Source organism: Uranotaenia lowii, chromosome 1, assembly GCF_029784155.1.
Source record: "Uranotaenia lowii strain MFRU-FL chromosome 1, ASM2978415v1, whole genome shotgun sequence".
In the NCBI taxonomy this organism is placed as follows: domain Eukaryota; kingdom Metazoa; phylum Arthropoda; class Insecta; order Diptera; family Culicidae; genus Uranotaenia; species Uranotaenia lowii.
Window position 1 is genome coordinate 101255532 of NC_073691.1, and position 288358 is coordinate 101543889.

Here is a 288358-nt window from a genome sequence, read left to right on the forward strand (position 1 = left end):
GTTTGATTTGGCGAATTTTGCGAAATTTTACTATTGCATGGTAAATTTTTCATAGTTACTAGTGCTAGTTACTATTACTAGTATGTATTTTAAAACTTCTAACATGGATTGTTATAACCCTCCTCCCCGGCTATTGCTTGCTTCTATCTGTTTTACCATATCTATTGATTTAATTATTCGCACAGATTATTCCGTCGGCCCTTAATAACGAAAACACGGCGAACACACCGTGTGCTAAAGAGAGCCGCGCGCGCCGTCCGGTGAGCCGCCGTGTCCTCTCGGTAGATGTTTGGTGTTTTTACACGCACGCGGCAGAAAAACGCAAACGCAGTTTCCGAACCGCTCGCGCTCTCGAATAGGCGCGCGGGAATTCGCTCTGCTCAAAAATTTTCAATCTGCGTTTTGGTCGCAAATTTCTCGAGAGAATTTCGAGCAATCAAATGTGCCCGTGAACCGAGAACGAAAGAGCTGCGTTTTATTTGCTCTTTCTCATTCGACGCACTCCTGCGTGTTGAACCCTGCTGACGATACTTCGTTGTTTTATTCCGGAAGAAATGCTGATTCAATAGTGGAAAGCATGCGTAACGATTTAAAAGTATTGTGTAATTACTTTGATGAAAACCTATTATCGTTAAACCTAACGAAGTCCAAATATATGATTGTATCAGCGTCCAATAGATCACAACAGCTACATGAAGAGCTTACGGTTGAATCTGTACCAATCGAAAAAGTGGAAAACTTTACTTATCTTGGACTAAACATCGATAGCAAGTTAAAATGGTCCAACCACATTAAAAAACTACAAACAGAAGTAAGCGCAACATGTGGCTTGTTATGGAAAATGAAGAGATATGTCCCAAGAAAACAATTACTGTTAATGTACCAAGCATTCGTCCAGTCTAGGCTGCAGTATCAGGTGTTTCTTTGGGGCGGTTCAGCAGAGACACATTTGAAAAAGCTTCAAGCTGCACAAAACCGCTGCTTAAAAGCTATTTACAACCGACCGAGAATGTACGCCTCAAGACTGCTGTACTCTGAAGCATTGAACTCAACTCTACCTATAAAAGCATTAAGAGAACTACAAGCCATCTTGATCATCCACTCGCATTTGAATGACCAACGTGCTCATCACAACGTTGTATATGAACAACCAAGCCACGAATATGCCCTTCGTGCCCAAGCCACCATCTCAATAAGTCGACCGAATACTGAAATGACTCGGCGAGCATTTCCCTACTACGGTAAACTCGTTTACAACAATCTCCCTAGAGCCCTTAGGGATGAAACGAATATGAACAAGTTCAAAGCCATGCTGAAACGACACATAAGAAATAAACTAGGAAGTTATTTTAATTAACGTTCCGAAATCCGATGATTTCTATTAGTGAGTCCTAGCCAATAAGAGCTTCCTTTACAGAGATCTGTCTCGCTGGAAGCAATGTGAACATATACCTCCCATCATTCGCCTGTTTTGAATAGGCAACAGCCACCCCAACAATTCAAAATTTTTTACAATTCCGTTTAAATTTATTTCGTTTCCGCCACTACCACCGCCACCACCAACCGCCTCCTTCGACCGCCACCACCAACCGCCCTCATCAACCACCGCCACCAACCATCAACATCACCTGCCGGCATCAATCAACTTCACCCGAGAGCAACGCTAAAAACTGTTATAAGTGTTAAAAAAGTGAAATTTTGAATGTACTTTGAAAGAAGTGTTAACAAACGAAGTGAATGCACCTATTGTAAAAACAAAAATTGAAAAAAAACATAAAAAATAAAGAATGATGAGGAGGTTTTGCGCCCACTGGAGAAGGACCTCAAGAGGAGGAACACTCCCGCGGGCTTTTCCCTGCTCATAAATAGAAAAAAAAAAAAAAAAAAAAAAAAAATAATTTTGCACAAATTTGCTCCTTTTGCGCATTTTGTGCCTCGAAAATTCTTCATTGTTGACTCGAAAGCTCATGAACTGTTGATTTTTTCTGATTTTTTTTCGTACCAAATAGTTATTAAGTATAAGGAGCCACTCTAGGATCCACACGAAGTTCAAATCAACTATCGGAGTGCAACTCTTGATCTTAAATATGGTGAAAAGTTTATGGTTATTTGGGATAACTGAATGAAGACTCCCTAAATAATGCAAAAAATCCATTTCCGGCAGAGGCAAAAAGTTTTGCCTGACTAGTAGACACCAAGTAAATATCTAATAATGATCAGATCCAAAGATCGCAATCTGTGCATCCGGTTATTACGCAATATGACAGATGTGTTCTGATGGACAAAAAAATTTATGTTAAAACCGGATTTAAGAGATCAATTTCTTCGAGATACCAACTCATGAAAAGGTTCCAACCAGATTCCAATTGCTTTTTCCAGGTGAGTTTGTGTAAAATATCATGATTTTGCAAAGGTTTTGGTTCTGTGGTAACAAAAATAAATCAAAACATGACTGAAAAAAGTGTGCAAAGATAAAAAAGAGATTTTATGAAAAAGTTAGAGTATTTCTTGAAATCATTGATAAATTTTTTTTATATATTTTTAGTTTAAATGTCATATTAACACCTTCATTTCCTCCATAGAAAGTTTTTCGATCAAATGAATAGTTTTTAAAATACACACGTTTGTAACTGCCCGGATACTAAATGATCATAGCCTTAAATAAAATTTTGCACTAAAGAAAATGAAACAAATGTTGATGTGTGAAAAGTTTTAATTAAGAATAGAGGTGAGAAGGAATGTAGGGATGAGATGAAGAATATACAGAAAATAGATCAAATTTAATTAGGAATAAAATAAAGTAATAGTTGTATTCGGCAACACTGTAGATGAATAAAATAAAATAAATTTCTATGAGAACATTTGCTATTTTGGCAGCACTTGACAAACAAACAAAACAAAGTCAGTCATTGATCTATTCTTGCGAGCGACAGGCGTGTTTAGGTGAATCTCTGAATTGAGATTCGTAAAATCACGACAGTGTGTATACACACAAAACTTTCGGGGTTCTACTTAGCAAAATTTCACTGTTACTTTTCGTTAGCAAAAACAAATTTTTACCGTTGAGTTAGCAAAAAGCTAAATTTACTTGATTTTAGCAGTATGAAAGTTCATCTTGCTTGATTTTAATAGAATGAAGGACTTCTAGCCGCTTTGTGTACAGACAGCAGCCGCCGCGGGTAGGGAGAAGAAAAAAAAAACAAACAGACACGATTGAGCGCGGTTCCGAAAGATCGCTGCTAGTGGTTCAAAAGGTGGCTTAGTCAACAACAAAATACTGACCAAATCGACACCGGAAGCGACAGAGGTGAGAGTCAATCATAAACTGTACAGATTTTCCGTATTTTTAATTGCAAAATTGTTTGTTTGTTTTCTTTTCAACCAGGTTAAATCTGCAACAAGAAACCCGCAACAGTCCGGAAATGAAGAGGGACCACGACTGAAAATTCAACGAGCACACACCCGGTGCATTTGCTTGGCACTTCGCTTGCCGGAAAGTGCGTTCGCAGGATCAGAACTTCTATTTTACAAAATGTGTAAAATTAAAAAAATTGTGAAAAATAAATCAAAATTGAATGAAAGTTGAGTATTCTATTATATAATCAAACATTCCCCCTGATTCTCCAGATTGAAAAACAATAAATTTTGAAATTTCAGATCCGGGCGATCTTTTCCTCCGGTTTTTGCTAAAAATTTGAGTAAAAAATGCGGCGGCTAACTTTTTTCTCGTTTGCTAAAATTTTAGTTAATTTTTTTTGCTAAATTGATTGCTATGTTTCTAGCTGGTCAAATTTGAGCAAAATTTTGCTAATGTCCGGCCTCGAAAGTTTTGTGTGTACACACAAAATTTTCGAGGCCGGAATTTAGCAAAATTTTGCTCAATTTTTTTTTTTATTCAAATGAATCTTTATTAAGGCCTTATACTTTTACAAGTTTCAATGGGCCGGGGGTCAATAATATAAACTTAATGAAGTGGGGGAGAAAGGATGGGAGGTTACACACAAAACTTTCGGGGCTCTACTTAGCAAAATTTCACTGTTACTTTTCGTTAGCAAAAAAAAATTTTTACCGTTGAGTTAGCAAAAAGCAAAATTTACTTGATTTTAGCAGTATGAAAGTTCATCTTGCTTGATTTTAGTAGAATGAAGCACTTCTAGCCGCTTTGTGTACAGACAGCAGCCGCCGCGGGTAGGGAGAAGAAAAAAAAAACAAACAGACACGATTGAGCGCGGTTCCGAAAGATCGCTGCTAGTGGTTCAAAAGGTGGCTTAGTCAACAACAATATACTGGCCAAATCGACACCGGAAGCGACAGAGGTAAGAGTCAATCATAAACTGTACAGATTTTCCGTATTTTTAATTGCAAAATTGTTTGTTTGTTTTCTTTTCAACCAGGTTAAATCTGCAACAAGAAACCCGCAACAGTCCGGAAATGAAGAGGGACCACGACTGAAAATTCAACGAGCACACACCCGGTGCATTTGCTTGGCACTTCGCTTGCCGGAAAGTGCGTTTCCAGGATCGGAACTTCTATTTTACAAAATGTGTAAAATTAAAAAAAATGTGAAAAATAAATCAAAATTGAATGAAGGTTGAGTATTCTATTATATAATCAAACATTCCCCCTGATTCTCCAGATTAAAAAACAATAAATTTTGAAATTTCAGATCCGGGCGATCTTTTCCTCCGGTTTTTGCTAAAAATTTGAGTAAAAAATGCGGCGGCTAACTTTTTTCTCGTTTGCTAAAATTTTAGTCAATTTGTTTTGCTAAATTGATTGCTATGTTTCTAGCTGGTCAAATTTGAGCAAAAATTTGCTAATTTCCGGCCTCGAAAGTTTTGTGTGTAGGATTTAGGAAGGGAGGAGGAATGAGGATACATTTTATTGCGATTTGCGCTCCGTGAACGGGTCAGAATAGAACAGTTGTTGCCAACTGTGTGAAGATGTTCATCTTCCACATTTCCGATCGGCACGGGAGGGGGTGGCTGGGAAGCAGTGATTGAAATCCTCACCAATTTTCTCATCAGAGGCATTAAAAATACACGTTCTGAGGCTTCACATAGCTATACAGGACCTGTAACAGGAGACGATACATATACATTCATTCAAACATCCCCCCATCCCCCCATGAGGAGGATCTGCTCTGAGAGACACTATCCGTTTGCTGCCCCGAACGAACTCTCTCAACGTTCGGTTGCTACATGATGCATGAAGAAGACATACACACATATTCATTTACGTTGTTGAATTTGAATAACTCCAGCCGACAGCTGTCGTTGAAGAGAACATCTTCACTCTCGCCGCAAAGGTTGAGGCAACAACAAAACAACCGAACTTATTGCCATGCACAGGCCCGCAACGTATGGTGCAAAGAGGGGGGAAGAAAAAGAAATGAAAAAACTAGCTGCCTGCTTGCGGTTGCTGTGCAATAATAGCAATAGCAGAAAAACCTCACGCATTCGATCCAGGCACAAACGAGGAGACTCGGGTTTGCTCTGCCTTTTGAATTCGGTTCCCTCAATGTTGTAACAGGAGATGAGTGAGAGCCATTCGTTAGGTTTTTTGGATTCGCTGCCTCGAATGTATATTGCTTCATGAAGCCGGGCCATATTGAGAGCGTATGCATCATCGGTTTTGTCGTTTTCGCTGCCTCAAAGCAACCTTTGCTTCCGAGTAAAGCGTTGAGCGAGAGATGGTTGATCAACTCATGCTCAGCAAAATTCAATCACTGCTGGGAAGTGATTCTCTTCCTAGGGGGGGAATCAGATTCCAACACGGGGCTTGGCGTTGTGGTGGCTGCAGTGACGTGATCTCTTTTCGGTAATTGTTTAGTTGTTTCCTTCTGCTGTTGGTGGTCTTCTTTTTGGTTCGTTTCTTCCTGTTGATGCGACTTCTGATCTGGTTGTTTGGTACGGTACATGTTGTGCGTCTGGATTTGTCGCTTAAACGACATCGGCATACGTCGAGTTAGAGCTGTTTTCTTCCAATTTTTTACGTGCGGCTGTTAGTGTTATTCCCTGTTCAGTTTCAGATCTTCATCGGATTGCGGGCATTGAATCGATCGAAGAGATGGCCAACAAAATCATCTACAACTTCAGAGGAAAATCGATGCAGTCTTCCATCGCAGATATTCGTTCTCTTTATAATTCGTTCTCTTTATAATTAGTTTAATTTTAGGATAGTGGATTTTGCCATTACAGGATGTTCTCCTACATTAAATACTTAATTGCCCTAAGCAAATTTAATTCTTAGAAATAAATTTTTAATATCTAGTTAGCTATAGGGCTCTGAACAGTTCATTATTGAGCTGAACACCTAATTTAATGTAATAATGTAATATAGGTGTAATGATGAATTTTACAACGTCGCTGGTTGGCAAGGTTGCCGATCACCAGCGCGAAAACTTCGGATTTCAACTTCAATGACATTATAACGAGGCTTATTACGTTGCCATGAGGACTTCTGAGTCAGGAGAGTGTATGAGCTACTTTGAGAATGCGCCTAAAAGTTTACGAATTTTCCAATTATCCGTATAAGTACTTTCAATTTTTTTAAGACAAATTACATTCAAATAAAACAGTATTTCGTGAAAAATCTATAATTCTTTGTGGGTAATTGATTAAGACCTGTAGAATGGTTTGGTATTATTCAGTCAAATTTCATTCGAGCCTCTGAGGGCCGTAAATGAAGCCATTCGATTTACTTTTGAGTCACATTTGCCTATAGGTGTACATATAATGAAGAAAACGATTTCCACTTCAAGTCTAAATCATGAATCTAGAAACGCAAGGCTATTAAATTTCTGTAACAGTTGAAACATTTCGATCTATCGTTTGTTTCCGGCTGCATTAACAATCCAAGCTATAACACTTAATAATAAGTATGCCCGAAAAATAATGTTAACATTAGTTGGAACCTTTTCTTTTGTTCTATGTTGTTTTATTTATCATCACGAAACTAGTGGTTGGTTAGGTTTTATTTGTTCTGTTTCTATCGTATCGGGAATGTCGAGAAAGACAGCCACATCACTGTTAAAAAAACTTGCATCTTTGGAAAATATGCTCCGTACATTATGTATTACTGAGAGAATATATATATATATATATAAATATATATATATATATATATATATATATATATATATATATATATATATATATATATATATATATATATATATATATATATATATATATATATATATATATATATATATATATATATATATATATATATATATATATATATATATATATATATATATATATATATATATATATATATATATATATATATATATATATATATATATATATATATATATATATATATATATATATATATATATATATATATATATATATATATATATATATATATATATATATATATATATATATATATATATATATATATATATATATATATATATATATATATATATATATGGTGTCTATGTCCATACATCTCTGCTGTGAACAAACTTCATTTAACCGTACCTGTGTGTAGAAATGTCAATGGAAAATTCAAAAGTTTTCCGAAACCTGTTTTAATCGATCAGTTGTAGCCGCTATTGTTGACAAAGAACAACGAAATTGTCATCATCCGCCTGATAAATGTATACTTATATCACCATACATAGATTCTCGAAACTTTTAAAAATGGTAATGCAAATTAAAAAAAAACAAACCGAGAAAGGATGACTGTTTGCTGTTCCAGATAGCACTCGTCCTTCGACAAAACTTGTAACTTCTCACTTTCTATAATTGATTTATCCTTTTTTGAAGTACAAACCTCATTAGCGCTATCTGTGCTCTACAAATATTTCTGAGTGTTGCTAGTTCTTACTCTTGTCGAGGTACTAACTTAGAGCCAACATGAAATCGTTATCGGCGGGGGAATTCGAAACCGACTGGAAGGTTGATTTAAACTTGAACTGATTTTTGCTTTTGAAAAGTTTAACTTTAGTTTTACTTAGCTTGTGTTTTTTGTGTTCATCCTTAATTTCCTTATCGATAATATCTAGCTGGTCTTTTATGTTCCGTATTACATTCTTATCTGATTTATGGTTGATTTTATTTTTTAAGGGTTTTTCTTCACTGTGTTTATTAGCGTAAACGACATAATATTCAGAATATTGACCAGCATCGTTCGATACATTGATATCTGCAAAGTCCCGAAAGTTGGAGAATGGATTGGATGGGTCTGATGGATAGCGTTGCTTTTGTATAAGTGGGGCAGCGAATGGCCTCTGATGCCCGTTGTGACTTTTATGTCCAAGACCATAAAAATCTTTGTAGTAAGATCTGATCGGGGGATCGCTGTCCTGATAAAAAGTGCCACCTTTCAGGCACAAACGAGGAGACTCGGGTTTGCTCTGCCTTTTGAATTCGGTTCCCTCAATGTTGTAACAGGAGATGAGTGAGAGCCATTCGTTAGGTTTTTTGGATTCGCTGCCTCGAATGTATATTGCTTCATGAAGCCGGGCCATATTGAGAGCGTATGCATCATCGGTTTTGTCGTTTTCGCTGCCTCAAAGCAACCTTTGCTTCCGAGTAAAGCGTTGAGCGAGAGATGGTTGATCAACTCATGCTCAGCAAAATTCAATCACTGCTGGGAAGTGATTCTCTTCCTAGGGGGGGAATCAGATTCCAACACGGGGCTTGGCGTTGTGGTGGCTGCAGTGACGTGATCTCTTTTCGGTAATTGTTTAGTTGTTTCCTTCTGCTGTTGGTGGTCTTCTTTTTGGTTCGTTTCTTCCTGTTGATGCGACTTCTGATCTGGTTGTTTGGTACGGTACATGTTGTGCGCCTGGATTTGTCGCTTAACGACATCGGCATACGTCGAGTTAGAGCTGTTTTCTTCCAATTTTTTACGTGCGGCTGTTAGTGTTATTCCCTGTTCAGTTTCAGATCTTCATCGGATTGCGGGCATTGAATCGATCGAAGAGATGGCCAACAAAATCATCTACAACTTCAGAGGAAAATCGATGCAGTCTTCCATCGCAGATATTCGTTCTCTTTATAATTCGTTCTCTTTATAATTAGTTTAATTTTAGGATAGTGGATTTTGCCATTACAGGATGTTCTCCTACATTAAATACTTAATTGCCCTAAGCAAATTTAATTCTTAGAAATAAATTTTTAATATCTAGTTAGCTATAGGGCTCTGAACAGTTCATTATTGAGCTGAACACCTAATTTAATGTAATAATGTAATATAGGTGTAATGATGAATTTTACAACGTCGCTGGTTGGCAAGGTTGCCGATCACCAGCGCGAAAACTTCGGATTTCAACTTCAATGACATTATAACGAGGCTTATTACGTTGCCATGAGGACTTCTGAGTCAGGAGAGTGTATGAGCTACTTTGAGAATGCGCCTAAAAGTTTACGAATTTTCCAATTATCCGTATAAGTACTTTCAATTTTTTTAAGACAAATTACATTCAAATAAAACAGTATTTCGTGAAAAATCTATAATTCTTTGTGGGTAATTGATTAAGACCTGTAGAATGGTTTGGTATTATTCAGTCAAATTTCATTCGAGCCTCTGAGGGCCGTAAATGAAGCCATTCGATTTACTTTTGAGTCACATTTGCCTATAGGTGTACATATAATGAAGAAAACACTGCTACAAAAAAAAAAAAAAAAAAAAAAAAAAAAAAAAAAAAAAAAAAAAAAAAAAAAAAAAAAAAAAAAAAAAAAAACGATTTCCACTTCAAGTCTAAATCATGAATCTAGAAACGCAAGGCTATTAAATTTCTGTAACAGTTGAAACATTTCGATCTATCGTTTGTTTCCGGCTGCATTAACAATCCAAGCTATAACACTTAATAATAAGTATGCCCGAAAAATAATGTTAACATTAGTTGGAACCTTTTCTTTTGTTCTATGTTGTTTTATTTATCATCACGAAACTAGTGGTTGGTTAGGTTTTATTTGTTCTGTTTCTATCGTATCGGGAATGTCGAGAAAGACAGCCACATCACTGTTAAAAAAACTTGCATCTTTGGAAAATATGCTCCGTATATATATATATATATATATATATATATATATATATATATATATATATATATATATATATATATATATATATATATATATATATATATATATATATATATATATATATATATATATATATATATATATATATATATATATATATATATATATATATATATATATATATATATATATATATATATATATATATATATATATATATATATATATATATATATATATATATATATATATATATATATATATATATATATATATATATATATATATATATATATATATATATATATATATATATATATATCTGTCTATTCGTAACTCTAGAAAAAAAAGTAGCACTAATTTATATTCACTATTGGGATTGAGATATCATTCAGTACTGCCATCATTAGCGGACCTAGCAAAATTATCTAGGTTTCTCACAGATTCAAGATCTTTGAACGAGTTTTTTCTTAGTAGTACGCAGGCAAGAAGCCTTAGGTCTAGACCACTAATGTCATTGAACTTAAAATATTGTTCTGAACTTTTCTTTTTTTATTGTTCATTTGTTCGTTCAATGAGGAACATCACTGGACTCAACCTACAACTGGTTTGTTTCCTGGTAATTTAAAGATCAATCATAATATTTTATAAATTTTGTTTACTCAATTCATAAGGCACTAAACAGCCTTTCTGCTACATATATCATTTGGCAGGCAAACAGTGATTTAAACTAACGGCATTTCTGTCTATGTCCATACATCTCTGCTGTGAACAAACTTCATTTAACCGTACCTGTGTGTAGAAATGTCAATGGAAAATTCAAAAGTTTTCCGAAACCTGTTTTAATCGATCAGTTGTAGCCGCTATTGTTGACAAAGAACAACGAAATTGTCATCATCCGCCTGATAAATGTATACTTATATCACCATACATAGATTCTCGAAACTTTTAAAAATGGTAATGCAAATTAAAAAAAAAACAAACCGAGAAAGGATGACTGTTTGCTGTTCCAGATAGCACTCGTCCTTCGACAAAACTTGTAACTTCTCACTTTCTATAATTGATTTATCCTTTTTTGAAGTACAAACCTCATTAGCGCTATCTGTGCTCTACAAATATTTCTGAGTGTTGCTAGTTCTTACTCTTGTCGAGGTACTAACTTAGAGCCAACATGAAATCGTTATCGGCGGGGGAATTCGAAACCGACTGGAAGGTTGATTTAAACTTGAACTGATTTTTGCTTTTGAAAAGTTTAACTTTAGTTTTACTTAGCTTGTGTTTTTTGTGTTCATCCTTAATTTCCTTATCGATAATATCTAGCTGGTCTTTTATGTTCCGTATTACATTCTTATCTGATTTATGGTTGATTTTATTTTTTAAGGGTTTTTCTTCACTGTGTTTATTAGCGTAAACGACATAATATTCAGAATATTGACCAGCATCGTTCGATACATTGATATCTGCAAAGTCCCGAAAGTTGGAGAATGGATTGGATGGGTCTGATGGATAGCGTTGCTTTTGTATAAGTGGGGCAGCGAATGGCCTCTGATGCCCGTTGTGACTTTTATGTCCAAGACCATAAAAATCTTTGTAGTAAGATCTGATCGGGGGATCGCTGTCCTGATAAAAAGTGCCACCTTTCAAGATGCCAAAATCGCCTGATCCTAAAATTGAGGGTTCAACAAATTTTGCCCGTGCAGTTGTCGTAATCGGCCTGAATCGATCTACGTCCGACGTTGGAAAATAGTGTCGGGAGTTTCTCAAAAATGACGGATAAAGGCTTTCAGAGGCCGCGGCATTTTTCTCGAGTCCGCTTCCGGAGAATGGAACCGCATCCCCAGGTCTCGTTGTCTCGTAGTAGATATGCGGTGGCACGTACGATGGCAGTTGTATCGAGCTGACCGATGTTGATCGCCTAACGGTGGCTTGCGTTACACCATCATAACTGCGAAGGTTCGATTCAATAATCACTCCGTCGTCTGTACTTTCTCTTTCTAAAATAAACGAGAAAATAAGAAAGAATTATTAGGAGATTTCAGTTTGTGTGATGCTATTGATAATTTAATATTTTTTGGGCCAAATTTTTCAGAACGTATCTACAGTGAAAGAAAAATCATGGTATTTAGAACATTCGTCTCGTATCGCTTGTCTAGTACAGTCGCGTGTGGAGTTGCTCGATCCTCGCGAGTTAAAAGTGTGAGACTCGTCCAATAAATCCGGGAGTTAGTGCCGTTCGGACGGTAAAAACGGTGTTTTGTGCCGCGCAGTTCGTTATCCTGCCAAAGGCAGGCGAAAATAAAACACCCCAGCACACCAAAGGGGTGCCATTGTCGTGTTTTGGTGGACAGAAAATTTGGTTCTGGCTAGCTGACTGCCCTCAACTGAGCACCACAAGGGCCGCCGCCATTGTTTGACGATCCAAGTTCCTCTTCATCATCGTTATCATCATCATCATCAATCGCTCGAGCCGAGTCGAGACGTGGCAGCCATCTTCGAGGAAGGACCACGTGGTTTGGGCCATAGCAGAAGGAGTCAATCTAGACACAATAAAAGTTTGTAATACTTTCTTTTTCTTTCCCTGTATCTTTCTTCTATTTTGTTTTCTCTATTGATTATTTCAACCATATTGTGCTTCGCTTCTATTTTGATAAAATATAAGCGAAGGCGGGGGGTTGGACCCGCCAACTGTGGATGATGAAAAAATCGTCTGCGAAGATGAGGAGCATTTGGAGGACTCAGCAGTAGCTGGTCCTTCGAATTCACAGGTTTCTTCGGTAGAGGATTCTTCTACATCACCTCCAGTTGCGGAAAAAACAACCCGACTCCGGGTTTATCAGGAAAATGCATCCTCTACTGGGCCTTGGGTGGTTTTTATTCGGCCCAAAGCTAATGGAAAAAATCTTAATGTAGTGCAGATCACGAAAGATCTGGCTAGGTGGCCCTCCGTTACCAGTGTGACTAAGGTAAGGCCGAAAAAAATGCGCGTTGTTGTGGGCGACCGGAAGGCCGCAAACGGAATTCTGGCTAGCAATTTTTTTTAAAATTAGAGTATCAGCTCTATATTCCATCTCGAGACGGGTGTGATCACCGAATCAAGTCTGGAGGCTGAATACGTTAAGTCTCATGGCGTTGGTAAGTTTAAGAGCCTTGATTCGACTTCGGTCCGAATCTTGGATTGTCACCAACTCAAGACTGCCACTGTCGTTGATGGCGTTAAAAAGTATACACTGAACCAAATCGGACTATAAAATGTATAGTTCCATTTTAATAATTTTTATGATTTTACTGTTTGATAGATACTAATGGTATATTCAGTAAAAAATATAACTAAACCCAATACTTTTTACAAGTTTGTAGATATCCGACAGTACCCAGTAAAAAGTACTAGAAAATTCAATGAATCTTATAAGCTTGTAGCGCTTTTTGAAATGTATAGGAAAATCCAGTACCTTTGTTCGTTAAGTTTCGGTACTTGTTTTGACTTGGAGGAATTAAGTCCTGCTGGTAAACATAAAATGCAACAAAATAGAACGGAAATGTGTGTTTCTAAGATAATTAGTTTGTGCATCAGATTGGTGCGTGCGTGTCAACAGAATCAGTCTAGAATGAGCCATGAGAACGGGCCGTTCTAAGACTCCACAGTGCGGAATCAAAAAAAAAATCCTTAAGCGGCGAAGAATCAAACTAGGGAGAAAAAAATTAATCCAAAATGTTTTGAGTATGTAAGTAATCATAACCTTTCAATTAAATTTAATATATCGTTTTTATTGAATTTATTTTTTCCAGCTTTCATCTGAATTAAACGGAAGGATCATAACAATTTAAATTTGACATCTGGCCAGAGTTACTTGTGGGTGCAAAATTTTGATCAGCTGGAAGATCAAAATGTTCATCATACAACATCAGCATAAGGAGAATAATTAAGCTACAACTAAAAGAAGTTCAATACTGGAGTTCCTTCATTCAACTCCCAGCGAGATTTGGCTCTTTGATTGATATCCTTTCTGACACTGGAGTAACCCGGACCAGAAGACCTTCCGGACCTGTACCTTCGCGAATACAGAAAGCTTTTAATCGGTAAGTTTTGAAAATTAACATACATGCATTTTCAACGAGTAGTGGTGATATTACAATTATTGTCGATTTCAGATGATGAATAAAAACGGATTATGAGATGGCGAGATGAATCCTCATACTTCAACAGAACGGCTGAGAACAAAAACCGAATCCAGAAAATGCTCCAAATTACATGTTCAATTGATTTTAACGGAAAATTCGGAAAACAGAGACCAGAGATGGATGTATTTTTTTTTAGACGGGATTAATCTTCTATCAATAAAATTTGTATAATGAATCTCAATGATATCATTTATTTACGCTGCAATGAAAAAACAAACTTAAATTTAAGAATAAATTGAACTACGACATTTTTATTACATCTATGTACTGTTAATTTTACTTCTTTTTATAGTAAATTATATCATCATGGCGCACTTTAAAATTTATTGAAATTTCCTATAAAATTTATCACCCCTATTTCGACCGTGCATTCGTAAAAAGTATTGGATTTTCCTTTAGTGCAAAAATACTAAAATTCCCAATAAACCTTATAGCCCGATTTTGTTCAGTGTACGCCTTCAGCCTCAATTCGTGTGACCTTCGCGGGAACAGCCCTCCCTCACTACGTCTTGATTGACGAAATTTAAGGCTTCCAGTACGTCTTTATGTGCCTCGCCCAATGCAGTGCAAAAATTGCATCAAGTTGGGGCACACTGCTTCACACTGCTGCAATAAGCAGCGATGCTCGCGCTGTGGGGAGAATCATGGGGAAGGAGCGTGCTCAGCAATAGAGCAGAAATGTGTCTATTGCGGGGGCTCACCCCATGATATCTCCTCTTGCGAGGCATTTAAAGGCAGCTGGGATAAACAGAGGCGCTCTTTAAAAGAACGCTCCAAACGTTCTTATGCCGCTATATTAAAGAGCGACTCTCCACCGGCCCAATCTCAGTCTGGTAACATTTTCTCTGTGTTGTCAGTTGATAACGAGGACACAGACACGGCTGATGAAGTCCAACCAGTTTTCGTTGCGGGAGGCTCTCGAAAGCGAACGAAGGCGCCTTCCATCAAAATACCATCCAAAATTCCTACGATCATCTCTCCAAAAAGGATTGAGAAAACTCCAACTATATCTGTCAAGGAAAAACAAGTTCCTCCGGGCTTCCGGGGTAGTGTATCAGCACAGTTTAAATCAACATCGGCGAAAACATCGCAAACCCAAATCCCTAACGTGATTTTGCCAGAATCATCCACTCAATCTGGGCTTTTTAAATTGACCGACATTCTCAATGGAATTTTTACTTGTTTTGATGTAGCAGAATCCATCAGAAGCATTGTCACAACAATGCTTCCTGTAGTAAAGACATTTTTGAAGCAATTGATGCAAACTTGGCCCCTCCTTTCAGTGTTTGTATCTCTCGATGGCTAATTTAAGCCGAGAGGTCGGAGATATCACTGTTCTACAGTAGAATTGTCGTAGTCTAATTCCAAAATTGGATTCATTAAACTGTTTACTTCATAAAACTAGTTGCGATATTTTTGCGTTGTCCGAAACTTGGCTATCTTCTCAATCTAATATCTCATTCCACGATTTTAATATCATCCGTCTGGATCGTGACGATTCTTATGGAGGGGTGCTTTTGGGGATCAACAAGCGCCACCCTTTTTTTAGAATTCACCTTCCCCTGTCTGGCGGAATTGAAGCTTTTGCTTGTCATACAACTATAAGAGGTAAGGACTTATGTGTTGTCAGTTTGTACTGGCCACAGAGAGTTGCAGTGGATCGAAATCACCTAGAGGACCTGTGCTCAGTGCTCCCTGAGCCAAGGTTGATCCTGGGTGACTTCAATTCTCATGGAACTGTCTGGGGAGAACAAATAGACGATAGTCGTTCTACTCTTATCTATGCGACAGTTTTACATTTACATTTGCGACAGTTTCAATTTAACAGTTTTGAACACGGGTGAAAAAACACGAGTACCTAAACCTCCTGCAAGACAAAGTGCAATTGACCTCTCACTCTGCTCAAATTCACTATCATTTGATTGCCAGTGGAAGGTGGTCCATGATCCTAATGGTAGTGATCACTTGCCTATCGAAATTACTATCACCAATGGGGTCAGCTCTTCAAACACTATAAATATGACATATGACCTTACAAGACACATCGATTTAAAAAGGTTCTCGGAAGAAATAATAACAGCCATCGACTCTATGCATGTTTTACCTCCTTTGGAGGAGTACCACTTTCTTTCACGTTTGATATATGAAAGTGCACTTTGCGCTCAAACAAAACCCATCCCAGATTCATCTGTTCCTCGAAGGCCCCCTAATCCATGGTGGGACCAGCAGTGCTCCAAGCTTTATAAGGACAAATCGAAAGCATTCAAGGATTTCCGAAAACATGGAACCCTCGTCCTTTTTGAAGAATATGTTTCCCTTGAAAATCAGTTTAAAAAATTGATCAAGGGGAAGAAAAAGGCGTATTGGAGGAATTTTGTGGGTGGATTATCACGCGAAACATCTTTGAGTACCTTGTGGAAAGTGGCACGAAGCATGCGTAATCGATCATCTACGAATGAAAGTGAGGAATATTCACATAGATGGATATATAACTTCGCACGAAAAGTCTGCCCAGATTCTAAACCTGTACAAACAATAATCCGGAATGTGCCTCCAGATAGGTGTGGTTTTGATTCTAGCTTTTCGATGGTCGAATTCTCATTTGCCCTCCTTTCTTGCAACAATTCAGCTCCGGGCATTGATAAAATAAAATTCAACTTGTTGAAAAACCTTCTGGATGCCGCAAAATTTCGCATGTTGAATCTATTTAATCAATTCTTGGAGCACAACATTGTTCCTCAAGAGTGGAGACAAGTGAGAGTTATTGCTATCCAAAAGCCGGGAAAACCAGCGTCTGATCCCAATTCGTACCGCCCAATAGCGATGTTGTCTTGTATACGCAAGTTGATGGAGAAAATGATTTTGTTTCGTTTGGACAAATGGGTGGAAACAAATGGCCTCCTTTCAGATACTCAATTTGGGTTTCGAAGGGGCAAAGGAACAAACGATTGTCTTGCTTTGCTGTCTTCAGAGATTCAAATGGCGTACACAAAACGTGAGCAAATAGCTTCAGTGTTTCTGGACATAAAGGGAGCTTTTGATGCTGTCTCAATAGAGGTTTTGTCAGATAAGCTGCGCTCCCGGGGTCTGTCTCCTCTATTGAACAACATCTTATACAGCTTGCTTTGTGAGAAACATCTGAACTTTGCTCACGGAGATATTGCAGTTAGAAAAACCTCTTACATGGGCCTCCCGCAAGGTTCATGTTTGAGCCCACTTTTGTACAACTTTTACGTAAGTGACATCGACAGTTGTCTCTCTGAAGGCTGCACTCTAAGACAACTTGCAGATGACGGCGTGGTGTCTGTAACAGGATCCTCCGAGTCTCATCTGCACAGACCTTTACAAGATACTTTAGACAGATTGCCTTCCTGGGCTTTGGGGCTTGGGATTGAGTTTTCCCCTCAGAAAACGGAGATGGTTGTTTTCTCTGAAAAACGTAGACCTGCTCAACCTAAGCTTCAACTCCTAGGCCGAACTATCACTCAATCGAGGTGTTTCAAGTATCTTGGGGTTTGGTTTGATTCCAAATGTACCTGGAGAGCTCACATTGAGTATCTGAAAGGAAAATGCCAACAAAGAATCAATTTTCTCCGATCAATCACTGGCACCTGGTGGGGAGCTCATCCAGAAGATCTTTTAAAATTGTATCGAACAACCATTCTCTCAGTGATGGAATATGGTAGCTTCTGTTTCCAGTCAGCTGCCAAATCTCACCTCATAAAACTCGAGCGTATCCAATACCGTTGTCTGCGCATCGCTCTGGGCTGTATGCCCTCAACGCATAACATGAGTCTCGAAGTTTCGGCAGGAATACTCCCTCTTAAAGATCGATTTAATTTACTATCACTCCGGTTCCTCATCAGGTGTGAGGTCATGAACCCATTGGTGATTGTGAATTTCGAAAGAGTACTTGAGCAAAATCTTCAAACTAGATTTATGTCTATATACCATGTCCTCATGTCAATACAGGTAAACCCTTCTTCGTATTCTCCAACTCGTGTTTGTAGCCCAGACTACGATCATTCTTCTGTCCAGTTTGATTTGTCTATGCAGCAGGAAATTCGTGGAATCCCGGTATCGCATCGCTCTCTTCTGATTCCAAGAATTTTTGAAGCTAAATATAGACACGTCGATGCTGATAAAATGTACTTTACCGATGGATCACTTATAGAGGAATCAACAGGATTTGGAGTGTTCAACGAAATCTTCAGCGCCTCTTACAGTCTTCAGTCACCATGTTCTGTGTACATCGCAGAGTTAGCTGCTATTTACTGCGCTCTGGATAGTATCGCCACACGACCTGTTGAACACTTTTTTATTATAACTGACAGTCTCAGCTCCGTTGAAGCAATCCGTTCAATAAGACCAGGAAAATACACACCGTACTTCCTCGAGAAGATACGCGATACGTTGACTACTTTATCAAGACGTTGCTTTACCATCACCTTCGTCTGGGTCCCCTCACATTGCTCAATATTAGGCAATTAGAGGGCAGATACCCTTGCAAAGGTGGGTGCGATGGAAGGCAACATTTATCAGCGTGAAATCGTTTTCAACGAATTCTACTTCTTGGCTCGAAGAAACTCTCTTGTCAACTGGCAGCGCAAATGGTACGAGGATGAGAAGGGTCGGTGGCTCCACTCGATTATCCCAACGGTAAGCCTTAAACCCTGGTTTAATAGATTGGACTTGAGTCGGGATTTTATTCGTTTATTTTCCCGTCTCATGTCCAATCATTATTCCTTGAATGCGGTACTCTATCGTATAAATATTGCTGCCAGCAATTTATGCGGTTGTGGTCTAGGTTACCATGACATAAACCCCCTTATTCTGCGCCGCGCGTGAGGTGACGATAGTCGACTCGAGTCGGAATCACGTGAGTCTTGTCACCTTATTCCAGAAGCCGATGTGACAGAGCTGACTACTAGATTAGGACAAGAACTCAAAAAGTTCATTCTAAAAGATGTTTCTCACCTAAAGCGACTACTGGAATCGGGTGACTAGGGTGATTCGACTATCGTCACCTCACGCGCGGCGCAGAATAAGGAAGAGAGCATATTATTTGGTCTTGTGAGGACCATCTTGTCGCTAGAACGAATTTCATAGACTCCCTTCGGGCCCGAAGAAAACCACCCAATGTTCCAGTAAGGGATGTGTTAGCTGTGATGGACTTGGAACATGTTCGAAATATACCTTTTCCTAAAAGCTATTGATCTCCGTCTATAATTCTTTTTATTTTCATATTTCCCTTTCTGTTTCTTATTCTCTTCAATTCAAAAAGTGTTAAAAAAGTGATCTAGACCTAAGCAAACGATTGTAAAAAACAAAACGAGTTTGGCTCTTTAAAGCCTCAAGGTATGAGCCGTTTCAAATAAACGAATAATAATAATAAAAAAAATGGTATTTAGAAATAAATAAAAATGTTTTATTTTAAAACGCGCTAATTTTGTCGATCAATATAGTTTGGGTTATTGACGATCTTTTGGTTAATTTTAAAATGCGAACCAGAAAAACATGGTAAATTAAATTTAAATAAAAAAGGTTAAATATTACCATGTGCAAAATTTGTCGATATAAATAAAAATTTTGTTTCATTTTACCATGCGAACCAGAAAAAATGTGGTATACCTAAATAAAAAAAAAATAATTTTACCATATACAGCATTTTATGCATTTGGATAAAGTTTTGATTATCGTGACAATGCTCTAGTAGATTTTACCATGGATTTTTTTAAACTAAAAGTTATCTATATATATAAAAATGAATGTTTGTCTGTCTGTCTGTTCCCTATAGACTCGGAAACTACTGAACCGATCATCGTCAAAATTAGCATCTGAGGGTTTTTGAGGCCGGGGATGGTTTCTGTAATAGTCAAAACTCCATCCGACTTAAGAGAGACTTGTTTTTCGTCTCCATGGTCGACGCGTCGCGAGCCAACGTCGCAAAAGGATAGTAACCATGGCATAGCATACTGATCAGTGGGAATATTTTGGCGCGTATTTTTAAACCAAGAATATTTTCAATGCAAGGGGTGGCGATATGAAGCCTTGATGTGATTTTTTTTCTACTTGATTCCTAGCTCATTTGTATAGCACATGGTTATGAATGACGCCTAGATGAGACCCAGATTGACATTTTGCCGATCGATTAAAATATATGCCTACATTTTTTTTTGTCAAAATCTGAAATTGAAAAGCCATGACATCCATTTTAAGAGATTGTCTTTTGTCTGAGGGGTTTGTTTTTCGTCTCTATGGTCAAGCACACGACGCGACGTCGTCGCAAGTGGATAGTAACTAAAGCATACTGTTACTGTTCATTGATCGCTGGAAAAATTTAACAATAAGGCGCCTGTTTCTCAACCAAGTACCTATGTTTCTTATGCAAGTGGGGGCGATATGCAACCTAGATGTGTTTTTTTCTTGCTTAATTGCACGTGGTAATAAATGACGCCTAGATGTGACACGGATTGGTATTTTATCAATCGAATCAAAACCAATTGAAAGATTTGCAAAAATACTTCCATATTTAGTTTGTGTTAATGTAGGTAGCATTCGACTTTTCATTCTAGGAACATTAGAACATGTTCAAACGTTCAACTTTTTCTGTTAAAAAAATAAAAAGTTATAATTTCTTCTAGAAATTGTTACTTCGGCCCAAATACACAACTGAAACGAATTTAGACATGAAAATGGGAGCTTTTTATTTTAAATAGGGGAGATGAGGGCATAACGAGCACCCAGGGCATAATGAGCACTACGCTTTTCTACGAAAGTACGTATTTTCTTGAATAAATTTTCATGAGGATTTGTCTCGTACTTTCTATAGTATTAATTTTTCACAAAAAAGGAATCTTCTTATCATCTTTACAGAGATATTTAAAAAATACTAGCTCGGATCTCAAGTTACGAAAATATTATAATTTTTGAGCACCACGAAATAAGCTCTTATGATCTTAAAATAACCTTGATCTATAATGTACGCACTGCAACATGATGTACACATTGTTTCTCAAATTTTACCATCATAAAATTTTTGATTTTTCACTTTTATCAATTTTAAAACACGTTTTTACTTAAATTTGTTGACTAGGGGCATATAGAGCACCATATTATCGAGGCATAATGAGCATTTTCTGCCGTAGAATCTAGCAGCGAATTAAAATTGATTTATAGCGCCACACCTTGACTAGTTTTCATCCGACGATTTAGCCTATTGGTTAGGTGTCGGAGAGGTAATCAAAAGACTAGAGTTAGATTTCTGTTCGAGGTGATTTTTTTCCATTTACAATTCATGATCGATTTTTTTATTGTTACATTATACGGCTAGTAGCATCATCCTCCGAACAAAGCGCATAATGTATGAGCGTGCGTGAATTGTTTGTATTCTACAAACAGACCTAGATTATTTTGTTATTGCTTTGTTTGATTAATCTACGACTCACCTGACTTCATCGAGTTGAATTCGCTGCTAGATTCCCCGACAGAAAACGCACATCTTGCCCTGATTAATGGTGCTCATACTGCCTCAGGGAGGGTTCTCATTATGCCTCCACAGTGGCTGGTTTTCAGCTTTTGGCAATTTTTTTTTAAAAGGCATTTTTTAACGTTTTCATCTAGTTTTTCACGTTTCAGCCCGTTGGGGAATAGGCTTTTCAAGTGTCTGAACACGAAACAATAATGTAACCTCCATATTATAGCTATTTTCTATGGTTAAATAACCGTTTTCCTTAAGGTGGCCATTATGCCCCCATCTCCCCTAACTCTGAAAAACCATCGCACTTTTTGCTTACATACAAATTCAAGTACGTACTTAACACGAAAAGTGTTTTTGTGTTACATGGCTGCATAAAAGAGACTTTGGATCCGCTTCGTTTTTTAAAAGCGAGACTTTAGAACTGATATTCAAGAAATTTTTGGTATACCCTTAAAGTGTTAAAAACAATATTCCCTCCTGTCAACTTACGCGGTGGGGCAAGGGCAGACGTTGAACTTTATAGAAATTCATCTTCAAAATGATTCAATATGTTGGAAAGACCAGAAGGGGTATTCCGAATGTTAAAACTGAAGCGGATATTGAAAATTCTTAAGGGGGGGGGGGGGGGTGCTAGGGTCTAACACTTTCAAAAAATCGATTATTTTATTTTTTTATTGTAAAACATTTCAAGAATGTTGTGTCAAATTTTCAAGTCAATTGAAGCAAAACTGTAGAAATTATAGGCCTTTATCTCCTCCTATCTAATACTGCAAGAAAGCAAGAGCAGAAACTTCAAACGCATTTTTCTCGAAAGCACATTTTTAAAGTCCGTGGACATCGTCATTTGAAAACTACATATCCGATTCTTTTCAAATTTGGAACATATTTTCTACATATAAAATACCAGACCCCAACGTTTTTCTTTTTTTATTTTTTTACTTTGGAGAGATTTTACAGATAAAAAATGGCGGATTTTTTCGTGAAAAATCGTAGTTTTTACTTCAAACAGCCACAAAAATTTCATAAAAAAAATTTTCAGTTAAATAAAAACGTTGGGGTCCAGAAAAACATCTTTAGATGATTCTGTGCTGAGATACAGTGTCCACCGCAAATCCTGTTTTCTAAAAGGCATCCTCGAAAGTGCTTCGTCACCGGCTCATTTTTTAATAGTTTTCTACGAAAAAATTACTAAATGTTCTTTTAACAATGCTTTGTATAATGCAAAAAATTTGAATACATTTGTTTGAACGATAGCTCTAGAAAAAAATCGTGAAAATGGTGTTTTTTTTTACCCGTTAGACCCTACCCCCCCCCCCCCCCCCCCCCTTAAATGTCTTTGTGAATGAAGGTCATTCTTTTTGAACAGCATTCGTTAAAAGTGGAGTAATAAACATAAATTTATACTGCAGGAATACTGCAGATATATCAGTGAAATTTGATAGAACAAAAAAACAGGAAAACGTATTAAATCCATTTTAAAGCCATTACTCTGACGCATCTGAAAATAAGCTTAGCATTGACACTTGCCCCAATATACGGGACAAATGTAAACTTAGAAATTTGTTTTTGCCAACATTTTTTAATATTTGACTTTCAAAGAGAAAATAATAAAAACGCTGAGAACTTATTTAGTGATGCAACTGATATTTTTTTAAATATTTATATGTTTTGCCGTAGTAAATTTATTTTAGAAAAAAGGGAATTGCACTGTATTTAATACATAACTAATTTAATATAGTTTTCATAACCATGATAAGTGCTGTTTGGGAAAACTTCAATCTATAATGTCTCATGTTCACGAGTTTGGAATATGGCGAAACATTTTTTAACATAATTTTGGCGCAAAAAGGATAGATATTCAAACTGCTTCGTAGGCGAGGATGGTAAAAAAAGCTGTTTGAAAATGATTATTAAAAATCTTTTTCATTGTTTTTTTTTTAATTTCTTTAGCTTATTTTTTCATCTCCAAAAAATACCACATCTAAAGCTTATCAGGAGCTGGAAGTGCTCATAATACAGAATATTAGGAATATACTCAAAAAACTGTCTCGATTCACGCTATTCATCGGTTTTAAAAATTCTATTCCATAAAGTAAAATTTGCAATGAATTCCAATATGCGAATCTTTTTCTTTCAATTAGAAATTTATGTAAACTCCAGTCAGATAAATCAGCGTACTTTCTTCAAGCGGTGGGGGACAAAATTGGAAAAGAAGGGGGAGCTCCCATGTAAATTTAAAATAAAGAGCTTTTCAAAGAAAGAAGCATATTTAAAAACGTTTTTTTTGGTACAGAGTACAAATTTCAGATCTTGAAAAACGAGTTTATTGATCAAGTTTCAGTAAATAATATATACCATATTTGAATTGCAATTCAGAACTGCAGCTGCAGCTCTCATTTCAAAGTTGTTGGTTCTGAAGTATGAACCAAATGCTCTCTAAAATCTAAACTTGAATAATTTTTTACAAATTACATTTATTTTCGGAAGGTGTAGCAAAGCACAACGGGTCAGCTAGTAATTAATAATTTTGAGCGTGATTGGGTAAAATCGAGTGTATATAGTTTAGAGTGTAAGATGTCAAACAAAACCACGCGTAATAGAGTTGTTTTTGACATTTCTTACTCATACTTGCTGACCGTGTACAGATGAGACGGGACAAATAACCTCAAAAACTCTCGGTACAAAAAACGGGCAGCCGGTCGACACACATGGTCGTTTTTGAGGTTGATTGTCCAAAAACTGAAAAGTGTTGGTGAAACAACCAGCACTCTATCACGAACACTACCAGCGACAAATAGGACTTGTTACATTTAATATTTTTGATTATTTTCGGATACGATATTTGAGCGAAGTCGCAAACAATTTATAATTTACCCATCTCCCCATAAACAATTTAAAGCGTGCAACCAAGATTTGAATGCGTTTACTCGCTAAATTTGAAATACTCAGAGCCCGGCTACCTTTTACTCAGACGTCGCCACATATATGAAGCAGCTGACGGCTGATCTTAATGAACTCAAAAATCAGCGGAAAAAATACTCAGACGTCAGAAAATTCGGCACTCAGAGAACTCGAGTGCTTGAAGGCGACAACTGAGTAAATGTTGATCAGTTTGTGCGAGGCGGTCGGACTTGGTTGTTTCGTGGAGCAAAAAATAAAGAAAATACATGGTGAATATTGATTTTAAAGTTAATTTCTAGCTATTAATCCGATATTATTTTTATTACAGGGTCTGTGATGATGGTCCGAATAAATTTTTCATTACTTAATCTTGTACGGCATAATGGGTCCCAGACCGGGAGACGAAACCCGACGGGCGAAAAAAAAACAATAAGTTTGTGATTTTTTAAAAAAAATAAATAGGTGTGCACAAAATCTGGACTTTTGTTATTCACCAAATCAATAAATCCATCATTTGTCTAAGAAATAACACAGGTTTTAACTATTCTAGCATGAAAAAAGCGGCCAAAAACCGCTTCAGAATCTTCGCGCATTCTGAGTAACCATGACTCAGTTGTCGCGAAAAGGGCTGTTAGTCAGTTCTGAGTAAAGGCCGTACATCAAAAACGCTGAAGATTTCGCTTCACCACTGAGCGACGAGAATCCGGTGTTGCTAGCACTCAAAAGTGCGGAAATAAGGGCCAAAACAAACGGGTCGGAGGTAGCTCGTGAAAAAGCCGGCAATTATACGTCACCGCCGGGAAACAAACCCAGCAAGCGGTTACTCCGAGGTCTGTGTGCCTGTACCAGCAAAGCCAGAAGAAAGGGGTCAAACGTGAGTAGCAAATTAGGAGTCAAATAAGATAACTTCCTGATGGGAAAATTTCATCCTCTTCAGGACCCCTTTTTTTATACGGGTGGCTTACTTCTACGGAAGGCTCATTTATTTTGCCGGGACGATTGAGCTTTTTCATTGTGGTGTCGTTGGCCGAAGGTACACGCGATTGCGAAAGATTTTGGTCGAAGCCATTGGTTCCTCGGAACGCTTCCGAATTCGACACACGTGCCAGCTCCTCGCTTCTTTCTTGGCACATCGGCGGTAGGAGAGCGCTATCAAGAAACGAGAAATTTCACTGCCTTCTCGACGGTCAGCGGAAAAGTTTATTCGGAAGTGCGCTTGTGTGGCCATCTCAGCTCGGCTTTCCTTTGGGTGTTGATGACCAGTCGACAGCAGGGAATTGTTGCGGTTCAGCCACGATTTAGGAAGAATTTGGATTTCGATCACGATTGTCGGAGTGAGCCGGCACGACATTGTCGGAGTTGTTCAAGCGAACGGAGACAGCCAAGGTTGTCTAGCGAAGACAGTGGAGGATTGCGGATGCTGCTTTGTGCCTCCGGAGTGCACCCACAGGGGGTTGTGCCAAGCCTAAAAGTAACAGCAGCTGGAAAGGAGAGTGAGTGCGCGATTGTTGTCGTTCTCAAGGAAACGGTGCGGCATTTAAGCGGACAGGTTGCAGAAAGCGCAGTGTTGTTGGGTGGATCTCACTGTGCGCGTCAAGCACCCTCAGGGCATGGTGTGCTATTGAATTTTCGAAGCAATCGTGGGAGCAGAATTTCCGGAATCGGGAGTATGGAAACGATCATCGCTACTCATCAAACATCGAGGCCAGCAAAGTCAACGAAGCAACACAGCACGTAAGTCGCTTTAAATTATTGTTTTTATGGGGGAAAATAATAAAATGGGTCGTCCAAAATTATGCAACCACTATTGATGTTGCTTTATCATATTGCTGATCCACTCTTTTTTCTATTTCTGCGATAGCTGATTTGGGCTCCCGTAGGGTACCACTGTAAAAAAAAATTACAGTATTCATGTCAATTTTGAAGAAACCTCACTTAAATCCACCATAAACTTTACCGAGAACAAAGTCCTTCAAAAAACCGAACGTCTTTCCGTTCCAAATTTAATCAATAGAATGAACGTTTTTCTTTTACCGTTTCCCATGTTTCGTGTAACGCTTGCACGCTAGCGATTTTTCAATCACTTTTGGACTTACAATAAATAAGTTGCTATCAGAAATGCTCTAATTTTTTTTTTATTTGTTTCTTACTTCATAGTAAAGCGTTTAACTTTCTCTATTCGCTCAATTCTATTCACTACATTACCTTCCGTCTCTACCGGTGGGTGTAAATTATAGTAAGAAAAGTTATATTTCTTTGATACAAACTTATCCGGTTATTATATGCAATCCACTCATTTTTTTTTCTTTTTCGCGAAAAAACAATCAGTTTTCTTAGCCTTTCTTCACTGACTTCTAGAAATTTCTTTGAAAAATGATGATTTTAGAGTCACGCTTTTTTAACAATTTAATCATGCTACGAATAAATATTTGCTCTTGCTGTTTTGTTCATATTCATGTTATAACGACTTTTGACAGTCAAAGTTTCTCGAAAAGCTTTATTAACGCTTCCACATAATCCACGTTTTCCCGATTTTGGCCGATGAAACACCTGATAGGCATACGTTCGAAAAATATATACTTTGTTGCCGAAATTGGAGAACAAATGTGAGTATGCTAAAAGTTCTTGGATTATTCACTTAAATACTCAACGGAAAACGATAAAAACGATTAAGCATTCCAAATATTACCGGAAAAATCAAATAATTCATTTACAACCTATAGCGACAATAAAGAAATCCGTTTTAATGCTAAATTTACTAAACAACATAGCCTTTAAAGTAAACCATAAACGATTCAAACTTATACATTGAAAGTATCCTCCATTCTATTTCAAATGTATGTAAACTTGTCGTTCGTTCGCATACAAGAATTACCCAGCAGAAGTTTTAGTCATACACAAGACCTCTTTCCCTAAACTAACTTTCAGAATGATTAAACTTTTATTCAAAGGCTCTCACTCAGCTCTTCCTCCATCAACTATTAATTCAGCTATTCTTTTTCATTTCCTCCCGTTCATTCATTATTCATTTATATTCGACAAATTTGATTATTTTCTCTTCCTGTCGATTTCTTCTCATTTTTATCTTAGTATATATATTATTCCTTCATTTTTTCATTTGAGTCCATTATATCCACCTTTAGTTTTTATCAGTTTTTAATATTTTTATTCTTCGTTTATTTTTCCTTTCTCCTCTTTATCATAGTCTCGATAATTGGCACAAACGAACAAGATGGCTTACACCTAGAAAAAAGTTTAACTTATGAAGTAAACGAGACAAGACTATTAGGAAGATCATTTTTTTGACAATTACTCCTGCAACGAGGCGATGGATATTGCGCTAAACAAAACACTTTTATAATACTTTCTGTTCTTATCGTTCGTTGTATTTTTTTAAATGTTTCCTCTTCCCATTGATCCTCTACATTATTACTTGCCTTTTATCTTTTCCTTTCATCTGTTTTATTTATTACATCATCATTAACATTTAATTTTGTTTTATTTGGTCGGCTATCAGCACAACTAAAGGCTATTTAGGCCGTTATCATTAACATTTACATTTGAGTTCGATCAACTCAATCATGTGAGTTATGATAATTTTCTTAACAAATTCTCGCAAGCAGTAAATACAGCTGCAATAAAAATCGTGATCGAGTTTTCTCTGACACATTCATCGGATTAAATTTTGTTTACACGCTCAAAGTCAGTCAAATATAGCCACCAATTATTATGGCAAACATCCTTGTCAGTCCTTTCAGGATGTTTGTTCACTCATGATCTCAAATTTCAATGGAATTGATATGATATTCAAACAAGAAGATGAATTTCCGAAAATTGATTTTTTTTTATTTCGTAATACTATGTTTTTCGCAATTATTGATTCATCCACCTATACGACAAACGCTTTATAATTTGTCGATTAATTTCTTAACTTATTCCATATTCAAATTGTGAACTATTTTTTTAGGAACAAATCGCGCCATTTTCTCTAATGATAAAACTTTCATTCAATCGCTCTCAACCAGGCATATACTCGTTTTCAATTTCGTTTACATCTTCTCAGAATGGGGGTAGGCTCCAAATATCTATTGACTTATCCAGATTCTCTTCATTTTCCGTTCTTATCTTGATCCTCTTCATTTCATCACCATAAAACAGGGTACAAAAACGCTTACTCAGCCCCATCATTGATATGAAGTAGGTTCAAAATTTAAGCCATGATGCCACGCACCGGATTCCGCACTCTACCAATTGCTCAATTGCTTCTTCCTACATTTCCTGAATATACCGCATCAGAATGGTCACTCAATTATTAAATTACTTATTGAAAAAAACTTTCCCGGCTTGGGTATCGAACCCCAACCTTCGTGGTGAGAATCGAACACGCTACCACCAAACCACGCCTAGATGTTGTTCTAACTGAAACTAAAACTGGAAGTGGTGATTTGATTTCGAAAGCACCTCAATGCACTTTTTGTGACTTACCAAATCCCGTTTTGAGCACTTTTGTGCCCTTTATGTGACTTCAGTCCCGTACAACGTACGTATAAATCACTTTTGCAACTTTGAAGTTCGTTAATAGGGCAAAACAAGTCACATACAACGTAAATATTAATCACTTTTACAACTTTCAAGTTCATCAATGAATACATAAAAGTTCACTAAAGGGAACTGGGCAGTTGATTATCTTTGTAATCCAATATGTAACTTTCAAGTTCATATTGGTTCATTCAAGTAAATATGTGACTTTTGGTTGCTTGGGTTATTTTTAATATGCCTATTGTTATTATTTATTCTTACTATCGATTTCTTCTTTCTTTTGAATTAGTTTACTGTATTCTGTATTTTTATAGAATCCATACCTATATAGAGTTGCTACCACATTTTATTTATTTATTTTCCTTTATTTAACATTTTGTTCTCACATTTGTTTTGGCCTTGATCTTTGGAAAAAACGGGCGGGACGAATTAAAACGAAATTAAAGTTTAATCCCTGTTAAGTTAAACAATATACGAGAAAACATGTGAAGGAATTCACCATATCATGGTTACTCCGACAACGATGCGATTGCTACAATGCTAACCGCCTACTGAAACACTCAACTTTAAATGCCATTTTCTGTTTTTTTTTTAACTTGTTAAACTTTTTTTTTTTTTTAATTCCTTCCCTTCTTTTACTACTTGATTAGTAGTTTGTTGGCGTTCTCCTGGCCGCAAATGTTAACCGATTTTGATGATATTTGATTCATTGTCTTGGTAATTTATTGTTGTTTCTCAATATTTCCACATGAAAAGTCCCGAAAAACTGTTTTTTTTTTCAAATTATTTATAATTTCTGATAGCTTTGCTGTGTTCTTCTATTCTTCTGATCTTTGGAATATGTAGGGGTCCGATCAAAACTTTGACCGCTATTCAAAATTTTCCGATGAAATGAATTCTTAAAAAATGACATTCAATTTTAGTTTTTTTCTCATTAACTTGATTATAATTTTCATAGAACATATCGGGTCATTCTGACACGAACAGTTCTGGAAGGTTAAACATTTATCGAATTCAATTTTATTAAAACCCTCACAGTCAGTCAAATTTATTCATCAATAATCTTGGCAACTATTTTTGTCAGACCGTCGTGATGTTTGTTAACTCATGATCTCAAATTTTTAATTTCTTCTAATTTGTTGTTTAGTGAGTCAATTTTCGTGCCAACTGAGCTATATCTCAAGCATATCGTTTGTGCAGTATTTCTACTCTTTAGATATATTGATTGCTTTTTTCTGTGTCAATTTATTTCACTTCTTTTTTATGTTGGTATCCATTGCTCTATTTTGCTTTCTAAACGCAATTGTATATTTTTATTAATTTTTATCATTCAATCTTTAAATTTTTTATTTATTTAATTTCTATACATTCTCCTAATTATTAAAAAAAATGTACCTTCCATGCTACTTCTATCTTCTTACATTTATAGATTTGTGTTGCGTTTCTCTATATCTTATTTTAATGTCCATCTACTGCTCTCAGTTCATTCAAATTTCTCTTTTCTCCCTTCCTTACCCGTTTATGTCATTATCCTCTTCAATTTATCAATATATCAATTTTTTATTATTCGATATTTCATAATTTTCTTTGTATGTTTTATTTGTCCCGTTGTTTTTTGCTTCTATCTCTACAAATTCTTTCTCTTTTTCTCCTTTCTGAAATTTCATTGAACTTTCTTCTGTCTCTCATTTTAATATTGATCTTCGGTTCAAACAAATGTAACGACTATAACAAATAGAAAGTTTCATAGTTTTAAATTACTTCAACATGTGGGGAATGAACTGTAAGGAAGCAGGTAGCAAATAACGAAGCGATTGCACACTACTACTATACTGAACCTTAATCGGAATTTTTCATCCTGTTAAATGATTCGTCCCTTCCACAGAAACATTCAACTTTTCAATCCCATTCTCATTTACGTTTACCTCTTCTCTTCAACTTTCGATCTCTACTCCCTTCCACATTTTCCAGCCTTTGCTTCTAGTATTTTCCAATGCTATTCTTCCTTCTATTGTCCTTTTCTCTTTTCTTAACCACATTGTTTTCATAATGTAATTCTTCGAAGCATAACTAACCAGCTCACGAAGCACAAATTAAAATGACCATACTGGGCACCAACTGACAATGACCCCAGTTCTTCCACTCTTTGCACCGCTATTGGGATCTGAACTCCATTTCAACTCCATCAGCACCGCAACAACCTCGATACAACAACCGATCTTAGAATTTTCCTTCGCGATACTATCGCTTTTATGTTTAAATGCCACACGCTCCACCAACTATTATGGATGCATCATCCCAGAGGATGAAAATCCCGTACAAAAAAAAGATCCTCTAACTATGATTGCGTAATAATGGAAAAATAAATCAGAAACGGATTATCAGTTCAGGCATTATATTTTTCCTGCAGTAGAAATATAGAAATCTTTCATTTTATAAAACCAAATAATTTGTTTAAATCTTCATTTAGAGTCGTTATTTTAGAGTTTTTTTCTTCTTCAAATAATATCGAGACTAGCACTCGAATCTCTTATCAAACATCTGAGACTAGCACTCAGTGTTATTCATCGTCATCATCATCATTATTCGTGTAACTGGTCACAGAGACTAGCACTCTGTATTCATACCTTTTTAAAATTATCAATCGTAGCTAGATCGAGACTATCACTCGACCAATACAAGTATTTCAAAATAAATTTCACCGCCAAGACTAGCACTTAACGTTGATTTTTCATTGTCAGATCTCAGAGACTAGCACTCTGTTTTCATTTCTTATCATCCATCCAATTGTAATTAAGTCGAGACTATCACTCGACCAAATAAGTTTTTTTTTAATTTTCTTTCGAGACTAGCACTCGAACTGACGGATCACCGTAATAGTAGCGTAGCGCACTATTATTCACGGCCGATTTCAAATTTCTCTAGCCATCCCTTTTTACCGTAATATTTATCGTCCTTATAAACACAGTTAAACAAATTCTTTACACTTACCAAATGGGAGCTTAGACTACGCCATTGTCGTAACCCTTGATGTCAATTTTGAAGAAACCTCACTTAAATCCACCATAAACTTTACCGAGAACAAAGTCCTTCAAAAAACCGAACGTCTTTCCGTTCCAAATTTAATCAACAGAATGAACGTTTTTCTTTTACCGTTTCCCATGTTTCGTGTAACGCATGCACGCTAGCGATTTTTCAATCACTTTTGGACTTACAATAAATAAGTTGCTATCAGAAATGCTCTAATTTTTTTCTATTTGTTTCTTACTTCATAGTAAAGCGTTTAACTTTCTCTATTCGCTCAATTCTATTCACTACAAACCTGTAGTTGTTTAAATAAGTTTAGAGTTCGACGACACGGTAGCGATCATTCATTGAATGTTGGATTTCGTGCTATGTTTTGCAGTCGGAGTTATCCGTATAAAGTTCAACTGAAAAGCGGTTAGCGTGTAGAAAACCGTCAGATTTTATACTGATTTGACAGATCGCACAAATTTCGCAGTTATGAGTGCGCAGTCCATTTTTTTGCGATGCGAATGGTATTATTTCCTATAATAGACTAGCTGATCCCATACGAACTCCGTTTCGCTTTCAATTTAGAATATGTTAGAACAGTTTGAATGAATGTCAATTTACAGGCATTTCCCAGATGCAATTCCGAATGCATTTTTAAGCAATAATTGCAAAAATGTTGGACACGTTATATGTACACAGCTAAAATTATTTCCTGTAAAATTACGCAAATTTCCTATAACAAAAAGGAGCAGGACATTTATCGTAGTTTTACAGGTCGAAAACATGATTACGTGACATTTAATTTTTAGTGTACAACTTTTTTACAGGACATTTGTAGAAAAAAGAACACCTGTAAAATAACGGATAATGTCCTGCTCCTTTTTGTTACAGGACAATTGCGTAATTTTACAGGAAATAATTTTTGCTGTGTACGTTCACTTTTTTTTTGTCGTTTGCTGCTAAATTTAAAATCAGGAATCAATTGACCTTGCCAAAACACCCCCGTTTATGAATTTTTGTTACAATGCGATACAAACTCACTTAATTATTGCAAAGCAAATTTGACAGTTAATAAAACCCCGTTTTTTGTCGTTTGATACAAATATTGAAATCAGTAATCAATTGACCGTCCCAACCCCAATAAATCGTGTATGTATAAATTTTGACTCCATCATTGCAGATCGGTGGCCTCTTTTCCGAACTTCGATCTCTGAAATCGATTGCCCTTTCTTCGAAACTCCCATGTGCAAATTTTCAAACGAATCCATTGCATAATAACGTCAATTTCGCAAAAATACAGTAAAATAGTTCATATTGACGTCTTCTTTGGCCGACCTCTGACCCAAAATTGAATAATTGGAATCAATTATTCGTCCTTGATAATTTCAATGTGCGAATTTTCATCTCAATCCGATGTATAACAACATCAATATCACAAAAAAATTGAAAAGGTAGCATGGATGACCCCTTTTGTCGGTCCTTTACACAAAATTTGATACCTGCAATCGTTTGCACATCATTCAAAACTCTCGTGTACCAATTTTCATCTGAATCCGATGTATAATAACGTCAGTATCACAAAAATACTGAACAGTGAATAAGGACGACCCCTTTGACTGGCCCCTTACACAAAATTTGATACCGGCAATCGACTGCCCGTTCCCAAAACCATCCGAGCGCAAATTTTTAGCTCAATCCGATGTAGACTAACGTCAATATCACAAAAATATTGAAAAGTTAATATGGGCGACCCCTTTTGCCGATCCCTGACCCAAAATTCCATACCTGAAATCGATTTCCCATCTCTCAAAACCCTCATGTGCAAATTTTCATCACGATCCGATGAAAAATAACGTGAAAAACGCGAAAACAATATTTGTCTTGTATGGACGACCCCCTTCAGAAGGGGTCAACCGAAATTCCGAAAACATTTTTCATCATTCCTGGTCCTAATGAGCATTCATGCCAAATTTCAGCTCTCTAGGTCTTAAAACGGCTGAGCCTATAGAGGACAAACAAACAAACAAACAAACAAACAAACCCACAGAAATTACTTTTTATATATATAGATTATTCACCGTACACAACTCCTTTTTAAACTTCTCATATACGATTTGTTACATTTTAACGACAACATAATTGAATTCGACCAGCATACAAAGTATCAAAGACGCATTTATCGCATCAAAAATCTTCGTCATGCTAAATTCGTTAATTCTCAGGCTATGGAAAAATGTGTTTTCAATAATGTAGATTGTTTTTTGTTTTGTCTGGGTTTTTAACGCTCGTAATTAATTCAATCTCAATGATTACTAAGAATAATAATATTTCATTCCGATGACTTCATGTTTTGTGCTCTCTTGCAAAATAATGATTTGAAGATTGATTCAAGAATTTACTTCTTAACTTTTCAATAAAATGAGTGAGTAAGAGTGATTTTTTTAACTGTGTTTACTGCTCCGGCTAGCCTACCGCACGGAAGGCTACCGTCGCGCGATTAGAAATTTTCCCAGTAACCGCAATATAAATATGTGGTCAAGGAAGAACGTAAATAGGAACAGGAGGGGTAAGAATAAGAGTTGTCAATGTGTTTAACCCTTTAAATCCCATGGTAGCACAAGTAATCCACAACATTTGCGTCTTTATCAAGTATGTAAATCTACTATGATGCAGTCAATCATTGTATAAACTTCCTTGTGTACTCATTGTGCTTGTCTATAAGCCTTCTTGAAATTAAGATATAGTAACTATTGAAAAACAATCTAGCAACTATTGAAACAATCAAAAACTTTTTTCAACGAATTCTAACTTTTGAGGCCATGGGGAACAACTTTCCTTTCAAAAGCTTTTTTGTTGTTCAAATACTAAAAAAAAAAAAAATGGGAAGTGACGGATTAATTATTCATTATCTAGTTTAATTAATTATCGATTGTCTTCGGTTGAAAATGAGTGGATTTTGAAATGTATTTTAGTTTATTTACAAAGTATGATCAAATGTACAAACGTCCCATGTTCTGCTTACTTACGTTTTAATGTCAAATGTCAAGCCTTGTTGAAACGCAAAATTTGACCAATCAGATCTGAGAATAATGTAATAAACATTTGTAGTTCAACGTCAACCATGCGGTCGTGGTTTTGTACTCAACCCTTCTGATTTTTAATCACTTCCGAGATGTGTCAGGTCAAGGTAAAGTGAAACTAGTAATTGTTTAATATTACATATTTGTTTTTGTTTCTTATCACGACTTTACCCCTTTTTCCTTTAAAAATGATTTCTGGCTACGCCACTGCATTTTAGAAAAATAATGCACAAAAAAAATTACAATTTAACGTCCTCAGACTAAAAAAAATTTTTTTTTCTTGATTCGATTATCCGGAGAATTCGATTATCCGGAGTGAAAAAAAATCGATACTCCTGATAATCGAGTCCGCCCTGTATAACGTCAATATCGCGAAAATAGCAAACAGTATATATGGATCCCTTACACAAAATTTTATACCGACAATCGATTGCCCGTCCCTAAAAACATCCGAGCGTAAATTTTCATCCCAATCCGATGAATAAAAACGTCAATATCACAAAAATATTGAAAAGTTAATATGGACGACCCCTTTTGCCGACCCCTGAACCCAAATTCAATACCTGAAATCGGTTCCTTATCTTTTGAAACCCTCATGTGCAAAATTTCATCATGATCCGACGAAAAATAACGTCAATAACGTGAAAACAATATTAGTCTTGTATGGACGACCCCCTTTAACCCTCCAAAGCCGTTCGGGTCAATATGACCCGAAGCGCACATTTCAAACATCTTTATCATCATTCCAATATACTGATGAACTGGTAGTTTTGACAGACCAAGTATGTTCTATGAAAATAATTATCAAATTAACGCCAAAAAACTAAAATTTGAGTTTTTAAAATCGGTTCATTAAGAAATGAAATACAGCTAAGCAAAGCCAAAACTGGATGTCGTTTTTTTAAAGTAAGACTTTTTTCTACCGGAAGATCTGTCATAGCGGTAAAAACTTTCATTGGACCCCAACATATTTATACATTGTCGGATAGATGGATTCTTGACGATTTCAAACATCAATGAAATAATTAAATACAGAAAAGCTGTCAGAAGTTATGAGTATTTGAAAAATAAAATTGATTTTTCAGACTTTTAACTTTCTGAACCAGTTTCTGAAAACCTAGTAATACATATCGACTTTATTTTGAAATGTTGAGTAATTAGAATAAATTACCTACACAATGAATATAATATCATCAAAATCGGTCAACATTTACAGCCAGGAGAACGAAATCAAATTACAACGCATATTTCCCCGAAACGGATATTTAGCGAACGGCTTTGGAAGGTTAAGCCTAGTCCACACTAGGAGACGGTTCGTCTCGAGACGGTCTCAGCGTCTCCCATTTTATTCGGGAGACACTGAGACCGTCTCAGGTTTCCAACAACAACAACAGACAACAAAGTTCGTCTCATAACAAAAATCGCAGTTCATGTTGCCTAGTGTGGACTAGGCTTTAGAAGGAGTCATCCGAAATTCTGAAAACATTTTTCATCATTCCTGGTCCCAATGAGCATCCATGCCAAATTTCAGCTCTCTAGCCCTTAAGACGGCTGAGCCTATAGAGGACAAACAAACAAACCCACAGAAATTCACTTCCATCTGTACCGTTGAGCCGTCAACACGTACGCCGGAGCATCGTATCGTTGCTGTGTACCTGCAGGAACATTTTTACATTATTTATTTTTTCCTTACCTGTTTTTCAATCAGCACTTTTCAGTGCTAAAATTATTTTTATTTTCTTTTATTCATATTTTTCTCTTTTCTTTCCAGCATGGGGAAGTCATCGGCCGGTTCAAGGGCCGGAAGAAAACGGATTGCCGAACCTAATTCAGGTCCATCCCCCAAAAAAGTTGAAATTTTCAATTCATTCGATGTCCTTCATAACATCGGTGATGAGGAAAAACTAATCCAATTGACGTTCAATGAAGCCAATCGAAATCGATCGAAACCAATCGAAAACGATCAAGCTCGGAGGCAGGATTCGTTTCGAACGATTTCTATTACACTATCACACATGCAGTTGATAACTGTCAAAAACAGCTGTTTGGGTTTGTTTTTGACTAACTCCAGTGCAAATGAAAGTGTAGTAAACCGGTGGAGCGTCGGTTGTGCTGTGCCAGTGGTGCTGTGCCGGTGGAACTGTGCCGGTGGCGCTGAGTTATAGTGGTGTGATGGGTGTCAATCGGATCAGTTGCTGCAGCTGCTCATGAATTAGCGCAAATGTTATGAAAATGAGAGTGGTGTCAGGAGAGTTCATGTTGTTTCGGTGGTGCGGTGCTGGTGGTATAGGTCGATGCTGTTTTGGTGTTGCTGCGTTGGTGTCGGTGTCAGTCGGTGCACTAGCTACAGTTGCACAAGAATTGTGATGACCCACCGAAGAAAATGGGAAAATTAAATTAAATTAAAATGTCAAATAAAATATAAAATGTATCCACTGTATTTTATTTCATAATATCATGATTACATGTTTTAACAATAATAATTATTTTCCTATAGCAAAATTTTTTCGCTTTTTTGCCTTCCTTGTCCCTTAAAATTGCTCTTAATTTTAAACACAATTTCTTTTTAGTATTCTAATTTAGTTCGAGTCGAACAACAAACTTGCTAAACTAAAACTGAACGAAGCTGGCAAACAAACAAGTATTAGTGAATGACTGTTCAATCAACAGCCAAATAGAAATCGATCGAAGTCAATTGGAAAAACAGCTGATCAACTGTCAATCCATTTCAATTGATTTCGATTGGGTTTCGTTGAACACACCTACAGTTAACGCCAGAAAACCATCAAAATTACTCTGGCAACGGAAAAAGGGAGAGTAACATCCCCAACATCACTACCTTACCACAATTCCGAAAGATCGAATCCTTACGCATCAACCCTATTGATTCAGACACTCGCCCTTACGCTGAAGTCACTATTCTTGGCCAAACTTTACGAGGTTTACTGGACAGTGGTGCAACTTGTTCCTTAATTGGCGGTGACCTTACAAATATTTCGAGCGATCTGGGCTTAACGAAATACCCAGTTAAAGGAGAAATACGAACGGTAGACAACTTGCCTCATAAAGTATCGTATTTTGCATATCTTCCTATTGCTTACAACAACAAGACATAATACAGGAAAACTAGGCCCCACGAACATTTACCAGCACTCCATAGATACTGGAGATGCAGCGCCCTTTAAACAGAAATATTATCCCATGGCAAAATTTGTATTGGACGATTTGAACAAAGAAGTAGATCGCATGCTGAAATTGAACGTCATAAGAGGAGGCTATGTGTTGCCCATGGAATAACGCGACAGTGGCCGTCAAAAAGAAAGATGGATGAGACTTTGTTTAGACGCTAGAAAACTCAACTCAATCATCGTTCAGGAAGCCTATCCTATTCCACACATAGCGTCCATCATGAATAACTAGAGTGGATCCAAGTTCCTCTCATCCATAGATCTGGAATCAGCATTTTGGCAAATACCTTTGGAGCCTTTGTCTAGACAAAAAACTGCCTTCACAATTCCCCAGCGTGGCCACTACCAGTTCAAGGTCGTACCGTTTGGGCTATCAACGACAAGCTAGGCCCTTTCACGCGTCATGAATCACATCTTCATCGATATAGAACCACGAGTTTTTGTTTATCTACCTCATACTTGCCATTTAAAGGAGATCGCTCAGAGATTGAGCAAGGCGGGATTGACTATCAACTCAAAAAAGTTAATTTTCTGTAGGAAAAGTCTAAAAAACCTTGGATATATTCTAGACGAAAAGGGCTGGCATGTAGACGATTCCAAAGTCGATGCAATCAGTAAATTTCCAACACCTTCTTCTAAAAACAGGTTCAACGTTTTATCGGTATGTGCGGATGGTATCGACGGTTTATACGAAATTTTTCGGAAACAGCAGTTCCCTTGACAGAGCTCACGCGGGCTAAATCGAGATTTAAATGGTCCGAAGACTGCGAAAAAGCGTTTCAAACTCTAAAGAATCAGCTAACATCGGCCTCTGTTCTCACAACACCAGATTATTCAAAACCATTCGCAGTAGCGTGTGATGCCAGTGACGTAGCAATAGGAGCTGTACTCACCCAGGAATCTAGCAAAGGAGAACAAGTCGTCTGCTATTTCTCACAAAAACTATCTCCCGCAGAAAGGAAATATTTCGTTACTCAGCGTGAATGTCTTGCTGTCATAAGATCTATAGAAAAAATCCGCGGATATCTAGAGGGAAGTCATTTTACCGTCCTCTGTGATCATTCCAGTCTGCTGTATCTCAAGACCATAAAGAATCCGACTCCGTTTCTAGCTCGGTGGATCCTGAGGTTGAATGCCTACACTGAACAAAATCGGGCTATAAGGTTTATTGGGAATTTTAGTATTTTTGCACTAAAGGAAAATCCAATACTTTTTACGAATGCACGGTCGAAATAGGGGTGATAAATTTTATAGGAAATTTCAATAAATTTTAAAGTGCGCCATGATGATATAATTTACTATAAAAAGAAGTAAAATTAACAGTACATAGATGTAATAAAAATGTCGTAGTTCAATTTATTCTTAAATTTAAGTTTGTTTTTTCATTGCAGCGTAAATAAATGACATCATTGAGATTCATTATACAAATTTTATTGATAGAAGATTAATCCCGTCTAAAAAAAATACATCCATCTCTGGTCTCTGTTTTCCGAATTTTCCGTTAAAATCAATTGAACATGTAATTTGGAGCATTTTCTGGATTCGGTTTTTGTTCTCAGCCGTTCTGTTGAAGTATGAGGATTCATCTCGCCATCTCATAATCCGTTTTTATTCATCATCTGAAATCGACAATAATTGTAATATCACCACTACTCGTTGAAAATGCATGTATGTTAATTTTCAAAACTTACCGATTAAAAGCTTTCTGTATTCGCGAAGGTACAGGTCCGGAAGGTCTTCTGGTCCGGGTTACTCCAGTGTCAGAAAGGATATCAATCAAAGAGCCAAATCTCGCTGGGAGTTGAATGAAGGAACTCCAGTATTGAACTTCTTTTAGTTGTAGCTTAATTATTCTCCTTATGCTGATGTTGTATGATGAACATTTTGATCTTCCAGCTGATCAAAATTTTGCACCCACAAGTAACTCTGGCCAGATGTCAAATTTAAATTGTTATGATCCTTCCGTTTAATTCAGATGAAAGCTGGAAAAAATAAATTCAATAAAAACGATATTTTAAATTTAATTGAAAGGTTATGATTACTTACATACTCAAAACATTTTGGATTAATTTTTTTCTCCCTAGTTTGATTCTTCGCCGCTTAAGGATTTTTTTTTTTGATTCCGCACTGTGGAGTCTTAGAACGGCCCGTTCTCATGGCTCATTCTAGACTGATTCTGTTGACACGCACGCACCAATCTGATGCACAAACTAATTATCTTAGAAACACACATTTCCGTTCTATTTTGTTGCATTTTATGTTTACCAGCAGGACTTAATTCCTCCAAGTCAAAACAAGTACCGAAACTTAACGAACAAAGGTACTGGATTTTCCTATACATTTCAAAAAGCGCTACAAGCTTATAAGATTCATTGAATTTTCTAGTACTTTTTACTGGGTACTGTCGGATATCTACAAACTTGTAAAAAGTATTGGGTTTAGTAATATTTTTTACTGAATATACCATTAGTATCTATCAAACAGTAAAATCATAAAAATTATTAAAATGGAACTATACATTTTATAGTCCGATTTGGTTCAGTGTAATCGTTCGATATCAAGTATAGAAAAGGAAGTGCAAATATAGTCCCTGACTGTCTTAGCAGAATTTATTCGATCAATGCGGTCTCTTCTACAATTTCACCCATCACAACTGACTCATGGTACACCGAGCTGTGGTATTCAAAATAGCTTAACTCTATTTTTGGGGATTAGAGGGGGGTAGGGTAGGACATCAAACGAGCGGAAAACTGATATATAATGCATTGCGGGTTCAAGCGAGCCGGAGTCGGCAAATTTGAAATCAAGGATAGGGTACTCAGATATCTTTTCAGGATTCTTAATTTGTTTTGGAGGGAGTGAGATGAGTGAAACCTATCCAAACCAGTGGTAACAGACCCCTTGGTTGTGCTGCAATTATTGTTGATGAGTTAAGCATGAACAATATTTGAATGTGCGATCGAGACTTCCCGTACCGCTTCGGGTCGAAAGACCTATCAGCCACTGGTGGGTTAAACATACATACATACACATACATACATACATAATCTGCTCTGTCAAGTCTGACAGAGACGGAGTATATCATGAGTCTGCCCATTGTACCCATGGACCCAGAGTAGCAAACTGGGGGGACGCGGTGGCTCGCCGTGCCTTGGAATACAATCCGTAAACCGGGATTTACCACCTGTGGTTACCAACTAAAAAAAAAAAAAATCTGCTCTGTGACGTAGTTCCACCTCCCCGTGGTGCAGAGTGGAAACGTGTCTGCAAGTCCGGCGTATTGCAGATGTACGGCCAAGAGAACTACACCAAATCCACTAGAGGCTGTCGACGGGTCTGCCAAACCCGCGCGGAAGAAGTGGTGCACCCGGGTACTTAGGTACCAGTACAGTGTGCGTTATAGTCCAACTCGCTTTCGGGGGGTCATGACCCTGATATGCGGACGTGACCGGAGGGAGAGCGATCGCCAACTCGTTTTGCGCTTCGGTGGGTATAGACCCGACTCGCAAAACGAGTAGATGCGCAAAGTGGTGGCCAATGGTGGGCCGATCACTTGGGACGTGTTTTACACGTCAGTGTCTGAGAGGCACGGTTTGCCGGAGGTGTCAGGGTTCGACACGCGTTTCGGGAATTGTTGCGCCTGAACCGCGAGTGTGACCTGATGAAGGCGGTCTATAGCTCGATCTGCGCTTCGGGTGAGTAAAGCGCCCGACTTGATGATCGAGTAGATGCGCTGAGTGGTGACTTGTGACTGGTGACACTATTTGTGAGTTCGGAGGAGTCTGAGTCCTACACGTGGCTTAGGGAGCTTACCCCCCTTACCCGCGTGTTTGAACAGAGAAAGTGTCGTCGACAACTCACTTTGTGTTTCCGGATTTCCTGGACTGGATTCACAAAGTAAGTAGTTGCGCTGCGTGGGGCCCTGTCGGGTCCTAACTCGTCTGAGGAGGGGTTGCGCATCGAGTTGGGTTAGAATGAGGTATTTCTGACAGAGGATTCGGAAACGAGTATTGCCTTGGAGCGCACTAGCACGAATTGACCTCCCACTATTGAAGCAAAGTGTGTCAAACAGTTCGAGGTGGGAACAAAGGTCAGTGGCCCCAGGTGGACTTTATGGCGTAGGGGGTACAGTGTTCCTTAGCATTGTATCATGAGTCGTCCAATTGCACCCATGGACCCAGAGTAGCAAACTGGGGGGACGCGGTGGCTCGTCGCGCCTTGGTATGCAATCCGTAAATTAGATTTACCACCTGGGTTAACATCTAATAAAAAAATACATACATAATCTTGGGCGGTCAGGGTGATATTTAAATGAAATATGAACTTCTTGGCGAGTGTTGCATAAGTAGCGCATATGCGTAAATTAGACACCCCCTGCCGAAGTATTGCCTTAGGGCAGGTACCGGTTTGGGAAATTGTCTGAGGCCCCGGTGGAGTTTAGGGCGTATGTATATACGGATGAGTATACACGGCACTCGACGTGCATTGGGCCAATTCGTAAAATTCCTTCTTTGAATTTACCAAAAAAAAAAACATAAAATATGCATCTAACTACTGTTTTAATTTTTCTTGTTTTTTCGTGCAATTTTTGTGCTAATTGTTAAACAAAACCTTAAAATTTCTCCTACGGCAACTAAGGCTTTACGTCAGGCATGTCAAACTCGTTAAGGTGTGCGGGCCGCATTATAAATTTTCTTTGACGTAGAGGGCCGCAGCCAAAATCAGTTAGAAAACTTAACATATTAGTTTCGCGGAGATTGGATACAATACAATGGAATATAGTTATAATTAAACGTGGAATGCTTTTAATATTTAACATTCTTTTATTATAATGCATCTATTGTCCTGATGCTTGACATCTTTTCTGAGTCTTACTGACTTATTTGTAACTGACACTTTCATTATTGGTCATAAATTTTTATCAGATTATCTCGAACGAAGAGGAGTTTTTGTAGCTTTCATTATGGAAAAAAAACTGCTCAAATAGATAGATACTTGCAAACATAGCAAGAATTCTGGTAACAAATTTCCGTAACTCAACGCAGCGTTTAGGCAAATAGCTGCAAAATTTTGGTACAGCCACTTCAATGTATTTCGCTTTTAATAATGAATCGCACCGCAGCTCTATCATCTCTAGTTGCAAATTTTCAGCAACATTTTCAGGAGCAAACGAAAATGGAGATACAAACAACGAAAATTCTTGCTCGTATGAATAAAAGTCACGAAAACGGCTTTTGTGTGCATCTTGTAAGGATTCTAGGGGAAGTACGTATTTACCAAATGATGTTTTCTTTGGAAGTTTGGTTGATCCATAACCGTAACTTCGCTTGAAATTTTTTTACATCGTCTCATGAAGCTATGATATTTTTTTCTTATCCTTGAAGTTTTAAGTTCAAATCTTGCAGGTGGCCAGTGAGATCAACGGCAAATGCCAAATCCTGAACCCAGTCGTCTGCTTGAAAATGTTCAACAGGTTCACCTTTCATTTCAAAAAATAATATTATTTCCTCTCGTAGCAAGAAAGCCAGCGTACTTCTGTGTAGTAGGAAACACAATCGAATTCATGTCTAATGTCTTCCAAAAATGTCGAAAATTGGCGATGCTTCAAGCCACGGGCACGGGACAGATAAAATTTATAATATCTGAAACTGGGTTAAGCACATGTTGGAACTTTTATTGCATTAAGTTGAAAACGTTACATTTAACTTTAGTTTTTTGCAGTGATATGTTACATTAAAATCAGTGGGGTTTTTTTTGTCACAATTTAAGACGGGGCTACGCGGGCCGCATTGACCAAAGCCGCGGGCCGCATGCGGCCCGCAAACCCCCAGTTTGACATGCCTGCTTTACGTCGAAACAATACATTTTTCGAATCGGTTTTCCTTACGAAACGTTTGTTGAACAATTTTAACACCATGATTTTGGGAAAAAAAATACAATTCATACACAACCAGAGAAAATATCGGATCGTGAAACGACTGGTCAGCTCTCCCCTCCTACCTTATTGTTGTACATAAGTCTGCTGTAAGATTTGTATGGAAATTTCAAATTTCTCTATTTGTATGCCTCCGTAAACTTTCTTTGGTTGATTTAACTGCCAAAAATAGCAATATTTTTTTTTGGAAAATTCAGGACTCAATAAATTAATCCTGAATTAGCGAACGTGTTTTAATTTGTTCGGAAAATGGAAATTTTCATTGAAAAATCATCGGAGATGTGCTCAAACTTATTTTTATTATTTTTCAAATATTTTTTGGTTCTTCAAATATTTTTCAGGTAAACAAAAACCAATCCTAACTTGTACCCCAGAAATGATATTCGATGTAAAACAAAAAGCTCAAAATAAAAATTTAAACTTATTTAAGTGTTTTGATTGCTTATTTGCAACCGTAGGATGAAAACCAAAAATCGCAATTAACTTTATTGCATAGCCAATAAGTTTGTTGATTTATATAACCTTCGCCAAAACATGTCATGAAAATATTGAAAGCTGCAGCAAGCAAGGCTGCAATTTTACAAAACTTTTCAATGGATTCCGTTTTTTTTTTATTTTGAAATGGTTATAACTTTTTTTGTGAAATACTTTGCTTCTTCTCATGTTGGCAAAAAATGAAGCTTAAGAATAGGTAAAATAGACAAACTTCATTTCAAGCATATTTGAATATGCTTCATATGCAAAAGAAAAAAAGTTTCCATATAGAATGCCATACTAAATTTGACACGTTCATTGATTACAAGCAACTGAAAAAATCATCGAAGTTTCTTTTAATATGACTTGTTTTTTGCGTAATAAGTAAATATTTACGTTAAACTATTAATTTTAGTAATTTCTGAGCTCTAATTAACTGTTTTCTACTCAGAGTTTTCCTATTTTATGCACTCAATAAAGATTTTCAATAATTCAACCTCTATTCGAAGATACTTCATATTTCCATAAATGAGATTATTAAATTCGTTGAAAAACATATCTATTAGACTGCCCCAAATTTGTATGGGAAATTTAAAACCTGTGAAATGTTAGAAGCTGCAGGCTAAAATTGATCCTGGGCCTAGTACAAGATCCCATGCCAAATTTGGGCTAGATCGGACCACGGGAAGGGGTCACTCAACGAGCCTGAAGTTTGTATGAGATTTTGAGACATTTTGTTCGAGAGGAACATGAAAAACCAGTTTTTCGTCAATAACTTTTGTCTCCTTCGACCGATTTCTTTCAAAAATAGGGTTTCTTTAAGCCTAAATTATGACAAATATTTCATCAGAAGGTTGCATTTCAATTAAAGTTAGGACAAAAGAGTTATTAAGCTTCAAAAATTGGGCTAACTTTTTTAAGGGGGATATTCATCACTTTTTTAATGATGCGACTGAATGTCCGACCAGGACACTTAATGTGAAATACATGCCGTTTCGTCAAATAATGACCGATTTTAACCATTGTTGTTGCGCTCGATTGTAATTTTTAATGTTTTTCTAATATTTGAGTTTGGATGATATTCACTTGAAAGTTCGGATAGAAGTAAGGGCGGAAAAAAGCTTGACAGTTTAAAAAAAAAATTGCATAACCACAGGGACTTAGGAACATGACTGGATGATTTGTGATGCCAATAAAAAAAAAAGTTTTTCATCAATAAATTTTGTTCCCGCCGGTCGATTTCTTTCAAAAACAATTTTTTTAAAGCTTAAATTATGAAAAATATTTCATCCGAAAACTGCATTTCGACAAGAGTTAAGATAAAAAAAAGTTATTAGGCTTCAAAAATGGGCTAACCTTTTTACGGCTGTATTCATTACATATTATTACAGCGACCAAAGTTATTGATGAAAAACAGGTTTTTCATGTTTCTTCCGAGCAAAATGTCTCAAAATCCCATACAAACTTCAGGCTCATTGAGTGACCCCTTCCCGTAACGATCTGGCCCAAATTTGGTATGAGATCTTGTACTAGGATTAGAATTAATTTTAGCCTGCAGCTCATAACATTTCACAGGTTTTGAATTTCCCATACAAATTTGGGGCAGTCTATTGTACATATTTCCGCCTTTGGGCGGGGTTTATGTTTCATCTTTTCTACCTAACTCAGGAACAATTTTTTTTCTCAAAATTCCGCAAAGCAAAGAGGGAAATCTCGACCGTTATTGAAAGATTTGCAAAGATAACGATGACCGAAATTTTCATCTTTGAACCAACTGTTCCTATTTTGGTACTGAACTGGATCCTTTCATTGGACCTAGATCTAAAATTACTATAAAACGTATAATTTTTAGAAAATAAATCAACAAATTCACTAAAAATGAAATCGTTAATCACATATTTTTATCAACGAATAAAATACTTAAATTTCTGTTATGAATATCTCAAACACTTTTACTCCTTGTCAGCTCTATCAGCTTGCTTTGTTTGATGAATCTACGACTCATCTTCTCTGTGTTAGGAAATCTGCAATATTTTTCAAATCAGCATTTGCTTTTTGAATAACAAGCTCTAAGTTATTTCCACTCCAGTAGGAGACTGAATCATCCGCAAAAAGCTTAAGACGACCGTACTGTAAGCATTGTTTCATGTCATTTATGTACAGTATAAATAACAATGGACCCAAGACACTTCCTTGTGGGACACCTAAGTTATTTTCTCTGTATCGCGAGTAAGATGAAACAAATTTTGTTCTTTGCATTCTGTTATCCAAATAATTTTCAATCCATTTAAGAACCGTACTATTGATACCAACTCTCACTAGTACATCGATCAGCAATATCCGATCAATCGTTTCAAATGCAATCTTAAAATCCAGAAACACAGCAATTGTGTAGCTACCATTTTCAATATTGATCTTCCAGTTTCGAAGTATCAAATTAACAGCAGATTCTGTTGAATGTTGTTTCTTAAATCCAGACTGCTGTGCAATAAGTATTTCTTGCGACTCAATAAAGTTTAAAAACTGTTTTTTTTACTGCTAATTCTAGCACTTTTTCTTGGATTTCCAACATATTTATAGGACGGAATAACGTTTCCTCTAGTGCATTTTTTTTTCTGTTTTTCAATTGGAATTGTTGAACACTTCCACGAATCAGGTACTATCCCTGTTTGAAGACTTGTGTTTATAGCATCTCGTAACGGACTCGCTAGTACTGTTAAAGAATCTTTAAAAACTCTTAGGGAAACATTTTCAATACCCGCCGTTGGTTTCATACTGTTCACTATTTCAAAGAACTCTTGGCTATTTAATGGTTCAAAAGTGCGAAAATCTCCGCCGTTGTACGTTATCTGATTTAAGCAGCCATTAGAGCTAGCTGGAATACTGTCATGACTTTCCATGACACTATCGATAAAGAAGTCATTAAACTTATCTGCAATATCAGATTCATCTGTGATTTCAACACCGCGAAACGAGATTCAGTTAGATTTGGCACCACTTGGATTTATGAAGCTTTTTTTTTTTTGGTTTCGATTATAGTCGTTATATCATCTTTATGGGCATTCGCGATTTTATCAACGTTGCAGTTGGCGGATCGTTATTGAAAAACTTATCCGGTACAACTGTGTTCGATGTTTACTCTTGGGCTCGAACTCTCGGACATCGGCTCAGGAGACAACAGACTTGCCAACTAAGCTATATCACAAGCTCAGATTCATTAATCGTTTTATCGACTTCCATAATAACTTTCCATTCGTTTTGTTTCTCTCTAGCTTTTCTTGGATAGATTGGTTTTTCGCTCCTTTGATTTTTCGCGAGTATTCATTTCTTACAACTTTATAATTACGCCAACTTCTTTCACATTTAGTTCTTAAAAAATGTTAATAAAGCTTATCTCTTCGTTTTTTATCTCACTAAGACTACTAGAGTAGCAAATGGTACTACTAGTACCATTTAGTACCGGTGTTTGACGAACACTTTTCCGCTTTACTAGTGCATTAACACTATTTTTTAATAATAGATCGAAACGTCTTACCAACTCATTAAAGTCTGCGCATCTCAGGGTTGGCAAACCTACATCAAGAAGTTGACGTAATTTGTTGCTTTTATACCGACTCCAGTCATTAACTATTTGATGTGTTTCGGGTATGACAGCTTTAGTAGGTCCTAACTCCGCAAAAATATTTATTGACTTATGGTCTGATACGCGATAATCTGGAATGATAGTCGCTTCAGCTCTGTCCACATTTGTGAAAACCAGGTCTATTCTAGTACTGCTGGAAACCGTTATACGCACACCAAAAAATTAATAAAATTACATGTGACAGAAACGCTTGAACACCTAATTGTTTCTTGATCTAATCAAAATCGGACTTAATTTGACATCACTTATGGCGTATTTTTTTTTTGATTCCGGATTTGGCTCTGGAACCGTCAGAATAAAAAAGCGAGTTTCGGGTTTCGAGTTATTCCATACGTAGGTGTGCGTGAGAACGAGCGCAATGTTTACATGCAGCTGTCATTTTGTTCTCCCTTCTGGATTTCTTCATTCGGTTCTTCAAATCCGGATTGCCGTTTTTCGTGTCCGAATTGCACTGGACAGCAGATAGTACGATTTTGCTTGGCTGAGAGGTTCAAAATCGCGGCAATTATCATTTTCCCGTTCATTATTTAAACTGTTTTGCTTTCAGCCAAAAACAGCTGTTTAATGTTTTGACAACAACGTTGAGAGTATTCTGTACCAACACGTGAAAAGGATTTATCTCCAAAAGTAAACAAAAACCATTTTCAGTACCTCGCGATAGGCCAACACTTGCACTACTTAACGGTAAAACCCTTTTGAGAAAATAATATTCCGTTACATTAAAAACTCAATTTGAGTAAAGGATCTATAAACATTCTTAAACCAGAACTGCCATTACATGGATATACACCCTTTACTCCGAAACCATTTTTCGCTACTACTCCGCCAACAAACTCAAAATAATCAATTTAACTCTTTATTCAACATAATTACATAGTGACAAATGAATGCGAGCTTGTAACTTAAGCTAAAAATAAGAAAATAGCAAAGGGTGTATAAACAGGTTAGACAAAATGTTACGTGAAGTAGGTTCTATCTACGATAGCGCGTTATTTTTTCGTGAAAATTGATATTTCTCTATTCCAACATATAGAGGATGCTTCTAAAAATCGTTTGTCTTTCATAAAAATTAAAAATTTCAAGTTATTTTTAATTAGCGATTTGAAATAGGTTGTATTTTTTTCAAACTCGTTTTTCTCAATACGCCATCATGGATATAGATCCTTTTTGTGTGTTGGTAAATATTTGACACTTTTTTCAAAATAAAAACATAGTTGCAAATAAACGCGAGCTTAAAACTAAAGCTAGAAATGAGAAAATAGCAAAGGGTGTATAAACAAGGGAGATAAAATATTACGTGAGCTAGGTTCTATCTACGATAGCACTTTGTTTTTTCATGAAAATTGATATTCCTCTATTCCAACATATAGAGGATGCTCCTAAAAATCGTTAAGCTATCATAAAAATCAAAAATCTCAAGTAATTTTTAATTAGCGATTTAAAATAGGTTGTATATTTTTCAAACGCGTTTTTCTCGATGCGCCATATATGGAGATAGATCCTTTTCACGTGTTTGTACAGTATTGGTGAACTTCTCGCAAAACTGACTTTTTTCTCAGGGCGACTCCGTCCCTTTTTCGAGCGAACCTAGGTTGCCTCTCGAGCAATAAATAAGCACGATGACAGCAGTTAGAGCGAACCTAGGTTGCCTCTAGTTTGCCTCCAGGTGAAAAAAAATACGGTATTATAATCTAAACCTCACACACTTTTAAACAAATATCTTTAGCTTGATTGTGTGTGTTTTTGCTTTCATTCTCAAGTTGACAAATTCAAGTACGGTTGATAGTAAATAAACATATTTGATTTCGTCAATCAATTTCCCTAGCCATTCCATGTTTCATATTCAGTCAAGTAACAAAAAAGTGACGTTAATTTACGCGCGCCTGGCATCCCAGTTACTTAACCATCCCAAAAGGAAACGTCAAAAATACGGGTTTGTTTTGTCGTTGTTTTTGTTTGCTCCTGGAATGTTTCGGTTCCGTTTACCGGGAATGTTTGTGATTGCGATTAATTCGGTGTACATATCTCAGTTTATCAATTACCTTTATATTCAAATTGAATATTACCAAGCCGGATTTCAGACGAATGCTTTTTGCGTGTCGCTCTGCTTTCACGTCATAACAATAAACAACAAAAGCATTCTCCCGGAATTCGGAAAAACGGAATCGAAAAGTTACGATTACGGAAGTGGAATTGAACGACCATCCTGAAGAATACTGGAAAGACTATCAGGAACCTAGAAAAACAGTTATGTTACACTCGCATAAGTTTTATTTTACATAAAAGACAAATTTGCTTTTCTAGGGGACCACCCATATTTTGTGTGAAGACTAACACTATCCAGCATAGGGCACGAAAGGCACCTTCCAAGTTTTAACCACAAACTCCTTCAGCCAAGCATGGAAGAATGACATCAATTGACTCAAGGCCAGATCCGGGAAAACAGGAATGCAATTGTGATCCGGGAGAACAGGCATGGCTAATTGTGCGGTCGCTGTTGGAAATATCTCGTTACTCATCATATTACCTCCTACCGGTGAGTTAACATAAAACATTGTGTTAGTGGCGTAAATATAGTTTCGCAAGCCTTAAAGCTTCTAGTATTCACTGCTATACTTCCAAATATTAGGCTTATGTATCAAACAATGTAAATTTTTAAATTGTTTCTAAATTACAAATAAGTGCCACAAATAGGTTTTCCGAAATATTCCAGTGCTATGTGGAACACATACGTATGTGTGAAATGTTTCATTGAAAACGCCTTAAAATAGGCAGGAAATGATCATTTAAACTTTATTCTTCTATTCTACTTTCCGGCGTTTAAAAAGGTTACAATTTTGATTTTTTTTTGATAGATATTTTTTTTAAATTGTATATTTTAAATTGTAACCTGATTTTTCTCAGCCAACGTCTTAAATGGTATGCTTTATCGATGACCCATCACTTTTATCAACACAACGAAGATTTTGAATTAATGTTCATTTTTTCCATGGATTGCCATTCCACAGATGCACAATACTGTGAAGCATTCTCTGCCCATCAAACTGACCGACGAAGCACAGCACCCAAGCCCTTTTGGTAAAATCAAAATTTTGAAATCAAAACACTTGTATTTCAAAATCTTTTTAACCTTTTAGATTTGCTACAAGTTAAATTTGCATCAAGTGCATCCAAGAAATTTTGTCCGGAGAAATCTTGCCATTGGTGGTTGTATTGGATTTACGCGAGATGATGTTTCAACCAATGTGGAGCACCGGTTGCTGCTGGTTGCGTTGGATCGACGTGAAGTGTTTAGTCAAAGCAACTGAGCTATTGGATTTGCCCGGAATTTTGACAGCATTTCGGTTCCGGAGATTGAGATATACAGTGAGCGAAATAAGAATAGCACCACTATGTGTTTTGCTTGTTAAAATATGAATGATTGAATATCACCAAAATTTTCTTCCACAAATTGTTTTGAATTGTTTAACGGATAAATCAAGCATAAGTTTACTTTTTTTGGACGTTGCAATTGACGTCGAGGACCAAAACTATGGAAAAAGGGTGCGAAATAAGAATAGCACCACTTGTGTTTTTCAACAAAAACAAGATAATTTCTAAAAATTGACCGTGTAGAAGTGAATAATAATGCTTCTACGAATTATTTGAATAAATAACTGTATTTTAAGGAGTTTTCTAGAATTTCAATGATTTTCAAAGGTTTTAAAAGGGGGTTTTAAAAGATGTTCCTCTAGCGTTTAGGAATTTGATACTTGAGCTAAAATATTTTATCAAACTGCTTTATTTCTTCATTATCATTCATTAGTATGGTGCAAATTGACGAAACATAGATTTGAGGCTGAATTTGAATAAAAAAAACAGGCTTGAATTCAAAAATCCATATGTTTTTAAATAGTCAAACGCTATTTCTCTGGTTTCAAGTCGTAGACGGCAGCACTATCTTGGGATTAAACCGAATTGATGCCCATTTTCGAATATTTGGGAATAATTCAGGTGTGCTGGATGATTTTGGTTAAGAAATAAGTACTTGGTACCGTGTGACCACCTTGGAAATTCTAAGATCACAATATCAAAAAATAAGAATTTCATCAATGACCCATAAAAGTGAATTTCTTGGACCGATAATCAGAATAATTTTGTACTTTCCGAAGGAGCTTGATGAACCAGATAACTAGCAGTATTATTGGTATGATTTGAAATTGAATCGGAAGTTGAGATGAGCAGATAATTTGGCGGTGGTATATTCTTGTGCTGGCGATTTTTTTTGCAAATCCGGGAAAGATTTCTGCAGCGTGAACTCCAACAAAACTGTGTTGGAAAACTTCCTCGAAATGATGAATATGGGCCTAAATAAACCGGAAAAATCAATATTGAGACTTAATTTGGTTTTAACTGCAATATAGTGCTGCCATCTGTGACTTGAAACCGGAAAAAGTGTTGTTTACTGAAAAAAATCTAAGTTTGTGAATTCCAATCTGTTTTTTTCTGATTTAAAATAAACCTTAAATGTTTGATTCATCATTTCACGTCATTTTAATGAAGAAAGTAAGTAGTTTGGTACAGAATTACAGCTCAAATATCAAATTCCTTAGTTCTAGAAGAGCATCTCTTAAAACACCATTATAAAACCTTTGAAAATTTTTGGGATTCTAAAAAACTCCTTAAAATGCAGTTATCCATTCAAATAATTCGTAGAAGCATTATTATTCACTTTTACACAGTAAATTTTTAGAAATTATCTTGTTTTAGTTGAAAAACACAAGTGATGCTATTCTTATTTCGCACCCTTTTTTCATATTTTTGGTCCTCAACGCCAATTGCAACGTCCAAAAAAAGTAAACTTATGCTTGATCTATCCGTTAAACAATTCAAAACAATTTATAGAAGAAAATTTTGGTGATATTCAAACATTCACATTTCAACAAGCAAAACACATAGTGGTGCTATTCTTATTTCGCTCACTGTAGAAACCAGAGTTAGGCCCGCTAGGATCGATGGTGTGAGTAACGATTAACTTTTGTCTTTATTTCCCTACCCTGTGAGCTTTTCTTAAACCAACAAATACCATTGTTTTTTCAATCATATAAAAATCCAATGTTCACAAGCATTTATCATAGGAGATGAAAATGTAAATCTCCTATAAACAATAACATTGTGCGGGATCGAAAATTTACATGTAATAACATGGGTGGAAAGCTATCGTGCTCTACGTGTTATGATACTTATATCATGAAATTTTACATGGAATAAACGCTCAGCAGGTCCTAGTAGAATAAGGAATTAGGTTAAATGCACACCTTTGAGAGAATACTGGACCAAAAAGTTATAAACAAATAAGTCGAAATGCAATATTATTTTTGTATTCAGAGGAACTAGGTCTTGGGTATGTGCTTGAATCACACACACACACACACACACACACACGCGCGCACACACAAAAGGATTGACAACATTCAATGGAATTTGTTTCTTAGAAATAGATTTACAATACATGTTTGCGTTTCAATTGAAATTCAATTCATTTTCTTAACGGTTCTGCATTCTATTGTTAAACAAAAACGAATAAAACTTATTTATAATGCGAACCAGGCTTTATGTATTAAAAAAATTATGATGACATAGCTACACTATTGCTTTCCAGAAAATTTCTTTTTTGGAAATAACATTATTCCCTGGTGAGATTGATAGTACGTTAAGTTTATATTTCGCATAAAGAGGTTTGTTGACTTCATTTGAATTATATACTATTAATAGCTCAGAAATTGTATTGCGTTGTGTAAAGTTTTGGTAGCGTAAGCTTTAGAGACATAAATTTGAAGAGGAATAAAATGTATAGCATTTATTTCTCTTAAAATTTTTGTTTTCGAATGCTTCTGTTACCAAAATATTACACAACGCAATATGATTTCCGTAGTGATGCAAATTTATGTCAAAAAAGATGCTTTCCTTTTGTGCATCCTTCTGGACAGAAATTTGCATCATTAGTGATATAATATTATGTTGAATGAGTCATATAATTAAAGTCTGATTATTTATGGCTTCAAGCGTTTCTGTCTTTCGGTAGTGTAATTTTATGTCAAATATGATGCTTCAATTTTGTGCATCCAATTTGACATAAATTTACACCAAAAAATTAATAGTGTGCGGGTGTCTGCGGTGACAATTTTTCGAAAACCATATGTCTCCATAACACGTTTCAAGTCTTGGCACTCTGCTTCTTTATTGAAATTTATATTAAAATCGCGACAAAAAATGTTATCAATTTCCCCTTCAACTATTTCCTTAAGCCAATGATTCTCAAGAATATCCAGGAAGCGAAGATTGCTTGCGCTCGGTGAATGATAAATTCCTCTAACGACTGTTCGTTTTTTTCTATCATTCATTTTTGCTGCTAGAAACCAATTCATCTCTATGTTAACTCTAAGCAAAATGTCGATTTTGTATATGTTCCAAACAAACATTGAGACTCCTCCAGTATGCCTTGAATGAGAGAAACAATGTATCGTAGTGTAACCATTTATGTCCAAAGAATTTGAATTTGAGTGTTCAGTCAAGTGAGTTTCAACTAAAACTGCAACCACTGGTTTCAGTTCCTGGATCAATATGTAATCAATGTGTAATATATACATATATTAATGGGATGATTGTGTCCAAGAATAGAAACATTGAAGTAAAACTTAAATAAATCACTTTTCATCTATATATATAAAAAGTAATTTCTGTGGGTTTGTTTGTTTGTTTGTTTGTTTGTCCTCTATAGGCTCAGCCGTTTTAAGACCTAGAGAGCTGAAATTTGGCATGAATGCTCATTAGGACCAGGAATGATGAAAAATGTTCTCAGAATTCCGGTTGACCCCTTCTGAAGGGGGTCGTCCATACAAGACAAATATTGTTTTCGCGTTTTTCACGTTATTTTTCATCGGATCGTGATGAAAATTTGCACATGAGGGTTTTGAGAGATGGGAAATCGATTTCAGGTATGGAATTTTGGGTCAGGGATCGGCAAAAGGGGTCGCCCATATTAACTTTTCAATATTTTTGTGATATTGACGTTAGTCTACATCGGATTGAGCTAAAAATTTGCGCTCGGATGGTTTTTGGGAACGGGCAATCGATTGCCGGTATCAAATTTTGTGTAAGGGGCCAGTCAAAGGGGTCGTCCTTATTCACTGTTCAGTATTTTTGTGATACTGACGTTATTATACATCGGATTCAGATGAAAATTGGTACACGAGAGTTTTGAATGATGTGCAAACGATTGCAGGTATCAAATTTTGTGTAAAGGACTGGCAAAAGGTGTCATCCATGCTACCTTTTCAATTTTTTTGTGATATTGATGTTGTTATACATCGGATTGCAGTGTTCGGCATCGCTAACTGAAAAATTAGCGCCGCTAATTAGATCGCTAACGCATTCAAAGTTAGCGATCGCTAATTAAATTCGCTAAATGTTCCGAAAAAGTTATCGCTTTGAGCTTAAAGCGCTAATCGCTAACTGTTGACCAACATAAAGGCCGAAACAAATATCAAATTCTTCTTTTGTCATGCCATTCCCTCCTTCGATTTTTCAACCTCCAAGGGGGAATGAATGAAGGTTCAAGTATTTTATTTAAAATTAGATAAATTGATCGAATTCTCAAACCATTATGAGTAAAACAAAAACTGTCAAAGATGGGAATTTTAACAAATCTCTGTGTTCTACAATTAAAAAAAAATGAATTTACGAACAATTACAAGAGCAATAGAACAGAATGCTGAAGATGGGAGCTATATCTTTTTTTTATTTAAATTTTGGTTAAAAATTTACTCGATTCATCAGTTTTGTGCAAAGTAGATAGTATGCAATTTCGTTGTGAACAATCTTTTGTGCAATTCATTTCATTTTGTTGTTTTTGCATTATTTTAAACTATAATCATTGAAAATCTTTAAACTGTTCACCCCTTTTCAAACTTGCAGGAGCATTATCAAACGTAAACATTCATACAATTTTTATTTGAACTTAAAACGATCGCGAAGGTTATAATGGTGATTTTATATTATTTGTAATGAACTGATCTGTAAAATCTCTAAAAAAACTGTAAAGTAAACATCTCAACCATTTGAAAACAAATGCTGATAAAGTTTGTTAAAAATAGTTTTATATTGTTGAACACTTTTTACTGTTAACTTCTTCTGTAAATGATATGCGAAAAAAAAAGTGCTAAAAAAGAGAAAAATACACTAAAAACATCTTTTCTATCACTCCAACTAATCCAATTAAGCAATCAGAACGATGCCCAATGTCACCTTAACTTGATTAAAGACAAAAATTCTATTCTGTCACTTATAATTCTAGAGATTGATAAAAATATATGGGAGTAGCAGTCGAGTGAAACAAGTTAGTTCGGGTTTACGAGTGAGCTTTCTACTGACTGATAGACTGTAGCATTCCAATCTGCAGTTCCGCTTTGGTCAGGCACCCTCATCTAAAATCACATTCCAAAACACACTAAACACACTAGCGAAAACACCCCGAGCGAAAAACCCGGAGCGTCAGCAACAAAATACCCGAGCGTCAGCTGAAAACTCCAAGAGGTGCGAAGCTATAAAAAAGGCGGAGACGCCGCCGGCCGGCTTCATATAGTTTTTGGGCCTTCTCCCGTGCGGTCGATAGTCGGACCGATAAAAGTGTGTGCTGCTGTTTGTTTGTGCGACCACTACTGCCACTTCGACCAAAGTTGTTTGCCGTGCAGTTCCCGGTAATCGTCGTGTGAGACGTTCGGAGGCCGTTCGCCACCCAAGGCGCTGGGTCCAGCACGAGGCACGGGATCGAGGAGCGTGGGAGCGATCAGGGTGTTGAACCCATTCCACCCACTTAGCCCGCTACACGCGGAAACGGCAATTTTCATTGCCACCATCTGGATAAGCGAAAGAGGCCAGATAGGAGCTTTGATCGCTCTCGCCAGCCGGAGCAGGTTTACGAAAAAGGCCACGTAAGTCCGAAACCAATAATTTGAGATGTGCGAAACTTAAATCAGCCGTTGGTTCTCTTCAGAACACCAGTGGCCTTTTTGCATTGCTCTGATTTGGAGGATTTTTTCGAGTCCGGTTCAGCCGACGGCAGCCAATCCTGACGATCCGGTTGTTACCGTGAGCGCTCACGTGGTGTTTGTTTTTATTGGCCAAAATTAGGAATTTGTAAAACACTATCCCAAAATTGCAAATTAAAGGGTGTAAAATTCAAGCTGAACTTGTGTCATTAACAAGCTGCGGATCCACGACTTCCCGCTAGCCGCCGGGCATCTTAACGAAGTGTTGGCAAATCTTTTAAAAAGGTTTGGCGCTTAAGCCAACAGTTTTTTTTAAGCCTTGTTTAGCTGATTGAACCTTTCTTTTTGCAACCTTAAAACGTTACAAGACATACTCGCAAAGCTTGCCGTTAGCACGAAGATGACCAGCCGATCAGAAGCTTTTATATTTGTTGACTTTTCTGTTCCATTTATTTCAGTTCAAGCTTTATACACTGATAGAAAATCACAGTCAATGTCATTCGTGCTTTCAGAAGATTTGCAGCACTGCACTTGAACTTTTGGATCTTGTTGACCAATCCTGTATGAGTGCAATCGACAAAAAAATCGAGTAGATTCGGTTGAAATGACTGAAATACTGCGTAAGCAGCCAAATCATGTGCTAAGCTGTGCAACGATTGGCAAATCGCCCTACTACTGAATCAAAGCAATCAAAAAATTCTAAAAACCTTCTAAAGGTACCTACTTAAAACGTATTTGGATCGAACAGCTTGGAGGCCATTTTCACTCTAATATTTGTTGTGAGCAGGGTTCAACAAAACGCACTCTTTTAGCGGGCCACAGACTACACAACATTTGTACAAATGCGATGAAATTCGATGAAATTTTGTCGCTGTAAACACGATTTGCATAGTGTTTGGCAATGCTTGAATGAGCGCTCAAACGATCGGGATCGAAATATTTTGTACAAACCATTCTCCCAGCCGGGGTGGAGATGGTTTTTTTTGTTGCTGTTGCTGTTTTCTCCAGCAATCGTTTGTGTTCGCGTGAAATATGTTTGTATAGTGTGTGGGCGAGCATAGATCAAACAATCGTCGTGGAATCATCGAATTTGAAATCCTTTTCCCTCGTTCTCGTCGACGAGATGCACTATCCGAAATCTGCGCGAGCGGCCGAGTCAAACAGGTACGGCTAGCTCTCGCGCGTCCTAATCGAGCGGCGGGTGAGGCCTCTCTTTTGGCTCAAAGAACAGCACGCAGCGGCCCACAATGCAGCGCGCGGCGGCTCTCCGAATGGTCCGAGGCGGCCCTCTTTTCTTCACCGGGCGGCGCGCACGGGCTCGAGTGAGGGCCTTGTGTTTCGTTCGTGTTTCTGTTTGCAGTGCCGATTGAGAAATCTGTGTGTATGATTTTATCAACAAGATAGTTGAAACATATGTAAGCGCGCAATGGGATTTGGCGGAGGGTTATAAGAATTAATGTAGGAGGTTAACGTTACCCATTAGTAATAGTACTAGTGGTAACTATTATTAGTGGCTAGCATATATTCAAAATTCATTTTAACAATCCTTGTGTAAGGCTCTTTCATTTGGCGTTTTTGCGAAATTTTACTTTTGCATAGTAAATTTTTCATAGTTTCTAGTGCTGGTAACTACTACTTGTGGCTAGAATATGTTTAACATTCATTTTAACAATCCTTGTGTAAAGCTCTTTAATTTGGCGTTTTTCGCGAAATTTTACTATTTCATGGTAAATTTTTATTATTATAATATTTATTCATCGAACATTTTGTTTAAATGAATTAGAATATAGAACAAACATCAATCAGATAGAAATCAATAGACTGGACTGGCGAACACGACGTATAAAACGACTAGCTGGTTCATTGAACTGGTGCAGATGTTCAGCGTCCTGGAATACTCGCATCATCGCACTCAATGGCTTATTATAGCCGTAGAATGTTCGGTGGCTCGATTTGATAGTAACGAGTGAGATCGTAAGGTCCTTAATGGTGCACTAAAGCATGGGTGGCCAACATTTTCAACAGGGGGGCCAAATTTCAGAAAAGAGATTGGCTGGCGGGCCAAAAAGTTCTAGAGTATTAAAAAAACTGATTTTTGAAAACGCGATAAAAATATTTGCTTAGGTCACATCGAGGAAAAATTAAGCTTGCCAGATGGCCCGGTTTTATCCGGGTTTGCCCGTATATTTATCACAAAATTTGGAAAAAAATCCGGTCCGGCTTATGGTTGCCTGGATTTCATTGACAAATGCTCGGATTTATCCATCTTTTTTGCAAAACCGTACAAAAAAAATCAAATTGTATTGTAAAAATTTATTATTTATGCTTCCAAAACGAGAATTTTTGATTAAGTTTTATAAAAATAATCATGAATGGAAGACTAAAATACGATTTAAAATCAAAAACAAAATTTCAAGTCTTTTTTTTATTGATTTGTTATTGATATTGCCTGGAGTTTTGGTCGACAATTTTAAAATCAAATGCCCGGATTTTAAAGGTTTTTAGATGAAAAAAGTCCGGATTTATCCGGCCCGGATACGTGCTGAAAAAATTCTGGCAACTTCAGTATAGATTCATCTTAATGAGTCGTTTTTTTGCATATTTTTATAAATTTTGCTCCATTTGAAAAATATTATAAATGTTACGGAATACGAAAATAGTTATACCTCCCAACTTATGTATATACGTCAATTTTTTTTTAAGAAATTTGAAATCTCATCGGTTTATTCATCCCAGAAAAGTCAAATGATGTTACTAGAAAGGACATAAAGTCAACTTTATGGTCTCCAAATATAAAAAAAAATTAACGTCCATTTTCCAAAGTTTTGAAGTTTACTGTTTTTCTTTAAAAAAAAATTGACTGACAAATAAAAAAAAACGAAGAATAGTATTGTTAAAAAAAAGTAGCATTCACAAGCTTCTGACGTTTCAACGAACTCTAGCTATATCATAAATAATATTGATTTTTCAAAGTACGGACCTCAACCTCAACTCAATCCAACTTTTTCCAAAGTAAAGCCTTCTATGAACAGGATGATTACGAATTTGAACCTTTTTTAATCATTGCACCAAATGAAGTCAACTTTTGCAAAAAAAAAACACCGGTTATAGTTGAATTTTACTTCCCAACTTTAAATTCTGTCTAGTTTTTCATGATTAATGTTCATAAATACAGAGCAAGATGCCATTTAAAATTTATTTGTATTTGGTTCAATTTTCATAAATATACTTTTTTTCTGTTAAAGCTTTGCAAGCAATATCAAATTGAAAAATTTACATAGCAAACTTTCGATATCTTGCATAATTTGCAAAACTTATTGAATTTGGAAGGATGAACGACGTTGTTGAAGTAGAATTCATGTTACGAATGGTTGAAGTTGTTGTAAATTTATAATTTTAATTATGATGTTGATATGCTTCGATGATTTGTTACGATTTTTAAACGACCCTATTATTTTTCAGAGGCTTTCTAAACTCCTCAATATTAAAACTTGAGTCCGCTTGAATGCTCTTCATACCAATGATATGTAGTCACCAAAACCCAATCAGGAAACATGGAAAAATGTGTGGTTAAGTTGACAGATCATGTGTCAAATACCTTTTTTGATAAATTAAAAATTTGTTATTGTTCCTAATAGTTTTTTTTTTAACAGTGACGGTAACTTTTTTTGTAAAATTTTATAAGGCCCGCAGAGCCAAAGGGGTATAAGTGCAAAAGTGGTCGATTTTGAGTAAATAATGCCGAACAATTCTCCCTGTTCAATATTTTAGATTTTCAAAATTATGTTCGCATACTTTTACGTTCGAAAGAAAGTTGCAATTTTTTTAAAAATGTATGGAAAATTGCCAAACACAACAATTTCTTGAAATTAGTTTTTTACACTTTTATCCCTTTGGCTTATATCACTTCAAAGAGACTTTCAGATCATTGTTTTGAATTTAGTTAGAATAAATTCAGATATATTTTTCAAAATGATGTACGCAGACGGAGAAAACCGATCAATTCTTTTAACATGGCTTTTCCTAAATGAGCTTCGCGGGCCACCCATGCACTAAAGCATATCAATTCCAGCAAGTGTGGTGACTGGACTTCACCGTTCAATACTTTAGCGACGAATGTTGCTTGTTGAATCCTTCGGCGGCGTTCCAGTGTTTCAATACCCAAAAGCTGGCAGCGATTAGGATAAGCGGGAAGATCCTCAGGATGGTGCCATGGCAGATGTCGTAGGGCAAATCTTAAAAAACGCTTCTGTATGCGTTCAATTCGTAAGATCCAACACAGCTGGTAGGGGGCCCAGACAATTGCAGCATGTTCTATTATGGATCGGACGAGTGCACAGTAGAGCGACTTCAAGCAAAGGGGATCAGTAAATTCTCGTGCTATTTTTGAAATGAAACCAAGTCGATCGGCTTTATTTATAACGGTTGTTCGATGGCTGTTGAACGTGAGCTGTGCATCAAGGGTAACACCTAGATCGTCAACTTCCAATACCCTTTTAAGATGCTGATGATCGATGCTTTAGTCGTGTAGAATGGGTTATTTTTTTCGATGGAAGGTTATTACATAGCATTTAGGGATACTAACCGATAACTTATTCAGTCTACACCATTCACTAAACCGATCCAGCAGCGATTGGAGCTGGGCACAATCCTCGGTGCATTCTATTGGGACATATATTTTCAAATCATCAGCATATGCAATCTTAGTTGCATCATCCAAACTGATTATCCGATTGCTTCCCTGAGGCACCCCAGACCGATTTATGAAAGGAAAGGATATGCTATCACCAAATTTAATGCTGATACACCGATCTGTGAGGAAGGATTCCATCCAAACAACCATGTTCTCATGAACACCAAGTTTAGATAGTTTGGCAAGCAATATTCAATCCTGTCAAATGCAGCCTTTATGTCGGTGTAAACAGCATCTACTTGGTTTTTACACTCCATCTGGTTCAGGCAAAACGATGTGTATTGCAAAAGGTTTGTACTCACCGATCTGCCAGGCATAAACCCGTGCTGTTCAGCCGCAATATATTGGGATGAAGCTCGCAATAGAGCATCACTCACGATGATTTCGAAAAGTTTAGAACCTGCCGACAAACTGGTTATACCTCGATACTGCTTTACGTCTCTTCGATCGCCATTTTTAAACACTGGAAACATAAACGAATTCTTCCATTTTTCAGGAAATTTACGTTTCTGAAAAAAATCGTGCTAGAGGCATTGAAAGAGCTTCGATGCAGCGGCAGTAAATTACAGCTCGTTTTACGTTTTGAGTTTACAAAAAACCAAAAACTTCGCGGATTACTGCGTAAACTAGATTGTAAGCGTAGGACGTGGAGCTTATATAACGATGCGTTTAGTCTACGGTAAGCGACGCTTGCTGTTTTGAACTGTTGTTGTAAATTCTCTGTTCGATTTTTTCTCAGTCTGCGAAGACAAGCATTTTTTCCCATCGTAGTTGCCGCAAGGTGGGCGTGCTCCAAGCGGGTGTCATAGGCGCTTTAAATCTGGGAACGTGCGAATCCAACCAGGTACAGATCAAGTTGCAGAACGATTCTGTCATAGCATCAACTGATGGGTCTCCGAAAACTGCATCCCAGTCAACCCTGTTTATTTGTTTATTTGAATTAAAATCATCTGACATAGGTGTCTTAATGATCTACTTAATATTATTAGCACATTACATGATACCTTTCTTAATTTCTTAATTGGTCACTTAAATAAGATTCAATACGGCGTTTAAAAGTTGCAGTAGAAACATTGAAGTCGAAGAGATTATAATAACGTAAAAAGCACATTTTTGTGGAACGAAGAGGGTCGTTGCTGCCATAGCTCGTGTTTCTGGGTTCCAGAGAGAGCCAGTTTCTATTACGCAAGGTTCTTTCTGGAGCATAAATATTACAGCGAGATAGTAGCCAGGAGCAGTCAATTTCGTTACGAAGTATCTTAGCCACAAACAGCGATTGACCGATGGAACGACGATCCGACAGCGTGTGAAGTCCAAGTAGGGCACAACGATGAGCGTATGGCGGTAAATTTAAAGGATTCTCCCAAGGTAGCTCACGAAGAGCGTAACGCACGAACCTACGTTGGATAGCTTCAAAACGTGCTTTCCATGAAGCTTCAAAAGGCCACCATACTAGGTTCGCAGATTCCAAAATCGATCGCACCAGGCAGCAATACAGAGCTCGCAAGCACACTGGATCAGTGAATTCTTTGCTCAAACGTATAATAAATCCCAGCATTCGGTTTACCTTTTCGAGTACCACAGAGTAATGGCGCTTAAAAGTCATATGACTGTCCAACAAAACGCCAAGATCCTTTATCTCCTCAACACGTTGCAACTGCTCGCCCAGAATATCGTAATTATGCATGAAAAGATTTTTCCTACGCCCAAACGTGATAATACAGCACTTCGCAACGCTCAAAACAAGTAAGCTAATACGGCACCAATCCACGACTGCGTCCAAGAAGCGTTGCATTCATAACAATCAGCTTGACTGTTTATGACTAAAAATATTTTCAGGTCGTCCGCGTACAGGAGAACTCCACATCCAACCAGCACCAAGTTTATGTCGTTACAAAAAAGCGTAAACAATAAAGGACCCAGATTGCTGCCTTGGGGTACCCTAGACTTCGGAATAAAGTCCGAGGATTCAGCAGAGCCTATTTTTACAGCCAATCGCCTATCCGTTAGGTAGCTTCTGATCCACGCACACAATCTTTCGGAAAATCCCAATTTAACCATTTTTTTTTCAGTAGAATGTCATGGTTTACAGAATCAAATGCCGCTGAAATATCGGTATAAATAGCGTCAATTTGCTTGCCGCCATCCATGTTTGATATGCATAATGATGTAAAAACCATCAGGTTTGAAGTTACCGAACGTTTGGGAAAAAATACATGCTGGTTCTCAGAAATTAAGTTCCGGCAGGCCGAAAACATGACATCGTTGACTATACCTTCGAGCAGGCAGCTAGCGATGTGACACCTCGGTAGTTAACAACATCTTGTTTGTCACCTTTTTTGTGCACTGGGCTCATAAACGATTTTTTCCAGATGGTTGGAAATTTTTGCTGCTCTAGAGACTGATTGAAAATGCAGCACCAAGTTGGTGTCAACATGAATTTGCTCACCATAGCGGGTAAAACAATCCAAATAACGATTCGAGGTGTGGCTAGAAGGCAGGAATGCATGACTGGAAGAAAAGTCCAAGGTAAAAGAATACTTGCCGTTACATGGCAATTCTAAGCCTCCCCCTGAACCACCTGACTGATAAACGGGACGACTTGCAGCAGGAACGATCGGCCGTTGGTGGTCAGAGAAGAGAACTTCCGAATTGGCATGGGTGGTGCGTCCCGGTGTCCAATAGATATTATTTGGTGGATGATTATGGTTGAAGAGCACGAAACTGCTTCGAATTGTAGTCTACAAATTCCCGGAAATATAACCCCTTAGGCAAAGAATCAGGATTCAATGCTTTCTGTTTCAAATCTAGAGAAATGCCGACTTTGAATGATATGAACAGGTAAGAGCTGATATCACTTCCTTTTGAAACCAATTTATTTATTTATTTATTTCGTCAACCGTAACGTAGACTAGTTTGATACATGTGCATTTCCTTAAGAATAGGTTTAAGCATTGTCTGCTTTACAATTTCTCCTAAAGAGTTTAGATTTCTTCGATTAAAATATTGTTTGAGTTTTTGCCGAGACATTGTAAAGTCAATGGTTTCGCAGTGTTGATTGTAAGAGGCCATCATGCGATTTATTGGCCCGTTTTTCGCGTAGTTTGTGCGATACTGATTAATGAAAAATAATGACGACATTAACAACAACATTAACAACATTGACGACATTAACATCCTCAACGCCAAGATTAGCATTGACCATGGCCTTGACAGCATCTTCTGTGACGTCAGGTTTGATGCGTGACAAGTAAATTCACACCAACTTGGAGTTTTCGTCGTCACACAGTGGAACGTAAATTCAGTCGGTTGAATTCTGTCTAGATCCAAGTTGGCACGGTCCAGTAGAAACAGCATCGGGGATTCGTGTACGCTTCAATGGACGTCTTAGCTCAAGCGTGGGCGTAGACTTGTTCCACGGGGTGGCTTCGGGACGAGTTGCTACGGGGTGGCTTCGGGACGAGTTGCTGAATGTCAGAGCGCATTTCGGTTATCGCACTTGTGAGTTTTTCTAGTGCGTTTGTTTCAACCGGTGCATTAAACGCCATCATTGAACGGTATGTTGGGTTCGAAATCAAAGCAGTGCAATCGTCGCAAAACCAAAAAACATTTTTGGACATTGCATCAATTTGCCTAGCCAAACTCTTTGACACGCCAGAGCAAATGATATGGAATCGCTTGCCGCGAGCGCCTTTGCAAACAATTTGCTCGATTCCAGTTATTGCTTCACTGCAAGTCGAGTAGATGGTATCCATTGCGCCTTCACACGCTCTTTTTTTTAAACTCAAAATTAAGTATCAAAACAGCACTTCGGTGGCAGCCCTCAACTTTGAGTTTGACTGGGCAATAGCAAAACTAAGTTCTGATAGGCATAGTCAATACTAAGTTCGGCAGCCGAATTCGAATTTATCCTTTTTTTTTCGAGGGTAGCTTATTTTCAGGAAATTAAAGGATGATTAAAATTTGTTGTACCCGGATGTTGCTGTTCGGGTACATTGCATTGCAATTACAGAGCGGTGGAAAGTTTTGACACTCCCGGTCAAAGAAAACCAGGGACCGAAAACAGCACGAACACAGTAAGTGCAACACAATTTGATGACACAGCACTTCCGAAACGAAGCTGTGCTGTGTCTGTGTTAATCTACTTTTGTTGCGTGTCGGCCGCAACACAGCACAGTATGCGACACAGTTGACGACACAGTGTGCTCGTGTGCCGGTCCCGATACGATTATCATTGTTGCTCCTGCCAGCTAGCTTTTTTTTCAATTCGTCGCCTACTTGCTAGCAGCCGAACTGGATAAATTTTTTTCTTTTGCTTTTGCTCAACACAATGTGAGTGAAGAGCTTCGCCATTGAAAACACGGAGAAATGCTGTCCAGTCAAGTGCGAAGGGTGAAAAAATAGCCTTGCTCGTAATAACACTGTGTTGCGTGCTGTGTTATCCTCGACACGACACAACTGGGAACTGTGTCGTGTTGATTTGATGAAACACAACACAATTGAAGTGCTGTGCCAAACCAAAGTGTCGCACACAAAAATTTATGTGTCAGCTCTACAGGATTTGTGTTGCACGTTATGTACTGTGTTGTGTTTGTGTTTTTTGTCGGTCTCTGAAGAAAACTGCCGGATCATCCGGAAGTTTCCGGACATTCCAAGCCGCTCACCATATGATGACAATGACGGACAGAATTTTACGCTGACACGGTGAACATGCATTTCATTATGAAGTTCCTTCATAGTCTTCCGGTAATTGTTCCGGAACGACAAAATTTTGCAACGTGTTCGTTGGTTGCTGTTCCGGTTCGAACTGAACTTGCTAAGTGTTTTCAGTCCAACAAAGAGAGTTCAATTTTTAGTGCATAAGGTCGAACTCAGCTTTGATCCCTCGCCGAAGGAAAAAAAGGGATCAATGTTGAGTTCGCAGTTTGAACTCCGTTTTGATCCATCGCAAGGAGGAAAAATGGTACTTAACTTTAAGTTCATAGAATCGAACTATGTTTTGAACCTCGGTCATACTTAATTTTGAGTTAAAAAAAAAAAGAGCGTGCAGGTATGCAATAAAATGCTCGATTCGAAAGAGCTGGTGGTTCCAAATTTTTTTACCAGATGTCGCTTTAGTCGAAAAAATCGAGCTGGGGTGTTTACACAAATGACCTTTGTAAACAAATGGCACTAATAACGACCGAAACTTTAGGACGATTTATAACTTTTCCGTTCTTCGTAGCACATATACTCGAATAGTATCGAATATGATAGAGGTTTTCTCGACGAGGGAACTGACCGACCGTATTTAAAATAACATGAAACACATAAAAAAAGATAATTGAAAAGCAGTCGAACTATTCGTTCTTTTGCATTATAGAGTTACCATAGTTACTAGTGCTGGTAACTACTACTAGTGGCTAGAATATTTTTAACATTCATTTTAACAATCCTTGTGTGCTCTTTGATTTGGCGTTTTACGCGAAATTTTACTATTTCATGGTAAATTTTTCATAGTTACTAGTGTTAGTTACTATTACTAGTATGTATTTTAAAACTTCTAACATGGATTGTTATAACCCTCCTCCCAAGGCTATTGCGTGCTTCTATCTGTTTTACCATATCTATTGATTTAATTATTCGCACAGATTATTCCGTCGGCCCTTAATAACGAAAACACGGCGAACACTCCGTGTGCTAAAGAGAGCCGCGCGCGCCTTCCGGTGAGCCGCCGTGTCCTCTCGGTAGATGCTCGGTGTTCCTACACGTACGCGGCTAGAAAAACGCAAACGCAGTTTCCGAACCGCTCGTGCTCTCGAATAGGCGCGCGCGAATTCGCTCAGCTCAAAAATTTTTAATCTGCGTTTTGGTCGCAAATTTCTTGAGAGAATTTCGAGCAATCAAATCTGCCTGTGAACCGAGAACGAAAGAGCTGCGTTTTATTTGCTCTTTCTCATTCGACGCACTCCTGCGTGTTGAACCCTGGTTGTGAGTTGTGAGCCTGGTTGAATAATTCTATTGAATCCAGGCGCGGTCCTATGGGGGGGGTGATCGGGGTGATTACCCCCCCCAAGCAGCAAAAAACCGTTACAAAATACTCGCAAACGCTGGAATTTCTATTAAAAGTTCGAACGTTTCCTAGTGAGTGTTCTTTGGTATTTTCAAAATTTTCCACTCCGTGGGGGTGATTGTTAAATAATATAATTTATTAATTTCTTATATTCTTAATATTGGAAAAAAAATTCGGTCCTATGAACTAAAACAGCTGTAACAATTTTCACCAAATTACTTTTGTTAAGGCATTTACAGTGTTTAATTCGAAATTGGTGATGGTGAGGTGATGAACTAACCTGATAAAAATTGAGTTCAGGAATATACATACCTCCAAGAACAGATTAAAAAAAGGCTCCAAAAACTTGCCTATGTATTAAGATGAGATAAAACCAGTGATAATAATATCCCGTCATAACTCGCCTATTTCTTCGGGATCAAGTACTTTTCGTTGAAAAATATTATTAGCTATAAGAAATGAATCCTTTATTAATCTTTTTCATTTTAAATTATACATTATGTTTGAAAATATTGAATGCATGAAGCCAAAATACAATTTTTTACTGATTTACTAAATCATTTGTTTCAAATTTGTAACTATATCTTTCGATTCAGTTCCAATAAATTTTAAAATCTATGAGAGCTTGAAATTTAAGAGAAAACAAATAAAAATGAAGTTCCAAAAGCTGCATACCTAAGAATTTGATTTTAATAATTTTGTTTTAGAATTAAATTTATATTTAGAAATTGAAGAATCGAAACAAGAGTTTATATTGCGTATTCAGAGAAAAATTGGATTCTCGCAACGGTAGTTAGACCCGAAATTTGACAACCGTAATTTGACAGCTCTGCTGATGGGTTGACGAATTCGTCAGTGTAGCCGAGAAACACTAAAGCAAATCATCATACAATATGTAAATCGTTTTTTGAAGATGCACTTAATTATTATTTGAATGAATAAATCGACTTCCGGCGAGTTTTATTATTTATTATTATTACACGCTCTTTTTTTTTAACTCAAAATAAAGTATGACTGAGGTTCAAAACATAGTTCGATTCTATGAACTTAAAGTTAAGTACCCTTTTTCCTCCTTGCGATGGATCAAAACGGAGTTCGAACAGCGAACTCAAAATTGATCCCATTTTTTCCTTCGGCGAGGGATCAAAGCTGAGTTCGACCTTATGAACTAAAAATTGAACTTTCTTTGTTGGACTGAAAACACTTAGCGAGTTCAGTCCGAACCGGAACAGCAACCAACGAACACGTCGCAAAATTTTGACGTTCCGGAACAATTACCGGAAGACTATGAAGGAACTTCATAATGAAATGCATGTTCACCGTGTCAGCGTAAAATTCTGTCCGTCATTGTCACCATATGGTGTGAGGCTTGGAATGTCCGGAAACTTCCGGATGTTGTTTACTTCCCATAGGAAGTAACATCCGGAAGTTTTCTTTGACCGGAAGTGTCAAAACTTTCCACCGCTCTGTAATTGCAATGCATTGTACCTGAACAGCAACATCCAGGTACAACAAATTTTAATCATCCTTTATTGCGGAAATTGCACCTATTTAGACTTCTGTGCAAATAATTTCCACGCAGACATATTTTCGCACTGACGCACACATACACTCAGAAAAATACTATTATGTATGCCATAAGATTCTCTTATGAAGTGGCGCCATAAGAAAAATTAATGAAATTCATAAGATTGTCTTATGACGCGAATGAATTCTGAAGATGAACGCCTACTACAATGAGAGGTTGTTGCTTTTCATTAGAGATTCTTATGGAAACAATAAATAACTTTCTAATAAGAATAATTCTAGATATTTCATGCTGAAAACATTTACTTTATTGTTTGCCAAATTTGTTTAAAATTTAATCCTTCATGGTCACCATCAGCAGCGCATCAACAGACGGCTCCATCAAAGTTTTTTTTGCCGCATCTTGATCTTCGACCTTGCGTTTTTGCCGACCAGTTTGCTGAAAAGTAAATAGATAATGTATTTTAGTTTAGTAATATATTAAACGTTCACACCAAAAACACCAAATCGAACTTACCATTCCGGAGATAACAATTACATTTAACATTGAAGCGAAACTATAATATCTTTATGAATTGGCGTTTGCTTCGTACTGTTAGATGATGAAAAAAAAACTGATGCAATGAATGAATGTGTTCATTATTTTTTCACAATGCCGTTTCTTCTATTTTTCATAAGAAGATCGTATGACAATTGAAAGAATTTCATGAGACTCTTATGAAACATTATTTTACACTCTAAAAAGTGGTTCATAAGATGCATCTTATGAAAATTATAATAAGAATTTGCCTGAGTGTAGACAATCCGTGTCAGTTTTTCAAATCAGCCGTTGCTCGCTACTGATTTTCGAATCACATTTCCAAACGGTATAACGGTTATTGTTTTGGCGAAGATTATTATGAAATGCGAGCCAAGGAATTTAATAACGAAGATTGGCCGATCAACAAATGAAAAGATACGAACAGAAAACAGAATGCATTCTGTACATTTCGGTACCAGAATGTGAGTGAAACAAATAAATTATGCATTTTTCGGGCGTTTTTCGAATAACTGAAAAATTATCCGAAAAATGAAGGATTCACTGACTATTTTTACTGACACACCAGTCGCAATATTTTTTAATTCAATTTCATCCAATGATGTAAAGCACATCGATATGTGCCATTGTCTATGTATAGGTCTGTGAGCAGATTTTTCTGCGCGCAAATTAATTGCACGGGGGTCTAAATAGGTGCAATCTGCGCAGTTTGTTGAAGACGGTAATGGTGCGTATGAATGTTGATTTTTTGTAGAGATAATTTGAAGTAACTGAACTCTTATACTGCATGGTCCTTTTTTCTTATGCTCCCTTTTCAACTTTTACCACTTGATTGTATATATGAAGAATGTTATGGTATTAGTGAGTGCGAGATTTTTATCTATCAAATCAGATGTTCGCAGAAGTCTAAAAATTCATGCAATTTACAATAGTTCCCTGAAAATAAGCTACCCTCGAAAAAAGGATAAATTCGAGTTCGGAAGTTGAAGAAGTTTTTGACAATTTGTTCCGAACACAAAAATTCGCAAAAGATTCAAAGTTTGAAAGAACAATTCTTATATTGTATGTTAATCCTTCGATTTTATGTATAAAGATGCGGAGAAAAACCATTCGAAATAAGCTCTGCATTCTTTCTTTTTTTATCTTCTGATTGAAGTTTCAAATCAAGTTCACCAAAGTTCTTTAAATAGGTAAACAATGTTCCAATCAGAACGTTACCATGTGCAGTAATCATTTTAAATGGTTTAAATGTTGCTGAAAAATCATGATTGATTCTGAAACATGATGTTTGTCTTAGTAAAAAACGCATGAAAGTGTGCTGAAGATTTATTCCAGTTTCAAAGTTCCGTTTCCATGTTTGACGTTTGCGGTAGTGCTTCTTCTTCTTCACGAAGAGTTGAGAAAATCCAAAATAAGTCTGAAAGAGCAATATTAATTAGCTTTTCGAATCACGATTCAGCAAAATACTTTAGAAAAATAATAATACATTCAGTTTTAAATTCATAGCAATTCTTAACACATTCTCAAATAAATTGTTTTTTTCACATATGTTTATTTTTTCATTTGTAAATTACATTTATATCGGAAGATTCTTTAAAGAGTTCTTAAATTCATAATTTTTAAACTGCGCAATATACAAATGACGGAAATTATTTTTTTGTCAGCAATTGTTCGCAGTGAATATTAAAGATTCGTACATTGTTTTATAAAAGGATGTATAAGCTGTTTAAAAGGATATCAAAAAGAGCAGTTAAACTTCTTAATTTAAAATGAAATTGGAAGGGAAGAGGAGAAGCAGTGTGCATCAGGTTCGTGAAATATTGTTTTTTTTTTAGTAGTATATTCAATCGAATTCATCCATTACTTTGATGATTAATCACTAAGATAAAAAGAGACGAACCAGCCCGAGGCTGAAAGTCTCTATAATAAAGAAAAAAAAAAACTAAGATAAAAAAATTGTTTGAATCATTACAAATTTTATGCTGATATGAAATATTTTTCAAGAAACCAACTTCGCCTCTATTTTTTATCTAAATGTTCAACTCCAGGTTCAAAGGGGTTTTTATAAATTCACATGGCCACAGGATTAATACTTTTTCAGATAAAAATAATTTAAATATTAAATAATTTAAAAATTATTCAAGAAAATTCTGCACTGTCTGACAAAACTTTTAAACATTACAAATAAAATTCAAAATAACGGTTCATATCACATTTCTTTCCGCAAGAACGCATGTAATTTTGACTTCTGTGAAATTTTTTTTTATTGAAGTTTTCTGTTTATTTACTATTCCCAATTTCGAAAATAATAGACTTTTAACGAATTTTAGAGAAGTAATGACTACATAAGATTTTTCTCATAGCAGAAACTAAATCGTTTTTCAGACTTCAGCAAAATTTTTAAATGAAATAAAATCTTTGTTTTCTAAAACTTTCTTCAGTAATGTAAGAAATTCTTGTTTTTTTTAAAGAATTTTTAAACACTGTAGATTTTTTTTAGATCATTCCTCATCATGAAAGTAGTATTCCTTAATTGAATAATGCATAATAAACAAGTTCAGAACCAGTTTTTTTCATGTTCACTTGTAAGTACATCAGTTTTCAATGATTGATTTCACCCAAAACTGATTCTTATCAAAACTCCATATCACCAAAACGAGAAGTGATAAACAAAATCTAGTTGAAGATTCGAGTTCAGCGCATCAAAATCTACTAAATCAATCATTAAAACATTGATTTCTCTTTTCCTCTCGCCGTTATTTTTCTCTTTCCGATAACGGCTCATTGCTGCGCCGTCAGCCTACCAGTGCAACCAAAATTTATTTGAATATTTATCTCTCACGCTATGAAATTGTTACACCTAATAATTGATTTACACTATAAGCTATTGTTCGTACAACACCGAAATGCTATCTCTTTTTAACGGTTAGTCACCGTTGATTATTATTTTTTTATGATAGTTTAATGGTATTGCGGTGAACTTTTTACTACGAAAATTGATAGTAGAATTACAGATTGAAATTAAATGACGGAGAGACAAAGCAGATGCTTAATAAAAGAAAATTGAAAGATGTTGAAAGTGAGCTGAGAGCATATTTTTATGGAAAGCTTCAAAGGTGCGTTCTAGACCCTTTGTCCCGCATCAATTGCATGGCTGAGAGAAGTAATAGCGAGGGGCGCAATTACGTTCACCCATACATCCAACCCGATGGATTGGCAAAGCACGTGCTTCCCAATCGGACAAAAAGTCTCTTCAATCTGTAATTCTTCTATCAAAAATTTTCATAGTAAAAAGTTCACCGCAATGCCATTAAACTATCATAAAAAATAAAAAAAAAAATGCTATCTCTTGCATTATTTTGGTAAGACGTTTTTATTAGGAAAAACCAACTAATCTTTTTCATCTTCATATTACATTTAAATTTATGAAGAGTTCAACACCGTGTTTTTGTTTGTTAATTTCATTTATCGACCTTATCGATAGAAATTAAAAGAACATAACTAAGAACAATTCAACATTATGAAAATTCTTTTCAAATAGATGTTTGGATATTGAAAATGAGAGAGTAGAATTTTATAAGAAGCATTTTAATCACATGCCATCAATTCATTCCTCATGGCTAAACAAATAGGTAAACAAATTAATAAATAAATAAATAAACAAATAAATAAAAGGGAACAGTTTCGTGTTTGATCATTCAAGAACTCTTCCATTTCCCAAATTGTACTTTGTCAGTGATGATGGATTGTTGTTGTATTTTAAATACATAAAGTTATAACTACGAACACAATCTAAAATTAACTTTTCTTGCCTTTAATAATGATCACTGGTAGAATTTGAATATTTATTAAGGATTTTATCTTTGATAACTTAATAACTTGATAACTTGATAGAATTAATTATTTTCATTTTTAAATTAATCATCTGCTAATTTCGAATAAATTCTCTAAAGTTCAAAATTGATATATTTTCCTAATCGATAATTCACTTTTCAAATTGTGATTGAATTTTTCAACCAAAACTACAATTGAAATTGAAGAAAAGAAATGTAAATAAATATGGTTGATAATTTACATTATTATCAATGATTCTGACCTGATCGGATTTTTTTGTAAGAGTTCTAGTTTAATTTGTTATCAAATTTGGTGCTATATTTGATCAATTCTTCTTCTGTGCACGGATTGTTATGTCAGAAGCTTCAAATTCTGGCTTTATTCCAATTTTTAATTCGCATTCCGTTTCTGATGTTTTGAATATACTTGCTTGATTTTTTTTTTGTTCAGAATAAGAATCAACATTTCGAATGATTTGTTAATGCCTAACCGGAAATAAAATTGATTTAAAATTTTGATTCTGATTTATTTTGATCCGTATCAGCATCTTTTTTTTTGAGTTGGTGTGATGACTATGAGTTTGAATTGGCTTTTAGAAATCAATTTGCCTATTTATTGTCCTTTTTTTTTGGTATTGTTAAAATTTATAACTAATTTTTAATTCTCACCCATGGCCATGGACATGTCCATCGAACGGGTCTGGTGTGCAGCAAATATTAAAGTCTCATTTGAAACTGCACACAAGCCCCCCCCCCCCCCCCCCCAGCACTCGCACTCGTCAAATGAATGATTTTTTCCGCAATATATTTACGTTTTTGACTGATTTTTGAAAATTTGGAAAATCACCCCCCCCAAGAGCCAGCTCGCACTCGTCAGGACCGCCCCTGATTGAATCAGAGCAATCGAAAGATTCCCTTTAATTCAACCACCGTACACCGTAGTTGCTTTGCTTTGGTTAAGCGATCTAAATTTTCCCTTTATTGAAAACGATTGCATTCATCATGTTGAGAATCAAATACGTAAAACATATGTATGTATGTATGTATGTATGTATGTATGTATGTATGTATGTATGAAAACCAGTGATTGAATTTTGCTGAGCATGAGTTGATCAACCATCTCTCGCTCAACGCTTTACTCGGAAGCAAAGGTTGCTTTGAGGCAGCGAAAACGACAAAACCGATGATGCATACGCTCTCACATGGCCCGCCTTCAAGAAGCAATATACATTCGAGGCAGCGAATCCAAAAAACCAAACGAATGGCTCTCACTCATATCCTGTTACATTCTTGAGGGAACCGAATTCAAAAGGCAGAGCAAACCCGAGTCTCTTCGTTTGTGCCTGGATCGAATGCGTGAGGTTTTTCTGCTATTGCTATTATTGCACAGCAACCGCACGCCAAAGCAAGTTTTTTCGTTTCTTTTTCCTCCCCTCTCTTTGCACCATACGTCGCGGGCCTGTGCAATGCAATAAGTTCGGTTGTTGTCGTTGTTGCCTCAACCTTTGCGGCGAGGTTGAAGACAGGGTTGCCAACTATTTTTCGAATAAGTCTGGAAGATTTTGCAAAAATGTCTGGAAATGTCTGAAAATGTCTGGATAGCTTATTTTTGAATAGTCGCCTGATCTCCATGTTGCAGATAGCCACAAATCGTTCGTTTCTGTAACTATCATTACACAATAAATCATTTAGCCCTGTTATAAGCCGCATTATATAGGCACTGTGGGATGAAATAAAACGAAATAAGCCGTATATTGGTTCTTTAAGCAGTGTTATAGGGCTTCCAAGCCCTGCAGAAGTCAAGTGACATAAAAGTCAATGCCTATTTGCATGACATTTGGGACCTGAAGAAATAATATGGAACGAAAAGAAGAACTGTAAACAATCGTTGAATAAAGTTTTCGCGATCGAAATGGGAATTATTAGTTTGTTTAGGAATTCTTGGAGTCGTTCCTGATGAAAAATTCCATCGCAAAACAGGAATTTCATGGGTATAGGATAGAGTCAACGACTATTCTAACGGAGTTCCCGATTTGGCCAACAATGTTGTTCTTAAAACATGGTCAACCCAAACATCGAACCCAACCGGAAACTAGAAGAGCTGGAAGAACTTTTGTTGTAGATTTCCGATGTTCACTAGGATTACTGTTTATCAGGTGGAGTGAGGATGCCAGGTTCTGGACCATTACTTCGGAGCCATGAAGTTAAGTGTTTCAAAATGCAGTGTACATTATTGTGTTCCTGAGATTTTTGTGAAAATACAAATTGGAAGTGTATTTAAAATTCAAAACTTTGTTTTACTCCAATGTTTTCGTTCAAATCAGAACTCATGATTCATTTAAGAAAAAAAAAAACAGGTTTGAGAGAGATAGAAAAAAAACAAAGAAAATAAATCAGCTTAGGCAGACAAGGACAAAATTTTTTTTTTCTTTTTTGCCGGAAAATATTTTGACATCTTCTCCTTTGCGTGTTTCGAAAGTGGGGTCAAGCAGTACATCTGCCGAAATACACGCAAAAAGTGGCTTTTGAGCAGCCCTTAAGTCAAATATAGAGCTTAATAGGCATTGAAAGCAGGTTCTACATTCGACTATGAGGCTAAATTAGGGCCAATTTAAATGGCTTAATGATTACTTGGGCAGTTACATGTTCTCTTGGACTACATCTTGAAGCATTTGTTATAATTGAAAGCTTTTTCAACCACTCCTGAACTCATATGAACTCATAATTCATAAATTCTAATCATTTTTCTGTCATTTTCTACCATGACCATTTTGAATTTTCATAGTTTCTAAGAACAATTTACGTCCTAACACAAAAGTCTGGAATTGTCTGGCAGAAATGACAAAAGTCTGGAAGTCTGGAAACCTGAAAAAATGTCTGGCAGAAGTCCAAAAAATCTGGAAGATCCAGACAAAATCTGGAAGGTTGACATCACTGGTTGAAGATGTTCTCCTCAAATTCAAGAACGTAAATGAGTATGGGTGCCTCGTCTTCTTAATGCATCATGTAGCAACCGAACGTTGAGAGAGTTCGTTCGGGTCAGCAAACGAATAGTATCTCTCAGAGCAGATCCTCCTCATGGGGGGAGGTTTGAATGAATGTATATGTATCGTCTCCTGCATGGCTATGCGAGGCCTCAAAGTGTGTATTTTGAATGCCTCTGATGAGAAAATTGGTGAGGATTTCAATCACTGATGAAAACCCACCAGTGGCTGATAGGTCTTTCGACCCGAGGCGGTACGGGAAGTCTCGATCGCATATTCAAATATTCCCAAGTAACCATAAGCACTAAAGCTTTGCATTTTTATAGCTTTACACCAGCATTCAAAGGCTAAATTACACTATATCAGCACATCAAGTGCAATTTTGCATTACAACAGCCCTTCGAGTGCTATGCTGCATCATGTTAGAATTATACCACTCTTTTAAAATGCAACTTGCATTCTATCAGCTTTGCACAATGCTTTCGAAATGCAACATTGCTCTAAATCAGAATAACAAATGCTATATTTTCTAAGCATTAAATTGGCATCACACAAGCTTGCTTTAATGCTTTTAAGCACTATGTAAGCACTACAGTGGCATTAGGCCAAAGCACATTAGCATTGATTGATGCTGAATCAATGCAAATTCAGGGCACCGGTTGCTAGAAATTTGATTCAAATAGGTCTTTTTTTTCAAAGATTTAACGCGGACCTGATAGGTTCATAGGCAGAGTCAATGTCAAATGTCAGAGCCACATATGTCATGAGTTCGATTCCAGGTCATTTTCAGCTGAAAAATAAAAAAAATATCATGTAGAAAATTCAATCCGAGAGATCTCCTCAATATGCATAAGCGATTATAAAAATAATTACAAATTTAGTATCATGGCCGAAAAATGAACCGAACAAAAATCCAAAATATTTTTTTTTTCGCATGGTCGAACCTCATTCGAACGCCATTTGCATTTTCCCAGCATTTTGCCCGCCAACCTTGTAGCATCAACCAATGCTATAACAGTGCTTTTATAGGGTTATACCAGTTTCTGCACTAATGCAGCAGTTAATTTCGCCAAACCTGGTTCACAGAGCTAAAATGATGCACAGAATCAAGCACTATAGCTGACGCTAGAGCAGAGTTGGTGCTAGATTTTAGTGCTTATGGTTACTTGGGTTGTTCAAGCTTAACTCATAAACAATATTTGCAGCACAACCAAGGGGTCCGTTACCACTGGCTTGGGACAGGTTTGGCTCATCTCACTTCCTTCCAACTGTTCGAAACAAATGAAGAATTCTGAAAAGGTTCCAAAGTAACCTACTCATTATTCTAAATTTGTCGAGATACTCCGGCTGGCTTGAACCCACAATCCATTGTATACCAGTCTTCCGATCGTTTGATGTCCTGTCCAATCCTCCCACTAAACCCCATATAAAGTTAAGCTATTTTGAACATTTGAAAAAAATAATAACACTTTTTACATCTTACCTCTTTTTCATTTGAAAAGTATACTTGTCTTCATATCGCAAAGTTTTCCGGAAATATTTAAAAGGCATGAACGGGCTAGCCTGGATATATAAAAAAAATCTGGAATAACGCTACTCAATAAATAAAGTCATTAACAGTGAAAAATACACGGATACACCTAAGATGTTTACTTAAATCCAGAAGGTTTTGGTGGATGTGTAGCATTCTCATTTTAACTTTTGGATATTTTATAAATTTTACAAAATTATTTGATAAACTTGAAAAGTCTGCTATTGAATAAATTTAAAAAAATAAATATTCGGCCTATTCGGTGAGCCGAATATTCGGCCTAAAGGTTACAAAAACCAATAAACAAAATAGGATAGAAACATTTTTTTAACATGTTTTACATATTATTTAGAAAAACATTTCAATCAATGCAAATGTTAACAACTTAAAAAAATATTAAAATGTATGGGTTGATTTGTTTGGAATTTTTTTAAATATTTACGATTTGCTTCACTGTGTAGAAAAAAAAATTGGTGTATATTGAATGGAATTGTTTTAAGAAGCGAACAAAAACATTTTGATTTTTTGTAATTTTTTTTAAGGAAATACAAGTTGTAATACAAAAATATCACTTTTAAAGGTGCCCATAAAATTGACATCTCTAGAAAATGTTTCATAATAATTCCAAATTTTGTAAAATGAAATCAGTCCACTACCCTGATCTGTTTAAACTGAGTGAATTCACGTCACAACTTTAAAGTAGCATAACTTTGTTCTTAGATGTTCAATTGAGAAACTACGTATACAAAATTGTAGGTAATTGATTTCTTTGCAACTTATTTGAAGACTCATTCAAAAACATTTCCACAGATAGAACCGGAAATCAAAGTTATCACAAAATTTTCAATCACTACACAAATAACTTAAACTTTTAATGATCAAATTATATTCATACCTGCAGCCAAATCCGTAAATTGCCAACAATCACTCTTCTTGTACTAACCGGGGGTTGACCAACATGAGAAAGAGTTTGAGACAACGGCAAGTGACCAACAACACCCACCTTGTGAGCAACAGCAATCGCTCAGCAACATTTGGGACCCGTAAAAGTTCCACGAGGTCCGAAATTGAAGGTTGGCTCCACCATTGCCACCCGGTTCACCAGGTGCAATCCTCGAGCCCCAAGACATCCCGTAGCAGCAGTTCCTGTTGGCCGGCCACCTCATCGAGTACACACTACACTGTGTTTTGGATTTCTTGACTAGTGTCACCCCTCATCAAAGCCGACCCGAGGTTCTTCGTAACCTCTGTTCTGCTAGCCAACCAAAAGAGGCCGCATTAGGCACACTCTCACCAAAATCCCCGTGACTTGACCAGGGATTCTAGGGCTATTGTAGCTGGCCCTTCTGGTCAGCTAATAGTAAACTGACCTGTTGCGAAGCGTTGATGTTATTTCCCGCAGCATTGCTGATACTGATTGCATTGGTTGCAGAGGACACTACTGTCTGCTGTTGACATCGTGGCAATCGTTTCGGGTGTTCTTGAAAATAGATTGAGAATCTCCAACATCTGAACAAATTTTCAGCACAAATGACAAGAATCAAATACGTAAAACATATGTACATAAATACATATATCGCTTAAGCATTGCGCTACAATTGGAAGAATAACTCAAAACTTACAAACTTACCAAGCAAATGATACTTTGCAAAACTAAAAATTGCACTTTAAGAACTTACAAAATTTTGAATTTTTCAATTTAAATCGAAGGGGTTTCTAGATAATGCAAGATGAATTTTCAAAGTGTTGGTTGTTGCAATAAAAGTTTTGGTTGTTCTCATGATCAACTGTGTTGTTACCAAAGATAGTTTCAAAAAAGTGATAGGGGAGAGGCGGGCTAAATGCGAGTATTAAGGAAAGCACTCAATTTCTCCCATATTACAATAGACAGGAGTCTGAAATCTATGCACATGAGCGAACATCTGTTTTTTATGCGTTAGAGCAATTTTTCTGTTAAAATTCCTTACATTTTTTGTGAAAATAATTCTATAATAAAAGTAGTCAAAATAGCAGATTTTTGAAACCGGCGGGCTAAATGCGCATATTTATGTTATTAGCTATATTTCATTTACACTTAGAATATTTTGATATTATTTAATTGAAAATTGTATAAACGGATGTTAAGCATACGTCAAGGCTTAAATTTTGGTGAAATTTTAGACATAAGTAATTCTTTTGTATGAAACATAGTTAGCTGTGCCTTATGGCCGTATTTCATACTAATATTTTGTTCATATCGTATTTTTATCGGATAGGTATTCAGCTCTGCAATTTTCGCTGTAAGATTGTTATTTTAGCGTAGATTTTATGTTTCAATGATAAAAAGTAAAAAAATTACAAGATTAATATTTTTTTTTCTTGATATATGCATTTAACCTGTCTGATATGGCGTTCAAAACCTGTCTTTTATTCCAATATCTTATCATTTACAACTTTGCCAAGAGCTTCAATTTGTTGAATTTCCGATTTCCAGATGGATAAGAAAGTAAAACCATTAACATTTTTGTGCACGAATCTGTACGCACGATAATTAAAGTTCAATATATTTTAACAAAACTAACAAAAGGCTTGTTTGAATTTTTATTTTTTTGGCTTCATATAACAATGATTTTTTTTCATGCCATGTGTCAAAAGTGTATTAACCTCAAACTGCACTGATTAGATACGTTGAATCTCTACCTATTCTTCAATCGGCTGTATGCGCATATTACCCAATATGCTCATTTAGGAACACTTCCCTCTATTTATGAAAATCGGCTTACTAGTTCTCAGCCCTCAATGCAAATAGTAATAATTCAGTTGAAGAGGTCAATCCATAATGAAGTAACTCCCGTACATCACATACAACATGTTCTCTTCAATATAAATATTTCCAACTCATTTTGGTCTATTGGACAGTTGTTGTATTTGGTTGAGAATGAATTGATCAACCTTCTCTCGCTCAACGCTTTACTCGGAAGCAAAGGTTGCTTTGAGGCAGCGAAAACGACAAAACCGATGATGCATACGCTCTCAACATGGCCCGCCTTCACGAAGCAATATACATTCGAGGCAGCGAATCCAAAAAACCAAACGAATGTCTCTCACTCATCTCCTGTTACATTCTTGAGGGAACCGAATTCAAAAGGCACAGCAAACCCGAGTTTCCTCGTTTGTGCCTGGATCGAATACCCGAGGTTTTTCTGCTGTTGCTATTATTGCAGAGCAACCGCACGCAGGCAGCTAGTGTTTTCGTTTCTTTTTCCTCCCCCCTCCTTGCTCCATACGTTGCGGGCCCATGCAATGCAATAAGTTCGATTGTTGTCGTTGTTGCCTCAACTTTTGCGGCGAGGTTGAAGATGTTCTCCTCAACGAGCAGTCCATCAAATTCAATAACGTAAATGAGTATGTGTGCCTCGTCTTCTTCATGCATCATGTAGCAACCGAACGTTGAGAGAGTTCGTTCGGGGCAGCAAACGAATAGTGTCTCTCAGAGCAGATCCTCCTCATGGGCAGGGATGTCAACCTTCCAGATTTTGTCTGGATCTTCCAGACTTTTTGACCTCCGGCCAGACTTTTTTTTTGGTATCCAGACTTCCAGATTTTTTGTATTTCTTCCAGACAATTCCAGACATTTTTTGATTGACAATGTTTTTTTTTTCAAAATTTTAATCTATTTTGGCGTAATTGACTACTTTAACTGACTGGGGTGGAGTAGAATTGTTCTAGCTCACTTCGCTCTAATCAACAGCCCAGTAATTTTTTTTCCCACCGAATAACTCTCACGAAGTTTGAATCATAATCGTTCGAATTCAGACGAAAACTGTCTACTATTTGACATTACTCGGTCCGAACGTGTATACTGGGAGAATTTGGAATCATTTCGTCCCGAACTTATTTCAACACTGGGCTGCGTGAAAAAGCAAACTTTCCAAATCAAATACTATTTTTGTTAACATTCAGCAGCTCTGTTGGTATGTATATATTGTGAAATTGCAAAAGAAATTGAAAAACAGTTTTAGACGTTTCTTAACCATTGAAAAAGTAGACATTGACTATACTTCAAGCGTCGTGCTTACAATATCTTTTACTTTTACAATTTCTCTTCCGAAGAAAAAATCTAAATCCATTTTTTAACCTGAATGTTTAGCATTACTTTATAGAAAGGTTTTAACAATGAAAAAAGGTTTTTCAATATTACCTATCTGTCATATCTAGATGCAATCTATGCAATCATGCAAATGAACAAAATCTTTTACTTTATTTTTTTTTCAATTTGGATCCTGATCACTTTTAATTTATAATCAATAGTTTTAAAACAATGAATCTGCGATCTGAAATAAGAATTTCTAAATAAACCTGGATTCCGGAATATAAATTGGTAAGCAGATGGTTTATATTCTGAACTTTTAATTTTTGATATAACGTATTATTTTAAAATTTTAGTATTGAAATAAGCTTCTAAACACCTGGGTAGGGAGGATAGAAATTCGCCGCATCATTTTTCATTGAGATAGTGGTTGATGTGTTTCGTTTTCAAGGATTTGTGATGTGCATTATCAACCAAATGCGTTCTTATTTTTGAAAAATCATTTATTTAGGTAGAGAATAACTCAATAACTGGATAGAGCTGTTGAAATTTTGCATTTTGGAACCGATAAAAGCTCAAAGTGATATCATATTTCTAATTTTCTAAAAGGAATGATAAAGCGTAATACAATAACCCAAAGAAAATAAAAAAAAAACAATTTTTGAAATGGTCGGTGAAATGATCAGAAAAATTTGATGTTCGGGCGCTTTTTTCCCGACTAGCTCAACACTAAAATGTTCCAGACATTTATACCAATTTCCAGACATTTCGGCCCAATTGTTTCAGACATTTTTTGAAAATAGGTGGCAACCCTGCTCATGGGGGGAGATTTGAATGAATGTATATGTATCCCCGAATAAAAAAATACGGTTACCAAACAGTTACTGTAATAGTATCACAATTATTCAGGATAGCGTAAAAAAACTTTTAGATAATGATAACTGACATCGTAAAAAACATTCCACTAATTGTGAATTCCGAAACGACGGTCTCTTGAATATGGCGTTAAGTTATGTTACTGTTAAGAACTATTAAACCACTTGTATGGAAGAACTGTTCTGCAAGCAGTTGAGATAACGTTCAAAAACCAATCGGGGAAAACGTATTCTGGTCATCAAACTGTTTTCCTTAAAGTAATTTTTAAAGTAATCTGGTAACCAAACATTTCCAGTAAAGGTATAAAACGATTCGACAAAATGTTTCGTCCGAAGGTATGTATACGTTTATTGGAATCATATACGGGAACATGGCACGCACACATGTGCAAATTTGCATTCAGGGTTTTCGGATCATTTTATGAAACCATTTTTATTTGAGTTTTATTTGATTCTATGAATTCGTTTATTGTTGACTTACATGTAAATGTCCATCCGATTGGGTACATATCGGCTACAAATTTAACCGCCCATAATTCTGGTAAGGGGTCGACAACAAAGGTCCGGTCATAGGTGCTGCGAAAGGTTGCTATTGTTGTGCATGCTCAAGCGGGAGCTTTGCTTTCCTTCCCATTTGGGCGATGGATGTGAGCGAAAAATGGACTGGGTAGCAATCGACCTTTAAATTCACCCGTCTGGCATTGCGGATCCATCTGCATGTGACAGAAACCTCCAACGACGATCCCATCCGGCCATAGCGAAAAAGTGCTTGTCCTTCGGATCACGATTGTGCAGAGAACTGAAATTAAAAATTAAGCAGTCAATTAACAATAAGGGGTATAGATTAGACCATTAAAACTTACGGGAGCTTCCGGTAGCTTGCCGACTGCTGGGGGCTGGCTCCTTATCAACCTTCTTCCAGAGATACGGAAAAGTGGTAGTACTATAACCTGCAAAAGGAAATATTTTTCATACAGTAACTGTTGTTTATTCGTTTTATCGGAAGAAGTTTTCCGGCAGGTTTACATACCTTGACCGCGCAATCTATCCATGTTTCCATGAATCCAAACGCATGGAAAACAAAGGTTCCTTAACCGGGAGTTAACGGATGTTTCAATAAACATCCGGTGCGTCGATCTGGCACTTACTATTAGATAATTACCACTGCACTGGTGCCATAAGTGACAAAAGGTTGCGCACAGGGCGACTACAGCTGGTTGGGCCATAACCGCCGTCGTTAAATCGGAAGATTAGAAGGAAAATTACCCGATTTACCACAAATCACAAATTTCGCGCGAACAACACAAACAAACTAATCAGTGATGCCAGATTCACCGAATTTTCAAATTTTTATTATTTTTCTGGCCCAATACTTATTTACAATCTAGTTAAATATTTGTTTTAATTTCTCTGTGTCATTTGTGATGAATGTAATAGTTTTCAATGTACGAAAATTATGCGTATAAATGTTCTATATGATTTTGAGCGTAAATCCAAAACTTGATCAAGATTTCAAATAGTCGAAATATTTAAGTATAATTGTGAAATTCGTAGTTTATTTCAAAATCAATTCCAATGATCATCACGGTATGATTTTCATATAGCCAAAAACGAAATGACAACATAGAAATCATTACGCGTTCTGATTTTTTTATTTACAAATGAACGTTTTTGAATTCCACTTGGCACCTCTTCTCTGCTTTGACGTGAATGTGTCAAAATGCATGAACGCTTCGGGTAATGGTTCGAGATCAATTTCACGCTTTTTAAAAAATTGAACAGGAATATTCCACATCCATAATTCACGTTATCTGGTAATGTAATTTTTAACATTAATGTGAAAGTACCGTTTTAATCGTTTCAGAGCTAAAGTTTGATGGAATAGTAACGTGTACAGAAATAATCACTATTTCAACAACCGTTGGTGTATCATATTGACTGTTCGAGTTATGATTTTTTCGTATGCGGGTCGTCTCCTGTATTACTATGCGAGGCCTCAAAGCGTGTATTTTGAGAGCCTCTGATGAGAAAATTGGTGAGGATTTCAATCACTGCTATTGGATGAGTTTATGCTATGACAAGCCTTATTAGTTCCAATATTGAAAGTGGCATTTGAAATTTTTTCAGATGATTTTGTCTGAAAAAGGTATACATTTTTATTGGAACCCCCTTTAATGTAAATTAGCAGTTCTAGCTGCCAGCTACACGTTGTTTGAATGTTTTTTTTTTCTATCATCATGTCTTATGTTGTGTTGTTTTAGTTATTACAAGGATTGAAGAGAAAATGTTTTGTTAAAAATCGATCGTCACATCCGATCGAGCTCAATTTAAATCTATGTGCTTTGTATTTATATCAATGTGTTGACTTAAACTTGTTTAAGAAAAATCAGGCATTTTTCCACTTGTCAGACGAACAGCTGATTTCTGATGTTTACATTAGCTAGGCATATAGTGGTAGGGTAAACAAAACAACAACATTTCGCATGTTCAATGACCAGATAGTATCGAAATAAAATTGGCAATACAATTGTAGTGGTTTTGCAAGCGCACCTTGGTGGGGAGAATATAAATTCTTTATTTCATTGATTGTAAATTCATAACAAGTTAAGACATGAATGTATGTAAATGCTTTTAATTAAAAAAGTTTTTAAAGGAAAGCATTGAACTGTGCTTATCATCAAGGATCAAAATGGCGACCAGTTGGTGTTTACATTTTTAAAAACAAAAACAAAAAGTTACTCTAACACAATCTGTCTCGGGAAATACTCTATTAACCTCCATAAATTTTTTTTCCCAGAAAAAAAAATTATGAAGGTTAATTTTTCTTCAACATGTTTAAGTCATTACATAGATATTCAAAGTTTTCCATCTTTTCTGCATTTTTTCGAAATGATAATCTAAGATGTTCATTACTCCTGAATATTAAGTCCGTTCCAGAATTCTGAAATCTGCTTAGAAATACCTACTAACAAAGATTTTCGATTTCCAATCCCGTCTTCGAGTTTTCAATGAAATCCGATTGATTTTGTCATGCCGGTTGTAAGGTTACGTTTTCGTTTAATTTGGGTAAATGGTCCGAACGCGCTTTCGATTTGCCCTGTTCTGCTACATGTTGCATTAGCTTTCGTTTCAGTTCAGTTAACACTTAACACAAAGCTTTTATTTGTTTGCAAGAAAACATGAAATCCGGAGTTAGATTCGAAAAGGTTGTTTGAGTCAGTGATAAAATTGTTTGTGTTCCTAAATTAAATACAGGAATAATTTTTAGAAATAATAACATAAATTTCCCAAGACATGTTTTTCTTCAGTACATCGAAAATTTAGCAAGCAAAGGCAAGCCATCATATATTGAAACAAAAAAAACTAATGAATTTTCAAAATATTGCACACTGCCTAATATACAAGAACGACAGTAAAGTCTGGCTCAACACCATGATGTAGTTTTTATGTAATCGCTTGATTGGTTTTCCTTCACCTCAACGCGGAATGAAATCACCTGCCCGGCAAAATCGTGTCGGTAGATCATTTTTTGGTTTTGTTTTGTTGTACCCCGCGTATAGGACGATTTTGGACTAATAGATTCATTTGGTGAGCATAGTCCACGAAATAGTTGCTTATGACACCTTGGGCCGTTGCGTGAAAGTAGAGCAAAGTAATTTAATTATTGTGACCAAAAATGTACTTTTATTATATTTGTGTGTAGGTACATATGAGCTTAACTCATGGAAGATTTGTAAAGAACTTCTGCGGTAAACATTTTGTTTGGTCTTATTGTCGGAAATGACTGACTGCTTTAAATTTTATGAATATAAAAGGCTATCACATCCATAAAATGCACCATAAGCGTTCCTAATTCAGACTTACTCGCTAAATTTGAAATACTCAGAGCCCGGCTACCTTTTACTCAGACGTCGCCACATATATGAAGCAGCCGACGGCTGATCTTAATGAACTCAAAAATCAGCGGAAAAATTACTCAGACTTCATAAAATTCGGCACTCATAGAACTCGAGTGCTTGAAGGCGACAACTGAGTAAATGTTGATCAGTTTGTGCTAGGCGGTCGGACTTGGTTGTTTCGTGGAGCAAAAAATAAAGAAAATACATGGTGAATATTAATTTTAAAGTTAATTTCTAGCTATTAATCCGATATTATTTTTATTACAGGGTTCTGTGATGATGGTCCGAATAAATTTTCCATTACTTAATCTTGTACGGCATAATGGGTCAAAGCCCGGGAGACGAAACCCGACGGGCGAAAAAAAAACAATAAGTTTGCGGATTTTTTAAAAAATAAATGGGTATGCACAAAATTTGGACTTTTGTTTTTCACCAAATCAATAAATCCATCATTTGTCTAAGAAATAACACAGGTTTTAACTATTCTAGCATGAAAAAAGCGGCCAAAAACCGCTTCAGAATCTTCGCGCATTCTGAGTAACCATGACTCAGTTGTCGCGAAAAGGGCTGTTAGTCAGTTCTGAGTAAAAGCCGTTTAGTCAGAACTGAGTAGGTGCGGTTTTGGCGACAACTGAGTAGCCGTGACTCTGAACTGAGTAGCTGAAAGTTAGCGAGTAGGGCCCATAATCAGAATTTTAAATCAGATTTCGTAATCAGAATTCAGAATCAAAATTGAGAATCAGAGTTCAGAATCAGAATTCAGAACCTGAATTCAGAATTAGAATTTAGAATCAGAATTAAGAATCAGATATCAGAATCAGAATTCAGAATCAGAATTCAGAATCAGAATTCAGAATCAGAATTCAGAATCAGAATTCAGAATCAGAATTCAGAATCAGAATTCAGAATCAGAATTCAGAATCAGCATTCAGAATCAGAATTCAGAATCAGAATTCAGAATCAGAATTCAGAATCAGAATTCAGAATCAGAATTCAGAATCAGAATACAGAATCAGAATTCAGAATCAGAATTCAGAATCAGAATTCAGAATCAGAATTCAGAATCAGAATTCAGAATCAGAATTCAGAATCAGAATTCAGAATCAGAATTCAGAATTAGAATTCAGAATCAGAATTCAGAATCAGAATTCAGAATCAGAATTCAGAATCAGAATTCAGAATCAGAATGCAGAATCAGCATTCAGAATCAGAATTCAGAATCAGAATTCAGAATCAGAATTCAGAATCAGAATTCAGAATCAGAATTCAGAATCAGAATTCAGAATCAGAATTCAGAATCAGAATTCAGAATCAGAACTCAGAATCAGAATTCAGAATCAGAATTCAGAATCAGAATTCAGAATCAGAATTCAGAATCAGAATTCAGAATCAGAATTCAGAATCAGAATTCAGAATCAGAATTCAGAATCAGAATTCAGAATCAGAATTCAGAATCAGAATTCAGAATCAGAATTCAGAATCAGAATTCAGATTCAGAATTCAGAGTCAGATGTTTTGAATCGTTCGGCAAAGAAAGTTTCCTAAAATCGCATGTCAGAAGTAATAAACGGGTTAAATTCATCGTTGAGCTTAGGCATAAGCATCAGGAAAATCTTTTCTGATTAAAGTTAACACAGTGACGTGAGTGCGGAGTGGTTATTTTGAGTGATATTTTTCGATAATTCCCCCCAGTAGGGTGAAGAGCTTATAGATAGTCCCCAAAAGATATCTATACGAAGCACAGACAGTGTGCGTGAAGTCCCGTATATCGGGCAGCCTATGTGAAGGGCTCAAAATTCGAAGTAGTTTTGCGCGCGCTAGTGTTTACGGGTACAACGTACAACAAACGGAACAGAGTTCCTTCGAAAAAAGAGAGTAAGCTATATAAAAAGCCCTCAGCGAAAGCTCGCTCATGCTATAAAAAGCTTACTAGAACTCTTGCTGTGGAAAGAGAGGAAGAGCGCGAGTGCGTCGAGTGGCGCTCCGGTTGCGCTTTGCGAAGAAAGAATAGAGGGAAGAAGCAATTGAAAGCACGTGTTTTGAAGTTTGGGTTGGGATTAGAGCAATCTAATTTACCTCTGCTGCTATTCTGGGATCCGGGTAGCTACGAGTTGCGCGGCATATGAGTGAAATCCTGGGTAAACCGATTTGAGCTGCTGCGCAATTTGACACACCTCTTGAGAAATTTGGTACCCTGGTAGTGGAACATATAAAACGTACTAGTTACTAGTACCCTCCTCCCCCCCCCCTTTTTTTAAATTGTGGATCTTGGGAGTGAAAACATACAAAGAAGTAAAAGTAAGAAGAACTAGCAGAAGAGCGCCATGGTTGGCGCACCCCCCGGGGGTGGGGGTTCCACAACACATGTGGATTCATCCCCCATCCCCCCATATATGCGCTCGTCGACGTTTGATGGGCGCAAAATTTTTTTGATGGTGAAACGATCTGGAGAAAACCCAAACCCTCTTCCCAACAACCCTTTTTGGTTTTCATCGTTAATTGAAGCTAAATTAGGAAAATCCTTGAAAACAGAGATACAGATGGCGATAGATAGCAGGGGCTTAAGTTACAGTTACAGAAAAAGATGTCAAGGAAAAACCCGTTGCACCAGATGCTCTGGAAGTCATTCTAATACAGACAACGCATGCAAAGAAAAATTCTGTTGCCCACACTGCCCCGAGGAAAATAATGAACATCCCGCGGCGGGGAGGAAATGTCCTCTTTATCGCCATGAGGAAGCGGTTATTCGTGTTAAAACGGATGAGTCCATCTCCTGGGCGGAAGCTCGGAAGAGGGTTAGCTTGCCAAACGCTAGACCCACATATGCGTCGGTTGCCGACGCGGACAATGTTCAAAAAGATAAGCTTATTGAAACGCTGGTTGCCAGCTTGAAAAATCTTACGGAAAAAGTGGACATCCTAATGAAAGAAAACGAAAAATATGCTAAGATAGAAACGGAATTCTCTATGTATAAAGAAAGAGTGAAAAATTATTTACGAGAACACAATATTTCGCCAGCTATGACTCCAACTAAGGAGCGCAGTCAAGCCACTACTCCCACAAGCCGATCCGGTACGACAACACCAGTTTCAAATCAACAGCAAGAAAATTTTCACAAAGCACTTCAACAACAGCTTCAAAAACATCAAAAACAAGAGCAACAGCCTAAATTAGGATTTCAAGCACCAAAATCAGTTCCAAAAAAACCTACAGTTACCCTGCCACCTCCAATGTCTACAAGACAAACAACCAAAACCAATCAATCGCAATCGAAAAATTCTGAGAAACCAGGAAAGCGAGGACCACAATCTCCGCTAGCAAACAAAAAGAAAAATAAAAACGCAAAACAAGAAGAGGAAGAAGAGGAAGAAGAAACTCTAGAAGATTCGGATGATGGAATGGAACAAGGAGAGCAACGAGAGGAACAACAAGGATCCCAATCTAAGGATCAGTTTTTTCGCAAGTAAACTGAGTACAGGAAATGAATCAACAACATTCACCTCAACCACCCAACTAGCTACCAACACTAAAAATACAAACAGGCATCAAAAACTTAAGGAGCTTCCAGGCCATCTGTGGCACGGGATCTCCGAAAGTGTAGTACGGATCCCGGGTAATATGTGGGATGGCAGGGGATCCCTCCGGGACGCAATCCTCATACCCGTCGAAGGTGAACCTCCTCCCACAGCCCAGATGTGTGCAACTTTGTCCCAAAGCCTTCGCCCCCCGTCGGCTGCCTGGCATGATCCTGGGACGCCAGATGTTCACAGATCATCAAATAACCATGCGACACTATGCGACCCTGGTGAAGGCACAAGCAGAGGACCCGCTCGAACTACACCAGCAATGAACCAAACACTACTTTTATCTCCGCCTGTTCAACCGGTCTACTCATCTCGACCTGCTAGGTCTCGAGGTCAACATCTGATTTTCCAATGGAACATCAGAGGCTTCTGGAGAAATGAAGCGGAACTAACGAAACTGCTGTGGGACCACCTACCGATAAGTATAATGTTTCAAGAAACCCTGACTGACTCTTACAACTCCCTTTTGGAAAATAACTACACTATTTATACATCCAAATTTTGTCCCAACTCCAAAAAAGGACATGCGGTCTTGTGTATTTTGAAACAAGCACCTCATGAAGTTCTCGAAATAGATTCCATTATTCCTGCGGTGGCAGTCAAGTTACTTTCCCCGATAAAAGTAACATTGATATGCATATATAATCATTTAAAATCAGGCTATCATAACACAGCAGATAGATCGCTTAGAGCATTGATGGAAAACCTTAATCCCCCCTTTCTTGTTGGTGGAGATTTCAATGGGCGTCATTTCACGTGGGACACTTGCACTAACAATATGGGTGACAAAATTTCGACATGGGCAGCTGATCACGAAATGGTTCCACTAAATGATGGCTCAATAACAAGATTTAGTCCAACTCGGGACTGTCAAGACACCTCAATTGATGTTACCTTTGCTTCTACATCGATTCTTAAAAGGTTGAAATGGTCAACCTATACCGATCCAGTAAACAGTGATCATGTTCCAATTTCGGTTACTCTTGACAGTATTTGCCCTGAACTACCTGTCGTAGAAAAATGGAAAATCAAAGAAGCCGATTGGGAGAAATATCATCTTGAAATAGGCGATGAACTCCTCTCCGTCTCGCATCTTAACGTAAAAAACATCACTCAAGCTATTTTCGAAACTGCTAAACGTGCCATACCTCGAACGACAGGAAATACCTCTCCAAAATACGCTTCCTAGTGGACTGTAGAAATCAGCCAACTTATCCAAAAACGAAAAGAGGCATGGAAAACTCTACTAAAAACTCTTAAAACGGATAACAGTTGGAATGATAAAAACGAAAAATTCAGGAAAGCTAGAGCGGAGGCAAAAACAGCAATTGTTAAAGGAAAAAAGAAATCTTGGGAAGAATTTGCCAGTTCTTTCAATGCCCACACACCAGCTTCTGTTATTTGGAAAAGGTTTGAAAAAATTACCGGTAAAAAGACTTACCATAAAAAGAGAATGACTATCAACGGAAATCTCACGGAAGATACTCACGAAATTGCTAACCACTTAGCCGATACATTCCAAGAAAGCTTCTCTTTGAACAACTATCCAGAAACTCTAAGAAGAAATACATTTTCACCTCCCCCTTTCATCGCTACCAACGAAATAATGGATTCAGATTTCTCAGCCATTGAATTGAATGTAGCGTTAGGTAAATGTAAAAGTAAGGCTGCAGGACCAGATGAAATCACGTATAGCATGATAACTAACATGGCACCTATTGCAAAAAAGATTGTACTTAATCTATTTAACGATCTGTGGCGAAACGGAGACTATCCATCCGATTGGTGCGAAAGTAGAACAATCCCAATACCCAAACCCGGAGATACCAAAGGTTTTAGACCAATTTATCTAACTTCATGCATGGCAAAAATTTATGAGAGAATGATAAACCAAAGATTACAGCACTATTTAGAGAAAAACAAAATCCTTCACAAAAATCAACACGCATTTCGAAGTGGTAGAGGTACCACGAGCTATTTGAGTCAATTAAAAGACATATTGACTGAACATCGTCAAGAGAGACAGCATTCGGAAATTGTTTCCTTAGATCTATCGAAAGCGTTTGATCGCACATGGCGTCCAGGCATTTTACAAGCTTTGGAAAAATATAAAGTGGGAAATAGAACCTATCAAATTGTTACAAAATTTTTATGCAACCGAACGTTTCGAGTGGTTGTTGACGGATCACTTTCCTCCGCGCGGCCACAAGAAACAGGAGTACCACAAGGTTCAGTGATCTCACCAACTCTCTTTATACTGGTCATTAACGAAGTTTTCAAAGTAATTCCAAAAGGCATCATGGTGTTAATTTATGCTGATGATATACTGCTTATATGTGGAAGTAAGTTCGCTGCAATTTGTCGAAAAAAACTACAAAAAGGTATAGATACTATAATCAAATGGACCGACAAAAATGGATTCACGATAAATGCAGAAAAAAGCTCCCTCCTACACACATGCTCAAACACGAAAGGTCGCCACCATTTCTTTAGAATGAGAAATCTATCGATAAATGGAACAGAAATTCAGCGAAAAAGAAATACACGGATCTTGGGAATTAACTTAAACCAAAAAGGAAATGCCAGCGCCCACTTGAAAGTTTAAAAAAAAGACTGTGAAATTAGGATAAGGTTTTTAAAATCTCTCAGTAGCCTCGGAAGTAGAGAAACACTTATGAAAATTGGTTACGCAACTGTGATATCCAAGATGTTTTACGGTTTGGAAATTTTTGAACCACACGAAATACTCACCCTGAAAACAATATACCACAACATGTTGCGAACTGTATCCGGTGCATTTTATACAACGCCAATAAAAGCGCTCTACGTGGAAAATGGAGTACTTCCTTTCGAATTCCTTGTTGCTGAAAATTGGGCAAGGAAAGCTGCATGGATTGCTGAAAGAGCACAGCATAGTGAAAATTTTATTTTAAATAGAGCCAACAACTTACTGGAAGGAACATCAAATTGCCGTTTACCTCCTATAGCAAAACTTCGCTCCGAAGTAACCAGGGACTGGTTTGAAAATCCTATTATAATAGATTGGACTATCAAAAGGCAATATAAAACGGGTGGAAACAAGGCAGCAGCAATTGCTTTATTTTCAAACTTAAAAAATACAGTGTACCCCCACAAAAGAGAAGCCTTCACAGATGGATCTCTTTCAAATGGAAAAGTCGGTTTTGGCGTCCAACCGAAAACAATGTTTCTGACACTTTTTCAATATTCTCGGCTGAAGCAACAGCGATTGCGCTAGCTGTAGAAAAAGCGAGTATTCCAACGATAATATATTCTGATTCAGCTAGTGTACTAGAAGCCTTAGAATCTGGGATAAAACATCCGATTATTCAAGATATTCAAAAACATAGAAACAAAGGAAACGTGACATTGGTCTGGATACCTAGTCACGTTGGCATTCTTGGCAACGAAAAAGCAGACAAATTGGCAAATTTGGGCAGAGAAGGAGAAAGGATATCCAGAAAAACACCCAAGGCGGACGCGCTTAAATGGGTTAAACATCAACTGTGGATGGCACATGAACGAAATTGGAAAAACGAACAGGAAACAACACTAAGAGAAATCAAATCATCAACATCGAAATGGATAGACACGGCGCTGAAGAAGGACCAGAAAATTCTTACAAGGTTAAGGACTGGACACAGCAAGATAACCCATAAACACATATTGGAACGAACTGAAGCCCCAACGTGTGTAACATGTGGTGTTTCAATCACAGTTAAACACTTATTGGTGGACTGCAGGAAGTACGACATGCAAAGAGCTAATATTTTTCCCGACGCCGGAGGAGGACTAGTGAATATGTTGAAAAACAACAAAGAAAGTGAAAAAATAGTGATAAAATTCCTTAAGCTAAGTGCATTGTACGACCAAATCTAAAAAACTCTGTAACGTCCAGTATTTATATATTAATACTGAGGGTGAAAACTGAAGGTTAATCCCTCACTAAATAAAGCGTAACAAAAAAAAAAAAAAAAAAAAAAAAAAAAAAAAAAAAAAAAAAAAAAAAAATTCAGAATCAGAATTCAGAATCAGAATTCAGAATCAGAATTCAGAATCAGAATTCAGAATCAGAATTCAGAATCAGAATTCAGAATCAGAATTCAGAATCAGAATTCAGAATCAGAATTCAGAATCAGAATTCAGAATCAGAATTCAGAATCAGAATTCAGAATCAGAATTCAGAATCAGAATTCAGAATCAGAATTCAGAATCAGAATTCAGAATCAGAATTCAGAATCAGAATTCAGAATCAGAATTCAGAATCAGAATTCAGAATCAGAATTCTGAATCAGAATTCTGAATCAGAATTCTGAATCAGAATTCAGAATCAGAATTCAGAATCAGAATTCAGAATCAGAATTCAGAATCAGAATTCAGAATTCAGAATCAGAATTCAGAATCAGAATTCAGAATCAGAATTCAGAATCAGAATTCAGAATCAGAATCAGAATTCAGAATCAGAATTCAGAATCAGAATTCAGAATCAGAATTCAGAATCAGAATTCAGAATCAGAAATCAGAATCAGAATTCAGAATCAGAATTCAGAATCAGAATTCAGAATCAGAATTCAGAATCAGAATTCAGAATCAGAATTCAGAATCAGAATTCAGAATCAGAATTCAGAATCAGAATTCAGAATCAGAATTCAGAATCAAATTCAGAATCAGAATTCAGAATCAGAATTCAGAATCAGAATTCAGAATCAGAATTCGGAACCAGAATTCGGAACCAGAATTCAGAATCAGAATGCAGAATTCAGAATCAGAATTCAGAATCAGAATGCAGAATTCAGAATCAGAATTCAGAATCAGAATTCAGAATCAGAATTCAGAATCAGAATTCAGAATCAGAATTCAGAATCAGAATTCAGAATCAGAATTCAGAATCAGAATTCAGAATCAGAATTTAGAATCAGAATTCAGAAACAGAATTCAGAATCAGAATTCAGAATCAGAATTCAGAATCAGAATTCAGAATCAGAATTCAGAATCAGAATTCAGAATCAGAATTCAGAATCAGAATTCAGAATCAGAATTCAGAATCAGAATTCAGAATCAGAATTCAGAATCAAAATTCAGAATCAGAATTCAGAATCAGAATTCAGAATCAGAATTTAGAATCAGAATTCAGAATCAGAATTCAGAATCAGAATTCAGAATCAGAATCCAGAATCATAATTTTTTTTTTTTTACTTTTTCTTTCTTTTTATTGAATTGATAATTTTCTAAGTACATTGATTAATCAAGTGTATGCATTACTTTTTCGTTTTTTATGTTAAATATTTATCCTCTCCCATATGGTTCCGATTTTTAGCAAAACTGAATATTTCTTAAATTTCTTAGTAGTAGCCTTTTTTTTTATTATTAAAATTAAGAAAAGTTAATACTACAAATATTTTAAACTTTGGCTTTTTACATTTTTCTAACTTTTTACTGCTGTTTTCTTCTCTTGCATTAGTATTTCAAAAATTATATTTGTACTTTTTATTCAACATTTGCTCATTTCATTAAAACGATCTAGATTGTTTGTATTTTTCAATCCGTTTTAAAACTACCATTAGATACAAACTATTTCCGTAACCTAATTTGTTCCATAGACGATATTGATTTAGAACAAGACTTCGACCTAATCCTAATTTCATCAACTTTAATTTGCTTCATTTTCGCTCTCGTCAAAACAGTTTGTGATACTGCACTTCCCTTCAATGCATCACGTTTCACGCCTTGGTCAGAATCTGCGGTAGAACCATCTGAAGTCTCCATGTCGCCAGCAACTTTCCGGCCGCGTTTGCGCCGTTCTTTTACGGTCTGAAATCCCTCCTCGTCAACTGTACAATCGTTTGCACAATCAGCTTTGCTATTTTTCTGATCTAGCGCAGCGTCCAAAACTTCAGCTCCTATTGGAAGCTCCGACTGCTCAGATGAGTTCGGAGCTTTCACGATTGTTGTACTTTTCGAACCTCCTGTCGATGCCACTGGAGGCTGCATCCCCTCCGTTTTCACCGGTTCCTTAGACGTACTTCGATTATTGCTTTCGCCTTTATTCCTGTTTTTCAAATCACGAGCCAACCAACGGTGAATTGGTTCGGTTTGAACATTTGCCGTTACCATGCTGTAAGATGGTCCGCCATGCTGTTGTAACCGCTCATTAACACTGACACGCTTGGGACAATTGACTTTTAAATGCCCATTACTGCCACAAATAAAACATTTATTGATCAAACCATCATAGAAAATTCGAGCTTGAAAATTTCGGACGATGATATATGACGGTATTTCCTTCTTGATCGCCATGTACACTCCGCGCACAGTAGTCCAGATGGGATATCCAGTTTCTGCCGCATATCGCTCCCGGATCATACGCTGGATAGTTCCATACTTGTTCAAAACTTCCGATATCTCGTTATCTTCAATCTCAGGCGGGAGATTGAAGATCCGAACATATTTGAACGCTGTTGTATCCGCTGATAATGTAACTTGTATTGTCTCTCCGTCGCTGTAATCGAGCTCGATCGATGATGGCAATCGAAAAAGCACAGCTTTCAATTGTTCCGAGGACTTGAATTTTACGAACACGCAATATTCTTTTGGCTCCTTGTACATAGCCAACCATGACTCCGATTCCAAACGCAGTTTGACCTGCATGAACCGAAACATTTCCAGCTCAGAAGGCTCTCTTTTTCCTAGTCCAAAAAGTATACGCATGGTATTTGTTCTTGCTTCCTCCATTTTATCAAACTTTTTACGATTCCGATCAAACCACTTTCTATTGTTCAAGTCAAGGTCGTCGTAGCCAAGCTACAATACGACACTGAGCTCGCGATCCAAATCGACTGTTCACTTTGACGTTTGAAATGAAACTGATTCAGAATCAGAATTCAGAATCAGAATTCAGAATCAGAATTCAGAAGCTAAAGAAGCAGAAGCAGAAAGCTAAAGCCTACTAATGTGTGGTGGTAGATGCAACTCTATCTGTATCTACCACTTCAGGAAAAAAAATTTGATATGTGATGATAATGCTTCTAAATAAATTCTACCCGCGCATTTTCACCATCTTTCATTTCATCTAACCTTCTATCCCATCTATATAAAAAATTTCATAATCTTTAGATGCTCCTACTAGAATGGACATCACTTTTCTCACCGCTAAGGCCGATAAACTAAAAGTAACGAATCAGAATTCAGAATTCAGATTCAGAATTCAGAATCAGAATTCATAATGAGGATTCAGAATCAGAAATCAGAATCGGAATTTAGAATCAGAATTCAGAATTCAAAATCAAAATTCACAATACAGAATCAAAATTCAGATGCATCAAATGAAATAAGACATGGGACATGAGACATGAGACATGAGACATGAGACCTGAGACATTAGACCTGAGACATGAGACATGAGACATGAGACATGAGACATTAGAACTGAGACCTGAGACACGAGACATAAGACCTGAGACATGAGACATGAGACATGAGACCTGACACATTAGACCTGAGACATGAGACATTAGACATGAGACATTAGATCTGAGACATGAGACCTTAGACCTGAGACATGAGACATGAGACATGGAAGATGAGACATGCGACATGAGACATGCGACATAAGACCTGAGACCTGAGACATTAGACCTGAGACATGAGATGTGAGACATGAGACATGAGACATAAGACATGAGACCTGAGACATGAGACATTTGACCTGAGACCTGAGACATGAGTCCTGAGCGATGAGACATGAGACATTAGACCTGAGACATGAGACATGAGACCTGAGACCTGAGACCTGAGACTCAAGTCTCATGTCTCATGTTTCATGTCTCATGTCTAATGTCTCATGTCTCAGGTCAATGTCTCATGTCTCAGGGCTAATGTCTCAGGTCTAATGTCTCATGTCACAGGTCTAATGTCTCAGGTCTCAGGTCTCATGTCTCATGTCTCATGTTCCATGTCTCATGTCTCATGTCTCATGTCTCATGTCTCATGTCTCATGTCTCATGTCCCATGTCTCATGTCTCATGTCTCAGGTCTAATGTCTCATGTCTCATGTCTTAGGTCTAATGTCTCATGTCTTATGTCTCAGGTCTCAGGTCTCAGGTCTAATGTCACATGTCTCATGTTTCATGTCTCATGTCGCAGGTCTAATGTCTCATGTCTCAGGTCTCAAGTCTCATATCTCAGGTCTAATGTCTCATATCTCAGGTCTAATGTCTCATGTCTCATATCTCATGTCTCAGGTCTCATGTCTCGTGTCTAATGTCTCAGGGGTAATGTCTCATGTCACAGGTCTAATGACTCGATCTCAGGTCTCATGTCTCATGTCTAATGTATCATGTCTCATGTCTCATGTCCCATGTCTCATGTCTCATGTCTCAGGTCTAATGTCTCATGTCTCATGTCTTAGGTCTAATGTCTCATGTCTTATGTCTCAGGTCTCAGGTCTCAGGTCTAATGTCTCATGTCTCATGTTTCATGTCTCATGTCTCAGGTCTAATGTCTCATGTCTCAGGTCTCAAGTCTCATATCTCAGGTGTTAATGTCTCATATCTCAGGTCTAATGTCTCATGTCTCATGTCTCATGTCTCAGGTCTCATGTCCCAGGTCTAATGTCTCATGTCTCAGGTCTCATGTCTTATGCTCATGTCTCATGTCTCAGGTATAATGTCTAAGGTCTCATGTCTCAGGTATCAGGTGTCATGTCGCATGTCTCATGTCTAATGTCTCATGTCTCATGTCTCATGTCCAGGTCTCAGGTATAAGGTCTCATGTCTCATGTCTCAAGTCTAATGTCTCAAGTCTTATGTCTCAGGTCTCAGGTGTCTTGTCTTAAGTCTCAAGTCTCAGGTCTCAGGTGTCATGTCGAAAGTCTCAGGTCTCAGGTATTAGTTCTCAGGTCTCATGTGTCAATTGTCAGGTCTCAAGTCTCAGGTACCAGTTCGCAAGTCTTAGATTCAGGTCTCATGTCTTAAGGCTAAAGTTTCAAGTTTCAGGTCTCAGGTCTAAAGTGTCAAGTTGCATGTCTTATTGTTTCAAGTTTCAGAGCTGCATAAATTTAAAAGTCTTTTTTTACACGGTTTTCCGCAATTAGCACGGTTTTTTTACACGGTTTTCGGGAATTAGCACGGGTTTTTTACACGGTTTTCGGGAATTTTTCGGTTTTCGGTTTTTTTTTTGCACGATTTTTTTAAACGCGGTACGTATATCAGTGTAAAAAAAGACCTTGGTGTAATTAGATTTTTCTTAAATAGCTTTTGTTTTATTTTGATCATCGAATTTGTATTTTCATTGGGTTGTTCCACCTTTATAAAAAAGAAGCGTTTGGCAGGGAACTCAACGTTTCATTCCTTCCTTGTTGCTAGTATCTTGTGCTTTTTTCAGAATGTGAAAAATTGAAAAAAAAAACAATTTTTTCATCAATTGGTTGGCCTGTTGGTATTTAAAGAAGAAGAAGAAGCTTTATTGTGAACAGAGGTTATTTAAACTTAACCGTTAAAACGAACTTCGCGCTCGGTGGATTTCTCTAAACGTTCTCATTTGATCTTTATGATCGGTGATGCTGCAAAGATGTTAAATCAGCTGAGCCCGCGCACATCTCTTTACTGAGCCATAGAAAATATCTAATATAAGCTAAGAAATAAAAAACAAGCAAAGTCACTGGAGTTATTGTATTATGCAATCGATGATCATAACAGATGCTGTACGTTTTCATGTGTTTGATAAGAGTCGTTCGCATAACACAGCCAAAGGAGAAATTTTTTATGCGAGTTTAACTGGTTTAACGTCATATAATCGCATCAACGCGCGGAATATGCAGTACCTACTCTGCTCTTCTGATACATGTCGGCACCACGGGCAGGCAGGCGCAACCAGTTTCTCATAATCTAAGCCAAGTTTGTAGATGCGTAATGTTACTCTCTAGGCTAGGCTTCAGTGGCTGGCTGGACAGATCTAACCGGCTTTGCTGCTGCTTTCAAACTAGGCTCACCACAAGTAGGTGTGATTATAGAAAGGATCGTTCAACTACCTTAATGTTTCCTGTTCTGTTAGAAAATGGTCAATGCTGTTGCAATTTGTACAATAGACTTGCAGCGTTTTTGTTCAATCCGAGTGTTGACCTAGGTTTGCAATGAGGCACCATCAAGTGCTGTCATCGTGTTTGTTTAATTGTTTAATTTGCACTGGTGTCGCTCCGAAAATTTTGCTAGTGATGTGAGAGAGCGTGTGAATGAGTTAGGTAGCAATACATACATTGAATTAGAGATGTACCGAATATTCGGCATCGAATATAGCCAAAAAACCGTTAACCGCTCACCGAATAGTTGAGCTAGGTATACGGCCGAATATTGTTGTATTTATGTTGAAAATCAAAAATAAAAAATATTTATGTTGAAAATTCTTAAAATTATCAAAAACTTACGGTTTTTGTAAGACATTTTAGATGTATTAGTGTATTTTTCCCTGTAGATAGCTTAAAATATCAATTAAATACTTCTTGATTTATCCAGGCTTGTTCATAAACCAAATAAAAAAATCGTGAAACGTTAAATCTGACCGGGATGGCCACATATTTTTTAAACATTCAGATTTTTTGCTAAATTAATTAGAAAAACTCAAATGTCTTTTTGAAAAATTAAATATTGCGTTACAAAATGATTATTTAGAGTAAATTTATTTGTTAGATACGACTTGAACACTACTGTTGTGATTCGATGAAAACTTTAAATTTCAAGTTATTTTATTTCTTTTTCCTCTTGTATGTTTGAGAAAAATGCCTAGTTTCTGTTCAGATTTTCCATTTTTGAACAAGTTTTTCAAAAAATTGTTCCGACTCGGCTGTGGGAATACGTGTCGTAGAAAGTATTGTATGCCTAAGTTTAAGATCATCGTTCGTTTTGGCAACTATTTTCAAGACATCTAGCAAGAACTAGACATTCATCCAATTCGATATAAAAAAGCGATTTTAAATAGCTTGGCACTTGTTTTGAAATGTTTCCCGAGCAGACTTTGATGCCTTAATCGATAGCAAACAGACACCAAAATGAGCTATCAATGCCAAAGTGATAGCATAATTTTGTGTTGTATTTTCCCGATGCCAAAATCAGGTTTCATGAAAGTATCAATGTGCTAAAATTTGAAGGCAAACCAATACCAAAGTGAGGTATCTATACCAAAATGATAGCACGCTTAGGTGCTGATTTTACTGCGACAGATGAATAAGGTATCATTAAGGTTTAATTTTTTTTTTACATATATAAGAAATCATCATGATTTGGTATTAAATTTTCTTAAGGAGTTTGAATTGAAATCGAACTTAAAACAATTTACGAAGTCAGTCACATAGTGCGGCAATTATTTAGTATTGATTCATCAGTCGCAGCAAATCTAGGCATCATTAAGGTATCATTATTTTAAATTAATAATTTTTCTTTTGACGTATATAAACTAAGAATAAAAATTATTGTAAAGGGGGGTGTTAAGTTATAATAAACAAAAAAAAGCTTTTATTGAATTTTATAGAATACCAAACTGAGAAAAAACCGGCCAAGCCGGAACAGAACCAGTCGGAAGCAGACAGCGGAGGTGCTCCGGGCAGTGGTGCGTTCCCGTGGAGCAGTTCAACCAGATAGGGTTGCAAAAAATTCCGTGATATTTAGCTGTGATAAACCTGTGCCGTCCGAGCTGTGAAATAATTGTTGTTATTGTTTGGATGTTATGGTAGAAAACGGGCCCGTGAGTTTATAATGTAAGCTAGCTTAAGTTTTGAAAATGTCGTGTATAAGTAAATAATTATAATTGCTACAAGTTTTGGGTTTTGAGTGTTTGTGTTTTGTGTTGTAGTTAGCCGTGCAGCACACACTGAAAGTCAGTGGTGCTCAACTTGTTTCAATTTTCTTGATGCATCAAAGTCTTTGAAGTAAGCCATTTCGATTTTGATTTCTCAAAATTTTTTTTTCGGTTTTGAAATTTCAATTTTGAGTATAATTTCTCAACCGAGGAAAAATGTAAACAAAAACACCGCTGCTGCAGCTAGTCGTATCGTGATTTCGGGATTAAATTTCGTATTGCGATTGGAGTAGAAAAGAAAAACGTAGTGGCGTTCATGTGCAGTTAACTTTTCGTTTTTATTTCATTCCGCGGGAGAGCATCGAAGTAGCTAGGGTGAGCCAGATGTGCGCAGCTGGAGAGGGTAAATTTCTGGCACCTGTGGAGTTAATTTCCGGCCTGAAGCCGAAGGCAGACGATTTCAAGGCATCTGCCCAGGGAGGGGAGGGGGTTATTTAGTAAATTTTTAAAAAAATATGGCCAACCTTTTTTGAGTAATAAATAGAAACTTTGACAGGAAAAATATTGATCATAAAGATGAAGAGAATTCAGCAGCATGTAAATAACGCTTAAGACAATTTAAAAAAAAAAGTTTGTTCAAAGAATTCTGTACATATGTTTGTAGCTGGCTTAGTCTTAGGCAAGACGCAGACAAATGTTTTTTAACTGATATGAAGTTAAATTATTTTTTATTTATCTAGTTTGGGATATGGAATGACCATTCGTTTATTTTTATCAGATTAGAAATCCATAAGCAATTCAATTTTGAAAATCGTACTTTGTTTATTTTCAGTCAAAAATAAATCTATTGATATGATTTCAACTTACTCAAATGAGCATCACTGGTGTTATGGTTAAAACTAGGGGAGATGGGGGCATAATGGCCACCTTAAGGAAAACGGTTATTTAACCATAGAAAATAGCTATAATATGGAGGTTACATTATTGTTGCGTGTTCAGACACTTGAAAAGCCTATTCCCTAACGGGCTGAAACGTGAAAAACTAGATGAAAACGTTAAAAAATGCATTTTTAAAAAAAATTGCCAAAAGCTGAAAACCAGCCACTGTGGAGGCATAATGAGAACCCCCCCTGAGGCAGTATGAGCACCATTAATCAGAGCAAGATGTGCGTTTTTGCCGGGGAATCTAGCAGCGAATTCAATTCGATGAAGTCAGGTGAGTCGTAGATTCATCAAACAAAGCAATAACAAAATAATCTAGGTCTGTTTGTAGAATACAAACAATTCACGCACGCTCATACATTAAGTGCTTTGTTCGGAGGATGATGCTACTAGCCGTATAATGTAACAATAAAAAAATCGATCATGAATTGTGAATGGAAAAAAATTCACCTCGAACAGAAATCTAACTCTAGTGTTTTGATTAACTCTCCGACACCTTACCAATAGGCTAAATTGTCGGATGAAAACTAGTCAAGGTGTGGTGCTATAAATCAATTTTAATTCGCTGCTAGATTCTACGGCAGAAAATGCTCATTATGCCTCGATAATATGGTGCTCTATATGCCCCTAGTCAACAAATTTAAGTAAAAACGTGTTTTAAAATTGATAAAAATGAAAAATCAAAAATTTTTTGATGGAAAAAATTGAGAAACAATGTGTACATCATGTTGTACATTATAGATCAAGGTTATTTTAAGATCATAAGAGCTTATTTCTTGGTGCTCAAAAATTAAAATATTTTCGTAACTTGAGAACCAAGCTAGTTTTTTTTAAATATCTCTGTAAAGATGATAAGGAAATTCCTTTTTTTGTGAAAAATTAATACTATAGGAAGTACGAAACAAATCCTCATGAAAATTTATTTAAGAAAATACGCACTTTCGTAGAAAAGCGTAGTTCTCATTATGCCTCGGGTGCTCGTTATGCCCTCATCTCCCCTACGAGTTAATAATTTTGAAACTATTACAATATTCGGGTAAAAATGCTATTTACACAAGTTTCAATCATTATTTATTCAAAATTTAACATATTTTTCACTTGAAGTTCCAATAAAATACCAATTTAATGACGTGAATAAAAAAAAACAATCAAAAAAATAAATCAAAAGCACTAATAAGCACGTATCTAGACAAATAAAATATAGATTGCTAATCATTTAGCTGAATAATTTCGTCTCTTTATATCTTATCGAATACTTACAACGTTTTTTTCCTGAGAGTTAAAAAACAAATCAGTGGCTTAGTAACAAAATTTAACAATTGAACAGTTTAATTAACTCCAACAGTGAAGCTGACTACAAAGAGTTGGTCAGACTTTACAAAAATAACCTTGTTCAGTTTAGGAAAAAAACTAGCCATCGTTTAAATGTTTCCAAATGCTTTGCACTTGCGTATCGTTTTTCAGCACTTCGACTTTTCAAATGTTCGGAGTATGGAAATGAAAATTGTGGTGGATATACCCAGTGTCTAGTTAAAATGTTAAGAAAAGGAAAAATAACCTCAAAAATTTCAGTTAACAAAACGTTGAAGTCCGTTCAAGGACAGGATCGCTTTTAAGGTTATTTTTCCACAGTTAAAAAGTGTTACTGAAAATGTCAAAACTATGTCACGAATATTTCTAGCCGTACAACAATTATTAAAAAATTTGATCTGTTGACCCAATACATTTTTTTTTAAGAAAATAAGAAATCACTTTATGATCAACTTGAAAATAAATGTTGGCTTTTTCAAGTCTTTTCAAGAAATCATTTAGAATTAGTCACTATCAACCGACGTTTCTGGTACTGGCGCTTACAACTGTTAAGTGTGGATTTTCGGGGACTCCAGGAGCACAAAGAAAAAAGGTCTGGTTCGGTTGGTAGCTCAGATGAAAAAGAACTTTATTCTTTCCTGTATACAATACATTGCTGGTTCCCTAAATCTGACAGTTGCTCTTACCGAACGATCTATAGATATATTCTCTTATGTGGGTTCTACCCAACTCATCGAATAGACAAAAGTAGTTACAACAACTTCTTCACCTTTTCTAAATTAAAAGCAACAACAACTTGAATCCATTCTCAAAATATTTCAGAAAATATTTTCATTTGAAACTATACATATTTTAATTTCTTACTTGATAGCAACCGTGCAAAAGTTGCAGAGAATAATAGATTTGAATGGAATTGAAATTTCCAACTAACTCGAAATTTTAATAATAAAAATATCTTCTTTTCTTGTTCTCTTAACTGTTCTTAATGATTTCCGAACTGGAACTGTTTCAATCGAACCGATTTCTTGAATCGATAAGGAATCGATATTATTGTAAATAAAAGAATCCGCCGCAAAGCCGTAAAAATCGGAGCTTGAGTCCGAAAGCGGTGTAGTATCGTCATCTTCTTCTCTTCTCCTCTTCTTGTTGTTGACAACGGTTTCATGATCGTGGTTCTCAAGAAAAACGAAATTAACAGCATTATTTCGTTGAAAACGGGGAACCAGCTCCAATTGACGCCTGTGGGCCAACACAATTCTTCCTCCGAGTAGTACCTGTGAAATTGTTGTAGAAACGTGTTTTAGAAATTTGGCTGGAACCCATTTAGTTAGAATGGTTTTTAAGTTATTTTTGTAGTATATTAAATCCCCCTTTCTCAGATTTTTTAGATCGTCACGGGAGGTACTCGATTCTTCCCCCTTTGATTCAGGTTTGGGCTCAATATCATCATTCTTTGCAACCAAATTGTATTAAAACTTTGCTTTGGATTTATCAAATCCAACAAACTCTTTGGTCTATAAGAAAGCAAATACTCTGAGGGAAAAACACCGTCCGAACCTAAACACGTATTCCTGTAATTAAATAAAAAATGTGCAATTTGTTCATCGATATCTTTACAATTGATTTGTGGATCCAAAAGGAACTTTTTAAACACATCCTTTACCAAACGCACCATTCTTTCAGCCTGACCGTTACTTTCGGGATGGTAGGGAGGACTTTTTAAAACCAGAATTCCTTGCTTTTTTAAAAAATCCATGAAATAATCCGAAATAAAGGTGGACCACCGTCTGTCACCAACACATCTGGTAATCCATATCTTGCAAAAATATTAATAAAAATTTTAACCACTTTTCTAGCTTCTGTACCATATTTCAGGTACTCTAGCTCAATCCATTTGCTGTAGCTATCTACTATTATTAAAAAGGTCTTCTTGTTAAAATAAAAAAAATCAGCATGAATTCTGCTGAAAGGTTTATTAGTTGGAGTCCAAGACGAATAATTAGGAGGTTTTGAAACTGCGTTCCTTGTGTTACATAAATTACAACTCTTGACAAACCCTTCAATATCTTGATTCATTCCAAACCAATAAACTTTTTTTTTTGGCAAGCTGTTTCAATTTATTAATACCACAATGATTGGAATGAAGCAAACTCAAAACTGTTAGTTTTAAGGATGATGGAATAATAACTCTGTCTCGAAGTAGCAAACAACCTTCAACTTCCTCCAGTTCCTGATGACCAGAATAAACATCACGATACTGCTTATCCAAACGTTCTGGCCAACCTTTTTTTTAAATATTCAATGATTTTTTAGGTAAACTTATCAATTTTTGTTTCAAAGGCAATTTTTTTATAATCTAACGGAAAAGATGAAGTAAAATTCAAGTTTTTATTCATATTCTCGGTCTAATTCTTTGGGTACTGGCTGGCTGATTGGATACCTAGAACAAAAGTCGGCATTACCCATTTTCGATGAAGGTCTGTAAAAAATTTCATAGTCATAAATAGCAAGTTCCAAAAGGTATCTCTGTAATCTAGTCACCGAAATCGATTTTTTTCCATGTTTACCAAATATACCAATTAATGGCTTGTGATCAGTGTAAATTATAAATTTCTGACCATCTAAGAACTTATGAAATTTTTTTACGGTTGTAACTATGGCCAAAGCTTCTAGGTGTAAAATTGGGTAGTTTTTTTGTGCAGTATTTAACACGTTCGTCGCCCAAAAAAAATCTCAGAGCATGAAAGTAAAGCGAGAGAGCTTCAGATTTACAACGCGTGGCAGAACTGAGCGGCAACCTTGCTTACCCAGTAAGCGCGTCCTCTCAAATATCGACAGAGAATTCAAAAAATTGAGTACTGGATATCCCGACTTCGGAAAAAACGGTTATATTTCGGCGACACTCGCGCACGCCGGAGCCGATATTTGTTCTTATTTGACTTGGGAGCATTTTTCTGAAGAACTTAACTGGGCCGACGGGCGACGGCTGCTCGTTTGATATTCCTATTCATATTCTTACCTCACCGGGTTACTCGTTTCGAATAAACTGTGTCCAAGCAAAGCATTGTCAGTTCCTGACGTACCCTCGTGTGGTGCGGTCGGGTGATAACGGGCGGTAATTTTTTAAACGAAGGATTTTAAGGTGTTGAGAAAGTTTAGTGTTATGTGAAGTGTAGTGTAGTGTAGTGTAGTGTAGTGAGAAAATGTAAGACATCGCCAATAAGGTGCAACGTTCGGTAAGTGGCATATTATATTTTATAAAAACGAATATCATTTCAAAAATTTTTTACTGGTGAGAATATCCAAGAGCTTCAAAGAAATCACACGTCAAAATATTTGTTCGGATTCTTGCGATATTTCAGGGTGTCCTCCTAAAAAATATTCTGATTTTAAAAAAAAAATTGTGAAGCTGTTACAATTTTTTCTAAAGCCTCTAGAAACTTTTACGATGCAGTATACCGAAAAACAAAAAACCATACGAAAAATTGAAATCTGTAAATGTTTAGGTTCCAATCTGTTATTAAAAAATTATATTTTTGCTATGGATGTACAAATGTATTTATGTATGAATAAATAATTTAAACGGAATACGTTTTCAGACGAAAATTTTCTATTTTTCAAATATCACTTAATCAGGGCTTTGAACTATTTGTTTTCCATTCAGATCTAGTTAATAATACAACAACAAAAACAATCAATGTAGAACCAGATTCAAATTTATTTGAATAAGATAAGCCCCAACCCAAAAAATTTCAATAAAAAACACACAAAGAATGCCATTGTAAAAATCCTAGAATATTCCAAAATATAAATCTGCGTATGTTCTGGTAAAAATACAAATAACCAATCTGGATAAGAATGTGAATTCTGAATCTTAACTCTGGATACGATTTTTGCTTCAAAATAAACTCTAAATCTGAACTATGAATCTGAAACCTGAATTTAATTCCGAATCTGAATCGAAATTCTATAATCTGAATCTGAATTGAATTTGAATTCTAAATCCGAAATCTGAATAAAAAATCTGAATAAAGCTGAATCTGAAATCTGAAGCTAAATCTGATTTTTAAATCTGAAATCTGAATTTGATACCTGAATCTGAAATCTCAATAATGCCGAATCTGAATCTGTAATCAGACACCGAAAACTGTATCTGAAATCTGAATCTAAAATCTGATAATGCTGAATCTTAAATCTAAATCTGAAAACTGAATATGAGAATCTGACTTCTGGATTTGAAATTTGAATCTGAAATCTGGATTCGAAATCTGAATCAGAAATCTGAAATTTGAAATATAAATCTGAATCAAAATTTTGGAAAATAAATCTGAAATCGGAATCTGAATTCTAAATTTGAAATCTGACACGGAAACCTTTATCTAAAATTTAAATTTGAAAGCTGAATCTGAACTCTGAATCTGAATTCTAAATCTAAATTCTAAATCTTAATTCTGTATCTTAATTCTAAATCTGGATACCTACAATGTTTTGGTTGTTGAATGGTCTTTAAGACTGAGTTGGCCATCCAATAACCAAAACATCAAATAAGAATCACAGTCGATAACTCCGAACAAGAATCTGGATTCTGAATTTGAATTAAAATTCTGTATTCAAGTCAAAAGTTTGATATGTAGAAAGTATGAATCAAAATTCCCTTTTTTGAAGCTTGATTGTATTGTTCTGATTATATCTATTTGCTATTAAACAATTCTCAGTCGGGTATTAAAAATACAAGAAGATTTTGAAAAAGAAATTTGAATTTCAAATTTTAAAATTTGGAAAAAGGAATATAGTATAAAAAAACTAAACTAAACACTGTTGTCCAAAGTTTTCTGAAAACAACGGATTAGATCAGTAAATATAAATTTAATTGTTTTGTACGCTGCGGGAAAAATGTGAAGCATACAAAAGAAAAAAAAAATGCTGGTAACGGTTTCTGAAAGGATTAATCCAATAAAGCATTAATTTGGGAAATTGCGTTTTGTATGCCCTTTATCAAATCAACACCACTGTAACGGAAATTATTCGGCATGCGTCGACAGATCTGAGCCGAACACACACACACCACGATAGGAACGCACGAGCACAATTCGGATCGCGCTCTCTTGGGGCGGGCTAAGCATTTCTACTCAGATTTCGTAGTACTCACGCCCGAGACACGCATATGGTGAGTTCCTCTCTACCGATATAATGATGCAAAATCGCCAGAGAGATCGTATCGATTTCTCTGGCGATTTGAGTTACCTCTCTGCCGATTCAAGTTTACCGGGTAAGAGAGCCGTCACCCATATATGGGTGACGTGGCGACGAACGTGTTAACGAATAAGAAGTGAAGCTTATCGGTCTTTCTACCCCGTCAATCAAATGTGAAATTACTCCACCAAGACCATATGAACAAGCGTCAGTTGCTACTATTACTGGTTTAGTTGGGTCAAAATACACCAATATTTTTGGGTTGAGCAAAAACCTTTTACAGTTATTAAAAACTTTCTCGCATTCACCACTCCAGTCATATGTGCTGTCTTTTTTTTTAAAAGAGAATATAAACAATGCATGCGAGATGATAGATTAGGAATGAACTTAGAATAAAACGTTAAAAGACCTAAAAATGCTTTAAGTTCATTAACATTTCGTGGTGCTTTTGCAGCCTGGATTGTTTCCACTTTTTCAGGACATGGTAAAAGCCCTTCTGAAGTCAAAATATGACCCAAATAAGGTAAACGTTCGACAAAAAATTTGCATTTCTTGAAATGAACTTTTATATTGGCCTTAGAAAGCCTGTCTAAAACCAAATAAAGTTTCTGTTTACATTCAAAAACATTTTTTCCAGCAATTAATACGTCATCCAGATAACAACAAACAAATTCCAATCCGTGAAGGATCTGGTCCATGACTTTCTGAAAAATGGATGCACTGGAAGCTGTGCCTTGAGGAAGACGATTGTATGAATATAAACCCTTGATTGTATTAATAACCATGAATTTTTTAGAGTTTTCTGACAAGTAACTGAGTATATGCACCAGCAAAATCTAATGAGCAAAAAACTTTAGCTCCGGCTAATTTTGCAAATATATCCTGCGTCAGTGGCAAAGGGTATGTGTTTGGAACTATCAGTTTATTTATCGACACTTTACAGTCAATAACCATTCTTATACCTTTATCCTTTTTAATAACAACAACCACAGGTGATGCCCACTGACTAGCTTCAATAGGAGAAATTATTTTATTTTTTCTAATTCTTCTAAATGCTCCAGAACTTTATCTCTCAATCTTAGTGGGACTTCGTAAGCCTTCTTAAAAATTGGTGTATAATTTTTCAAAATTATATCGCCTTCAAAACCCACGATTGGTTTAGATAAATCTTTGTCGAAAACCTTTGGAAACTTACTCGTCAAATCCTGAACTATCTCCTCCTCTTTCAGCATATTGATGTATTTCTCCGGAACAGATGATTTACTAAAGGCATTTCTCCAGTCCAAACAGAAAACGTCAAGCCAAGTCCGACCCATTAAAGGCACAAAATCAATTGTGCACTGCAGCACTACGAGGTTAACCTGTTTTAGCAAACCATTCAAGCATACTTCTACTTTAAATTTTCCTAAAACATCCAATTTTTTTCCGTCGATTACTACCAAACGCATGTTACAAGGATTTGACATGGTATTTTTGAAATTCTTTTTAAAAAATTTGTCTGAAATGACGCTTTCGCCTGAACCGCAATCCACTTCGAATGTCATTTTACGATTGTTAACTAAAGCTTCAACATAGCAGGGTCTGTTCAATTTATTTATAGTAGATATCATCAAACAAGATACCTCGTCAGAATCAGAATCAGAAGCTTAGTCATGTTTCAAACGCTTAAATAAACCTGAATTAGATCCGGAAGATTTTGGAGAATCTATGAAATTAACAGAAGATCTGTAATTTGACCGAGGATTAGAGGAATATGTCTTCGGACTTCGACGCTTTAACCGGTAGCAGAAATTTATTGTATGACCTTTCTTTTTGCAATATGAACATACATAAATTTGTTTTCTTGATTCATCTCCACTTGCACTCCTATCGCTAAATCTCACGTAACGATCCCTACTGTCACTTCTGCTACGATTACGAAATCTTGAACGAGATTGTGAATGATGGAAAGGTCTATCATCTCTGCGACCCAAACGAGCTACAATACTTGGTCTTGATTCGCTATTGTTTAGTTTACGTAATTTTTCCAAAGTTTGCTCATTATTTAGAAGCATTTTTTCAGCTTTACTAGAAGTAAGATTTTCTTCATGAAACATTCTTGTTTGTAATTGTTCATCGTACGCTCCGATAACTAACATATCCCTTATAAAACGGTCTTTCAAATCCCCAAAATTACAATCTTCAGCTGATTGTTTGATAGCTAAAATAAAGTCTATTGCTTTTTCGTCAGGACGCTGACGCCTTGTCCAGAATTCTTTACTCTGCATAACTTCAGAGTCTTTTTTGTCGTAGTACTTTTTAAGCTCATCAATTATTTCTTGGTACGTAAGTTGCTTAATGTCCCTTCCCGGGAATAACGCCTTGACACGCGAATAGACTTCGGTGTCACATACGGCTAAAAATGATGTCTTATATTTCGGTTCAGGGTAATTATTATAATTTTCCGCTATTTATTTATTTATTTATATAAAATAAAATCATCTGACATGGGTATCTTAATGATCATCTTAATGTTAGTTGTACAAAGCACGATAGTTTTACTCAACTTCGTAGTTGAACACTTAATTCAGATTCAATACGGCGTCGAAAGGTTAAAGTGGATACATGAAAGTCAAAGATAGTATAATAACTAAGGAAGCATATTTTTGCTGAACGAAGAGGGTCGTTGCTTCCATAACGCGTACTTCTCGGTTCCAGAGATAACCAGTTTCTATTTCGTAGAGTTCGTTCTGGCGCATAAATATTACAGCGAGAAAGTAGCCAGGAGCAATCAATTTCGTTCCGAAGAATTTTTGCCACGAACAGCGATTGACCGATGGAACGACGATCCGACAGCGTATGAAGTCCAAGCAGGGCACAACGTTGTGCGTATGGCGGTAAATTCGAAGGATTCTCCCAAGGTAGCTCTCGAAGAGCGAAACGTACGAACCGACGTTGAATTGCTTCAAAACGTGCTGTCCATGCGGCTTCAAAAGGCCACCATACAAGATTCGCGGATTCCAGTATCGATCGCACCAGACAGCAATACAGAGCTCGCAAGCAGACCGGATCTGTGAATTCTTTGCTCAGACGTATGATAAATCCCAGCATACGGTTAGCCTTCTCGAGTACCTTAGAGTAATGCCTCTTAAAAGTCATTTGACTGTCCAACAAAACGCCAAGATCCTTAATCTCCTCAACACGATGCAACTGCTCGCCCATAACATTGTAATCATACACAAAGGGATTTTTCCTGCGCCCAAATGTGATAATACAGCATTTCGCAACACTCAAGACAAGTAAATTGTTAGCGCACCAGTTCACTACTGTGTCTAAGAAGCGTTGCAACTCGAGGCAGTCAGATTGGCTGTTTATGACTAGGAATATTTTTAAGTCATCCGCATACAGCAAAACTCCACACCCAGTGAGCAACAAGTTGATGTCATTACAGAACAGCGTAAACAGTAAAGGACCCAAATTGCTGCCTTGGGGTACCCCGGACTTTGGAATAAAGTCAGAGGATTCAGCAGAACCAATTTTAACAGCCAATCGACGATCCGTTAGGTAGCTTCTAATCCACGCGCACATTCGTTCGAAAACCCCAATCGATGCAATTTTTTCAGCAGAATATCGTGGTTTACAGAATCAAATACCTTCGAGCAGGCAGCTAGCGATGTGACACCTCTGTAGTTAAGAACATCTTTTTTGTCACCTTTTTTGTATACTGGGCACATAAATGATTTTTTCCAGATGGCAGGGAATTTTTGCTGTTCTAGAGACTGATTAAAAATACGCGTAAGAGGTTTCACCAGTACATTGCGACAATTTTTCAGTACGCATGCCGGTATTCCGTCCTGTCCGGCTGAAGTCGAATTTTTCAAATTAATGATAGCTTCTGAAACCATTTCCTCGCTAATAGCAAAAACATCCAGATCGAGCACATCGACAGGTAGTCGGATTACGGCAGCATTCGATTGACTGGCAGATGGCGACTTATCTGAAAAAACACTAGCGAAGTGCGTCGCAAAAAGATAGCATTTTTCAGCAGGTGACTTGGCAATACGGTTGTTCAATTGGAGTGTAGCTGGAAGCCCGGACTCCTTCCGTTTGGAGTTCACAAATTTCCAGAACTTTTTTGGATTGCGACGAAGCTCACTCTGAGTGCGATCCACATAACGGCGATAGCAAATTCGATTGTATATTCGGTATTGCTTAGTCGCAGCGTTCAACTTGCTTTTGACGAATGGACATCTGGAGTTACTAAACTTCTGCAGCAATTTCGAACGTATCTTTTTCAGCCGCTTCAAGTGAGCATTAGTCCAAGGGGGTCGGAGAGGAGGTCGCACCAGGGGAACGGTATTCTCAAAAGCGTCATCCAGAATTGCTCTCAATGTATCAACAGCCACATCTACGTCAGTACAACTTTGAAGATCAGACCAGTCAACTCCAGACGGAATACGGTTCATGGTATCAAAATCCGCACGATTGAAGTCACGAGCTGATGCATCGAAATTCTCAACAAAATCGATGGGACACGGGAATGAAATTTCGAACTCCAAAGGAGGGTGGTACCCGTCTATAGGGACAACGACATCGCTGACTTCGATTATGGGGCTAATCAAAATAGAATCATCCGAGAAAACCAAATCCAGCGTACGATTTTGAGAGTTTCGTATCCCGTTTCGTTGACTTACTCCATTGAGTGTCATTCCATCCAAGAGTGAAGCACTATCTGTATTTATCACTGAAGCAGAATCTAACACCATGCTGTTGTTCTGGCCAGGAATCCAGATTAGTTGCGATTGATTAAAGTCACCAATCAGAATGACATTACATGCAGAGTGTCGTAGCCTGGCCGCTGATAACGTGTCAACATGTAAATCGATGACTGATCCATCGTGACTTTTTTCCGGTGGTACATATGCTGTCCCGATCAAAAATGAGCTGTTATCATAGGATATTTTCACCCACAAATTTTCTATGCTGTCAATATTAAGATTTTCGATTGATGAGCTAAGCTTGGTTGATACCGCTATGAGGACCCCACCACCTCTACTACGGCGACTATTAGCATTACTTCTGTCACAACGAAAAACGTTATAGTCAGAACAGAATAATTGACTAGACGGTACGGATGAATCGAGCCATGTTTCAGTGAATGCATAAATTTCGTAGCCGAGCTCTGATGTAGCAACGAAGCATTCTGCGATTTTAGATTTCAATCCACGCACGTTTTGATAGTACAGCCGGAGACCACTGGGCGAATTGAATGAATGTTGTGGTGTATTCTGATGATGGACAGGACGGGTTCTGAAATTCGAGAAGCGGTCACTGAACGCAGCGGGAGATGAAGAAGAAAACTTGCCTGACTGCACAGGCTGGAGAGCCCCCTTGCCTAATTCGAACACAGGGCCGGAGCGACTGATGACGCTGGCTGGAAACTGCGCGACTGTGACGAAGGGCTCGGGGGCCTCCAAAGTGCTAATTTCGATGCGCCCCGGATATCCAATCGACGAGTTTTCAGCTTTGTAGTGTGAACGATGAGAAAGCAACTGATCCGACGGGTTCGTGATGGAACTAGAAAGTATGGTTGTGTGACTTGACGAAGTGTTCAAATGGGACAAATACTTGCCGTAACATGGCATTTGGAAGCCTCCCCCTGGACCACCTGATCGTAAAAAGGGACGACTTTAGGCAGGAACATGCGATCGTTGGTGGTCCGGGAAGATAGCTTCCAAAATGGCATGAGTGGTGCGTCCCGATGTCCAGTGGTGATAGGTAGTAGGTCCGAAAGATTGTCGATATTGATGATCATTATGTACGAATAGCCATTCAAGTTGTTCGACATATTGACTGAAAGGAATGCTTCCCGGTATAAACTGCTCTGTGGTGGTCGAGAGCGCCATTTCTTAAATTTGCAATTGAAAATAAGAATAAATCAATATCAATCCAAAATGTTTAAAAATCAATTTCAAATGAAACTCAAATCAAATTGAAATTAATATAAAATCCAATTGAAATCAATATAAAATCAAATCAAAATGAAATCAAAACCAAATGGATTCAAATTCAAATCGATATGAAATGAAATCAAAATGAAATCAAATCAAAATTAAAATGAAATCAATTCAGAATGAAATCAAATTAAAATGAAATCAATTTAGGATGAAATCAAACCAAAATGAGACCATATAAAAATTGATATCAAATTGAAATGAAATTAAATATCAATCAAATTGAAATTAAAATGAAATCAAATTAAAATGAAATCAAATAAAAATGAAATAAAAATCAATCCAAATCGAAAAATTAATCAAAATCAAATTAAATTAATTCAAATAAAATAAATATTTTAAAATAGTCGTGAACAAAAAAAATAATAAAATGAAAACACAAAAGACGAACACGAGGGAAAAGAATAAAAAAAAAATAATATGATTAGTATAAAATAAAGCAAAATTGAACTCTGCAGTGTCAAAAAATTAAAATAAAATATACACAATCATAAAAAAAATATAATCATATAGTCAAATAAATAAAAAAAAACATACCTGTTTCACGATGACTATTAAAAAAAACAGCGTAAAAAATAGGTCAAAAACTTATCAACCTGCTGCACAAAAGGCTCTTCCTAAACCCAGTACCTAAAAACACGTGGTTATCGAAATGGCACCGATTCAGCGGTAATCTTACAGCAGGCAAGTGATACAAACTCTACAGCTACTCAACAGCAGCAAAAACACCAAGCAAAAGCAAAATAAATTTCTAAAATTAACACTTTTTCTCTTTAGCTAACACCAACTTCGCTTATTCCAAGTCAAAAAAAACTTTATCACACCCAAAAAGTAAAACGTGCTTTTCTCGTCACCACTTGTTAAGTGTGGATTTTCGGGGACTCCAGGAGCACAAAGAAAAGAGGTCTGGTTCGGTTGGTAGCTCAGATGAAAAAGAACTTTATTCTTTCCTGTATACAATACATTGCTGGTTCCCTAAATCTGACAGTTGCTCTTACCGAACGATCTATAGATATATTCTCTTATGTGGGTTCTACCCAACTCATCGAATAGACAAAAGTAGTTACAACAACAACAACACTGCATATCGGTTAATAAAGAAAAACAATCCGCTGTCATGCTTAAAGAAATTCCTCAAAGAGTGAGGTGCAAGCTTTATCCTTTTCGCACGCTCGAAGTCAACACGAAGCATACTGTTTATACTCAATTCAAATATTGTTTAAGCAGCTATTGAATTCTTATGCACGCGTAAAAATGGTGATGTCAATGTTAAGTGTTTTGACACATGAAAAAGTTATATATCTTCTAAATTGAGTTAAAAAATTTGCGACCATTTTATTGATTTATTTATTCCGCTTGGGACGGGGGGGTGATCACCCCCATCACCCCTCCCCCCCTCCCGTAGATCCGCTCAAGCCTAAATAGCAATGATATTGCCGTGAAGAGGTCCATCGGACGTAAGCCTGATACCCGTGCATTGTACTTGCGTATAAAAATGTACATCACAGAAGCTTCCGGATTCGGTCTCAGAGGAACCATCTTATTTGCGTTTATGATACGCTGTGTAAGTACACATCAAAATTGTTGAAACAAATTCACTTAGGAAGCATAGCGGGATAGATTTCAACCTGTTTCTAAAACCGTTTTCATTTATCATAATCAACTAAAAAAATCATAGGAAAGTGCAATACATTTCGTTGTGTTATAGCCTTTTGTTATGCATCCATAAGCTCAATTTAGCTAAATATGAAATTGCGTCGCCTACACTACAGGCGCGGATCTAGAGATTGCTCTTAGGGGGGTGATTTAGTAAATTTTCAAAAAAATATGGCCAAAATTTGTTGAGTGATTGGGAAAAATAAAAACTGCGACAGGAAAAATGTTGAGGATAAAAATGAGGAGAATTCAGCATTCTGTAAATAATGTTAAAGACAATTTAAAAAAAATTGTTCGAAGAATTCAGTACATCTGTTTGTGGCTGGCTTAGTCTTAGGCAAAAAGCAGACCAATGTTTTTTTTTCACTGGTATGAAGTTGAATTTACGTTTATTTATCAAGTTGGGGATATGGAATGACCATTTGTTTATTTTTATCAGATTAAATAACCATGAGCAATTTAATTTTATAAATCGTACTTTAATTATTTTCAGTCAAAAATAAATCTCTTGGTATGATTCCAACTTACTCAAATTAGCATCTCTGGTTTTATGGTTAAAACTACGTATTATGTATGCTACGTATGCTGCTTAATTGCTTATCGAAACCCGTTAATGTATTTATTCGATAATTTTATATATTTTTCTCTCGAAGTTGCATTAAAATATCAATTTGTTGACGTGAATCAAATAAACAATCTAAAACAAATAAACATTTAAAACACAAATAAGCAAGTAGACAAATAAAATATAGATTGCTTAACATTATTTTTAATTTTTTCAAAGAGGTTCGAACACATGATTCGTCTTTTTATCGAATACTTACAGCATTTTTCCAGTGAGTTTTGAGAAATAAGTCAGTGGCTTAGTAACAAGATTTAACAATTGAACAGTTTTATTAATTTCCACCAGTGAGGTTAACTACAAAGAGTGGACATACTTTACAAAAATAACCTTGCTCAGTTTTGTAAAAAACTAGCCAAATTTCGAATGTTTTCAAATGCATTGCACTTGCGTATCGTTTATCTTTTTCAGCACTTCGACTTTTCAAATGCTCGGAGTATGGAAACGTGGAACCCAGTGTCTAGTTAAAACGTTAAGCTTTGTGATATCATCAATAGTTGAGTAAGGTTTAGGATGAGCCTTTAAAACAGCACCTATATCTATTTCGTAGACTAATGTGTCTGCAGTAGGTGCGAACGTCTGATCATCAGGTATCAGGTATCAAAAAAAGGGTAGGCTTAATAGCGGCACGTTATCCAAACAAACGGGAAAATTGTGCCTAGCCTTTTTTTACAGATTTCATCATATACCTGAGAAACCTGAAAACCATAAAAGGATTGGAAAATAAGTAAATATTTAGGGCATAAAGCCGATCCAAGTAGGGATTTTGAAGCATTGAAGCTTATAACCACATTGGGTGAAAAATTACAGATTGTTATTTTAGTTTAAATTCTTAGAATTAGATACACTTATAACAGGATAGGCGAGAGCACATAAAAGCTTTCTAGCAAATGAAAAACAGGCATATTCGAGCTAAAATGAATCATACATTATTGATTAACAACTACAAAATTCAGGAGATTTGAGTTTACAATGATCAGAAAATGTTCTAACCAGGATGCTACAATGAGGGCAAATATACGATTTTATAATGGCAAAGTTGGCATTAAGCCTATCCACATAGGGATTTTTAAGCAATAAGGCTTTTTTTTTAAATCATAATATTGGAAATAAGACTTTTTTTAAAACTTATTTTGTTAAATTCTGACATACATTAAAAATAAATGTAGACGGGCAAAAGAGGGACATGTACACACTAAGTGGAAGGTAAATATAGGTACAATAGTACCTCTGAATTATAGCTTAACCATATAGGAGATTCAGAACACAAAGTTATGATTTTATATATTTTTATTTAACTGACCAGTTAGCGCTCTGAGTTTCTGTGATGCCAAATTTGAAACAAGCGATATTAACACTGCACGAAGCTTTAGCAGTGGATTGCAGAACCAGGATTGACGTATGATAACGAAATATCAGAGTACGATATTAAAGGAGTTTTGACTCTTCTTAACACTATAATCATTCTAAAGCTGAGGGAACATGTGTCAATACAAGAGAAGTGACATATATAATGTGAAACAGATATGACTGTCGACATGCGATACAAGTTTTGATCAAAAACTTGATTTAATAGGGAATTTTGAAACCTTTTGGTCAACTAAAAAAATTATATTTTTTTTTGATTTTTTTTTTCCATGGAAACGATATTTGTACGGCTTGAATGATTGAATAATGAATAACCATAACGCAATTTTAAAAATTAAATATCTTTATATGAAAGAACATTTACCTCCAAAAAATTCTGTTACCAATCCAAAGATAGAAGAGACTGAACACTTGTCCATTACAAGGAAAATATACTTATTTTGCACTTGGTGTAACAGATATAACTGATGTTATTTAGATCATATTCTTCTATGATTTCAAATCGGTATATATTAACAGATAAACAAAAGCAATGAGACCGTAAACGATGCGTTTGCGATACACATTTGAACACTTGTGAAGAGATTTTATTTAAACGGAGTTACTAGGAGAGCAAAGAGATTAGTTAAATGAAAAATTATATTCCAAATTGGCAAAACAAGAAAATATGGAAGAATACAGCTTGTGCAAATCAAGGTTGCCGAAAAAAAAATCTGTGTTTTTGAGAAAAATAATTCTGACTTTCTGTGATTTTACCCAAAAACTCTGTGACAGATTTCTGTGATGCTATTTCCTTGAATTTCATAGAAAATTCATAATAAGTTGGGTGCTTTTCACAATTTAGTTGGGCAAAATCAATTACCATTACCGATTTCATCATACTTTTCTAATTCAAAGTAAGAAATCTAAATTTGAAACTAGCTGAAAAAATTATTATTTCGGAAATCCATTCAAAATTTAAAAATTCTGTGAAATCTGTGAAAATTTCAAAATTTTGTGTTCTGTGACACAGATTCTGTGATGAAAATTTGCTCAAAATTCTGTGAAATTACAGATTTTTCTGTGATTTCGGCAACCTTGGTGCAAATGCATGTACTACATATGCACTATTGACATACCCTTCTCGAGAGAAGATACGTACAAAGGTTCAAAAATACAAGCAAGAATTTAAAACTGATTCAGATTCAAAACATTTTCTTCCAATGTTTTGAACTTGAAAAACTTCTGAACTCTGCATGCAATAATTGACCTTGACCTATTTTCTCCCCCGCCCAGATACAGCCTCTTTGATTTCCAATAGACAGAAATATGAGATAAACGTATTTGGGAAGTACTGGATAAGTCGCCTCGTACGACATGGACCAGTATCCCAGTGGCAGCATTCTTCAGGCCGCAGCCACAATTATTATTTAAAATTTTCATCTGTGGCCTTTTCAAGAAATCATTCAGAATTAGTCACTATTGTGGTAAACTACATCTACCACAACTATCAACCGACGTTTCTGGTACTGGCGCTTAAAAAAAACTCTGGATATCGGTTAATAAATAAAACCAATCTACTGTTAAGCTTAAGGAGATTCGTTAAAGAGTGGGGTGCAAGCTGTATCCTTTTCGCAAGCCCGAAGCCAACACGAAGTTCTACATGCGCATACTGTTTATACTCAATTCAAGCATATTTCTAAGCAGCTAAGCATATTGAATTGCGCGCGTAAAAATGGTAATGTCAATGTTAAGATATTTTGAAACATGAAAAAGTTATATTTCATCTAAATTGAGTTGAAAAATTTGTGACCATTTTAATAATGATTTTTTTTCCGATGGGGGAGGGGGGAATCACCCCCATCACCCCCCCCCCCCCTTCCGCCGTAGATCCGCGCATGCTACACTAGTAAATTGGACAACGATTTTGGTTTTTGAAACGAGTTTATTACCATATCTAGGTCTAGAGGTTGAGTTGCAGTCTCAAGTCCTCAAAAACATGTACGAGATCAAAATATAAACACGTTTCAACAATAAAAATTGCAGTTTCATTTGACTAATGTTAAATAGGCTTGAGAATAAGTTTTTTTTTTCGTAAATTTATGAGTGTTGAGTATTGTTATTATGTATTTCGTGGTTGGTAAAGAAGTGCAATATTATAAACTTAACTTAACTTAGATAAATTGCTGAGTATTTACATGAAGCTATTTTATAGTAGCTCAAATTAAGAAGTATCGAGTTCTTGTTTAGCATATAAGTAGGATAGGTAAAGGCGATTACTGTGAAGCGTTGAACTTTTTTTGAAAGGCTAAATCTTGTTCTACCTGTTCATTGTTATGCCTGTTCTGCCTGAATGTGTAAATTATTAGTCTTTTGAGATTATTGAGATTAAAGTAGTTTTAAATGAAGTTAATTTTTTTTTATAATTTATTTCAAAATCATGATATGTGTTAGCCAAAACCTGTCACAGTTGTTATGTACATTAACTTAGCATTACGTTAAAAAAATTTGAGCAGCTTTGTCGATCTAAAGAAGACAACAACATAAGATCATATCAGCCTTTATGTTGAATAACTATTAGAATCTATACATATGAAGTTAAACTTCTAAAAATTGTACCTTATTATGAATTAAAAAATTGACACTTTTGTTGTTTGTTGTTAACTTATTTTTTGAATTTGAAGTACACATTTTTTCAATATGATAACTTTGCTGTACGGAATAGGATTTTGAGACATCAATTAAACCAAAATTAATTTAAAAAAAAAAAAAAAACATTTTATTCCTATCAAATTAAATTTTCAAATTACAAAATTATTTTCGTCCCTCGATTCTCAGAAAATTCGTGATAGAATTCAAATTCATTGCATATATTCAGGCGTTAGAGACATGGGTTTCTTCATGCGCGCTTGTATCATGATAATTGATTTAACTAATCGATAAAAAAGCAGTAGTTCAATGATGACCTACTACTGTGGTCAACTCGATTATGATGTTATCATATACATCGAAAGTTAAGCGATTTTAAGCGTAGCCCAAGCTGGGAAACGATTTTAGTCAAACAAATTCTTACTATGTTTGTGTTTCATCCACAATCACCCATAATCAATTTCTGTACTTAGGCGTTAATGTAATCGATTGTAATAATTAAAATAAGATTACATGTGAAGAAGTTTCGTTTACAAAAAAAAACAAATTTCCAACGACTTTGTTTACAAGAATTTCTCATATTTCACACATCGCTATCCTAAAATCTTATTAAAAATGTGTAATAAAATCAAAACACAAAAAAATATATTTACCGACACGTTCGCGTTAAAAGTGTTAATTACGCTGCATAACTAAAGGCGATTTTTGAAGGTATGAATATTCATCGCATGTTCCTAGTGTAATGCAGGGTAATTGCATAAGAACAGGCGATTTTTTGTCATTTCCATCTGTACCGTCGAGCCGTCAACACGTACGCCGGAGCATCGTATCGTTGCTGTGTACCTGCAGGAACATTTTATATTATTTACTAGCTGACCCGGTGTGCTTTGCTCCACCTTTCAAAATTCAATTAAATTTCTTAAAATAATTGAAATTCAACTTTATTGAAAAGACAGCGTTTCAAACCAAATTTCAACATAATTTAGAAGCGAATGCTTTAAAAAAGAGTAGCAACTGAAGTTTCTACCTACAGTTAAAAGATGTTTTAATAATATTTTCTTAAAATCTCTAGATCTCTAGATTTGTTTTTCAAGATCTGAAAATTTTACTCTGTTTTTATAAGCTTCAAAAATGTTATAATGAAGTCAAAATATATGTTTCAATGATTTGGACTTCCTTTCCCTCTTGCAATGCAAGAAGTGCTCACGTTTTTTTTGTATCTAAATGACGCAACATTTCGCTTTATTTGTCTGATAAGTTTTCAAATTATGCCAAATGTGATATGAATAAAGATCTTCTTACCAACTCAACCTAGAAATAAGGAAGAGTCAGATATACTAGAACCGATATACACCACTTAACGAGAAATCGGGAAACACGAATAGCGCTATCTGGCGACAGAAATGGAACTATTACACTGTGAATTTTTTCGGAACTTTGATCAGAGATGCCAGGTGTCCTGATTTTTCAATTGACAATCACAAAAAGTGTGGCGTAGCATATAGAAAAGGCGGAAATAAAATGAGTACTATTTGAATAAACATGAATTATTAACAGCGCATATTCTTACAATTCTTAAAACTTTGTCTAAACCCTTAAAGCATCGGCAGCGGTAAGTGCTATCCCAGGCGTTAACCCCGGACACATTCTAGGTCCTTTTAGCTTTAGCAGTACATTTGCGCACCGGTTAATGCTAAACTGGTTTCCATTTTAGCCACTGGTGACGCTCCGATAGGTGTTGTTTTTTTTATGCTATTTCCTTCTGTTAGCATCTGTCAAATTATTAGCTGGTCGGTATTCAAATATGGCTCCTGGCTTGGTTTTTCAATACCGAGGAGCAAGTGTCAAAATTGAGTGCACGGTAAATTTAGATTATTCAGAGACTGATTAATTTCGGTTCAGCGGTCGCACCATGTATGAAGATGAAAACAACTGAGTTGAAATCCATCAAAATTCTGAGTTGTTTTCATCTATTGACTTTCAAAGCCTGGAACTTAGCGAAGACGCATACGTTTTCGAACAAAATAGATGAAAACAACTCAGAGAGTTCCAAAAACAATTGTTGATTGTTTGGATGCGATGGCCGGAAACAGTTGACGAAATAATCAAGGTGAGTTTTAATTACATTTTCTATTAGGAATTAAGTGGTGTCGAAAGGAAATAAAAAATTGAACAATTTTATCTTTTCTTCCAGCAATCTCTACGGAAGCCATCATTCACAACTGTAAGTATTATTTTCTCATAATTTTGAAGTGTTAATCATTTTCACCTATGGCGTTTTTTTTCTTGTCTTTTCAGATCAGCTCAAATTAGACAGAGTGTGCTGGTGGGTGAGCGTGCCCGAAGCTCCACCGGCTGGATGCGGTCAAATGACTCGGTGGCACTAACTTGTGGTAAAAATTAAACCAACCGTATAAAAATGCACGCATCCATCTTCTAAATACACAATACAATCGTCTTTTTCTTTTTGCAATCAGAAATTCCATTCAAAACCGCTTTGAAATTTCATAAATTTTTGATTTTTTTTCATTCAGTCGATCCATGAACAAGCCTAAACCACCCTGAACAAAAACAACTCAGAATTCGCGAAAACCCCTACAATTCATTTCTGAGTTTTACGGCTCTAATCAAAATTTGAGTTTTCCCAGTTTTAGCGCATTTTGAATTATTTTCCTTCAAATCTGAGTCAAGGAGAATTAGAGTGTGTTATTATAGCATTGACACCTGACCGCTGCTGATACTCTTAAAATCGTGATTGTAATATTCCTATCGATTTAAATAGCGCAAAGTTTAAAAAAAGAAAGAATGAAAAGGGAATGTTATTAAAATCAAAAAGTTTCAAGGTCAAGCATTCGTAATACATGACTAATTAATTTTGACTTCATAAATATCTAAAAATACATTGATTTTCTACATTCGCGATAAAATCTGCCAGCACAGATTTTAGACTTTTGCATTGCAAATTTCCGCCAGCACTTTACGAGAAAGCAAACAAACTACATATTCTTAATCAAACATCTGCGCCTTTTAGTTTCCTTAAATCGAATTCCATAAAGTTTATTTCATCTTTGTCTTTATTTCGAGTTTTAAATAACAATCCGTTAAATAGAATATGTCATAAAAGACGGCAAATCAAAATAAGCGGAAGCTTAATACAAAAGCTTAGCTAAGAGACGAAAATTAAATATAGATAAAGTAATAAAAAAATGGAAATTCAAAAATGATTATTATTAATTTTTCCTAGTTATATTTGAATAGTTTATTTGTGTTTTGGATTATCATTTGTTTTGTAATAGTAAAGAATAATAAAAATGTTTCATTTCAAAACCAAAACACATGCTATTCGGTACCTGAGATGAATCTTTATTTAATTTCGTCATATTCCATGGCGGGAACAGAATTTTGCCTTCTTGGTAATAACAAATGACATGATGCTTAATGTGCACACAATTTTTGTATTAATTTTAAAAAAATGTGCTTAAATTTTTTTTTCTCCTTGATAATCGTTTCTGTGAAACTATTTCAGCTGTGATTTTTTATTTGTTTAGATTTTTGTTTTGCGTTCACGTGCACAAATAAATGATGGGAAAACAATAAGAAATATATCGCATTCCGAAAGAGTTTTTTATATTTATTTCAGTATAATTGGTTTAAATTTGAAAGAAAAAAACAATTCTGTTGCACACATTTGTCTCAATTAATAAAAAAAAAATCAATCTGTGCCCTTTCAAAATGTTAATCTGGAATTGTCTAAATGCTGATCAGGGATGCCGTCCAAACATATTTTCATCACTTTTTTTGTTTAGTTAAGAAACACATAACAAAAATGAATTCCGCTCATTTAAGAAATGACCCTGGGGTCTAAAAAGCTTCGTATTGGTCTAAAACTCATCCATGATTTTTTGCAAAATTTGTAAGTAACGTTTTCATGAGTAAATTTCAACTTTTAGGTTTGTATGGGAAAATTGAATATTTTGTACTGAAAAATCAACATCATTTTTGTTTCGTCTGTAGAACCGAGCCAGCTGATGGTTTTTGTGCCAATTTATAAAATCCCTAAAGGAAATTTTCCGCTGAATAACTTTATCGAAAAACGTAACTTCGTATCTCATTAGGAAAAAAAAGTTATTAGCGTTTACCAGGGGTATATCTTTTCGCACTGATAAACAATAAATTCAATTGACATCCCTGCAGAGTGCCTACTCGCTAACTTTCAGCTACTCAGTTCAGAGTGACGGTTACTCAGTTGTCGCCAAAACCGCACTTACTCAGTTCTGACTAAACGGCCTTTACTCAGAACTGACTAACTGCCCTTTTCGCGACTTCTGAGTCAGGGTTACTCAGAATGCGTGAATGATTTCGGAGCGATTTTTGACCGGATTTTTTATACTGGAAAAGTAAAAACCTGTACAATTGTTGGGAAGAATGATGGATTTGTTGATGCAATAGAAAACAAGTCATAATATTTTATTTGAAAAATCTTTATTCAAAAAAAATCCGTTTCGTTGATCCATTTCATTTTCTCCCCGACGGATGTTTGATGCACCTCGGATTCGTTAAGAAATCATCGCAATTCCCTGTAAAATAACCAAAATCATGTTATTATTATAAGATTAACGTTAAAAATGTACATTTACCATGAAAATTTCCTAATTCTTTGTTGTCGAAAACAAACAAAGTCGACTGCCTCACACAAACTGATCCAACTTTACTCAGTTGTCGCCTACAAGCACTCGAATTCGCTGAGTGCCAATTTTCGAGTCGTCTGAGTAGCCGTTACTCGGAAAACTGAGTCGTTTTAGATCAAGCGACGGCTGCGCTATAGAAAAGGCGATGTCTGAGTAAAATGGAGTCGGGCTCTGAGTATTTCAAAATAAGCGAGTAGCGAGGAATTGCGTGACTACTTTCCATGCAACACTTCGCGAGGCTCAAGCAGTGATGTCAATTGAATTTATTGTTAATCAATGCGAAAAGATATACCCCTGTTAAACAGCTAATAACTTTTTTGCCTAATAAGATATGAAGTTACGGTCTTCGACAAATTTGTTCAGCAAAAAATTTCCTCTAGGAATTTTATAAATTGGCACAAAAACCTTCAGCTGACTCGGATCCACAGACGAAACAAAAATGATGTTGATTTTTCTGTACAAAATATTCAATTTTCCCATACAAACCTTAAAGTTGAAATTTACTCATGTAAATGTTACTTAAAATTTTTGCAAAAATCAAGGATGAGTTTTGGACCAAGACGAAACATTTTAGACGCCAGAGTTTGAGAAATTCCAAAATTATCCCAGATCGACTCAGTCTAATGTCACAAGTCTCTCAGGCATGATTCCAAGTCCATAATCAGAAAACATGGATATTAGTTGTTAGCCTTTTGGTTTTTTTAGCACTGGCATTTCGGAAACGATTTGTTAGCATTGATTTTTTTTAATCAATTCATTAATTATAAACATTTAAGAGAGATTATTGTCATGTTATTGCTGGATAAAAGCTCGGTATAATATCCTTTGACCTAAGATCTGGATTTGATAAATGATCTAACAAACTTTATAGTTTGATAATGATAAACCAATTTGTTTGAAAATGTTCAAATATTAACAACCCGAGCAGACTTTGATGCCCAAACCGATAGCAAACTGTAACCTGAATAAGGTGTTAACAGCAAAATGATAGCATCTTTTAATGTCGGTTTAATTTGAGAGCAAAATAAGGTATGACTAAGGTTTCAAAAATTCTTTTTTGATAGCAAGCTGAAATCAATTTCGGGCATCAACAGCAAAATTGCTGTAGACCTTTTGCTGATAGCAAAATGAACCATCATTAAGGTATTCAATTTTTTATATTAAATACAAAACTAAGGCCAATGATCATTTGCTGTACAATTTACCCAACAGCAAAAAAGGCATCATCGGGAAATCCATCATTTTGTGAAACTAAAACCTGAAATCAAAATGTTAATGTAATCTGGTGAAGAATTCATTCTTTACGGTGTAATCTTATATGGTTGAGCAGCAAATCCATACGTGCTAGGAAATTAATCTGTCGTACGTCATGAATTCAAACTTAAAATTGAATTATGACTCAAAACGACTGTTGCTTAGCAGCCTTGTTTCGTGTTGATAGCATTCAAAGTAAAAGTATAGGCATCATTAAAGCACTGATCATAGTTACAGTATTTTTTTTTATCTTTTTCCTGTTTCGGTATATGCTAGTTATTACTAATTAAAAATCCGTGGAAAAATGAACTTTATGGAATTAAATTCCTATAAAAAAGGAAAAAAACTAATTAAAATTTAACAACTAAAATGAATAAAATTATTAAGACATTCAAAAATCATCAATTCAAAGTTTCTTCATAACTCAGTTTTGTGGTGTTAAACTAGGATTTTTTTTTTCTTTTTTTCACGTAATAGATTCAACTGATTTATGAAATTTTTCATTAAATTTGTAATATGAAATCTAAAAGGCAATGATTATCTAAAAGGCAAAAATTATCATCGTAAATAAATTACCAAAATTTAGTTATTATTGCTGATTTCTTTGAAAAATGAACAATCTTACAAACATTTTAATTTTTCTTAACACATGAACTGAATGTACAAATGCCTTTCTACGAAAATTTTAAAATTCAAATCAAATACGAATATCAGAAGTTATAGAATCGAAAAGCATTTTTTAAGGTGATGAATTGAAATTCAAGTTATATTTTTCATTTAAACATGACGTTAATTAAAGATTCAATTTTGAATTTTTCCATTTTCTGGAAATACTCTGATGAGGCTAAAAGTTAATACTGGGCATATTTTGTACTGCACTGATGTTTTGAGACTGCGGCGCGGCGGCGCTCGCATAAAAAAAAAATCAAAATAACGTCACCAGAGTGCCTACAGCTACGGGTGGATGCATATTGAGGAAAAGTAGGCAAGAGGTCCCAAAGGTTCTCATTGGTGAGGGGTGGAGACAGAGCGCTTTTTGACAGCAAATTGTTCACATACCATGCCTACGATTACGATTGCCTGTCACAAGATGAACGATTCCGTGCATTGGTAAAAGAACCCGAAGCTTTACACGTATTGAACGTCACCCGGGTTCAGTGATGTCAGCTAGTTTTGTCACAAATTAGTACATCACTACGAAAAATCAGGGGTTTTTACACCACAGAATTGATGGGAATAATATGCAACTTAGCTTGGATTAGCTAAATAATGATGAAATGATAGTACCGTAGACGGTTTAATTTATGTGAGTGGAGTGAGCAGAATCTTGGAAAGCCTGTATTTATTTCTTGTTAGATGCTTTGAAAAAATAAATTATTGCAACCTTCTGAAATAACAGGACACCTGGCACCCCTGGCCGAGTGTAAACAACTTGTTTACACACAATTTTATTTCGTTCGGTCGTCGTGATTGTTGTCGTGTAAATGTTTCAGTAATTCCAAAACAAAATCCTAAATATGAAGCTGATTTAAAACTGAATCTTTATTCTATAAATCTGAATTCTAAATTGCCAACTGAATTTTAAATCTTGATAAAAAATAAACAACATTTTTGTTTGAGAAAGAATGACCAGCAGTTAAACTCCCTTGAAAAAATAAAAACATATAACATACACAGGTGCATATTCTGAATTTAATTTCTTGTATTACATTTGTTCCAAAATTCATGAACTGTTACTTTTCAAGAAAAGTTTTTTTCTCTTTTTGCTTTTAACAAATTTAAAACGCCTTTGGGTATGCAACGAATATTGTGGGATAAAATTTTGCATTCACAATGCATTAGCAATACGTTGTCTATATATTTTAACTTTATACAATATTCTTGCGAATTTTCAAGATTACAACGTAACATAATTCAAAATTTTCATTGAAGGGAATTGGAAAAGAACATTTTGGACGCAAATCAACAAAAAAATATATAGATTTATTCAGGCTCAAATGAGTTAAGGTTTGTAAATTTAGGTTGAGCATTTTACTGAAGTTCGTTGAACATATTTATTTTTTATTTGTTGCTGACTGTTCAAGTTGAAGTCTCAATTTAAAGTTCTAAATCTAGACAGTTTCGGTATTTAATTTCCAATAGAAGTGATAAAGTTGATTGAATTGGTGTAAATAACCATACGCTCGGATTGCATTTTTTGTATAAAAATTTAAAAAATAAATTGTTTTACTAACTTGATATGAGTTTTAAATAAAAGATGTTGTTTTGCTTTCAAAATCTTCTGTTTAGAAATAAACAAACTATTGTCTAAAATACTTTTTTCAGATTACCCGTGTCAAATAAAAACTTAGCATTGTTTCTATCGATACTATCGATACGCTGTTAATTGCTCACACGTTGCATAACTGAAGGCGACTCTGGATACACGGAACAATTTCATTGAACTTTGCTATCACGCCTTGATCAGCAAATTCGTTCTCATTTCGGTTGACTAAAGGTAATGCAAAAATAAAACGCAATTTTTAAACAGGGATAACAAAATTATACCTGATTTTGCTGTAGTTTCTTCAAAGTTTTGAAAGCAAAATGATGCCAAATTTTGATGTAAGGCAAAATTTTGTGATGCCTTATAATGGCATCATTGTGCTCTCCTAGCTATCGGGAATTGAGGTGTAGTTAGGCTCTCAGTTTTAGCAAAATTAGGCATCACTTTGCTAACCAAGTATGAAAATCTTTGCTCTCATTTTTGCTGTGTACCACCTTATGTCAAGCAAAATGAGAGCAAATTCGGCTCTCAGGGCGTGATAGCAAAATTTGCTATAATTTTGCCATAAAAGTCTGCTCGGGAAGAAACATCTAGAATGAGACAATAACAATACCATCATTTAATACGAATCGTTTAAAAACGCATTTTTGCCAAATTGTAAAGCGACACCCGTCATCTAGTAAAGAGAAAATAACGATATTTCTATGTAAATTTCGTAATATTATTTTCCCTAACTATTATTAGTAAATATAAACAGTTAAGCAGTTGACCGATTGAAATTAAAATCTTTTTCTTAAAAAAACAATTTATGCGCATCCAAATCTATGTATTTTTTGAAACAATCAAATAAGGAAGGTAATTGAAAGTAATTATTCCGCTCCATATTTTGTTCAGAAATATTTACAAGAACATTTTCCTAAACCCTTTTTGTTTGTTTGTTGGTTCACTAAAATTTTTATGGTGCTAGAATAGAAACAAACAATTTCATTCATTATAACTGGCACCCCTGATCAAGTCGAGTCGGAATACACGCTTTTCACAAGTTAGACGGATTTCTCAAATTAATGCTTCCATTTTGTCCAATTATTACATTTACATTATTACAATTATCCATTTTAAACAATTATTACGATTTATTCTTTAGAATGTAAAACGATGTTTACCGGGTCAGCTAGTTGTTTATAAAAGTGAAAAAAATATATTTAAATTTTGTTATTCAACTGAATCACAGCAATTTTCTCTCTTTTGTGATGAGGGCCCTTTTAAAGATTTCAACTCACTGATTTTATTTTTTCATTGAGAATCAAAAATTGAATTGATCGAAAAAAACTGTTTATGCCTCGATGGTGGTATGAATATTTTCTAGAAATTCATGCAAAGATCTCAAAAACCTTAAAATGTAGATTTTTGCGCCAAGGCTAACAGTTATCAAAGTTTGTTTTGCTTCTATTTTTTAATTTCAATTCAGATACCCCGGGGCAAGTGCAAGGGGATTTTACCATAGTTGATCTTTTATAAATCTAAGAAAAATTTAAAAATCCTCAACAAATTTGAATTTTCGTATAATCCATAAATAATTCAGTTCTCAACAAACTCTTGTTGGACGTAAAATATGCAAAAATGTTGGCAAACAGATATTTCTAAGCTAACATTTGAGGCATTTATTGAGGCAAGTGAAAACACAATGCTTTTTTTAACTTATTCATAGATGCGAAACGTAGTGTAAGGCTTTGAAATGAATTTATTACTTGCTCCTGTTTGTTTTATCAAATTTTATTGATAAATCTGAAGTTTTTTTGCAGTATAAGTTTATGTATGATATTCCACTTTTACATATGGCTGTTTAATCAAAAGATCTTCATTTACTAAGACATTTGATAATTTAGAAAATTCACTTTAGATTCAACACATGGGATACCCCTTTCTAAACTCTCTCACATAATGCTGAATCATTTTGGAGATGAAATTCCTTAAAAGGTAGATGTTCCATGGCTGCACTGGCTCCACCGTGTGGAATGACAGGCATGGTTGGTCAGCACTTCTCAAATCCAACCGCGCGCTGTGTAAATCGCACTGTTAGGCCGATGACATAGTGAATACGATGCGATGCGATGCGGTGAATGCGAATCAATGCGGTGAACCACATTTGATGAAAATGTATGTGAATCGCTTAAACCTGACATACTCAACGCGGCGAAGGAGATATCAATTTGTTCCGCCGCTTGAGTTCGCATAGGCTGCGTCCGTAAATTTTCCGCCAATTCGCATCGCATCGCACTCACTATGTCATCGGCCTTATAAGCTTCGATTTTCAGCGCACCACACTTCCTTCCGAAATGCTCTACACTCGTTTCCGAGCATAACCGAAGCCAAGTGCCGAGCGAAACCGGTGCCCCAATAGCAACACTATTGTAAGAGCAGGAGAAATCTCAAAACACACAACTGAAGTGCATTTTTTCCTTCTCTTCCTACCTCAGTAGGCAAACAAACAGCACGAAACGATATTGCCAACGAAACGATATAACCAACTGAGTAGCTGTAGTGCTGATCATGATGCCTCTAGATATGGTGGTCTCTCTTTGGCAAAAAGTAGACGAGGGTTGGATGCGGAGGAGGAGCCGAAATTTGACAGCTGGCTGTTCGGCTGGCTGCTGGCTGGCTGGGATGCCAGGTGCTCTGATTTTTTGTAAAACGCGAAGTTTTGCCAATCACCAAGATATTGCTACAAAGATTTCGCCTTGATTTTTGCAAATATAATTCATAGAATCGAAACAAAATCTTCCGGCTGAGCTCCGGGCTGGTAAGCAAAGCTGGAAGAAGTTGGACCTATAAACGACGGTGCCAGCTTTGTCGGTAGCGGTGAGTAACATTAATTTTGCATTACTTATGACAAATTTATGCTTATTCAACACTTTTTTCTTTCAAGAGCTATCTAGAAGCAGCAGAAAGTCATCGAATCGGATGGTAACATGGCGAGGCGTTACATTCCATCGTCCGAGAAGCGCCCTCCTGCAGGAACATCCGATCTTCATCGAGATGAAAAAGCTGCTTCAAGAGGACCCCCGTCTGTTGCCATCGCTGCTCCAGAAGATCCAATCGAGTAATCCGGATCTGATGGGTAGCATTTGGGAAAATCAGATGAAGTTTTTGGCACTTTTGAATGATGGGACCGATGAGCTTAAATAGGAAAATAGGCGCAACGTAAGGCGCCTGAGCAGCATGACGATAAGTCCGATGAGTGGGTTGGGGAATCAGTTCGATCCACTGCAGACTGTTGATTGTCCGGAATGGATTGAGCCCCTGAAGGATTCTGCAGGTGATGCTGTCCAATTGCTAGTCATCCTCAAGTGCAGCAAAGCTCCAGCTCAGCGCTGCTCGTGGGTGGTGGTGAAGGTAGATTAACTGAATTTGTTAATTTTGAAAAGGCTTAAGCAGTATTTACATGATGCAACAGTTATTTGAAAAAAAAAATTCGAACCTTAAAATCGTTTATCATTTAATCATGAAAATTATCAATAGCAGAATTTATAGCATTCCTTTAGCAGAACCAATTTACTTTTATTTTCATCCAACACTTTTCGATTGGAGGGAAACAAAATAGCTCTTAGGATAAGGTAACAAGAATAAGGAACAAGCAACATCCGGTTTAGGGTTTTGGTTGTTTGTTCCACCCTTTAAGATCCTTTCTATCAAAAAAAAGTTTTTCTTTTTCGGAACATACGGATAGACCGAACTGTATTGTAATTTTATTATAAAAAAGTGTTTAGAATACAAATTAATTCATTGAATATACTCATATCATTGCTTTTTTTCCGAAAACTCGATTTAAATATAGTAAAATAAACTAAACCCCAGTACGGTTTTGAATCTTTTGATCTTTCGTTTACGATTGGCTTGTGCACATACACACTTTTTTGCCATCTGATTTTTTATCTCTAACACCTGGCATCCCTGGACCCCTTTTTTCGTAAACACTACAGCCAGCTGTCAAAACTTTTTTCAATATGGCGGAATGGCGATTTGGCATATGAGATCACCATACTAGAGGCATCATGGTGCTGATCCTCTACACTTATGCCATATTCGTTCTCATCCTGGTGGTGCACCGGTAGTGCACCAAGTGCTGTCAAAACGTTTTTTTTATATGAAGATGACAGCAGTTGGTGCACAACCATCTTTCCACCAGATGAAAACGAATATGGCATTAGTTTGCTGATTTTTTTTCTCTTGCTCTTTGATTGGGTGAACGCTTAGCGTCGCAACAGAGCTGGGCAAGTGTTTCAGAACGAAAAGTTCACTGAGTTGCATTTTTCAAACCGCTCGGGGAGAAATGGACAACCATGATGACAGGAGTTAATATTATTTTCAACACTCTCAAATCACATTAAAATTTTATCAAAAACATCTGCTTCCATTGGAATATCAATCACAAAAAATGTTTTTCAACAAATGTCTCTTCTATGTAGCCAAAATATGTATACCAAAAACACACTTTTCATGTTAAGTTAGGCTTGCCAGATACTTTCAGAAAAAAGCGGGACATTTCACGAAGAAAAAGCGGGACACAGCCGAAAAAAGCGGGACATTTAAGAAAATCTTTAAAAAGGCTAAATTGTGTAGCCAAACTTATAAGTTTACGATCATCCAAAGTTGTTCACAGAAAGTCCACTGAGGTTTTTTCAACGCAGATTTTACTCAGTTTTTCTTACATGACTTCTTTTAACACGGTTTTTTGCCATACGCACTGTTATTTTCCACGGTTCTCGCAAATCAACACGTTGTTTGAGAGAAAATATTTGAAGTCGTACATGAAAACGGCAGATTTATTACCGTGAAAAAACCTTTGTGTAATTTGTTTAAAAATTAGTTTGTTTGGTAATTTGTTTGAAAATTTGAAAACTCAAAAAAACTTCCATCACTTTTCATCATTATACAGACCCGTTCGTTTTTGGCAACATTCGATTTTGGCAACATCTGACGGTTTTATAATCAACATTACCTTAAAAATTAATCTCTTTAATTCTATAATCTAGAATTTTTTGGAGGCAACTAAAACAATATTTTCTTCATACGTGCTCCAAGAACACTTAACTGAATCAGAATCTTACTGTAATGCTAGAGTTATTCAGTATTGCGTTAAATAAACTATGAAAAATGCTGCTTGTTTTGAGAAAAACCAAGCATCATTTCAGGTTTTATAACAGGCTACAAGACCAAGTTAAAGTTTCTTATGTGGCCTGAAGATTCTCATAAATCAATCAGAAAGATGTATTAGAAAGATTTTCTGTTCATCACAGATTTTAAATTGAGACTAATGTTTGATTTTATCCAGTGTTAGTCAGTACTTGGTAATTTTTTTCAAAGAAAAAAAGCGGGACATTTTGAGGAAAAAGCGGGACAGCGGGACATTCAATAAAAAAGCGGGACATGTCCCGCTTTTGCGGGACGGATGGCAACCCTATGTTAAGTGCATATTTGAATTCTGTGTAAACCAACAGTACAGTGTTTTTCGGAAAAAAGCTGAGTTTATTTAATTAAGCTGAGATTGTTTATTTGGGCCCAAGAATTTATAGATCAAGAAATGATTTATAATGCATATCCTCACTTTTTTTTTATAAAAAAAGTGGTTTTTTTTATTGATAACTTCCACTTATGCTTGCAAAAAATCAAAAAGCTCTCTGCATTCCCCGAGCAGACTTTTATGGCAAAATTATAGCAAATTTTGCTATCACGCCCTGAGAGCCGAGTTTGCTCTCATTTTGCTTGACATAAGGTGGTACACAGCAAAAATGAGAGCACAAATTTTCATACTTCGTTAGCAAAGTGATACCAAATTTTGCTATAACTGAGACCCAAACTACACCTCGATTTCCGAGAGCTTGGAGAGCACAATGATGCCAAAATAAGGTAACGCGTATTTTTTATACAGCAAAATTTGACATCATTATGCTCTCAAATCTTTTGAAAAATGTGGTGTAGTTAAGATTTCAGTTTTTGCAAAATTAGGCACCACGTTGCTAACCAAGCATGAAAATTTTGCTTAAATTTTTGCTGTGTACCGCCTTATGCCAAGCAAAATGAGAGCAAAATCTACTCGCAAGACGTGATAGCAAATTCTGCCGAAAAAGTATTGAAATATTTTTTCAACGTAGAGTATAAAACGTATCAATAAAATCAGGTAGGTAAGTAGTGCAAATCGCCTTAATTTATGCAATCAGAAATGCGAAAATCACAATACATCGTAAGTGATGCATTGTCATTGTTCATGTATACTTCAAATATTTATTCATTTTTAAGCGCCGAACGTTAGAAATGAATCTTTATAAAAATGTAACTTATAGCTATTTTGCAAACCATAAAATACATATTCATCAAACTTTGTCTTATACTGCAAATTGGAGTACTGCATTTACTTATAATCTTTTTTTTTGCTATCTTTTGAGCGAAAAAAAAACATTTCTATTCCAGACTAAATATTTGAGCTCGCTATTTAGTAGAAATTTAGTACATTTTTAGTAGAAAGTTCCATTTTTTAGAGATGTGCTTAAAGAAAAGAATTTGAAACGCCTAAATTTAAGCAAGGTGGTAAAATGGCAGGAGAATGTTTGCAAGAATTTTTTAAAGGCGTTCATTATATTCAATTGATTTCCATTTGATTTGGTTCTCGGATTTGTTGGACAACTTGTTTAATCACATAAATCACCAAAATTTCTATCATTTTGTGTATAAGTATCAACAACATAAAGTTGCACAAACTAAGTAATTGCACATATTATTAATTTTGATAGGTAGCTCAATTTGTATATTTTAAATTTGAATAATGAATCTGAAAAGACTGAAATTTATATCTGAATTCAAAGCTAAGCTTAAACAAGAGATGCGATAGGTGAATTTGGAGCAAAACAGTTGCCAAATGGGGAAGACTTTTAAGTAAAAAGCAATCCTTCGAAAATTAAAAAAAAGCATTAAGGTGCGAATGGACTTACCCGAATATTGTCGCGTCTTTCTTGCCTCACTTTAAGCATTCCGAATAGTCATCTTCAGACCAAAGAGTCGAGGGTGAAAATAAAGCGTCCAAGCCAGCCAAACCAGGGTTCACAATCCGCATCCGAAAAGTTCCTAAAAGAAAAAGAAAACGTAAGTAGATTGAACATTCGCTTACCCAGAACAACTCCATCAGTGAAAACAAAATCGGCAACGAGAGAATCTACCAGTTCATCAGCGAACCTGACTCTGAAAAATGAAAGACATAATTAGAACAGAGAATACATACTATTTTCAGACAGATGGAGGAGCACAAAATCACAGAAGCACAAGTGGAAAGATCTTAAATGTTTACCTAAGCACTCTGGTTCAAAATCCAAATTTTAATATTATCCAAATAAATGGAAAATTATTCAAAACTACATTTTGTAGGGAATTACTTACCCCGATAATTTTTAATTGTGGTTTCGAACTTTGAAGGTCTTGGTCCCCTCTGATCCGAAAAAAGGTTCCACACCAAACAAACCAAAAACGTGTCTATGCTTATGCACCTTAAGAGGATTGGAGAAAACAAAACACATATTATTGTTCACAAAGAGATTAAATTGTCACAAAAAAATTACCTCATGGAATCAGCAGGATTCATTTTCCTCGTTGATCGGAACTGTGGAAATTCCGGAGTCAGTAGAAACAGGGAACGGGAGTATACGTTGGATCGACCTGACCAGCTCCTTCTTGCCTTGGGAGTAAACAACGTTCTTGGATTGCCGATGAGAACGATGAGAACATCGCTGCACTCGTCATATTTCGTCACTTCCAGATATTTGGCTTCCAGCATTTATTTGGGTCACAATCTGTGTGATATTTCAAGTCACATTCGAATTCGCTTAAGCGACACTTTCTGACCACTTATCCTCATCCCGCACTGATAAACAAAGAAAGTTTTGTTTACATTTCTACCGCGGTTGGATCAGTGACTACGAAATATGGTTAGCAGTTTGATTGCTTGTGTTATTTAGGAAATACACAATTTCATGCGGTTAACTATTTGTTAAGAATTTTACGATTACAAATTGGACGATTACTGGTACGTATCTCGTGAACGTTTTAACTTTAAGTGCTTTGATTAAAAACATTTTAGCGTTATTTAAAAATAAAAAATAGTAAGTTTGCATGTGTCGAATTTTTTTTTGCGCTTGAATCATTGAAGAAAAATTATGTTGAATGAAACAAGAATAAAATGAAGCTCTTCTAACGCATAAAATACATAAGATTAAAAAAAATATAGTCAAAATAGGATCAGTATTTTAAGACTTTTATAATAAATAATATTGAGAAAGTTTTTAAATTTCTTATATAGTAATCGTTTATTTGTTTGGAAAATATTTCAGAAATAAAAATAAAATTTTTTTATTTACATGAAACCTAATTCTTAATCCGAAACAGTAAACGGCAATTTAAATTGAAATTTTACCTAATTCTACATTCAAAACCAATACCAAAGAAATTGTTAAGCGTTTAGTTGGCCGTGCTGCAATATCCTTATGAGGCGAAACTAAAATTACGCCGTGTTGATGTGTATTTTATTTATCCGAACGGTCAGTTTTTAAACAATTGCGAAAATCAATTTGGTGTTTGTTAACAAATTTCAAACAAATTAACAGAATGATTCTAAAGCTTCCCGATCAATTTCAAAAAAATTCGCGGTATGTATAGTCAACTCCATCAAAGCAGCAGAGCATAACGCAAAGGAAAACATCTAGCCATATAGTCATCGTTTACCGGTAACGTAATTTTCATGAAAAAGAAAATAAAAACAAAGTGTGCAGCTATTTGAGATTGGAGTGGATTCCCGGTAATATATTTGTTCCAGGAGGTACTACGGTCACTTCGCGAGTATAACTAATCTGTCTGCACCCTTGACGGGGAATATCAACCAGCAGAAATCATAGCAACATCCCGGTTAGTCAAGAATTTAATATGTTACAACCCGATCATCCTGTACTAATTTGGCTTTGATTTCTTTCCAGCGGGACGCCCTATTAGGAACCGTTCGGATTACCTCCGGTCGACAGATGACGGAAGTAGAAGAGTGGTGCATGGATACCTATATTCGTACTACGCATTCCCGGGAATTGATATTTTTGCCGGCTGAATTGGGACGGAAACTATTGTGGTTGATGCAGATTACTGTTACTGGAGCTTGTTGTACAATGAGATTCCGTGACCAAAACAAGTGTACTATTGGTAGAAAGACTCAGGTATGGAGTAAAAGCTTTTCTTGAAATCCAGCCTGGATTTTATCATGCATGAGCCAGCACGTTCCGATAGATGTGTTCCGTACGAGTTGTGGCCTGGTGTTAATTTTTAGAAGGAAAAAAGCCCCTTTTTTGTACCGCGATAGTTGATAAAATCTTAGGCTATGAAAATGATGTAAAGGATCTGTTGTAAACTGATCATTGGTGAAGAATACAATTTAGTTTGGAGATGATAAGAAACGCAGAGGTAAAATAATTAGAGGATCCAGATCGCTATGATGGTTCATGAGAAGATTCGATGCTGGGTTTTTTTTAGCAAGTTATAGACGTTGAAAGCAAAATTTTTATTAATGAAAGGCCTCATTCATACAAAAAGGGCAATCAGTGAGTTGTACCGATATGCTTGCGTTAAAACGATAGCAATCGTTAAGAAAAGGTATAATTATGATGTAACCGATTTTAGGATTCAGACAGTTAGAAAATCGCAATCTACAAGTATAACGCCTAAAACATGTTTAGAATAAAAGAAGGAATAACATGACTAATTTTTAGAATGTATATAGGATAATTTGTCGCTTAATAAAACTATTGTGAATAAGAAATACTCATGTATTATTTTTAATTTAATGATCACATTCGATTATAAGATAATTACTAATAATGGTAGAGTCACATGAGGCTACAATTTTGATTTCAGTTAATTAATTAAGAGTTCCCCAACTATGTCGAGTTTTTCTGTTGGGTTTAGTTGTACAGCAAATGATGCTAAAATTTAGGTCTCAGGTTTTTTTTATTCATGAATATATATGGATACCTTAACTATGCCTAGTTTTGCTGTCAAGTTTAATTCTACTCCAAATTTTGCTCACTGTTTGCTGTTGCTAGCTAAATTTGGCCTCAACATGCTGTCAAATAAAGATATATGAAACCTTTATTATGCCTAATTTTGCTCTCATCAGTAAATCAACAGTAAAAAATGCTATCAGTTTGCTGTTGACACCTTATTATGATCTCAATTTGCTATCAATTTGGGCATCAAAGTCTGCTCGGGTCGGCTTTTAATTACATCAATCCTCTATTTTAAAGGACAGGCTCTTGTTCAGTTCAGTGTCTGTTTATTTTCATCGGATTTGGTTGTTGTTCTCAAAATTTAAAAGGCGCTTGATACATATTCAGTTAAGAACATGATCAAAAAATGTTTTCGATCTATTTCTGTTGAAAACATCTAATTCTTTTCTTCTGTTTTCGATATGCATCAAAACTAACCTTCTCGGCGTATTGATTTTAAAATTGTATGTGAATCTTCCCACTTTTTTTTTTTCAAACGTTCGCAAACAGTCATACAATTATTTCATTATTTTAGACTTTTATTGCTGCTTTAATTTACACGAAATCAAATAAGTTTTAATTTTTAAAATCATTCGAACGGCAAAATTTAAATCCGGATTATATCTAGGCGTCATTCATTACCATGTGCTGTACAAATGAGCTAGGAATCAAGAAGAAAAAAAATCTCATCTAGGCTTCATAGCGCCACCACGTGCATTGAAAATATGCTTGGTTGAGAAACACGCGCCCATATGTTCCCACTAATCAGTATGCTATGCCATGGCTACTATCCTCTAACGACGTCTGCTCGCGACGCTTCGACCATGGAGATGAAAAACAAACCGCCCAAAGGAAAAAAAAAGTCGAGAAAATGGATGCCATAACTTTAATTTGTTTAGAAAAACTACAAATTTAATTATTACGGACAATTGATGCGACTTTATGTTATTTTTATTCGATATAAACCGATTCCTATGCCTACAAAATATTCGAAAAATGATTTCATTTGAATCGTTTCGTTCATTTCGGAGGAGTAGTACTACAAACACCGTTACAAGAGAATTTTATATAATAGATTTTATCCTTACCTGTTTTTCAATCAGCACTTTTCAGTGCTAAAATTATTTTCATTTTCTTTCATTCATATTTTTCTCTTTTCTTTCCAGCATGGGGAAGTCATCGGCCGGCTCAAGAGCCGGAAGAAAACGGATTGCCGAACCTAATCCAGGGCCATCTGCCAAAAAAAGTTGAAATTTCCAATTCATTCGATGTCCTTCATAACATCGGTGATGAGGAAATATTCATATTTGATTCTAAGAGTACTAAGAAACCTTCTTCTTCTTATACTCTTAAAAACGAAAAGGTTCCACCAATTACGGTCACGATTTCTGACTTCAATGCCTTTCGGAAAGAAATAGTCACTTCCGTCAAGGATGTGAAGATTTCTTTTCAGATCGGTCGAAGGGGAACTGCTCGTATATTGGCGGATTCTTTTAATGATTTTCAAAAAATTTTAAATTATTTGAATAATATAAAACCCCATTTTTTACGAACGACACTAGAAATGATCGTCCATTTAAAGTTGTACTTCGTGATCTCACCAGCGATCAGACACCGGATGAGATCACAAATTAATTAAATTCTTTGTTAGGTTTTTCTCCGATTCAAGTAATTCAAATGAGGAAAAGAACCAACCCGAATAATATCAGTAGTGTTGGTTTTGCTTCTGAACTTTATTTGATCCATTTTAAAAAGGATCAGGTGAATAATTTGCAAATTCTTGAAAAGGGAGGTCTTATGTTTCATTGTCGAGTCAAATTTGAACCTTTTCGAAAATCTTCTACCAATTTTCTACAACATATTACGCAATGTAGTCGTTGTCAAGCTTTTTGTCACGGCACTAAAATTGTAGAATGAATGCCAGATGCATGCTCTGCGGCTCATTCGATCATGAAAAATCTAAATGCCTTTTTGGTGGTGATAAACCACAAACAGAATTTATCGAGTGTGCGAATTGCGCAGGTAATCATTCCTCGAATTCCATAAATTGTCCCGTTAGGGCAAAATTTATTGCTTCTAGGAAAAATCCCAAAGTTTTCAGAAAAGTTTCTCCTCCTTCCTCTTTTCGTCTTCACACGTCAGGCCCGTTCGCGGTCAGCCTCGGTCTACATTGGAATCACGGCTGGGTAATACCCGAATTGATTTTAATGTTACCTGTGCTGATTCTACGCCACAGACTTGTTGTTTAACGTTCTCAGAGGTGGTTGAAAATGGGTTGTCCTCTTCAGGTTTAACTAATAAAAATGGGAAAAAACAAGTCTCAACGTTCATGCGAAGGTTTGGGAAAATCCCCGAAATTCAAATACTTGTTGTTCTCCTTCATTTTCTGATCCTTACAATTTTGTTGATTTGGGTGAGATTACTGAGGAAAAATTGAAATTTTTGCATCAAAATTTAATGGAAATGATGCAACTTATGTTGAAAGCAAATTCAATGTTTGAAGCTTTCCAAACTTTTTTTAATTATGCTTATAAAATTATTATGACTTTACGATTCCCTCATGGATCCAAATAGGTGTTTAAATATTATGAATTGGAACACTAGATCTTTGCTGGCTAACCAAGATGAATTCTTTTTATTTTTGAAAACCCAAAACATACATATTGCTGCCATCACTGAAACTTTTTTAAAGCCGGACAATAACTTGAAAAGCAATGCTTTCTTTAAAATTTTGCGAAATGATCGACTCGATCGACAAGATGGGGGTGTATCTATTGTCATCAATAGTCGTCTCAAATTTAGACTTCTTCCTTCTTCAATACAAAAGTCTTAGAAACAATTGGAATTGAATTAGAAACGTCTATGGGGAAAATTATATTTGTTGCCGCATATTTGCCTTTTCAATGTAGCGGCGAACAAAAAAATTTTCGAAGGGAGATTTACAAAAACTCACCAGAAACAAATCTAAATTTTTTTTTATTATTGGTGACTTTAATGCAAAACACCAATCTTGGAATAATATTTCATCAAATTCAAATGGAAATATTTTATTTAATGACTGCTCTGCAGGTTATTACACTGTTGAATATCCTACTGGCAATACTTGTTTCTCTTCAATTAGAAATCCTTCCACAATTGATTTGGTTCTAACGGATTTAGGCGAGCATTGTAGTCAATTAGTTACTCATGCGGACCTCGATTCAGACCTCCTTCCAGTAACTTTTTCTTTATCCCAAAGTCCCATTGAAAACCCTTTAAAATCAACTTTTAACTTTCAAAAAGCTGACTGGGAGCGATATAGGAATTTTATTGAACCTAATTTAGATGTAAACGTTCCACTGAATTCAATAGAAGATATTGATTTGGTTGTAGAAAATTTGACAACTTCAATAGTCAATGCTAAACCGACTTCAATAGCTAAAGTTAAACAGAAATTTCATCAACCATTGATAGATAATGAACTTCAGTTTTTGATACGACTGAAAAACATTCGTCGACGCCAATATCAACGTACTAGGGATCCTTATTTGAAATTTATTTATTGCGACCTTCAAAAAGAGATCAAACGTCGTTTAAATTTTATTCGTAATGAAAATTTTGCAAAAGCAGTAGAGGACATAAAACCCTAGTCAAAGCCATTTTGGAAATTAACTAAAATTCTGAAAAAGCCCCAGAAGCCAATTCCTACTTTGAAAGATGAGGATAAACTTCTTTAAACTAACGCAGAAAAAGCTCGAAAATTAGCCCAACAATTTGAGTTCGCTCATGATTTTAATTTAAACGTTGTAAGTCCAATTGATGCTCAAATTTCCCTTGAATTTGATGATATTCTTTCTAAACAAAATGTATTTGAAAGTTCTTGTGAGACAAATATTGATGAACTTAAATTGATTTTCGAAAAATTTAAAAATATGAAAGCCCCGGGGGAAGATGGGATTTCCTATATTCTTATTAAAAAGTTGCCTGAAAGCACTTTAAATTTTTTAGTTAAAATCTTCAATAAATGTTTTCACATGGCTTATTTTCCAAATAAATGGAAAAATGCCAAAGTAACTCCAATTTTGAAACCTGGAAAAAGTGCTTCAGAGCCTTCAAGTTATCGACCAATTAGTTTGCTTCCTTCTTTAAGTAAACTATTTGAGAGAGTTATTTTGAATAGAATGATGATCCACATTAATCAGAATTCTATTTTCCCTGATGAACAATTTGGTTTTCGTCATGGACATTCTACTACACATAAACTTTTGAGTGTAACTGATATGATTAACGCTAGCAAATCTGAAGGTCATTCAACTGGTGTTGCTCTTCTAGATATTGAAAAAGCATTTGATAGTGTTTGGCACAAAGGTTTAGTAGCTAAATTAGCTCGTTTTGATTTTCCTGTATATCTCACCAAAATTATTCAAAATTATTTGACTAGCCGAACTTTGCAAGTAAGCTATCAAAATTCATGCTCTGAAAGGACACTCATTAGAGCTGGTGTCCCTCAGGGTAGTATACTTGGGCCAATTTTATACAATATTTTTACTTCGGATCTTCCTGATGTACCAGAAGGAAAAGGTAGAAGATTATTTGCTGATGATACTTTGCTTTCAGCCAAAGGTCGAAATTTACGGGTGGTACGCAGTAGATTGCAACAAAATTAAAATTCCTTTTTGAATTACTTGAAAATGTGGAAAATGGATTTTTTTTTTGTTGGACAACAAAATCATCTCTAACTTCAGAGGAAAATCGATGCAGTCTTCCATCGCAGAGATTCGTTCTCTCTATAATTAGTTTAATTTTAGGATAGTGTTTAGTTTTAAGTTTAAAATATTTTTGCCATTACAGGATGTTCTCCTACATTAAATACTTGATTGCGCTAAGCAAATTTAATTCTTATAAATAAATTTTTATTATCTAGTTAACTATAGGACTCTGAACAGTTCATTATTGAGCTGAACACCTAATTTAATGTAATAATGTAATATAAATGAATTGACACAAATAAAGACATATTTTAAAAAAAGGCGATTTTTTGGATGATTCAACCCAATACCGGCGATTTCAATTATTATTTATGATTTATGGCACAAGTTATTCCCGAGCAGATTTTACTGTCAAAATTATCATAATTTTGCTATCATGCCCGAATGTCGAATTTGGTATTTTTTCGCCCGAATAAAGTTGGTGTCTAAAAGAACTAAGCTTTATGTGATGATAATGCTTCTTAATAAATTCTACCCACTCATTTTCACCACCTCAGTTTCTATCCGTCTATAAAAATTTCATAATCTCAAGATGCCCCTACTGAAAAGGACATCACTTTTCACCGATAAGGAAGAATTTTTTTCTATATTCTGATTCTAACTCTTAATTGAGGTATATTCGTATCCTGATAATCATTTTTTCGCGATGAATATTTGCAAACAATTTTTCACAATGATCAGGGAACAATTTTGCAAAGCAGGGAAAAATGAACGGCTATTATTGACGCATCCAATTACCTATGTAGAAATATAAGTTGTCTACCCTACATGACAGTGCTTTTTTGTACAAAATACCAACCATTCATCAAATGAAAGTATAGGAAATCAAAATAAGCTTTGAAATGTATTTGTTAATCGGAAACAAAATTACAAAAATGCTCAGCCAAGGATGAAGAAACGTTTCAGCAGCTGCCATTTGAGCTGTTCAGAAATCTTCTAACAGGGGGGAAGGGTATGATTTACCAGAATTATTTCTTGAAGTCGTAGTGATTGACCTCGGTCAGTAAAGAAAAATGTTGTAGGTACCTATCGTATAGTCGAAATACAGCCGAAGCTAGTTGAAAGTTGTTCTAAGTATACCCAGAACATTGCGCCTAACAACGCGGATAGGGGTGGGGCCGACAAAAACAACAACAGCAGTAGGCTAGGTTATAGGAAACCGACCGGTTGGTTGTTGTTTTTTTGTAGGCAGCACACCCGAAGCACGTTTGCTCATTGAATTTAGTTCAAGATCTTATGATGTATACGGCATTTTCGTATAGAGAATGGTTCTTAACATGTATAATGCATGCCGTACGGCGACTTTGTGAAACAAACTTTAAAACTTAGGCTCAATGTCTTTGCTTAAGGAAGGTTACTAATGAATTCTCGTTTATTAGCTTGTCGCGGACATGCTACCCTTAGCTTAGAAGCATAACTTATGTTATAAATTTAATAACAAAACTTTTTTCTAATAAATTGGACACAACCAGAGATGCCAACTGTTTTTCAGAAATGCCTGGAAGAATTTGAAAAAATGTTTGGAAAAGTCTGGATGGCAAACTATTTATAGATGACGACCTTCTTTTTTTGATCACCAGATCGCAATATTTCAGTGTAGGGAATAATACTCATTACTTGTTCTATACACTATTAATGTCTGAGACCATTGAGATGGTGTCGGCGGTATTACGTTAACTTCCTGTTTTACAACCATTTTCGTTGCATTCTCCTCTCTTCAATTAAATTAACTTTTGTCAAAAAATCATGTCGAAACTCGAAAGTTTGGAAGAAATGACAAAAGTCTGGAAGTCTGGAAACCTAAAAAAAGGTCTGGAAATATTTAGTTCACAAAGTCTGGGAGATCCAAACAGAATCTGGAAGGTTAACATAATTGGACAAAACCCTTCTGGTAGCTTAACCCTTTTAGCACCGAACCACGATATATCGTCATTTAGTATAAATTTAGGCCAAAATAACCAAACAACGATAAATCGTTGTATCTCTGTTTTATTGCTTATAATAAGACTCGTCACAAGAGCTCTTTGTTTCAAAATAACTGTACAAAATGTTGAAATAGCTTGTTTTTTCAGAAAACATACATGAAAACAATGGTCGGATTATAATTCCTTATGCTATAGAGTAGCATGAACCTTACGTTTGTTAACCCTCTACTGCATACGAGTCCATATGGATATGTCCTAAACTTTGTTTTTCTCATTTTTCAGCTTAATTCAGTACTGACAAAGAAATCAACCAATTTTAATGCATCAAAAATTCAATTTGCAATTATAAAACCTAAAATAAAGTAAATCATTTTTACACTATTTAACCGATTCAAACTATTGGAAAATCCATTTTGTTTTTTGGCATTAATTGCCTTGTATATAAATAAAGTTAGTTTCGTTGACAACATTTTTTTTTCTCAACGTATTCAAAGTCCATGACGTAGAATGTTGCGATTTCAACTGATACACTTTGTACTAAATTTTTGTTTTATCATCTAGAACAAATATTTTTTGCAGAAGTTGGTTGAAATTGAAGCTCAAACATTACACTTTTTGATGTATATTAAGTCGTTAAAAAAGTTATTGTGTTAAATGCACTCTAATGTTTTGAAATAAAGAAACAATGTTTTAAATGTTGATTCTAGGCAATTGTTAACTGGACTAATGCCATGCTAATAAACAAAACCATTTATGCAAACTTGGGAGAACTTACAATCAAAGCCACACCAATGAAGGGATGTCCCCAAGGCGGGGTTCTATCACCGTTGTTGTGGTCCTTGATAGTTGACGACCTCCCAAACAAACTTGTATCCATGGGATTCGAAGTTATTGGCTTGGCAGACGACGTAGTTCGGGAAAAACATGAGAATGCGTTGTCTGATAGAATGCAAACTGCACTCAACTACGCACTATTTTGGTGCATGGAAGAGGGACTGAATATAAACCCTTCCAAAACAACTGGATAGCCTTCACTATGAGACGAAAAATTACACTAAAACCTCTAACATTGGATGGGGAAGTGTCAAACCTCGAATCACAAGTGAACCCACAGATAGTGCATGTAATCGATAAGGCTACAACAGCTCTATGGGTCTGCCTTAAAGGAGTAGGGGAAAAAATGGGGACTACAGCCGAAAATTATCTACTGGATATTTACAGTGATTTTAATGATAGGGACGTGTAGGAGTCAGGTGTACCTGCGCTTCGTCCCAGATCGATCCTATTCTTCACTGATGGGTAAAAAATGGGTAATAGAATTGGGACAGGGGTTTTCGGACCAAGACTCAGGGTCTCAATTCATATGGGAAACTAGCCAACAGTATTCCAAGCTGAAATTCAAGCAATTCTAGAATACACTTTAGCCTGTTTGAAAAGGGGATACAGGTACATAAGTATCTCCATGTTCTCTGACAGCCAGGTTGCTCTTCGAGCACTAAGTACGTTCACATGTTACTCCAAACTAGTATGGGAGTGCATAGTTGCACTAAGAAACATGGCCATAAGGAACAGAGTATCTTTATTCTGGGTACCAGGCCACTGCGGTATCCTAACGAACGAAGAAGCAGACCAACTAGCTAGGGAAGGATCTCAGGGACTGTTGATTGGACCTGAACCTTTCTGCGGAGTATCGAGAAGTGCCTTGACTATGGAGCTTAAGAACTGGAAAAGCACCACTATTTTTTCCAAATGGAAAACAGCGGAGGGAGCAACTCAGGCAAAAAGATTTATAGAACCAAGCGCACGACTCTCCAAAAACATGTTGAACTTAAGTAAGTACGAGTTACGTACTTACACAGGTCTCTTGACCGGACATTGTCCAACAAAACAGCATCTCAAAAGGATAAACATAATTCAAAACGATGACTGTCGGTTCCTCGGGTTGAAAAAAAAACTGAAGAGCATCTTCTATGCAACTGCTGTGCCCTCCTAAATAGGAAAGAGCGTGTACTTTGGGCAAAGTTAATAAGCGCACAAGACATATGGTTGCATATCAGCACTAAGCATACATCTTTCTTTGATATCTTAGTCGATTGGCATGTCAAATACTGTTGTGAAAGTGCATCGAAAGTCATAGATTCACTGGCCTGGATTATGCCAAACTGGTCCAAAGAGTAGCAAGAGACGTCTCCTTGCGAGCGTAGCACTGTCGAAACTACGATACGGAGGAGCGGCCTGGAGCTCCGCAATAGAGGTAGAGCGCAACAGATCCAAATTAAGGAGCACACATCGGCTGATAACCATGCGAGTTTCCTATGCATACAGGACCATATCAGCAGATGCAGCATTTGTCATCGCGGGCATGATTCCCATCGACATAACTCTGGCGGAGGATGTGTTACAAAGCAAGAGCTATTAGAGGAGTGCGTAAAATTCAACGAGCAGCGTCAGTGTTCCAGTGGCAGGAGCAATGGGACGCATCGAACATCGCAAGATGGACGCATAGGTTAATCTCACGACTTTCAGACTGGGTAAATCTGAAGTATGAAGAGGTCAACTTCTACCTGACGCAGTTCCTTTCGGGTCATGGGTGCTTTAAGCAATACCTTCATCGGTTTAAGCTTATCAGCTCGCCTTATTGCTCGGAATGCGTAGATACGGAGGAATCGGCAGAACATGCTATCTTTATCTGCTCCATGTTCATTTCAAGGCGTCAACAACTTCAAAATTTGAATGCTGAAAATATTGTGAGTGAAATGTGTCGCAACGAACAGTCGTGGCGTGCTGTAGTCGACGAAATCTCGCAAATCATGCGCGATGTAATAAGAATCAGGAAAGATGATGAACGGAAAGAGCGAGATAGTAAACCAAATTTGACAAGCTAACGGAAAGTCTTGGGCCAACACTACAATTCAAAAGCAACGCGATCTTAGGGCGCGATATAACCCTAATCCGGACTCATACGTGTGGTGGGACTTAAAAGGTTTCACTTACTCAGCTACGATCTTTCCTATAGCAAAGGGAAGCGGAGATACCATTCGGGGTGGTCGTGACGGGATTCTAGCTTGGTAGTTTCTCAAGCAGCCATGCCTTGGTGGTTATAAATCCTGCGGGAATGGATGCTGTGACGGGCGCGGGTTACTTTGAAAGCGTTACCTAACCGGCACACTTTTCGAGGTCCCCGGAGTAGTGGATGCTGTGACGGGCGTGAGTTACTATGAAAGCGTTACCTAACCGGCAGACGTCTCGGAGTCTTCCGTACCAGTCTGAAGTTGGCGATAGAGGAAAAGGAGAAGAAGGAAAAAGGAGAAAAAGGAGAAAGAGGATAAAGGAGGAAGACCAAAATTGAGAAAGAGAAAAAGGATTAGGGTGAGAGCCTACCGCTCGATGTAGTATTATAGGATGAAACCAAGGGGCACATCTGGCACACGAAGCCCAAGGTGGTTTTAGTCGGACGAACCCGCTCACGGCAGCAAACACCCGGTTGTTATGGTTTGAATTCAAATTTCCATCTTGCAAAAAAAAATGCTTAGTCAGCAATCAACTGTCAACTGTCAACTCCAATCAATAGTGCCGGTGAACCTGAAAGCATATAGTAGAGCGGGGTAAATAGATCAACTACTGGTCGCGGTGGGCCCTTCCCTACAAGGGAAAAAAAAGGTTTTACCTATGACTTTATATAAATATCGGAATAAAATTTACATGACTTCATTTATTTTTTCAACAAACGGATGTTTAAATTTTGTTAATATTACTTATACTTTCGATTTTATGAGCTATTTAAGAAACCTCAAAAAGCTAAAGATACTAAATTTGTAAAATATGGTCCAGTTTCAAGATAGTGAATGCCGAATTTCGGTGTTTCTCTGCTTAAATTACTTCGCGGTCCTTAATGTGTTAGGTAACATTTTAATGCTCATATTCTTCATTTCTCACATTTCCATTTAATAATGATGAACTGGAGGCCACTGTACTGTGCTTATTTTTTGCATCAGATTTTTTCATAAATCGCTTTAAAATATCCCTTACATTATTTCCATAATTAAATTCTTTTTAGATTGGAACCTTTTTAAAAATTTGTTTAACATTTCGAAGAATTTAACCTCTTAAATTCGGTTTTTACATAAATTTCTTTGTCCATCAGAAACACATCTGTCATATTGCGTAAAAACCGGTTGCACAGATTGCGATCCATTAAACTGATCACTATTAGTTATTTGCGGGGTGTCTACTAGTCAGGCAACACTTTTTGCTTGTCAGAGACGGATTTCCTGCATAGTTTAGGGGGGTTGGCATTCAGCTCTTCGCAGTAACCACAGTCTTTTTACCCATATTTGTGATCAAGGGTACCACTCCGATGCTTGGTTTGAACTTCGTGAGCATCCTAGAGCCTCTCTATTTGCCATTTGGGCAAAAAAAAAATATCAGAAAAAATCAACAGTTCATGAGGTTCCAAGTCAACAACGAAGAATTTCCGAGGTGATTGTGCAAAATTATTTTTAATATGTCTTTAGCATCGTGAATATCTCAATCACACGTTAACTTAAAAATCTGAAAAATAGGCAAAATAAATCACCGAAATGAAGTGCCCGGATTCTTAATCATAATAGACTTATTTAGTTATTTGTGAATTGTATTTGTTTGCAGAAATTGGAATTATCTCATCAATATCAGTAATTTATAATTGATAAGTCCATTGAACTACATTAACTGCATTAAAGTTTGTTAAGAAATAAAGGCAAATTTTTTATCACGGAGGTTCGAAGTATTCAGCGACAAAGATTGGCTTATTTTTTAAAGTTCGCGGAATAAATCGAAATTTAAGTAGGTAGTCCACGAGTTTTACACGTGTTTTGAACTGAAGGCAACGTAGAAGTTGTCAGTATTGGGGGTGAGCGTAAGGGTGAGTGGTGCCACCATATAATTGCATCGTCCATCGTGCAAATGACAAAAATGACAAACATGACAAAATTCATCGATTTGAAATTTGGCACAAATCAATATGGTGGACAGTAATTAAAATGTACGTGATTGTACGTTTTTCCATAAGTGACACTCTAATCTACCAGCTAATCGTTACTATGTGTAGAAGATAAGTTTCATTCGAAGCTAGCAGAAATATTGCTTTTTTGTGATGTGTATTTTAACTTATTTTGCTGTACGTAATCCCAAATAGCAGATTCCATTCATCATAATAAACACTTTAATTAATAATGTATTTCTGAGGGAGAAATTCCCTTACTGCATATACCTACATACCTTCTAGTCATTCATGTTTCATGATCAAAACCCAAACATAAAGTTAACTTGTTGAGATTGAAGCTGCTTGCACCAATCTTCAGATTCACTTTTGGAGGTTAGCCAGGAATAAATCTCACCATCAACGGGCGACGACATGAGAAAAAAATAAAAGGCCTCATGAAAAACACAATGAAACACGCGCTTTTGAATTATTCTAGTACCTACTGGGCATGAGCAGCTGGCAGAAGGTAGGTACACTCAGCCGAAAAGGAAACGTTAAATTCACCTATATTTTCACGTAGGCGCTCATTACGTGGATTTTTGCTTGATTTACGTGAAGCACTTAGAAGCTAACAAAAAGTCACTTGAAATTCACATAGCCGTTTGTTTACAAAACAAAAACACAGCCGATTTACGTGAAAATCCAGTGATCCGCCAATTATGGTTGGGTCTGGTGCATTCTATGTGTTTTTCACGTAAATCTCAATGGCTCATTAAAGTGAAATCGATGTGAAAAAGTAAACAGCACAATATGGCGTGGATCCAACAGTTGCTGCTGACAGATATAAGAATTCTGGGTGATGGAGACGCTGAATTTTTGTAAGTAATAAAAAGTATATGTTATGTGTTTGTATCTTCTCAAAACATTTGTTATTTTTATAGAATTGGACCTGGAGCAGCCAGGACGGCCGAGTTACCACTAAAGAGACACCAAATGCCATTTTCGCGACGATGGTTTGTGTCAAAAAATAAAGTGAAGTGAAGTTTAGTTAGTATGAAAGTGGAAATTTAAAGTTTTTTGATAATCGTGTTTAATTTATCATTTATTCAAGATAATAAAAAATTCCCGAAAAATTAAAAAAAAAATGTTTAAAACATTCGAAGAACTTCCCATATTAAATATTTTGATGAAAACTACGTGAAATGCACGTAGCAGAAGAAATCAAATCCACGTACGCTCCTTATGGAATTCACTTACAACTCACATGAACTTTACGTGAATTCTGCTTGCTGCGCGTGCTCTGTTTGCTACCTGAAATTTACGTAGGTTTCCCGTGATTTTCATGGTGGCAAAAATCCATGTAAATTTTCACGTAGCGTTCATGTGAAGAGTTTTTTCGGTGTGGGCATGCATTCTAAATAAGCCAAATGCACAATCAAGATTGGTTTCGCAATCCCTCGCGACTTTTTTTTTACATACAAACCTTGCTCGAGCAGAATTATAAATTCCAAACTTAGACCACGAACGAAAAAAAACACAGAGTAGGCGCATCTTCTTTGCGGTTTGGCGTATGCGAAATGGGTACACCATATTGATGTTCATAGTATTTACATGGAAAATAATATTTCAAAGTACTATGATTGATGTCTAGATTTGCAAATAGTCCAAGCAAGCAGGTTTCACTAACTACTCACAAACATGCAAGCGGAGAATGTGACATTATATGATTATCACAAGTGATATGAATTTAGTCAATTTTACTTTCAGCGCACTACGGGAGATCAGGTGGCCAAAAATCGGAAAAAAGTGATTGTCACCGATATTTTTTACTAGGTATATGTTTTAAGGAAAAGAAGTCACCTTGATTGATAAAAATTCGAAATTTTGGGGTTGTAGGAGGTATCATACTTGAAATATTGATTGATAAAAATGAAAAATGGCAAAAAATTATAATTTATCGGGAAAAATGCAATTTTTAAATAACTCATTTGAAAACACTAATTTGATATTCAAAAGTTTTTGGACGCGATCCTTTTTGTCAGCTAGTGTCAGGTGCAGAAAACTTAATGTTATCCAAGTGTCAGGTCTGTAATAACAAGTTCTAAAGAGTTTAGCTGCGACCACTTGCGACGAAGAGATTAAGAGCGCTTTCAAAAGTTGTGTGGTATTCGATTTTTTGGTTTATTTACATTTAAGCAAGCGCTGAAAGCAAATTAAAATTAAAATTGTCAAAACATGATCTTAGAAAACTAATTTCGATCATAACAAGTAGAAATCATCGTCAAATTGCTTTATGCTTCGATGGTGGTATGAATATTTTCAAGAAATTCATGCAAAGATCGCAAAAACCTTAAAATGTAGATTTTCGCGCCGAGAAGGCTAACAGTTATCAAAGTTTGTTTTGCTTCTATTTTTTAATTTCAATTCAGATACCCCGGGGCAAGTGCAAGGGGATTTTACCATAGTTGATCTTTTATAAATCTAAGAAAAATTTAAAAATCCTCAACACATTTCAATTTTCGTATGTTGCATAAATAATTCAGTTTTCAACAAACTCTTGTTGAACTTAAAATATGCAAAAATGTTGACAAACAGATATTTCCCATTTATTGAGGCAAGTGAAAACACAATGCTTTTTTTTTTAACTTATTCATAGATGCGAAACGTAGTGTAAGGCTTTGAAATGAATTTATTACTTGCTCCTGTTTGTTTTATCAAATTTTATTGATAAATCTGAAGTTTTTTTGCAGTATAAGCATATAAGTTTATGTATCATATTCCACTTTTACATAATGCTGTTTAATCAAAAGACCTTCATTTACTAAGAAATTTGATAATTTCGAAAATTCACTTCAGATTCAACACATGGGATACCCCTTTCTTAACTGTCTCACATAATGCTGAATCATTTTGTAGATGAAATTCCTTAAAAGGTAGATGTTCCATGGCTAAAAGGCACGTTTGCACTGGCTCCACCGTGTGGAATGACAGGAGTTGATATTATTTTCAACACTCCCAAATCACATTAAAATTTTATCAAAAAACATCTGCTTCCATTGGAATATCAATCACAAAAAATGTTTTTCAACAAATGTCTTTTCTATGTAGCCAAAATATGTATTCCAAAAACACACTTTTCATGTTAAGTACATATTTGAATTATGTGTAAACCAACAGTACAGTGTTTTCGGAAAAAAAGCTGAGTTTAATTAGTCAGATTGTTTATTTGGGCCCAAGAATTTATAGATCAAGAAATGATTTATAATCCTAATGTAAATGTTGAACGTTGTGTGCTTTCTTCTTCCGGAATTCTTCCGGAAAATGCATATCCTCGATTTTTTTTTTAAATAAAAAAAGTGGTTTATTTTATTGATAACTTCCACTTATGCTTGCAAAAAATCAAAAAGTTCTCTGCATTCGGCTTTTAATTACATCAATCCTCTATTTTAAAGGACAGGCTCTTGTTCAGTTCAGTGTTTGTTTCTTTTCATCGGATTTGGTTGTTGTTCTCAAAATTTAAAAGGCGCTTGATACATATTCAGTTAAGAACATGATCAAATTTCTGTTGAAAACATCTTATTCTTTTATTCTGTTTTCGATATGCATCAAAACTAATCTTCTAGGCTTATTGATTTTAAAATTGTATTTAAATCTTCCCACTTTTTTTTCAAACGTTCGCAAACAGTCATACCATTATTTCATTATTTTAGACTTTTATTGCTGCTTTAATTTATACGAAATCAATTAAATTAAATTAAATAATTTTTAAAATCATTTATATGGTTTTGATTCGAACGGCAAAATTTAAATCCTGATTATATCTAGTCGTCATTCATTACCATGTGCTGTAGAAAAGAGGAATCAAGAAGAAAAAAATCTCATCTAGGCTTCATAGCGCCACCACGTGCATTGAAAATACGCGCCCATATGTTCCCACTAATCAGTATGCTATGCCATGGCTACTATCCTCTAACGACGTCTGCTCGCGACGCCTCGACCATGGAGACGAAAAACAAACCGCCCAAAGGAAAAAAAAATGTCGAGAAAATGGATGCCATAACTTTAATTTGTTTCGAAAAACTACAAATTTAATTATTACGGACAATTGATGCGACATTATGTTATTTTTATTCGATATAAACCGATTCCCATGCCTACAAAATATTCGAAAAATGATTTCATTTGAATCGTTTCGTTCATTTCGTTCATTCATTTCACCGTTACAAGAGAATTTTATATAATAGATAAAAACCTGGCAAAACCAAAGCAGTTGATTTAAAATATTTCGATCCAAAATCCCAGCAAATTTGGTCAAAATCCAGGAATTACTTAACAACAAAATAAACAACTAAAAATAATTAAAAAAAAAAATGCAAATTTAATTTTCATTTCAACTCATCAGCAGATTTAGAATCGTATTTTAGGCTTCCTTTCATGTGAATCAAAGCAATCGAAAGATTCCTTTCGATTCAACCAAGGTGGGTATATATAGGAGCTGTAAAGATATGAGAAACTCTCGATTCAGCCATTTAGATTTGGCTACTATGGAGTTCGAGGAGTTTGTTTACTAACAAAGCCCTCAGCTCGAACAAATTTTCCGATGTTTACAAACAAACTCACTGAACCTCACCGCGCTCTCCTCTTACTGACAAAGTCAGAGAACCTTGTGATCTAGTAGCCTTGGATTCAACCACGGTAAGTTAAAAGTTTCGATGCAAGTATTTGTAAATCGCTGCCTGCGGAATATTATCCGCGCTTGGTGGCCTGGCAACTGGATCTCGAATGAGGAACTACATCGCCGGTGTCATCAAAAGGCGCTAGAAATCGAGATTCGGGAACGTAAGTGGAGATGGATTGGGCACACGCTGCGAAGAGATGAAAACGAGATTTGCAGAGAGGCGCTAGATTGGAATCCAGAAGGTCATCGAAGAAGAGGCAGACCCAGAAACTCGTGGCGGCGAAGCCTAGCCGCTGAAATCCGAACTGTCGACGAGAATCTTGACTGGGACCAAGTGAAGACGCTGGCTCCGGATCGTCAACAGTGGAGGTCTTTTACCACGGCCCTATGCACCGGAGGATCGGCGCGGGATCATTAAGTAATACCGGTATTTCGATAGCAACTTACTATCTTCTTCAGTGAGCGTTTTCGTTCAGTTGAATCATTCAACCAAGTAGGCTCACATTACAACAGAGTGAACCTTTTATGATCAAAGCATGGATCATCCAAAATTATTGTACCATAGCGCTCCTAGTAGTCGGATCTGAAATGTTTTGACAGTACTTTGTTCGGAAATGTTTCTTCTATCAGTGCTGAAAATTTCATTACGATTCGTTTTGTTCCAAAAAAGTTACACGTGATGGAGGCCGCGAGACAAAAATTAATTTTAGACACCCACGTCAAAAACCCGACGTGGTCGGGTTCAAAAACCGCGAAAACTGTAAAGATGGTCAAATTGACCGTGTACAGTCGGACTATGACATCGCCAAGAAATTCAATGCCGACCGGTGCACCGTCAGAAGGATTCGTCTGCGCGAAGGAATACGATCTTATCGGGCCAGTAAGCAACCAAACCGGACATTGAAAAATTATGTAGAAGCCGGACGAGCCCGGAAGTTATACAACAAGGTTCTAACGAAGTACGATGGATGTATCCTCATGGATGAAGAAACGTACGTGAAGATGGATTTTGGGCGGCTTCCTGGCCAAAAATTTTACAACGCCACTGGTCGGGGTGATGTCCCTGCCAAGCTCAAATTCGTGTTTCAGTACTTTAGATCTCATAAAGGACCAGTAAAGTTTTCACAAGATTTGGCAAGCAGCCATTACATCAAAGAGGTACTAAAGTGGTATCGGGCCAGCGGGCGGATTTTTGTCGAAAAGGACATCAACCCATCAACTGCCCTCAATTTCTTACTTAATGATCCCGCGCCGATCCTCCGGTGCATAGGGCCGTGGTAAAAGACCTCCACTGTTGACGATCCGGAGCCAGCGTCTTCACCTGGTCCCAGTCAAGATTCTCGTCGACAGTTCGGATTTCAGCGGCTAGGCTTCGCCGCCACGAGTTTCTGGGCCGGCCTCTTCTTCGATGACCTTCTGGATTCCAGTCAAGCGCCTCTCTGCAAATCTCGTTTTCATCTTTTCGCAGCGTGTGCTCAATCTATCTGCACTTACGTTCCCGAATCTCGATTTCTAGCGCCCTTTGATGACACCGGCGATGTAGTTCCTCATTCGAGATCCAGTTGCCAGGCCACCAAGCGCGGATGATATTCCGCAGGCAGCGGTTTACAAATACTTGCAGTTTTCGCGTCGTCACCACATATGTGCACCAAGTTTCGCACCCGTACAGCAATACGGATTTGACGTTTGAGTTGAAGATTCGGATTTTTGTTCGTAGAGAGATCTGGCGTGACCGCCAGATGTTTCGGAGACTCGCAAACGCAAATCGGGCCTTTCTGATCCGGGTTTCGATGTCTTTCCTGGTACCACCATCAGGCGTTATCTGGCTACCAAGATACTGGAAGCACTCCACTTTTTCAACTTGTTGCCCAGCTACCATGTAACTGGAGGGATTTCCTGTGTTGATCTCCATCGACTTGGTCTTTCCGACATTGACTTTGAGACCTGCTGCCTTGGAACTTTCGGTGAGGTCGTCGAGTTTGCTCTGCATGTCTTGTTGTGTTTGGGCGAGCAAAACAATATCGTCAGCCAGGTCAAGGTCGTTCAGTTGCTCCATTGTTAAAGGATTCCACAGCAATCCTCGGTTCGGTGCACAGTCGATCGATCCAGTCAGAATCTCATCCATTACGATGAGGAAAAGTAGCGGTGATAAGATACATCCTTGTCTCACTCCAGCAGTTACCGGGATTGGTTCGGACAAGACACCATCGTGCAAGACCTTGCACGCAAATGCCTCGTATTGTGCTTCGATGAGATGGACTAGTTTCTCTGGGACCCCTCGTCGCCTTAGAGCCGCCCAGATGTTTTCATGATTAAGTCGGTCGAATGCTTTTTCGAAATCAACGAACACCAGCAGAAGAGAGTCCTGGAATTCGTTGATTTGTTCCAGTATGATTCGTAGCGTTGTGATGTGGTCCACACATGATCGTCCGGATCGGAATCCAGCTTGTTGCCGTCGGAGTGTAGCGTCGATTTTCTCCTGGATCCTGTTCAGGATCTCTTTGCAGAGTACTTTGAGGGTTGTACAGATCAACGTTATGCCTCGCCAGTTACCGCACTCTGTCAGGTCTCCTTTCTTCGGGACCTTTACGAGGATACCCTGCATCCAGTCGGCCGGGAATGTTGCAGTATCCCAGATGTCAGCAAAGACGGTGCAACATTTGTGCTGATAGGGCAGGGTCGGCTTTCAGCATTTCAGCAGGGATGCAATCGATCCCAGGTGCTTTGTTGGATTTCATGTTTTTGATTGCCGCTTCTATTTCAGCCAGCGAGGGCGCTTCCGAGTTGACGCCATTTATGCGGCTTACTGTTGGCGCTTCAAGCCCTCAATTCCGCTCTATCGAAAAATTTTGGGCAATTGTCAAGCAGAAGATGGAGAAGTATGGTAGGACCACTGATAAAGTAGGACGACTCGGGATGCAACAGAGATGAAGAGATTGTGGAACAAAATGGCTGCTGAGGTCAGTGCATAGGGTGTCCAAACTATGTTGAGTGGTATTCGACGAAAGGTCCGAAATTTCATCAAAACAACATCGGAATAGTTGTTTTATTATTTTTCCTTTAAAGTGCAATCAAAACTAGATTTTACGTGATCCATGCTTTTTTAAACTTGCCCACAAAATTTCGTTTTAAACGCATAAATAAAAAGAAATACAACAGGATTAGTTTTTCTTTGTTTGATTTGGCAACCGGTTCAGACCAGACTTTTTCCAAATTTTTTGTCAAATATCCGGGTAAACCTGGATACAATTGGGAAATGTGGCAACCTTATTTTAACTCCAAGTGACAAAAGAAGAATTTCGAATAGGTTCCGGCCCTATCAGTGACTTTCAATTACGTTTTCTAAGTATTTGGTGTCTAATTCTGATGGCTTTATTTTAAGTAAATAATTAAAAATAGTGTTTAAACAAAAATCTCAGATACATTTTTTTCATAAGTTTGTTGACGTTGGCGTGGAGTTGAAGCAATATTGTACATCTAGTTCTATCAGAAGCTGTGACGAAATGTGACGGGGTAAGGACGGAGGCATCCTGACGGACAATCGAGAGGTGGTCAAAAGTTATAGGTAGCACTTCGATGGACACCTAAACAGCGTACATGCAGGAGATCAACGGTGGGAAAGATATGTACATAGCTGGCGTAGAGGAGCCAATGATGAATGAAGTTGAGTAAGCCATTTGTCAGCTGAACTTATTAAAATGGACCCGGACAAGTTGACCGATTGTCTACACCGGTTGATGGTCCGGATCTGAGACACAGAACAGCTACCGGGAATTCGAAGGAAGGGGTAATATGATCCATCTACAAGAAGGACGACAAGTTGGACTGTGAGAACTACCGAGCGATCTCTGTCCTCAATGCTGCCTACAAAGTGTTGTCCCGAATCCAACTTCGCCGCCTAACACCACAAGCAAACAGATTCGTGGGAAGTCATGGGCTTCATGGAGGGACGGTCTACGACGGACCAAATCCTCCAAAAATGCCGTGAAAACCAAGGACTTGCACTATCTATTCATCGACGTCAAAGTCGCATACGACACGATCGACCGTGACGAGTTGGAAAATTATGGGCGAGAACGGCTTTTCCGGGAAGCCGACCAGACTGATCAAGGCAACGATGCATAGAACGCAGTGCTGTGCTGTGTGCGGATTACGGGTGAATTGTCGAGTTCATTCGAATCGCGCAGGGGGCTTCGACAAGGCGCTAGCCTATCCTGCATGATCTTCAACGTTTGCTAGAAGGTGTTATTCGACGAGCGGTGGGCGAAATGCAGGGCACGATTTTCAACATTGATGTTGTTGGCAGATCATCTACGGTGGTGGAGGAGATCTACCGCAAACTCAAACGCGAAGCAGGAAGGAAAGTAACTGCGGTCGAGAAGACTAAGCCCCCGCACAAAGTGTAATCTGTGCACAAAGCTCATTAGACCGATTGTCCTCTACGTGCACGATACGTCGATATTGCTCGAAGAGAAACTGCGCACACTCGGAGTATTCGAGCGACGAGTGTTAGAACCATCATTGTGTGGAGGTGAAGGATAAACCATGAGCTTTTGCTATTCTACAGCAAACCCAGTATCCAGAAGGTAGCGAAGGCTGGACAAATACGCTGTGCAGGACGTGTTACGAGAATGCCGGACAAATATCCTGCAAAACAGGTGTTCGCTAACAATCCGGTAGGAACGAGACGAGTAGGGATGCAACGAGCGAGGTGGTTAGACCAAGTGGAGCGTGATCTGAGAAATGTGGGATGGCCGAGAAACTGAAAAAAGGTTTCCATGATTGGAGGAATATTGATAATAAGGTTATGTCGTGAGAAGAAAAACCGTGTAAATAAATAATTGTGTATTTAAATTAAAAAAATTAGAAACGTCGCTGTTGAACTGACAGCTGAACACAGACCTCCGACAATCTAGTAATTTATTTTCCTTAGTCGGAGGTCAGAAGTCAGAATAATTTATCATTTTCTTCATACTTTAATTGATAAATATACCATTAAATGCAATCAATCGTTCATTTGCTTACTAACAATTCAAATTCAAAAATATGAACTTTGAAAGCTTCTTTTTCTTTCACGACCCGAAAAAAGCGAAAAAAGATTAATTTTGGGTTCGCCCTTCGAACTGAACTTTCAGTATGACTGTTGCAACTTGCAACTCAACTTTGCGATTGCCCAGTCAAACTCCAAGTTAAGGGCTGCCACCGAACTGCGGTTTTGAACCAAAAAAAAAAATTTAATTTTGAGTTTGAAAAAATGGAGTGAGTAGTGTTTTCCTCTGATAGGATCTACATAGTTTTAACACTGATAAGGTTTTAATAGGTTCAATTAATGTTTGAATCAAACCCAAGAATAGACCAGAATATATTGGTCCTGAAATGGAACTATTTTTATTTGGTTTAAACTTTTGGAGGGCTTGTGATATAGCTCAGTTGGCAAGTCAGTTGCTTCCTGAGCCGATGTCCGTGAGTTCGAGCCCAAGAGTAAACAGCGATCACCGTTGTACCGGATAAGTTTTTCAATCACTGTCGGCCAACTGCATCGTTGATTTAAGTCGCGAATGACATAGAGATGTTAAAACGACTTAACACGTTCGTCGCCACGCTCATTTTGGTAGTTTTACTAGCCGGGCCCAAAGAAATTCTGGGAGCGAGTAAGAAAAGAGGGAGAGTTCCCAGATTTGCAACGTGTGGCTAAACTGAGCGGCTAACTTGAGTAAGAGAGCGTCACCTGCTTTTTGATGTGACGGGGCCCCCCAGGAAATACACCCGTCACCCGAATATGGGTGCCGTGGCGACGAACGTGTTAAAGTCGAAACAAAAAAAAAACACTTTTGGAAGTACTAAAATCAATAAAACACTCGTTTGGGTAGGGCTAGGTGGGGTAATTATGAACAAAATTTCTTTATTTAGCACACTTACATCCACCTTATGTTCATTTCTTACACCCAAAATTCAGCCTCTGTGCCAATGGCGTGTAGTCAATTACATAGCATCATTGGTACAAGAAGATAACGCGATCGGTGCTGATTCGATTTGCTCCCACCGGCATTAATCTCCCAAGTTAACCGAATTGCGTATGTCTGAAAGAAACAAAATAAAAACGCTTTCACGTCCCTCCCTATCGCATCACAAGACGAAGAAGGATGGAAATAAATACCGGCCAACACCAGGCAGCCAGCGAACCGAGCACTGTGCGTGTGAATGTAGCAAAAGCAACAACAAAAACATCCTTCTAATTCAATCCCTTCAATATACCGGCAAACAACCACGGCCGAGCTGTGCGTGTGTATGCAGTGAAAGCAACAACAAAAAAAACATTCCTTTAATTCAATTCACCGGCAAACAACCACGGCTAAGCTGTGCGTGTGTATGTAGCAAAAGCAACAAGAATATATTCCTTCAATTCACCGGCAAACAAGCACCGGCCAAGCTGCCCGGCTTTAGCAGCTGTGTATATGTAGCGTGTGTATGTAATAGCAGGCAGTAAGCAAAGCACAGTTCTCATTCAATGGGTTTCCCGTTTCCTCCACTCCCGTTCCCTTTCCCGTTTCCATCGCAAGACAAATGAATACCTTGAAAGGAGGCCAAACGCCGGGAAGCCACTGTCGTGCGTTTCTTTTGTGATTGATCGGTGGCAGAATGCCTATGACAAATATCCCTCTTCCTGCATGAAGCTCAAATAGTACACTGGTTAAAATGTCGGTCTGGCAAGACCATTTAGTTAGTGATTTGAGTTCGATTCTCCCTACGGGCGCTGTGGTTTATATTTTTATTTTCTTGTTTCTGGGATGAATTATCCAATAGGAACGAAATCCCATAAAATGTTTTTCTTGTATTGCTTGAATGTAGTGGTCATGCATCATTTTAGTTGGGAGCCGAGTCCTTATGCCAGTTACGGTTTTTCAAACATATCATCTTCGGCACAGTGCACATTTCAGCGCATTATCGGCACAGAGATGTGCTAAATAGGCATTGGATTTTTGCAACCTCTTCTATGGGTGTATAATAAATTCTGAAAAGCTGTCAACAATGAATGTTTCCGTGCTCTTCATCATTATGTAGAGCAACTTTTATTTTTTAGTCGCAACTCACGTTCTTGAGACGTCTGTTAATAATTACCCCGTCTGTTCATATTTACCCCACTGTCTAGGGAGTAATTATGAACACGGATTACGAACTTGGTATAAAATTTTTAAAAAGTAACAGTAGTTATACGTTACATTTACCCACAGTAAGAAGTGTATGGTGATTTTTGACTTAAAAAATTGTGTTCATAATTACCCTAAAACCTGTTCATAATTGTGGTGATGTATGCTACGGTTAATAGATAACTGTTACCATTATGTGTTGAGGTGTATAAATTAATATAATCGTGTGGACTTGAAATCCATTGGGTTCTACCCGAGGGAACCGAAACATCGAGCTGTGGCGCAACGAGGCAGTACCGATATCAAAATTCTGTACCACAAGAAGGACATCACGTTCCTGCTGCACGAACCGATCGTTTGGACCTTGAGAGATCGGAAAATCTTCAATCGGCGCATCGCTCAAGCCCGTGCCAAGGGAAATAATTTGTTGAAAAATGTACGAATGGCCAACTATCCGGAAATTAAGCTGGATCATATTATCAAGGAACGGTTTCCTACTTTTATCGATGCAATCAAAGAGCTGGACGATTGTATGACGTTGCTGTTTTTGTTCAGCACCTTTCCGGCGATGAAGGTCGTGACTCGTGACGTCACCTCCCTGGCTCGGCGATTGACCATTGAATTTATACACCTCAACACATAATGGTAACAATTATCTATTAACCGTAGCATACATCACCACAATAATTACCCCTAGCTATGTTCATATTTACCCCGAGACTTGTCCAATATGATTTATATGGTGTCAGAAAATCTCAATTCAACACCAAATTATGAAAATTATTAGTAGTAATATAAAAATGGGTTGTTTCATAAAAACTCAATTCAATTCATGTATAAAACTTATAAAAAAAACAAATGTAATCGAAAATAAGATGGAAAGCAACAGAAAATATAGCTTTTTTGTGTTCTTTTTGATTGATTTTTTTTAACTTATAATTCGGGAGTTTAATTGCTTTGTTGCATCTTTTACATTTTGGTTGGTTTGTTTTTTCCGTTTCTATATGTATGTCGTTACAGAACATTTTTATTTGATAGGACCTCTCCATACCAGTGAAATTTTAGGCGAGTCAGGTTACTCGATATTTTTTACATCCATCAAGTCTTCACCTAAATGGCGTGGGCTAGGCTTTTCAGGTAGATATCATGAAATTCATACCTATACATATACCTACAGAAAATTCGAAAATCTTTTAAGATGGTTGTTTCACAAAAACACTCATTGAAATCTTCTTGGATCGGTGAACAGTAATTTTTTGCAAGGCTTGTCAGTTCTATATGATCGACTGTTTTGAAAAATATTTACACCAATGCATTTTTTATCACCTCTATGAAATTTCACATTAGTAGATGTATTTTCTACAAAAAATTGAAGTGCAGCAGAAGTTTTCCTCACCAAACTGAAAGAGAAAATCTTCAAAAAAAGAGAAAATCTGTACCAAATAGAAAAAAAAATGTATTCGAACATATTAACATTTTTTTTTGCTTCGATTATAGTCATTTTACCATCTTTATGGCATTCGCGACTTTATCAACGTTGCAGTTGGCGGATTGTTATTGAAAAACTTATCCGGTACAACTGTGTTCGATGTTTACTCTTGGGCTCGAACTCGCGGACATCGGCTCAGGAGACAACAGACTTGCCAACTGAGCTATATCACAAGCCCGAACAAATTAACATTGAAAAAAGTATCTAACTATAAAAATAAAACTGCAAGAAAATAGATTTAGGATCTTTGTTATCCGAATGTAACACATAAACAATTATTATTTGCTTTAATTCTAATGTTCTGAATAGCAGCACGTTCTCTTAACATACAGGAAAACTGATCTTTTTGATTTGTGCTTCACCTATTAAAATTTATCATATTTTTTCATATATTTTACTATTGACCACAGATTTAAAGTTCATAATAATGTTAAATTTCACGCGGTTATGAATAAAATCTCGAGCAGCCAACCTTTTGTAAACAAATGGTGAATATTATTTTTAGTAAAATCAAACATTTTTTCAAGTTTAGTTTATAACCTTGTTAATTATCAATACAAAAATACTGGTTTTGGAAAGACGTGAAACCAGTATTAGGTATTAGAGAACTATTCCTGGGATACAGGTTTTCGGTTTTGGTATTACCGGTAAAACTATTACGCACCACTCACTTAATCTAAGAAAACATTTGACTGTCTTTTTTCTATCAATAAAAAGCAAGTTTTTGTCACTAATTTTTAATTTAAGACTTGTTTTAATGTGATTACGGATTGGGATTTTTTTTTAAATTTCTGTTTTATTCACTTTTTTATTTCCAGTTATGATAAAATTGTGTTCAAAAGGTTTTTGTAAAGACAGAAAAGAACTGACATAGTTTTGTGGTTTAGAAACCAAATCTCATTTTCAGAAAAAAAAAATCAATTTTTCAAAAATTCAAAACCTAGCACTTAACACATTGCGGACCTAATTCTAATATGAAATTTATTGAATTTGGTCCAGTGGATTCTGTGATATAGAATGCCGAGTGTTGATGTTTCCCGGCTAAGATTTCTTTACGGTCTTAAATGTGTTAAGACCTTACAGGAGAAGGGGGAGGGGGGTAATTTTGTAAGAATTTTCTTACAAGGGGAGGAGGGGGAAAGGGGTCTGGAAATGTTTGGGTAATTAGCGAATGGCCCCCTAAGTTGCTGAATAAAACATTTGACCATCGAAAAGCCACGACAAAAACGACACGAAAGGAATAAAAATATGTGTTCATAATTACCCCAAAGGACGAAAACTATGAGGTAAATATGAACACTCATCTGTGAATCAGTACGAATAAAATTTTTCAAAATTTCTTCAAAATCCAGACAAAGCATCATAAACTGGATGTAAAAGAGGGATAACAACATTCCAGCTGGATTTCCTATTATCAGATATTCAAAACATTGAACATTGTCGAAAACGTTTCACGGGATAATGGTTTTTTAAAACATCTGAAATGATATCATGAGGATTTGAGAGCAGATCGGAAACAGCTTATAGCTATCAAATGGATGTTAAACTACCACTTTTGGAACTTTTTGTGTTTATTCATCCTCCACAGCAACGTGTATAGCACTTGTTCGGAATTACCCCGTGTTCATAGTTACCCCACTTGACCCTACACACATCATGCTCTGGAAGGCCTTCCAAAATTTAACAATTAACACGTGTATCATTGATATAAATGCTCCTGTTTGTATAAGTCAAACACGAAAAGGCTTAGAACAAATCTTTAAAAATCGTTTGGAGTTAAAAATGGCGATCGTTATTAGTATTTAATGTATAATTTAAACTCAAAAATATCTAATTTGATACTAAAACTGGATTTACTTCTATTTTAGAAGAAAATTCAAGATTCTAGTGATAAACAGTTAAAAATTGATTGCTTACTTACCCTGATCTGACTCAGGTACAGAATCAGCTTCAGTCGGAAAAACTTGTAGACTTCCTAAAATGAGGGTCACGAATAGGCACAGCTTTGTTTTCATATTGCCGTCTCAGATGAAAACCAGCGCTACAAAATTTCCCTATTAAGATCCCTTCAAATCACAACTGCACGCTGCTGGCTGGATCGTTTCACCTGTTTCATGAAAATAAAGCATTGACAGATGATTTAGAGAAAACTTTCTTAATCCATTTCAGCTCTGATCGAAAGTTTACGAACTGAATAGATGCGTTGATTTTTTCGTTTTCCATACACCGAAGTCACCATATAGAAGCATTGTGCTCGCCACTTTTCAAAATGATTCAATTTTTTTTTCTAATTATATTTTATTTGTGCACTAATGATAACAACAACGTAACCACCCCTTCCAAAGCTTCCAATGCCGAACTGATGCATGTGGAATCTTCTGAACTTCACATCGCGAGTCACACACGACAGACTATTGGCTGGCATAGATCGATCATGCAAATGCTCAATCAAATTGAGGTCTCTTGAAAACGAAACGTAACTGCTAAGCAGCAATAACCTTTCTTGGCGGCGCGCATGAGAATGGCTACACCTTTAAAGCTCCCTTCATTCAGCAAACCCACCTGCGCACTGTAGGTACTTCACTGTATATTCACTTATGCTTTGAATTACGTTGTCGAAATGTAGCTGCTTAGCGCTCCATGCCTTGCGATTTTAGGTTTTTGGTTCGGCAGTCAGTCAAGCAGCATGTACTACTAGGCTCGTCTAAGAAAACGACTGCTCACGGTGAATGTCTGCTAAGAACTGCAATGGTCCGGCGCATTCGCTTGGCGTCGCTCCGTAGTCGGTTGAACTGTTGCAGATTTTTACATCACAGTTTCAATAACACCGTGAACGTAACTGGGTTCATTGTGGTGGTGTCTGTTATTTATAGAGAACATCGGGGTAAAGCGAAGTTTAGCATACACTAATAAAATTGATCACATATGTAGGGGAGATGAGGGCATAATGGCCACCTTAAGGAAAACGCTTATTTAACCATAGAAAATAGCTGTAATATGGAGGTTACATTATTGTTTCGTGTTCAGACACTTGAAAAGCCTATTCCCTAACGGGCTGAAACGTGAAAAACTAGATGAAATCGTTAAAAATTGTATTTTAAAAAAAATTGCCAAAAGCTGAAAACCAGCCACTGTAGGGGCATAATGAGAACCCCCCCCCCCCCGAAGGAAGTATGAGCACCATTAATCAGGGCAAGATGTGCGTTTTCTGCCGGGGAATCTAGCAGTGAATTCAACTCGATGAAGTCAGGTGAGTCGTAGATTCAAACAAAGCAATAACAAAATAATCTAGGTCTGTTTGTAGAATACGAACAATTCACGCACGCTCATACATTATGTGCTTTGTTTGGAGGATGATGCTACTAGCCGTATAATGTAACAATAAAAAAATCGATCATGAATTGTAAATGGAAAAAAATCACCTCGAACAAAAATCGAACTCTAGTCTTTTGATTACCTCTCCGACACCTTACCTATATATACCTAGTCAAGGTGTGGCTCTATAAATCAATTTTAATTCGCTGCTAGATTCTACGGCAGAAAATGCTCATTATGCCTCGATAAAATGGTGTTCTATATGCCCCGTGTTTTAAAATTGATAAAAGTGAAAAATCAAAAATTTTATGATGGTAAAAATTGAGAAACAATGTGTACACCATGGTGCAGTGCGTACATTATAGATCAAGGTGATTTTAAGATCGTAAGAGCTTATTTCGTGATGCCCAGAAATTATAATTTTATCGTTACTTGAGAACATAGCAGTTTTTTTTAAATATCTCTGTAAAGATGATAAGGATATTCCTGTTTTTGTGAAAAATTAATGCTATAGGAAGTACGAAACAAATCCTCATAAAAATTTATTGAAGAAAATACGTACTATCGTAGTAAAGAGTAGTGCTTATTATGCCCTGGGTGCTCGTTATGCCCTCATCTCCCCTATCTAACTTTAAATTTAAACCTCACATTCGAATATGAAATCTTAATCTGAAATCTGAATATAAAATCTGAATCTGAATCTGAAATCTGAATAAGAAATCTGAATAAAAAATCTGAATTAGAAATATGAATCTGAAATCTGAAATCTGAATCTGAAATCTGAATCTGAAATCTGAATCTGAAATCTGAATCTGAAATCTGAATCTGAAATCTGAATCTGAAATCTGAATCTGAAATCTGAATCTGAAATCTGAATCTGAAATCTGAATCTGAAATCTGAATCTGAAATCTGAATCTGAAATCTGAATCTGAAATCTGAATCTGAAATCTGAATCTGAAATCTGAATCTGAAATCTGAATCTGAAATCTGAATCTGAAATCTGAATCTGAAATCTGAATCTGAAATCTGAATCTGAAATCTGAATCTGAAATCTGAATCTGAAATCTGAATCTGAAATCTGAATCTGAAATCTGAATCTGAAATCTGAATCTGAAATCTGAATCTGAAATCTGAATCTGAAATCTGAATCTGAAATCTGAATCTGAAATCTGAATCTGAAATCTGAATCTGAAATCTGAATCTGAAATCTGAATCTGAAATCTGAATCTGAAATCTGAATCTGAAATCTGAATCTGAAATCTGAATCTGAAATCTGAATCTGAAATCTGAATCTGAAATCTGAATCTGAAATCTGAATCTGAAATCTGAATCTGAAATCTGAATCTGAAATCTGAATCTGAAATCTGAATCTGAAATCTAAATCTGAAATCTGAATCTGAAATCTGAATCTGAAATCTGAATCTGAAATCTGAATCTGAAATCTGAATCTGAAATCTGAATCTGAAATCTGAATCTGAAATCTGAATCTGAAATCTGAATCTGAAATCTGAATCTGAAATCTGAATCTGAAATCTGAATCTGAAATCTGAATCTGAAATCTGAATCTGAAATCTGAATCTGAAATCTGAATCTGAAATCTGAATCTGAAATCTGAATCTGAAATCTGAATCTGAAATCTGAATCTGAAATCTGAATCTGAAATCTGAATCTGAAATCTGAATCTGAAATCTGAATCTGAAATCTGAATCTGAAATCTGAATCTGAAATCTGAATCTGAAATCTGAATCTGAAATCTGAATCTGAAATCTGAATCTGAAATCTGAATCTGAAATCTGAATCTGAAATCTGAATCTGAAATCTGAATCTGAAATCTGAATCTGAAATCTGAATCTGAAATCTGAATCTGAAATCTGAATCTGAAATCTGAATCTGAAATCTGAATCTGAAATCTGAATCTGAAATCTGAATCTGAAATCTGAATCTGAAATCTGAATCTGAAATCTGAATCTGAAATCTGAATCTGAAATCTGAATCTGAAATCTGAATCTGAAATCTGAATCTGAAATCTGAATCTGAAATCTGAATCTGAAATCTGAATCTGAAATCTGAATCTGAAATCTGAATCTGAAATCTGAATCTGAAATCTGAATCTGAAATCTGAATCTGAAATCTGAATCTGAAATCTGAATCTGAAATCTGAATCTGAAATCTGAATCTGAAATCTGAATCTGAAATCTGAATCTGAAATCTGAATCTGAAATCTGAATCTGAAATCTGAATCTGAAATCTGAATCTGAAATCTGAATCTGAAATCTGAATCTGAAATCTGAATCTGAAATCTGAATCTGAAATCTGAATCTGAAATCTGAATCTAAAATCTGAAATCTGAAATCTGAAATCTGAATCTGAAATCTGAATCTGAAATCTGAATCTGAAATCTGAATCTGAAATCTTAATCTAAATCTGTAATCTGAATATGAAACCTGAATCTGAATTTATTTTATGTCACAAATATTAGCGATGTAATTTATGTAAGGCTATGATCATTTAGTATCCGGGCAGTTACAAACGTGTGTATTTTAAAAACTATTCATTTGATCGAAAAATTTTCTATGGAGGAAATGAAGGTGTTAATATGACATTTAATGTAAAAATATAAAAAAAATATTTATCAATGATTTCAAGAAATACTCTAACTTTTTCATAAAATCTCTTTTTTATCTTTGCACACTTTTTTTCAGTCATGTATTGATTTATTATTTTTACCACAGAAGCAAAACCTTTGCAAAATTATGATATTTTACACAAATTTAAGTGGAAAAAGCAATTGGAATCTGGTTGGAACTTTTCATGAGTAGGCATTTCGAAAAAATCTATCTCTTAAATCCGGTTTTAACGTAATTTTTTTTGTCCATCAGAACACATCTGTAATATTGCGTAAAAATCGGATGCACACATTGCGATCTTTGGAACTGATCATTATTAGTTATTTTCTGGGTGTCTACTAAACTTGTAACACTTTTTGCTTGCCGGAAATGGATTTTTGCATTATTTAAGGAGTTTGCATTCTGTTATCACCAATAACCATAGACTTTTTACAATATTTAAGTTGAAGGGTTGCACTCCGATGGTTGGTTTGAACTTTGTGTAGATCCTAAAGTGGCTCCTTATACTTCTTAACCATTTGGTTTGAGAAAAAAATCAGAAAAAATCAACAGTTCATGAGCTTTCAAGTCAAAAATGAAGAATTTTCGAGGCGCAAAATGCGTAAAAGGAGCGAATTTGTGCAAAATTATTTTTACCATGTCTTTTTGCATCGTAAATATCTCATACACATGTAAACTTAAAAATCTATCAAAAATAGGCAAGATAGTCTTTTTCATGACCAACACAACGCTACTAAAGTTTTGCATATCCGAGCTCTATTAACGTAGCTATCTCCGAAATAAAGTGCCCGGATACTAAATGATCATAGCCTTAGGTAGATCAAATTTTCATAACATTTCAACTTAGCCAATCTTAACAGATTGCCAAAAAATAAAGAAAATCCCATTGGGCTGTAAGCGAAGTGTACATAGAAGAGATTTACATTCAAGAATCACATGTGTAGAGATTTTATTGAAAGAATTACCAAGAAAGCAAAGAGATTTGTTAAACAATAGATCATTTTTCAAATTGGCAAAACAAGAAAACAAATATGGAAGAATACAGCTTGTGCAAATGCATGTTTGGCAATACGCACTATTGGCATATCCTCCCCGAGAGAAAATAGGTCAAAAAGTTCAAAAATATCAGCAAGAATTCAAAACCGATTCAAATTCAAAACATTGGCTTACATAATTCCGAACTGAAAACAATCTTGAAATCAGCATGTTATAATTGACCTTGACATTTTTTCTCCCCTCCCAGATACAACCTCATTGTTTTCTTATAGACAGAAATATGAAATTAACGGATCTGGAAAGTACTGGATAAGTCGCCTCGTACGACGTGGACCAGTATCCCAGTGGCAGTATTCTTTAGACCGCTGCCACACAGCCATGGAATATTGCAGCTTTGTTTGGACCCCATATTCAATTTCACACGAAGAAAGAATAGAATCTGTTCAAAAGCAATTTCTACTTAATGCCCTTCGTAAATTAGGTTGGACATCATTTCCACTCCCATCATATAAAGCGCGCTGCATGCTCGTTGACATACAAATACTAAAAGAATGCCGCGAATATGCAATGGTTTCATTTGTAAACGATATCGTTTCGCAGCGTATAGACTCAAAAGAAATTCTATCAAAATTAAACTTTTATGCACCCTCTCGGAAACTCCGAAATCGAAATTTATTTTATATTTTATTTATATAGTATTCCGTCTCACGACATAACTTGACGAACATAATTCCTAAAATTCACTCGGTCCATGGCAACCGTTCTCCAATTCCTCGGGCACCCCATGTTCGCCAGATCACGCTCTACTTGGTCTAACCACCTCGCTCGTTGCGCCCCCGCTCGTCTTGTTCCTACCGAATTCGTAGCGAACACCTGTTTTGCAGGACAGTCGTCCGGCATTCTCGCAACATGTCCCGCCCAGCGTATCCGACCAGCTTTCATCACCTTCTGGATACTGGGTTCGCCGTAGAGTCGCGCGAGCTCGTGGTTCATCCTTCGCCTTTACACTCCGTTCTCCTGTACGCCGCCAAAGATGGTTCTTAACACTCTTCGCTCGAATACTCCGAGTGTACGCAGGTCCTCCTCGAGCAATATCCATGTCTCGTGCCCGTTGAGAACAACCGGTCTAATGAGCGTCATATACAGGTTACAGTTCGTGCGAGGGCTAAGTCTTCTCGACCGCAGTTGCTTGTAGGCACGACTTCCGCTGATAATTCGCCTCCGGATCTCACGTCTGGTGTCATTGTCTGCGGTCACCAGTGAGCCGAGATAAACAAAGTCTTCGACTATCTCCAGCTCGTCGCCGTCGATCGTGACCTTGTTTTTTTTTCGGGCTCATTGTTTGAGAGCTGTATTATCCTTAAATTGTGACTGTTGTAGGTTGCGGTGGTGGGTGGCGGTGATTGGCGGTGGTGGGCGGTGGCGGTGGCTGGCGGAGAGGGATAAAAACAAAATTGTATGAAGGCAATTAGTGGCAGTCAGATATGTTTGAAGTGAGGAGCTGGACTTCTTTCAAGTCTCCAGTGAGATTACTCTCTGTTAAGGAGACTTTGAAAAACTGGTCTACGGCAGGTTCAACGATCTAGTTTGTTTTACTGTTGTTTCATACTGAGAAGTTCTCCAAGTTGTTTTTGATATGAACTTTAAGTTGACGTTTGAAACTGACTTTGTTCCATATAATTTTTAAGTGTGCTGGTAGACTGTTATACTTCATTTTACTGAAGTATTCAGGGGACCTTTTCATCTTTTCTGTGTTTGGTCTTCTTTGTGTTAGGTTTTCTCTCGTTCTTGTGGGGAATCTATGACTCTGTTGCTGGACATGTTGATTGTGGTGACAGACTGGATTATACAGTACGTTGTGAATCTGCACAATACTCTGTAGTTCTCTTAGTGCAGCTATCGGTAGAACAGATAACGGGGCTTCTTTAAATAGGCTGAGCGTGGAGAAGAGTTTGGGTCGTTTGTAAACTGCTTTCAGACATCGATTTTGCATGGCCTGGAGTGGTCTTATATTGCTTTTCCTTGCAGCTCCCCAGATAGAGACCATGTATTGCAGTTTAGACTGCACAAAAGCATGATAGAGGTACGTCAGCTGTTTAGTGGGTACGAACCTCGAAATCTTCCACATTAAGCTGTGAATAGCACTAAGCTCTTTTCTGAGCCTGTCTACGTGCGCGTCCCATTTTAGAAATTCGTCAAAGATAAGTCCAAGGTACTTGAAGGTTTTAACTTTTTCGATTACTGTTGTACCAGTCTGAAGCAGATTCTCACATGCAATGCGCCGATTGGCTGTCCTAAAAATGACGTACTTGGTTTTGTCCAAGTTTAGCGAAAGAAGATTGTAATTGAAGTATCCTTGAAGTGTGTCCAAATCCTGCGCCATTCAAGACATAATTATTTGTTGATCAGCATGTTCGTACGACAGTGAAGTATCGTCAGCAAAAAGTCGGGATTTGCCATGTAGACGCAGGTTATGCAAATCGTTCACGTACAGGATGAATAGAAGAGGGCCCAAATTACTGCCTTGAGGAACTCCAACTGGCAGGTTTCCTAGTTTGCTTGAAGTTTGGTTGATTTGAACGAACTGTTTCCTTTTGGCAAGGTAGCTAGCTAAGACGGAATTTGCAACACCTCTGATTCCGTAAGCATCCAGTTTTTGGAGCATAGTTGGATGATCGATTGTGTCGAAGGCCTTTTTCAAATCCAAGAACAACACTCCCATAAGTTTGCGATTATCGAGTGCGTTGTGGATATCATCTACAAGCTCGGTTGCCGCAGTTAATGTGCTTGAACCTTCCCGGAACCCATATTGATAGTTGTAAAACAGTTTGTGCTGCTTTAGGAAGTGCAAGATCCGTTCTGCTACGAGTTTTTCAAGGATTTTACTCAGTGTTCGGCATCGCTAATTGAAAAATTAGCGGCGCTAATTAAATCGCTAATTCATTCAAATTTAGCGATCGCTAATTAAAATCGCTAAATGAGCGGAAGAAGTTATCGCTTCAAGCTTAAAGCGCTAATCGCTAATCTCTAACTGTTGATAAACAATAACGTAAACAGGATGGCAACAGCATGGATTATGATTGCATCTCAATTCGTTTGCTCAAATACTTTACAAACATAGTGCAGATTGTTTATTGTGCCCAGTCTGTTGAAAAATCTTTAATCAGGTTTCACTTTTTTTCAAACTTTCAAAATAGTAATGCAAAATTCGCATGATAGGAGCATTGCCAAACGTGTAACTAAAAAACTAAATTAAATAAAAATGCAAATTCATTCTATGGTAATACTATCCACATTTACTTTACCTGATTTGAAATACTTGTAAAAACTGCTTTGTGAAAAGTAAATATCTCATCCAGTTAAAACAAGTTGAAAAAAGGGGATTTTTCCAACATTTATTATTCGAGACTTGCCGTGTGAGATAGTAACGTGAGATCTTAAAAAAACTTAGAAATTTGGAAAAGCTTTTGAAAATCCATCGTTTAACCTAGAAAGCACTTTTCAACAAATCACCGCTTGTTAAAAGACCATGCTAAAGTCATATAAAATATTGATCAAGTAGGCCGTTAACTGTACTTTTGCAAGCAAAAACAGTATCTAAAAATTGACCTTCTAGCTTTGAATTAAATAAATGATGTTAATAATACTGTTTAATACTTTTTAACAATATTTATTGAATTGTTTGTCTGACAATGTTGAGAAAAGAAGTACTTAAAGAGAAAATAAAGTTAATCTGCGTGAGGCACTTCTGCCCTGAGACCATTCGAAGTGACCAAGTGGCGAAGTGACGAAGTGGAGCGCATATTGGTGTAAAAATGATGCCCGATGTCTCCTTTACTTGTCAAATGACAAAAGTCTACTTCTATCTGTAATAATTTGTGAATTTGAAACAAGTAAATGGAAGTTAGCGTTCTTTATTTAGCGGAACCAAACATAGCGGAACTTTTTGATTCGCTAGCTCATTAAAAATTTAGCGGCAAAATTAAACCGCTAACAAAAAGTTATCGGACTAACTAGCGATTAGCGGATTAGCGTTTTTGTGCCGAACACTGATTTTACTAAACACTGATAATATTGATATCGGGCGGTAGTTACTGCAGATAGTCTTTTTCCCTGCTTTGAATATCGGAATGACTCGTGCTGTTTTGAGAAACTCCGGAAATTGACCTGTCCTAATACAGTCGTTGAATATGTCTCTGATCAGCGGTGCCAAGATTACATGATGAGTTTTAACAAATTCTGCAGAAATGCCATCCGGTCCAGGACTTTTAGAGGAATCGAGGTCGTTAATAAGAACAATAAGTTCTTGTTCGGTTGCTGGTCTCAGGTATACACTTCTACCATTGTGAACTGATGGAGTACTACTACCCTGCACATTTCTCGGTATTGTGGCCTCTAATTGTGTTCCAACGTTGCAGAAGTAGTCGTTGAACGCATTTGCAACCAATTTCGCATCTTCCACGAGCACTCCATTGATTTCCAATTTAATAGTTTCGCTTTGTGACATGCTACGGCCAACCAGATCATTCAAATTTTTCCACATCGCTTTCTGGTTAGATTTTTGGAATAGTTTGTGGTAATAACCTTTCTTAGCCTCAGCTTTGGCGCGCTGCAGTTTTTTTGAGATGTGCGATAGGAGTTCTTTCAGGTTTTCATTGGCGGGGTATTTTTTTTGCATCGGGCAAGAGTTCTGTTTTTAATACGCATCAATTTCCACACATCAAACGACATCCATGGACAATAACCTCTCACTTTTACTTGAACCGATACTGTTTTAGAGAACCTCTCTTTCAGCAAAGTGTATAATTCTATAAGTTTGATAAGTTTCTCTGACGGATTGCACGCTTGTATGTTTTCGAATTCTATTCGGAAAGCTGCATTCATTTGCTCGTGTTGAAGGATAACTTTTTCAAGTGTTTGATACGAAATGGTTTTTTTTAAATTAATTGTGGTCAACACCAGGCTGTGGTCACTGATGTCAAATGGGAGCGTTTCATTCAATATTTGATCAGCTAATGAATCTGAGCATACCACATGGTCAAGTATGTTGCTGCTGGCTGGACGAGTTGCATGTGTGTTAGACACACGACAACCATAGCATGTTAATAGATCTAAATATCGTTGGACAACTGGACAAATTTTCTTGTTTAAAGGGATATTTACGTCTCCAAGCATTAAGAACCGAGAGTCAGGTTTCAGGGATGCAAGAATAGAGTCAATTTTGTCAAACAACAACTGCGGATTCTGAGAGGGCTGGCGATATATGGCATGAATGTCGATTGGAGCGCCCCCAGGATCAAGTCGCAAGTGAATAGAATGAAAACCTTCAATGTGTGTGTTCTCCACTTCCGAGATTTTTAGAGATTCTTTCACAAGAACAGTAAGACCTCCGCTACTGGAATCAGGGCGACAGGAAACGAAACTACGATATCCATTTATATTTGCGTAATGTTTATTCTCTTCTTTTAACCAGGTTTCACCAAGGACTATGATGTCAACGGATGCGGGGTATTTTTCTAGAAAAATCCTAATTGTATCTAATTTGGTTGGATCATTAAGACCTCTGATATTCAGTTGAAGAGCTCTTAGAAAGTGGGGATTATTTTTATTTCGGCTATTTTTATATAAGGAATCCAGAGAATCGTGCAGTATATTATGCTTTTTATTATTCATTGTGTTAAAAAAAATATCAGTATCAACATAAAGGCCTAACGAGATTTTTTAATTATCTCCTGTTCTCATGTTAACCCGTTTCGGTGAAGACATCTCCGGCATCGTGGTGTTTGAAGCTTCCATATCGATCGAGTGGTTTAGCGAACGTTTCTGGGTTGATCTTGCGAGATTTCGGATATCGTTTCGACTTGTAATCTGTTCAATTTTACTACCGTCGTGGCGTTTGAAGAGGATTTTACCATCCCGACCTGGCCAAACAAACTTGATACCGAGTTCATCCTGCAGATTCTTAGTTTCCGTTAGCATTTCTTTTCCAAAGTTTGTCAAATCATCTCGGATTGTGACCCTATTAGACGACCCTTTAAAAGCGTCGTCGATCTGCGCAGCTGTTAAAACTCCAAATTCACGTTTTTTTTTTTTGGAAAAGATGCTTTTTGGTAGAAACGCATTCGAAAGAGATAAGAAGTGGTGTGGTTCTTGTCGACGGATTCCTGCTTACCAGCCGTTTCGCTTCGACGACGTCACCATTTTTCAGCGGACACCCTAGTGTAGTTGCCAACTTATGAACGGTGTCGATTGTATTTTCGTTTGAGCTAGTCGGAAGTCCGAGCACGACCGCATTTTTTTCCACTGAAGTTCTGTTTGCTTTTTTCGTTTGAGCTAGTCGGAAGTCCGAGCACGACCGCATTTTTTTCCACTGAAGTTCTGTTTGCTTTGTCCAGTTCCATTTCAAGCCTCTCTACTTTGTTCGACAAGTCGCAGTGTTTTTGTTGCCAGACTAACCGTATTCCTTAACTTTTCATTGTCCACTTGCATTTCCCTAATAGCTTTACCAATGGATTTAAAGTTTCCTCTCAATTCCTCGAACTTGCTCGACAAAAACTCCTGGGATTCCTCAATGTGTCTATTCGTCTCAACCAAGTTGTCAACGTCAGCACGAGTTTTCAGTAGCTCATCTTGAACCTCGCTACGAACCACTGACTGATCCTCCTTAATCCCTCGAACATATTCTGTCAACTTACGGATATCGTCACTCACAGAATCGGCACGATTCAAGGCTTGATTAACACGAGTGAACATTTCGATACATTCCGGTGAACAAAAAAACAGATTTTTCTTTGTTTCGGATATGCTGTTGAAAAAAATTTTTTTGCACCTGAAGTGTACCGATCTATGACAGTGCACGCACTCAACCACTTTTGTTGAATCATGAACGACGTTTTCGCATATGAAACAGAAAATTTCTTTTTCATCTTCCATTCTTTTGCAACTATGCGAAAACTTTTGAGCTGCAGTGTAGAATTGACGAAATCAAAACAAGCGATAATTTCAGCTACCAGGAACGATCGACAGCAATTAGTGAGCAGTGAGCGCGATGAGTGACACCGGCGGCGCGAATTGATCAGTTGCTTACAATAGTATAGTAAAAGAAGAGACGGAAAAAGAATATTTTTTTCCGTAATACTGCACCGAAAATCCGATGTGTTGCCAAGGATTGTGCCTGCTCAGGTTATCCGGACGGATGGGGGATCTCTGCGGCCTCAGATTGACAGGATGCGGTCAACTCGAATATCCACAGGTGAGTTTAAAAGTCGATTCAGACACTTTTTGAACGGAGCGTAAAACAAACAGATGCGATGAACGTGAGCCTTTGTGAAAATTGTTATTACTGGACAAGCGGGTTCGGTCGGTCTCGGATCCGCAGGCCAGCATGTAATTCGTCTTGGACGTATTAATCATCAACCCAATCCTTCCTGCTTCGCGTTTCAGTTTGCGGTAGATGTCTTCCACCGCCGCAGATGATCTGCCGACTATATCAATGTCATCGGCAAAGCAGATAAGTTGACTGGATCTGTTGAAAATCGTGCCCCGCATTTCGCCCACCGCTCGTCGAATAACACCTTTTAGCGCCACGTTGAACATCATGTAGGATAGACCATCACCTTGTCGAAGCCCCCTGCGCGATTCGAATGAACTCGACAATTCACCCGAGATCCGCACACAGCACTGCGTTCCATCCATCGTCGCCTTGATAAGTCTGATCAGCTTCTCGGAAAAGCCGTTCTCGTCCATGATTTTCCATAGCTCGTTACGGTCGATCGTATCGTATGCGGCTTTGAAGTCGATGAATAGATGGTGCGTAGGGACTTGGTGTTCCCGACATTTTTGGAGGATTTGCCGTAATGTGAATATCTGGTCCGTCGTTGACCGTACCTCCATGAAGCCGGCCTGATGACTTCCCACGAATCTGTTTGCTTGTGGCGTCCGGACTATCAACCGGTGTAGGCAATCGGACAACTTGTCCTGGCCCATTTTGATGAGTTCAGCTGCGATGCCATCCTTCCCAGCCGACTTGTTTCTATTCAGCTGGCGAATGGCTTCCTTAACCTCACACATCGTTGGGAGTGGCTCCTCTACGTCGTTGGCTACGCCGGCGATGTACCTTCCCCCACCGTCTTGATCTCCTGCATGTGCGCCGTTCAGGTGTTCATCGAAGTGCTGCTTCCACCTTTTGATCACCTCACGATTGTCCGTCAGGATGCCTCCGTCCTTATCCCGGCACATATCGGCTTGCGGCACGAAGCCTTTGCGGGATGCGTTGAGTTTCTGATAGAACTTTCGTGTTTCTTGGGAACGATGCAGCTGCTCCAGCTCCTCGAGCTCCTCCTCCTCCAGGCGGCGATTTTTCTCCTGGAAAATTCGGACTCGCTGCCTCTTCCGCTGTCGGTAATTTTCCACATTTCGACGGGTGCCTCTTTGCACTACTGCCGCCAGCGCGGCATTCTCTTCGTCCATCACCCTCCTACACTCCTCGTCGAACCAGTCGTTCCGTCGAGTTCGCTCCACATAACCGATGACGTTCTCCGCAGCACTGTTGATGGCTGTCTTGATGGTATCCCAACAGTCCTCGAGAGGGGCTTCATCAAGCTTGCCCTCTGCCGGCAGCGCTGCTTCGACCGATTGCGCGTAGTCTGCCGCGACCTCAGTCGACCTGACGTCGATGATGTCCGAGAAGTGCCGGCTGGCTATCAAAACGTGGTCGATCTGTGATTGCGTTTGGTACGGTGATCTCCAGGTGTACTTGTGTGGGAGGCGGTGCTGGAAAAAGGTACTACGTACGGCCATTCGTTTGGAGGTGGCGAAATCGATAAGTCTGAGGCCGTTTTGGTTGGTCAGCTGGTGCGCACTGAACCTTCCAATTGTCGGTTTTAATTCCTCCTCCTGGCCGACCTGAGCATTGAAATCCCCGATGACGATCTTGATATCATGTTTTGGGCAACGGTCGTATTCACGCTCCAGCTGCGCGTAGAATTCGTCTTTATCGTCACCGGTACTTCCGAGGTGAGGGCTGTGCACGTTGATGATGCTGATGTTGAAGAACCGGCCCTTGATTCTCAACCGGCACATTCGTGAGTTGATCGGCCACCACCCGATCACGCGCTTTTGCATCTTCCCCATCACTATAAAAGCTGTTCCAAGCTCGTGTGTGTTGCCGCAGCTCTGGTAGATGGCACAACCATCTGGGTACGTTCGTACCGTGGAGCCCTTCCAGCATACCTCCTGCAGCGCTACGATGTCAAATTTGCGGCTCTTCAATTCGTTGGAGAGCACGTGGGTACTGCCCACAAAATTTAGAGATCGGCAGTTCCATATTCCAAGTTTCCAATCGCTAGTCCCTTTTCGTCGCGTGGGTCTTTGCCGATTTCCATCCGAAATTTGTTGTTCGTTGTTCATTGCTTATGTTTTTTTTGTAGTCACGGGCTCGCAAGGCCCGCAGCTAGCCCCACTATCTCGCAGAAGGACCGTCGTGATGTTGCTGTTTTGGGTCCCGAACACCACCAGGACGTTGTTGCACTCCGCACGCCACCCCTGACATGGAGAACAGACGCGTACGAAGCCCCCTGACTCAGTCTGCATGCGACCAAAGCATCCACCGGGGTTGGGTACCCGATCTCCGCTAAGGTTGCTCGCACCCCAGCTAGCACCACGGGGAGGTAGAGAATCGGAGTTGCAGACAAGAGGTGATATGACCACTACCCGAAGGTTGGGTATATGGGGTCTCGAGTTGCACATTGTCTACCGTTCACTAGCCAAATCGAAATTTATTTTGCATTAATCACTATCGCACAAACTACGCAAAATACGGGCCAATAAATCGCATGATGGCCTCTTACAATCAACACTGTGAAACCATTGACTTTACAATGTTTCGGCAAAAACTCAAACAATATTTTAATTGAAGAAATTTAACTCTTAAGATAAAATTTTGAAGCAGACACTGCTTAAACCTATTCTTAAGGAAATACACATGTATCAAACTAGTCTACGTTACGGTTGATGAAATAAAAAAATAAATTAAAAAAAAATTAAAATTCGATTAACTAAGAAAATAGAAAATCTACTGCCAAAATTAAAAAAAAAACTTCAGTTATAATATAAAATGTTTAAAACGTTAACAATCGTTAACATTAACAATGAAATCAGTATACATTTTTTTAAATTTAAGTTTAGCCTTAATCAGCCTCGATGCTATAACTACATGATGCTATAACTACATATAAAATCCATTTGTTCATTTTCTGCCAAGTTAATGGGAAATCGATCATTGGATTTTTAATACGAAAAAACTAAATTTTAGACATTTTTATCGATTTTGAAAATTGTTTAAAAAAAAAGGAAACCAAAATTGTGTTTACGAGGAAACCATTTTTGAATAAACGAAACAAATATAAGAAAAAACCACATCTATCTATATATATAAAAATGAATTTCTGTCTGTCTGTCTGTCTGTCTGTCTGTCTGTCTATTCCCTATAGACTCGGAAACTACTGAACCGATTTGCGTGAAACTTGCCAGATGGGAATATTGGAGGCAGGGGAAGATTCCTATTATGGTTTGAGACCCCTCCCTCTTTCATGAAGGGAGGGAGGGGCCTTCCAAATAAAAGACAATTTTTTGCATAACTCGAGAACCAATCAAGCAAATGGCATTAAATTTGGCTTGGAGTGGTATTTGGGAACGAGAAATCTATATATATAAAAATGAATTTCTGTCTGTCTGTCTGTCTGTCTGTCTGTCTGTCTGTCTGTCTGTCTGTCTGTTCCCTATAGACTCGGAAACTACTGAACCGATTTGCGTGAAACTTGGCAGGTGGGGTTGTTGGAGGCAGGGGAAGGTTTCTATTATGGTTTGAGACCCCTCCCTCTCTCATGAAGGGAGGGAGGGGCCTCCCAAACAAAAGACTATTTTTTGCATAACTCGAGAACCCATCAAGCAAATGGTATCGAATTTGGCATGGGGTGGTATTTGGGAACGAGGAATATTTCTATTAGTATAAGATACCCCTCCCTCCTCTCAGTGGGGTGATAGGAAGGGGGGAGGGGGGCTACCTTACATTTTTTCATATAACTCGAAAACTAATCAAGATATTGGAACCAAATTTGGCACGGGAAGGTATTATGATACGAAAAATATGTCAATGATTATTTGAGACCCCTCCCTCTTTACAGTTAAAAGGGAGGGGGGGCTCTTTCATATTTTTTTTACATAACTCAAAAACTAATAAAGCAAATGGAACCAAATTTGGCATGGGAAGGTATTTGGATACGAAAAATGTTTCTATGATTATTGAAGACCCCTACCTCTTTCCAGTAGGAAAATATAAAGGGGGGAGGGGCCCTTTTTTAGTTTTTTACATAACTCAAAAACTAATCAAGCAAATGGAACCAAATTTGGCATGGGCGGATATTTGGGAACGTGACATATTCTAATGATTGTTTGAGACCCCTTCATTTTTCCAGCGGGGAGAAAGGAAAGAGGGAGGGAAGTTTCATACAATTTTTATTGCATAGCACAAGAACTACAACAACAAATGGAACCAAATTTAGCATGGAATGATATTTGGGTACGAGAAATGCTTCTATGAATATTTCGTATCCGTCACTCCTTCGAAAAGGGGGAGAGCAGGTCTCCCTTACAATTTTCAGTATAACTGGAGAGCTGATCCAGCAAGTTGAACCATATTTGGCATGGGAGGGTATTTTGATACGAGAAATGTTTCTATTGTAAATTGAAGCCCCGCCCCGTTTCCATACAATTTTTTTTGCATAACTCGAGAATGAATAGAGCAAATGAAATGAAATTTGGTATCAAAAAGTATTTGAGAACAAAAAATATTTTTATGAATATTAAGTTCTCACTCCTCCATTCAATGGGGAGAACGGAAGGGGGATTGTACTTCCTTTCAAGTTTATGCATAACTCAAGAATTTACAACGCAAATAAAACCACATTTGCCATAGGATGGAATTTGAACACGAGAAATTTGTTTATGTCAAACAATTCCTTTTTTGCAGTGGGATGCTAGAATTGGGAATAAAGGAAGGAAAGAGAAAAGCTTACACTTAACTTTTTTTTTCGAGAAATGGACAAAACTTAACATGGAAAATCATTTTGGTATGATTCTATGATTATCTGACACACCATCCTCTTTTCAGTGAGTAAGTACATAGGAGGAGGAAGGTGAGCCCAATACAATTTTGTTAGCATTTGTTCTCAAATTATGCTAACGAAGCCAACAAATGGAAACAAATATGGCATGAAAAGGTACTAGGTTACGAGATATGTTTCTACGATTGTTATAGACCCTTACGCTTTACAGTGTAGAGAGGAGAAGAAAGGAGTGGGTTCCATATAAATTTTTTAGCTTAAATCCAGAATATATCAAGCAAAAACAACCATATTTTATAAGTTGGATTGTTTGCGTACGATTTATTTGAGACCCTCCTTTTTTAGGGCGAAGCTTAAAGAAACAGATTAAAATTATCAGATCTTTAACACAAATTTATAGATCAAGATTCAGAATATTAGTTTCAGTTATTTTTGGATTGCAATCCGAAACTCCAGCTACAGCTTATGCGGTTGCTTATGCATTATGTTATAATTTGATTTAAAATAATGTCAACAAAACAATAAAAATTTAAGTGAATTCTGAATATATCATCCGATTTTGAAAGGTGTAGCAAAGCACACCGGGTCAGCTAGTCTATATATATAAAAATGAATTTCTGTCTGTCTGTCTGTCTGTCTGTCTGTCTGTCTGTTCCCTATAGACTCGAAAACTACTGAACCGATTTGCATGAAACTTGGCAGGTGGGGGTATTGGAGGCCGGGGAAGGTTCCTATTATGGTTTGAGACCCCTCCCTCTCTCAATAAGGGAGGGAGGGGCCTCCCAAACAAAAGATAATTTTTTGCATAACTCGAGCACCCATCAAGCAAATGGTATCAAAATTGGCATGGGGTGGTATTTGAGTACGAAGAATATTCCTATGAATATTAGGTACCCCTCCCTCCTCTCAGTGGGGTGATAGGAAGGGGGGAGGGGGGCTACCTTACAATTTTTCATATAACTCGAAAAATAATCAAGATATTGAAACCAAATTTGGCACGGGAAGGTATTGGGATACGAAAAATATTTCAATGGTTATTTGAGACCCCTCCCCCTTTTTTGTAGAAAGGGGGAGGGGGCCTCTTTCATATTTTTTTACATAACTCAAAAACTAATTAAGCAAATGGAACCAAATTTGGCATGGGAGGGTATTTGGATATGAAAAATATTTCTATGATTATTTGAGACCCATCCCTCTTTCCAGTAGGGAGAAATAAACAAGGGAGGGGCCTCTTTTATAATTTTTTACACAACTCAAAAACTAATTAAGCAAATGGAACCAAATTTGGCATGGGCGGGTATTTGGGAACGTGACATGTTCTAATGATTGTTTCAGAACCCTTCTTTCTTCCAGTGGGAAGAAAGGAAAGAGGGAGGGGAGTTTCATACAATTTTTACATCATAACTAAAAAACTACAACAGCAAATGGAGCCAAATTTGGCATGGAACCATATTTGGGTACGAGATGTGCTTCTATGAATATTTGGTATCCCTCACTCCTTCAAAGAGGTGGATGAAAAGGGGGAGGAAAGGTCTCCCTTACAATTTTCAGTATAACTGGAGAGTTGATCGAGCAAATTTAACCATATTTGGCATATGAGGGTATTTGGGTTCGAGAAATGTTTCTGTAATAAATTGAAGCCCCACCTTTTTTTCAGCGGAAAGATATTGAAAGGGAAGGGGGAGCTTCCATGTAATTTTTTTTTGCATAACTCGAGAATTTATCGAGCAAATGAAACCAAATTTGGCATCAACAAGTTTCTGAGTACGAAAAATACTTTTTCTATGTGCAACAATTCCTTTCTTGCAGTAACATGATAGAATTGGGAATATAGGAAGGGAAGAGGAGGCTATCATTTAACTCTTTTTTTACAAAATCCGAGAAATGGACAAAACTTAACATGAAAAATCATTTTGGTATGATTCTATGATTATCTGACACACCATCCTCCTTTCAGTGATTAGGTACATAGGAGGAGGGAGGTGAGCCCAATACAATTGTGTTAGCATATGTTCTCAATTTATGCTAACGAAGCCAACAAATGGAAACAAATATGGCATAGGTATGATAATTAAAAATCACGACCTGCATTCAGAGGGGGGTGAAGGTAAGGACAGGGGAGGGGCTCTCTTATCAGTTCTTCAGCATAAATCCAGAACATATCAAGAAAAAACAACCATATTTTATAAGTTAGATGGTTTTCGATTAATTTGAGACCGTCTAGACAGCTTCAAATTATCAGATCTTTAACACAAATTTATAGAGCGAGATTTTGAATATTCTTTTAAGTTATCCTTGTGTTGAAATTCGAAACTCCAGCTGCAGCTCTCATTTTATAGCGATTGCTTATAAATTATGTTATAAATTGATTCAAAGTAATGCCAATAAAACAATAAAAATTTGAATAATTTAGGAAATTTCATTTGATTTTGAAAGGTGTAGCAAAGCACACCGGGTCAGCTAGTATTTCTATAAATATCAGGTACCCCTCCCACCTTTCAGTAGGGTGATAGGAAGGGGGGAGGGGGGCTACCTTACAATTTTTCATATAACTCGAAAACTAATCAAGATATTGTAACCAAATTTGGCATGGGAAGGTATTTGGATAAGAAAAATATCTCCATGATTGTTTAAGACCCCTTCCTTTTTCCAGTAAAAAAAAGAGGGGGCCTGTTTTTTAATTTTTTACATAACTCAAAAACTAATAAAGCAAATGAAACCAAATTTGGCATGGGAGGGTATTTGGATACGAAAAATATGTCTGTGATTATTTGAGAACCCTCCCTCTTTCCAGAAGGAAGATATAAAGGGGGAGGGGTCCTTTTATAATTTTTTACAGCACCCAAAAACTAATTGAGCGAATGGAAACAAATTTGGTAAGGGAGGATATTTGGATACGTAAAATATTTTTATGATTATTTGAGACCCCTTCTTCCTTGCAGAAAAAACATATAGAGGAAGAGACCTTTTTTATATTTTTTTAAATAACTCAAAAACTAATAAAGCAAGTGAAAAGAAAGGAAAGAGGGAGGGGAGTTTCATAAAATTTTTGCTGCATAACTCGAGAACTACAACAGCAAATGGAACCAAATTTGGCATGGAACGATATTTGGGTACCAGAAATGCTTCTATGAATATTTGGTATACCACACTCTTTCAAAAAGGTGAATGAGGAGGGGTCTCCCTTACAGTTTTCAGTATAACTGGGGGGTCTATCTGTCATGGAAAAGTATTTCGTTACGTGATATATTTCTACGATTGTTATAGACCCTTACGCTTTACAGTGTAGAGAGGCGAAGAAAAGGGGGGGCTCCATATAAATTTTGTTGTAAAGCTTGAAAATTTATCAACATATGGAACTATAGTTGATATAAGAGGATTTGATTATATGAGAAGTATGATCACGAGTTTCATTCAGCAGGGGGTGATGAGAAGGACAGCGGGGCTTTTTTTCAGTTTCTTAGCATGAATTCAGAACATATCAATCAAAAATACACAGAAAAATTTTTTTGCTGTAAAATTACAGCAAATATCCTGTAACAAAAAGGAGCAGGACATTTGCCGTAATTTTACAGGTCGAAAAAAAATTACAGGTCCTTTATTTTACAGTAAGCAAATCAATAAATGGCTCCTTCAAAATTACAGGCCGGTAAATTCGGTTCATTTTTTTTTATTCTTTGTATATATTCCAATTGGATTTTCAAAAATAATCAAACGTTCAAATAAACAGTTTTTGAATTATCCTTTTTATTTTCTTCAATTCATTTTAAGGCAGATAAAAAAAAAATACAATTTTCACTACACTTCCGGCATTGGCAAAACACAATCCACAAGCACTATTCTGCGTTTCGTTTTAGTCGCCAAACCGATTTTGGATTACTTTTTCTGCCAGTTGGAAACCCGCAAACGGCTACTTGTGGAATAGAGGGTCAAAACTTAGTCCAAAAGCCATCTTGGTTTGGATGTGGATGTTTGGAGAAGAATCATTCGGGCAAACCCTTGAGCTGGATGATGTTATACTTCGCTCTTATTTGCTGTAAAAAAAAGGAAAACGTTAGATTTCTAATCAGGTCTTAGTTGTATTTAAGAAAAAAAAAACAGCTTATTGTTGATGATAAGTTATTTTCTTTCAAATACTATCAATTTCCATCAGCAAAATTAATTAAATCCATGCACAACGAAATCTGATTGTTTGCAGCTGGTAAATAAAAAAAACGATTCCTCACTCACCTGGAATGCTACGTCTTCTGGATGAAAATATGATTCTGCTCCACCCTGATGGCGGAAAATTCTGGCTTCCGTACAACTTTTGCGGAGCTTTTCGGAACCGACAGCTTAAAATGTTTTCCGACTGGCGATGATATTTCACAGATCCCCGGTGCTTGTGAAAACTGCGGCGAATGAACAAGAAACGGATGTTAGTTTCTGGCTGGTGGCAATTTTTTTTTAATATTACTTACGGCATAATTGCGGACATGATTATCTGCTTTGCCCGGACAGCGGTCGTCCGAACTGTGCTGCATGTGTTCCTAAACAGCACGATCCGGATGATTTTTGCACCTTCCGCTTCGACATCCGTGGAATCCTTGTAACTGCAAAACACTGTTTTGTCATTGCAGCTGATGGTCGCCAAATTGACAACATTGTTGTTTCCCGAATCTGCGAAAACGATAAAGCACCTAACCGATCGCCCGACGGTGTTATTTTGTTGTTTGTGGAGCAACTTCTGGATTTGCTCCGGCACGAAACAAACACGTGAATCAAAACAAAATAAAACGGTACGCGCTCTCATTTTGACGTTTATGCACAAAACTGGGATGCCAGGCACACTTTTCCTAACGAATAATTGAAAATTATTGGAAGATACGTAATTCGACGACAAGTAATTTTGGTTCGACCTGTAAAACTACAGTGCATGTCCTGCTCCTTTTTGTTACAGGACATTTGCTGTAACATTAAATGATTTTTATTGACGTTTAAACTAACCAACTGAAAGTTACGTGTTTTTTTTAAATTACAGGTTGTTTGTTTTAAAGGCAACTATTTTCAATGACACGTAATATTCATTATTTTTTTCTGTGTAACCATATTTTATAAGTAAGATTGCTTGCGTAAGATTAACTTGAGACCCTACCAGCTCAGGGCAAAGCTTAAAGAAACAGATTAATATTATCAGATCTTGAACACAAATTTATAGATCAAGATTAAAAAAATTAGTTTCAGTCATCTTTGTATTGCAATTCAAAACTCCAGCTGCAGCTCTCATTTAATAGCGGTTGCTTTTGAATTTCGTTATTATTTGATTTAAATAATGCCAACAAAACAATAAAAATATGAATAATTTCTGAAAATATCATATATTTTTGAAGAGTGTAGCAAAGCACACCGGGTCAGCTGGTATTGAATAAAAATTTAGAACGGGCTCACCAAAGCAAAGGGGAATATTGACCTCGAACGGTCCAGGGCACAGAATAGCTTTTACGATGGTCAGTGCTTTTACTGTCGTTAAAACCTTAGCTAACGTTACTTGCACCTATACCCGTTGTTCGACACTTGACCATTTCTTCCAGGTATCAACAATTCTTGGCTCAGATGGACCAGGTGATGTTGGGGAGACTGTCGGGTGCGCTCCTTCAAAGGATTCGACTCTAAAGGGTGAATTTGTCTTCGAGTTGACCAGTACTATAAAAACTTCGATATTCGATAATTCTTTGAAAACTTCACAAATTTTCAAATTTTGAAATTGCAATTCTTACTTTCAGAAAAAAAGCGCGTCTGGTTTGTTTTTCCACAGCCTACCAAGTCCCAATCTCTAGCTTTTATTTTTTCCGAATAACTAATCGCCCATTTGTTTTCTCCCCTCGATTAGTGTTCCACCGTACTTGACAAAAACAAACACAAATCGTCGCCAGTGTATTGCGTACTCCAGTGTATACCTCACTCACTCACACGCTCTCTCGCAACTCTGGCAAAATTATCGGTGGGCCACCGTCCGTAAGCAGAACTCCACCAGGTCAAAACCAGTGCAACACCGGCCGAATAAACAAACAGTTTGACAGCACCTAGTGGTGCACCAGTGCAACACTAGTGCAACACTCGGCATAAACAAATACAGTATAAGCAACCTTTCATTTTTTTTTCTTTTCTTCTTCTTCCTCCTTCTGTTCGAAGTTGTCATCTGACAACTTCTATTTTGTGGCCTAGTTTCTTAGACTATATGGCCATTTCCATACGTTGTCAGCAAGACAGCTATCCATATTGCTTGGCAACGGGTCGATTATGTGTACAAGTACCTTAGTGTTTTATTGCTCATAATTTTAAATTAGTTTTTTGGACAAAATCAGTAACTTCTTTGTATAGCTCATTGTCGTTACATTTCAGTAAATCAGTTAGACATGACATGACATTGTTAAATTTTGGACAAAATAGTATCGTGTGTTCTGCAGATTCTGGGGACTGACAAATGTTACAGTCACCATCGTCTTCGATTTCCATGATATTCAGCCAAACTCTCGAGTATTCGTGCCCTGTGAGGAGTCGGTTCATGAGGCGAATTTCGTGTCCTTCAAGATCCTTTTTGTGAAACCACGGTGTAGGCAAGTATTCTGGGTAAACCTTTCTGAATGTTTTCCCTTTCAGAGTGCCTTGTGCGTCGCAGTACTCTTCGTACCATCTTTTTGTTTCTACGAGCTTCTGTTCTTCGAACTTGTTGAACGCATCTTTCAAAAATATTTGGTTTTCCAAAACTGGAGCAGTGTCAGACAGTCCAATGTTGGCCAATGCATCAGCAATATCGTTTCCTTCAATGTTGATGTGGCTAGGAATCCATTGAAAAGCAGTGCCAAAACGCTGTGCTATCTCTAGAATTTCTACAATCAGAGCATGTTCTTGCAAGTCATCGAACGTGTTTACAAGGATGGTATAGTGTATATAACTGCTTTCGGTATTTGTTGATCCTCTATACACTTCATGGCTATTCTGATGGCAATAATTTCGGCAGACGTGTATTTGTTTCGTCGTTTAAACGGTAAAAGTATCTAGTTTTAGCATATTCAGTGTATATGCCAACCGAACAAATGTTATCTTTTTTTTGAGGCGTCCGTGAAGATTCTCCTACGTCGACTGTATATTTTGTGCAAAGTGAACAAAACCACTTGTTTCTTAACTTTTGGGCTGATATTCTGTTTAATGTGTGTTCAATGGAAGTTAGTCGAAACAGGTTAAAATAGGTCGAAACAAGTAGGAATGGATTTTGACAGTTGGTAATCGGTCTCTTTCCAATTGACTTCGATCGTTTCAACCCAAGGGTAACAATAATAAATTATGGTTGGGCTCAAAATGCAGAGTTTTCAGCATAATTCTTGTTAAAATTGATTCATAATCTGCAGTATGCCAACAACAGATAAGTTTGGCAACCAAAATGTTACCCTATTTCGAGTCTGTTATGGGGTGAAGTGTTTAATTTCGGGAACCACACTGACGTTCTGGTTCCAAAAATTTGGTACGGTACGTTTGTATGCGATTTGACAGCTGGTTCAGTCCTCTGTTTCAACCAGGTCGTCCGTTGAACATACTTACACCAATACTAATGCGTGTTTTGTGCGTTTTACACACGAATTTCTAGACAGACCGAAACAGCTCACGGGAAAATTTAGGTGCGTTTCGTAACGGGCTAGAAAACAAGCGTATCTGGATTCCGAAAATTTGGTAAGTTTGGTGGTTTAAAATACGATTGAAAATTGATGGCTTTCTGGTGAAATTTTTGCAATATTAAGTTTGACTGATCGATGGTTTGTCCGGGAAGGGTACCGGGATGGTGGCTTGAAGTGCAGGGATTGTTTTAACTTTGGAATAAACAGGTGATGCTTGTTTTTTTTTTTGCACATCGTCAGAATAAATCCACTTCCGATACGACGCTGAAGACGGATCGCGGCAAGCGGTTTGAGTTTTTGCTGAAGCAGACGGAAATTTTCGCTCACTATGCAAACCGAAAGAAGAACGAATTGAGCAGTAGCAGTCCTCCGGCCAAACCGAAAGCCAACGGAACCAAGAGCAAACGGGAGAAGGCACCGTTGATTAGCGAAGATCCGGGAGAATAAGTGTTTTTAAATTTTACATTAGGATGATTCAAATTTAAATTAACCATAACTTACATTTCAGTCACCGTCACCGGAAAAAGGAACAGGAAGAGGATGAGGAGCTGCTGGCTAAGGCGACCATCAAGGCCAAAACGGGGTTCCGTTTCGAAGCGTAGCCACCGTACATCATGTTCGGCGAGATGCGAGACTACCAGATCCGTGGTTTAAATTGGATGATTTCGTTGTACGAAAACGGAATCAATGGTAATTTTGCCAATGAGATGGGTTTGGGAAAGACGTTGCAGACGATTTCTCTGCTTGCTTATTTGAAGAATTTTTGGAATAACCCGGGACCCCATATTGTCATTGTTCCGAAATCGACGCTGCAGAATTGCTGGTGTTCCCGTCCGTTCACTGCTAAGGCTAGAACAGGTTGAATCAATGCCATGGACGTAAGCCCGGATCTTAGGAAAATTGGACATGCTCCATCAGGAAGACGTCAGAAACGAAAAAAGAAAATAAAAGCCGGTTGGGACCCGTGGGTAGGTTTCAAAGTATCTAACTAGCCCGAAAACTGCTCAAAACCGGCTGGGGGAACATCATTTCTCTGATCATTCATTTTTTTCATCAACTTTTTATTTTTATTCCAGATGCTTCGACTCAAAGTGTGCCTCCTACCCTTATCGCCACTGCTGCTCAACTGAATGCAATCGACCTGCTGGAGTCGATTGATTAATATTTATCTGGCTCCCGGTTGGCGTTCTTGGTAGGTGTTGGCCATCGGGGAACGCTTCGGCTCGTCCAGGACGTAGCCAACTTCATCCTTTCTCCGCGCAACTGATACAAGCTGAACATCACCACCAGGGAGGCTAAGAGCAGACCGACCACGGTCTTCCCAATGATTGCCGCTAGGATGTTCGCCTGCGCAACAGTTCATTCCTCCATGTTGGCGTTCATTATTAGAACGCAGCTGCCGTACGGATGCTTACTGTCGTGCCCGTCCGTCGGTTTAATGTGCTTGGTCTGGTTCAGATCCAGGCCGTCCCTGAAGCAACTGGATCTACCGATCGAGAAAATTTATTTATTTGGAAGATTGTGAAATTTCAATAAAAATCTTAATAAAATGCTATATGAATCTTTTTTTAAATACTAGAAATCCGAAAGTCAAATACACATATTAACAGACATACAAATCTATAGTTTTTGTCAATGCTACAAAAAAAAATATTTGTGCATTTTCTCAACCAAAAATTTTATTATTTTTGGTCGAAATTTGATTATTTTTACAATATATTTTCTGCGTGTTCTAGATTTCTGAAACCAACCCGCTTCCTATCATATAGTCTTGAATCGATTATTCACAGCGTAGAGTACCCCCGCATACTAAAAAACTATATCTCAAACAGTATTTACGATACATCAACAGCTTCAGAAAAAGTAACTGTCTTTGTAAATGTAGCTATTATATTAAACCTTAGATCGACAACGATAAGAACGAAACATGAACGTTCATGTGGAAAAGTGATGGTATCTGGTACGGTGAATAAATAATATGAACGATTTACTTCAATTTCTCTATAATGTAAAATTGATCTCAAACCGTTACCCATAGCGTCCATAACTTACGTCAAAAATAAGCCGAAACGCGGATCAGAGCTGCCAGCCCGCATAAATAAGGATTGTAGCGAAATGATTTCCATAAAAGTCAAACGACGATTTGATGAAGCGTAAACAAACTTTAAGCAAACAGTTATAGAAATTGTAAATTATATTCCTTTAAACGTGAATTCCGAATTGATTGTATTTTAAATATGTCGTTAGGTTATGTAATTGTTAAAAACTGTTAAAACCGTTGTATGGAAAAACTATTATACAAACAGTTAGTTTAAGATCGAAAATTTGCTTTTGGAAATCATACCACGTTCATCAAACTATTACTGTTATAGTTTTTCCTTAAAGTTATGCTGTAACGAAATGTTTACAGTAATGGTTTAGTTGCGATCTGTCACATCGTTCTTCCAACATTATTCATACTTTTCTCTAAAGCATTCCTGAAGCACGCATACATGTTTCCTTCTTGCAAAAATGAAAAAAACATATTATAAGGTTTTTAAAACAATCATTTTTATTGATTTCTTCGTTCTGATTTCACAATTTCACATTATTCGTATTCGTATCTTGAAACGGCAATTGGCAATGTTGGGCAATACGCTTCCGGTGATAGAAATGCGAAGAGGGTTTAGATCCCAATGGTTCCATTGCAATATTCTGCAGGAATGGTAAAAACGCCAACGGGTCATGTCCCAGATGTTTCGAACACCGCCAACGTATTGCAACGGAGCTGGACCGGCTTTACGCTTTTGATGATTTCGTTGCTGGAATGCAAAATTCCTCCTAATGGGGCGATTTTTGGTCGCCATTAAATTTCCTCTCTGTTTAGTCGACAAGTATCTGAAAGTGAAATACGTTGATAAAAGAACCGAAATGTAGTGAAGAATTATAAAACTTACCAGATTAGTTTTGTAATTAGTTCCTTCTCTTGCAAGATTCGAAGGCGAAAAACAAATTCCTCGCGGCCGGCGGCAGCAAAACGAATGACAACACCGTTTGGTTCAGAGATGCCAGGTTCACAGTTTTATCAATATTTGCACAGATATTAAAATGCGAAATTTTCATGTATATATTTTAGGTGATCAAGATGTTTATGTGTAATTATTAGGAATGTTATAAAAATTTAGATGAGCTAATAACTCAATTTAGAAGCTCCGTTCAATTCCAATCGATCCAATTTGAATCGAAAATTTAATTAATTTAAGTGCAGCATTTCCCGAATAGCCAAGATCGTGGTATTAATATAACCGAACAATGGTATTCAATTCAACGATAAACTTCATCCTTATTTCTAAATCCTAGTCAACCACTCAAAACTTTGAAATAACAGTGTTATTCTTGTGAATAATATTGTTACAACATTTTTCATGGTAAAAAGAAAATCCGAACGATGATAAACATTAGCCCTTTTCACACATTTATAATTTTTCGTGTAGAGAGAAATTTTCATAAACGCACGCCATTTTGTCGGATGATTTTGTCGCGTTTCTGCAATCGTTCGAGCAAGCTCTGACGTATGGAATTTAAGTGACCGCAATTCCGGTTAGTATATTTATTGTGCGTTTAAGTTTTTGAAATTAATTTGAAAATATTTTTTTCCAGAGGCAGATGGACCAGAAGGGAAAACGAAAGACCCGGGATGGACTAGATGGAGATGTGCCGTAGAAGGAGCCCTTCCTCTCCTCAATACGCCGTGCAAATGGTGAAAGAAAAAAAAATAGTGGTTAAGTGAGTGTATCATTATAGTGTGTTAATAAAACAATTTGAAAAATAAAAGTATTGGAAACAGTACAAATTTTTTTTTACAATTTTTTGGAAAGAAAGCTTTAAAAAACTAATCCTAACCATGAAATTTCACGGTTACGAGAGCTTTTTACATATTACGAATAAACATAGAAGTTCATCGTGGTTCATCGTCCTTTAAACCATAAAAATTCAATGAAAAACGATGAATATTACAGTTTTCGAGAAAGAACTGGAAGCTGTAATAACGATAAACTTCATATTTTTGTGTTCTAAACTGTATGGGAAAAAGTTCATTTTTTCATTGTTAAGTTGCTTAACAACCCCCTTTTTTCATGGTAATTTTGGCCAAAACCATAAATACCATAAATACCACCGAAAACAATGAGTTTGACAGTGAAATCATGGTTCGATGTATCGTGATATTCATGGTGTCAACCATAAAATCCACAGCAGAGTGAAAATGAAATTCATGGTTTTTTCATAATGTTTTTCTATTCGGGTTGGAATGCTTGCTTTCAATTCCTTATGACTCGTATTTTACTGATTAAAATGTGATATAATGTGAATTTTGTATTTTATTATATTTCAAGACGCATCTATGCATACAAGGACGAACAATTAGTGGTATGAATAAGGTTTAGCAATTGCTTCGGTAGCTTTTACTTAGCTCGAAATCAATCAAAGCAAAAGTCCAAAGCATTTGCTTAGTTTGGTATGAATAAACATTTGCTTAGCGGATGTGTACTAAAGTCTTAGAACATAGCTTTTGCTTCGAAAAATAGAGCTATCCAACCAGCAGAATCTGAAGTTTTCTATAGTAAAATGAAAGAAGACGGTCAGAAAATTGAAAAGTACGGCTAGAGTAGCCTTGAAGTCGACGAAACGGGTGGTGGGTGTGAGAACGAGCGGAATTTTTTTGTTAATGCGTGCTTGTATGTTGATGTTTAAAGAAAAATGAATACATACATATTCGAATATTGTCAAACGAAAAACGACATAACTTTAATATTTATCTCTCACACATGTATTTGGATCGGGATACTCCGATGTATAAAATAATAGGCAATAGGCCCGCTTTAAATTTAGATATTTTTTTTAAATTTTAGAATTATAAAAAAATTATATAAAAATGAGAGATCTGTATTATGTTTTAAATTTTTACAATTTATTTCTAACTTTGAGCCAATTGGGACTTCTTCCACGATAGCCGATTTTTTTTTATTTGAAATATTTACTAATTGATTTGTTTATTTTCATCTTAGACGAATGATTTTATACAACGACAGGAATATGAAAAAAGTTGGGTTATCACCTCGACTTTCTTTACCCATGTTGAAAATGCCTTTTTGAATTGTTTTGAAGTGAAATATTGCTGATTTGATAAATTCATGACGTTATTAAAGAATTTTTTATTGGAAAAGTCTGCTACCGAGCATGCTTAGAAAATAAAGCAATTGCTAGGAGATTGGTCGGGCAATTGCCTCAGATTTGAGCTTTATTCATACCAAACTAGCTTGTTCTAAAAGTAAAAGCTCCTGACTGAGAAAACAGCTGTCAAAAAAACTTTATTCATAACAACCGAAGCAATTGCTTTAAGCGACTGCTCGACTGCTCGATTCAGTTTAGCAAAAGCAATTACTAGGTTTTTTTCATACCACCCAATGTACTAAAATTGAGAAGAAACGCTTTGAATTATCTTGCATAATGGACTTTAAGATATTTAAAAAGCATAGCGTAAAACTATAACTAAACCACGTTTAGGATAATGTTGCTTCCAACCCGCATAATCAAATACCGTACACTTAATCGTCTAAATTATTTGCTTCTGATTACGTTAATCGTCCCGATTTATTTTGCGACTTTGCTTATGGTGTCTTTGCTTGGAATGATAAAAAAAGATTTCTGAAAGATACGATTAATGATCTCAGATCCATTGAATACTCGCGCATCTGAACGTAATGTGTCTTCGCTGCTGCTGTGACGTCACATTTGAAAAAATAACACGAGGCTTCTCGTACGGTTCCGGAAAACCCCTCAAGTTTGGCCAGAGAAAGCATGAATGACCATAATTGTACCGCAAAATAAGCGCACCGAGGCCACAAGCAACGCAAGCAGTGAAGGTAATAGTAAATAAATAGTTTAGTTTAGCGAAAATTTTAATTTTTTTGTACCTTTCGTACAGCTCCGTACAAACTCCAGAGCAGTCCCGTCGTCGAACAACACTGGACCGGAACAATTAGCACCACAACAACAAGAGCAGTAAACATGACTCTGGCGGAGAAAATATAATCACTCGTCCACTTCCTTGACTACGATTGCGACCACAGACAGCAGTCGCTACCGATCGTCCCGCCATCCCCACCATCCGCGGCAGCAGAAGCACCACCAAATCAACTTCAAATATCCGCCGGAAGCGTTCCCTCTCGTCACTACCCGATTTCCGCTGAAAGAGCTGAAAGTATAGTTAATTTTTCTACCCCACGGCAGAAGAGCACCCGGCAGCGAAAGTGGCTCAAGCAGCGGTAACAATTGATCAGAGTGGATGGTGCCTCCCGAAAGGAACGTGGTAAAAAGCCCAACATTTTCGTGTGATTGCGAATACGATTCTCAAATATCCAGTAAAAGTGAAACCTGGGCTCGTTTGATTATCAGAGAAGCCCAGTGCAAGGAGGCGGACAGTGCTGATCGAAAACGCAACAGCGCTGAAGCGGAAATCAGCGAGTATGTTAGCGGTTACGCAGTTTATTTCGATGGCCAATGACCGGATTCCAACTAGCATCGAAAATTACAGGCGGAAACAGGACATTTTAACGCAGCTCTGGAGGTAAGTTCCACCATTCCTTATTGGTTAAATGTTTTTTAGATTTTTCTTTGTTTTGCAGGTTCTAAATGTCAGCAGGCGGAACCACAACAACGACCACCACCACTTCACAAACATCAGTAGCAATGTGTGGTGGAAATATAATCACATCGCTTGTCCAGTTCCTCAGCCACTATTGGCTGAGGCAAAGCCAGCCGTCACTGATCGTATCACCATCATCACCACCCGCAGCGGCAACAGCAGCACCACCAAATCTAACAGCAAACATCCGCCGAAAGCGTTTCTCATATTACCCCACTTGCCATAAGTAGTCATCTCGCACGGCGGAAGGGGCTCAGTTTTCGACCCGGATGCGAAAAACAAAGAAAGGTTTCTTGAAATCGGCAAGGTATATTTCCAGTTTTATTTTATCTGGAGCAACTAAAAAATTTCACAATGTTTACAGGAAATTGGAACTCTGCCGAACAATAAATATCAACGAGCGAATGGCCGCAAACCAATTGGAATCCGTGGATTATCTGCATCATTGAATAGACTCATCTGGCCACGGATCACTGGAACAATTGAGCGAAGATTTGCAGAAAGTTTCTCGGGACGCTTGCAGCAGGGTTCTGAGCTGCAAGAGCGTATATGATCGGAAAAAATTACCGATTGCTGCTCTGCGTGGAAACATTACAGAAGCTATGAATGACAACCCGGTGGTATTGATTCGTGGATGTAGTAAGACTAGTCTGTGGTAAGGCGGTCCAGATTGCTGAGATTACTGGAAAATTGCATGAACTCTGGACAGAGTGCTAATTGGGATATTTGCGTAACACATCCTGGAAGCATTAGCGTCATCAGTGTTGCAGAACGTATTGCAAACGATAGATGCGAGAATTTAGGTGAGGCCTTTTCGAAAGTTTCCGTTGGACATCGGTCAACATCGCCCGATGGCGCACCAAAAACCATCAGCAGAAAATTTTGAATATGTTGCTATGTTGACTGATTTTAGGGTAAGATATCAAACACAATATGTTCAATATTCCATCATTTCTTAACAAAATCCATTTTTTGCAGATATGGTTCAACAATCGCGAATGTAGTTAAATGCAGAATTTTCTTTGTGTGGATGAAAATGTCTTCAGATGTCGACACAGCGAGCCAAATGCCAATCGGCAGCTTCTGGGTTTAATTGCAAATTGAATATGACCATGAGATTTTTCTATGTAGGACTGAACCCGAATGTGGAACAAGGCATACCGTAAATAGTCTTAATTCATTTTGCCGAATGTATCCATTTCATTATACATACTTTGTTAGTAAGAGGGGAAGCCGTAATAGTCGTGGCGACTCAATTGTTAGCATTCAAACTACATTCGAATAGAAAAGGGAACCCTTAGGGATCACTTCCAAGATCAGTTTTTCGTCAGGGTTTCAGAAGATCTAAAACAAAACATTTTTTTAAGAATTATTTTTATATCATAATTACCTTAAAATTAAGAAATGTAGCCTATAAGGAGGATTGGAGTACTTTTTCTGTACCAAACATGTGTTAAATTATCAAAATACGCCGATTTTGGCTGTGAAGAATAAGGGCCTGAAACGGTAAAATAATGTAATTATCAAATGCCATACTCTAAGAAATAAAATAATATTTAATGCATTTTAACACGAATCGATTTCTTTTGCTCTATAAATCGTAAAAAGATCTGTTAAAGATACATGGTATCATTCTAAACAGTTGGAATAGATTATATAACAACGATTATATCTATCGTTTTGCTACATTTTCTAGAAAAATCTCTCTAGAAAAAAGCAAAAAAATGAATCGTTTCTTTACTTAACAACCCGTTCCCTGTATCGTTATTTGTGTCTAAACGATTCCATTTGATGAAAAAACGATTATACTAATCGTTCATTTATAATTCAAAAACGATAAAGGGAATCTTATGGGTGTCTCGGGAAGAAGATAATGGAAATCGTTCTTGTATAATACTGCTCCATGCGGGAAGTTCAATTATTGTCGTTGAAACTCTCTAAATGACGTTTAAGAAGAGAAGATATTTGAAAGATATTTTCATAAATATATACTGATTTTTTTGCAAACCATCTGGCATCTCTGACCGGGCGTTTCGTTCATTTTTGACGCTGGTTTGACAGAAGAAATGAATGGTAAGGGGAACGGTTCGAGATCATTTTTACGATTCAAGTAAATTTGAAGAAATCGTTCATACCATTCTATAACTATTCCAGATACCATCACGCTTTCATATGAACGTCCATGCAGCGTTCTTATAGTTATCGAAGTAACGTTTGAAAGAACAGCTGCAATTACAGAGACAATCACTTTTTCTGAAGCCGTAGATGTATCGTTTAAACTGTTTGAGCTATAGTTTTTTAGTATGCGGGAGGTGATTTTGCCCAAAATCAGCATACATTTATGAGAATATCTATATAAAACATTTTCATTAATAATTAAGAATATAAATACCAAGCAGCATTATAAGTTCAAGACGGTCCAATGAATCCAAATTTCAAGTTTTAGCTCAGCTTATTCAACGTCCTATGAATTGAGTTTAACGTATTACATCTATTAATAAATTATATAGAGATGTCAAGCGGTCGTTTAAACCCTACAAACTTAAGTTAAAAAACATTTCTTTTTTTCATTATTTTTTATGTAAAATATGTATATTTTGATAACTACCCCCTACCTCTGATTAAAATAAGGGGTGAAATTATGAATCTTTTTCGATTCGAGTTTTACTCGAATCGAATTAGAATCGGTATTACCTATCTCGTTCGAGTTCTAAATTTTAACGTACTAAATTTCGAGTAAATCGGGTAGTTGGTCATCTCGAAACGTTCCATTCGAATCGAGCTCGTTCAAGACCGGTAATGCCAAAGTCGGTCGAATCGAACGAAACTCGATTGTTTCGAGTTCCATAATCCCGCCCAAGGTTATGCGTGAACGGACCAAGCTACTTTTGAAATGTATGAAAATATTTCAGAAAAAAAGGCAAAGATCATGTTTGCTTGTTTGTTTTTATTTCATAAATTTATCATGAAATGATTTGATATCATAAAACTCAAGTTTGAATTTAATATTAATAAATTGTAAATATATGTATATTATTTTATATTCAAAAGAGATAGATCTAATTAAATATGTTAGCATGAATCATATGTAAGAACATGATCTCAATATCTGGAGTAATAATTTTTTAAGGTTCTTATATGATCACAGAGATATAACTGTCGATGAAATTAGCGAACACATTAAAAAACTTTGTTCTGAAAGAATCGATTTGTTGGCACCACTGTCCACAGACGAAAAGTTTACGCTCAGAAATTCGGAATCGCGGTGCATTCTAGCCGTCCGGTATCGCTCGATTTCATAAATTCATCTTCAAAAGTATGGTGTAAAATCTATAAACCGCGAAACATAAATTGCAAAACATTAGGTGAGTTGTATAAATTTTCATTATTTTCAGTTGTTTTCACCGTATCTCGCACCGTACTACACATCGAGGAAATGGCGGCTGAAAACTCGCCCCGCTGGGGGGAAATTTTGCATTCCAGCAACGAATCAATCAAGTGCGTCCGGCCGGTCCAGCCCGGCTGGTGGTGTTTAAAACTCCTTCGACCAGCCCCGTTGGCCTCGCGTGCAGAATATTCCAAAAGAAAAGGAACTTTGCAATGGAACCAATCGGATCTCAACCATCATCGCATTTCTCGCACCGGAAGTGTATTAAATGGCCCTACATTGCCAATTGCCTTTTCAGGAGGATATGGTATGAATATTGTATATGTGATGTTTGAAATTGTGAAAACACAACGAAAAAATCAATAAAAAGTGTTGTTTTCAAAACCTTAGATTCCGTGTTTGCGGCCGCCGACTATGAGCTTCAACTCCAGAAGCAGGCCGCCACGGAGCGCGAGCCGTGGGCCTTGGAGAGGTAACGGGATCGCACGGGATCCAACTCCAGCAACGAGCATCGCCGAAGCCAGGACCCGCCGGATAGTTCACGCTCGTAGCAGCAGCAGTTTATTCGTGGCCCCATGAGGCCAGGCATTGACTTGGTAATCATAAGCTCCGGTACGAATACCGTTTCCGTTTTTATTATTGAAAATAAATGTATTTTTATTGAAAATAAATATAAGCTTAAAATTGATAAGAATTTTTCATTTGGTATGAGACCTTCCCAAAATTCCGTTTTTGAGCTAACACACATACATACAAGCGATTTTTTCGTGTGCACTAATACATTTACACAAAATGTAAACAAACCAAGCTTGCGTTTGTGTGCGTAAGCTGTCATTCAGAGTCGGGAAATTCATTTCAAGTAGAATCGGTTGGGCCATTGGAATGCTTGAATTCAATGGGAGGAATGCTTGAAAAATGCTTGAAATCCAAGCACTCTTTCAAGCATTCCAAGTATTTATTTTGTTAAGCGGGAATTTGCGAAGAATGGAATTCGAGTGTCCTGACTGTTTCTCTGTGGTTTTAGTATCATTAGCCTAGTTTCCCTTCAAAGTGTCAGCTTCCTACAGCTATTTAAATGCTACAAAAATATATACAGTAAGATTTAAAAAAAAAGAAGCAGATTTTGGAAGTTTATTTTCCATTCAAATGAATCTATGAGGTACCCCGGGTCAAGTGCAAACGTCTTTTGCCGCACAGCACAGGATTAATTGCAGGAAGAGTTAGCACAGCGACAATCCCACCGACTCTAAACACACAGAACCGACTGCCGACTGAATCCAAACAGAGCACTTGAAATGGCGAAAACGAAACAAAAACATGCTCTCTGTCTGACACACACGCTGCATGTGTTAGTGTGGTAGAAATGAATCCTGCTTTCGAGCTGGATCGGTTTCGACTAGTTTCGATCGATTTCAACTTGCTCCGTTGAACAACGACCAGACCTGTTTCTTTCGACCAAAACATGAGCCCATTGAACAACGACCACTTGACAGAAACTAGTCGAAACCATGATGGCTCTAGTATGGTGATCTCATATGCCAAATCGCCATTCCGCCATATTGAAAAAAGTTTTGACAGCTGGCTTTAGTGTTTACGAAAAAAGGGGTCCAGGGATGCCAGGTGTTAGAGATAAAGAATCATATGGCAAAAAAGTGTGTGTATGTGCACAAGCTAATCGTAAACGAAAGATCAAAAGATTTAAAACCGTACTGGGGTTTAGTTTATTTTATTATATTTAAATTGAGTTTTCGGAAAAAAGCAATGATATGAGTATATTCAATTAATTAATTTGTATTCTAATCACTTTTTTTTAATAAAATTACAATACAGTTCGGTCTTTTCGTATGTTCCGAAAAAGAAAAACTTTTCATTGACCGTTATGATAGAAAGGATCTTAAAGGGTGGAATAATCAACCAAAACCCTGTACCGGATGTTGCTTGCTCCTTATTGTTGTTACCTTATCCAAAGAGCTATTTTGATTCCCTCCAATCGAAAAGCGTTGGATGAAAATAAAAGTAAATCGGTTCTGCTAAAGGAATGCTATAAATTCTGCTATTGATAATTTTCATGATTAAATGATAAACGATTTTATGATTCGAAATTTTATTTTCAAATAACTGTTGCATCATGTAAATACCCGCATGAAGCAGTATCATACCATAACGATCCCCATTATCTTCTTCCCAAGACACCCAAAAGATTCCTTGTATAGTTTTTGGATTACAAATGCACGATTAGACTAATCGTTTTTTCATCAAATGGAATCGTTTAGACACAAATAACGATCCAGGGAACGGGTTGTTAAGTAAATAAACGATTCATTTTTTTGCTTTTTTCTAGAGAGATTTTTCTAAAAAATGTAGCAAAACGATAGGTGTAATCTTTGTTATATCATCCACTTCGACCTTTGAGAACGATACAATGTATCTTTAAAAGATCTTTTTAAGATTTGTAGAGCAAAAGAAATCGATTCGTGTTAAAATTAATTAAATGTTATTTTATTTCTTAACGAATGGCATTCCATAATTACACTATTTTACCGTTACAGGCCCTAATTTTTTGCAGGTCCTAACTCAGCGCTATTTGTTATTTCAACACGAATTTTTCGATTTTATACAGAAAAATTACGTCAATCAAACAAGCAGATCTTGGAATTGATCCCTAAGCAGTCTTAAGATTTACATATAATGATATACACACTACCAAAAAAATCTGGAAAATTACATCACATATGATGTAAATAAAAAGAAGCATCATATATGACGGAACTTTCAGTGCCAGTTATATATTACACGCCTGTAATATTATGCAGCGTGTAGTATGAAAGTGATGTAAATTTTAAAGCTACTGAATTCAGGAAAAATCCTATTGGAATTCGTTTTGTTTACTTTTTTATTGACCAGATTCAATGGAGTTTTTTCATCTTTTTATAAGAAACAATCTTTTAATAATAAATTTCATTTACTTTATCAATCTACAAACAAATTTTAATGATTCATTAATTTTAAAAGGCACTTTCACCACCTTTCAATTTCTTTCGAAGTACCGGATCTAAGCATGCAGAGTAGTGTTGGGCCGCTTCCAGAACCACTTCCGCTGCCGCTTCTTTTCGGAGATATCCGGAACCAACGATATCGATGGACTGAGAAGCTAACTGCTTTAACAAAATACTTAGGATCAAGACTTGACTAAACACTCTGTTTACATTTGTGTTCCTGTTTTTGACAGTTTTTATTTTTACATGACATTATCGCGTTCAGTGTAATGTAATATTAAATAAACTCCATGGCTCCATTTGTAAAATTACAGCATATATGATGTAACGAAAAAAAAGCATCACATATGAAGAAATTTTCAGAGCGAGTTGAATATTACACGTCTATGAATTTCAACAGACGTTTAAAATTTGTAAGACATGTAAATATTTAAGACGTGTAATATTTAATTCGCACTGAAAATTCCGTCATATGTGATGCTTCTTTTTATTTACATCATATGTGATGGAAATTCACATAAAATAATCGCGTTCCGTGTCAGGTAATATTCATGTCATTAGAATTCAGTGCTATTATGGATTCAACTTTTTTCAATCCATAAATTTACATCAATAAATCGCGTTCGATGTCAGGCTTTTCAATTTCAGTGTTGTTAAGGATTCAGATTTTTTTTCTGTGTAGCTGTCAAATTTCGGCTCCTCCTCCGCATCCAACCCTCGTCTACTTTTTGCCAAAGTGAGACCACCATCTCTAGATCTTATTATGGTCGAAACCAATCGCTTCTCACGATTGAATGAAGCTTTAGTTAGCGTTATTCCGCAGACACCATATACCCAGACTGACCACTGAAGGCTGATTTTGGCGCGTTTTCCGCAGCGCTATCTACGGGTTATCGTGAAACTAACGGCCACTTACACAAAAGGATTTTTTTTTACACAAACATAACTATTATTGTGTATATATTGAAACGCTATTAATATATCACGCACACATTTGCATTGTGCTATTTGTTTTTTTTAATCTAGAGATGAACACGGTTGTTTTTGATTACCTACTTTTGATTAAAAAAAAAAACACGGTATGGTTAAAAAAACCACTAAAAACCATTTTCGAATTAGAGCGCATTAACCGAATGTGGTTAAAATTCAACCATAAAGCTTATAAAAAATACATCGACTTCAACAACATTTGTAATTTGACATTTATTTACTTTAGCGTTACAACGTTACAATTACTTTCATAATTTATGTTACATTGGTGGTATGTTTGACATTAGGAAACTCACTTAGAACGATGTGTGAAGAAACTCATATCTCAAACACACCACAGTACATATCCTGCAACACTGTGTTCATGCTGTTTTCAGTCCCTGGTTGACTTACTAGTCGATGATTTAATCAAACCAATTTTATTTTTGAGCGAATGAAAACTTGAGATTTTTCGCTCCACTTCCTTATTGAGTTGTGGTTGAAAAACAACCATTTTCTGACAACTCCAGTGTGGTCCTGGTTGAAAACCACACACTGTGAATTCACAAGAAGAATCCATGAGATCAAAAAATGAATTATGCCTTATTGCGTTGTGGTTGAAAAACAACCATTTTCTGACAACTCCATTGTGGTCCAGGTTGAAAACCACACACTGTGAATTCACAAGAAGAATCCATGAGATCAAAAAATGAATTAAGCCTTATTGCGTTGTGGTTGAAAAACAACCATTTTCTGACAACTCCATTGTGGTCCAGGTTGAAAACCACACACTGTGAATTCACAAGAAGAATCCATGAGATCAAAAAATGAATTAAGCATTATTGCGTTGTGGTTGAAAACCAACCATTTTCTGACAAATCCATTGTGGTCCAGGTTGAAAACCACACACTGTGAATTCACAAGAAATACAGTTAATGTAAAAAAAGTCATTCAAGGATCAGGTATATAAGTTTTATTTTTAGGGATACCATCGCCTGGAAAAAGTTCTGCGGAAATGAAGAGCTGTCTAACAATAGCTTCATTTCTGAAGATCACTTTCAACTGCAAGATTTCGTTAACCCCCGGAACCTCCGTCAAGGGTAAGTTCAAGTTTCCCGAGTATAAAGATATTGTAGCGAACGACACAATTATTTGTAAAAAGTTCGGTACATATAACGATCTAGGAAATGTTGAGAAAAAAGTCAAATGACATTGTAAAAAAATTCCCCCGATTGTATATTGCAAAACGGCAGTACATTGAATATGGCTTTAAATTATGTTACTGGTTTAGAACTCTTAAATCAGAAGAATGGACGAGATTATATGTAACTTTGAGGCTACCGTAGTTTCGAATAATAAACTTAAACTACAAAGTTTTGATGAATAAACTGTTTAATCTAAAGTTTCTTAAAACCTTCTCCTAGCCGAAACGTCGCATATGCAGATGTTTGCAAAAACTGAATAAAACAAAAGTAGGGGCTATATTTACAAAATTTGAAATGAATGAAAATCGCAACAACGAAATATACCATCAAGTCTTCATCTACAACAAAAAACCGATGTCAGGTTTTTATTCACTTTTTTTCTCCAATAAATTCTAAAATTTTCCTTTCTCTGAAAAAATTGTGTTACACTCGAAAAATGTCTGCTTTTCCAAATATCTATTTAAACTTGGATACGAAACGAGCCCTTTTACAGCCCAGCGGTTTTCGAAACAATATTTTGGACCTCGAGATGATGCATTTGTAAACATTTTCTCGCAAATTTAGAACAATTTCTAATCAAGTGAGTTGGTTGACAAAATGATGATTCTTGACAAACAGTCTCACCCATCCGAGTTTAGTGATAATAGCTTAGCTTTTCATGTTCTGTTGATAAGTTGAAGATACCAATAAAACTAATTAAGCTTACACTTTATTGTTTCACGCAGAGAAATCGATTGTCATTGAAACAAAAGAAATACTTTTTTAAATCAATGTTCTAGTTTTTTTTTATCTAAACCTTATTTTTTGGTTTAAATTTATTTCTATCAAAATGAAAGAAAATTATATCAAGTTGATATTTACAAATATTGAATTCATTTACTGTTTTTGAAATCAAAAGACAACAGATTCGTGCAAAAATTAATGAATCAATTCTTTAATTTTGATTTAGTTAAAAACAACAAAAACGAGGGAGAAAATTAAAGCGGGAAATTCTAAATATCGTGAAGGATTTTTAGTGAGTTTTCTTTAAATTTATCCTTAATGAATTATTAAAGTTTTAAATTTGTTTGAGGTCAACTATTCAACGACAATTGATTCTAAGGAAGGTATCGAATTGGAAGCTTCGAAATTCTAAGCTGTTAGATAAAGGTACAGACAACCAACCGACAGGTGCAATAATCTTCATGTGTTTATAATCTGATCCGCTTGGCGATGCAGGCTATACTCTTCGGCCCGAGCAGACCACCTACCCAGTGCTTGCGGATCTCCTCGTAGAGATCGTTGAAATTGGTATAGATGGTTTAATTGGACAGATTGGCACGGTCGGAGTTGTCCACTTGGGTCAGAGCAACACAGGTGCAGATCTTGATGGAACACCAACGTTCCCAGTCGGAACTTGTCCTTGATGATGCAGAACTGAATACCCATCTTTCGGCACAGAGCCGGTAGGTAGATGACCAGCTCAATGGAGTCAGCATCGTGAACGATCATCACCAGCTGAGCCTTCTTCTGCTCGACTAGTTTGACGACGGTGTTGGCGCCCTGCCGCAGGGGTTGGTTTTCTTTGCCGGAGGTTCTTCCTTGCCAGCGGCCTTGGCCTCAGCCTTATCCTTCAATCGTTGGATCTTAGCGATCGAGTTTTCCGGCCGGTATATTTCTCGAAGATAAATAACACTGACAAAGTGTTTTACCCGTTTTCATTATTTTTGTTGGTCAAATTTCGAACCATTTATTGAATATCGCACGTGTAATCGATGCTATCAATGGGTATAAAAAAAGAAACGTGAGTTCGTCACATCAAAATCAAAACATAAAACGAATTCACTCACACAGGCATACGCTATTTGACATTTCATGCAACGACAAGAAAATAAAAATCATCTTCGTTTGCATCAAGAGAGTAATGTTCTTTTACCATTCAAAATTCGTTTCGGCTGTGTGGAAAAGTATTGAATTCGATAAATAATACAGTGAAATTATTGCTTATTCACATGAAATAAACTTCATTCAAAATTATAATTTTTTGAAGAATGGATTCATTTTGTATACTAATTACTTAAAGACTATGATTTAAACATAACTTTGAATTAAAACATTTGGTTAAATTTCAACCGTGAAAGTTTTTTATAAACAAGGAGAAATGGATTTGAAACAGACATTTTTAAATGTCTCAAATTCAGTGGATATTTGACCTTGTTTTCCAAAAATTTCTTAGAGAAAAAGTTGAACGGAAAAAGATGGAAAAATTGTCTAAAAAATAAGGCTTTTTAGGCTAATTTTCCCCTAGTCCAAAATAAGGCTAAAAAAGTTTCTGAGGTTATATTTCTAAATCGAAATATAAGTTTTATTGAAACAACCAGCATTATATCACGAACACTACCAGCAGTAAATATGGTTGAGGCTTGTGATATAGCTCAGTTGGCAAGTCTGTTGCCTCCTGAACCGATGTCCGCGAGTTCGAGCCCAAGAGTAAACATCGAACACAGTTGTACCGGATAGTTTTTCAATAACAATCCGCCAATTGTAACGTTGATAAAGTCGCGAATGCTATTAAGATTGTAAAACGACTATAATTGAAACAAAAACAAAAAGTAAATATGATTAAAGCGCAGGCCAATACATTCGTCATATTTATTATTCTACTTAATTTTTTTTGCAAATTGTCTAAACAAGTTCTAATCATTCCAACGATAATGTATTTCACTCCTCAAACCAATCTAGATATTAGCCAAAACAGCTAAGATTGATTGGAATTCAAGTTTTTCAAGGATATAATAAATCATATTATGAAGTTTGTTTTTTTTTGTCGTAGTAAACTATAAATAAAAAGAATAAGATGAACAATTCAGAACTCAATGAATTATTTAATGCGGACATTATAAATTTCAAACTGTCACTCAGCAGGATAAATTTCTAAATCAAAGCTGAATACCAAAATAATTGGCTCTAAACTAAGGACCGATACAACGTAAGTTTTGTATTTTTTCATCTAAATCGATCAACGGGCATGGTGTGTACAACATTCATTTCTTATCATGATACAGTAAATTAGAGTAAACAGTTCAACATTGAAGACAAAAACCAAATTGAAAATATTCTAAAAAGAATTTCAAATACTCATAGGTGATTCAATCAAACAAGTTTTCATTTGGCTTGTTAATTATCAAGTGCATTTTTTTTTCTTGATGAAGCACAATGGTTTCACGATGCCCCGATAGATGGCGTATGGTTCTGGGCGATTTGTAGTTGTATGGGCTCAACCGCCACTGATCAGTCTGGGTATATGGTGTCTGCGGTTATTCCCTCCAACTGTGTTGCAATTTCGATATGGGATGTTTTATTGAAATTTTTGGTCTTGGTAATTTGATCGAAAATGTGTTTATTGTTGAGGTACATACATTATCTCTTGATAGCGGTATCTATTGGTTGGTGTTATTCCTGTGTCATTCAAATTTTGAAGTTGGTATGCTACTATGTTGCTTCTACTGATACATCTGGCAATTTCTTTGCAAACTACTTCTTCCTGGCGCAGGTTCAGGGGTTGCTGTCCTGATATTGTCATGAGTGGATTTTGTGCAACCGGTAACCTTGCGAAGACATTGATTGTTAACTACCGCTATTTTCATTTTATTTGTGTTGATCGCGTTATTTTGAACAGCTACACCATATCCTGTGATGCTTCGCATGAGCGCCTTGTATATATTGCTCATAGTTTGAGGATGTGAACCAGTTCGCGTGCCAGATATTATTTTAAGCATGTTTAATTTATCGTTTATTTTTCCTATTGTTTCTCGTGTGTTAATGTGACAATTGGGCATTCGTCGGGAGCAGACGTGGTTTATCGTCGTTCTTGTGCTGCTCTGCTAGATTTGTTTTTTTCATCGATTTGTTTTGTGTGTTCAAATGAAGCGGAGTAAAGTGAAGTTGGCCCAAATGGGGGCTTTTCTGGGCGGTTTTGGATGGAATGGAGAAATCCTGGTCTACGGTTGCATTTGCCAGATTGCGTACGCAGAAGGGAAAAGGTTTTTGCAGCGCGAACGCGATTTCGATGTTTTGCGTGGCCTACTAAGTTTTTCGTGCGATGTTTTGGTCAGAAGGGGGGTGTAGTGTACGAAACGCTCTGCGGATCTTTTTTTTTATTCGCGCACCGTCAATTGGGAGACGAAATGTTTTAAAACCTAAGTTTTTTTTAAACGTATTCGAACAGTGGAATATTGCGGTGCAGTTCGATTATTGTGAGAAGTGATAAGTGTTAATTGGGAGTGGAAATACCAGCGATACACGACTAACGCATTGCGTTGGACAAACCTTTTAAATTCTGAAACAAATCTTTATTTTGTTCGCATATGAATATTCAATAATAACCTCCCGAATAAAAAAATACTGTTACCAAACAGTTTCTATAATAATTATAAAACTATTTGGAACAGCGTAAAAATACTTTTAGAAAACGGTATCTGACATCGTAAAAAACATTCCACTAACTGTGAATTCCAATACGACGGTCTGTTGAATATGGCGTTAAGTTATGTTACTGTTTAGAACTGTTAAAACAATCGTATGGGGCGACTGTTGTACAAACAGTTAAGATAAAATCCAAAAATCGCTTACGGTAACGTATTTAGAGCATCAAATTTTTATTGTTAAAGTATTCTAAAAAGTACTCTTGTAACTGAACGGTAACAGTAACAGTTATGAAAAGATCTACGAAACGGTCTTCCAACGTAATGCAAACGTTTTTTGGAATCGTAGGTACGCGGATGGCACACACACGTTGAAATGTTGATTGGGATTTCGGATTTCGAAATAATGTATTATCGGAATTGGATTTTAGTTTCTTTATTAAATTGATGTCAACTTACATTTGTTAATGATCCGGATGAATCTGGCGATTGATGCACTAGCTGCCATGCCTGGTTAGATGGGACAGTATTGGCCATTCTTACTGCGAATTTCGGTATGAAATCTTCTTTCCGGCAATTGATGATTTCAAAGGACAGTCTGGTCAATAACGACCCCTGGAATTCTGGACATTTGATTGGTGTGTTTTGTCCGGTTCTAATGATGCCCACAATCTTCCCCTCCGGAAAAAGCTAACAGCAATAACCTGGAAGGAAAAGGGAAAAAAAAGTTTCTCAATATTTACTTTTCATTGAAATAACGTTTTCTCCACAAAGTTTTGGGTAAATATTTGATGAATAATTAATTTTGTGACCTACCTGTAACAAACAGCCATCCAGTGAATTCTGATACTGCCGGGGCAGTCGCGATGTTGAAATTTCACCGGACATCTTCGTTGCCGCACTCGGTAGAGTTGGTGTGGATGTTGCAGCTGTTTCAGTCGCCTTCCGGTTCCCAATGCCGTTGCGTTGAAAAGAAGGTGGAAGTAGGCGTTTCCCTTTGCTGTTCTACCAAGACGGCGTCCGTGGCTTTTTTCCCGTTTTTCACTGCCAGATCCCCGACGAGAACAGCGGAAACCGCGAACAAAACAAATGATGGGCGGAAAATTTTCAGGGGTGCCAGGTTTGCCAATTTTTGAATTTTCGAAAAAAAGGATTTGGAAAAAGTTTTCAACAAAATTTAAATCAATAATATCTTAAGATAATTCATTCTTGATTAAAGAACTTATTGATGTTTTCTGAGCAATTTGGAAAATAAACATAAAAAAACCCCATGCTCGTCACGCGAGCAAGTTTGCGCGAGGAAAATCAAAAACAAAAAAAAAACAAAAGAATCGGAGTTTTGAAAAAACTTTAAACTTAGATCAATTTTACCCACATAAATTTGAATAACAACCAGTATCAAATACTTTTTTTCAACATATGTATATTTATTAAAAGCTTCGTAAGTTTTATTTTGCCTCGTGTGTCCATTTCATTATACTATGTTAGTAAGGCCGTTAAGGTTATAGGGGCCTCAATAGTCGCGGCAACTCAACTGTAAGCATTCAAACTACTTTTAGGAAAGGAAAGAGGAATAATCATTTTTACTATAATTCTTACTTAATTACTTTATTCTAATTAATAACATTATTCTAATTAATTACTTAATCTTTTGATTAATTTGATAATTCATTCCTTCGAGTGAATTGAAAATGTGATAAATATTTTTTCATAAATGTGTGCTGATTCTTTTCTAAATTGTCTGGCATCCCTGACCAGCCTTTCACATATTTTTGACGTGGGTTTGACATTAGGCATGGACGCTATTGGTTACAGTTTGAGATCAATTTTACGATTATTGATAAAAATGAAGTAAATCGTTAGACCATTTATTCACCTTTACAGATATGGTTACATTTTCACAGGAACGTTCATGTTTTGTTTTTATCGTTGTCGTATTAAACCCGAATAGAAAAATATTGTTACCAAACAGTAACTATAATAGTCATACAATTATTCAGAACAGCGTAAAAAAACTTTTAGAAAATGATAACTGACATCGTAAAAAACATTCCACTAATTGTGAATTCCAAAACGACGGTCTGTTGAATATGGCGTTAAGTTATGTTACTGTTTAAAACTGTTAAAACATTTATATGGAAGAACTGTTTTACAAACAGTTAAGATAACGTTCAAAAACCGCTCATGGAAAACGTATTCTGGCCATCAAACTGTTTTTGTTACAGTTATTCTTAAAGTTCTCTTGTAACTGAACATTCACAGTAATAGTTGTAAAACGTTTCGATAAAACGTTCTTCCAACGTTATTCATATCGTATTCTGAATAGTAAGGGAATGTAGCACGCACACACACAAAAGAAAATTTTCTTCCAAAAATAAACTCGTTATTAAATTTTATCAATTTTCATTTTATTCACTTGTATTATTAGCTCCTTCATCAGGAACACACAAATTCAGAACACACGGGCGGGATGTTGGCGTAGGTCCTGGTCACTGCTGGATCCAGAAGTCGCACCGGACATTATTCTTCCAAGCATGACGACTTCGCTCCTCCAGCTCCCGTTGCTGCAATAAAAAAAACTTACTATATTTGAACCCGTATACATATTATGTTCATGAAACTTACCTGCTGCGAACATCGCTGGTGTCCTTTTTCCGGTTTGTTCTAATCCTAGTCCGCCCGTCGGACCCCAATCGGAGGGGACTTTTGTTGCTTTGCTGGTGTGAAGTTACTATGTGGAACGCAAAAAACGAAGTTGTTTTTTTTTTGTTTTCTTCTCTTCCAGTTGTCGGCAGTGGTGCCGACCAAAACGGCTTTTCAAAATTTTACCAATATGAAATTAAAATGTGAAAATAAAAAGATTTAGAACTTTGATGTTTCTATGTCGCCTGTTCACATGGCACACACCAAATTTGTGTTTGCTAATGGTTTTTAAACTTGCATGTTATTCAATGACAAATGACATAAAATCGTAATAAGTTCCATAGATTCGTGAGGAAACTTTCCTTTTTTTATTGCATAATCTTGCATAAAGCGTTAACAATTGTCAAAAGCATCTTGTAAATCAAAGAGCTATGACCCTCGTTTAATGATGATAGTAAAAAAAATTAAAACTATTTTCATAAATGTGTACTGATTTTTGTACAAAACCATCTGGCATCTCTGACCGGGCGTTTCGTTCATTTTGACGTGAATGACAGAAGGGATGAACGGTACATGTAACGTTTTAAATTCGGTTTTACGATTAAAGAAAAATTGAAGGAAATCGTTCATACCATCACGTTTTCACATGAACGTTCATATTTCGTTCTTATCGTTAGCGAAGTAAAGTTTAGAAGTAGAGCTACGTTTATAGATACAATCACTATTTCTAAAGCCGTAGATGTATCGTACAGACTGTTTGAGATATGGTTTTTTAGCATGCGGGAAGTTAAGCTGAAAAGCTACGTTTATAGAGACAATAACTTTTTCTGGAGCCGTAGATATATCGTATTGACTGTTTGTGATACAATTTTTTACTATGCGGGCTAGTAAAACGTTCGAATTCAATTGTAAAATGGAAATAGATTTTTAATATTTGATTGAATTGGTTGTTACAATAATAACCTAGTAAATTTGTAAAATGGAAATAGTTACTAATTGATTAATTAATTGATTGATTTTGCAAACTGCCGAAAAGTTCACAGGTTCCTCTTAATCATTAATTGTTTCAAATTAACATTTTGGTTACAAGCAGTTTTATATTTATTCAAAGGCCAATCCAGTTAATATGCTTTTTTTATTTTATCAAACAAACAAAATAACAAGAATAGCGACAAAATAACGCGATTTTAATTTTGAATTCGTAAAATTTATTTTATTACTAGTTATTTAATTTTTTCAGCTTAAACAACAGGTAATTGGTGATTTAACACGTTCGTCGCCACGTCACCCATATTTGGCAGACGGGTGTATTTCCTGGGGGGCCCCGTCACATCAAAAAGCAGGTGACGCTCTCTTACTGGAGTTTACCGCTCAGCTTCGCCACACGTTTCAAATATGGGAGTTCTCCCTCTTTGCTTTCTCTCTCTGAAAATTTCTTTGGGCCCGGCTAGCAAAACTACCAAAATGAGCGTGGCGACGAACGTGTTAAATGTTATTTATAATTTGTCATTTATCAAAACAAATTCGGGGAGGGGAGTTCCATCCGGGCATCCAATTGAAGCGGTTCTTTGAGGAGAGCATTGGGCTACCTCATTAATAAGGAATCGTGGATTGAGGACGGGCTCGTCTCCACACCCAGTGGAGCGCTCTTCTTTTTAATGGCGCGAATCAGAAACTTTATGCTTTATGCAGAAGGGATGAACGGTACATGTAACGTTTTAAATTCGGTTTTACGATTAAAGAAAAATTGAAGGAAATCGTTCATACCATCACGTTTTCACATGAACGTTCATATTTCGTTCTTATCGTTAGCGAAGTAAAGTTTAGAAGTAGAGCTACGTTTATAGATACAATCACTATTTCTAAAGCCGTAGATGTATCGTACAGACTGTTTGAGATATGGTTTTTTAGCATGCGGGAAGTTAAGCTGAAAAGCTACGTTTATAGAGACAATAACTTTTTCTGGAGCCGTAGATATATCGTATTGACTGTTTGTGATACAATTTTTTACTATGCGGGCTAGTAAAACGTTCGAATTCAATTGTAAAATGGAAATAGATTTTTAATATTTGATTGAATTGGTTGTTACAATAATAACCTAGTAAATTTGTAAAATGGAAATAGTTACTAATTGATTAATTAATTGATTGATTTTGCAAACTGCCGAAAAGTTCACAGGTTCCTCTTAATCATTAATTGTTTCAAATTAACATTTTGGTTACAAGCAGTTTTATATTTATTCAAAGGCCAATCCAGTTAATATGCTTTTTTTATTTTATCAAACAAACAAAATAACAAGAATAGCGACAAAATAACGCGATTTTAATTTTGAATTCGTAAAATTTATTTTATTACTAGTTATTTAATTTTTTCAGCTTAAACAACAGGTAATTGGTGATTTAACACGTTCGTCGCCACGTCACCCATATTTGGCAGACGGGTGTATTTCCTGGGGGGCCCCGTCACATCAAAAAGCAGGTGACGCTCTCTTACTGGAGTTTACCGCTCAGCTTCGCCACACGTTTCAAATATGGGAGTTCTCCCTCTTTGCTTTCTCTCTCTGAAAATTTCTTTGGGCCCGGCTAGCAAAACTACCAAAATGAGCGTGGCGACGAACGTGTTAAATGTTATTTATAATTTGTCATTTATCAAAACAAATTCGGGGAGGGGAGTTCCATCCGGGCATCCAATTGAAGCGGTTCTTTGAGGAGAGCATTGGGCTACCTCATTAATAAGGAATCGTGGATTGAGGACGGGCTCGTCTCCACACCCAGTGGAGCGCTCTTCTTTTTAATGGCGCGAATCAGAAACTTTATGCTTTCACAATGTTCTTTCGATGGAGAAATTTTGATCTTTCCCCAAAAAAGATTTGTAGGTGCCTCTGCTTGCATATCTTATCCTTTGTAAAAGTCCATTCAAAGGCATTTGGGTTCATAAAAGTTTTTGAATCTTGATCAAGTTATTAAGAAACAGTTGCTCGCTGCTACTGGCTGCGCCTTGCTAGCTTGGTGGTAGTTATACATACATACATACATACATATTGTTTCTCGTGTGTTAATACCAAAGCTTAGTGAACAGTCCAGAGTAACCCCAAGGTATTTATGACTCCTTACGATTTCTAGTTAGGTTCCTTTGAGAATCACCGTTAATTTTTTGTTGCTAGCTTGAAAGATGATTGCTTTAGTTTTTTCAGGATTGATAGCAAATTTCAAAGACTCTGTCACTTCGACAAATTTGTTCATATATTCTTGTGCGTTTCTGTTTAATTCTTCTAATTTATTGCCTGTCACTAGGATGCCGAAATTATCGGCAAATTAGACGAGATTTACTTCACTATGTTCGATCTTATGTAGTTCTAACGTGTACAGGTTGAATAGCATAGGTGAAAGAACATCTGGAAATCGTTAAGTTTCTTAGGGAACATCCATAAATGACGTAGCTTTTTTCTGAGTTTTTATACCCCCCTCCCCCCCTCGTAGCATTTCGTCAAAAAGTCATAGACTCACCTAGATAATAACGTAGCTTTAATTAACCCCCCCCCCCCCCCCCATTTTTAAAAATCGGTTTTTAATTTTTACTTTTATTATCAGCATTTTGCAAGAATTATACAAAAAATAACAAAAAAAGGGAAAGAAGTTATCAATGGAAGTTTAAAAAAGCATATCAATCAGTCAAAAAAAAAATCAAACTACCTTTCAACAAACAGGATAGCTAATTAGTATTCAATCAGTTGCGTCGGTCCAAATTATCTCCATTCTGGATTTCAATGAAATCGTTGAGCATCCTCCATCGTCTGTTCGGCTGGAATAATTACATCTGCGATGTCAGCTGCCTCCACCCACTCTCTATCGTCCATCGGAGTGATGACCAGCACTTCGGGTTCTGCTTTGCCTACAATTCGCTTTGGACGAATCTTTCTATCCGAGGCTGGGGCCTTATGGATTTTGCTATGTTCCTTTTGAAGAACATTTGAATCAAAATATAAATTGCATTTCTTGCATGTACGCTCCTTGATACGCTTGAAAACAGTCGGGCAGTAGGTGTCAAAAGCTACATGTTCAGACTGGATTTAATTAGGCATAACTTTGCTCAATTTTGATTTTTTTTTTCGATATTTTATTAAAGCTACGTAGCTTTACTTGAACCCCTACCACCCCTCTCGTCACACATCGTCACACAAAGTCAAACTCCCCCCTTCCCCCTCAAATGCTACGTCATTTATGGATGTTCCCTTATCTCGAGGGATATCTTTCTATTTATCAAAAACGAGGATATCCATGTTATTATATCTTCTGGTATACACGGATTGATAAGAATATTTTCTAATTTGTTTGGATCTACTGCGTTAAAAGCGTTAATTAAATCCACACAGATAAGGTCAACCATTTTCTTTTCTGTCTTATATTTTTTAATGGAATTAACAACGAAAGATAGACAGGTAGTTGTGGACATGTTCTTTCTGAACCCAATTGATGTTTCTGGCAGAACTTTTTTTTTTATTTATAAATGCATTGAGTTCTTCTAATACTGCACTGTTTATAATTTTTGTTGTTGTAGGAATGAGGCTTATCGGTCGTTTTCCAGATGGTAAATTTTGGTCCCTCCCTGGTTTAGGGATTGCTACCACTTTTATAGATTTAAGAGAGTCGTCAATAAAACCTCTCTTCCACATTTTATTCAGATCATCTATTATGTTGATAATCACATCCGGGTTGATGTGTCGCAATGTTTCGTAGGAAATACGGTCACTGCCTGCAGCTGAATGCTTATTCTTTTTAGCTAGAATTCTATCCCAATTATTCTTATTCATTAAATCTTGTGTAGCAACTGGAATTGGCCATTGGCCAAAATGAAGATCTAAGAATTCTTCAGCTAGCTTAGAATCCTCGTACATAACATTGTTTTCTTTCGCCCTAACTCTCTTGCCTGTCAATCTACCAACTTTTAACCACAATTCCTTGAAACTAATGAACGGATTCAATTCTTTAGGAAACTCTTCAATTTTTTTTCGCCTTTTTTTTAATTCTAAAAGATTTTGAAGGTTCGATTGCGAGTTAAATTTTTTCCTTGCTATGCATTTTTCTTTCCACGCTTGCTCCACTTCGTTGGTCCACCAGAATTTAGGCTCCCTCGTATCTTTTTTCCTGTTAACTTTATACACGCTTGAAATTCTTTAACCAATTATCGTTAAAAAGTAACCATTTTCACACCTTTCCGCGTTAAGTGATTTTTTGGTTTCTTCCATAGAAGTCATTTTTTGACTTCTCTTGAGAAGTGGAAATATGGTTACTTTTTAACCGCAAGAAATAATTGCGGAGAAGTTGAAAAACGGTTAATTTTGAACCGTAATTCGGAAAGCAGTTTATAAATTCGTGAAATTTTCAAAATTGTAAATAAATTTCATGAAAAATACGAGATTTCAATTGTTTATTTTTTATGTGTGGTTAAAGTGTACGTACGGCTCTTTTTAATGTTAAAAAAATGTTCAAGATTAAAAATCATGATATAAAAATATATGAACATTCTAAGTATAATCGAAAACTTTTTCCGTCTCTTCTCCTATATTTCGCCTTGAACAGTCCGTACTTGCTGTCCCGCTCCCGAACCGTGGCAATATTGGTGGCTCCTGGAGGTTCTTATTGAGGCAGCTGCAGCACAAACTTTAAGTTGACCGCAATTCCAGCACGGTCTGTGGGTGGAGCTTTTCGGGCAGTCCGACCCGCCTCGCTTCAGCTCCATCCAAATGTTACGGATGTTATTCGACGGAATGATCGAGATGGCCAATTTCTGTAGCACTATAGATGCGCTTATTCCAGATGTAAGTGCTCCCGTGCTAGCCGTTGCCATTTTTTCCCTGGAACTGATTCCGGACTGTACCTGAGCCATCCAATCGGTGCGCTGCAAATTTAATTAATTTTATTTTGAGATTGTGATTTTATTGGACTAATTTTTTGACCAAGTATATAATTACCTTTTAGATTATCTCCACGGTCACCCGAATCACAGTAAAAGTTGATTCTTTTGTCTTTTCCAAAAACATATCCTTGTTTGCTCCTCACGCAAATTTTCAAAATGGTGAAGAAAAAATGCCAAGTTTTTCAACCGTTTTGTGGTTAATACGCGAGAACTACCAAAATGGTTAAATTTCTTCATAGAAAAATTCTTAAAAAATAACCATATTGAAAGTTTGTCATCAAAAACCATAAAATGGTTATTCTATAACCATAAATGGTTAAATAAAATCGAGCGTGTAGGTCCTTCTGACTGCTGGGAGTAGATCCTCTACAGCAGGGGTTTTCAGATCATTTGCTTGGCGGAGCACTTTTCAATACCAAAATTGTTGGCGGAACACCTACATTTTTGAAAGAATGAAAAAGCTTAGTTTTATAGTTTTTATCGTTTAAAGCCATGAGTCATGAAAACGAGTAATGAATGGCTACCCTTTGAATAGTCTTGTTTTTATTTACAAAAAAAAAATCATGATTATAATAGAACAAATACGCTTTCTTCGAATTTGCAAGCTGTAAAATGTTTTGTTCAATTTGTGTCAGTTGTAGTCTGTCGTCTGGTTCCGCGTTCAGTCGGGATCAGTATTTTGTCTTCGTTGCGTGATATGTGGATAATCCAGACTCACATTGATAAGTTGTGGAATACAGCTGAAGAAAAAGTTTTGCTTCATCGGACAAAAGTTGAAATTTATTTTTTAGTTGACACCAAAACTCTTCCAACGACTTCTGGGAAGCGAATCTTTCCTGTAGCTATGAATCCGATGTCATATCTATCAAGCATTCTTGCGATGTTAATAATCCTGGTTTCTTTGACACTGAAAAATGCTATTCCACCCATTTCAAGTCTTCGATCTTTTTATGATATTCTTTGGGGAAATATTGCTGAAAGCTACGAGCTTAAAACTGAGTCCATTTTAAACGCTGTTAGGTTAATATCCTCGAACAAACCCAATGAAAAGTGTCCACCGATCAAAGTTTTATTAAAAGATACAGTCATAAAAGAAGAAATTTTTAGTAAAAAAAAATTTTTTGGGAAACTTGCCTCTTCTTCAATAGATCCTTTATTAGTAGTTGATGGTAAAGCGCTTAACGTCACAATAAGGGATGAATTGACGCCCTTATCTATGGAAATTCTAACTGAATTGCGCGAATATCAAGATTTAATTGGAGCCAAATACATCTGGCCCGGAAGAAATGGTGCCATTCTGGTCAAACAAACAGAAAATTCAAAACCTGATATAATTAAAACTAAACTCGAAATGAATCGTTATATGAGCATGCATGTCACTCAGCAAGGAAATAACACATCTACGATTCCAAATGAAAGTCCTTCACCCAAACGAAAAAGGAACAATGCTGATCCACGATCAAAATAAGATCTTAAATCTACAACTGTTTGAAACTTTTATATATTTTATTCAATGGATAGTTTAATTAATAGATACCACGAAAATGTAGAAGATTTTAATTTAAGTAGTTTTAATAATGATTCAAGATCCTTTAGAATTTTGCAATGGAATGTACGTAGTATGAATAATTTAGATAAATTTGATTGCATATTACATACTATTGATCATTTTAATGTTTGTATCGATGTTATTGTTATTTGTGAAACTTGGCTTGGTAAAGATAACTGTTGTATTTACAACATTCCGGGATATACATCTATTTTCTCTTGCCGTGATCAACCATATGGAGGCCTAGCTATGTATATAAAAACAAATTTGAATTTTAAAACTACTGAAAATATAACTTTTGATGGCTTTCACCGAATAAGTGTCGAAATCTGTACAAGTGGTCAAGTAATTTGTGTTCATGGCGTATATAGACCCCCTGCATTTTCGTTTAACAAGTTTTGTGATCAAATTGAATCTCTTCTAACGTCTGTTGCTGATAATCACTCCTGCTTTATTGTAGGTGATTTAAACGTTCCTGTGAATCTGGTTAATTTGAATACCGTAGCAAAATATAGATCTATCTTAGAATCTTTTGGATACGCTTGTACAAACACATTTCCTACTAGGCCAACAACTCGGAATATTCTAGATCACGTAATATCGAAGCAAATTGACTTAGATCGATTGAAAAATGATACAATCTTTTCTGATGTTAGTGACCATCTACAAATACTCACGTCCTTCAATTTATTAGGTGATAAAAATGTAACAATTCTAAGAAAAGAGATAGTTGACTACGCTAAACTAAACAGCTTATTTGTGAATTATTTAAACAGTATTCAACTACCAGAAAGTGTTGATGAAGGCCTACAAGAAATCACATCAACTTACAATCGCTTTGTTAAAGTTTCTACTCGTACACTTAATAAAAGGGTAAAACTTAAAGGTAATTGCTGTCCGTGGATGACATTTGACCTGTGGACACTCATCAAAATAAAAGATAATTATTTAAAACGATCAAAAAAGCATCCTAATGATAACAATTTGAAAGAGATGTTAATTCTTTTAAATAAAAAAGTGAGTGCAAAAAAACAAGAATGTAAAAGGCTCTATTACGAGCGCTTATTAAATAATTCTCCGCATTCTAAGCTCTGGAAAAACATAAATACGCTCTTAGGTAAATCTAAAACGACTTCCTCAATCAACCTTTCAGATGAAAGAGGTGTTATAACCAATAGTACACAGATTTGTGAGAAATTTAACAAACATTTTTCCACAATTGGAAAGAACCTGGCTAAAGAGATTCCAATAGACACTGAAAATGATCATTTGTCTCATATCGCACAGGTAGAAAATACAATCTTCTTACGACCCGCTAATGTAAACGAGGTTCGATTAGTTATTTTTTCACTTAAAAATAAAAAGGGTCATGGACCAGATGGCTTCCCTGTTAATGTCCTAAAAAACAACCATGAAACATTCTCGTACATACTCACACAATATTTTAACCAAATATTAGAGTCAGGAGTTTTCCCGAACTGTCTAAAAATTGCGAAAGTTATCCCTGTTTTTAAGGCTGGCGATTCGCTTGACGTCAATAACTATCGTCCTATCTCGACCTTAAGCGTTTTTAGTAAAGTGTTCGAGAAGCTTCTTGTTAATAGGATTGTAGACTTTCTAAATCAGAACAATATACTCTATAAACTGCAATATGGATTTAGATCAGGCTCGAGCACTCAAATTGCCATCTCAGAATTAGTGGAATCTATCATATGTAAAATAGAGTCAAAAATGTTGTTGGGGCATTGTTTTTGGATCTCAAAAAAAGCTTTCGACACTCTAAATCATGACATATTATTGTCCAAATTGCATAAATACGGGATAAGAGGAACAGCAAATAATATCCTTCGTAGCTACCTAGAAGATCGCAAGCAGTTTGTGGCTATTGAAAATACAAGAAGCGAATTAAGAAATATTGATATCGGTGTACCACAAGGGAGTAATATCGGGCCATTACTGTTCCTCTTATATGTAAATGATTTATGTAACCTTCAACTTAAAGGCACAGCACGTTTATTTGCCGATGATACAGCAATTTTTTATTCAGAAACTTCACCTGATATTATAATTCCAGCACATTGAAGACGACCTAAAACTGCTTTCAAAATATTTCAATTCAAACCTACTTTCACTTAATTATACAAAAACCAAATACATGTTGTTTCGTTCTTCACATAAAAAACTGCCTCGTACTAATGACCCAGCTATGAATGGTAATACGATTGAGAGAGTTAGTTGTTTCAAATACTTAGGAATTTACTTAGATGAAACTCTTTCATGGAATCGTCAAATTGAACACCTGGAAAAAAAAATTACTCCTCTTTGCGGTGTTCTTTGGAAACTGAGAAATTTTGTTCCCCAACATGTTCTCTTTAAATTTTATTTTGCGTTTATTCACTCTCATTTGAACTACCTTGTTATGATATGGGGAAGAGCTTCTTTGTCTCACTTACAGAAACTTCAAACGCTCCAGAATAGATGCTTGAAAAACATCTTAAAACTCCCTTTGTTATTCCCTACCTTTCAGCTATACTCTTTAAGAACGCATAACGTTCTTCCAATATCTGAACTCTGTGATTTGCAAACTGTTATATATATCTATGATAATCTACACTCAACTGAAAATATTCAAAACCTCCATTTTACTACGGGGTTGCGAACTCATAACACTCGCCAGTCAGATTTCTTGCAACGAAGCCGATCCACAACATCATTAGGGCAAAAAAGAATTTCGTTTATTGGACCTACTAAATACAACACCTTACCAACTGATATTAAAAACATAACCAATCGTTCCATGTTCAAAACCAAAGTGATACAGCTTTTGAAAGAAAAATTGAACCATTAAAACAGTCGATCATCAACCAGTCTTTGTTTTGCTTACCTTTTGCATATTTGTAGCGTTAATTTCTAATATTATTATTCTTTAAAAAATTGTAGTTTGTATTTTTATCTTATTAAATTATTGAACATAACTTGATAAAATTAGTAAATATAATTAGTGTAATAGTAAATATAGTATAATGAATCTCTTCAAAGGAAATTATTTTCCATTGAGATTCATATTGTTGTCAATTTAGTTAAATAATACATTTCCTCGCACGACATTAAACAATTTTGTGTTCTCAGCATGATTAAAATTTGCTCGCGTTAACTTTTATTATTCATTGCTGCCAGACATGCTGAGAACAGTAGCGTCCATTACCAGGGGGCTCAATTGAGCCTTTTGGTGTGGGGGAGTGTGGTGGGCCGCTACAAAAAAAAAAAAAAAAAAAGCTGTTCAACAAATCCAACGGAAAAACATGGTAATTGTAATTTTGTATGCAGCGTTTGATTTTTTCCCGACCACATCAAACTAACTTCATCTTCGGAAGCGTCGGCTTGCGAACATAGCACGCTGACCCAGCAAGGAAAAATATTCATTACCGTTCATTTTCCGCTTCGCAGCGAAATAAATCCGAAGCGGCCCGCCTCGAATTTATTTCGCTGCGAAGCGGAACATGAACTTAAAAATCACTGGGGACTTTTGATTGCAAATGAACGCATCGCAACGACGCTGTGGCACGATTGGTTCAAATGTCTGCATCTCTTAAGTTCATTCCAATGCTTTGCGAACAGTTCGCCTCAGGGGCGGTCCTAGAGCTGGCTCTTGGGGGGGGGGGGGGGGGGGGGGGGTTCGTGTGCAGTTTCAAATGAGACTTTAATATTTGCTGCACACCAGACCCGTGCGATGGACACGTCCATGGGTAGGGTATTTCGAATTTAAAATTTTGTTAGAAATTATATACTGATACAAATCAAAATAAATCAGAATCAAAATTTCAAATCAATTTTATTTCCGGTTAGTCATTAATAATTCATTCGAAATGTTGATACTCATTCTGAACAAAAAAAGATTCAAGCAAGTATTTTCAAAACATCAAAAACGGAATGCGAATTAAAAATTGGAATAAAGCCAGAATTTGAAGCTTCGGGCATAACAATCAGTGCACAGAAGAAGAATAGATCAAATATAACACCAGATTTGATAAGAAATTAAACTCGAACTCTTACATAAAATCAGATCAGGTCATAATATTTAATTGATAATAATGTAAATTATATCAACCATATTAATTTACATTTCTTTTCTTCAATTTCGAAAACGTTCACTGAAGAAGGTAGTAAGTTGCTATCGAAATACTGGTATATGAACTTTTCATTTACCGTGGTTGAATTAAAAGGAATCTTTCGATTGCTTTGATTCAGTTGAATCATTCAACCAAGTAGGCTCATACCACAACAGAGTCTTCAATTTCAATTTTAGTTTCGGTTGAAAAATTCCTCTGTAATGTCATTTGAAATTCATTCAGAGAATTTATTCGAAATTAGTAGATGATTAATTTAAAAATGAAAATAATTAATGCTATCAAGTTATCAAGTTTATAACTTTATGTATTTAAAATACAACAACAATTCATCATCACTGACAAAGTACAATTCGGGAAATGGAAGAGTTCATGAATGATCAAACACGAAACTGATCCCTTTTATTTATTTATTTATTCATTTATTCATTTATTCATTTGTTTATTTTTTTATCCATGAGGAATGAATTGATGACATGTGATTAAAATGCTTCTTATAAAATTCTACTTTCTCATTTTCAACATCCATACATTTCTAACTTTCTATTTGACAAGAACTTTCATAATGTTGAAATGTTCTCAGTTATGTTTTTTTAATTTTCATCGTTAAGGTCGATAGATAAAATTATCAAACAAAATCACGGTGATTAACTCTTCAATTAAATATAATATGAAGATGAAAAAGATTAGTTATTAACATTTGAAAATGATTTTTCTAATAAAAACGTCTTTCCAGCATTTTGGTGTCTATGTTTTAATGATTGATTTAGTAGAACTCGTACTTCAACTAGATTTTGTTTATCACCTCTCGTTTTGGTGATATGGAGTTTATATAGAGTTTTAAAAAGAATCAGTTTTGAGTGAAATCAATAATTGGTAACTGATGAACTTACAATTTTACATGAAAAAAATACTAATTCTGAACTTGTTTATTATATTTTATCCAATTCAGAAATACTACTTTCATGATGATGAATGATCTTAAAAAATCTAGGGTTTTTCTTATTTCTAAAACACAAGAATTCTGACATTATTGACTAAAGAAAGTTTTAAAAAACAAATATTTTATTTTATTGAAAAATTTACTGAAGTCTGAAAAACTATTTGGTTTCTGCTTTGAGAAATATCTTAAATCCTATGTAGTCATTACTTCTTTAAACATTAAAAAAATGTCACAGAAGTCAACATTACTTGCGTTCTTGCGGAAAGAAATGTGATATGAACCCTTATTTAGAATTTTTATTGTAATGTTTAAAAGTTTTGTCAGAAAAGTGCAGAATTTTTTTTGAATAATGTTTAACCTATTTGAAAATAATTTAGGGCACCAACATAAGTCAAAATAAGCTCTTAAATTCTCCACTGCGAACAATTGTTGACAAAAAGATAATTTTCGTCATTTGTATATTGAGCAGTTAAAAAATTATCAATTTAAGAACTCTTTCAAGAACCTTCCGATATAAATGTAATTTTACAAATGAAAAAAATACACACATGTGAAAAAATCTCAAGTTGTCTACAAAATTTTATATCACCGTAAAACTCTCACCAAAATTTTAGTGATTCTCGTTTTCCAACAAATCCATTTGAAATCCAAACATTTATTTGAGAATGTGTTAACAATTGCTATGAATTTAAAACTGAATGTTTTATTATTTTTCAGAAGTATATTGCTGAATCGTGATTCGAAAAAACTAATTAATATAAACTCTTGTTTTGATTCTTCAATTTCTAAATATAAATTTAATTCTAAAACAAAATCATTAAACTTAAATTCTTAGGTATGCAACTTTCGGAACTTTATTTTTATTTGTTTTCTCTTAAATTGCAAGCTCTCATAGATTTTAAAATTTATTGTAACTGAATCGAAAGATACAGTTACACATTTGAAACGAATGATTTAGTAAAAAAGTGAAAAAAGTATTTTTAAGTCCTTGTTCTCGAGAAAATAGTCGAGTTATGACGGGATATTATTATCACTGGTTTTATCTCATCTAGGAAAAATTAATACATAGGCAAGTTTTTGGAGCATTTGTTTTAAAACCTGTTTTTGGAGGTATATTCCTGAACTCAATTTTTATCAGGTTTTGATCATCACCTCTAATTTAAGAAGTAGTATTTTTGGTATTTTTAGAAAATTGAATAGATATGATTGAATAAAAATCTATAAAAGATTCATATATGGTCAGCAATTTCGAATTAATCACTGAAGGTGCCATAACAAAAGTAATTTGGTGAAAACTGGTCTAGGGGATTGCAAGTTACAGCGGTTTTAGTTTGACGGACCGATTTTGTTTTCCAATTTCAAGAAGTTAGAAATTAATAAATTCTTTTATTTAATAATCACCCCCACGGAGTGGAAAATTTTGAAAATTCCATAGAACATCCACCAGGAAATGTTCGAACTTTTCATAGAAATTCCAGCGTTTGCGAGTATTTTGTAACGGTTTTTTGCCGCTTGGGGGGGGTGATCACCCCGATCACCCCCCCCATAGGACCGCGCCTGGTTCGCCTACTGATTTTAAGGCGACGTCAACCGAAGGATCCGTTCGTCTGAATATATCGGGGATAAGTTCAAACGACCTTATCGAGAAAGGGTCGTTTGAACATTCAATTGAATGTTCACTTTTGAACGTTCAATTGAATGTTCGTCTGATGCGTTCGGCAGCCTAAGGCAAGGAGCCGAGCCGTGTTAGGATGGGATGGATTATTGATATGGTGCATGGCTTGCGTGTGGTGTTCGGTCGTCGCTCGACGATAGAGGGTGTCGGGTGTCTTGTAGCGCGCGGATGACTAGGTGAAGAGAATGAGGCGCAGTTACAGTTTCATTTAACGGTCCAATTTTACTGAATAAAATGCCAACCGCCCAACTACGGTTGGGCTTGTAAGGCTTGTAAGAGATTGTTTATTCTTTTCCATTCCATGTTAGGTTCAGAACTGAAGCAAACCATCAATATTCGCGAAATTTAATTTCAGGATCAGTATTCATGAATGTAAAAAGTTTGAAAAATCTGTTTCCAGATTTTAGAGTTTAGATTTCAGATTCAGATTTCAGGTTCAGAATCCTGATTCAGATTTCAGATTCAGATTTCAGATTCAGATTTCAGATTCAGATTTCAGATTCAGATTTCAGATTCAGATTTCAGATTCAGATTTCAGATTCAGATTTCAGATTCAGATTCAGATTCCAGATTTGAAATGGACTTCCGCTCATTATGAGTTGAAATTTAACATATATTAGTTGATGATTAAATATATTGAGTCCCGAATTCGTGGCACACCATTTGATTAGGACCCGAGATCATGAATTTGGAATTCATTTATTGGGGTTAGAAAAAAAAATTAAAAATTTGGTAATATTTTGTTCACCAGAACTATCACTAAATGTAATGAAATGATTAAAAGTTGTTTTTGTTGTGACTAATTACTTTTGTGACGTGAATTAACGCTAGAATTAACCATTTCGGACTTTAGTACATACATCCTTGAATTCCTGCTCTCTGTGGAAATAGAATATCGGTGTCTTCGAATGAGTTGTAAAGAAAATAATTACCCACAATTTGATGTACAGAGCTTCTCAATTGAACAACAACGAACGAAGTTATGCTGATTTGAAGTTGTGACGTGAATTCACTCAGTTCAAACAGAACAGGGTAGTTGACTGAATTACCGTCACGAAATATAAAGTTATACTGAGGCTATACTGAACCATTCTTTGAAGTCTTCAAATTTTATGTAGACTTTCAAAAATGATATTTTGTTGTTCCGACTTTTACAATCATAATTTTTTAGTATCTGCACCTAACTTTTTCCTTATTTTGATTGGCACTTGAATAGCAACATATTGAGGGATCATATGTTAAAATAACTACTGTCTTTATTTTAAGATTCACCAAAAAAAAAAAATTTTTTTTCAATCTTTTTGCATTTTTATTTGAAAATAATGAACTTATTAAAAAATCAACTAAATTATGCGCGATTTGTCAAAATTCGACCATCTGGAGGGTCAAAACAGCTTCCAGAGCACATTTTCATATACAATTTAACGAAAAATAAAATTTTGTGACGTGAATTCACTCATTCGCGCTGTTGTAACTCAGCTAGATTCCAACCGATTTCTATAAATTTTAGTGATTCAGAATTGTCTTATCATTTTTGAAGAAAATCTCATTTTTTTATTTTAAAAAAGTCAGAGTTTTCTCGTAAAATTAAAAACTTCCCTTTTTTGTGACGTGAATTCACTCATTTGCGACTGTTTTTGTTCGCTTTTTAAACCAACTATATTGGATATAAAAAAATTCTTTTTTCTACAAAATGAAGCCGTGTTTTTTGGCTTCTGAACATACTAAAAATATTTCCGAAAAAAAATCATCCATATATTAAAATTAATGGTTTTGTAAAAGTTGTCAAAAACACCACTTTTTTCAACAAAAAAACTGATTTTCAAAATCATCTAACACATGTGTATAAAACTTTTTTCTCTTTTTTCGTTGGTTTCGTGTGATTTGAATTATCAAAATTATAGACAATTTTGAGATTTTTTGATACGCGAACGGATAAAAATCACTTTTGAGCGGTACAAGCGCGTGGAATGTGTCATATGATGTTTGACAGTCCAGGATTTGTTCTAGATGGTTAATTCGATTTTTTCCATTTTGTCACTTATACCCCTTTGGCTCCAAGGGCCTCAGATATAAATCTAATATCTAAACCCAAAATCTTAATCTTAATTCTATAACTGAATGCATAATATGAAACCTGATTCTGATATCTGATCTGAAATCTGAATCTGAAATCTGAATCTGAAATCTGAATCTGAAATCTGAATCTGAAATCTGAATCTGAAATCTGAATCTGAAATCTGAATCTGAAATCTGAATCTGAAATCTGAATCTGAAATCTGAATCTGAAATCTGAATCTGAAATCTGAATCTGAAATCTGAATCTGAAATCTGAATCTGAAATCTGAAATCTGAATCTGAAATCTGAATCTGAAATCTGAATCTGAAATCTGAATCTGGAATCTGAATCTGAAATCTGAATCTGAAATCTGAATCTGAAATCTGAATCTGAAATCTGAATCTGAAATCTGAATCTGAAATCTGAATCTGAAATCTAAATCTGAATCTGATTCTGAAATCTGAATCTGAAATCTGAATCTGAAATCTGAATCTGAAATCTGAATCTGAAATCTGAATCTGAAATCTGAATCTGAAATCTGAATCTGAAATCTGAATCTGAAATCTGAATCTGAAATCTGAATCTGAAATCTGAATCTGAAATCTGAATCTGAAATCTGAATCTGAAATCTGAATCTGAAATCTGAATCTGAAATCTGAATCTGAAATCTGAATCTGAAATCTGAATCTGAAATCTGAATCTGAAATCTGAATCTGAAATCTGAATCTGAAATCTGAATCTGAAATCTGAATCTGAAATCTGAATCTGAAATCTGAATCTGAAATCTGAATCTGAAATCTGAATCTGAAATCTGAATCTGAAATCTGAATCTGAAATCTGAATCTTAAATCTGAATCTGAAATCTGAATCTGAAATCTGAATCTGAAATCTGAATCTGAAATCTGAATCTGAAATCTGAATCTGAAATCTGAATCTGAAATCTGAATCTGAAATCTGAATCTGAAATCTGAATCTGAAATCTGAATCTGAAATCTGAATCTGAAATCTGAATCTGAAATCTGAATCTGAAATCTGAATCAGGATTCTGAACCTGAAATCTGAATCTGAAATCTAAACTCTAAAATCTGGAAACAGATTTTTCAAACTTTTTACATTCATGAATACTGATCCTGAAATTAAATTTCGCGAATATTGATGGTTTGCTTCAGTTCTGAACCTAACATGGAAAGGAAAAGAATAAACAATCTCTTACAAGCCTTACAAGCCCAACCGTAGTTGGGCGGTTTGCATTTTATTCAGTAAAATTGGACCGTTAAATGAAACTGTAACACTGCGCCTCATTCTCTTCACCTAGTCATCCGCGCGCTACAAGACACCCGACACCCTCTATCGTCGAGCGACGACCGAACACCACACGCAAGCCATGCACCATATCAATAATCCATCCCATCCTAACACGGCTCGGCTCCTTGCCTTAGGCTGCCGAACGCATCAGACGAACATTCAATTGAACGTTCAAAAGTGAACATTCAATTGAATGTTCAAACGACCTTATCTCGATAAGGTCGTTTGAACTTATCCCCGATATATTCAGACGAACGGATCCTTCGGTTGACGTCGCCTTAAAATCAGTAGGCGAACTGTTCGCAAAGCATCGGAATGAACTTAAAGCGGGCCACAGACTACACAACATTTGTACAAATGCGATGAAATTCGATGAAATTTTGTCGCTGTGAGCACGATTTGCATAGTGTATGGCACTGCTTGAATGAGCGCCCAAACGGTTGGAGTAAAATCGGTCGGGATCGAAATATTTTGTACAAAACATTCTCCCAGCCGGGATGGAGATGGTTTTTTTGTTGCTGTTGCTGTTTTCGCCAGCAATCATTTGTGTTCGCGTGAAATATGTTTGTATAGTGTGTGGGCGAGCATAGATCAAACAATCGACGCGGAATCATCGAATTTGTACAGGCCAATTTGTGTAGTCTATGGCCCGCTTAAGAGATGCAGTCATTTGAACCAATCGTGCCACAGCGTCGTTGCGAAGCGTTCATTTTTTCCAACCACAAGTAAGGCGTCGTAGCTGATCTTAACCTTTTCAAGAAATAATCAGCTTGCGACTTTTTCTTGACGACGTTTGCGCTGAACGTTCATTTGCACCTCTGATTATAAATGACTTTTTTAGGTACGTGGGCCTTTTAGTTCAACTTTTCATCAAGAAATACAATAAAAATGTTTGAATCGAAGACTGTTATTTCTTCACCTTGCATTGAAAGACTCAAGTCATTCCTTTCTCTGAAAAATGTCAGCAAAATAAGCCAATAAGCCAATGATCACCATTGAATTTTACCCTTAAATGCAAAATTATTTTCGCTCAAAAACTTCCGATCTTAATTCGAACAGGCAAGACAACGTTTTTCAACGAGATAACAAGCAATTTTCGGCATGTTGGCTATTCATCTTTTCGCACAACACCTTGAAAAACCTTGAATTTTTCGGGCCTCAATAAAGTTGATTATTTCTACGCTTTTGTCCAAGACTTCTTTCAAAGATTTTGATAGTTTCTTCATAGCGAGTGCTTGTCAAAGAAGGGTGCAATGACTACTACCGCAACTTTTGGTCTTTTCTTTGATCTTGCCAACGACTCCAGCAGTATTTCCAACCATAGCTTTCGCACCGTCCGTACAAATAGCAATAAAATTTCCCCATGGAATATTATTGACCGTAACACAATCATAATCATCTCTTCCTGCTACATCTGAGGATTCGTCAAGCTGCATTGCGAATTTTGAAGTTCTCAATCGAGAAACTAAAATGCTTTCAACATCTTCAGCCATGTCACAAATTCGCCGAGAAACCGTATTGTCTGACATGGGAATCGAATTTACCAATTTCACTGTTTTATCACCAACCGTAACATGGACGACTTTTTGAATACAAGGTTTGAATAAGTTTTCAGCAATAGTATGCGCTTCTCCAGCTTTTGCAACTCGGTAGCTTACTAAGTAGGGGAAAAGTGTACAAGACGCACCAGCGGGGTAAGATGGCCCATTTCATTCTTTCTTAAATATACACTAACCTACGGCTTCGAATGATGTTTTTCTTCATTTTTATTGTAGCAAACAAGCTTTTTCATCATTCAATAGATGAAAAGTTCACAAAATCTGCTGTAGTTCTTATAAACAGGGGAATTGATGGAATCAGCGAGAAACTTGTTATTTTCATAAGTAACATATAAGGTTTTATGGTAAAAGAGCCTGCGGAATCTGACCAAACTACAGCTTATCGTTTTACCACTCATGTGCACTTCCGGAAGACTATAAATATTTAGTTGTATTTTATTAACTTCCTACAAATTTTATCAAAAATGAATCATATGAAAATTGGGGCAGAATGCCCACAAGACCACGTGTTTTAGGCACAAATTTTAAATGCTTTTAACTTTTGAAAAATCCGAATATCAAAACAAAATGCCATTCTTTTTATTTGCTGACTCCCAAATTACGATAACAATGCATAATTATTACAAATTTCATCCTTGTTCGAGGTAAAACGGTGCACCAATATTCTTTCTTACTTACTTAATGATCCCGCGCCGATCCTCCGGTGCATAGGGCCGTGGTAAAAGACCTCCATTGTTGACGATCCGGAGCCAGCGTCTTCACCTGGTCCCAGTCAAGATTCTCGTCGACAGTTCGGATTTCAGCGGCTAGGCTTCGCCGCCACGAGTTTCTGGGCCTGCCTCTTCTTCGATGACCTTCTGGATTCCAGTCAAGCGCCTCTCTGCAAATCTCGTTTTCATCTTTTCGCAGCGTGTGCCCAATCCATCTCCACTTACGTTCCCGAATCTCGATTTCTAGCGCCCTTTGATGACACCGGCGATGTAGTTCCTCATTCGAGATCCAGTTGCCAGGCCACCAAGCGCGGATGATATTCCGCAGGCAGCGGTTTACAAATACTTGCAGTTTTCGCGTCGTCACCGCATATGTGCACCAAGTTTCGCACCCGTACAGCAATACGGATTTGACGTTTGAGTTGAAGATTCGGATTTTTGTTCGTAGAGAGATCTGGCGTGACCGCCAGATGTTTCGGAGACTCGCAAACGCAAAACGGGCCTTTCTGATCCGGGTTTCGATGTCTTTCCTGGTACCACCATCAGGCGTAATCTGGCTACCAAGATACTGGAAACACTCCACTTTCTCAACCTGTTGCCCAGCTACCATGAAACTGGAGGGATTTCCTGTGTTGATCTCCATCGACTTGGTCTTTCCGACATTGACTTTGAGACCTGCTGTCTTGGAACTTTCGGTGAGGTCGTCGAGTTTGCTCTGCATATCCGGTTGCGTTTGAGCGAGCAAAACAATATCGTCAGCCAAGTCAAGGTCGTTCAGATGCTCCATTGTTGAAGGATTCCACGGCAATCCTCGGTTCGGTGCACAGTCGATCGATCCAGTCAGAATCTCATCCATTACGATTAGAAAAAGTAGCGGTGATAAAATACATCCTTGTCTCACTCCAGCAGTTACCGGGATTGGTTCGAACAAGACACCGTCGTGCAAGACCTTGCACGAAAATGCCTCGTACTGCGCTTCGATGAGATGCACCAATATTCGATTCGAAAAAATTATCGGCCGCCATGTTTGCCGCGATATTACTATATCAGTCAAAAAAAATTAATTTCGTTGCCTACTTGAAGGCGTTTTATATATAAGGATATTAAAAAGTGTATTTTGAAAAGCTAAATTTTCGATTAGTTTAGCAATACTAAATGATTTTTAGCCAAAGAATGGTAGTTTACAAACATACGATGAACATGTAATTAAACATTTGGTGTTTCAATAGTTACATTCCGTATAATCATTGTTCTATTTCTTACCACCCTTCCTGTTTGGTGCGTTCTGTCCACTAGTTTTGGCATTCTACCCCGCGGTTTGTTTTTTGGCTGTTTTAGTTTTTTTACAAAAATATAGTCAAAATCGAGTTTTTATCATATTTTTTCTTTTCGATAATACGTAAATTTCATCCTTGAATCGTCGTCAACTTTCAATTTGGTTCTTAAATGATTGGTGTCGCTATAAATAGCAATTATGCTTAGCTGGTGCGTTTTGTACAGTTTTACCCTACGACGCAAGAACAGCTTTTTCATTGAGTGTGTTGCAGCGATTAGTCGTGTGATTCTGAGTCAATGACAACTTTACGTTTACGTTTGAAAAAATCGCTCGGCACACCTCCGTACTCCGGATGAACTTTTTTCAAAATGTCGACGCATTTTTGCCTGAACCTTTGAACTGTTGGGAAGCACCTTACCGCAGAGAACACACTATGGCTTGTTATCGCCCGTTTCAGTAAAACCCATTTCAAGAAACGTTTCGTGATATTTCCGTTTTGTTGTTTTCTTGACGTCGGACACATCTTCCGGCTGAAGTTCTTCGATTTCCTCCAAGTCCAGCTCAACGTCCATCGATGAAGGTTCTGCATTTGATGCATCACCAGTTGCAGTTGTGTTGTCATCCTGCTCTCTAAACATTGAACGAAAACAAAATAAGAAAATAGTAGCTATTTAGGCACATTTATTCCTGTTTGTTGTGCTTCTTGATGATCCGGGTTTTGCAATTGTTCCGGTTTTTAACCAGCGATCCACAGTGATTCCAATGCCCAAAAAAGTTTCAAACTGGAATTGTAAAACAATAAATCCAAACTCAACACTTTGTTGGTTGACGTTGCCATATGCCATATGAATATTTTTTTCTCTTATGCTTCGATGAAAATGAAACGATAAAAAAGTCAGAGTTTTTCTAGATTGGTTTATGATTTTCATTGCGTACGTCGCGGAGCACTTTCAAAAGCTTTGCGGAGCACCAAGTGCTCCGCGGAGCACGATCTGAAAACCCCTGCTCTACAGTTTTTATTTCCCTTGGATCTAACTTAGCCATCTCTTCATATATTTTCGCTGTGTTGTAAATGTACTTTTCCGTCCTGTGCTGTATATTGCCTAGATTGTATTCCATTTACTCGAAAACTTTTGCCCAGAATGATTTTTTCCCAGAATAACGAATACCCGAAATCAAACCCCAGAATATGAACCATTTCCCAGAAAAGAATTCCCCAGAATGCACCATTTTCCTGAAAGTATTTTCCCAGAATGGACCATTTCCCAGAGTGTTTTCCCCAGAATGGAACATTTCCCAGAATGGCACAAATCCCTGATTTTTCCTCTAGTATGTTTATTTATTTTTTTCTAATGCATTCTTGTCATATGATTCGAAATTATTTTTTTTTAAATGATTTTTAAAATGAAACTATAGGTTTTAAATTTTTTAACTCAATTTATTTTAGAACCAATATTGTGCTTTGTTTATGGTTTGTGTACTTCAATTGATTAAATGGTCCTTTAAAAAACCGTTTTGTTATCCGACTCCTCACGCTGCGCGTTCGAACTTGAAATACCTTTTGTCCTTCACGCTGTCGCGTGGCGGACGGGGCTAAGGGATAACCCCTAGCTTTCACGCAGACCTAGGAAGCCGCGGCAGACCTAGACCAATGTATTAGGGCCGCCGCTTAAGACGGCGGGTCGGCGACTATCAATATTTCAATAACTATGTGATGGCTACCGATACTAAAATCCTTAACATTCCACTGTATCGCTGACATCAATTCAATCGAACATAACGTGACATCAATTGCCGAAGATCTCGCATTTTGTTGAATGGGGATAAAAGTTGAGGAGCCATCATTAAGAATCAAAGTATTGCTGTTATTTATTACATCCATCAGTATTGTACCTTTCCGGTCACAATCTTCACTACCCCATGTGTAGTGATGTGCGTTAAAATCGCCTCCAATCAAAACCTTTTTATAAGTCCTAACGCTGTTAAAATTTTTTGTTACGTCTTCTTCAAATTCCGCAGTAGGTAGATGGGCTCATGTACACCGATATAACTACCAGATCAAGTGATAGTATTTTTATAGCACAGGCTTGTGTCCAACGACAGATGTTGGGCAACGGGATTCTAACAAAATTGTAGTTATTATTCAGAAAGATTGCTGCTCCCCCATAGTAATCATCTCTTGCCTGAGAGATCAAATGATATTTAGATATTTTGTATCGATTGGTATCGATGTAACATTAATTTATCCATGATTCGGATATGAGAGCAATATCGTATAAAATCTCAACTAGAATTTTAGTGAGCTCTGCTTTATGTTTTTCTAAACTCTGTATGTTACACTGAATTACTTTTATAGTAGCCATTTTGATATAATGTATAGATTTTAAAAGGATATATCTAACTGAGTTTTTATTTTACTGATTGAAGTTACTGATATTTAATTTTGTCGTAAATCGAGTTTGCTAATTTGAAGTACTTTTGTGTACACATTTTAAACTTACTTTTCGTTGTTTTCTCGTAGCCAAGCTGTTGTCATCTCTGCTTTTTTGTGACCATCTGGATCAGATGCTCCCACCTTTCTTTCTACTTTACGTTGTTCGGATTAGTTGGTGTGCCTGTCAACTTTGGTCCGGTGTTTACCTCCTTGATGATGTTGTTGCGTTCAGTCATGGTTTTATCTGTATTTGTGAGATTGTCGGATCTAAGCTTTTTTTTTTTTTTTGTTTCGATTATAGTCGTTTTACCATCTTTATGGCATTCGCGACTTTATCAACGTTACAGTTGGCGGATCGTTATTGAAAAACTTATCCGGTACAACTGTGTTCGATGTTTGCTCTTGGGCTCGAACTCGCGGACATCTGCTCAGGAGACAACAGACTTGCCAACTGAGCTATATCACAAGCCCATGGATCTAAGCTGTTTTCCTCCAACTGGCTTGCCATTGGGTCTGTCAGGGTATACTTTGACTGCGGGTACTATTTTTCTTCGTTCTCAGTTTGTTAGTTGCCATTGCTCACGTAAATTACGAGAGACGCCCTGTTTCTTCGATGTTATATTGGCATAAGAGTTTTCGATCGATAGAAACTCATCCAGATTTTCCAAGGCAGAATTCTGGGTAAAAATAGGCACCTGTTCAGTCGCTTCAGCAAATGTCATCGTTCGCTTTGCCATCAGTGATTTTATGTTCTTTTGTCTTTCTTTTTCAGGACATTCATCATGTGCGACATACAGTTGCGTTCAAAAAAGAATGAAATCGGGTGAAGCTGCGCACCCATTTCCAACTTTGAAAAGCTGCCATTTCTCTGTCGGTTGATATTGTTTCATGAAAATTTCACACAATCTAGTTCAACTATCCAACTAACACTCCACAAAATTTGAAGTCTTTACAATGACGGAAAACAAAGATACAGATATTCCTGTTAAAAAGGGAAATTTGGAGTTGCTTCACTAAATTTGCCGTATCTTTGACAATTTTCATTGAAAAACCTTGAAATTTGGTCCAAAGATGTAAAAATGTTTGATCTAATACCAGGCCAAGTTTCGTCAAAATCGATGAACGTGATCAAAAATGGTGCCGGGTTGAAAATGAGGTTCATTATCGCTCAGCAGAGGATTTCATACTTTTTTGGACGGATGTTTATATGGAAAACAACGTCATCCATGTATTATTGGTATTTATTTCACAAAACCAAAATTAATCACAAAGAATGTTGTAAATTGATAGAAACTTTATTCTTGCTTTGTTAAAAAACAGAAATTGTTCCAACAGAACTGGTTTTGAAACACAAGAGCGAATAAAATATTCGCTTGAATTGTGGATCAAATTTGTTTATCGGTATAATCAGCAGGTCATTTCTGAAACTATGTTCTTCTTATGTTGAACTCTGTTGAAACATTTTCTTTTTCGAAACAAAGTACGAGTGAAGCTTTTAGCAATTTACAATATTCTTTGTGATAAATTTTGGTTTTGTGAAAGAAAATACCAAGAATAATTGGATTACGATGTTTTCCATATAAACATCCGTCCAAAAAAGAATGAAATCGTCTGCTGGGCGATAATGAACCTCATTTTCAACCCGGCACCATTTTTGATCACGTTCATCGATTTTGACGAAACTTGGCCTGGTATTAGATCAAACATTTTTACATCTTTGGACCAAATTTCAAGATTTTACAATGAAAATTGTCAAAGATACAGCAAATTTGGTGAAGGAACTCCAAATTTCCCTTTTTTATGGGAATAGCTGTATCTTTGTTTTCCGTCATTGTAAAGACTTCAAATTTTGTGGAGTGTTAGTTGAATAGTTGAACTAGATTGTGTGAAATTTTCATGAAACAATATCAACCAAGAGATGAATTGGCAGCTTGTCAAAGTTGGAAGTGGGTGCGCAGCTTCACCCGATTTCATTCTTTTTTGAACGCAACTGTATGATCGGGAGATTAGCAGTGCGCACATTTTACCGGGTTATTACATTTTGAGAAATCTTCAGAATTATCATGTTGGACAGCACATCGCCCACATCGTTTTTTCCCTCTGCAATTGTCTGCACGATGATTAAACCAGTTCTAGCAGACAATCAGTTTTTGAAAAAACGGTCTTAGGGTAAATGTACCCAATCTTGGCCTCTAAGGCATGCTTGACTAGATTTCCCATGATTGTAGTCTTCCTGTAATGTGTACCTTCAAAAGTCGTTCGACAAATATGATTGCTTACTAGCCTGAAATGCAGTAATAATATGTCCTTGATTGAAAGCGGTTGATAATTTGAGATGAACCTGATCAAACTATTTATTGAAATGCTCCTTATTTTAGCCCCCGCGCCGTATTTTGGCTCTTTATGAATTCCCTAAATTGGCTGTCTCTAGAAAAAAACATGCCTCACTAATACAACAACAGCCCCCACGAATTCATTGAAAGTATTCCGGAAGGAAGCACAACAATGTTCTGTATTGTTTTCAAAAAGTCGGAAGTTCGAAATGCCAATCAACTTTTAGAATTGATATTTGCATGTAGAATAATAATCTTTTGTCAAAAAATTTAACCTGTTTATTTCAGTTTTTGTGTGTTTAAAATTTCTATTATAAGAATGATAATCTAAAACAAATAGGTTACAAACTTTTGCACTGGTTATCATAAATTTTTATTAATGAAGCAAACAAATCGTTCGCTCAATTTATAACATGCAATCATGATAGATCTGTTTCCATTGAGGTTAACAGTTTAACATAAGATAGTAAATGTTCATATTTTTTTTTATTCCGTGGGCACTGTTTTTTTTTATCAACATACCGTGTCAAGCGTTGAACCTTGATAATGGGAACAGCACACTCAATATCCGCTAAAATCACACAAACCAGATGTTGCGGCACATATGCCTTGAAGACGCTACTTGGGTCGTTGTTTATTTTCTACATAATCAAGTTTGCCTTGACAAAACTATTTAAGTAGACCATGATACGGTTCCTTCCATTGTGCTTCATGTCTATTATGTTTTGCTTGAACTTCTCCTTTTTCCGAAGAGTTGAACCAACCATGAATTTGTTAATCCGCGCTCCTTAATTGTACATGTTGCGTTAGTTCGAAATAAACCCTATACGGGGCCGAATCCGCGTGTGTATAGGTGCAGATGTTGATGAACTCTTCCTTCGATGAACCACGGTCTTCATCCCGTCGCACTTGCTGTAGCTCTAATACCGTATTTGTTTATGCCGAGTGTTGCACTAGTGCACCATTAGGTGCTGTCAAACAATTTGTTTATTCGGACAGTGTGGCACTGGTTTTGACCTGGTGGTGCATTGCCATCGGGCTGTGTTGCCCCGAAAATTTTGTCAGTGTTGCGAGAGAGCGTGTGAGTGAGTGAGGTACGGGTACGGTGGAACACTGAACGAGGGGAGAAAACAAATCTATATATATAAAAAGTAATTTCTGTGGGTTTGTTTGTTTGTTTGTTTGTTTGTATGTTTGTCCTCTATAGGCTCAGCCGTTTTAAGATCTAGAGAGCTGAAATTTGGCATGAATGCTCATTAGGACCAGGAATGATGAAAAATGTTCTCAGAATTTCGGTTGACCCCTTCTGAAGGGGGTCGTCCATACAAGACAAATATTGTTTTCGCGTTTTTCACGTTATTTTTCATCGGATCGTGATGAAAATTTGCACATGAGGGTTTTGAGAGATGGGAAATCGATTTCAGGTATGGAATTTTGGGTCAGGGATCGGCAAAAGGGGTCGCCCATATTAACTTTTCAATATTTTTGTGATATTGACGTTAGTCTACATCGGATTAAGCTAAAAATTTGGGCTCGGATGGTTTTGGGAACGGGCAATCGATTGCCGGTATCAAATTTTGTGTAAGGGGCCAGTCAGAGGGGTTGTCCTTATTCACTGTTCAGTATTTTTGTGATACTGACGTTATTATACATCGGATTCAGATGAAAATTGGTACACGAGAGTTTTGAATGATGTGCAAACGATTGCAGGTATCAAATTTTGTGTAAAGGACCGGCAAAAGGGGTCATCCATGCTACCTTTTCAATTTTCTTGTGATATTGATGTTGTTATACATCGGATTGCAGTGTTCGGCATCGCTAACTAAAAAATTAGCGCCGCTAATAAGATCGCTAACGCATTCAAAGTTAGCGATCGCTAATTAAATTCGCTAAATGTTCCGAAAAAGTTATCGCTTTGAGCTTAAAGCGCTAATCGCTAACTGTTGACCAACATAAAGGCCGAAACAAATATCAAATTCTTCTTTTGTCATGCCATTCCCTCCTTCGATTTTTCAACCTCCAAGGGGGAATGAATAAAGGTTCAAGTATTTTATTTAAAATAAGATAAATTGATCGAATTCTCAAACCATTATGAGCATAACAAAAACTGTCAAAGATGGGAATTTTAACAAATCTCTGTGTTCTACAATTAAAAAAAATGAATTTACGAACAATTACAAGAGCAATAGAACAGAATGCTGAAGATGGGAGCTATATCTTTTTTTTATTTAAATTTTGGTTAAAAATTTACTCGATTCATCAGTTTTGTGCAAAGTAGATAGTATGCAATTTCGTTGTGAACAATCTTTTGTGCAATTCATTCCATTTTGTTGTTTTTGCATTATTTTAAACTATAATCATTGAAAATCTTTAAACTGTTCACCCCTTTTCAAACTTGCAGGAGCATTGTCAAACGTAAACATTTATACAATTTTTATTTGAACTTAAAACGATCGCGAAGGTTATAATGGTGATTTTATATTATTTGTAATGAAGTGATCTGTAAAATCTCTAAAAAAACTGTAAAGTAAACATCTCAACCATTTGAAAACAAATGCTGATAAAGTTTGTTAAAAATAGTTTTATATTGTTGAACACTTTTTACTGTTATCTTCTTCTGTAAATGATATGCGAAAAAAAAGTGCTAAAAAAGAGAAAAAATACACTAAATACATCTTTTCTATCACTCCAACTAATCCAATTAAGCAATCAGAACGATGCCCAATGTCACCTTAACTTGATTAAAGACAAAAATTCTATTCTGTCACTTATAATTCTAGAGATTGATAAAAATATATGGGAGTTAGCGGTCTTGGATTAGCGGAACTAAAAAATAGCGGATCTTTTTAATTCGCTAGATCAATAAAAATTTATCGGCAAAATTAAACCGCTAACGAAAAGTTAGCGGACTAACTAGCGAATAGCGGATTAGCGCTTTTGTGCCGAACACTGTCGGATTGAGATGAAAATTCGCACATTGAAATTATCAAGGACGAATAATTGATTCCAATTATTCAATTTTGGGTCAGAGGTCGGCCAAAGAAGACGTCAATATGAACTATTTACTGTATTTTTGCGATATTGACGTTATTATGCAATGGACTGGTTTGAAAATTTGCACATGGGAGTTTCGAAGAAAGGGCAATCGATTTCAGAGATCAAAGTTCGGAAAAGAGGCCACCGATCTGCAATGATGGAGTCAAAATTTATACAGTAGTTTTTCGATTTTATCACGGTCGAAAAAAATTTCACCGTGAATATGGCGAAACCGTGAATTGGGCGAAACTAAAAATTAAAGTGGAAAAAGCATTTTTATTGTCTTTAATCAGTAATTTTTAATGTTTTCAGTAGTGAAAACGTTTTGTATCAATAAATTTTGATTATAAGATGTAATTATCAAAGATTACTAAACACATAGGATCGATTTTTAGTTCAAATTAATCTCTAAAGTATTTTTTAGATTTTTTCTTGAAATAAAACCATGTACAATATCAATTTGATAGTCTACATCTAATTAAAGTGAATTATTTTGTTTTTATGGAAATTTAACAGTATTATGTCGATTTTGAAAAAAAGTTCAATTAAAAATACATCACAAAATTTTCTCCTGCAAATTTCAAATTTTAATATTTTAATCTTCACACCTTTGATAAACCAAAAAGTTTACCTTTTTCGAAAAATATTTTGAAATTTGCTTAAATTGGACCTTTAAAGTGTGTTTCTCGAAATTTACTATACAGGCAGATTTGTTTTTCATATGCAGAAAAACAAAAATCTTAGTCCTTTTTACATATTTTAAGGCAAATCTAGCAGAATTTCATTTTTATCTTCCAAATTTATCCTTCAGACAATACTAAAGGCTGTCCAATCAGGATTGCGCATTGCGCATAACACCCTTTCAAATACACAAATCATACAAAGAAATCAGTGACACTAACTTCTTTTCAAAAACGCTTAAATTCACCCACATCTTTATATGATTCACATAACCAAAAAATTTACTTTTTTAGAGCGGCTAACCGAGCACAAATAACAACACTGACATTAGCGTGACGCTGAAATACTTAAGTCGATTATTCCAAGTGTTTTTAGAATCCAAATGACGATTTTAAACACATTACCGCTAAACTTAGCAGTTCAATAGCATTTTCATATTATTGAATACCTATATACCATAACATAAAATATGAAAAACATCATGAACAAAGATGTTCTACGCTTTTGAACGAAAATTAAGGTCCTGGAAATAGTTTCTGAACGATTTCTAATAAAGCGTGATAAAATCGAAACAATAACCGTGATAAAATCGAGCGTGAATTTGGCGAGTATTGATAAAATCGAACAGTGATATAATCGAAAAACTACTGTACACGATTTATTGGGGTTGGGACGGTCAATTGATTACTGATTTCAATATTTGTATCAAACTACAAAAAATGGGGTTTTATTAACTGTCAAATTTGCTTTGCAATAATTAAGTGAGTTTGTATCGCATCGTAACAAAAATTCATAAACGGGGGTGTTTTGGCAAGGTCAATTGATTCCTGATTTCAAATTTAGCAGCAAACGACAAAAAAAAAAGTGAACGTACACAGCAAAAATTATTTCCTGTAAAATTACGCAATTGTCCTGTAACAAAAAGGAGCAGGACATTACCCGTTATTTTACAGGTGTTCTTTTTTCTACAAATGTCCTGTAAAAAAGTTGTACACTAAAAATTAAATGTCACGTAATCATGTTTTCGACCTGTAAAACTACGATAAATGTCCTGCTCCTTTTTGTTATAGGAAATTTGCGTAATTTTACAGGAAATAATTTTAGCTGTGTACATATAACGTGTCCAACATTTTTGCAATTATTGCTTAAAAATGCATTCGGAATTGCATCTGGGAAATGCCTGTAAATTGACATTCATTCAAACTGTTCTAACATATTCTAAATTGAAAGCGAAACGGAGTTCGTATGGGATCAGCTAGTACGTTATAAGCTAGCTGCTCCACGTTCATCCATATTACCGTCGGTGAGTTCCCTCGCGTTCCTAGTTGAGTTAGGTGGATCCGACATTTTGGATTTTACCCACGGCAATGACGTGCATTTTTATACAGAGAAATCTCAGTTAATCACTGTTTTCTTTCCACTTCTACTTCACAAAGCACTTAATTGATTCGAAGAAGTCTTTCTGTATATCTAATTCACTTCCAGAATCACTTTTAAACGTCTATTTTTTATTCCACTCGATATGCTTAAAAAACGCGTCCGGTTCACTCGTCGTTCGCGAACAGAATGTGAATTTTTTCTTTTAGTTCAGCCAGAAAATTTTCCGATGTTTTTTCGCCACGAAGTTAATTTTAACAGGTTTGAAGACATTTTTTTAAATTTATTTGATTATTTGGATTTCAACATCTATGGGGTCATTTACCCTTTAAAGCTTCGTGCCATTTTTAGCTCGACAAATTTCTTTAGTGCATATGTTTGGCGCTGCTCGTAAAGCCAGAGACCTCTAGAGGCGAGTAGTGAAACCGATGGGTGCGATGGTTTAGCTTTTCGGTAGAACAGCTCAACTTGCCTAAACATTCACGATCAGCGGTGTCATATACACAGATTTTTCTGTATTATACAGATTTTTCAACGTCAATACAGATAAGATACAGATACAGATTTTTATACAGATTTTTAAACATTTATACAGATTTATACAGATTTTTTAGAAAAAAAAAATCAAAATCAATTGTTGATGAACTGGTTTCCATGGACTAATTGAGTTAAGTCTTTTTAAACCTTTATCTTTCCAACTGCAGTATACCGCAAATGCTTGCAACAGGACAAATAATTTATCCAGACCTTTAACTTCTACAAGTAAGCTTTTGTAACGACTATAACCATGTACTACATTTATTTTAACCATGTACCTACTACATTCATTTTGTACATTTATTCTAGGTTCGATGGAGCTTCAATAGTCTCAGCATAACTTAATTGTTTTAACTGCGAAAGCCACTTATTGAAAAGAGTTTTAGTTCATAAATACAGGAAAAAATTCTCGAAAATTAATTTCGATATTTTATTATGATAACAAAAAGGATTTGTCTTTATGGTCCATGCACTGATTTGAAATTAACTCATTAATAAAACTTTATCAACAGAATTCGAAATTAAACGTGTTTCATCTCGACAATCTCTGAAGTTAATACATATTGCATTTCATATTCTTATCTTAATGTGTAGAGTTTTTCATGGCAGAATATTGTAAAATTGTTATAGGTATTTATAGTTTTTGAGTAATTTTTCTAAGTGTAACACCAGGCGTGATGTTTATAAGACTAAGTTTTTCGTAGTTATTAAGTCCATAAAATGGTAAAGATTTTAAAATTAGATTTAAAATTTTTATAGATAACACATGGCAGAAAATTTCAAGCAATATATGCTCTTATTTTATATATAAATACTAAAAATAGGTTAAAAAAGGTTAAAAAATGCATTCAATAAATTTATGCGCTGGCAACTGTAGAGTAACATTGCATATGGATTTAGATTTGCCACTGGCATCACTTCCTTGCTATGTCATTCCCAGAGAGAACCATAGAGAGAGGTCATATCTCATGCAGCTTCGTTGACGACTCGATCTTACGAAGCCAGTTGATGTCGAACCTTTATACCGTTTAGCAACATAATCGCTGACCAGCCAACGTGGCGTCATCAAGGCAGTTTCTTCCCGTACCCTTGGATTCTTTATTGGCGCAGCCGAAAGGATTTAAATTGTAACACCTGCGAATGACGGAGATAGTTTTTTTACCCTCGGTGTATGACACATAAACAGTGCATTGTTGTCGGTAGTAGAATTTGGAAGAATTAATTTTCAAAATGGCCACTGATATGAAAGGTAAAATTTGCGTGTTATTCTCACACCAATGTGTTCCATCCTGTTGGGCCGAGCTGGCAGGAAAAGAGCAAGTCTGATCTGGCGGTTATCGTATTGCGCAAACACCAATGGAGATTGAGGGGAGCAAAGGAAGCGAGTCTGGCTTCGGCCATAGCGCCGGAGAAAAGAGCGAGCCTGGCTTCGGCCATAGCGCCAAAGAGAAGAGCGAGTCTGGCTTCGGCCATAGCGCCAAGGAAAGAGCGAGTCTGGCTTCTGCCTATGCGCCAATGGAAAAGAGCGAGTCTGGCTTCGGCCAAAGCGCCAACGGAAAAGAGCGAGTCTGGCTTCGGCCAAAGCGCCAAAGAAATAGCGAGTCTGGCTTTGGTCAAAGCGCCAAAGAAAAAAAGCGAGTCTGGCTTCGGCCAAAGCGCCGGGATTGAGAGCGAGTCTGGCTTCTGCCAAAGCGCAAAGAGGAAAGCAAGTCTGGTTTCTGCCAAAACTGAAAGCACCGAGGATGGAAGCGAGTCTGACTTCGGTCAATAGGCTCCGGTATTGAATTTTAATGCCGGTTGAGGGCCGGGCAAATCAAAACAGCGAGTCTGACATTTATCAAAGCGCATGATGAGAACCGGTTGAAGACGCGATGTTTGAATTGAACCGAGTCTAATTTCGATCAAACTTAACCATTATTTAGAAGTTGAGCGCAACCAAAAACAAAGCGGGTCTGACTGAATTCAGTCAAAGTGTAAGTGTTGGTGCTGATTGAGAATCACGTAAAAGTGAACAACGTTATCTAACTGGCGTCAAGGACTTTCGATGACAATTACAGCTGAGTGCTAGACAATCAAAAGACAAATGCGGATTGATTTCAGTCACAAATTAAACTAAAAAAAGTCATTGGAGAACTTCTTTGAAAAGCAAGTCTAGCTGTAATCAAGGACTACATATTTACAACTTAATTAGTTCTGGTAGCATAAAACTGGATAGGAAGAAAAAAATGATGTAACAAGAATGATGGTATTAGTGGTCATACTTATAGCAATGTTTGAAGTGCGGTTGATAAAATATGTGGAGGAATACTCAACGGAAAATATCAATATCGTGCAAAGTAAACGTGAATCAATCTTGGGTAAAGAAAAATGACAAATTAAGAAAAGACAATATAATAATCTACAACGGGCCAAGACAATTCATAATTATGACAATATTATGCGTTCGGTTGCTTCAAATTACAGCCTAACGTGCGGCTTTTAAGCCTACCCCTTTTCTAATGAATACCGATAGGAATATAGTATGGATATTTGATACAGTATATTCTTTTGATTTACGCTAAGTGTGGCACAAGTGAACTCAATTAAATAAGGAATGAAAAAGTTCTTTTGCTTCCTCGCATTATATATTGACTTAATAGAATCTAATTCAACTGGAAACAAGCAGTTACTAAACTAATGCGTAGTTCCGTTTTTCTATTGAAATAAACTGTATTGAAACGAAACCTTCTCATTCTCACAGCAGAAAGAAGGCTGGTTAAAGAGATGATCACAGGGTTAACAACGCAAATGTATCAACGAAGAACACTCGTGCATTGAAGAATTGCGATAGCTATCAAAACGCTAGTAAACTTACGTACTAACATTTTGAGTTAATGTGAACTGATAGGGTTTGGATTCCCTGGAGGGATCAAGGGATTGGAACGAATTTAAACTCAAGGAATAATGATGACTTTTTTTACGTCGAAGATGAAGTGGAGTGTCCTATTGCGCAAAGTGTAAATCATAAGTATTTGATCAATGCAACATAAGTCCGATCAATAAATGGATTTAAATGTGTTAAACTATTTTATGGATAATTGTGCTTGAAAAACGTTGCACAAAATGCTACAAGCAATGTTCTGAGTAGTGATACGAAATGGTAATATTTGTGCGACGATTTTTTCATGTTTTGTTTCTCTCCACATGTCGATATACGAACTCCCGGAAACGTGCTAAAACAACTCCCAAGACACCCAAAATACCCAAGAAAATCCTTACAATGAGCCCTCCAATCAGTGTCCCTAAAAAGCCGAATGCTGCAGAACAACAAAGACAAAATCCTCCTGGATTCCGCACGATTTTTTCACCACTGAATGATTCAACACCAGCAGGGACCTCAAAGACCCCTTTGACGAATGCAGTTTTTTCAGAATCAACTTCCCAGCCAGGATTGTTTAAGTTGACTGACATTCTGAATGGAATTTTTTCGTTTTTCAACGTTTCTGAATCCATCAAAAGCATTGTAACAACAATGCTTCCTGTAGTAAAGACATTTTTGAAGCAATTGATGCAAACTTGGCCCCTCATTTCAATGTTTATCTCTCTCGATGGGTTATTTACGCCGAGAGGTCGGAGATATCACTACAGTGGAATTGTCGTAGTTTAGTCCCTAAACTGGATCCGTTCAAATTTCTTCTTCATGAAACTAGTTGCGATATTTTTGCCCTTTCAGAAACATGGCTTTCTTCTCAATCAAACATCTCATTCCACGATTTTAACGTTATCCGTTTGGATCGCAACGATTCTTATGGAGGGGTGCTTTTGGGGATCAATAAGCGCCACTCCTTTTATAGAATCCACCTCCCTTTATCAGGAGGAATTGAAGCTGTTGCAAGTCATATAACTATAAGAGGTAAGGACTTATGCGTTGTCAGTTTGTACTGGCCTCATAGAGTTGCAGTGGATCGAAATCACCTAGAGGACCTGTGCTCAGTGCTTCCTGAGCCAAGGTTGATCCTGGGTGACTTCAATTCACATGGAACTGTCTGGGGAGAACAAACTGACGATTGTCGTTCTACTCTTATTTATGACATTTGTGACAGTTTCAATTTAACAATTTTGAACACGGGTGAAAAAACACGGGTACCTAAACCCCCTGCAAGACCAAGTGCAATTGACCTCTCACTCTGCTCAAATTCACTATCATTGGATTGCCAGTGGAAGGTAATCCCTGAATCCCAATCACTTGCCAATCAAAATTACAATCACCAATGGGGCCAGCACTTCAAATTCAACAAATATGGCATATGACCTTACAAGACACATCGATTGGAAAAAGTACTCGGACGAAATAACAGATGCCATCAATTCTATGAATGTTTTACCTCCTTTGGAGGAGTATCACTTTCTTTCACGTTTGATCCATGAAAGTGCACTTTGCGCTCAAAAAAAACCCATCCCAGATTCATCTGTTCTTCGAAGGCCCCCAAATCCATGGTGGGACCAGCAGTGTTCCAAGCTTTATAAAGACAAATCAAAAGCATTCAAAGATTTTCGAAAACATGGAACCCTCGTCCTTTTTGAATCATATGTTTCCCTTGAAAATCAGTTCAAAAAATTGATCAAAGGGAAGAAAAAGACGTATTGGAGGAATTTTGTGGGTGGTTTATCACGGGAAACATCCTTAAGTACCTTATGGAAAGTGGCACGAAGCATGCGCAATCGATCATCTACAAATGAAAGTGAAGAAAATACACATAGATGGATATTAAACTTTGCACGGAAAGTCTGCCCAGATTCTACACCTGTACAAAAAATAATCCGGAACGTGCCTCCTGATAGGTGTGGTCTGGCTTCTAGCTTTTCGATGGTCGAATTTTCACTTGCCCTCCTCTCTTGCAACAATTCAGCTCCGGGAATTGATAAAATCAAATTTAACTTGTTGAAAAACCTTCCGGACGCCGCCAAATTTCGCTTGTTAAATTTATTTAATCAATTCTTGGAGAACAACATTGTTCCCCAAGAGTGGAGAGAAGTGAGAGTTATCGCTATCCAAAAGCCCGGAAAACCAGCGTCCGATGCGAATTCGTACCGTCCTATAGCGATGTTGTCTTGTATACGCAAATTGATGGAGAAAATGATTTTGTTTCGTTTGGATAAATGGGTAGAAGCAAATGGTCTCCTTTCAGATACTCAATTTGGGTCTCGAAGGGGCAAAGGGACAAACGATTGTTTGGCTTTGCTGTCTTCAAAGATACAAATGGCGTACGCAAAACGTGAGCAAATGGCTTCAGTGTTTCTAGACATAAAGGGAGCTTTTGATGCAGTCTCTATAGAGGTGTTGTCAGACAAGTTGCACTCTCGGGGTCTGCCTCCTCTATTGAACAACATCTTATACAGTTTGCTTTGTGAGAAACATCTGAACTTTGCTCACGGAGATATTGCTGTTAGAAGAACCTCTTACATGGGTCTCCCACAGGGTTCATGTTTGAGTCCACTTTTGTACAACTTTTACGTAAGTGACATCGACAGTTGTCTCTCTGAAGGCTGCACTCTAAGACAACTTGCAGATGACGGCGTGGTGTCTGTCACAGGATCTTCTGAGTCTCATCTGCACAGACCTTTACAAGATACTTTGAACAGATTGTCTTCCTGGGCTTTGGGGCTTGGGATTGATTACCCTCAGAAAACGGAGATGGTTGTTTTTTCTAAGAAACATAGACCTGCTCAACCTAAGCTTCAACTCCTGGGCAGAACGATCACTCAATCGAGGTGTTTTAAGTATCTTGGGGTTTGGTTTGATTCCAAGTGTACCTGGAGGGCCCATATTAAGTATCTGAAAGGAAAATGCCAACAAAGAATCAATTTTCTCCGATCAATCACTGGCACCTGGTGGGGAGCCCATCCAGAAGATCTTTTAAAATTGTATCGAACAACTATTCTCTCAGTGATGGAATATGGTAGCTTCTGTTTCCAGTCAGCTGCCAAAACTCACCTCATCAAACTCGAGCGTATCCAATATCGTTGTCTCCGCATCGCTTTGGGCTGTATGCCCTCAACGCATAACATGAGTCTCGAAGTTTTGGCAGGAATACTCCCACTAAAAGATCGATTCAATTTACTATCACTCCGATTCCTCATCAGGTGTGAGGTCATGAACCCATTGGTTATTGTAAATTTTGAAAGGCTTCTTGAGCAAAATTTTCAAACCAGATTTATGTCTATATACCATGTCCTCATGTCAATGCAGGTAAACCCTTCTTCGTATTCTCCCGCTCGTGTTTGTAGCCCAGACTACGAGGATTCTTCTGTCCAGTTTGATTTGTCTATGCAGCAGGAAATTCGTGGAATCCCGGATCCTCATCGTCCACTTCTGATTCCAAGAATTTTTGAAGCTAAATATAGACACGTCGATGCTGATAAAATGTACTTTACTGATGGATCACTTATAGAGGAATCAACAGGATTTGGAGTGTTCAACGAAATATCTAGCGCCTCTTACAGCCTCGAGTCACCATGCTCTGTGTATATAGCAGAGTTAGCAGCAATTCATTGGGCTTTGGACAGTATCGCTTCAAGGCCAGTTGGGCACTACTTTATTGTAACGGATAGTCTGAGTTCTGTTCAAGCAATTCACTCAATAAAACCGGGAAAGCACTCACCATACTTCTTCGAGAAGATACGGGATAGTTTGAGTGCTTTATCAAAACGTCGCTTTACCATCACCTTTGTTTGGGTTCCCTCCCATTGCTCGATAGAGGGTAATGAGAAGGCAGACTCTCTGGCAAAGGTGGCGATGGAAGGCGACACGTATCAGCGTGAAATCGCCTTCAACGAATTTTACTTTTTAGTTCGAAGAAACTCTCTTGTCAACTGGCAGCGCAAATGGGACGAGGATGAGTTGGGTCGGTGGCTGCACTCGATTATCCCAAGCAGAGCATACAAAACTCACCGTCATCAGTCATAAATCTGTGACTGTGAAAAAGTTAAAGCAGTCGCATTCATAACAGACGCCTTCAAATGAGTAACCAAGCAAACAATCTCGCCTCAACCTTCAGTCAAATGAAGCGTCGGAATAATCATAGTCGCCTTCAGCCCGTCGTCGTCTTTTTGACTGTGACGGAATAATGTTCAGATAAAAAAAAACATCTTAAGACGACGCCGAAAAACACAAGTTACGTTATGGTCGTGGCTGAAAAACAATCTGAAACAACGATCATCGTTTCCGTTTTTGGAGATCAGTCCAGGATAGTTCGGGACCGGGACATTTTCGAACGTAACATCAACTGTAACGATCGATGAGAATTCGCTAGGGACTAGAAGCACAATATCGACTATGCGCAAAAAAATTGCCTTTCATAATTATCTATATAAAAATTCCTTAACAACATTGTAATTTCGCAATTGGTAGTATTTTTTGAATCCGAATTTTATTTGTTTTTGACACTGGCAAATCGCCCAACAAGCAATCCAAATACACAAAATTTTTCGAATCATTCATAAAATGCTTTGAACCGACGCCGTCAATTTGCTTGACGACCGTCGTTTGAAAAATAACATCCGTCACGTGAACAGAAATCCATGACGATAGTCACGCTTTTCCAGTCCCTTGAAGCTTGACTAGTAGTCAAATGAGATTTGAAACGTGACGATGAAGGAAAATCAGCAACCATGTCAACTATGATGCTTGAAAAATGTCTGCTCTGATCCCAAGCGTAAGCCTTAAACCATGGTTTAATAGATTGGACCTGAGTCGAGATTTTATTCGTATATTTTCCCGTCTCATGTCCAATCATTATTCCTTAGACGTGGTACTCTACCGTTTTGATATTGCTGGCAGCAGTTTGTGTAGTTGCGGCCAAGGTTACCATGACATCGAGTATATTGTTTGGTCGTGCGAGGTCCATCTTGTCGCTAGAACAAATTTGATAGACTCCCTTCGGGCCCGAGGAAAACCACCCTATGTTCCAGTGAGAGATGTGCTGGCTGTCATAGACTTGGACTACATGTTCGAAATATATCTTTTCCTTAAAGCTATTGATCTTCGTCTATAATTCTTTTTATTTTCATATTTCCCTATCTATCTTCTTTTTTCTTTGAAAGTGAACTAGCTATAAGTACACAATTGTAATCAAAGAAAACGGGTTTGGCTCCTTAAAGCCTAAAGGTACGAGCCGTTTCAAATAAAGAATTTACAAAAAAAAAAACTCCTACTGCAGCACTAGAGGCTCTGTTTTCTATCAAACCTCTACACTTGTTCCTAAAACAGGAAGCCTTCTCATGTGCTTTTCGTCTACAGGCAGTTGGTCTCTGGCTGTCAGGAAACATCGAAAGATCATCGAGTCATACAAATGTGTGGCCTGAATTAGTTAGATTAAACAAGTTTAATCTAGCGCCAAACGATTTAACACTCTCGAGTAGTTTTCCCTACATGGGGTTCAAAGTCAAATTTCCTTCTCCTCAAGAATGGTTATCAGGTTTCGTAGAGGACCAGATGTCCTCTCATATTGTATTCTATACTGACGGTTCATTATCAAACGGCCGTGCAGGTGCAGGAATTTACTGTCACGAGTTGAACATAGAATATGCTCAACCTCTAGGAAAATATTGTACAGTCTTTCAGGCTGAGCTATATGCTATTATGTATGGAGTGCAAATTGCACTTCAAAAGAAGATTATGTTCAGAACAATTTATTTCTGTTCAGATAGCCAAGCAGCTATCAAATCACTCAGTGCTTCCAGTTCTAGATCAAAACTGGTAATCGCATGCCGGAAAGCAATCGAAGAACTTGCTGAAGGCAATGGATTAAACCTTCTATGGGTACCCGGACATATGGGAATTTTTGGAAACGAATGCGCCGACGAACTCGCTAGAGCTGGATCGGAAAAGGAATTTTACGGACCAGAGCCGGCTGTCCCAATATCACCATGTTGGTTCATAAACCAAATTCAAACTTGGTCCTCTAACCAGCATGAACGATACTGGGAATAGTTGGACACTTGTCGTCAAACTAAATTATTTTTAGAAAAACCATCTCCAATCATATCGAGTTACTTATTAACTTTAAATAAATCTCATTGCAGCATCTTGATCAGAGCACTCTCCGGTCACTGTAAACTCAAATATCACATGCACGCCATTCAGCGTGCTGAATCTCCAGTATGTGGTAGTTGTGAATCAGATGTGGAAGATCCCTTCCATCTTATATGTAACTGTCCCTCATTTGCCAGACTACGTTTTCGTACTCTGGGATCTTACGCTTTAAGCGAATCTGAGTTTAAGAAAATAAACTTAAAAAACATTCTATCATTCCTTACCGAATGTAGAAAAGAGCTTTAATGCTAATAATCCCTAGTGGAAAGGCTTTATGCCATCTTAAATAGATTGAATTTATTTCTTCCTTTTATAGGTTTTTCAGGTTTCTCAGGTAAATGATGAAATCTTGGATAAAAAAAAGGCTAGGCACAATTTTCCCGTATGTTTGGATAACGTGCCGCTATTAAGCCTACCCCCATTCTGATACCTGATACCTGATACCCTCGCGTTCCTAGTTGAGTTAGGTGGATCCGACATTTTGGATTTTACCCACGGCAATGACGTGCATTTTTATACAGAGAAATCTCAGTTAATCACTGTTTTCTTTTCACTTCTACTTCACAAAGCACTTAATTGATTCTAAGAAGTCTTTCTGTATATCTAATTCACTTCCAGAATCACTTTTAAACGTCTATTTTTTATTCCACTCGATATGCTTAAAAAACGCGTCCGGTTCACTCGTCGTTCGCGAACAGAATGTGAATTTTTTCTTTTAGTTCAGCCAGAAAATTTTCCGATGTTTTTTCGCCACGAAGTTAATTTTAACAGGTTTGAAGACATTTTTTTAAATTTATTTGATTATTTGGATTTCAACATCTATGGGGTCATTTACCCTTTAGATGTGAAGGCGGCTCAGGCCCAAAGCTTCGTGCCATTTTTAACTCGACAAATTTCTTTAGTGCATACGTTTGGCGCTGCTCGTAAAGCCAGAGACCTCTAGAGGCGAGTAGTGAAACCGATGGGTGCGATGGTTTAGCTTTTCGGTAGAACAGTTCAACTTGCCTAAACATTCACGATGTAGTTTTGTAAGTTTCAACAAACATAAAAGACCACCATCCCCCAAATCTCTGAACTTTGTATCATGTTTGTTTGTTGTTTGTTTGTTTTATTATAGAGGCTTGCTGGGTAGATTCGCCTCTGAACTTTGTATCAAGAGGTTATAAGCACTTATAAGCTTGGATTGATGCATGGAAATTATGAGAAGGGGAAAGTGTTCCTAAGAGTATCAGCAGCGGTCAGGTGTCAAAGCTATAATAACACTCCATTTTGACACTTCGACGACGCACCGCAAGGTTTCAAACCAGGTGTTATCTTGCTCCTGGGTGTTAAAAAAGTGAGCCAGGAGCGAAATTTGAATACCGACCAGCTCCTGATTTGACAGATGCTAAAGTGTCTAGGGAAAATTCCCAAGCGAAAATAGCAACAAACAACAACAACACCTATCGATGCGCCACTAGTGGCAAAAATGGAAACAAGTTTAGCACTTACCGGTGCGCAAATGAGCTGCTAAAGCTAAAATAAGACCTAGAATGTGTCTCGGATTAACACCTGGGATAGCACTTACCGGTACTGGTGCTCTAAATGGGCCTATCGGGTTAAATGACCCTACAGCCGTTTGATGAAATGGCTGACAAGACAACATATCTAATCAATGCATTTTAAGGGTGATACGCATTGAATATGAGGTAAGAAAGAATTTTAGGAATTATTCAAATTTAAAAAAACATCATACAAGGTTTTGATTCATTTGGATGTAATATTATGACTTTTAAAAAATATAAGTTAAGAAGTTCAAAACAAAAAATTGGGTAGAATTTGTGTCTTATTCAAATGAACTCAAAAACTCAAACATGTTTAAGGTTTAATGAAAGTTTCATAATGATTGGAAAGTGGAATAAGAAAGTTTTTTTGTATGCCCCCATCATGTTTGTAAAATGCCTCTATCCTAAAAACAGGTTAAATAGTATAAATATAAGAGTTTTATCAATAAAACTTTGAATCTAAGCTCTAATTAACATCTTAAGAGAGAACTGCGGAGATCTCAAAACAGATTGGATAGAGTTTTTCTTATTAATGAACTGCTTCCATAATATGGCGACCCCAACTTTTGGATGATGCTATAAAATAACAGAAGAAACAGATTTTTATAACTCTCCAGCTTTGTCGTATGAAAGTTATCAGTTTCTAGCATTTCCAATGAAATTATACGGAAATATTGCCAGAAATTTTGACTAAAGCATAAATCGGCGCATTTATTCCGCCCGGTTTGAGATACGTCAATCTTGACAACAGTTATAATAAAATGGATTTCTTCAAAACTGAAGAAGATTTCAACATTTCTCGCGTGAGCTTTCATTACGTCGAATGAAACAAAATTTGAAAAACTGAGATATTCACTAAAAAACTTCATTATAAGATTATCTACCTATATGATATATGAAACAATCAATTTAAACCCTTTTAATGTATAAAATTTAAGACTTTCAAAATGACGAATGAAACAAAACATTGCTTGCCCATTTCAATGTTGCTTACGTCCCTTCTTCCAAACGGCGAATGCTCAGAGGAAGAAAAACCTAGCACATTCGCTATGGATTCCATGAGCAAACAGTGTTTACAGGTAGGGGTAATCAGAATATCAACCTGGTCATAAATATTATTTCAGATTCTTGTTTCCAGGCGTTCTTAAATCGATACTCAAGGCTTTCGAACGCTGTAAAATAATGCAGCAAGGGAAAGAAACCGAACAGCAGTAGTAGCAGCAAACATAACAACTAACAGCAGCAGGCTGATCGGCAGCAGCCTGTTGCTGTTAGTCACCCAACCACCCGATTCACACTTTTATTACGCATTTACTAATAAATTTACCGCTACACTCGATAACTCACTAATTTAACATTCACTATGCCGAGAAAATTGAAAATTTACCGGTAAATGCCTCTGAAACATTTGGGCGTAATTGCAAGTTGAATGAATCAAAGGACGAATGAGACAAATTTCCCCTCCAGCTGATCGGTAACAGAAAGCTGATCAGCAGCAGCGAGCTGGTTTGACCGATGTCGCACCCGATTCACACATTTCATTATGCATTTACTCACCAAATACCGCTACACTATGATATCTCACTTATTAAACAGCCACTACGCCGAGAAAATTGAAAATTTCCCATAGCATTTGCATCAGGAACATTTGGGCGTAAGTGCAAATTTCCCCTCCAAACGACGAATGTGTACAGACGTATGAACGATTTATGTTTGAATATGTCGTATGTTCCTATATGATTAAAAAATAGCTCTACAAATTGCAAAAAAAATTAAATTCATAATGTGGAATATCTGACACAATTAGTTTCCATGAATATTGCGTATTTCTTGAAGGGTTATCGGCGAAGGAATAAAAATAGGATTTGAAAAACACTCTTCAAATTTCAGAAGCGTTTTTCTCGGTTCGGTGTTTCTGTTTCATTCGACGTAATGAAAGCTCACGCGAGATTTAAAATTACTCCATTCGCATTCGAATTCGCAGGAGCAGTCGCCTAAAACTTTGGTTGGCGCTACACAACAACTCTCCGTTTTATGAAATTACAGTCGGTCGGAATTGCAACATCTTCTCTTTCGAGATTGTGGTACATTTCCTGACTTATGATTCCAATAGAAGCAAGGTCCCCCATTTCGCTGCCTCAGATTATAAAATCCTTTAAAATGGGAAACCAGCACCCACAGAATGTTGAGGCACCCTCACCCTGACCGAACGCTGCGGACTGTGTTAGGAAGAGGGGAAGGAATGTTAGTCAACGTTTACTTTAAAGATAGATGCAGAGATCTCTACGACCCATCCATAAACGCAAGGTTTTGGAGCAATGTTAGTAAAGTTTGGGAAGGTTAACCCTAGGAGATGCTAGGCTAGCATTGCGGGTGATGATTTCGTCCTACACCTCCTATGCTCCTAAAGTTTCTACAATGCGTAGTTTAAATGTTTACTGAAATCTATCAAAGATTTATAATAAGTTTTACAGACTAGTTTGCAACAGTTTTGAATTTATGAAAAATCATGTGGATTTACGAAAATTAATTACTATCCTAAAGTGGTTCCTATAACACTCTTAAATTTTTGAAACCCTCAAATTTCAATGATTTTCATCTAATGGTTTATCGATTCAGCTTGCTTTCAGGTTGCTTCAACAGTACAATATATGACCGGAGTAAAAATGTGTGCCAATTGCTCACGCACTTATAAAAAGCATCGAAGGGGAGCATATTCATGCATTTGAAATATATTAAATAGGAAAGAGAGAAAACTACAGAAAACTAAATCGATGATTGGAACTTGCTCATCGAGATTTAACTGCTACTCCATAAGCAAACGTTGGTTACGAAAACATGAAAATTTTAGTGTTGGCTGTTTCTTCAGCATTATTTGTACTGGCCATCCAAATAGTGGAGTCAAAACCATAAGATAATTATCTAAAACGCTTAAAACAAACTTCACTTGACAAATTTTTACCATTCCCGATTGGAGTTTCTCACACCCTCAATTCCAACATTTAAAATTACTCCAATGTATAGGAAAAAGAGACTCCTGCTCATGTGTACATAGTTTTTGTCGATGTAATATTCAGAAAATTCAGTAGTCTGCTTAAAAGACACATATAGCCCGCTTCTCCCCAAACATAAAAAAAAAACAAAAAATTATGAAACGGAAAATCTAAAACTTGTGGTGGAGATTCCAGAAGATTAATCCCACAATTTTCTCTCGATCACACGCACGCTACATTGCAAGTTATCCCAAGAAGACTCCTGGATCTCTGTTGTTGTCTGGAAATAAAACGACTGGAGGTGATACAATCAAAAAGCTCTGAGCTTATAAATGTTTGGTCGGAGGGTTGCGATGTGATACAAAAGAAAGCTCCCGGGCTGCGAAACACACTTACCAGCCTTCGACCGTCGCACCAAAGCTCTATGATGTGACATAGATCGCGCAACTTAAAACATGTATCGGCGACATGCATACATACATACATACATATGTACATAAATTCAAGCTTTCATCATTGGATACATTTGAACGTGATGCTGTTAGACCTAGGTATGTAGTTATAAGAGAGAAAGCATTGCGAAAAAGAGGAATCCGTCGATGAGAAATGAAAACGCATCGCGAATCAATATGGAAATTTGCACGCGGTTACTTATTGAATGAACAATCGTTGTTTGATATCAATTAATGGTTTGCAAGCCGCAATAAAAGCGTCGTCCATATTCACCTGGCTCTGTTTGCTCGGTATTGACCGCAGCGGATACATTTGAAAATAAGCAAACGGAAGATTCATGGGACGCTAATTTATCTATTACTCGAGGTTTGGGAAAAAGGGTTCTTCCATTCCAACAGATCAAATACAACAAGGGAAAGGTAGGTTATTATGCCTGAATGAGAGAATTTCTTGGTTAAAAGACTGCTGGGAAAGATGATCAATATGAAACGTAGCATCGAAATTTATGAGCGTGGTTTTTATGTTGTTAGTGTCACAAGGATTTTCTCCAAAAGAAATATAAATGCTCTCGGTAGTTCAGATTGATAATTTATTTATAAATACTACTAAAAATGTATGGTACTTTTGCCTCTAGGCAATACTGGTGTGAGAATGCAATAAATTAATAATCATGAAGAGAGAATAAATTAGCACTATTACTTTAGTTAACGCCTAAACGTTTAATTCTAGTTTTGACACCCCGCTACTTTTGACTGATAAGTGTTGCCTATAAAAATAATTAAATGTCCATAACGATTGAATGATCGAATCATATACGGTTCTGTTTACGAAAGCTTATACTACTCAGGAACTTTTTTCTTAAACATAATCAATTGTCGATGTGTTTGTGTGGAAGAATAACGTATATAATCAACTAGGAGCTATACATTTTCGATACTGATTCGTTTCCTAAATATGTACTTTAAAAAATGCTATTACTGGTGCTTTGCGCTTACATATCAACACTGTTGTTGTTTTTGTTTTATTCTCTGTTCAGCCTTATTTGAATTTACTGAAGGTTATTCGTAATAGAAATTTTCGGCACCTTCCGAAAAGTACCACCTACAATTGATGATTATGAATTTGTATCAATAAATCTAGGCTTTTTGGTGGGAGAGAATGCTAAAATTAATACTGTTATTTACACGATTTACAAATATCACAGCATTGTAGGTCATTGAAACGATACAAAATAAATAGTTGTCATAACATTAAATAAGTCCTTCAATGTTTAGCTATCTATGGATACATTCGTAACTATCCATTTCGGCAGCTATTTGTAAAAAAAAGTTTAAAAATCCTATCCGAGTCCTTGATTTGCGTCTTGCTGCTGAACTGGTGGGCTTTAAGCGTAGGGCAGTAGAATAGTTATGTTTTCGTAACTATTTACAATAAAAAACAACAAGAAAATACATATTTTCCAGACACGGCACGATAACAAACATGCTTTCAGCTATCTTGCTGTTACAGCTAACCGGGTGAGAGGATTCCGCGCCAAGAGATCTTCCTTTGCAGTTTTATTTACTGAGACTTTTTATTACCTTTGCGCTGAACTTTCTTCTGGCTTGGCTTAATTAATTTTGACGGTTGGCTTGCATTAAGTTTCTTTTTATTGTTGTTGACTTTGTGTGGTTTACTGACATTCGTCGGTTCTCGGGGCGTGGCCGCTGGACTTGTTGGCTTATTATTTACAATGCAGCACTTATTCTTGAGTGGTCTCCCGTTCTTTTTTCCGTTGCCCTTGCGTCCCTTTTTAATGTTCTTGCGAGGTCTCTTGGTCGTGCGGAGGCTTCGTTGGGCTGAAGTTGCGCTGTACTTATCCATGAGAAAATCCACATGCTGCTCCATATTCTCCAGAAAGCATCGAAAATGACACTTTAGGAACCATTTATGCAGTTCCATGTTTTGAGGATCAGTCATGTCGAATTTGATAATTGAGTTCATGCTGTCCGCAGAGATTGCCGCCTGGTCGGTTTGTCGCTTTCTGCCATTTTTGGTGTTGTTCCTGTATTCCTGTATATTGCACAGCAATCCTCTGGCACTTTTTCGAAGCTCCTTGAGCTTCAAGGATTCGTCTGGTTTGTCCGAGTTGCTAGCTCGCTCGAGCTGGGATTGCTTCTGATAAATCACTTCGATGGATGCCACATAAACCTGAACTGAGTATTCCCAAGTTGTCTGATTCTGAAACAAGGAGAAGATAAAAAAATGTATCATTTACGGTATGATCACCATTGTATACGAACAAGCCTGTCGTTGTGAAGTAGTAGCGTTAAATGGTGTCTACATTCTGAGTAATTGATGATGTAGAATACTGAATTTTTCCGAACCAAGCCATTATTATAATAAATATTTGAACAAAATTTCCACGTTTTTTTAGGTTTGATTCTCGAAACACGAAACTTGAGTAAAACCCGTTCTAAGAGTAGCCGTTTTTTACTAGAGGAGTAAAGAAAAGTATAAAAGTATGCTACCGACAAATCATGTTACATTTTGAATGGGTTGAAACTGGTCAAAAATCGGTTCTTCGTGCAGAGTGATCCGGTACATACCTATTCATACCATACAAGTAGAAAAAGTTCCAAACTGTTGCCATGGACGGCGCGTTACCAAAAGCTAATTAGTATGTAGGTTAATAATTAACACGGACATAAGAATGGCGTTTGCACACCTTTGAACGGTTTTTTTTTGGAAAAGAAACTTTTTGCGAACGGCTACATCGTACTTATGTTGGTGATAGATTCTGATCAATCGTAAACTATTTTAAACTTAATGTGCTTAAACTTCATCGAAAACAAAAAAAAAAAATGCCACAACTCCCACATTTGGAAACAAATTTGAAGTTAGTTAATTGTTTGGAGAAATCACATCTCGCAAATTTTGTTTTGTCAAAAGCAGATCCTGTAGCAAATGCTTGCTACCGAATGGTTCAAATAAAATTAGCAGCTGTTGAAAGTGATCCCATCCAGCCTATTCTATTTATTTACACGGTATTCCGTCGTCACTTCGACAACGCCAGTTTCTTTCAATATCTCACCATTGCTTACGGCCAAAATTACTCTATTGACAAGAGTTGTGAACTTTTTAATTTAGTGTATCATTTGTTTAACTTTAATACGTACAAACGTCATTTTAAAGAAGACAATTTGCAGTTTTTAAGTCATCAGTAGTCTGTATGTTAATTGAACTAAGAATGTAAGAAATAAATACATAAACCACTGCACCAACTAGGTCCATAGCATTCTCCAATTTCTAGGGCATCCCACATTCGACAGATCACGCTCCACTTGGTTTAACCACCCCATTCGTTCCTACCGGATTTGCAGCGAACACCTATTTTGCAGGATATGTGTCCGGCATTCTCGCAACATGTCCTGCCCAGGTTCGCCGGAGAGTCGCATGAGCTCGTGGTTCATCCTTTGCCTCCACACTTCGTTCTCCTGCACGCCGCTAAAGACGGTTCTTAACACTCGTCGCTCGAATACTCCGAGTGTATGCAGGTCCTGTGCCCGCAACATTTGTATACCACAACACTTATTCAATTTTTATGAAAATACAATCTAATAAAGTTAACATTTTATGTCAACATAATTATGATGACATAATTTCTCACATCCTGAGATAGTTTTTTAAAGTTTAACCGTTAAAAACTTTCCCAGTATGACGGATTGGTTTAATGAAATCACCTACAAACTTTATATTGCTTTTATTATCCTATAACAACACTGTTGGTGTAAGAATATTTTTCTGACAATCACCAAATGTTTTTTAAATTAATATTTTTATAATTCAGTTACCAGTTCCGTTTCCATATGCTGGAGTATGATTGTTTCGTATCATGCGTTTGTCAATTTCAAAATTTAATCCATCCAAACATGAATTTTTACGATTTCAGCTTCTAGAATTTTTTGTAGTATGCAGCTTCCTTATGTTTTTTCTTGAAAAACATTTTTGACAATACGAACAAACCCAAAAATAACTGCATCAACAACTATAAATCTTCAAACATTTTAATTTGATTTTTCGTTAAAATCAAAGTTTGTTGCAACTTACCTCTTTTTCTTAGTATGGTGACAATTATATGTTTGCGTAAATTTAAAAATAACTGGTTATACCAATAGGTAGGTAGGTTATACCAATAATTTTACTGACTGCATGGTGACAAAAAAGTCCGGTCACACTGTTTTGGGGTCGCCTGTAGCCTACACGTTGCAGCTCTCTGGTGCTATCTATATGTCAAATGAAAGTCCCAAAGTGGCAGAGTTTCGTTTCTGTGCAGTTTGTTTACATTAAGTTGTGAGCCATGGCAGAGTTAAGAGCAGCTGTTATCGCTGAATATGTGAGAGGGTACAAACCCGTACACATATTCAAACACCTAAAACCGCTCGAAATCAACCGGAAATTGGTGTACCGAACCATAAATCGGTACCAGAGACCGGAGGCCCCGAGGACAAGCCACGATCTGGACGACCAAGGTCGAAAATCTGGAACGAGATGCCGGTGGAGCACGTGCGCGCCGCTTGCGACGACTTTCCGAGACGTCTGAAACTGGTTCGATCAGAGAAAGGTTTTGTAATTCCGAGATTTCGTCTGTGAAGTATCTTCATGAGCTACTGAATAAAGCTATGAAAGCCAGATTTAGATTTTTTCTTATTCTTTGAAATTTTGAAATTTTCCTATGTGACCGCACTTTTTTGTCACCCTGTACGTCAATTTGATGTCCCATCAACTTTAAAACTTTTGATGTAAAAGTGGTATGATTATCTATGGACATTAAGTTTTAAAAATGCCATTGAAGTTATAAAGTGTTGCATGATGCCCCTGTTGATGGTACATCATCTTGGACAAAATCTTTCCAGCTTCGCGTTTGAGATCTCCTCCACCGCCGGAGATGATCTTCCTACTTTGTCAATGTCGTCGGCAAAGCAGATAAGTTGACTGGATCTGTTGAAAATCTTTCTTCGAAATGCTGCTCCACCTTTTAATCACATCACTATTGTTCGTCAGGATGCCTTCGCCCTTATCCAGGCACATTTCGGCTTACGGCACGATGCGTTGAGCTTTTGATAGAACTTTCGTATTTCCTGGGAAAGATGCAGCTGGATTCTCGAGCTCCTCCTCCTCCAGGCGGCGCTTTTTCTCCTTCGGACTCGCTGCCTCTTTCGCTGTTGGTAATTTTTAACGCTCCTTTGCAGGTTGCTTCAGTTGGGCGATATTTCTCCGAGGCTCGATGTTGTTGGTGTCTCGACAGTATTTGACGTCGATGATATCCGAGAAGTGCCGGATGTCTATCAAAACGTGGTCGATCTGTGATAATGCGTTTTGTACGGTGATCTTCAGGTATACTTGTGTGGGAGGGGCGTGCTGGAAAAAATACTACGTACGGCCATTCGTTTGGAGGCGACTAAATCTCTGAGTCCTAGGCCGTTTTCGTTAGTCAGCTAGTGGAATTGTCTAAACGGCTTTTACTCAGAACTGACTTACAGCCCTTTTCGCGATAACTGAGCCATGGTTACTCAGAATGTGCGAATAATTCTGAAGCGGTTTTTGGCCGCTTTTTCCTTGCTAGAATAGTTAAAACCTATATTATTTTTCAGAAAAATGATGGATTTGTTGATTTGATGGATAACAAAATGTTATGGTCACCCTATTTACCACAGCATCGCTGGCCGATGCTGTGCAATAAATCAGTTTATGTTTGATCGAAAAGAACCTAATTATCGCTATTACAAATGAGTTGTAAATAGTTTTTCAATTTTGCCAGTTCCTAGTTAAAAAAAAAATGTGATTGTTTTAATTTTAAGTTTTTTGTCCAAATTAAATTTTTAACGATGTTTCTCTTATCTTAAGAATGGAGATGTTATGGTCACCCTATTTACCACAGCATCGCTGGCCGATGCTGTGCAATAAATCAGTTTATGTTTGACCACTGACGCAAACACTACATCTGTATTTTTATCTCGATAATCACCTCCCGCATACGTTGTAATTATAAAACAAAAGTAAAATGTTGTGCATACACATTTATTTTAAAAAAAATTTAAAAAAATTTTCGCCCGTCGGGTTCCGTCTCTCGGGCCGGGACCCATTATGCCGTTATAGATTTAGTTATGGCGTATTTGGACCACCTTCGTCACAGAACCCTGTAATAAAAATAATATCGGAATAATAGCTATAAATTACCTTCAAAATGAATACTCACCATGTAAATTTTCTAGTTTTTGCTGCACGAAAACAACCAAGTCCGACCGCCTCGCACAAACTGATCATCATTTATTCAGTCGTCGAGCAGTCTCAAGCACTCGAGTTCTCTGAGTGCCGAATTTTCTGACGTCTGAGTAAATTTTCCGCTGATATTTGAGTTCATTAAGATCAGCCGTCGGCTGCTTCATACATGTGGCGTCGTCTGAGTAAAAAGTAGCCGGGCTCTGAGTATTTCAAATTTAGCGAGTATGCTGTAACTGTTTCGCTTTCAAACTTCCCAAGTTCTCAGTATCGGTGACAAAAAAAAAGTTTCTCAAGTTGATTGCGTAAATTTGAATTTGAAGAACTCATCCTTATTCATTCAGTTTAAAACTTTGAACACTGAATGAAGACAGCATTGCGGAGTCATATGTTTCTAGTTAGGACAATTCTTAATAGACGAAAAGCGGGTATCTATATTTAAACAAGACAATGAGATAAAGTAGCCCCACTTTTCTTTATTATACACCAGGGTGCATAATAAAGAAGGGTATAAAAAGACAAGTTAGGCTACTCCCATCAGTAAACAACTCGTTTGAATGTAAGAGCAAGTTCACTGGTGTTGGGAAAAGTGGTAGAAATTTTGACACTTGTAGCATATTTGGAAAATTTTACCATGCAAAAATGTTTTCAAGATCTTTGGTCGTTTTTTTTAACAGCGCTGTTTCAATTTCAGCCGTATATGATAGAAATCTTGTTATTTTTGTAAATTACAACACGTGTTGTTAAAAACTTGAAGGTCACAGATCTTGAAAATGTGTTTGCATGGCAAATTTTTTAAAAAGTGCTAAAAGTGACAAATTGTCTATCACTTCTTCCCAACACCAGTGAGCTTGCTCTAAACAGGGTGCCAGGGTGTGTCAAACTAGGACTTCTTTTTAATTCCAAAACGCATGGGATTTTGAAATTTTTGTTTTTGATCCAAATATACAGCTGTTTTTTTTCAATGACATTACGACACGCGGACTGTGATTTGAAATTTGGTATAGAAAATGCAAAGATGCGATTCCCTATCTTCAAAAAACAATTGAGGTTGTTAAGCTAGATCAATGACTTCGGCTGCTTGTAGATACCATATGACAACTTGATTCACTCAGATTTGGGAAAATCTAATTCATGATATGAGTGATTAATTAACACGATCATAAGAATGACGTTTTCACACGTTTGCTTATAGATTGATCCGTTGTCTCCTAGTAGAATGAGGAACAATTATAATAGTTTAGAAACCAAAAAAAAAAAAAAAAACAAAAACCACAACAATGAAATACGAACATGTGATTTTACTTCGATGGGCTACAAATCGTGTGGCCATTGATTGTAATCCAGCAAGAAGTTATGATTTTTATGCGAATTGTCGTTGTTGTTGTCTACTAACGTTTTATTAACACCCATAGGTTATAGATTTTATTTTATGAATCACCCAATAGTTCGGTTCAGTGGATGTCCATTTCAGGATCATCATTGGAAATTATTGTCGAGGATCCCATTCATTCATTCAACGAAAAAGGAAAAAAGAAGTTCGAAATCAGCCCGAAGAGCGGAAATTTCAGCTAAAACCATGCGGCGATCATTGGCGGTGGCGGCGGCTGCACTCAAACGAATTATGTGCTCAAAATCGATGCCCGTCGTTCCTACCGGTTGTCTGATGGATTCTTCTTGTATTTTGCGCCTCTAGATTTCTCCGAGACAATATATGATTGTAAATATGGGTTAAGTTGTGCGAAACTGAGCTTGGAAAATAAATCAAACTTTTTTATGCCCGCGCAAAGTTACAATCGATCCCCATTTGGGTGCTCTTGTAGGGTAGAATTCCCCATCGAAAGCTGTTGCACGAAACTCTACACATATTCAGAAATTGTGTGATTCTCCAGCCCAGCCTGAAAGCCGTGCAGCATCGAAATACCACATCGAGTATCACACATAAACGGAATGATGGATTTAGATTCGTGTAGCAGCGCAAAAAAAGATCATTCGTCTCTAAAATTATGGATCAATTTGAAGGAAAGGAAAACGGCGATGATATGAAATACGGTGTGCTTTCGAGCGATGTGACATGATAATGAGTTATAATTTTAATTATAAGTCGGAACTGTGCACCATTTGCTTTGGGGGATTTGCAGACGAGACATCGTACGAAAATTCGCTCACCAATCACTGTTGCCGGACCACATCCCAATTCCCCGTTGTGTCCTTGTGGCGCCCAAAGCTCTTTGTCTGGCAGCATTCATTGCTGCTTCTATAAACAATTGTTTCAGTTCTCTTAATTTGGCAATCGAAGTAGGAAAATCGGAAGCCACACGTTTTGCCTAGCTAAGTAGCTTATGTTGGCCTCGTAATATGAGCATTAGTAGATCCGCCTGTGATTCTCCCTGGGCACTGTTTATTTTAGAGTAAAAAAAGTCAATTTAGTTTGGAAACTTGCAACACATCATATTTCGCCGCCGGCATCGAAGTCGAAACGTCGTCGTTTCATCTGAGGAAGGATTGGTATGATGGATATTCAAAGTGATGACGAATCACTGCGGTAGACGAAAGCGTGTGAATCAGACTGCGAGAACGTTGTGTGATGTTGGGCCAGGCGTGCCATTTATGTATATAAGTATGTTACAGGCAGAGCGCCATCCATCCGCGCCGGCGCGTTTTTTTGTAGACATTTATGAAATGCCCACCGCTATTTGGTAGGTAGGTACAGGAGGTAGGGATCCTAGCGCAGAAGAAAGATTTGCGCGATATCGTTCTCAAATCACTAGTTATGTTAATTTGCGTAGGCCGCCGAATCCTTTTATGAGCAATACGCAGGCCACAAACCAATGAACATGATTATGGTCGAAAATTTGTTTGGTCGTAAAGATGATTAATAAGCAGAAAGAACGGCACTGTGCACATTTCTGTTTTGACCTTATCGAGAGCAGCATCCTCGATCCTGAGATGAGAGCCAAGCGCGCCGTGAGTCAAAAGCACATTGACGCGCGATCGATCGATCGATCGGAAAGCCAGAAGCGTGAAAGATAATTTAATGATAAACTTCTTGCGCAGAGGGGTAGCACACGGTAAGAAATGTTATGGTTACGAAAGGGCGCGAGAAATCTTTTCGCACGATACGGATGGAAGCACTGCACTCTCATATGGATCATGATCGTATCGTTACGATAATGATATGCTTTGATCAGTCAGCAGCACGTATAGAAAGGTGGAACAAAACGTACACAGAACATCACATTTTCTGTCAAAAATACCCGCAAAAGTACGAGCTACGGATTTTTCTGGTGATCTTCAAGCTGCTCATCCGGGAGAGTCAAAATAAGCTAATCAGCTCATGGACTCACGCGAATCACATTAGGGCTCGGCTAAGTATTCCGCAGAATTTCGAGTTAGTAAAATAAGTCACAGTGGGATGCTAATGCAATTTAAAGGTGAATAAATTTTCAGCAATAATTACGGCTAGCGACCTTTGTGACAAGCAGCAGCGCTAAGCGTCGTCATTCTTCGAACGCACTCACGTATTATTGTTCGCACTAGTGGAAATTTTGTTCTCATCTTTATTGTCGTAGAAATGCATCAAATTAACCCTTTTTTTGCTCTTATCTAGCGAACTTTCGCAGTAAAGTATTAAGTTTTTTGTTGTTGTGTCGCTATTCTTAATTTTCTGGGCTTACCTTTTTGTAGGGTGGCATGAATTTATATTTCTGTTTATTTTGCGTTGACGCCCAATCCGTATTCGAGCTATAAAACCGATCGGTTTCTACTTTAGTAGCCGCGATTGAGTCGTTAATCTGCAAATTTGTGAAACAAGATAAAACAAGCCATTAGAAGCAATCCAAGCTGTGGGTTCCTAAACACCTGGTAGAATTTGAGTTCAAAAACGATCCCTGAACGGATGTTGTAACACTACTAACTAGCTTACCGATCGTAGGTGAAGAATCCGCTTCTCCGGGGTCATCAGTTCTGTTTGATTACCAAAATAGCTGGGTACACTGCAAGGATTTGTCCAGATACTAGCGTCCTTAAGCTTCGGTTGATCAGTAGAAAGTGGGGTAGGTAAGGCCGATGTGGTAACAGTCATGAAGGCACACATGGCCATTGCCACTCGCATGACTGAGGCCTGCGCAATATTTTTTGGCGCCATATCCCTTAATCGCTTCATTGCTGGACACACTAGGTTATACTCGGGACACGTTTGACTTGAATTTGCACAAAATTTCGTGGCCGAACAAATGTTTCGTGTCCTCGCGAATTTCTTCCGTCGCGTAGGATTTGCAAAACAACTGCACTCAAGACACATTTGTTTCACTGAGATTTTCGTAAAGATTCGTTTAACTTCTTGCACAAGAGACATTACTAAATTATATCACACAAACTCTTCTGCTATTGCTGTTGTTCCTGTTTTTTCGATAAATGCATCTATTTATCAGGCACTTATGACATAATTTCGCAATCCTTCGTAAAATTTAAAACTTCTGACCGGCACCTTTTTCTTGCACTACACTAGGTCTATCATGGCCAGAGTCCAGAACTCAACTGACATTATAGTTCAATTTCCGAAACTGAATGACTGTGAGGTGTTTTTTCATCCTTCCCATCACACTTTCCACGCAGCCTGCAACAAGCGAAGAACTGTGTGATTTTTCTATGTACCCAACAACCGATACAGGCCCCTTTTACAAATGATCTTTGAATGAGAGAGCACGAGCCCGTTTTGCTACTCTCTGTCTGTCAAGTGAGGGTGATGATAAAGCCCCGAAATGTGTGTATGCGATGCTGATAGGGTGTAGGTATGTATAGTCGTTTTCCTTGCGGTTGGTCGTGCCTCGTTAAAAGTTTTGTACAATTCATGCGATGAGTAACTGGAGAAGTAGGAGCATTCAAGAGAATGACCGGTGAAAAAAAAGTAGTTGGTTTTTCCACCACATACAAACACCGTTTGGCAGTCTACAGGAGGTGCGCTTATTATCCATGAGGCCCTTATGATGAAAAAGGGGGAGGCACGCTTTCGGCACTAGCTATACGCAACTCGGTCAACTTAAGTTGAATAGAAAGCAGATGATGACTATTGGTACGAATAATTGTTTCTCGAATCGGTATGCTTTCCACATTCCGTGCAAGATCGTCATCATCATTTGAAGTTCAAACAACGAATTCTAATTAATGTTACATTGCACAGCTTGGATTACACTAAGGTGTTCTGGCTTAAGTAAATACCACAGTTGGTAACAAAAAATTAATTATGTCATCCGTCAATGAAAACAAAAATTAATGAATTTCGCAACAATGATGGTGGCAATTGAAACCTAGAACATTCAATCATTTAAACGAGGATCTCAAATCGCCGAACTAGAGTTTTCAACCATATTTAAATTTTAAATTTGGACATCTCATTTGGAAAACAGAAAACGGAGTCAGTACCAAAATTCCTATAGAAGTTATGGAAAACAAATTCTTAAACATTATCTTGAACCAAAACTTATATGTAATTTAAATTTAAAATTCAATATTCAGAATTCTATGAAGGATTAATCGCCGTAATTTATGTTTGTTACTTGAATTTATCGGCCTTATAGGTAAAAAGTGATGTCCTTTTTAGTAGGGACATCTTAAGCTCATTGATTTTTTATAGATGGGATAGAAGGTTAGATGGTAGGCAGGGTTCAACACGCAGGAGTGCGTCCAATGAGAAAGAGCAAATAAAACGCAGCTCTTTCGTTCTCGGTTCACGGGCACATTTGATTGCTCGAAATTCTCTCGAGAAATTTGCGACCAAAACGCAGATTGAAAATTTTTGAGCAGAGCGAATTCGCGCGCGGCTATTCGAGAGCGCGAGCGGTTCGGAAACTGCGTTTGCGTTTTTCTGCCGCGTGCGTGTAGGAACACCGAGCATCTACCGAGAGGACACGGCGGCTCACCGGACGGCGCGCGCGGCTCTTTTTAGCACACGGTGTGTTCGCCGTGTTTTCGTTATTAAGGGCCGACGGAATAATCTCTGCGAATAATTAAATCAATAGATATGGTAAAACAGATAGAAGCACGCAATAGCCTTGAGAGGAGGGTTATAACAATCAATGTTACAAGTTTTAAAATACATACTAGTAATAGTAACTAGCACTAGTAACTATGAAAATTTTACCATGCAATAGTAAAATTTCGCGAAAAATGCCAAATCAAAGAGCTTAACATAAGGAATGTTAAAATGAATGTCAAAAATATTCTAGCCACTAGTAATAGTTACCAGCACTAGTAACTATGAAAAATTTACCATGCAATAGTAAAATTTCGCGAAAAACGCCAAATCACAGAGCTTTACACATGGATTGTTAAAATGAATGTTAAAAATATTCTAGCCACTAGTTATAGTTACCAGCACTAGTAACTATGAAAATTTTACCATGCAATAGTAAAATTTCGCGTAAAATGCCAAATCAAAGAGCTTTACACAAGGAATGTTAAAATTAATGTTAAAAATATTCTAGCCACTAGTACTAGTTACCAGCACTAGTAACTATGAAAAATTTACCATCCAATAGTAAAATTTCGCGAAAAATGCCAGATCAAAGAGCTTAACATAAGGAATGTTAAAATGAATGTTAAAAATATTCTAGCCACTAGTAATAGTTACCAGCACTAGTAACTATGAAAATTTTACCATGCAATAGTAAAATTTCGCGAAAAATGCCAAATCAAAGAGCTTAACATAAGGAATGTAAAATGAATGTCAAAAATATTCTAGCCACTAGTAATAGTTACCAGCACTAGTAACTATGAAAATTTTACCATGCAATAGTAAAATTTCGCGAAAAATGCCAAATCAAAGAGCTTAACATAAGGAATGTTAAAATGAATGTTAAAAATATTCTAGCCACTAGTAATAGTTACCAGCACTAGTAACTATGAAAATTTTACCATGCAATAGTAAAATTTCGCGAAAAATGCCAAATCAAAGAGCTTAACATAAGGAATGTTAAAATGAATGTTAAAAATATTCTAGCCACTAGTAATAGTTACCAGCACTAGTAACTATGAAAAATTTACCATGCAATAGTAAAATTTCGCAAAAAACGCCAAATCAAAGAGCTTTACATCAGGATTGTTAAAATGAATGTTAAAAATATTCTAGCCACTAGTAATAGTTACCAGCACTAGTAACTATGAAAATTTTACCATGCAATAGTAAAATTTCGCGAAAAATGCCGAATCAAAGAGCTTTATACAAGGATTGTTAAAATTAATGTTAAAAATATTCTAGCCACTAGTAATAGTTACCAGCACTAGTAACTATGAAAATTTTACCATGCAATAGTAAAATTTCGCGTAAAATGCCAAATCAAAGAGCTTTACACAAGGAATGTTAAAATTAATGTTAAAAATATTCTAGCCACTAGTACTAGTTACCAGCACTAGTAACTATGAAAAATTTACCATCCAATAGTAAAATTTCGCGAAAAATGCCAGATCAAAGAGCTTAACATAAGGAATGTTAAAATGAATGTCAAAAATATTCTAGCCACTAGTAATAGTTACCAGCACTAGTAACTATGAAAATTTTACCATGCAATAGTAAAATTTCGCGAAAAATGCCAAATCAAAGAGCTTAACATAAGGAATGTTAAAATGAATGTTAAAAATATTCTAGCCACTAGTAATAGTTACCAGCACTAGTAACTATGAAAAATTTACCATGCAATAGTAAAATTTCGCAAAAAACGCCAAATCAAAGAGCTTTACATCAGGATTGTTAAAATGAATGTTAAAAATATTCTAGCCACTAGTAATAGTTACCAGCACTAGTAACTATGAAAATTTTACCATGCAATAGTAAAATTTCGCAAAAAACGCCAAATCAAAGAGCTTTACATCAGGATTGTTAAAATGAATGTTAAAAATATTCTAGCCACTAGTAATAGTTACCAGCACTAGTAACTATGAAAATTTTACCATGCAATAGTAAAATTTCGCGAAAAATGCCAAATCAAAGAGCTTTATACAAGGATTGTTAAAATGAATGTTAAAAATATTCTAGCCGCAAAAAATAGTTACCAGCACTAGTAAATATGAAAAATTTACCATGCCATAGTAAAATTTCGCAAAATTCGCCAAATCAAACAGCCTTAAATAAGAATTGTTAAAATGCATGTTCAAAATAATCCAGCCACTAGTAATAGTTTCCAGCACTAGTAACTATGAAAAATTTACCATACAGTAGTAAAATATCGCAAAATTCGCCAAATCAAAAAGCTGAACATAAGGATTGTATATGCATATTGAAAATATACTAGCCACAAGTAATAGTTACCAGCACTAGTAACTATGAAAAAATACCATGCAAAAGTTAAATTTTGCAAAAAACGTCAAATGAAAGAGCCTTACACAAGGATTTTTAAAACGATTGTTGAATATATGCTAGCCACTAGTAATAGTTACCAGCACTAATAACTATGCAAAATTTACCATGCAATATTAAAATTTCGCGTTTTTTGCGAAATTTTACTTAGCAATTTTTCATAGTTACTAGTGCTGATAACTATAACTAGTTGCTAGGATATTCCAACATTCATTTCGACATTCTACGCGTAAGGCTCTTTGATTTGGCATTTTTCGCGAAATTTTACTCGTTCATGGTAAATTTTTCATAGTTACTAGTGGTGGTAACTATAACTAGTGGCGAGAAAATTTTTAACATTCACTTTAACAATCCTTGTGTAAAGCTCTTTGATTTGGCGTTTTTTGCGCAATTTTACTTTTCCATGGTAAATTTTTCATAGTTACTAGTGCTGGTAACTATTACTAGTGGCTAGAATATTTTTAACATTCATTTTAACAATATTTGTGTGAAGCTCTTTGTTTTGGCGTTTTTTGCGAAATTTCACTATTGCATGGTAAACTTTTCATAGTTACTAGTGCTGGTAACTATTACTAGCGGCTAGAATATTTTTAACATTCATTTTAACATTCCTTGTGTTAAGCTCTTTGATTTGGCGTTTTTTGCGAAATTTCACTATTGCATGGTAAATTTTTCATAGTTACTAGTGCTGGTAACTATTACTAGTGGCTAGAATATTTTTAACATTCATTTTAACAATCCTTGTGTTAAGCTCTTTGATTTGGCGTTTTTTGCGAAATTTTACTATTGCATGGTAAATTTTTCATAGTTACTAGTGCTGGTAACTATTACTAGTGGCTAGAAAATTTTTTAACATTCATTTTAACAATCCTTGTGTAAAGCTCTTTGATTTGGCGTTTTTCGCGAAATTTTACTATTGCATGGTAAATTTTTCATAGTTACTAGTGCTGGTAACTATTACTAGTGGCTAGAATATTTTTAACATTCATTTTAACAATCCTTGTGTTAAGCTCTTTGATTTGGCGTTTTTTGCGAAATTTCACTATTGCATGGTAAATTTTTCATAGTTACTAGTGCTGGTAACTGTTACTAGTGGCTAGAAAAATTTTTAACATTCATTTTAACAATCCTTGTGTAAAGCTCTTTGATTTGGCGTTTTTTGCGAAATTTCACTATTGCATGGTAAATTTTTCATAGTTACTAGTGCTGGTAACTATTACTAGTGGCTAGAATACTTTTAACATTCATTTTAACAATCCTGATGTAAAGCTCTTTGATTTGGCGTTTTTCGCGAAATTTTAATAGTTCATGGTAAATTTTTCATAGTTACTAGTGCTGGTAACTATTACTAGCGGCTAGAATATTTTTAACATTCATTTTAACAATCCATGTGTGAAGCTCTGTGATTTGGCGTTTTTCGCGAAATTTTACTATTGCATGGTAAATTTTTCATAGTTACTAGTGCTGGTAACTATTACTAGTGGCTAGAATATTTTTAACATTCATTTTAACAATCCTTGTGTTAAGCTCTTTGATTTGGCGTTTTTTGCGAAATTTCACTATTGCATGGTAAATTTTTCATAGTTACTAGTGCTGGTAACTATTACTAGTGGCTAGAAAAATTTTTAACATTCATTTTAACAATCCTTGTGTAAAGCTCTTTGATTTGGCGTTTTTTGCGAAATTTCACTATTGCATGGTAAATTTTTCATAGTTACTAGTGCTGGTAACTATTACTAGTGGCTAGAATACTTTTAACATTCATTTTAACAATCCTGATGTAAAGCTCTTTGATTTGGCGTTTTTCGCGAAATTTTAATAGTGTATGGTAAATTTTTCATAGTTACTAGTGCTGGTAACTATTACTAGCGGCTAGAATATTTTTAACATTCATTTTAACAATCCATGTGTAAAGCTCTGTGATTTGGCGTTTTTCGCGAAATTTTACTATTGCATGGTAAATTTTTCATAGTTACTAGTGCTGGTAACTATTACTAGCGGCTAGAATATTTTTAACATTCATTTTAACAATCCTTGTGTAAAGCTCTTTGGTTTGGCGTTTTTCTCGTAATTTTACTATTGCATGGTAAATTTTTCATAGTTACTAGTGCTGGTAATTATTACTAGCGGCTAGAATATTTTTAACATTCATTTTAACAATCCTTGTGTTAAGCTCTTTGATTTGGCGTTTTTTGCGAAATTTCACTATTGCATGGTAAATTTTTCATAGTTACTAGTGCTGGTAACTGTTACTAGTGGCTAGAAAAATTTTTAACATTCATTTTAACAATCCTTGTGTAAAGCTCTTTGATTTGGCGTTTTTTGCGAAATTTCACTATTGCATGGTAAATTTTTCATAGTTACTAGTGCTGGTAACTATTACTAGTGGCTAGAATACTTTTAACATTCATTTTAACAATCCTGATGTAAAGCTCTTTGATTTGGCGTTTTTCGCGAAATTTTAATAGTTCATGGTAAATTTTTCATAGTTACTAGTGCTGGTAACTATTACTAGCGGCTAGAATATTTTTAACATTCATTTTAACAATCCATGTGTGAAGCTCTGTGATTTGGCGTTTTTCGCGAAATTTTACTATTGCATGGTAAATTTTTCATAGTTACTAGTGCTGGTAACTATTACTAGTGGCTAGAATATTTTTAACATTCATTTTAACAATCCTTGTGTTAAGCTCTTTGATTTGGCGTTTTTTGCGAAATTTCACTATTGCATGGTAAATTTTTCATAGTTACTAGTGCTGGTAACTATTACTAGTGGCTAGAAAAATTTTTAACATTCATTTTAACAATCCTTGTGTAAAGCTCTTTGATTTGGCGTTTTTTGCGAAATTTCACTATTGCATGGTAAATTTTTCATAGTTACTAGTGCTGGTAACTATTACTAGTGGCTAGAATACTTTTAACATTCATTTTAACAATCCTGATGTAAAGCTCTTTGATTTGGCGTTTTTCGCGAAATTTTAATAGTGTATGGTAAATTTTTCATAGTTACTAGTGCTGGTAACTATTACTAGCGGCTAGAATATTTTTAACATTCATTTTAACAATCCATGTGTAAAGCTCTGTGATTTGGCGTTTTTCGCGAAATTTTACTATTGCATGGTAAATTTTTCATAGTTACTAGTGCTGGTAACTATTACTAGCGGCTAGAATATTTTTAACATTCATTTTAACAATCCTTGTGTAAAGCTCTTTGGTTTGGCGTTTTTCTCGTAATTTTACTATTGCATGGTAAATTTTTCATAGTTACTAGTGCTGGTAATTATTACTAGCGGCTAGAATATTTTTAACATTCATTTTAACAATCCTTGTGTTAAGCTCTTTCATTAGGCATTTTTCGCGAAATTTTACAATTGCATGGTAAATTTTTCATAGTTACTAGTGCTGGTAACTATTACTAGTGGCTAGAATATGTTTAACATTCATTTTAACAATCCTTGTGTAAAGCTCTTTGATTTGGCGTTTTTCGCGGAATTTTACTATTGCATGGTAAATTTTTCATAGTTACTAGTGCTGGTAACTATTACTAGCGGCTAGAATATTTTTAACATTCATTTTAACAATCCTTGTGTAAAGCTCTTTGATTTGGCGTTTTTCGCGGAATTTTACTATTGCATGGTAAATTTTTCATAGTTACTAGTGCTGGTAACTATTACTAGCGGCTAGAATATTTTTAACATTCATTTTAACAATCCTTGTGTTAAGCTCTTTCATTAGGCATTTTTTGCGAAATTTTACAATTGCATGGTAAATTTTTCATAGTTACTAGTGCTGGTAACTATTACTAGTGGCTAGAAAAATTTTTACATTCATTTTAACAATCCTTGTGTAAAGCTCTTTGATTTGGCGTTTTTCGCGAAATTTTACTATTGCATGGTAAATTTTTCATAGTTACTAGTGCTGGTAACTATTACTAGTGGCTAGAACATTTTTAACATCCTACATTAATTCTTATAACCTTCCGCCAAATCCCATTGCGCGCTTACATATATTTTAACTATCCTGTTGATAAAATCATACACACAGATTTCTCAATCGGCACTGCAAACAGAAACATGAACGAAACACAAGGCCCTCACTCGAGCCCGTGCGCGCCGCCCGGTGACGAAAAGAGGGCCGCCTCGGACCATTCGGAGAGCCGCCGCGCGCTGCATTGTGAGCCGCTGCGTCCTGTTCTTTGAGCCAAAAGAGAGGCCTCACCCGCCGCTCGATTAGGACGCGCGAGAGCTAGCCGTGCCTGTTTGACTCGGCCGCTCGCGCAGATTTCGGATAGTGCATCTCGTCGACGAGAACGAGGGGAAAAGATTGAGCGCGCGTGTTTTTGTTTCGAGCGAGAGCGCGTCAACGGCCAGAACGCAAACGAAGAAGTGTTTCGCTCGAGAGGAATGGTTTGCGTGTGCCGCGCGCGTCTAAAAGAGTGCGTTTTGTTGAACCCTGATGGTAGGTTAAATGGTAAAAATGTGGTAAAAATTTGATATGTGATGATAATTGATAATGCTTCTAAATAAATGCTACCCGCTCATTTTCACTATCTTTCGTTTCTTCTAATATTCTATCCATCTATTAAAATTTCATTATATTAAGATCTCTCAAATTTCTTGCTAAAATTGCCTATTTTTCCATTTTCTAATCCTAATTCCTTTCTTTATTCCTAAAACTCAAAAGATAAGCCTTTTAATTATTAAAAAAATGTTTCTCATTAACAATGCATTTCATTTCTTTTCCGGATCAATAAGGCCTAAACTTCCTTTTCAATGATCAAGTAAAGTTGTCTTCTATCAAATCCTACACTAAAGATGTTAATTTTTCCAGAAAAAAAACTTCCAACAGCTGACATTATTTCCGCTAGATGTTTATTTTTTAAGGATATATTTGAGCAAAGTATAAAAGTTTTGAAATTCAAAGTGTGTAACTTACATATATTAAAAACAACTATTGTCGAACACTAGATGTTTGATATTCAGTATTATCTTGTTATAATTTAGTGCTATACTTTCATTTCAATAAAAAAAAACTCAAAGAATTTTAAGACATTTATGTTTCTGGTATAATAAAGGGCCAGCTACAAAATATGTGTTCGAATGAATCAAGATTTTTTGGCATTAATTTTTATTTTTGATACTTTGGAAAAATCATAAAAACAATCAGAATTCAGAATCACTAAAAATTTCAACTGATAATACTTTTCAAATTCAACCGTTATTTCCAACACGCTGTAAATGTTACGAATAGCATTTTTGAAATACTTATTTTGTTGTTGAATATTTACTAATGAAATATGTTGAAACATTGATAAAAAAGTACAAATATATCTACTGCAAAGTTGCTTCGATCTTCTGAATGCCGCTAAATGCGTAACGAATGCGATTTATCTGAGCAAATCTTTCCTTGTTCCCTTACTTCACATTTTCCACATCATAAAATCTCTCTTTCGCTTAATCCAGCTTAGCACGCCAATTGTGCATAAGCTACTTCCAAAGTGTTATACGCCTAAAAGGAGTCAAATCTCAAACAACAGCAAATAGGACATTGTGCACAGTTGTTTTTACTGTAGGTATTTATGTTTTAGCTGCATATATGTATGTAGAAGGATGAAAGCACGAATGGTAGCAGAGGGAATTTATGATCGTCTCGAATAAATGGCAAACCGATCGGAAGAATCAAGTGAACAACGGTTCAGGATCATATATGTAGGTATTTGCTATAAAACTTCGCATCCACCTTTCACGAAAAATAATAGTAAATTCAACACCAACCCCAGTCTCATGGCACATTATTTCCCGAATAGAAAAACATTGTGAAAAAACCATGAATTTCATTGTCACAATACCATGGATTTCATGGTTGACACTATGAATATGATCGTACATGAAACCATGAAAGTACTGTTGAATTTATCGTTTTCGACATTGAAATTCATTGTTTTGACCAAATTTACCATGAAAAAAGGGGGTTGTGAAGCAACTTAACCATGAAAAAATGAAATTTTTTCCATACACCTGAAAACACAAAACTATAAAGTTGACGGTTTTTATAGCTTCCAGTTTTTCTAATGGGAACTGTGAATAACATTGTTTTCGAATGAATTTTCATTGTTTCTAGGAAGATGAAAATCAGTGTGATAATGTATTCTAGATCATAAAATGAAAATCCAGTTTTTATTTTTATGAAAAAAAAAAAATAAAACGAAATCAGTTTTGTTCATTTTGTTGTTTATTACTTCAATTATTCCACTTTCATTTTATCACTGTCTTAAAATAAATCACTTTAAATAAAATCTTTTTCCGGGCCGCTGATAGGTTGAATCTTTACTGGGGCTCTGCTTTCATTTCGTTGACCTGGGCGTTGGATTCGTATCGGACCTTCTGATGGAATCTTTCCGGTCTTTCCAACTTTGTGGGAGGCCTCCAACATTGACAACCGCATCCTGTGCCGCTCATCAACTCGTGTGTTTGTGTCGCTGAAATTACAAAACAAAAGTTTTGAAGTATGTTTTTCTATTGATTTATATTTCACTCACCGTTTTGATCCGGAAAATCACCGAAAAACCGACCATGAACGTAGTATTTAAGGTAACCATGAACGATATTATTCATGGTTACCTTAAATACTACGATGCTTTCATAATTTGAAGTGGTTGGTGAGGATTAAGACATTAGGATGAAATTTATTGTTCAATTGAATACCATTGTCCGGTTACCTTAATACCATGGTCTTGGCTATTCGGGTTGTTTCTTGAAAAAAAAAACTTAATGCTGAACTAAACTGACAATTGTAGTTCGTTACATTCTACTCTACTGAATGGATCTCTCAAATTCAGTTGACGATGAACAAATATTTGGACTGTGGAAAAAAGTTTCTAAATAATTGAAATATAATTAACAAATGATAGAATTAAGAATCAGAATTCATTCTATGAATCGGTAGATTTCGTTCCCAAAACTTCTCGAAATCTTGATCAAAGCAATCGAAAGATTGCTTTTTAATTCAATCACTGTGGCTGCATTCAAAGGAATATTTCGATTGTTTTGATTCAGTAGAATTATTCAACCAAGTAGGCTTACAACATACATATATTAGAGTTAAATATAAATCACAATTACATATTTGAAAACGGAAAAGTTATATTTTATTTCTATAGTTTATCCAGTTGGTTATTGAAAAATGGTCTTATTAACGTAAAGAAAAAGCTTCAGCTGCTCCACAAATTTTCAGTTTCTAAATTTAGTTATGACAGTATTAAATAATGTAGGTTATACAAAAATAGTAATGTTCAAACCTTCCAAAAATACATTTTCTACAGGCAAATTACAATGCCCACGAAACGACCGTTTAAAAGTAAACAACAATTTTCACCCAATTGAATGGTTCTTCGGCATAGCTTCGATGCTTATACGTCCATTAACGTTTAACAACACAATACACCAACAACAGACTCAACCCGCTGGAAGTAAGTAAGTCTAACGTGCAGAGCCGGCCGGCCGGCATTTGCAGTGGGCATATCCTCAAACTGGGTGGTGGATTGTAGGACTGTGTGAATTTGGACAATTTTCAAGTTCATCCGTGTTCAAACGCAGTATCGACCAGTCATCAACGAACCCAGTAAGCTACTCCACTTCTTCATTCGCGCCGGTGAGAAAAAAAAAATGAATCATCCGCGGCCAGCTATCAAAACGATACACATTGTACCGGTATTGGGGCCCGCGCGCGCTCTCCCTCTCTCTCTCGTTTAGAGGCGCGCTCTCGTTTATGCGGCGTGGAGCTTGATCCGTCATCAGTCTTTCAAATGTTTACTACGACCGCATGGACTACGTTGCGCTGCTATAATATTTGTGTAAGTCGAACAAGGCACTGCCTGCTATGTGATATTGAACTTTAGTGACGTAATTCTACAACAGGGAAAGTTTCATGAATGAATTGCCATTTACTATACGATGAGTTTACTCGAAAGTATGACGATACTTTTGGCAGACCATAATAGAGGATGTTCCTCTCTGATTCACTTTATTTGTTTATACATACATTTACAGCAATCTATCGTGTTCCTAGAAATCACATAAACTTTCAAAAATGTGCTAAATTTGGTTAGTCAGATCGTCAGAATTTCAATACAACACATCAGATGTCTATTAAAAGCACTTATAAAGCTTCGTAAGCTGAAAATCAGACGTTATTAAAATTGAAATAAATATTTCGTGTCTAAACTATTTCTTCCTCATTTAACATTTCTTTTTGTTGTTCATGTTGTCTTGCAAAATGGACTCGTAAATGTGATGAGTTGTTGCCAAAAAGTTTTGTACAAATTTTTTGGACATTCCATGTCTTCCAGCTTCCCGTTTCAGTCTACTGATCTTTGGGTTTCAGTTTCTGAGTTCCAGTTTCCACTTTCAGTCTCCGGTTGATGTTTTCCAATTTCCGTAACAGATTTCTGTGGACATTCCCAGTTTCTTACAATCGGTTCCGGTTATGCTATCCAACTTCCAGTTCCAGTTTCAGTAACAAATTAAAACTTCGCGTACGACTACCGGTTCCGGTTTTTCAGCTTCCGGGAACAACATTGTAAAATAAATACCAAAAAAGTAAGTTCAGTTGGTATTCAAGTAAGCAGACAAGACGAAATTCGAAAGTGTCAAGTTATCTACATAAACACAAAAATTTCTAAGCAAATTCTCAGCTAAACGAATCACCAGCTCAACGTTAATTCAAACGTAAGTCACTGCAATAGTAATCTATCTCAAATAATGAATCTGATCTTAATCGTCTTATCAAGAACTCGGAACGATTGATTCTAACGTATGTTCATTCAACCGCCATCAGGAACCGGTTTCCTAGTGAATGTTGTTAGAATGTATGAATGAATGTTTAATTTCGTAGTAAAATTCAGCGTTGTACTGCTTATCGCGTTGGGGGCAATCGCACATTGTACTGGAGCATCCTCAGCACTTGACACTGGTTTCAGTTTATGTGTTTTGCATTTTAACTTATCCATTTCGTATTGCATTATTCTGAATATGTTTATTCATCCCAGCTACCTTCATTTTTTCTAACACTTTCAGGGGGTAAATAAACTTGCTAATTTTATCTCGACTGTGTTTGAAGTTGCCAGAAAAATATCCAAGATAAAGCAATAATAAAATAAAAATATTTATGCTTTTAGGTAGGGGAGAGTGGGGTATCGTGGGCCATGAGGAAACGTGGGCCACTTTTAATATCTCAGATGTGTGTTGAGATAAAAATCTCAAACCAACTGTCATCGTCGTCGTTTTGCGTGAGCATATATTCCTATATGTTGTTGACTTAAATACGCATCACAAGCTTCTTTTATTTATTAAGCTAAAAAAAGTTACAAAAATTAACTTACATAATCAAAAAAACATCCGCTAATTTCATCGATGGGGAACCTAAAGTGTATTACAAAAATATGCTCATACGCTTATGATCTTAGTTTTGTCATGATCTTTCACGTGGAAAAAGAATTTTTGATGAAACATCAATAAGTCACACAAACGCAACCAATTTGCAAATCATAGCTTGTGGGGAATCGTGGGCCACACATCTTAAATCACCTATATTTTTATGTTTTTATACACATTCAGAACTTAAAATGCGTTTTTCCTATCTGTAAAGTTTTCTTATGCCAAATGAAGAGTTATGAAAAATATTTTGTCCATCCTATATAAGGAATTTTGCCAAAACGTTCGCGAGTTAGGTTTTGGAATCTATTCGATCATATACAGCTCTAGTTTTTATTTCATCATCTGAATTTGCTTTAAAATAACGAAATGAATTAGGAAATCACAGTTTTGGGTCAACTCATAAACTTTGCATGTTATTTGGTCAATTTGGATTTGGTGGCCCACGATTCCCCACCATTTTTCAAAATCCAAAAAATATTGCTTTTTTCAAACAGTCAGAATTTGGGGAAAATAACTTATTAAAAATTTAAAAAAAATACCTTATGATACCTTGAAAATGTAGAAAACCATACTATTTTTTATTTTCATTTTTTTTTATAATAAAGAAATTATGGAACAACGATAAAAAGTGGCCCATGATTCCCCACTCTCCCATAATAAAAATCGTTTTAAATCCTAACTGAAGCAAATTAAAAAAAAAAGCAAGTAAGATGATTTAGTAAACAAAAGGAAGAAAAACTATTGAAAAAAAATCGTCAGAACAATGAAAGATGTAAAACGAAGTAAGTAAAAAAAGAAATTAAGATTAATAGACAACTCAAAGAAGTAAAAAAACAAAAATCATGAGAGATGGCATAAAGCCTAAGGCAAAGGTGAAAAAAAAAACATTAAAATTTGAAGAATGGTACTAAAAAAATAATTTTTAAAAGAAAAAAAAACCTTAATGAATAAAAAAAACGAAGAAAATTTGAAAGAGATGAATAAAGAGTTCTTATAAAAAAAAGGTTAATCAATAATTCAAATATAAAGTAGAGAAAGTTATTGAAAAAATATTGACAGAAGAAAATACATGATGTAAACAAATTAAATTAAATTGTTAACATCAAAGCCAAAGCTGGAGAAAAAGGAAGTTCGTATGATATACGTAAGAAAAATAATCAAGAAAAAGAGCAAGAAGATTGAATGGCAAATTGATATTACAATAAAACAAAAGGGTCCGAAAAAATAGATGAGGTATTGAAAAAAAGAATATTTGAACTTGAAAAAAAAATCTAGATAGAGCTAAGTTGAAAAAAAGGGATTTAAAAAAAATTAAAAGAAAAACAAAGAATTGAATACAACAAGGGATTTATCATTAAAGAAAACAAAAATTATGATAGATGGTAGTGGAATGGAATAATGTGTAATGTAGTTATCAAAATAATTCTATGAATGAATTTAATGTATATAATGAATATAATGAATTTTGGTAAACTGTAAATTAAAAAAAAATAAACTAGATTAAAGCAAATAAATAAAATTGGAAAGAAAGATGGTTTAGTAAAAATAAGGATTAAAAACTGTTGAAAAAATTGTCAGAACAATGAAAGATGTAAAATGGAGATAGTAAAGAAAACATTAAAAAAAGTCAAATAAAAATGACAAAAAAAAGAGATAACATAAAACATAAAAAAACATAACATAATATGGAGCAAAAGGATGATAAAAAAAAACAAGATAAGAAAAGAAAAAAATGATAAAATTCCAACGCAACTTGGAAAAAAAGGTAGATAAAAAAAATTGGAGAATGCAAGATGATAAAAATGATAAGAAAAAAAAAACAAAAATAAAACGGTGAACCATAAAATTTAAATTATTGGTTACTTGAATTGTCACTAAAGGTTCGAAAAATAAATAAAATTTGTTGATTGAAAATTTGGTAATGATATGCAAAAAGTAACTTAGTTGTCATCATTATTACAACAAAAAAAAAAGAAAAATTAATACTGAGTCAAACACAAAAATGGCAAAAAAAGATGAGTAAAAATATTACATGAGGTACTTAAAACGACGAGATAATAGAAAACAGATCGTTGAACTAAAAAAAAATACAGGTACCTAAGAATTTAAAGACTGAATGAAAAAAAATTGATTGGGATCAGGAAAACTATAAAATAAATAAAAAAAACAAAAACATTGAAAAGAAATGCAAAAGTGATAAATAAAAAGGTTCTTATAAAAGAATTTAAATGAAAATAAAATAGAAAAAAAAGAAAAGAAAATTTATTGAAAAAAAATTATAGATTGAAATAAAATAAAAATGTGAAGAAATTATAAATAAATGTGAACAAAAAAAAGTCCAAGGCAAAGCTGGCCAAAAAAATTGAAATGCAAAAACACTGAAATCAAAGATATTAAATGGTAAAATTAACCATGAATAAAACAAATGTTTTTTCAGTGAAAGTTATTTAAATAGTTTTGAAGATGAAAAAGCTGTTTCGATCATAAGATAAAAAAGTTTTCAAACCAAAGGATGAAAAAAACGATTTATACAAAAAAAAAACATAATTGAAGCAAAGTAATGGAATAATATCTTTTTTTCAAAAATGTCAAAAGATGTAACGTGAAGTTTATAAAAAATGATGCAAAATAATGCTTGACAATCATTTTTTAAATACTAGATCTAAATGCTCAAAATTTTCTAGGATACAGTGTAATTAAATAGGAAACAAGTTTAAAATCAATAAAATTTGAAAAGAGTGGAAATGAGAAAAACATATAAAAAAATGAAAGCTAAATTGAAAAAAAATAAAAATCAAAAATATATTAAATTTAAATGACAATAATAACAAAAAAAAACGAAACATAAAACGACGAATAAAATTTGGAAAACGGAGGGGTTTCTGAACCTTAAAACCTAAATCAGGTTACTATGACCACATCAAATTGAAGATTCAGAATGAAAAATTTTCTTTTCGATCCTAAACTTATTTTGCGAAGAGAACTATTTTAATGATCAACATTCAGGAATCAGGGTTGATATTCAGAGGCTCATGATTCGAATTCAAGGGTTAAATAAATAACAAAAAATGAACTAAATAAAAATGAATTATTCGTAAAAACAGAAAAAAAACTATAAACAAAAAAAAATCAGGATTCGATTCAAAATTAACAACGGTTTTTTGATGGTTATATAAAGGTCTGAGGTTCAGAGCCAACAATAAAATTTTAAAGAAATGTAGAGTTTGAATAGCTCTACAAGACGGTACTAGATAAAGATTTTAAATTCAAAAATGAGATAGGAATTCATAAAGAAGGTGAGTGAATAATGTGAAAAGGAAAAGTTTAAGAGAGAAGTATTGAGTTTCAATACACAGTTATTGATTTATAGAAGAAACATAGATTCAGTGTTGAAAGGCTAATGCCAGATTCTGATGAAAAAAATAATCAGTTTCTAGTTCATTATTCGATTTATTTCAGATTTAAATACAGAATTAATAATTGAATTCATCGCTCAAATTGAAGATGCATTCTGGTCCTAACAATTGAAACTTGAATATACGGATCGAGATTTACAATGAAGTTGAAAATTTAAGATCTGGAATCCGGATTGAAAAATAAAAAGAAAAATTCAGATCCAGTATAAGGTTTTGGTATTAGATTACTGCATATAATAAAAAAACCAAATAACTCAGGTTAAGAAATGATCTCAAAATTCAAAAACCCATATTAAAACTCAGATGTTCAATTCGATTTTCAGATTATACATCAAAACCCAACCCAGATCTATTACAGTGAGCATTCTTTATAAGCAACCTTTACACAAGCAACATTCTATTGAAGCAACCTCTGCATTAGCAACTTTTTTTATTCCAAAATTTCTGTACAAGCAACCATGGTTTTATTTTTCATTTTAATTTTTATTCTTCCGTAAAAATGGA

The 288358-nt window shown here is 36.4% G+C and overlaps 4 protein-coding genes, 5 long non-coding RNA genes and 1 pseudogene across 12 annotated transcripts; 3 read left to right on the top strand and 7 right to left on the bottom strand.

Moving 5' to 3' along the window:
• Positions 1-7464: 7464 nt before the first annotated feature.
• Positions 7465-9565, bottom strand: LOC129739036 (uncharacterized). The gene has a single exon (XM_055730413.1). The coding sequence runs from the start codon at positions 8489-8491 to the stop codon at positions 7862-7864; it is 630 nt and encodes a 209-aa protein (XP_055586388.1). The 5' UTR covers positions 8492-9565; the 3' UTR covers positions 7465-7861.
• A 1056-nt stretch (positions 9566-10621) lies between these two features.
• LOC129749953 (uncharacterized) lies at positions 10622-168552 on the bottom strand. Of its 3 annotated transcripts, none has more exons than XM_055745108.1 (3): positions 168371-168552; positions 167730-167915; positions 10622-12007 (listed from the first exon to the last, which is right to left on the bottom strand). In XM_055745108.1, exons 2-3 carry the CDS (start codon positions 167821-167823, stop codon positions 11169-11171), a joined length of 933 nt encoding a protein of 310 aa, XP_055601083.1. In that variant the 5' UTR covers positions 167824-167915; positions 168371-168552; the 3' UTR covers positions 10622-11168. The 3 variants fall into 3 exon arrangements, with proteins under 3 accessions (XP_055601083.1, XP_055601098.1, XP_055601091.1); XM_055745123.1 differs by having other exon boundaries at positions 168307-168552; XM_055745116.1 differs by lacking the exon at positions 168371-168552 and adding an exon at positions 168000-168298.
• Positions 50772-51725, top strand: LOC129749996 (uncharacterized). The gene is made up of 3 exons (XR_008738244.1): positions 50772-50983; positions 51456-51525; positions 51585-51725. It is a non-coding gene; the product is annotated as an uncharacterized LOC129749996 (long non-coding RNA).
• Positions 63197-64941, top strand: LOC129749978 (uncharacterized). 2 transcript variants are annotated; one of them, XR_008738236.1, is made up of 3 exons: positions 63197-64179; positions 64242-64477; positions 64542-64941. It is a non-coding gene; the product is annotated as an uncharacterized LOC129749978 (long non-coding RNA). The 2 variants fall into 2 exon arrangements; XR_008738237.1 differs by having other exon boundaries at positions 64245-64477.
• Positions 83675-84885, bottom strand: LOC129749973 (uncharacterized). Its single transcript, XM_055745136.1, has 3 exons — positions 84609-84885; positions 84442-84528; positions 83675-84377 (listed from the first exon to the last, which is right to left on the bottom strand). Exons 1-3 carry the CDS (start codon positions 84802-84804, stop codon positions 84184-84186), a joined length of 477 nt encoding a protein of 158 aa, XP_055601111.1. The 5' UTR covers positions 84805-84885; the 3' UTR covers positions 83675-84183.
• Positions 168553-188592: 20040 nt separating the features above from the next.
• On the bottom strand, positions 188593-189653 carry LOC129749981 (uncharacterized). Its single transcript, XR_008738240.1, has 3 exons — positions 189330-189653; positions 189100-189260; positions 188593-188903 (listed from the first exon to the last, which is right to left on the bottom strand). It is a non-coding gene; the product is annotated as an uncharacterized LOC129749981 (long non-coding RNA).
• A 1193-nt stretch (positions 189654-190846) lies between these two features.
• Positions 190847-193992, top strand: LOC129749991 (uncharacterized). Its single transcript, XR_008738243.1, has 3 exons — positions 190847-193211; positions 193280-193489; positions 193598-193992. It is a non-coding gene; the product is annotated as an uncharacterized LOC129749991 (long non-coding RNA).
• A 14687-nt stretch (positions 193993-208679) lies between these two features.
• On the bottom strand, positions 208680-209601 carry LOC129737702 (60S ribosomal protein L7a-like; annotated as a pseudogene).
• Positions 209602-212587: 2986 nt separating this feature from the next.
• Positions 212588-213239, bottom strand: LOC129749987 (uncharacterized). Its single transcript, XR_008738242.1, has 2 exons — positions 212984-213239; positions 212588-212871 (listed from the first exon to the last, which is right to left on the bottom strand). It is a non-coding gene; the product is annotated as an uncharacterized LOC129749987 (long non-coding RNA).
• Positions 213240-260965: 47726 nt separating this feature from the next.
• Positions 260966-271173, bottom strand: LOC129737781 (uncharacterized). The gene is made up of 3 exons (XM_055728943.1): positions 270577-271173; positions 270329-270445; positions 260966-262610 (listed from the first exon to the last, which is right to left on the bottom strand). The coding sequence occupies exons 1-3, from the start codon at positions 271006-271008 to the stop codon at positions 261951-261953; spliced, it is 1209 nt and encodes a 402-aa protein (XP_055584918.1). The 5' UTR covers positions 271009-271173; the 3' UTR covers positions 260966-261950.
• Positions 271174-288358: the final 17185 nt, after the last annotated feature.

What these genes read in the sequence shown, in the direction of transcription:
- LOC129739036 (XM_055730413.1), bottom strand. Translation starts at nt 8,491, where the DNA reads ATGGCCCGGCTTCATGAAGCAATATACATTCGAGGCAGCGAATCCAAA.
- LOC129749973 (XM_055745136.1), bottom strand. Translation starts at nt 84,804, where the DNA reads ATGGCCCAACCAGCTGTAGTCGCCCTGTGCGCAACCTTTTGTCACTTA. An exon ending in GGATAGATTGCGCGGTCAAG is followed by an intron (nt 84,529 to 84,608) that starts GTATGTAAACCT and finishes TTCCTTTTGCAG; the next exon opens with GTTATAGTACTACCACTTTT. An exon ending in GCAAGCTACCGGAAGCTCCC is followed by an intron (nt 84,378 to 84,441) that starts GTAAGTTTTAAT and finishes TTTTAATTTCAG; the next exon opens with TTCTCTGCACAATCGTGATC.
- LOC129749953 (XM_055745108.1), bottom strand. Translation starts at nt 167,823, where the DNA reads ATGAAAACAAAGCTGTGCCTATTCGTGACCCTCATTTTAGGAAGTCTA. An exon ending in TGTACCTGAGTCAGATCAGG is followed by an intron (nt 12,008 to 167,729) that starts GTAAGTAAGCAA and finishes CGTTTATTTTAG; the next exon opens with AAAGAGAAAGTACAGACGAC.
- LOC129737781 (XM_055728943.1), bottom strand. Translation starts at nt 271,008, where the DNA reads ATGTCTCTTGTGCAAGAAGTTAAACGAATCTTTACGAAAATCTCAGTG. An exon ending in GGATTCTTCACCTACGATCG is followed by an intron (nt 270,446 to 270,576) that starts GTAAGCTAGTTA and finishes ACAAATTTGCAG; the next exon opens with ATTAACGACTCAATCGCGGC. An exon ending in TCATGCCACCCTACAAAAAG is followed by an intron (nt 262,611 to 270,328) that starts GTAAGCCCAGAA and finishes TCCTTGTTTCAG; the next exon opens with AATCAGACAACTTGGGAATA.